The 225,827-nt window shown below is 52.2% G+C and overlaps 5 protein-coding genes and 1 long non-coding RNA gene across 14 annotated transcripts; 3 read left to right on the forward strand and 3 right to left on the reverse strand.

The window, feature by feature from the left end:
* The first annotated feature begins 37,589 nt into the window (after positions 1 to 37,589).
* Positions 37,590 to 71,760, forward strand: PDE6B (phosphodiesterase 6B). Of its 2 annotated transcripts, XM_045529302.1 has the most exons (22): positions 37,590 to 38,113; positions 43,299 to 43,451; positions 44,121 to 44,210; positions 60,283 to 60,423; positions 60,509 to 60,583; positions 61,077 to 61,141; positions 62,010 to 62,076; positions 62,310 to 62,357; positions 63,191 to 63,340; positions 63,616 to 63,759; positions 64,135 to 64,200; positions 65,254 to 65,400; positions 66,271 to 66,378; positions 66,674 to 66,783; positions 67,031 to 67,118; positions 67,724 to 67,824; positions 68,038 to 68,145; positions 68,571 to 68,634; positions 68,916 to 68,990; positions 69,692 to 69,775; positions 70,489 to 70,639; positions 71,507 to 71,760. In XM_045529302.1, exons 1-22 carry the CDS (start codon positions 37,646 to 37,648, stop codon positions 71,566 to 71,568), a joined length of 2,565 nt encoding a protein of 854 aa, XP_045385258.1. In that variant the 5' UTR covers positions 37,590 to 37,645; the 3' UTR covers positions 71,569 to 71,760. The 2 variants fall into 2 exon arrangements, with proteins under 2 accessions (XP_045385258.1, XP_045385259.1); XM_045529303.1 differs by lacking the exons at positions 37,590 to 38,113; positions 43,299 to 43,451; positions 44,121 to 44,210 and having other exon boundaries at positions 70,489 to 70,574.
* A 1,744-nt stretch (positions 71,761 to 73,504) lies between these two features.
* Positions 73,505 to 74,975, reverse strand: ATP5ME (ATP synthase membrane subunit e). The gene is made up of 4 exons (XM_045529304.1): positions 74,862 to 74,975; positions 74,641 to 74,695; positions 74,058 to 74,156; positions 73,505 to 73,597 (listed from the first exon to the last, which is right to left on the reverse strand). Exons 1-4 carry the CDS (start codon positions 74,895 to 74,897, stop codon positions 73,572 to 73,574), a joined length of 216 nt encoding a protein of 71 aa, XP_045385260.1. The 5' UTR covers positions 74,898 to 74,975; the 3' UTR covers positions 73,505 to 73,571.
* Positions 74,976 to 82,519: 7,544 nt separating this feature from the next.
* Positions 82,520 to 91,054, reverse strand: SLC49A3 (solute carrier family 49 member 3). 3 transcript variants are annotated; one of them, XM_045529306.1, is made up of 10 exons: positions 90,824 to 91,053; positions 87,819 to 87,977; positions 87,363 to 87,576; positions 87,135 to 87,211; positions 85,934 to 86,071; positions 85,714 to 85,830; positions 84,906 to 85,058; positions 84,485 to 84,642; positions 84,071 to 84,180; positions 82,520 to 83,353 (listed from the first exon to the last, which is right to left on the reverse strand). In XM_045529306.1, exons 1-10 carry the CDS (start codon positions 91,019 to 91,021, stop codon positions 83,184 to 83,186), a joined length of 1,494 nt encoding a protein of 497 aa, XP_045385262.1. In that variant the 5' UTR covers positions 91,022 to 91,053; the 3' UTR covers positions 82,520 to 83,183. The 3 variants fall into 3 exon arrangements, with proteins under 3 accessions (XP_045385262.1, XP_045385263.1, XP_045385264.1); XM_045529307.1 differs by lacking the exon at positions 85,934 to 86,071 and having other exon boundaries at positions 90,824 to 91,054; XM_045529308.1 differs by lacking the exons at positions 85,714 to 85,830; positions 85,934 to 86,071 and having other exon boundaries at positions 90,824 to 91,054.
* An 11,148-nt stretch (positions 91,055 to 102,202) lies between these two features.
* Positions 102,203 to 158,799, forward strand: PCGF3 (polycomb group ring finger 3). Of its 6 annotated transcripts, none has more exons than XM_045529314.1 (11): positions 102,203 to 102,429; positions 117,583 to 117,621; positions 117,931 to 118,071; positions 119,428 to 119,545; positions 120,514 to 120,610; positions 123,996 to 124,051; positions 132,411 to 132,521; positions 133,757 to 133,845; positions 149,437 to 149,574; positions 153,941 to 154,021; positions 154,576 to 158,799. In XM_045529314.1, the coding sequence occupies exons 4-11, from the start codon at positions 119,437 to 119,439 to the stop codon at positions 154,621 to 154,623; spliced, it is 729 nt and encodes a 242-aa protein (XP_045385270.1). In that variant the 5' UTR covers positions 102,203 to 102,429; positions 117,583 to 117,621; positions 117,931 to 118,071; positions 119,428 to 119,436; the 3' UTR covers positions 154,624 to 158,799. The 6 variants fall into 6 exon arrangements, with proteins under 6 accessions (XP_045385270.1, XP_045385267.1, XP_045385266.1 ...); XM_045529310.1 differs by lacking the exon at positions 102,203 to 102,429 and adding an exon at positions 113,072 to 113,536 and having other exon boundaries at positions 154,579 to 158,799; XM_045529309.1 differs by lacking the exon at positions 102,203 to 102,429 and adding an exon at positions 113,074 to 113,536.
* An 11,123-nt stretch (positions 158,800 to 169,922) lies between these two features.
* Positions 169,923 to 170,648, forward strand: LOC123622292. Its single transcript, XR_006729449.1, has 2 exons — positions 169,923 to 170,045; positions 170,213 to 170,648. It is a non-coding gene; the product is annotated as an uncharacterized LOC123622292 (long non-coding RNA).
* A 10,191-nt stretch (positions 170,649 to 180,839) lies between these two features.
* Positions 180,840 to 225,206, reverse strand: CPLX1 (complexin 1). Its single transcript, XM_045528103.1, has 4 exons — positions 225,122 to 225,206; positions 223,615 to 223,720; positions 189,238 to 189,413; positions 180,840 to 181,366 (listed from the first exon to the last, which is right to left on the reverse strand). Exons 2-4 carry the CDS (start codon positions 223,643 to 223,645, stop codon positions 181,169 to 181,171), a joined length of 405 nt encoding a protein of 134 aa, XP_045384059.1. The 5' UTR covers positions 223,646 to 223,720; positions 225,122 to 225,206; the 3' UTR covers positions 180,840 to 181,168.
* Between the last annotated feature and the right edge of the window lie 621 nt (positions 225,207 to 225,827).

Below are 225,827 nucleotides of genomic sequence, written 5' to 3' on the forward strand. Positions count from 1 at the left end.
CCAGGAAGTTTAGACTTTATCCTTAGGATAAAGGAGTCCCTGGGACTGCAGGAGGATGCCCTGGGTGTGTTCAGAAGGAGCCCTGCCACCTGGGGCCTGAGCTGGGACGCTGGCAGGGCTTGCCTGTCCCCCTCCCCTGCTCTGCTCCGGTCACTGCTGGCACTCAGCAGATGGTCAGCTGCCTTTGAGAGTGAAGAACACTGGGCTGGCAGGGAGAGCGAGGGCAGTGCATGGTCCCAGTCATGCAGAGCTTCCCTATAGCGTGTTTGTTGAGCTCACAGAGACCCCGCACTGGCCCTCACTCACGGTGATGACCCTCGCACTTCAGTTGGCTTCTGATGCCTAAAAGCAGGAGTGGAAGTGGGAACAGACCCTGGCACATGTTGAAAGCTGGTTCCATTGCTTCCTGGCAGAATCCTTTCCCCAAAGCCCCTGCCAGGCTCACCCTGCTGCACCTGTCCCTGCCTTTCCTCAGTATGGCCACCGAGGGGACCCTGGAGCAGCTGCAGTCTGGTTGGGTGATTTGAGGGGCTTGGGGGTCAGGGAGGGGCACTCACTTTGGAAAGAAGCCCCACACTAATGAGAAATGACTTCTCTACAGGTTTTCAGGGAAAGAGGAGTTATTTTAAAAATCACAGAGCCCATCCTGCGAGGCACCGCAGGTTCCCATGGAGCACTCGGTGCTCGGTGCACTCCCGGTTGTCCTCCCCGCTGGGGAGAGAGCACGGTGCCATTGCAAGGATAAGGAACCTGAGGCCCAGAGATGACAGCTTAAAAACAGTAATCATGTATAAATTCAACAATATTTTTCCTATAACGTTTAAAATTTATTTTGATATTTACATATTTATTAGCATGTAAAATTACATCTCCTAGAGTGTTGACTTCAGTTACTTTGGCTGATTCTAATTTGTTTATCACTTTTTAGTGTTTTTATCTTTTATCTTTTTAACTGGCTAAATACTAAAAATAAAATTTTATTATTAATCCTCACCCCCTTTTTTGCCAGAACAATCACTGCTGCTCTTCACTTATAAACAGCTCTGCACAGCTGCGGTTTACCTAAAGAACTTACTCTCATGAGCCCACATCCAGTGAGTTCTCAGAGACACATAATGCAGCTTAATTATTATTTTAAAAGCTTTTGTCTTGTGAAATACAAGAGAGCCACAGAAAAAATTATAAAATATACATGTAATGGCTTAATGACTTATAAATGAGTACCTGTCCACTTGCCAGCCAAAAAGCAGCATCTTGCTGGACTTCTGAGCGTGGAGCCTGCACCTGCCACCGCAGCCTCCCTCCCACCTAAGCTTCTGCTGACATCATTTGAAATCACTTCCTTGCAACTATTTATACCTTTTCGTCCGGCCTAACCATTATAGTTTGGCTTTGCCTGTTTTTTTAACTTTATATAAATGGAATCTTAGAGCATGATTCTTACACACTGTGCTGCTTTCCTTCAGCTTTGTGAAATGTATCCATGTTGTGTATAGCTACAGCTCATTCATTGCTGGTTACTATTAAATAACCCATTGTATGAATATACCACAGTTTCTTTATCCATTTCACTGACGGTGAGACTTTGAGTGTTTCCAGTTTGGGAATATTATAAATAAGTTGTGAACCTTTTTACTTGTATGCCCTGATACACTTGGGCATACATTTTTGGGATATATACTTAAGAGTGAAATTGCTCGCTCCTGAGTAATACCTATCTTCAGCTTTTCGTGCCTTTTTGTGTTGAGATACAATTTATGTGCAATACCAATCATTAATTTTTACAATTCAATGAGTTTAGACAACTGTATACATTGGTGTAAGTCATCACTGCCCTCCAGAAATACAACTGTTCCAACTTTCCCCAAAGTCCCCTCTGCAGTCGTCCCTTCCCCCAGCCCTGAGCTCGTGCAACCACAATCTGCTGTGGCTCTAGTTTTAGTGTAGAATTTCACCTAGGTAGACTCGCACAGTATGTAGTCTTTCATGTCCGGCTTCTTTCAGCTGGCATGATGATCTTGAGATTAATCCATGTTGTTGCATAAATCACTGGATCATTTGTTTTTATAACTGAGTAGAATTCTACCAAAACTTGTTTACCCATCCAGGAAATGATGGACACTTGGGTTTTTCCCATTTGAGGCGATTATGAGTGATGCTGCTATTAACATTCAAGTGCAAGTCTTTTGGGGACATATGTTTTCACTTCTCTTGAGTGGTATTGCTGGGTTGTATTAGAAGTTTATACTTAACTTTAAAGAAATTGACAAACTGTTTTCCAGAGTGGCCATACCGTTTTGCATTCCTGTGCTCACTTTATTTTTCATGTGCAAACTGTTACCATCTTTACCAATGTAGGAAAGTTCCAGGTGTTCCATTTCTCACCAACCCTTAGTGTCATCAGCCTTCTCGATAATGTTAACTGTTCTGGTGGGTTTATAGTGGTATCTCGTTGTGGTTCAATTTGCACTACCCTGATGGCTAATGGTGTTGAGCCTTTCATATATTTTCTTTAGTAAAGGATCTTTTCAAATCTTTTGCTGATTTTTGAAAATTGGGTTGTCTTCTTGTAATTGAGTTGCAGGAATTCTTTATACATGCTGGATATAATTTCTTTATCAGATAAATGTTTTGCAAGTATTAGGTTGGTGTAAAAGTAATTACAGTTTCGGACTGTGAATTTTGAATCATTATAACTAGGCTCAAACACATCTTTATTAGTCAAAATAGGAACCATTACAATCAACACATTTTTGCCAATGAGAAATAAGTTTGTTTATTCCTGTAGCATAAAAATCCATGCTTCGGGATTTGATGGAAGCGTTTTCCCTGTAAAAAGTCGTCGAGATGCTTGAAGAAGTGGCGGTTGGCGAGAGGTCAGGTGAATATGGCGGATGAGGCAAACTTCGAAGCCCAATTCGTTCAACTTTTGAAGCAGTTGTGTGACCTGTGGTTGGGCATTGTGATGGAGAAGAATTGGGCCCTTTCTGGTGACCAGTGTTGGCTGCAGGTGTTGCAGTTTTCGGTGCATCTCATCGTCGATTTGCTGAGCAGACTTCTCAGATGTAATGGTTTCTCCGGGATTCAGAAAGCCGTAGTGGATCAGAACGGCAGCAGGCCAGCAAACAGTGACCATGACCTTTTTGTGGTGCAAGCTTGGCTTTGGGAAGTGCTTTGGAGCTTCTTCTTGGTCCAACCACTGAGCTAGTCGTTGCCGGTTGTAGTATAAAATCCACTTTTTGTCCCACGTCACAATCTGATCAAGAAATGGTTCATTGTAGTTGCATACAATAAGGGAAGACAGCACTTCAAAATGATGACTTTTTTTTTTTTTTTTTTTTTTGAGACAGAGTCTCGCTTTGTTGCCCAGGCTAGGGTGAGTACCCTGGCGTCAGCCTAGCTCACAGCAACCTCAAACTCCTCAGCCTAAGCGATCCTACTGCCTCAGCCTCCCGAGTAGCTGGGACTACAGGCATGCGCCACCATGCCCGGCTAATTTTTTGTATAAATATTTTTATTTGGCCAGATAATTTCTTTCTATTTTTAGTAGAGACGGGGTCTCACTCTTGCTCAGGCTGGTCTCGAACTCCTGACCTCGAGAGATCCACCTGCCTCAGCCTCCCAGAGTGCTAGGATTACAGGCGTGAGCCACTGCGCCCGGCCCAGAATGATGACTTTTTTGATTTTCAGTCAGCTCATGAGGCACCCGCTTATCAAGCTTTTTCGCCTTTCCAATTTGCTTCAAATGCCGAGTGACAGTAGAATGCTTGACATTGAGTTCTTTGGCAACTTCTCATGTACTTGTAAGAGGATCAGCTTTGATGATGGCTCTCAATTGGTCATTGTCAACTTCTGATGGCCGGCCACTGTGTTCCTCATCTTCAAGGCTCTCTTCTCCTTTGCAACACTTCTTGAACCACCACTGCGCTGTACGTTGGCTTAATGATTAGCAGTTCCTGGGCCAAATGCGTTGCTGATGTTGTGAGTTGTCTCCACTACTTTACGACCCATTTCGAATTCAGATAAGAAAAGTGCTCTGATTGGGGCAGGGCAAAGGCAATATGTGTAACCTAAACATTTGCAACCCCATAATATTCTGAAGTTAAAAAATAAAAATAATTAAAAAATTTTAAAAACAAATAAGAATGAATTTAGTAAATAATGTCTCAAAAAAAAAAGAAAATCACTCGAATTTGCTTTTTATCTAACATCATTTCCATAACCTAAAATAAATATAAAATAAACAGCAAGTAAAAGTCCTTAGCAAAAAACCATAAAATGAGAAATGTGCATTTAAATGATGTATAACGTAACCACATTTATTTAAGAATGTATTCCAATATCAAACTGCAAATTTCAACAATGCTAAAACCACAATTACTTTTGTACCAACCAAAATATTTTCTTGCAGTCTTTGACTTACCTTTAATTTTCTTATCAATATCTTTTAAAAAGCAAAACTTTTTCATTTTGATGATGTCCAGCTTTTTTCTTTTATGGTTTTTGTGTATTATTTACGAAATAGCTGCCTAAACAAAGATCACAGATATTTTCTTGTCTTCAGAAGGTTTATATTTTTTGCTCTTATGCACTTTGAACTAATTTTTGCATATGGACAGCTGATCATTCCTGCACCATTTGCTGAAGACACTCACCTTTACCATTAAATTGACTTGGCACTTTTATTGAAAATCAATTGACTATAAAAATCTGGATCTATTTCTAGAATCTCAATTCTGTCCTGTTGTTTTATGTAATATGTCTACTCTGATGCTAATACCACACTATCTTGATTATTGCAGCTCTGTAGTAACTCTTGAAATCAGATAATATAAATCTTCTAACTTTTTCTTCTTTTCCAAAATTGTTTGGCTATTCTAGGTCTTTTGCATTCCATACAGATTTTAGAATCAGCTTGTCAATTTCTACCCAGAAATTTCTATCAGGATTTTGATTTAGATTGTATTGAGCCTATATATTAATTTGTGGAGACCTGATATGTTAGCAATATTGAATCTTCTGACCTACATTTATTTACATCTTCATCAATTTCTATCATCAGCTTTTTGTAGTTTTCAGCCTACAGGATTTTGCACACATTTTGCTAAATTTATCTATAAGCATTTCATATTTTTATATTTTTCATTTTGTATGTGTTACTTTAAAGAATATTTTATTGTCCAATTTTTTATCACCAGTATATGCAAATGCAATTGACTTTTTATATTGCCCTTTTATCCTGTGACCTTGCTAAATTCACTTATTAAGGCTAGAAGCTATTTTTATATATTCCTGAAGATTTTCTACATAGACAGTCATGCCACAGGTAAATAGAACCTGTTGTTCTGCTTCCTTTCCAAACTGCATCCCTTTTATTTCTGTTTCTTGCCTTACTGCATTGGCTAGGCCCTCACGTATAATGGGGAATAGAAGCGATGAGAGTAAACATCCTTGTGTGAGTGGGAAATCATTTGGTCCTTCTTATGAATGATATAAGGTGTAGAGTTTTGTGGATGTCTTTTATCAAGTTGAAATCTATTTTGTTGAAGAGTTTTATTATGAATGGGTGATGGTGATGAATCTTGTCAGATAACTTTTTTGGTATCTGTTGAGATTATTATGTGGTTTTTGTTTTTTTAGCCTGTTAACATGATGAATTACATTGATTGAGGTTTTTTTGCTTTTTTTTTTTAAGACAGACACAGGGTCTCACTCTGTCACCCAGGCTAGAGTGCAGTGACATCTTCATAGCTCACTGCAGCCTCACACTCCTGGGTTCAAGCAAGCCTCCCGCCGCAGCCTCCCATGAGTGCTAGGATTACAGGTGCGTAGCACCATGCCTGGATATTTTTTCTATTTTTTGTAGAGAGGGGTCTCGCTCTTGCTCAGGCTGGTCTCAAACTCCTGGCTTCAAGTGATCCTCCCACCTCAGCCTCTCAAAATGCTAGGACTAAAGGGGTGAGCCACTGTGCACAGCTTGATTGAGTTTCAGATGTAAAAACAACCTTGTATTCCTGAGATCAATACCACTTGGTCCCATGTATTATTACTTTGTTGAGGATTTTCGTGTCTATATTAATGAAGGTATTATTTGTAGTTTCCTTTTCTTGCAATGCCTTGCCTTGTTTTAGTGTCAGAGTAATGCTGACTTCATAGAATGAGTTGGAAGTGCTCCCAATTTTCTCTTTTCTGTAAAAGAATTGTGCAGAATTGGTATTATTTCTTCCTTAAGTGTTTGATAGAATTCACTTGCAAAGCCATCTGGGCTTGAAGTTTTCTTTTGGAATGATTTTAATTATACATTCAATTTCTTTAACAGATATAGGGCTATGCAGGTTATATAATTTTTTCTTGAATGAGCTTTCGTGTCCTGTGTCTTTCAAGAAATCCGTCCATTCATTCTAAGTTTTCAGATTTGTTGGCATAAAGTTTTCCATAAGATTTCTGTATAAGTTGTGACTTTCATTGTATATGAAATGTACTTCAATAAAGCTGACAAAATAAACTGTAAAAAATCCCTTTTTATTCCTTTTTATCTATAGGATCTGTAGTGAAGTTCCCTCTTTCATTCCCGATATTGGTAATTTGTGTGTTTTCTCCTTTTGCTTAATAAAAGTGGCCAGAGGTTTATCAATGTTATTGATCATTTCGAAAAACCAATTTTTGGTCTCATTACCTTTACTTTTTGTTTTCTTGTCATCGATTTCTGCTTTTTCGCTCATTATCCCCTTTTCTCTGTTTTACTTTGGCTTTAGTTTGCCCTCCTTCTAGTTCTGATTTGAGACCATTCTTCTTTTCTCATCTAATTATTTAATGCTATAAATTTCCCTTTAAACATCGCCTTAATTACATTCTACAACTTTTTGTTATGTTGCATTTTCATTACCGTTCTGGTAAAAATATTTTCCCATGATACATGTGATTTCTTCTTTGACTCGTTGGTTGTTAGAAGTGAGCTGAGATCACGAGGATGTACCATCAAGAAAATGATGTGACCAGATTGGCCGGTTCAGAGAAATCTCGCTGGTCACAGTGGGATAGGGTGAGGCAGGGCTGAGGCTGGGACTCGCCTGAGGGCCTGGGCACCCACGCTGCAGGGAACCCCCCGTTTGTGCCCGGCCCTGCCTCTGGCCTGGGCCTGCCCCGGCCGGGCCGCCCTGCTGGGCAGAGGGAGGCAGCAGGCGTGCTTGCCCTCCCACACACTGACGGCAGGAGGCTTACCTCAGCCACCCCAGCAACGAGACGGGAATTTCAGGAGCGTCTGCCTGGGATCACCCTAGGACTCAAGGCCACGTCGTGTCTCTTAAATTGGAGGCGCCAACGGGGAACAGACTGAAGAGACATGAGGAGCCCCACAGGGCAGACGGGGAGGCACCTGCCCCTGTCCCATGGCTTCCTGCCTGGGGCCTTTGCAGTAGCCCCCTCTGTCCAAGGTCAACCTCTCCTGTTCCCTATGGTGGCCCCACTCGTGTCCCTATTGAGGGCTGTGGGCACCACCAGGCTGCTAAGAAGTGCACACCGAGGACCCCTCTCAGCCAAGGGACTGTCCCCAGAGCCCAGCTGACGAGGGAACCTACAACAGCCTCTCCTGTTCTTGTCATCATAGCCTCTGGGGACCAGTGGACAAGGGCACCCTCTCACAGCAGCCAGGCATGGAGGACATGCTCACACAAGCTCGGACAAGGCGAAGCCACCAGACACCTGTCTCTGTGCTGGCCCCAGGTCCTAGGAGGAAAAGAACCCAAACTCTGTAAAATAATTTAAAGAGGTTTATTCTGAGCTGAATATGTGTGACCATGGCCTGGAGAGCCACACCCAAGAAAAGTTGAGCAGGTGGTGTCAACGTGGTTGGATTACAGTTTGGGTTTAAACATTGCAGGGAGGCAGGACTTACATGTAAAGTCATAAATCAATACGTGGAAAATATACATTGGTTAGGCCCCGAAAGGCAGGATATCTCAAGGTCATTCAATTAAAGATTCTTTGATTTGTAATTGCTTAAAGAAATGAAGCTTTGTCTAAAGGCTTGGAATGTTTTAAGTCAAGATAAGGAAATCTGTTAATCACAGACAAGTCACTGGACACATACCCAGACTCAAGTGACCCGTTAAGTAAATTGAAGACCTGCGGATGTGGGTCAAGCTTTGTCTTGCGTGGCCTGAGGTCTGTTAGTGAGTCACAGAGGACATCTCCAAGAAGGGAGGGGGCGTGAGGGGCATGTCCGACCTCCCTTCTCATGGCCAGCAACTCAGCTTTAGTGTATTTCTGGGGTCCCCTTGGCCAGGAAGGGGTTCCCTTCAGTCAGCTGAGGGCTTAAGACTTTATTTTAGTTCACAAATGTCTGTGTGAGGCCATCAGGAGGGGCGCACGGTAGACTCAGGTCTTGCCCAGTGGGCGTTGCAAGGTGGCTGCTGAAAGGTACACACCTGGACCTGTCAGGTGCCCTGTGTTAGTCTGACCCCACAAACGCAGTCTCTGGCTCCCAGGGCTGTGCAGACCGGTGGAAGCACAGATCATCACTGCTTGGCCCTGCCCGGGCCTGAAGGCTCACACATCAGGGGCGTCTGGTCACCCCCAAACACACGCAGACCTCCCTGTCCACCTTCTGAGGCACCTCCCGGCAGGGAGCGGCGCTGCCACACATTGAGCCGGCCTCGGCCCCGGGAGCACCCACGGGCACGTGAGTATTGCAACATTGATCCGAAACCCACAACCAAATCCCAGGTTCGAGTGTGAGCAGGACAATTTGTAACCTCAGGGCCACTGCCTTACCAGGCAAGAGGGGAGTTTTGGGGACGCAATGCAGTGTGTGCCACAGAGACGGTGTCCTGGGAGGACGGAGGGTAGGGCCGGGCTCCGGCTTCAGCTCCAAGCTGCACCGTCAGTCATGCCAAACCGGTCACAGAACGAGCAATCCGCCTGGTGAATCTGGAGCCCTGTGGGAGGGTGGACTGCCCTCGAGATGCCAGCCTGCTGCAGAGCACAGCCGTCCCTCTCACCGAGATGCTCAGGCCTCGGGAACGTCACCTTCGGCTGCAGGCGGTCTTCCCGGCACCCCCTTCAGAGTCCAGCTGGAACATTTAGTGGAAAATCCCCCATTTCCCCTCTGACTTCTGCTCTGACAATGCGGAGCCCACGTGAAGTGGGCCTCAGTGCCCGCCAGGGACACACCTGTAGCGGTGCCTTTGCCTCCTGCCTGAGTCCACGTCACGGTGGCCGCTGCTGTCCCTGCTGGATGCTGGGTCTGCGGGAGACTGCCATCCCGTTCTCTCCCAGTGGCTGCTGAACTGTCCCCTGCAGATACCTGAAAGGGAGCAGTGCCTGTGCTGTGACAAACATCCCTTGGTGCTTCTTACTGTCCCTCAGCAACAGGGCCTGGCCCACTCCCCTGTGCTCCCCGGCCCTTCGGCTGCCCAGCGAGGTCGTGCAACGCAGCTACTGAAGGACACGTTCTTGGGCCTGGCCATCTGGAACTTGCCTTTGCCTGGATAACTCAAGAAAGTTCCTTACGATTCCTATGTCTCCGTCTCCTGATTTGTAACTATGAATGATGTTATCTGCCTAAACCGCATCTCCTTATACCCACCGGGCTGGCAAAGTCAGACGGCCTGACACTCCCCAGGGGCGCCTTTCTTCACTGGCAGATGCGAGGCTGGTGTGGCCGCCCGAGGAGCAGCCTGGAGCCTCCATAAGGAGCCTGTGCACCCTGTGGTCAGCAAGGCCTGTCCCCACAGAGTCCACAGGACGCACACTGCAGCTTTGTCTGTGACAGGGTGACAGTCACTGAGAGACTGGGTTGGCAAAATGTGGAGTGGGACTTCCACTTACAACTGCCATGAAGTGACAGGGACCGGGGTCCCCCTCCCAGGAACACCGAAAAGCTGGAAAAATATACCACACCATATTTTTCAGAGACCGGACATGGGGCAACGCCGGACAGTGATCGCTGAGAGTCAGGAGACAGGGAGACGAGCCCACCGTTTCCTTAGGTGACCGGAGAGAGCCCCGGCCACAGTGTGGGGATGCAGGCAGAACTTAATGAGTTTGGGAGACAGAGCTGAGTTCAGGGGACCAAGGCAAGTGGAGTTTGCAGGCAGGAATGCCAGAGAGCAGGGGGCTGCCAGGGAGAGGCTGGGGGTCTGCAGAGGGCACCCTTGAGTGTTCAGCAGGGTCGAACAGCACGTGCATTTAAGGAAACTACTCAGGCTGGGGTGAAAACCACCCGCCAGGTGCAGCATTCGCAAAGACCCGAGAGTAGTGCCCACGCCCAGCAGCCAGAGGGAAGAGCTGCATCTTCCGCGGAGCACACAGAGGAGTCTCGCCTCAGCACTGGAGAAAATGAGAACGAATGTTACTCAGGTACCACTGACAAAGTCTAAAAGGAAGTCCCAAGAGGATCAAACTGTCCCCAAGTAACTTAACTGCACCCCAAAATAAACACAAGATACTCACAGGAATATAAAAATACCCAGAACCCAACACAGCAAAGTCACAGTGTCTAGCATGCATTCAAAAATTACAACACATACAAAGAAGCAAGAAAATGTAACCCAGAGTAAGGAGAAAAATAATAGAAACAGACTCAGCAATTATACAGATAATAGCATTTTTATACAGGGACACTAAAATGGTTATTATAACTATATTCTATATGTTTAAGAAGGTAGAGGAAACATCCAGCATGTAAGAAAAAAACCTGGAAAAGATATAAAAGAAATCTAAATTCAAGATATAAAAAGACAGTGTCTAAGATGAAAAACACATGAGATTAACTCCAGATTAAAAACTGCGAAAGATAGGCCGGGCGCAGTGGCTCCTGCCTGCAATCCTAACACTCTGGGAGGCGGGAGGGTCACTTGAGCTCAGGAGTTAGAAGCTACAGTGAGCTGTGATGACACCACTGCACTCAGCCTGGGAGACAGAGCCAGACCCTGACTCTAAAACACAAGGAAGGAGGCAGGGAGGGAGGGAAGGAAGGAAGGAGGGAGAGAGGGAAGGAAGGAAGGAAGGAGGGAGGGAGAGAGGGAAGGAAGGAAGGAGGGAGGGAGGGAGGGAGGGAGCGAAGGAAGGAGGGAGGGAGGGAGGGAGGGAGCGAAGGAAGGAGGGAGGGAGGGAGGGAGGGAAGGAAGGAGGGAGGGAGGAAGGGAGGGAGGGAAGGAAGGAAAGAGGGAGAGAGGGAGGGAGGGAAGGAAGGAAAGAGGGAGAGAGGGAAGGAAGGAAGGAAGGAGGGAGGGAGGGAAGGAAGGAAGGAAGGAGGGAGGAAGGGAGGGAGGGAAGGAAGGAAAGAGGGAGAGAGGGAAGGAAGGAAGGAGGGAGGGAGGGAAGGAAGGAAGGAGGGAGGGAGGGAGGGAAGGAAGGAAGGAGGGAGGGAGAGAGGGAAGGAAGGAAGGAGGGAGGGAGGGAGGGAAGGAAGGAAGGAGGGAGGGAGGGAGGGAAGGAAGGAAGGAGGGAGGGAGGGAGGGAAGGAAGGAAGGAGGGAGGGAGGGAGGGAAGGAAGGAAGGAGGGAGGGAGGGAGGGAAGGAAGGAAGGAGGGAGAGAGGGAAAGAAGGAAGGAAGGAGGGAAGAAAGGAAGGAAGGAAAATAATACCAACGTAGAATTCTATACATAGCAAAAATATATTTAAAATTGAAGACAAAATAAAGACTTTACCAAAGTTGAGGAAATTTATCACCAGCAGACTTTCACTATAAGAAATGTTAAAGGACATCTCTCAGGCAGAAGGAAAATGATACCAGGTAGAAGTGAGGATCTACACAAAGAAAGAAAGAGCACCAGAAATAATAAATACAAAAGATTGTTTTTCTTCTTTAAAAAAACATCTTAAAAAGACAAATGACTATTTAAAGCAAAATCAGTAACAATGTAGTGTTGGGTTTGTAAAACGTGTACAAACAAAAAGCATGAAAACCATAGCACAAAAGCCAGGAAGGGAGAAACGTCAGTTTTTCAGGGCCACCATAATGAGATACCACAGAACAGAAATTTATTTTCTCACAGTCCGGGGGCTGGAAGTCCAAGATCACGAAGCTGGCAGGTCTGGTTTCCGCGGAGGCCTCTCTCCTCGGCTTGCAGACGGCCACCCTCTCACTGTCTCATCACATGGTCTTCTGTCTGTGCATGCAAACCCCTGGTGTCTCTCCACATGACCGAATCTCCTCTCATAAGAACACCGGTCATGTTGGATTAATGCCTCATTTTGACGTAATTACCTCTTTAAAGACCTTATCTCCAAACATGATCACACTATGAGGCACTGGGGGTTGGGATTTCAACATACAAATTTTGTGAGGACACAATTCAGTCTCTTACACAGATGTAAGTTTCTTATACTATATGTGAGGTGGTATAATATTATTTGAAGGTGCAAAGGCCATTCAATGGGGAAAGAAATGTATTTTCAACAAATGATGGTGGAATAATTGAATACCCGTGTGCAAAACAAAAGAAAAAAGAACCTTGATCCATACCTCATGCTACATATAAAAAACTACAATAAACAACAGCCCTGTATTGGAAGAAGATGACATCTAGAATTATCATAGCTGGAAAGGAGAAGTCAATGCCTGGCTTCAAAACTTCAAAGGACAGACTGACTCTCTTGTTAGGCGCTAATGCAGCTGGTGACTGTAAGTTGAAGCAATTGCTCATTTACCATTATGAAAATCGCAGGGCCCTTAAGCGTTACGATAAATCTACCCTGCCTGTGCTCTATAAATGGAACAGCAAAGCCTGGATGACAGCACAACAGTTTACACTATTGTTTACTGAATATTTAAATACATACTGCTCATAAAAAAAAGATTCCTTTCAAAATATTACCACTCATTGACAATGCACCTGGTCACCCCAGAGCTCTGATGGAGATGTGCAAGGAGATTCATGTTGTTTTCACGCCTGCTATCACAACATCTATTTTGCACCCATGGATCAAGGAGTCATTTTGACTTTCAAGTCTTTTTATTTAAGAAATAAATTTCATAACGCTATATCTGCAATATAGCGATTCCTCTGTTGGATCCGGGCAAAGTAAATTGAAAATTGCCTGGAAAAAATTCACCCTTCTAGATTAAGAACATTTGTGATTCATGGGAAGAGGTCAAAACATCAACATTAACAGGAATTTGCAAGAAGTTGATTCCAACCCTCATGGATGACTTTGAGAGGTTCAAGACTTCAGTGGAGGAGGGAACTGCAGATGTGGTGGAAACAGCAAGAGATAGAAGTGGAACCTGCAGATGTGACTGAATTACTGCAATTTCATGATCAAACTTCAACAGATGAGGAATCTCTTCTTACGGAGGAGCAAAGAAAGTGGTTTCTTGAGATGGAATCTGCTCCTGGAGAAGGTACTGTGAACATTATTGAAATGACCACAAAGGATTCAGAATATGATATAAACTGAGTTGATAAGGCAGCAGGAGGGTTTGAGAAGATTGTCTCCAATTTTGCAAGAAGTTCTTCTGTAGGTAAAATGCTACAGAGAAATCTTTCATGAAAGGAAGAGTCAATCGATGCAGCAAACTTCACTGTTGTCTTATTGTGAGAAACTGCCACAGCCACCCCAACCTTCAGCACCCACCAGCCTGATCAGTCAGCACCATCAGCATTGAGGGAAGACCCTCCACCAGCAAAAACATATGACTCGCTGAAGGCTCAGATGGTCGTTAGCATTTTTTTAGCAACAAAGTATTTTAAATTAAGGTATGTACATTTTTAGACATAAAGCTATTGCACACTTAATAGACTACAGTATAGTGTAAACATAACTTTTATATGCACTGGGAAATCAAAGAGTTCATGTGACTCACTTTATTGTGGCATTCACTTTATTGCAGTCATCTGGAACCAAACCCAAGATACCTCCAAGGTGTGCCTGTACTTTTCTCCAAGAGATATATGGGTAGCAGATGAGTACATGAGAAGATGCCCAATATCTTTAGTTATCAGGGAAGTGAAGATGAGATACAGTCATGTGTCACTTAACAGTAGGAGATGTTCTAAGAAATGGATCATTAAGTGATTTTGCATTGTGGGAACATCATAGAGTGTATACCTACACAAACATACATGGTTTCACCTACTACACACCATCGCCCATTACTTCTAGGCTACAAACCTGTACCACACATTACTGTACTAAATACTATAGGCAGTTGTAACATAATGACAAGTATTTGTGTATCTAAACATAGAAAAGAGGTACAGTAAAAATACAGTATAAAAGATTTAAAATGGTGTACCTATATATATATGTGTATGTGTGTGTGTGTTTATATATGTATATATATATATATATGACACTTTCCATGAATGGAACTTGCAGGACTGGAAGTTGCTCTGGGTAAGCAACTCTAACTCTCTATGTGCCAGGCACTGTTCCATGTGTTTTACATTAACATATTTAGTCCTTCCATTAACCTTATGAAGTAGATTAGGTTTTTACATGAAAGGAAACTGAGGCACAGATAAATTAAATAATGTCCCCAGGATTATACAGCTAGTAAGTGACAGAACTGCAATCAAACTTGTGAGAAAAGACATGCATACAGAAAAACACATGCTCTAAAAGAACATGTGCCAACAAAAAGATACACAAAACCCCAGCAGAATGGTGGACACATGGAAGGATGGATGGATAGAAGAGTGGAGGGATGGATGGATGCATAGAAAAATGGATGGACGGGTGGATGGATGGATAGAAGGATGAGTGGAAGTGTGGATGGATGGATGGATGGATGGATGGGTGGATGGATGGATAGAAGGATGGATGGATGGGTGGACGGATGGATAAAAGGATGGATGGATAGAAGGATGAGTGGAAGTGTGGATGGATGCATGGATGGATGGGTGGATGGATGGATAGAAGGATAGATGGATGGGTGGATGGATGGATAGAAGGATAGATGGATGGGTGGATGGATGGATAAAAGGATGGATGGATGGATAGAAGGATGAGTGGAAGTGTGGATGGATGGATGGTTGGATAGAAGGATGGATGGATGGATAGAAGGGTGGATGGATGGATAGAAGGATGGATGGATGGATAGAAGGATGGATGGGTGGATGGATGGATAGAAGGATGGATGGATGGGTGGGTGGGTGGATAGATGGATGAATTGAAGTGTGGATGGATGGATAGATGGAAGGAAGGATGGGTGCATGGGTGGTGGACTGACGGTAGACAGATGGATAGATGGATGGATAAAATTAGGTAAGAGAGGGGCTTTTCATAAACCAATGACAATAATGTCTCAGGAACTGGGGAACAGGATTAACTCAACCCTTTAAATCTGAGGTTAGAAAAGAAGTTAACTGTTTGTGTTATGCTGAAGTAGTAAACAACCTCAGGTGAGACCACCTTGCGACAACCAAAGTCTCCCTCCCTCACATTTCACGACTGCAGGATGGCTGTGCTATGTCCTTTTCACTCGGGGACCCCAGCTGTGGGAACAGCCCCTTTGGGAACATGACATTTTTATGGAAGGGGAGTAGGGTCAACGGGACCCAAGCCATGGCTGTTTAGAAGTGGCCTTCTTGCTTCCGCCTACATCCCATCAGTCAAAGCGGCAGGTCGGTCGCTGAGGTCAGTTGCTGGGGTGGAGCTTGCCTTGACAATCCCCACGGAGCAGTATCTTATCCCAGCTCCAGTCGGAAACTGAAGCCACCTCACTCTCAGCTGTTTTCTTCTGAGGAGATGGATTCTCTGAGCCGGAATATTCCAGCAGAGAACTCTTAAAATGCTCCCCTTGGTCTTTGGGTCTGTGATCATTGCTTGAGTTTTTCTCAGTTCCCAGTAATCACACGCCCCCTGAAGTAAGAACCCCACCCCTTTTTACCTGTTTGTTAATGAATCCAATCTTCTCACTCCTGCTCCTCACGTGCACCCCGCGCTGGGCTCCCCAGCCGGCAGGGTGATCTGTGGGGCGCGCGCCAATCTCCCAGTGCCCTCGGGGCCACAGCACTTCCCCAAAGCCTGCACAGAAGACACGGTCAGTGAGTAACAGGAGCCGGTTTTGTTCAGACATCTAAACTTTCCCGCGTAGTTCAGGTAACCCAGGGATGTTGATCTGGAGCAGTTCTCGGGCTGGGCTCTGTCTAACCCAAAGGTCTACTGCAACACCCTCCTCCAAGCCCAGTGCTGCCCCCAGGTCCCCAGCGGGACTCTGCCGGTGAGAGGGCAGTGCTCTCACCTCTGAGCCCAGACGCCATCCCTTGGGTGGGCAGCTGCACCCGACACCTGCAAGCCGAAGCCAGCCCTGTGAAGCTGGGCTGCTCGTAGCCGCACCTGCCCTGGTCCTGGGCACGCATCCTTGTCCCTGCCTGCCAAGGAGCTCCTGCCTAGCGGTTTACTTCCAGGCTCCCACAGCTCCATCCTGGCTCTGAGCACTGAAACTAGGTTTTTCCCACCCCAGAGACAGACACTAGCACCATATCCACACACAGAAGAGTGCGAACCCACCGTCACACCGTGTGGGGGCTGCGTCCACCCACCCACGTGGGGCAGCCTGGGAGATAGAGCTGGAGGTGCCTGGGAGCTGTGCTGGGGTGGGTGGAACTAAGCAGGGCCCGGCCACCTGGTTGCTTAAAGCCGCGGCCGGGTCCTGTTTAGAGCAGCGGGAACTGCAGCCTCCCCAGGGTCCCCTGCTGGTGACAGGTGGTGGCAGTGCCTGTGACGGCTACAAGGGAAGAGTGGCCGTGTCTGGAAGCAGCACAGGCAGCCTCCACCCATCCTACCCGTGGTGAGGACAAGACCTCCCCCTGCAGTTGTGCCTGCCCATGCTGCAGGCCACCCAGCCCCGCTAGGGCACCTAGTGGAAGCTGTGGTTGCTGTTGGCAAGAGGCCTCCGTGGGGGCCTCTACACAGGGCAGCCGCTTCACCAAGGGTTGGGGGACTGAAGTTGAAAATGGCAGTGTCCCCAGCAACCCATTATCGCAGCGCACCCCATCATTTCTGCTGTGTGTGCTGGCCACACAGCCTGACTAACCCTGCCGCAGCGGGGGGCTGTGAGGGTGCGGCGCCGGCAGGCAGGGACCCAGCGATCGTCGGAAGGCTCTAAAAGGTTAAAAGAAACCAAAGGCAGAAATTAATTCATAACAACCTTTATTACAGCTTTGAGAGAGCCCAGCCGAGCCGCTGGGTGTTAAGGGAAGGCCACCAGCTCCCCGCATGCGCCCCTCTCATCCCACCCAAGTGCCACCCGGTTGACTGGGTGAAGCTGAGCCACTGAAGTCCTGCCAGCGGGAAGGGCTCCACACCTTCCTGGCCCCTGGCCGTGGATTCAAGTCTCAGCCGGGACAAGCATGGGCTGTGCCAACCCCAGCACGTGCTGTCGGCAATGAAGGTGATGTTTTCATCCGCTCTCTCTCGACGGGTCCCAGACTTGGGCAGAGAACAAGGCATCACTTATTTTCCCTCAAAAACCCAAACAGAAACATCCTAAATGTCCATTAATAGGAGATTAAATAAATTATGGAAACTTCACATAACGGAATTCTGCCCACAAAAAATGGTGATGTGCAGTTCTATGTTAAAGCGAGGGAGAAATAACACGTGTGTTGTGGTCCCATCACGTAATCATTCGCATCAACATGTGTCCGCACGAAGAGGTCGCGGCAGGGCGGCCTCCACTAGTGAATCAGCGAAAGCTCTCGGAACGGGGACAGCCCCAGGGTGTGTGTAGGGCTAAGCAGGATTCTTTCTCGTCTGTGTTTTCTAACTTTCCAACAGTGCCTAAGTTTTGCCTGAGTAATTTCTAACAAGTTCTATTTCGGTTGAAAAAACTACCTCTTATTAAGGGAAGGTGCATGGGAAACATTGCACCAGACCCATCCGTGCCACTGTCCCCCAATTCCGGCCTCTGCTCCACCTGGTTGACACGATGCTACCTGCGGCTGATGGATTGCTTGACAAGGAGGGGCATATTCTCCCTCTTGGCTGGTTTTTCCGTCACCCTGCAAGTCACTGAGGGAGCAGCCAGCTGCACCTCTGCAGTTCAGCGCAAGCCGGGCGTTGGGACTCGCACTTAACCCTTGCCCCAGGCTCCGTTTTCTGGGGAACCCAGGAGTCTCAGTTACCCTTTGCTGCACAACAAACAGCGCCCAAATTTATTGGCTTGAACCACTGCGTTTGCTCATGATTCTGCGGGTCAGGCACTTGGGCTGGGCTGCTCCACATGGTAGGTCGGTCGTGCCTGAGTCACAGCACAGCTGTGGTCATCTGGCAGCTGACCTGGGGCCACATGGTCTAATGCCTCACTCACAGGTCTGGCAGCTGGTGCAGGCTGCCAGCTGGTTGGGCCAGGCAGCTACGCCTGCTTGTTCACAGGCCCCTCGGGGCAAAGTCCAGGAGGCCCCACCTTGGACCATCCACACTGCCTCTCCTGCCACATCCTGTTGGTCCAGGTAAGTCACAAAACCAGCCTGGCTGGATTCAAGAAGTGGGAAAAAAGACATCACTTCTTGATAGAAAAAGCAGCAAAGTCACATTGCAAAGAGGCACGTGGCAAAGATGGGAGGAATTGCAGCTGCCGTCAACACCGTCCCATGACTTGGCTTTGGAAGACACTGAACAGAGAGGTGTCGTCTAAGTTCTGGGGAGGAAGAGGCAAATTGCTGTTGTTGTTTAGATAATGTGACTGAACATCTAGAGGAAGGCAAAGGCCTCTACTGAGAAAGCCTTCAAGCTGTGGAATGATCAGTGGGGTTTGGTCAGCGCGAGCGAGCTGCGCTGATCACAGCAATAACTGGCATCTGCTGGGAACTTTGGTGCCCCCACACTGCCTTGAGCCCACCCCGTCTAACGCGCGCCGGCTGGCTGGCCTGCTGGGCCCCGAGCTCTGTCCCATTTCCGGGACTCCGCTGCACCTGCTCCTCTGTTGGTGGGTCACCCATGGACCCACCTGCTCTGGCCCCTCCTTGCTGCCCTCCAGCTGAGCTCTTCAGAGGCTCCGTGTCCCCTGGACCCGCCTCCTCACCTTCCTCCTGCCCTCAGCGTCCCTACCTGGGACTGTGCCCTGGCAGGCTCTGCTCCACGCTGCCCTGCGCAGCTCCCCACACCCGGTTCTGAACGGCATCCACGTGCTGTAACTGCAAAACGTGGCACATCCTGCAGTCCCCATGTTGATAATATTTTTCTGCCTTTTAATTTTGTGTTTTGTTAGCTTTCTTGTTAACTCATGGGATTCCAACATCTGACCTTAAAACCTGCCAGCCCCCTAATTTTTGACAAAGTAAATCTTGACAAAGTAAGAAGGGAAAAAAGTCCCCTCTTCTCCTACAGCTGCAAGAAAGCAGATGCAATTCTGTGTCATAAAACTGTCCCTACAGGGCTCAAAGACCTATTTGCACACCCACGATCACAACAGCACTATTCACAATAGCTAAAGTGTGGAAGCAGCCCAGTGTCCGCAGGGGGATGAAAGGAGACACAAAACACGGTCTGTGCACACAGTGGGACATCACCCTGCCCTACAAGGGATGGAGGCTTGGACAAAGGTTACCACGTGGAGGAAACTTGGGGACTCAGTGAAACAGGCCAGTTACAAAAGGACAAATCCTGTGCATCTCCATTCACAGGAGGTCCCTAGAGCAGCCAGACTCAGAGAGACGGAGAGGAGAATGGGGGATGCCAGGGTCGTGGTGGGGTCTGGGGAGTTAGTGTTCAGCGGGGACAGAGTTTCAACTTGGGAAGATGGAAAGGTTGTGGAGATGGATGTTGGTGACGGCCGCACAAAATTATGAATGTATTTCATACCACTGAATTGCACACTTAAAATGGATAAGATGGTAAATTTTATGTCATATGTATTTTACCACGATAAGAAAATTAAAAAAAAAAAAAGAGGCCATACCTAACCCCGAGGGAGAGTCGTGCATGACTGGGAAGGGCACGAACCTTCCGGGAGGAGCCCCTGAAAGCAGACCTTGCCTTAGAGAGAAATAAATTTGGCCCCAGGGCTCACTTGCAGACTCCAAACCGCAAGAGATTTAGAAAGCTGTCCGTGATCACAACTATTAGAGCTGTATTCTCTAAAATGCCAAGCTAATTAACAGCCTTTTTGATGTTTCAAATGGATTTATTGTTGGCTACAAGTTTAAATGACCACACATTTTCTAAAAAAAAGACCCATGAATGCTGCACCCAAACCCCCTAATTGTAAAGTGATGTTGGTTACGATTTCAAAGTCTTTTAATTACCAAATTTGCCTTTGTCAGCAAAATTCAAGTTGAGGAAATGAGGCCTTCTGTTGCTGGGCTCCATTTCCTGGGAACTGGCTCAGCCTCCAGTCTTGTCCTCATGAACAGGGAGGGGACATTCACTGTGACTTGTTCCAGACCAGTGCAGCCCTTCCCCAGCCCGCAGGGGTGTCCTGCCTCCCAGTCCGCCCCTCCCACCAAGGACTCCGCTTCCATCCTGCTGTCCTTCTCAGGCCACCACGCCACACCAGCCCCTTCTCAGCCCACCACACCTCACCGGGCCCTTCTTCCCACAAGCACCAAGCCCAGCCTGCTCCCCTCTGCTCCCCAAGCCCCAGCCTCAAAGCCACCAGCAAAGTCACATGACTTGTGACCCTGCACTTGACTTTCTTTGCTTCCACTTTGAGTTTTATCTTTACCTTAAGTAAGTAATAAATCCCCATGGTTTAAAAAGCAGTCAGCCATGAAAGGCTCTTGTTGAAAGATGCCCGACCGCCTGCTCCCAGGCCCGCCCCTCCTTCCCCAGAGGTGACCAGTGACTCCCTGCCCGTTTCCAGGTCCTGGAGCTGCGGCTGGGACAGCCCTGGGCAGATAAGGGCCCCGCAAATGGGCAGCACCACGCACGGCCTCGGGCCAGGGCTGGCTCCGGCATCTGCACGGGGGATCGTTTGCACACAGGTCTGTTTTTAAACTTGCAAGTTCTCTTAATCTCCCTACCTTCATTTTCCCCAAATGTTCCACCAGCGTGGCCATGTGCACAGTATTAGTTGCTTTTCTCCCAAATGCATCACCTGTCAGATGAGCCCTCAATTCCTGTCTCCTAGAACCGCCCCCTAGGGCGGCCTCGCCCCTTCCTGGTACCCTGGGCCGGGCCTCCGCACAGGGTGCGGTGGCCTGTCTTACTCACACCCGCCTGGCTGGGCACAGAGGCTCACTGCCCACCCTCACGCACCAAGCCGCTTCGTCCTGCCTCTCACTGATGCCATGTTGTTAAAATACCAGAGCTGAGAGCCTCGCCCGCTGTGGCCGCTGTGGCCACTGGGCACTGCTGACAGCCCAGGGCCAGTCAGATTCTTTCTCCCTTCCAGGTGGCCTCTACCCACCCCCCACCGCCAAGCTTCCCAGGTCTAAAGTTTTCTGAGTGCCCCGCACGCCCACAGGGTGTGTGTCGGGAAGCCTTCCTCATCCCTGGTGTCGTCTTTACTTGTTCTTTCACATCATTTTCTTGGTTCCTTCCGAAATGTCCGCGTGGGTGATGGGCCTGCAGTTGGTGCTCTGTTTTTCTTACCTGTTCCATTTTCCACTTGGCTTTTGGTTCTATTTGTCATCAGGCGGAGGGGAATCTGGACTTTTTCTAGCAAGACTTCCATTAATTTTAAAAAAATGCTATTGCATTTTTAATATGTGAGGGTCGTTTCTTGCTCTGCCGGTTCTTACTGCGGTGTCCCGTGGCTCGCCTGTGCACGCGGCACGCCTCCCTGTTTCTCGCCCCGAGGACACAGGCGGGTGGTCTTCTCTGGGCTCCCCCAGCCTGACTGACACTTCTCTGTCCCTGAAACATTGCTGCATGGTTGGAGGTCCTGGTCTCTGGAGGCGGCATGCTCTTGCCAGGGGACACAGCACGGGTCCTGTTGAACCAGCTACGCGCTGCCAGGGCACTAGAACTCCTGCATCGGGGTCAAGGCAGCAAGAGGAGCCGCCATCCTGGTGGAATAACTGACCCCGAACAGCAGAAGGACGCACAGCTGCTGCTGCATGTGGATTGGGAACGGACAGGGTAAGACCGGGTGAGCCTCAGGGATGCCTTGTCCCGGGCCACTGTGCATGGGCCGGTGCTGCCACCCAGTCCTGTGATGATCGGGGGCTCAGAGCCCTGGACTGCCAGGGAAGCCCCGAGGACCTACAGAGCTGACAGTGAAGGGAGAGGAGATTAGAAGGGTCGGTGGAGGCAATGGGCCCCTGTCACAGCCAGAGGCTGGTTGCAGCAGCAGGGGCTGTCATGTGCCCCACCAACTGTCTACTTCTAAGTCCGCCCTCAGCAGGACAGGCTCCAGGAACTGTGAGGAGCTGCTACCCTAACATGGTTGGAGAAGTGGGTCTGTGTGGCCTGCAGGGTGCACTGGCCACCACGGGCACACTGCTTAGGTCTCCCCTTGAGAGAGCCACCGTGAGGGATATCCAGGCACCCCTGCTGTTCACTCAGCAGAGTCAGGGCCTATCTCACTCCCCTCAGGCCGCCATACAAAATACCACTAACCAGGGGGCCTGGGCAGGAAATATTTGTTTCTCACAGTTCTGGAGGCTGGAAGTCTGAGATCAGGGCGCTGGCATAGTCAGGTTCTGGTGAGGCTCTCTTGCTGGCTTGCAGACGGCCACCTTCTTGCTGTGTTCTCTCATGGCCTTTCTTTGATACATGCATGGAGGGGGATCTATTTGGCTTTTTATAAAGCCATCAGTCCTATCAAATTAGGACTCCACTCTTGTGACCTCGTTTAACCTCAATTAACTTCTAAATGCTTTTCTCCAAACACAGTCACAGCTTTAGTATACGAATGGGGCGGCACAGTTCAGTCCGTTTCTGATTGAGAGTGTTAAAGTCTCCAGTTATAATAAAGGATTTGTATATTTCTCCTTGCAGTGCTCAGTTTTGCCTCAGATAGTTTGACACTCTCTTGTTGGGTGCACATACCTTAAGAATTATTATGTCTTCTTGGACAATTTGCCCCTTTACAGTTATACAAAGCCATCTTTATCCCTCATAACTTTCCTTGCTCTGAAGTCTGCTATGTCTGAAATTAACATAGCTGCCCCTACTTGCTTTTGATTAGTATTAGCATAGTATATCTTTCTCCATCCATTTACTTTTAACCTATGTATCTTTACCTTTAAAGTGTGTTTCTTGGCCGGGCACGGTGGCTCACGCCTGTAATCCTAGCACTCTGGGAGGCCGAGGCGGGTGGATCGCTCGAGGTCAGGAGTTCGAGACCAGCCTGAGCAAGAGTGAGACCCCGTCTCTACTAAAAAAATAGAAAGAAATTATCTGGCCTACTAAAAATAATATATAGAAAAAATTAGCCGGGCATGGTGGCACATGCCTGTAGTCCCAGCTACTCGGGAGGCTGAGGCAGTAGGATCGCTTAAGCCCAGGAGTTTGAGGTTGCTGTGAGCTAGGCTGACGCCACAGCACTCACTGTAGCCCGGGCAACAGAGCGAGACTTTGTCTCAAAAATAAATAAATAAATAAATAAATAAATAAATAAATAAATAAATAAAGTGTGTTTCTTGTAGACAACATATAGTTGGGTATTATTTTTTGATTCACTCTGACAATCTCTGCTTTCATTTTTATTTATTTCAATTTAGTTTTAGTTTTAAGGACAATTTATTTCATATTTTTAACAAACAGTTAATTTCACTTCCATGTAATTTCTTTGGGGTACAAGAAAAGATGAAAGATTATTCAATTTATTTTCTGAAATTAGAAAAAACTTGAAGCCAAAACATGACAATCAGTGCATATAAAAAACAAACAATCAAAAAAGACAGAGAAAAAACTCATTTAAGAACTTAGAAGTAAAATTTGTGAGTGAAATACCAGAAAAAAAGATTTAAACAGCATACTAAAAGACCACTCTATTACAATCAAGTAGAATTTTTCCCAGGGATGAAAGGATAACTTAAAATTAGAAAATTTATAAAATATTTTGCAACATCATCAAGTCAACTAGGAAAACAAGAGAAATATTGGCGCAATAGTGAATTTTTTTTAATTTCAAAATATCAAAAAGGTGCAAATGTTTTTGGTGACATGGATCATTTTGTAATTCTTAAATCATGGCTGTAAGTGTGCCCATCACCAAAATAGTGTTCATTGTACCTGCTAGGTAGATTTTGGCCCGTCCCTTCTTTCTGCCTCCCCCCTGCTTGATTTACTTCCCTCTGTGCACATGTGTGCTCATTGGTTAGTTCCAATTTAATAGCAAGTACATGTGGTGTTTGTTTTTCCATTCTTGCAATACTTCACTAAGGAGAATGATCTCCAGTTCCATCCAAATTGTTGCAAAACGATGTCAGCAGGATACCTTCCTTCACCCCTCACGTGTCACCTGTTCAGTGAGGTCTTCCCCTGGCCACGCTATTTCACACTGCAACTCTCGTGCCCCTTACCTGGCTCTGCTTTATCTGTAACACCACTTCCAAACAGTATATAATTTGCTCATTTAATTTATCGTCTGTTTGCCAACTAGTGGTATACCAAAGGCAGGGTGACAGGAGTGGTCCACCTTGGGTACAGGCAAAAAGGGGTGCACTGTCCATAGAGAATTTAAAAATAAAAATAAAACTGAATGAAAGTTAGTCTAGTTTTTATCACACTTTCTGCTGACAGTTCTAAACCATGTCAGTGATGAAATAATCCTCCCCCAAGAAAATAAAATCTTTTGTTGGTCTACTTTCTAAACAATCGATATAATTACTGTTGAGTTTTAATAATATATATGTAAGCTTCAAATTAGATATTTTTATTGCTCTATCCTTTCGTAAACATTATTGTTTACATTAGTTTTCTGTTGTTGTATAACAAATTAGCACACAATTAGCTGACTTCAAACAACACACATTTATTATCTCACAGTCCCTGATCCAGTCCAGCCGTGGCTTAGCTGGGCCCTGTGCCCCAGCACCTCAGCAGGCTGCAATCCAGGCACTGGCCAGGGCTGCAGTCTCATCAGAGGCTCGACTGGGGAAAGATCTGCTTCCAGCTGCTTGCATGCTGGGGATGAGGTTTTCATTTTCTTGCTAGCTGTCAGCCAGGGCTGATCGTAGCTCTTAGAGGCCACCTACAGTTCCTTACCATGTGGCCATTCCCGTGAGTCCTCTTACAACAAGTGAGCTTACTTCCTCCAAGCCAGCAGCACAGAGACTGTCTTTCTTCAGATTGTAAGATGGAGTCACAGAAGGTAAGGTAATTGTGGGAGTGGCATCTCATCTCCTTTGCCATACTGGGTTGGTTAGAAGCAAGTCCCAGGTCCTGCTCACAGGCAAGGAAGGGGGTATACAAGGTGTGAACATGCCCTGCCCTAACATCTGTCTGCCACAGTGTTCCGTGGGGAAGTTAATATGGAGAACTCCCAGGTGTAGAATTGACCCTGATGCGTGAAGACTTGGCTGCCATATTTGTTCCTTTTGAAAAAATGTGCATAACAATTTGGAACCATTTGGGCTACATTAGGTACAGTTTGAGTCTCCAGTCCCTGTGATTCCACATATTCTTACATTTAAATAATAGTTTAGAAATAAAAATAATAGCACAATGATCACAAAGATGAAGAAACCATTCTGTCATTCTACATATTCCTTTGGAATTTTTGAGTTTAAAATTTATTTATTTATTTATTTTTTATTTTTTTGAGACAGAGTCTTGCTCTGTTGCCTGGGCTAGAGTGCTGTGGAGTCAGTCTAGCTCACAACAACCTCAAACTCCTGGGCTTAAGCAATCCTTCTGCCTCAGCCTCCCAAGTAGCTGGACTACAGGCATGCACCACCATGCCCAGCTAATTTTTTTCTATATATATTTTTATTTCTTTTTTTTTTTTTTTTTTTGAGACAGAGTCTCACTCTGTTGCCTGGGCTAGAGTGCTGTGGAGTCAGTCTAGCTCACAGAAACCTCAAACTCCTGGGCTCAAGCGATCCTACTGCCTCAGCCTCCCGAGTAGCTGGGACTACAGGCATGTGCCACCATGCCCGGCTAATTTTTTCTATATATATTTTTAGTTGGCCAGATAATTTCTTTCTATTTCTTTAGTAGAGATGGGGTCTCATTCTTGCTCAGGCTGGTCTCGAACTCCTGACCTTGAGAGAGCCACCCGCCTCGGCCTCCCAGTGTGCTAAGATTATAGGTGTGAGCCACTGCACCTGGCCTATATGTATTTTCAGTTGTCCAGATAATTTCTTTATATTTTTTTAGTAGAGACAGGGTCTCGCTCTTGCTCAGGCTGGTCTCGAACTCCTGAGCTCAAACGATCCCACTGCCTTGGCCTCCCAGAGTGCTAGAATTACAGGCGTGAGCCACCATGCCCAGCCTGAGTTTAAAATTTAAAACAGTAAAACAGTGTGAACTGTAAGGTGTAATATTTTTATTTGGTAAGTACAAATGGTCATTCATACATGAAATGTTTTCCTGAATTTTAGTAATATCTTTTTAAAAAAATTTATTTATTTAGAGAAAGGGTCTTGCTATGTTGCCCAGGCTGGAGTGCAGTGGCTGTTCACAGGCATGATCGTAGTGTGCTCCATCCTCCAACTCCTGGCCTCAAGCACTCCTCCCACCTCAGCCTCCCTAGTAGCTGGGACTAGAGGTGCATGCCACTGCACCTAGCTAGCAATATGTTTAAAACTGAAATGTATTCACTTTCATTTTCAATTGTTTTAAATCTAAAAACAAATAAAACAATGATTCTTACATTATTATTGAAAATAATTTTCTGGTAGAAAGGAGGGGCTATAAAAAAAGTATCCACTCCAAGTGTCAAATATGCCATTTCCACCACTGTTTCCAGCATTATAAAGTGAGTTCCAGCATTATAAAGTGAGTTCCAGCAGGACAGACCTTTGCTTTGTTCACTGTCATATCTTCTCCAGCGTCTACAACAGTGCCCGGCTCATAGCAGGTGCTCGATGAACGTGCTGAGGGAGTGGATGGGTGTGTGAATGAGTGAATGAATGAATGAAGAGGCCTGTGCCGTTTCCCCAGCGTCACCCGCTCACCACACCCCTCTCTGTCTTCAAGCTCAGGCCCAGGCTTCGTGGGGCAGGGTGGCAGTGGGGGTTCCGTGCTGGGAGGGGCCTTTTGGCCTCACTGCAAGATTAAGGAAGATGACTGGCATAAAACTTCAATCGTTTAAGGTAAATACCATTTTGACAACTCAGTTAAGCCTTTTCGTATGTTATTATGCCAAAGGAGGCCGAAGTGCATTCACTGTCCCTTGGCCCGTGTAGTCCTTAGAGTTCTTTATGAAAGCCACCTCACAGAGCCCTTCTTCCACCACCCAGTTCCAATGATCTCTTATTTTCCACGCCAGCCCCCAATTTATTTCCCTCGTAGCACCGTGAAAGTGCTTCCGATAGCGATGCATTTATGTCCATCACCCTGATGGCTGTCCTGCCCCCTCCGTCCCCCTTTCAAGAGTCGGCTCATAATCCCTCTGCCAGGATGCCCTCCAGACCCCCAGGCTGGGCAGCGGTCTCCTCTCGCTGCCCCTCGGGCCTCCCTATGGCTGTCTGGTGAGGTGCTGGTCTCCTTATCTGCACAGGGAGCCCTGCAGGCAGAGCCCAGAGCTTGCTGTTCTGTCACGGGTCCACCGCCTGCTCCAGGAAGCCCTTCTTGGCCCTCTCTCTGGCTGGCCCGGGAACCTGTCAGGGCTCCCACCATGAACTGGTCTCCCCCATCCCAGCGCCTGATCACCCGGCTGGGGCTTTCCCCGTGCAGCCTTCCTCCCTCTGCCCTCTGCTCTGGGGGCTGTCCTGCCTGACAACACAGGGACCGGTCTGGTGCGGCCACCACGGGGTCCCCAGCATTGTGCCACGGAGCAGGCGCTTGATGAACATTGAATTTAGGAAGGAATAAGTCCCTCACCCTCAGAGGACAGCTGAGGCAGAGCGGGCAGAAAAGCCCAGGGTTCCAGGAAACGCGCTGCGGGCCGCCCTCCTCCGGCCCTGAGGCCCAGCCCAAGAGCTCACGCCCTCAGAGGCGTGGCCCTGGCCACAGGCCAGCGTGGCAGGAGCCCCCACCCCTCCAGGTCCTACTCGGGCGGAGCAGGTCCTGCCTTTCCCCCACCCCGTGTATTACTCATGTCCCTCACTTCACGCACGTCTGCATGTACGCAGCATCTGCATATATAACATATACACACAGATAAATACACAAGCACATGTAATTTAATATATGATTACTATTTAGAGCTGTTATCTATTAGATCAATTAAGAATAAGAATATCAAAGTGTTTATTTTACCTTCACTATTCCTTCTTCAATGCTCTTCTTTATGTAGATTTGAGTTTATGACATATTATTATTTTCTTTCCTCTAAAAAACTTCTTTTAATATTTCTTTTTATTATTTTTATAGAGATAGGATCTCACTATATTGCCCAGGCTGATTTCAAACTCCTGGCCTCAAGTGATTCTCCTGCCCTGGCCTCCCAAAGTGCTGGGATTGCAGGCATGAGCCACTGTGTCTGGCCTTTTAAAATCTCTTGCAAGGCAGGTCTACCAGCAAAAAATTACCTCAACTTTTGCCTGAAAAAGTCGTTATTTTCCTTCACTTTTAAAGCATAATTTCACAGGGCACGGAATTCTAGGTTGTTGGTTTTGCCCTCTCAACACTTTTTTTTTTTTTTTGAGACAGAGGCTTGCTCTGTCACCCTGGGTAGAGTGTAGTGGCATCATGGTAGCTCACAGCAACCTCAAACTCCTAGGCTCAAGCGATCCTCTTGCCTCAGCCTCTTGAGTAGCTGGGACTACAGGCATGTGCCACCCTGCCCGGCTAATTTTTCTATTTTTTGGAGTGACGGGGTTTCACTCTTGCTCAGGCTGGTCTCAAACTCCTGAGCTCAAACAATCCTCCCATCTCGGCCTCCAGAGTGCAAGGATTACAGCTTGAGCCACCGCGCCCGGCCTCTCTCAACACTTTAAATACCTCACTCTAGTCTCTTCTTGCTGCATGGTGCTGTGGTTTGAGAGTCCTCTCCAAAATTCATGTTAAAAGTTAATTGTGATAATATTGAGATGTGAGACCTTTAAGAAGTGATTAGGTCATGAGGGCTCCACCCTCATGAATGGATTGATGCTGTCATGGCAGGAGCGGGCTCCTGATAAAAGGATGAGTTCAGCGCGATTTCCTCTTTCTGTCTTGTGCGCTCACCTGCCCTCATGCCCTTCTGCCTTGCGATGACACTTGCCAGACACATGCACCATGCTCTTGAACTTTCCAGCCTCCAGAACCACAAGCCAAATAAACTTCTCCATAAATTACCCAGTCTGTGTTATTCTGTTATAGCAGCAGGAAATGGACTAACACACATGGTTTCTGAGACGGTTTGGGGTAATTCTTATCTATGTTCCTCTAGGTAAAGTGATTTTTCCTCTGGCTTCTTTCAAGATTTTTTCATCTTTGATTTTCTGTACTTTGAATACAATATGTTTAGGTGTCTTTGTTTGTTTTCTTTGGGGTGGGGTTTTAGGGTTTGTTTTGGGTTGTTTTTTTGTGTGTGTGCAGTTTTTAGGCATTTATCCTGCTTTATGTTCTCTGAGATTCCTGGATCTGTGGTTTGGTGTCTGACATTAATTTGGGGAAATTCTAAGTCATCATTTTTTGAATTTTTTTGTTCCTTTCTCTCTTCTGCATCTGGCATTACACATATATTACACCTTTTATATTTGTCCCACAGATCTGGGTATTTTGTTCTGTTTTCTGTTTCTCTATCATTGTTCTTGTTGCCTTTCACTTTTGGAAGTCTCTGTGGAGCCAACCTCAAGCTCAGAGACACTTTCCTCAGCTGTGTCCAGTCTCCTGATGAGCCCTTCAAAGGTGCTCTTCATTTCTGCCCTGGCATTTTCCAGCATCTCTCTTGGGTCCTTTCTTAGACAGTCCGTCTCCCTGCTTAGCTTGCCCATCTGTTCCTTCATGCTGCCCACTGTGTCCACTAGAGCCCGTAGCATCCTAAGCATTGCCGTTTTAAATTCCTGGTCTGATAATTCCAATATCCCTGCCATATCTGGTTCTAATACTTGCTCTGCAAATTCTGGGGTTTTTGCCTTTTCATGTGCACAATGCACAGGACACAAGAAACTGCTGTTAACAGGCCTTTTGTGGTGCGGGTCAGCTGTGAGGGCACACGAAGCTCCCCACAGTCCTCCGATCAGCTCTCAGTCCTTAGTGACTGTGCCTTGGACTGTGAACTTCACAAGTGTTTCTCAGATACCTCACCTTCCTAAGTAGGACAGAGTGGCAGTGGGAGCTGGAGTTGGGTGTTTACCTCCCTCCAGGGGGGTGGCGGTAGGCTCTGATGCACCCCCAGAAGGTTAGGCTCTGGTCAATTTCTCCTGAGGGCTGCTCCTGTTAAGAACAGAATGTTCCAGTGTGTTCCAAAATGGTTCCATTTTTCCTCCTCCTACTTGAAGCATAGGAAGATTTTTCTCTGCTATTCACTGTGAGAACATGGCCAAGCTCCTGGAGGGAGGCCCCACGGACGTGTGGGCCACTCTGGCTGGGTCCTCTTGGAGTTCTCCACTCTCAGACTTGCCCGCACACGCGGAGCCTGCCCCTGTCATCGATTGCAGTCCAGGATCTCCTACCTTGGCACTGGTTCCCGAGGCGGCTCCTAGCCCTGAGTCCCTGCTCCCGGGAGCCGTGACTCCTTGTACTGGCCTGGCATGGTTTGCCCGTGTCCTCGCCTCTCTCATGGATCCAGGAAGAGTTGGTGATTTTTTCAGTCTGCTCAGCTTTCCACTTACCGTTAGGATGGGGTGGGGCCCTCCGCGCTCCTGACATGAGGTGCCAGAGACCAGAAATCCACTTCAGTCCAAGCAGGGTGCTACACCCAGGCCGCTCCTGTCCAGGCGCCCCCGACAGGCATCCTCTCATTGGGCCCCCAGGAGCTGGGCCCAGCTGTGGAGCTGCCCTGCAGTCTGACACTCGGCATGCACGTGCAGGAGCCTCCCCGCCCAATCTGAGGCTCCCGCTCCATTTCCCTGCACCCCCGATTCTGCCTTGGCATCTGCAGGGCAAGTCCTGGATGGTCTTGGGTGGAACCAGGCCCCCCTTTGTCACGTATAGCTCTGAGGAATAACTGTATAACATGCTGGGAGAGTGGCACCCAGGGGGGAGCAGCTGGCTGGGAGAGCCGGGCTCTGTGCCGTACCTGCCACCAGGATGTCCTGCAACGTCCTAGTCCAGCAAATGGGTGGCCCTGGCTATCAAACCCAGGGTAGAGTGTGCTTTGGGGGTCCCTCAGCTGTGGGGAAACACAGGGCACAAACAGGCAAGGCTCCTCCCCCCCGCCCTGGGCAGCTCTCCAAAGCCTTGGGGGGGCCTGTCCGCCGTGGGTCCCGGCATGTGTTGTCGCCTGCTGCCTGTCTGTCGCGTGAGCGTCCTGCCTCGCTGGACTCATGAGGGAGCTGGTTGCGGCGCATGGAGCTGGAGGTGTCCAGAGCCCTCTCTGCAACTGGTCCCCGTGTGCGCTGAAGCTGCTCCACGGCTCTACTTTCGGGGAGCCCCGACTGACACCACCGCAAGGTCTGAATCTCTTGGTCCTCTGGAGGGTGGGGTGAATTGATGCTTCTCAAGGGTGTCCCATTCTGCAGCCTTTGGGTTGGCGTCTTCTGCCCTCTAAACCAGTCAGCCGTAAGCTCTGGTCTGCCAGCGATCCTCTTCTATTCAACTTTTCCTCATGGTTTCACCCTTTTACTACCAATTTAGCAGTAGTATTTCTCAGAAGGGATGAGGGAAGGATGCCACTCAGACGTCCTTACCATGCCGTGCTGATCACATGGGAAAACAGTGAGGGGAGAAAATAATAAAATAGCCCTGGGAAATTCCAATAGCTCCAACATCCTATCATCATGAGTTGCTTGCTTCAAAGCATCAGGCTCCAACCAAAACAGCAAATGAAAGCGTCTCTGGGATACTACAGGGCTGCCATGTACAGTGGCTCAGGTTGTACACAAGAATACCCCACTCACATTAAAATATCTTTGTTATTTTGAAAATCTGCTTGAGGATTCCTTACACAAGGGTCCATTAATTTATGATAGCAATTATTTATGTGTTGTTATGGAAATTTGGAGGACAAAAATGAACTGTTAGAATATCACAGCTTGACAGAGTAGCTGGTATTGCACTAGACTTCCCACCATAAACTACAAAAGTGGACAGAATCTGTGAAACACTTATTTTCAGATGTCAGCCAACAGGCAGGGAAAGACTGTGATCCCTGAGAGGATGTGAGCTGGTGAGTATGGGGAGCTTGGTGCCTGGGGGCACTTTCTGAAACGCAGCACAGGCGGGGGCCGGGGGGGGGGGCGCCCACACAGAGCACAGAGGTCTCCTGGGGCCTGGAAGGAGGATGGCCCTGGGAGGCAGTGCAGGCTGCAGGGCAGGGCAGACTGCTGGGGAGGGGGAGCTGCCGGAGTCGGCACTCTGCATCAGCACAGCGCCACCCGAGGCTGTGGCTGAGGACAGAGCTGCTCGAGGACTGTGTGAAGCCTGGTGGCTGCAGGCTGCACTGGGGCTTAGCCCCTGACCGGTCCACGTGGAGAGCCCCATGGGACTTGTAGGATGTTTACAGAGACCCCAGAAAGTCCATGCCGTCAGAAAAGAAAGCAAAAGTGTTAGCTTTATTGTAAGCACTTTTGCAGAGAGAATAGGTAGGGTGGTGGAAGCGGGGAGAGTGTTTCAGCAGAGCGCAGCCCAGATGCCTCAAGACAGAGGACGTGGCCTCGCCTGTCTCCGTGTTGCCACGGCCCACAGGCGAGGCTGAGTGCTCACGGCACCCCGTGCCCAGACAGGCCAGGCAGCACCCGATGGATCCGCTTTCTGAACAACTGAGATGAAAGCCCACGGGCACCACAAAGCCAAGGGTAGTCTCTGGTGGCCCATGTGGTTCCTGCTGGTCGGAAAGGGCCCATCTCAAGTTTGAGGCTTCAGCCGTCTGTCCCCACTGCCTGCCCCCACCCTGGAAGGAAACAGACCAAGTCCCCGCAGGCCAGGCTGCCCCAGTACCCAGAGCCTCACTTCGCACAGGCTTGGCCCTGGGCACAGGGAGTGCTTCACACACGTTCCTGGGATTCTTTAATGCACATCTGTTGCCCCCATTAGACGGTAGGCCCCAGGAGAACAGGGGCCAAGTCCTTCATGGATGGGGAGATGTACCCCCCAAGGTCTAAAATGAAACAAATGGCTGGAGAGTTCCCACGAGGCAGGCATAGAACACAGGGAAGCCCTGAGGGCTCTTCCTGAATAAGCAGGGAATGGGCCTCTCAGGGCAGGTGGTTCTGCCCCCGTGAGTGGGTCACCCTGCCAGGTGCCCGTGACCCCACCCTGACCCCGAGTTGCCCTTGGGAGCAGCACAAATGCTGTTTGGGTGGGCAAGGGACCCCACCCATCAGAGGAGTGCATGCTCTGCCTCCCGGGCAGCCCGAGTCGGGATCTGAGGGAGCGGGCACTGCCCTGCAGAGAACACGCGCAGGACGGGAGCGCCCCGCTCTGGCCACGTGCCCCAGACGCCAGCACGGGCCTGCTTTCTCCTCTTGGCCCGACATCATTTTCCGCCCAAGCCTTGGCTATCGGGGCTGCCCCCCACGTTTGGCTCCTGTGGACCCTCCCCACCTCCGTCAGGAGGCACACGTCCTCGGTGGTTAGTTGCCGACAACTTGTCCTCGTCAGGGGTGTCCTAGCGCCTGCTGCACACCCCACAGTGCATTTCTCTCACAAAAAAACAGCACTGCAGGACCTCGTCAGCCAGAAAGAAAGGGGGCCTGAAGGAGCCCCGAGACTTATGTGAGGTCAGCCAGCAGGGGAGGGCAGAGGATGCCATGCCCACCCCCACCCGCAGACACCCCCTGCCCCGCCCGCTACCGCCCCAGGGTGGGATTCCGCCGCCCCCTCCCACCTCCTGTCCTCCCAGGGAGGGCGCTCTGAAAGTGCAGGATCCTAACGGAGCTGTTCGTTTCTCTGCGTCAAAAATCTCATGATTTTCATGATAGGCCCGGGCGCGGTGGCTCACGCCTGTAAGCACTCTGGGAGGCCGAGGCAGGTGGATCGCTCGAACTCAGGAGTTCGAGACCAGCCCGAGCAAGAGCGAGACCCCGTCTCTACTAAAAATAGAAAGAAATTATCTGGTCAACTAAAAATATATACAGAAAAACTTAGCCGGGCATGGTGGCGCATGCCTGTAGTCCCAGCGACTCGGGAGGCTGAGGCAGGAGGATTGCTTGAGCCCAAGAGTTTGAGGTTGCTGTGAGCTAGGCTGACGCCACGGCACTCACTCTAGCCCGGGCAACAGAGTGAGACTCTGTCTCAAAAAAAAAAAAAAAAAATCTCATGAGATTTCTGATTGCGAGCTGGAATTTTCTCCTACTTTCATATCTTGCCACTCCTCTTGCTGGGTCAGTTTCAATTTCGGGGCCTTGCTCCTTGTTTAATTGCATCTGTCTGCAGTTCAGTACAAGCAACTAGAATTCTCATCCTGTAACAGCTCTCTGATGCAAATTTCTTGTTCTAAGTGGCTCCCAGGCCGTTCTTGCTAATTTTTAAATTCCACATTATGATGAGGCAAAGTTCATCTAGTGAAGGAGCAGCCTCAGTTCTCGTCAAAAACTCCCAGGTGCATCTGTGGGGAAATCACCTGGTGAGTCCAACAACCCCTTGAGCACAGGGGTGCCTCACAGGGGTGCCTCACAGGTGTGCCTCACAAGTATAGCTCACAGATGTATCTCACAGGTGTGTCTCACAGGTATAACTCGCAAGTGCTCCTCACGGATGTGTCTCACAGGTGTGTCTCACACGTGTAACTCATGGGTGTGCCTCGCAGGTATGTCTCACAGGTGTGCCTCATAGCTGTACCTCACAGGTGTAACTCACAGGTGTGCCTCACAGGTGTAACTCAGAGGCATATCCTTCTGACTCTGTCACGTCCACCCCATCAGCGGCCCCAGGCATCGTCAGTGGGTGTACAGGGAAGTGAGGTGGGGAAGGCACAGAACTGGTGCGGAGTGTGCCACTGGGCAGCTACCTCTGCAGGTAAGGAAGCGGGGGCATTTACACACAGCTGCCATCAGTCATGGGCTTAGGACTCCTCCAGGGGTGTTGACTCCCTGCCACCCCGATCCTCCACGCCTGCGAGCACTGTGGGCCCCAGGGGCAGGGAAAGGCACGGGCAAAGCCATGCAGGTGCCACAGGTGGAGGCTGGGTGAGTGCACTCGTGTCAGGGTGAGGGGTATGTGGGGGAGCAGACAGCGGGGTCCCTCCTATGCCGACCCTTGTCCCCACTGGCACCCCAAACCCTCATCCCAGCACCCCTCCTCACCCCACCCACTTACCGAACAGAGCCTCCGGCCAGTCCATGCTCTCAGGACAGGTGGTGCCTCAGAGCTTGGGGTCACTGTGCACCCCGCCCACCACAAGCCAGCGGCTCAGCTCTGTGGACAAGGAGGCCCCGGGGGAGGGGAGCGGGGCTAGAGAGAGAAGCAGATGCTCCCTAACAGTGAGGGGAGCACGGCCCAGGGCAGGAGGGTGGGGGTCCAGGCTGGGGTTGGGAGGAACTGAGGGGTGGGGATGCAAACTGAGGACTCAGCAAGCGTCTCCCCAAAGCCCCAGCCCCCGGGCCCCACAGTTGGCATCTCCTTCACACCCAGGCATGATTTGGGCTCAGCACTGAGAGCCCGGGAGACCGGATGCCAGGTCTGGGAGCTGCTCTGGGACTGGGTGCAAAGCAGAGGACCACAGCACCCGCCGCAGCACCTGCCCTCCCCGCATCCCCCACTGCTCCCCCTCAGGCAGCACTCACTATTTTTAGGAAAAGGGGAAGGCCTCCGAGCAGATCCCCGAAAAGAAGCTGCTGCATGACTAACGGAGGCAGGGACATCACGGCACAAGGGCACGCTCTGCACTTGGCCAGCTGGGCCCATTGTGGATGGCGCAGCTGCAGCCAGTCAGATCCGCTGCCCGGTCGGGACAGCTGCAGCAGCACCAGCCCAGCGTCCACGTGGAAGCTTCCCTGGAGCCGGCACTTGTGCTAAGGAAACTCTGAGCACGAGAGGTGTACTCTGGCTCTGTGTGCACCATGCACACATGTGCATGCACACAAACTCACACCCACACGCGTGCACTTGCACACCAAGCATGCTCATGTAGATGCACATCCACACACACATACACACACATTTTGACTGGTTAAATGCATTAAAAGTCAGAGCCACACACTAATCTTGCATCCTGGTTAAAAGTCTAGTGACGAGATAGGCAGAGAAAAAATGAAAACTGTTCAAAGAAATCTCAGGTAGTTTCCCTTGCTCAAGAGCCCTGGCATGTGACTCCTGGTCCTCGGCTGAGAAAGGCCTGGATATCCTTCCAACTAAAACATCTGCCTTCATCACTGAGGACAGGGCCAGGCACTGGGACAGGGTGACCAGCTCCCACCCCAACCTGCCTGCCGTCCAGCCCGCGGCACACACGGACACAGGTGCCCTGTGCATTGAGTCAGACCCACCGGGGTGGACTCCTCCGGTTCTAATTCAACCTTTCTTTTCCACATTGTGACTCACAAAGAAGCTAATATTTGTACGACACCCAAGGCAGATGGCCACGGCCCTCCGCTAGAGGCGCCTGCTGCCATCTGGGCACGTGGGTCAGGGAGGATCTGCCAGGTTTCCTCACCAGTGCAGTGTGCACGCCATGCACGGAAAGGACCCAGCGACATAAATAAAAGTGCCCTATATTCAAGGAAGTCAGAAATGCCGCCACCTGCAAGGTGTCTCTGGGACAGGTCACCTTCACCACTTCGGCCTGAGAGGGGCTGGCCCAAGAGCCAGGGAGGGTCCCATGGCAGAGCAGGCAGGCCCAGGGGCTTGTCGCTGGTGACAGCAGAGAGGAGAGTCCGGGCTGTGCAGCCAGGCGGCCCTCAGTTCTGGTCTTTCTGCCACCGACAACTGCATGGCCTCTGAGTGACACTACCCCAAAGGGTATCCCAGCCGGAGACCCCATAGGAAGTACAAGCCGAGGAGACAGACGTGGGGGTTATCTGGATGACTTCTGACTCCAGGCTGGGGAAGGTTTGCGTGGAATCGCCATCCTGGGTGCCAACACCTTCCTTCCTCCTCCCTACTCCACCCCCTGCCTCCTGCACGTCCAGGGACACCCCTGTCTGGGCTCGGGGCCCCTGAGCACCAGTGTGACTGGCCTGGTATCCCTCTCACCACCTCGGGCGTGAGCTGCATCTCCTGGGGCCAGGACTGTACCCCCCACCCCTCCCCACTCTGCGCATCTGAGCCCAGGTTTGGGCACCCAGGAGGACCCGCCCGTCGACCAACCCGACCTCAGGCGGCTCCCCAAGCACAGTGGTCCTGTGGGATTACCTCCCTCCCTCGGGGATTAGGCCTCAGGACCTGTTCCACGGGAGGCCAAACACCTGACCCCCGCCATGACCCCTGCAATGGGCCGCAGCCCCCCCACCTGTGGCCCCCCAGTCCTTTCCTGGTGTCTGAGCGTCCCGAGGAGGTGGGAGGCCTCAGGTCTGAGGGGAGGGAGGGGCAGGGCCCTGCCGGTGTGAGTCAGCGCCGCGCCCACAGGGCTCCCTAATCGTCACTAAGAAAGACTTTGCTGAGGACAGTGTTTTCTGGGAGCCCATGTGCACGGGAGCAGCGGCTTCTCGGAGCAGGCAGCAGGGTCGCCATGAGCCTCAGAGAGGAGCAAGTGCAGAGCTTCCTGGACGAGAACCCCGACTTCGCCCACCAGTACTTCGGGAAGAAGCTCAGCCCCGAGAATGTGGCCGCGGCCTGCGACAACGGGCGCCCCACAGACTGCGGCAGCCTTCGGGAGCTGTGCCAGGTGGAGGAGAGCGCGGCGCTGTTCGAGCTGGTGCAGGACATGCAGGAGAGCATCAACATGGAGCGGGTGGTCTTCAAGATCCTGCGGCGGCTCTGCACCATCCTGCACGCCGACCGCTGCAGCCTCTTCATGTACCGCCAGCGCAACGGCGTAGCCGAGCTGGCCACGCGGCTCTTCAGCGTGCAGCCGGGCAGCGTCCTGGAGGAGTGCCTGGTGCCCCCCGACTCCGAGATCGTCTTCCCTCTGGACATCGGGGTCGTGGGCCACGTCGCCCAGACCAAGAAGATGGTGAACGTCCAGGACGTGGCGGAGGTGGGTTGCGCATCCTGGGAGGGTCTCGTGGGCGACGCGTCTCCGGTGCCATCCTGAGTGTCTAAGGGTCAGCTCAGGGGATCAGGCCTCACGGGCCCTTGTCCCCATACTGAGAGGAGCACGTTCTAGAGCCCCCGCTTGTCTGTCAAGTTCCAGGTGAGCTCAGAGGGGCGGGGCGGCGTCCTCAAGCTGGCTCGGGGCTGCTGAGGGTCTCAGGTTCAAACCTCGGTCCCCCATTTCTGCATCTGGGTCCCGTGGCTGGGGCCACCACAGTGCCCATGGGGTCCACATGGACTGTGAGAGGACCCACGGCTTCCAGGAAGGTGGCCCAGGTGGGGCGTCTGGGGAGCCCTGTCCTGGGGGCCCTGGTTTTCCTGGGGACCAAAGTTCAGGGGCGGGGAAATTTGGGAAGAAGGGTCAGAGCCGCAGCTGGTGCTGGCGCCCAGCAGGGCGGGGCATCAGGAGACCCCAGAACCCCAAGCTGCCACCATGGCAGAAGCAGCTCCACCCATCGGAGGCCATGCTGGCCACTAGGGGAGGGCAGACCAGGGGGTCCAGGAGGAGGAGCCGGCCCAGGGTGGGCTGGAGAGCGGGGCACAGAGTGAAGAGAGATCAGAACAGACTCGCCATGGGTTACTGTTGGTGACAAGGAGCAGGGCATCCATGCAAGCTGCTGGAGCAGCTGGCACAGGGGTGCTGGGTGGGCGGGAGGAGCAGCTGAGTGCGAGGTGCCGCCTGGGCTCCTGCGGGTGCAGAGGCAGGAGACTCTGGGAAGACCGGGGGCCTGGGCAAGGGGCCTCTGAGGACCCACAAGAGACCCGGGACCACCACCCCCAGACCAGCCCCCAGAGGCCGCCCTCATCCCTGGACACCAGCAGCCCTTGCTATAATCCTCTTACAAGTCTCTGCGGTAAACAAGCCGCCTGCAGCGACCTAAATATAGTAATCTGCAGGGTTAGCTTCATCTCCACTTCCCGTGTAAGAAATGGGTCACCCATGTGCCACATGGAATATCAGGACCATCAAGACCATGAATGAGCAGCGGACGAGAGATTAGCAGCGGTGGGGCCTGGGCTGGGACATTAACCGCCTCCCTCCCTCCTTCCTTCCCTTCTTCCTTCTCTCCCTCTTTCCTTCCCTCCTTTCTTCCCTCCTTCCTCCTACACGCAGTCCCCATGGCAATTCCTCATCCTCAGCCTACCCTGAGCCTGGTGGGTCCTTCTGGCCCCCAGGCCTCCATCCCTGGCTGATGCCTGCTGGTCCCAGCCTGGGCTGGCAGCTCTCAGGCTCCCGCACCTGCTGAGGCCTCAGGCTGTGGGGCCCAAGCCCTCTGTCCCTCCAGGTGCCTCGGCTGCGCCTGCCTCTGGACTGACCTCCTCCAAGGCCACCACCCACCCAGCAAGCTGGGGCTCCTCCCTGGGACAGGGCACGGGTCCACCTCCCTGTGTGTCTGGGAAATTCCCCAGGCTGTGCTGGGACTTACTTATCTCAGACTAGAAGGACAGAGACCAAGGTCAAAACCAGCAAAAGTGCACATTTCCTTTCAGTGCACCCAACACACGGGGCATTGTCAGGGTGGACTCCTAGGTCACATCCTGCTTTACAGAGGGGACTCAGGCAGCGAGTGCCTCCGAGAGAGCCTGGGCGGCGGGGACCACCTCCGAAGAGTGCATGTTCCTGGTGCAGGACCCTCAGCCCAGCAGGAAAGGCAGACACCTGCCACACCTGGGCCACATGCCACACCGGGAGTCTCTCACCCACCTGAGCCCCGTTTCCCCACCCACACCGGGAAAACAGTGTCTCCCTCACAGCAAAGCTGCGGTGGTTAAACCAGACCCTGAGCACAGGTGGCTCCTGGGCACAGGTAGACTCTGAGTACAGGGAAGGAGCCCGAAGCCCGTGGTGACAGGCCCCTCCTAGAGATGCCAGTGTCTGTCTCCTGGTGTGAGGTGTCAGGCCAGGCCACAGGCCCCCTTCCCCCAGAGGCCTGTCCTAGGGACCTGCCAAGGACGGAGCCAGCTGCCCCGGGCTCTGCTCCCACTCGCTGGCCTCTGGGGGTCTGGGCAGTGCCAAGCCTCATGGGAGTCGGTCCCAATCATTCTGACCAGGGAGCTCCAGGGCAGCAGAGAAGCCCGGCCAGACAGTGGAGTAGAGGGCAGAGCCTGAAGAGGCCTGAGCAGAGGCTGGAGCCCTTTACTAAGTGTGCACATTTCTGTCCCTGCATCCCAGAAAGGGTGGGGCAGCCGGGAGCCAGCGGGAATGCAGAGGGCAGCGGTCCCTGTGGCCTGAGGAGTTTGCCGGCTGTCTTCACAGGGAGCAAAGGGCTGGGCTGAGGTCGGCGTTAGGGTCAGGGTCAGGGTTAAGGGCTGAGCAAAGGGGTGGGAGGCACTCACAGGCTGAGGACAGCAGGGAGGGAGCAGCTGAGGCCAGGAGGCTGCGCTGGCCAAGCTGGGCCAGGATGGTGACCCCAAGTGCCCATCCATGCATGGGCAGCAGAGCGACCAGAGCCGGAGGAGAGACTTTGGCAATGAGCAAATGACATGAGACTGGACACAGTGCCTAAGGTCAGGCAGGATGTTTTCACATGGGACCCACTGTCTCTTTATCAGGGCATAAACATTCCCCGTGGTCTCCAGGGAAGCTGAGGGGGCAGCATGCAAGCCAGAATTTGGCACCGACATTCCCAGGGAGCTGTCGGGCTGGGAGTGCCACTCTCGGAGGCCTGACAGGGTGCAGGGAGGGAGGAGTGAGGGGTGACCACTTGCAGAACCAGAGGGGCAGAGCTTCCAGCCAGAGCCTGCCAGGTGGCCACGCCCAGATCCCAGCTGCCTGTCCAGCCCTGTCTGAGGCTCTGTCCACCTTGCTCTCGGGCTGTGTGGGTCTGACGACACGCCCAAAGGCTGCGGGTCCCGGCACTGGGCCCAGGGGGTGGTGGGGGGTGTTGGGAGCAGTGGGGCCCAGGGTCACCCAGTGAAGGGCAAGCGTGGCTCCTGCAGCTGACCTTGGCCGGGAGAGCCGAGATGGGCCCAGCGGACCCGAAGGCAAGGCCAGGACGGCTGGGCCTGGGCGTGGCAAGGCCCCCGCAGGAGGGAGAACAGCGGATGACGGGGCCATGCGAGCATTTTAAAGACAGTTCTGAGTGTACTTAAATGACAAGGGGGTGGCTATGTCAGCCTCCTGAGTGGGGGGTGGGCCACCAGAGGCCTGTGTCTGTTACACGATTTCCTTGTGAAACAGGAGCTGTGAAGGTGTGTGGGGTGGGGAAAGGGGACAGGGTGATGGCTGAGATCAGGGAAGGAACCGGCAGAGCAGCAGGAGAGAGAAGTGAGGCTGCATGTCCAACTACGGCCAGTGTGCCTGTGCAGTGCCACCAAGGGTCACGTTGAGTAGCCCCACGTGGTAGCTACCACTTGAGGGTCGTATTGTGCTCTTTCCAGAAACACTGGCGAACGTCCAGGTGTGGTGCTAAGACCACTCACCATGGGAGGGGAGCCGGTGAGGTTGGCAAGGGTCGGGCTGAGATGATGGGTGCCGGGTAGAGGGAAGGAAGCCACGGCAGGAGGGAATCTGGAACGTGACAGGGACCACACACACATTGGCACTGATGGCTCGCAGGGGAGACAGACTGTCCAGATGGCCACATGTCCAACGGCCACCCTAAAGCAGTGAGGAGTACATGTGCTAGGCTCAGGGGACCAGGGTGCCAAGACAATTCCCTCCCTTGGGGAGCACCCACTGGTTCAGCTCCAGCTAGCAGGAACCTGGTGGCAGTGGCTTCGCCAGCAAGGGCTTCAGTGTCCTCCTGTACCAGGATGTTGGTGCCACTGCTCCATGCTGCCGCCACTACCAGGACGCACCTGTGTCCTCCTGCTCCATCATTCAAACATGGATTTGCCTGCAGTGCCGGGCAGCACGTGGCGGCAGATGGCAGCTGCATCTCCAAGAGTCTGGGAGGGAGAGCTGAGGGGAGCTTGGCACCGGCCTCATGTGCCCCCTCGTGAGAAATCACAGCGTCTCCTCGTCCTGGCAGGCTTCCTCCGACCTCCCGTGGGCCCAACCGTGGCCCGGCCGCCCTCGCTGCCAGGGAGGCTGGAAGCTGGCATGGAGCTTCTCTGGGCTGCCTGGTGGGCCAGGCGTTGGGGAGTCAACCCTGTGTCCCCACAGGACCCCCAGTCCTGACAGTCCCGGGAAGAGTCCCTGTACCAACAGGTGGTGATGATGACACTCGTAAGGAGCATGTGCAGGAGTCTCTCCTTCAGCTGGCACTTTCGCCTGTGACTGGCGGGGAGCGAGGTGGGGAGCCATCCAGGGCTTGCTGGAGGTCACACAGCCCCCAGCCAGGCTGGGCTGACTCCAGAGCCATCCACCTTGGTCCCTGCACCAGGGCACTTTGACCTCATGTAAATAAATGTCAGAACCCGGGAGGCAGGAGGACGAGGCCAGGGTCCCACTCTTCAAAGGACAGAATCCTGGTCACCTGGAGGTGCCTTGTCTTCCTAACACACGGCACCTCAGGGCAGAGGCAAAGCCCAGCACCTCCCCTGTGGGGCAGAACCTAAGGCCCAGGACAGGGGGGCCCTCTGGGGGAGGGAGGGCCAGGGGCACCCTGGGGCCAGAGGTAGGCAAAGCTCTCTCTCATCACGGGTGCGAAGACAGTCCCGTGGTGGGCAGGGGGCCCCATGGAGCAGCCCCCTGGCAGCAGCGGCCAGGAAGGCCCGAGAGCTGTGGACAGGCACCAGGGGGCTGGGACTCACCCCCGACTCACATGCACACGTGTCCTTATTAAAGTGTTCCAGGAACAAGCCACCGATAGTTTTCTTTTGGAGAAGAGCGTGGGGGGTGCCAGCCTGGAGGGGCTGAAGCAAGAGCACGTGGCCTGGACTAGAGGCTTTCGGGATGGGAGAGCGGGACGTACTCAAGAGGCGTCCAGAAGGCCGGCCCAGCCGGAGGGCAGGCAGGTGTGGGTGACACCCCCTAGGTCTGCCGGGCGGAGAGCTGGGGTCATCCTCCCAGAGGTGGGGGAGCCAGGCTGGAGCGCTCCCCTGTCCCCATGCCTGAGGCAAGGCCACCTCGAGTCTGGGCACTGAAATGGGCATGGCCTCCACAGAGCTTAGTGGCCACCCTGGGAGTGCATGGGGCTCTAGATCCACAGAGTGACGGCCTCTCTTCCTCTCTTGTGACACAGTGTCCCCACTTCAGCCCTTTCGCTGACGAGCTCACTGACTACGTGACAAAGAATATCCTGGCCATGCCCATCATGAATGGCAAAGATGTCGTGGCCGTGATCATGGCTGTGAACAAGCTCGATGGCCCGTGCTTCACAAGCGAAGATGAAGATGTGAGTGTCAGGGAGGCATCCGCGCGTCTCCGTGTACCCCTTTTTTTTGAGACACAGTCTCACTCTGTCACCGGGGCTAGAGTGCCATGGTGTCAGCCTAGCTCACAGCAGCCTGAAACTCCTGGGCTCAAGCGATCCTCCTGCCTCAGCCTCCCGAGTAGCTGGGACTATAGGTGCCACCACCATGCCTGGCTAATACTTCTATTTTTAGTAGAGACGGGGTCTCGCTCTTGCTGAGGCTGGTCTTGAACTCCTGAGCTCAAGCAATCCTCCCGCCTTGGCCTCCCAGAGTGCTAGGGTTACAGGCATGAGCCATTGCTCCCGGCCTCTGTGCACCCCCTTTGTCCGTGTCTTCACACATGTCTGCCCACATATGACTCTGTGTGTGTGTGTGTGTGTGTGTGTGTGTGTGTGTGTGTGTGTGTGTCTCCTCGGCTTGGCTCTGTGTGCTCACCTGGGCACTGCCCCGTCCCTGCTGCACATCTGTGTGCGAGCGCATGTGCCCACCCTGCACGCCTGAGCCTGTGTGTGCGACTCCACGCCTGCATGGCTCCCCCACCCCACCCCGGGCAGCCTCAGGGTGAGCCTGCGTCTCTTCTGCAAATGCACACCTGGACACCCATCTGAAAACTGGAACTTTAACTCCGGTTGTTATAATTTCTGTTCCAGGTTTTCTTGAAGTACCTGAATTTTGCCACATTAAACCTGAAGATCTATCACTTGAGCTACCTCCACAACTGCGAGACTCGCCGAGGCCAGGTACCTGTGTGCACCGTCCAGCTGGGACTGGTCCTCCAGACCCCAGCCTTCCCGCCCTCCTGGCTCGTGAACGGAGGTGACATTCATCTCTGAGCATGCCTCTGACCAAGTGGGTCGAGGTTCCCTCTGTCCCATTTCTCTGCCTGTCCAAAGACAGGTGGTCACAGGTGGTATTGTGCTCACATGGGCAGGTCCTGGGGGAAGGGGTGCTGCTCCAGGGAGAGGAGGGTCTTGTGGCTTTCGCGGTTGTGCTGAGCTGCAGTTCAAGCAAGTCTGCAGTGCCTAGACCTGTCTGCCCCACGTGCTCCCTGGCCAGGGTGGTGTGAGGCGCCACAAAAGCAGAAAGGCCCCTCCGCTTCTCAGAAACGGCCTCACCCTGTCGTGATCGGGTCTGGTGTGATTATCAGTGAACAGGTGGACGGATCTGGTGCGGGGCAGGCTGAGCTCCCTGTCTGGCCCCGGCTGGGGTGCTGGAGACGACTCTGCTCTCCCTGCCCTTCAGGGAGGCTTGGCGGCTCCAGGGGGTCAGGTGTGCCATGGCGTGTGGGGCAGCACACTGAAGGTGGCCTCCAAGGCAGGTGGTCCCTGGCCCACGGGAGCCCTGTGGAAACAGTGGCGGGCAGCAGTCGAGAGCTCTGGCCTGGGCGGGGAAGGCCGTCCACAAGGTGACCGCTGGGCTGAGCCTGAGAGAAGGCCAGCGAGGCCAGTGCTCCCCACCTTCTGTTTGGCCGCCCAGCCCCGGTCACCTGCTGCAAACCCGTTAACCATGGCGAGAGGCTGCTGTTCTTCTCTCAGCGTCTGCAGAGCAAAGCTGAGTTCAAGGGCCACCTCCTGACCCCAGGGCTGCGAGAGGGGCAGGCCAGGCAGGTTCCGGCAACAACCAAGGGGCCCCTGCGATAAAACCCACCAGGCAGACACCATGGCCCAATCCCAGAGTGTCTCCCCAGGCCAGGGCTGGCGCTGGGGTCCGCAGCCCAGAGAGAGACAAGGCCGGCGTCCTGGCGCTCATGGTGTGACCCGTGCAGGAGGACACTGGGGCTGTGCACACTCCAGAGAGAGGAAGAGTGTGGCAGGGGCTGCCGGCCGGGAGGAACTGACAGCCAGCAGCCAGTGGGACCGAGCAGTGTGGCCTGGAGGGGCGGCAGGGGCCGTGGGGGGCCAGGCAGGGTTGAGGGACAGGTCATGCTGTGGGCAAGACCATCTGCTTTCCATGCAGCGTGGGTGACCTGAGGGAGGGGCAGGAGGCCCAGGGGCGGGTCCAGGGCCCTGGCGGGAGAAGGCGCTGCCCAGGCTGGGGCCGCAGGAGCCTTCGCCAGGACGCCAGGAGTGAGGGGGGACCCCAGGAGCACCGGCAGGGCCCAGCCTTCTGCTGGTCACCCTCGGCATTCTCCCCTCCTGCCCTCCACACTGCCACACATGCCACCCACCACCCACCACACAGCACACAGCACCCACCACACAGCACACATAACAGACACCACACACCACACACACCTCACACTACACACACCACACACTACATACCTCACACCACACACGCAACACACCCCGCACAACATACACCACACACACCTCACACCACACACCACACAAACCACACACACCTGACACTACACACAGCACACACTACATACACCACACACACCTGACACTACACACCACATACACCACACACACCTCACACCACACACAACACACACAGCACACCTCACACCACACACGCAACACACCACACACCACACACACCTGACACCACACACCACACACACCTCACACACAACACACACCACCCACCACACATAACTGACACCACACACCACATACACCTCACACTACACACACCACACACTACATACACCACATAACTCACACCACACACAACATATACAACACACCTCACACTACTCACACAACACATACCACACACCACATACTGCATACACCTGGCACCACACACAAGACGTACAACACACCTCACATGACACATACAATACACCACACACACCACACACAACACACACCTGACACCACACACAACAAATACAACACACCTCACACTACACACACCACATACACCACACACACCACACACCTGACACTACACACCACACACACAACACACCTCACACCACATATGCAACATGTCACACACACAACACACCACACACTACATACACCACACACACCACACACACCTGACACCACACACCACACACGCAACACACCTCACACCACACACACAACACACCACACATACCACATACCACACATACCACACACACCTGACACCACACACCACACACCCAGCACACCTCACACCACACACACAACACACCACACACTACATACACCACACATCCCACACACACCTGACACCACACACCACACACACAACACACCACACACAACACACACACCTGACACCACACAACACACACAGCACAAACCACACACACAACATACCTCACACTACACACCACACACACCACACAACATACACAACACACATCACACACCACACAACACACACTATACACCACACACATCACATACCACACAACGCACACTACACACAACACACATCTGACACCACACAGAACACACACAGCACACACTACACACGCAGCACACCTCACACTCCACATGTACCACACATGCCACACACACCACATACACCACACACCACACACACTACACATGCCAGATGCCACACAGAACACATATTACATACAGCACACCCCGCAGACACCACACACACTACACATCCCACACCACACACACCACACACACCATACACACCTCACATAACACACACCCCACACTCCACACACACTACACATGCCCCACATTCCCCACACACCACATGTACCCCACACACCACAAACCATACACACACACTCCACACACACCACATACCACACACAGCACATATCGCACACACCACATGCACACTCTCATACACCACACACCACACATGCCACACACACCACACGCCACACGTCACATACCACACACATCACACTCTACACACAACACATACACTAGACACATCACAGACACTACACACTACACTCACACCACACACTCCACAAACAAGCCATTCACCAGGCACACACCATCCAAACACACTGTGCATGCAGCAAACACATGTGCACACCAAATGCACTACAGACACACACATTACACACGTCCGACATACCACACTCACACCACATGCCCTTGCAGATGCATCCGTCCTTCTGCTGTCTGGTCTCAGGAGTGGGGCTGCTCCATCTCCCCTCCCCCACCAATGTGCTCATGTGACCTGCCCCTCCCCCCCCGGGGTCCCTCCCTGCCCCTCTCCTCCAGGTGTGCACACCCAGACAGCCTCTTTTTTGGCATGGACAACCGTTCCCTCGATGTCACCCAGTTCCCTGCCTTTTACAAATCTGCTTATTCTGTCTTTACTTCAGAAGGGAAGATCCTCTCTCAACCCCTCCTGCCACATCAGGGCCGGGAGCTGGTCACACAAACTGTGCCATGCCTCAGACCCCAGATTTGGTTTCTGCTCCGTCGTGAACAATTCCATGATTTGTGATACGTTCACAGGGTTGTGCAGCCATCACCACAATCACTTTTAGGACATTCTCATCACCCCAAAGAGAAGCCCTCGCCCACTAGCAGTCACTTCCACCTCCCCCTAGCTCAGACAACCGTGAATCTGCTTTCTGTCTCTGTAGACTTGCCTGTTCTGGACATTTCATATAAATTTTCCATGTTACTTTTTTAAAGAATTTTTTAGACCAGTTTTAGATTTACAGAAACAATTGCGCATACAAAGCAGAGTTTGCACACGCCCCCTCCCCCTGCAGGCGCACAGCCGCCCTCATTATTAGCAACTTTAATTAATGAACCAATACTGATATATTATTTTTCCCTAAAGTACACTTCTTTTGGATTGCCTTACGTTTTCCTTGACGTCCTTTTCTGTCCCAAGATCCCAACCAGGATCTACACGTCTCCTCGTCACGTCTCCTTGGGCTCCTCTTGTCTGTGACAGTTTCGCAGAGTTTCCTTGTTTTTGATGACCTGAACAGTTTTGAGAAACACTGTTTGGGCGTAGCGCATAATTCCCCTCTACTGGAAGTTTTCTGATGCTTTCTTATAATTATGTGGTTATGGGTTTTTGGAATAAGATCACAGAGGTAAAGTGCCATTTAATGGAATGACATGAGAGGCCCCTGCGTCAACATGACTATGGTGTGAACCTGTCTGCCCAACTGAGTTGTGCCTGTGAGGTCTCTCCCTCGTGCAGCCGCACCCATGGCCCTTGCCAGGCCGCGCTCAGGGAGGGAGGCACCGTGCACAGCCCACGCTTCAGGAATGCCCCCCCTGCTGTAGGGTGGTATAGCTATGTAGTTTATGTGGAATTCTTCTACACAAGAGATTTCTCTCTTCTCTCCCATTATTAATTCATCCAATCATTTATTTATGTCAGTGGGAACTCATGGGCATTTATTTTATGCTTTAGGTTAGGGCATGATCCAGTACTATTTTGTCTTGTTGTGCAAATGGTCTTGGCTTTGGCCACTGGGGACTCTTTCATTTGGGTCCTGTGCCCCTTAACCTACTCCCATTGTTGCAGGGCTTTGTTTTGGTTTGGTTTGGTTTTAAACTTCCTTACTTTCTGGAACTACAAGGTGTTCCAAGCTCATTTGTATATTTCCTACCTGGCCCTAGAATGGGCCTTTCTCTGAGGAGCCCAGGACCTTTTACAGAGAGTGGTGTTAGAAGCCAAGATCAGGGTGCTGGGCGTGCTCATGCTGCTGGGGGTCACTGCTTCTAGGTGCACTCAGCCGACAGAGCCAGGAGAGATGTGTGTCTAGCCCTTGTCCATACACATATCTATAAATATTCCTGCATGCAACTTCTGTGTCAGTGTTCAGTACAGCATGCGTCTGACTGGCGTCTCCAACCCTAGTCCACTACCACATGGCCGCTCTGATATGTGAACTCTCACGTCAACAGTGAGACACCCGGGAGCCATCACCATCTGTTCACTTACTTGTTTAATTTCAGTGTGCATGTATCATAGGGTCAGAATTGCTAACCTACCCCCATGGAAAGTAACTTCATTAAGTAGAGTTCAGTGTTTATGAACAATTCCTTTTGCCTTCTTAAAGGTGCCACTCATTTCCAAAATCACTCAGGCCAGCTCTTTCCTCAACCCCTTCAGCGAGGCCATCCCAGACATTTGTAACACAGTAAGATTATCTTATCATAGTCTGCATCTTTCTTGGATCCCCCAACCTACTAAATGATTTTTTTACATAAAGATTCACCCTGTGCTGTGAAGTTCTGTAGGTCTTGACAAATGCATAGTGACATGCATCCCCCATCACAGATCATAAGGAATAGCACCAATGCCCTAAATCCCCTGTACCCCACCTGTTCAGCCCTCCTCACCCCCACCCAAAGCCTGGCAACCACTGATCTTTCTACTGTGTCTACAGTTGTGCATTTTCCAGACAGTCATATGGTTGGAGTCACACAGTGTACAGCCTTTTCAGATTGACCTGTTTCACTTAGTAATATGCAGTTATGTTTCCTCCATGTGTTTTTGTGGCTTGGTCCCTTGTTTCTTTTTATTGCTGAATAAGGTCCCATTGTAGGACTGTATCACAGTTTGTTTATCCCCTTACCTATTAAAAGACATCTTGGTAGCTTCCAGCTTGGGGAAATTATGAATAAAGCTGCTATAAATGTCCATGTGCAGGTTTTCGTGTGAATGTGTTTTTAGCTCAACTGGGTAAACGCCAAGGAGCATGGTTGCTGGGTTATGAGGCATGACTATGTTCGACGCTATGAGAAACTCCCAAAGAGTGACTGTGCCATTTTGATTCCCCCAGCGTTGAACAAGAGTTCCTGATGTGCTACCTCCTCACCAGCATTTGCTGCTGTCAGCTATTTGAATTTAAGCCAGTCTAGTCAGTGTGCAGTGGTATCGCAGGTGGGCAGTGGTATCGCATTATTGCTCTGATTTATGGTCCCTGATGACAAATGCAGTTGAGCTTCCTTTCATGTGCTTGTTTGCTGTCTGTGCATCTTATTCTCTGGTGAGGTGTCTTTTCAGATCTTTTGCCTTTTTTAAATTTTGGTTTTTTTGTTTTCTTATTGTTTAGCTTAAAGAGTATTTTGTATATTTTCGATAAAAGTCCTTTGTGTTTGTTTTGAGACGTACCTCATGTAAATTGGGGTTCCAGTGCCAGAGTGGCTGGCAGCCCCACCCCAATAGGACATGAAGGGATGTTGTGTTCCCAGTGTGCCTGCCTTGGGGGACTTCACTTACCTGGCGGGTGGCCTACTGCCTGGCTGTCCCACCCCCAGGACCAGGGGGCCCCTGCCTGAGGAGCTTGCTTACACAGGAGGGTGTCCCTGTGGCTCTCGGCTGACCCGTGTCCAGTTGTGCCTGCCTGAGAATCGCTGTGGTGTGTCCCAGGGGGAACTCGGCCTGGGGCAGCCGCTGTGTCTTCACGTGGAAGGTGCAATTTCAATACACCAGCACAGTAGGAAACAGGTTCCAAGATTTATTACCTGCAGATCCTAGCAGGGAGGGCGCCAAGAGATGGGAGGGCATCTTCCATCTGTCCCGGGTCACAGGGGCCAGAGTGAAGGGCCAGGCAGAGAGAGAGAGGTGGGACAGGGAGAGAGACTGCAAAATCAGGAGGCAACTAGCAGTGTACACAAGGGAATAGGGTTTTGGTCACTTTAAGTTCAAGGGCAAGTGCCTGAATGGTCTAGGGAGCCCAGTCTGCTAGGCACAAGAGATGCCTCTAAGTTTTTATCTCTGCAGCCAGCTCGGGCCATTAGGGTGTGGCGTAGAACTGCAGACTCGCAAGGGTGACTGAGGACTGCTGGGGGTATGAGAAAGTTAAACTTGTATTCATAGTGGATGCTGAGGCAACCTAAAATTGTAAGAATTCACTAGGGTGTTTTGCAAATATTTTCTCCTAGGGTGGCTTGTCTTTTTACTCTCGTAATGGTGCATTTTGCAAAACAGAAGTTGTAAATTTTAATGAAATTCAACTTATCATTTTTTTCCTTCATGGATTATACTTAGTTTGTACTTAGATTGTACTAAACCCAAGGTCTCTTAGATTTTCTCTTACGTTATCTTCCAGAAGTTTTCTAGTTGTGTGTTTTCCATTAGGTGTATGATTCATTTCGTGAAAGGTGAAAGATCTCTATCTGGATTCATGTTTTTGCTTGTGGAAGTCCAATTGCTCACACCCTTTGTTGAAAGACTATCTTTCCTCTACTGCCTGGCTCCTGCTCTTTTGTCAAAGATCAGTTGACTACATCAGTGTGGGTCTATTTCTGGGCTCTCCACTATGTTCCACTGTTTATTTTTTCACTAATACCATACTGTCTTGATCCCTGTAGCTTTCTAGTAAATCTGGAAGTTAGAAATGTCAGTTTTCCAACCTTGCTTTTCCTCTGCAGTATTTTGCTGGCTATTCTGGGTTTGTTGCCTTTCTGCACGAAATTTAGAATCAGTTTGTCAATATCCACAAAATACCTTACTGATATTTGAATTGGGGCTATATTAAATCTGTAGATCAAGTCGGGAAGAATTGCCATCTTAAAAACAATGAGTGCTCCAATCCTAAGCATATAGGATCTCTTTCTTAGATCTTTGATTTTCTTTCGTCAGTTTTATCATTTTTGTATATAGGTTCTATACATATTTTATTAGATTTGTACCTAAATATTTCATTTTTGATAACAATTTAAGTGATAATTGCGTTCTGAATGCCAGGTCTAGGAAAAGCTGTTGATTCTCAGTCTGTATCCTGATAACTTTAAAAGTAGTTGCAAACCTTTCTGAGCCTTTGCCCTATAAGGAGCTGCAGGGAGCCTCCAGGTTCCAGGTTCTCCCAGGGGTGACCGTGCCAGGGGCACCTGAGGCTCCCTGATCTCTGCAGAGAAGCAGGACCCTGCTTCCTTTGGGGTGACGTGGCAGATACAGCCCAGCGCAGGGACACTGTCTGGGCCCAGAAGCACCAGAAGTTAGAGTGCACGTGTCCAAGTGGGCCTCACACCCAGGCAGGAGGACCCAGCTGGCCAGCAGCCTCCAGGTGGCGGCCTCACATCTAGGCAGGGCCTCTGCCGCAGGGGTCTGACCCGCTCCCGCGTTGGGTCTGAGCAGCCCCCTTCTCTGCAGCCCCTTTTCTCCCAGGAGTGGGCAGGGCCTCATCCCACCGGGCCTCCTAACACAGCCCAAATCCAAATCAACCCGCAGACCCCAGCCACAGGCCATGGGCAACAGGTCTGGATGCATCTTCTGGGCCCCCCATATACTCGTTCCCCTCAGGGGTCTCACCAGGGCCGTGCTCCCTCAGGATGGGTTAGTCCCTACCACTGACATCCCGGCCCCTCCCAGTTGCCCCACCCTTCTGCCTTCTTGGGAGTGGGCCCTGGGCACTGTCTCGGGGGTCCCTGTCCTCCTGTGCCCCTTAGCCCACGCCAGCTCAGCGATCAGACCCACACTGTTAAAGCAGGTCTTGTCCTTGCCTGGTCTCAGGGGCTCCCTCCTCCCCACCACCACCCTGGCCTCCTCGGGCACCAGACTGCCGCTGCCCCAGGGTCCCCTTCCAGAGCCCCCAGACACCCCAGGCTCCTCCTCAGCCTCTCCCACCAAGCCCCTACCCGCCCCTGTCCCGGCTGGCCTGCTCCCCACACGCCCCTCCAGAAACGGGGGGTAAGATCCAGAGCCCACTCGCGTCCCACCTGCACCCAGCAGGAAGCGAATTCCCGGCACTGGGAAACACGGCCCACCTGGAGAGGCACGTTCCAGGCTGGCAGGCTGCGACCTCACGGCAAGTGGAGTTCCGAAGCTCATGTCTGCACTCGGCACTTCCGATTTTCCACCCGTCACCTAGTCCTAGGAAAAGGCTGTTTCTGAGGCCTTAAGCTCTGAACAGCATTTTCAAGAAACCTAATTTGCACAAAGCACAGGCTGCCTCATAGCTCTTTTTGAAAAGAAATGTCTGTAATGAGCAAAATTTAGCTCCCACGGCCTGTCTGACACCTGGGCTTTCTGACCCTCTTCCTGGAGCCACTGCAGTGAAGGTGGTCCCCCCTCCTCCACCCTCAAAACCTCAGTAGTGACCCAGGCTCCTCACCTGCTGCCGTCCTGAGCACCCTGCCCAGCCGGCGCCTGCCAGTGCCTTTCCGGGAAGCATCTCGCCCACTTCTGTCCGACCCAAGAGAGGCAACGAGTGAACCAAAGGTTTGGCCCCGGGACGTTAGAATTTCTCTCTGACCTGTCACACCAGTGGCCTGCTCAGGTCAGCGAGCGTCTCCTCCCCCTGCCCGGCCGTCTGAGTGGCACCAAAAGCTGGATGAAGGCCCTGTTGGCACAGGACTGTGGCCTGCCCACCTCCAGGCCGGCCGTGTCTGGGACCCGATGGCTCCTTGTAAAGGTGGAAGGACTCGCGCCCACCCCAGGACAGGTGTGGGAGGGGGGTGGGGCCTTCACTGTCAGAAGGGCTCACACTTTTGCTACACGAGCAAATGGAAATGTTCAAAACTCAGGAGGCCGGAAGGAGGGGCTGCCGGAGTCCACGCTGGGGCAGTGTTGGGGGCCCGGCTGGTGCAGCAGCCACTTTGCATCACTGCAGCCCCCGGGGTGCTAGGCTCGGAGCTGGGGAAGAAATGCTGTGACGAGGCAGTCACCACTCGCAAGGCCGCAAGAGCACGCAGGATGGTGAACCGCAGTGGAATTATGAGGCAGAAGTGGGTCTGGGTACTTATCACCTTTGTTTTCAATATAATGTTGTAGTTTATAGATTTACATGATTTAATTTTAATGACAGCTATGTTTAACAACCAGCTCTCAGAATTCCTGTAAATTCAACAACCAGCTCTCAGGCGCACACAGCGAAGTGTGGCCCTGGCACTGATGCTGGGACACGCTCTAGATTTAGGGGCCGTCGCCGTGGGGCCAGTGCAGAAACGTCCCAGAAACAGGACCCTGTGGGTGGGGCTGTGGCAGGGAGATGGCCAAGTGTTGGGCTCTGGAGCGGCTGGGTCCCCAAGGGGCACCAGGTGTTGTCCTCCACTCCAGGGCCTAACAGGTGCTCAGCCCGGGGCACTCACGCTGACCACGGCCAGGAAGCCTCTTCCCTGGTGGATCCACGAGAGCCTCAGGCAGGGACGCTCCCCCAGCGTGGCTGTCAGCCCAGGGCTCCCCGGGTTGGGGCAGAGACTTGAGGTCCTTCTCCCTGTGCAGGGGCAGCCAGCCTTGCCTTCCTGTGGTGCTGCCTGCCCCCTGTCCCCGGGGACATCCTGACCCCTCTCCCATAAGTAATGAGCACTTCCCATGCTCCCCTTCCACTTCTGTCCTCCGAACGCCCCTCGTCTCCAAGTCCATGGGGCCAACTCCATAACCCTGGGTTCACCTTGTGGCATTAACCAGAACTCGCCTATCAATCCATGAAGGGCGAAACCACAGCTTTCAGGCCGACCAGAAGCCCAGGTCACTCAAACAGTCACCCGGTGCTTTGCTGATGTGGCATGTGGCAGCACTGGGCACGCTGGGCTGGTGGGCGCAGGCCCAGGCCGGGAGGAGTCACAGCTCACTGACGGGGGCACGAGGCCGGGTGATTGCAGGAGCGCACGTGTCCCTCGCCCCACCCCGTACTAACGTTTGATTCAACAAGTGTCCAACACTTAAAGTGGAGAGATTTCACGTAAGGGTCTGAGCTGCCAGCGTCTCTTCCCTGCTGGGCCCCGTCCCCCCCCCCCGCCGGCCACTCCCTGAGACAGGAGGCCGCCAGGTACCCGGCTCACAGCCTGCTTCCCTCCCGCGGGCAATGAGCCACCACGCGTTAGGGGGCCACTCTTGGTCTGGAGTTGGTGTCGGGGGCTGCCCAGGAAGAAGCTGGAGCTGCCTGCCTCAGGCAAGGAGAAGGCTCTGGAAGGCCGAAGTGTGGGGCAAGGCCCCCTGCCCAGAGCTGCCCAGACACCGTGAGTCCTGACAGTCGAGACAGAAGCAGCTCCAGTGCCCACAAAGAGGCGGGCGGGAGGAGCAGATGGCGGAGAGTCACAGCCCGGGCGGCAAGGGAGGATGCTGCACACTGCGTGTGGCCCGCCACGTACTGAAGCTGCAAAGCGGGCTGGGGTCGGGGCAGGTGGGCTTGACTAGGGGCAAAGGGGACGCCCTAATCCCAATGTGGCAGTGTGTAAAAATCCATCCAGCTGCACCCCTGAGATGCCTGCACTCCGGTTGATTGCCGTGTGCGTACCAGACAATGCTGGCAAAGTTAAAAACACAAACAAGAAGGAAAGCACAGAGGCCTTGGGGTCGGGCCGCCTGGAGTTAGACCACCTTGGATACGGTGCTTGGCACGGGAAAATGAGCGTGTTATCAGCGGTGGTAGCTGGTGTGGGTCGGGGCAGGGGGTGACAGCAGATGTTCTGGCTGGGGCAGGGGATGGAGAAGGTGAGGTCTTTACTGATACACTAAGCCCTCTCCTCTCCTCACTTTGTCCCTCTACCTCGGGACAGGTCTTGGGAACCAACATGTTCAGATGACTCAGATGTGTAGCCCAGATTGTCCCGAGCTCCCGCAGGGTGAGCGGACAGCTGTCCCTGACATCTCTGAACACCTGACATGGACTCTGGTCCTGCCAGGGCTTTGTCTGCAGTGGAGCATCGTGGGGCAGATGCACAGATGACTCACCCATGCACACACACATGAACACGTGCACGCACGCGCACTCAGAGCTCCCAGAGCCAGGTGCTCTTCCCAGCTCATGGCAGCCCTCCCCACAGGGAAGAAGGGCATCACCCCCATTTTACACAGTGGGGAAATCTTCGTGCAGTTGCAGAGCTGTTGAGAGGTGGCTGCACAGCCTTGCCCTCCCTGAGCGTGGTTCTTGTCACTCTTTGCCAGGGGCTGTTGCTCCCAGCCATTAGCCTGGGTGCATGGAGGGGCGTATCTCCAGCCAGCAGATGAAGGACAGGCATGGGGGTGATCATGGGGCCTCCTGGTGGCAGCTGGAGGCAAGTGGCAGAGCTCAGACAGTCTGTGTCTGGGCTGAGCATCCACAGCCACTGAGCACTCAGGTGCTCTGGGCATGAAGAGCTGTGCCTCCCAACCCCATGGAGGCCATGGTCGAGTGGGGGCACAAGGAGACGGGACCACTGTGAGGTCGGCACCAAATGGGGTCCTGTGGGGCACCAGGGAGTCTGGGTTGGGGGAGCTCAGGGAGGGCCTCCTGGCATGAGGGCTCCAAAGGCAGCAAACAGAGCCTGTGCAAAGGCCCTGAGGTCCCAGGAGTGAGTGCCGTGTGTGCGTGGGATGCAAGGGAGGGGTCGGGCTGTCCATGGTGGACCAGGTGCACAGTGAAAATGCGCCTGGTGTTTCCACACGTCTACACCTGGCATGTGGCTGTTACAGGACAGCAGGCACCATGGCCATGTGAGTAGGCCATTCAGTTCTGTTGTTTTTCTAAGTCCTGGTCAGGACCCACTAACTGCAGTGGTGGAACTGACCCCTGCCCGAGCTCATGGAGCCTGAGGTCCTGCAGCAGTGTGGGCGCGCCAGGGGTCGGGCATGCTTGGGGAAGGGTCGGAAAGGTGCTGAGCGCTGGCCGAGGTGGGTGAGGACAGGTGCATCGGCAATTCCCTGAGGCAGGCAGTCGCATCTGCCCCACAATGCTGCAGACAAAGCCCTGGCAGGACCAGAGCCCACGTCAGGTGCTCAGAGACGTCAGGGACAGCTGTCGGCTCACCCTGCGGGAGCTCAGGGCAGTCCCTCACATCTGACCGAGTCAGGGGCCGCAGGAGGGTTGCAGCTCCTGTGCGAGATCCAGGGAGGGCTCCAGGGAAGAAGGGGTGAGACATGGGGTGGAGGGGCTGGGCGGTGGGCCCCGCTGCAGAGGAGGGCCAGGGCCTCCGAAGGGCTGGTCCCCAGCGGAGAGGGCGGGAAGGACAGAGTTTGGACACGCTCTGGACGTGAGGAAGCTGCCGAGGGGGAAGTGACCGAGTGGGTGGGCCTGGAGGACGTTGAACACAGGGAGATGAGAGAGACAAATCCGCAGACCCTCACTCAGGCTGGACTCTGAGAGTGTTGCTCTCATGGAGAGAGAGTGGAAAGGCGGTGACCAAGGCTGGGGGAGCAGGAGGGTCTCCACCTGGAGGGCAGCTCTGGTGATTACTGTGCTGCATGGTGACCACTGTCCATGACGTGCAGTGGCCATGCGTCACGGGCTCCACTTCTGAGATTCAACCAAGCACAGGTGGAAAATATTTGGAAAAAAATATAAAAATAGCAATACAATAATTTTAAAAATGCAAATTAGAGAGCAGCCTGAGCAAGACTGGTGAGACTCCCATCTCTACAAAAAATAGAAAAATTAGCCAGGTGTGGTGGCATGTGACTGTAGTCCCAGCTACTGAGACAGGAGGGTCACCAGAGGCAGAAGATGGAGGCTGCAATGAGCTATGATGACACCACTGCACTCAGCCCAAGCAATAGAGTGAGATTCTGTCTATAAAAAAAAAAATGCAAATTTTTACAAGATATAACAACTATTCATGTAGCATATACGTTGCAGCAGGTATAAGCACTCTGGAAGTGATTTAAAGTGTGTGGAAGGGGCCGGGCATGGTGGCTCACGCCTATAATCCTAGCTCTCTGGGAGGCCGAGATCATTTGAGCTCAGGAGTTCGAGACCAGCCTGAGCAAGAGCGAGACCCCGTCTCTACTGAAAAACAGAAAGAAATTAGCTGGACAACTAAAAATATTTATATAAAAAAATTAACTGGGCATGGTGGTGCATGCCTGTAGTCCCAGCTATTTGGGAGGCTGAGGCAGGAGGATTGCTTGAGTCCAGGAGTTTGAGGTTGCTGTGAGCTAGGCTGATGCCACGGCACTCTAGCCTGGGCAACAGAGTGAGACTCTGTCTCAAAAAATAAAAAATAAAAAAAATAAAGTGTGTGGGAGGTCATATGCAGACACACCATTTTATATTAGGGACTTGAGCATCCACAAATTTTGGTGTCCCTAGGGTCCTGGAGCCAATCCCTAGGACATCAGGGGATGACTGTGTTGTATACTTCAAAATTGCTAAAAGAGTAGATTTTCATTTTTTTTTCTTTTTTTTGAGACTGAGTCTCACTTTGTTGCCCGGGCTAGAGTGAGTGCCATGGCATCAGCCTAGCTCACAGCAACCTCAAACTCCTGGGCTTAAGCGATCCTACTGCCTCAGCCTCCCGAGTAGCTGGGACTACAGGCATGCGCCACCATGCCCAGCTAATTTTTTCTATATATATTTTTAGTTGTCCAGATAATTTTTATTTCTACTTTTAGTAGAGATGGGGTCTCACTCAGGGTGGTCTCGAACTCCTGACCTCAAGTGATCCACCCACCTCAGCCTCCCAGAGGGCTAGTATTACAGGTGTGAGCCACTGCGCCTGGCCTCATTTTTTTTTTTAAGACTAGTCAAGTGCAATAGTGAGGAGGGGGGAAAGTAGCAGAACAAGGAGTTCAATCTGTAACTGACTGTGAACAATCAAGTGAGATAACTCAATACCTTCGGACCAGACTTAAGAGTAGATTTTCAACATTCTTGCCACAAAAAAATGGTAAGTTAGGTGATGGATGAGTTAATTAGCTTTATTGAATCTTTCTACACTGTATACACAGATCAAAACACCACACTGTACTCCATAAATACACACAATTTTTATCAATTAAAAGTAAATAAAAATAAAATAAAATCATTGCAAAAAAAAAAAAGCTACAGATTCCCACGGCCTTGGGCAGCAGGAGAGACTGGCCATGTGCACCCTCCAAGCACAAGCACCACACAGGAAAGTAGAGGTGGCCGCAGCACCTCCTCTGTGCTGCCTCCTACCTGCATGGTGGGCGTGGTGTGTGCCACGTGGATTTGATGTCAGGTGGCTTTTGGATCTTTCTATCAGTTGCCTGTTGATGGTGTAGAAATTCATGTTCCTTTCATTCTGGAGGTTGCTGGTGGCAGAATGCTGGGCAAGATGGAGGGAAGGCAGTGGAGGGTCGCTTTGGAGGCTGGGCACGCTAGCCGGGCAGTGAAGGGTGGGGCTGTACGGAGGCCCAGTGGGGGAGGGGGCAGGGCTGAGTGCTGGAGGCACAGGGGGCCCTGGCAGTCCAGAGCCCAGTGTTGCAGGCACCGAGTGTCTGAGGGTGGAGATGCCCAGCCAGGGTCTGCCGATGTGAAGATGAAGATGCAGGGAGTCCGGGCATGTTGGGATTCATCTTGGCACTGATGTCTCCTGGGGGTGGAGAGAGGGAGCCAGAGGCCAAGTCATCACGCGCAGGTGGGGCCAGTGCGCACCAGCGGGAGGGCTTGGTGCACACAGGGAGGGGGCTGTCTCCTGCAGGGAGGTCTAGGGGAAGTTGAGGCTCCAGGAGCCATCCCTGCCTGTGACAGGAGGGGCTGGCCCCAGGCAGGCAGGAGACACCTGGCAACAGTGGGGGCTGTGTTGGGTGGTGACTGAGGAAACAGAGAAGTGTGGCCCGGGCTGGGGGTGTGGGCCAGGGGGCTAGTCCGAGCCTAGCAGCAGCGCTGACCCACCACCAGGGGCCCGTGGGGAGGGATGTTTGAGTTCAGTCAGGGTCTGTCCAGGACCCCATGGGCATGCCACCAAATCGTCACTCTCAGACTCTCTTTGCTGAGGCTGCAGAAAGCCTGAAGTCCAGAAAACAGTGAATTCATATCCACGAGCCACAGCTTGTCACAAGCTGTCACCCGACAGCCAGTCGGAGGAATCTCTGGCCAGGTCTTGGCATTCAAAGCAATTGATTTCTACCCGAGCTACCCGAGCACGAGGCCAGCACTGGCCGTGAGTGGCAGGGATGCAGCCAAAGCCTGGAGGCCTCACTGTCCCGCACATGCCCAGGTCCCCTGGGTCAGGAAGTAAGTTGTCGTGTGCTCAGAGGAAACCCTGGGGCACAGCGTTTGTCACTCCCTCCCAGGTGTGGTCAGGCAGGTGTGGGCATGTAAGTGTGGCCCCAGGCTCACAGGTGTGCCACCCCCTCCAGGTGCTGCTGTGGTCAGCCAACAAGGTGTTTGAGGAGCTGACAGACATCGAGAGGCAATTCCACAAGGCCTTCTACACCGTGCGGGCCTATCTGAACTGTGACCGATACTCGGTGGGCCTCCTGGACATGACCAAGGAGAAGGTGAGGCCTCGGGCTTTCAGGGGCCCTCCCGCCCACCAGGCTCGGCACCTGCCCTGACCACCTCACTCTCTTCTCCTCTGCCCAGGAATTCTTTGATGTGTGGCCTGTGCTGATGGGAGAATCCCAGCCGTACTCAGGCCCACGCACGCCCGACGGCCGCGTAAGTCTTGGTGGCCGGCTAGGGCCAGCTGTACACTGTGGCTCCCTGGCTCCGGCTCCTGGGTGGGAGAGGGTGGCCCCCAAACAAGGTCGCCAGCAAATGTTCTGCTTGCCCGGGCTCCTGGTGCCCATCCACGATCGTCATAACATTTCCCCATTCGGGAGCTTATTAACATGCGTGTGTGCATGTGTGCACATGTGTGCAGGAGTACGGGCCCAGTTTGAGCGTGGGGTTATGTGGGACCCAGAGGGGCATGGATCCAAATCAGAGTGCACGAAGCATGCCCCATGGGTACCAGCATGTGTGCCCATAATGTGCATGTGTGTGGGTGTATGTGTGTGCTTATAAAACATACATGGTGGATACATCTGTTGTACATGTGTGTAATTACATGTGAGTGTGTGGTCATGTGTAACTGTGTGTTTGTGGGGAGCAGGGCACCTGGGGTCTCTTGCATAGCTGGGAGCCCCAGAACCAATGTGTGTATTTCTAGGAAATCGTCTTCTACAAAGTCATTGACTACATCCTCCATGGCAAGGAAGACATCAAAGTCATTCCGTAAGTGCCAGGGCTTCACAATGGGCGTCCCTGCAGGAGGGACACCCTCAGCCCCAGGCGTGGCTTCAGGACCACAGTGGGGTCAGCAGTGCCTGGCTGGCCTGGGCTGCTCCCTGCGCTGTGGGTGTCCTGGAGCAGGGTAGGGAGGTGGAGGCTGACTCGCTGTTCTGGGAGACAGTGGGGAGAGAGGGGTGAGCTGAGGCATTGGGGACCTCCAGAGTGGATGGCCAAGGTCCAGGTGCACTGCCCATTGGCCCCATCGGCAGCAACTGAACTTGGAGGCCTTCAGGGTCTTGCCTTGGCTCATCTAGCCCCACCTGGACAAGTGGAGCCTCTAGCGGGGAGGCCTGGCATTGCACCCCCTGTGGGGCTGGGAGAGGAGGGGTGTCCAGTCCCGACGTCAGGGCAGGACTCCAGCTTAGACAGACTGGGCAAGGTGGTCAGCCCCTCCAACCCTGCAGCTGTGTGGCCGTGGGGCCATGACCCCACAAGCCTGTCAGGACCCCGGCCCTAGGCCCTAGACAGCACTGGGACCCAAGTGCCAGGCTGGAATGCAAGTCAGGGGCAGGACTGCAGGACAGGTGACTGTGTGAGTCCCAGGAGGCAGCTGCAGCCTTGGGGTCCCCAGGAGGGGGCGAGGGCTCCTGCAGAGTGAGGGCCCTGGCACGGCAGAGCACTGGGAGATGAGGCAGTCCAGACATCGCCAAACCTCAGGCCCTGCTCAAGTGCTCGCCACCTCCATGGCTCCTGCTCCCACCTGGAGCCCAGAGGAAGGAACAAATGTCAGGGTTCACACACTGGGCCAGGTCTGCATGTGTGTGTCTGACAACCTGAGCGCTGGTCCTCTGACCCTCTGCTCTCCCCGCAGCACTCCACCGGCCGACCACTGGGCCCTGGCCAGCGGCCTTCCGACCTACGTGGCAGAAAGTGGCTTTGTGAGTCCCATGCTGTCTGGGCCTCGGCCTGCCCTGGCCTGGTGCCTCCCCTTCCTCTCTTGCAGTCCCTCTCCCTGCCTGTCTCCCTGTGCCATGGCCAGCCCTCAGCTGCTGCGCTTTGCCAGCTTCGAAGTTTGCCCCTTGCGAGTGAGACTGGGATGGAGAGTCCATTATAGAATCACAATATACTTTCAGCTGCTAGAGACGAAGTCGTTTTTCTGATCCTTTTTCAGATTTGTAACATCATGAATGCCTCCGCTGATGAAATGTTCCAATTTCAGGTACCTGTCCATTCCTTGATTAAACTGTATTTTACTTGGACAAGAAGTATTTTGGTGCAGAAATGATGAACTGAATTAGTTTTTGCAGCATAAACAACCTCAAAGTCTCAGTGACAATGAGAAGCACATGTTTCATGCTCATAGGTCTGCAGGTCAGCTGGGCTCAGAGGATCTTGGCTGAGCTTCACTGAGCTCAGCTGGGTTCAGGTGATCTTTGCTGCACCCACGTGATCCTGGCTGATCTTGGCTGGGCTCAGTTGATGTGGGCCGGACTCAGCTGGGCCAGGCAGGGCCCCACTGAGGGTTCAAGTCTACTACACATGCCTTCATCTGGCGCCACATGGCCAGCAAAGGTTCATTCCTGGGGGATGTGGACAGTCAAATGAAATGGACTGGTGGAAACATGGTTTGCCATTGGCACACTGTCTACTTTCCACTGGTGAGGCCTAGTATCACAGGGATGGAAGACAGAATCAACTACACAATTTTCAGCACCCAATGCAGAATGAAAATATGTGGCCCCTTGTTTAGCAATTACTAAGAACTTTAAGAGCACCACAGCAGAGCATTCAACCAAGCACACGACCCTCCTGAGAGGGAGCTCCTGTGGGACCGTGGCCCTCACAGGCCTGGTGGGAAAATATCCTCCATCTCCTCCAGTGGGAGAACCACGACACAAAAACCATGAACATGAGTTCACACACAAGGAGGGAGTGGAGAGACAGGAGCAGTGACCCAATCCTCACAGTTGGAGGCAGAATAAAAGAGGCTCACGCTCCCGGGGAACCAGGGCCAGTCTCAGGGGGTGCTCAGCTCTGGACACCACCCTGCAGGATGGCGCCCTGGATGACTCGGGCTGGGTCATCAAGAATGTGCTGTCCATGCCCATCGTCAACAAGAAGGAGGAGATCGTGGGGGTCGCAACATTTTACAACAGGAAAGATGGGAAACCCTTTGACGAACAGGACGAGGTCCTCATGGAGGTAAACACCTGTTACCAGGTGTGGCTTTGGAGGTGACGTGTGTGGGACACTGGCTGTGTGGGGCTTCACCGTGCATCTCAGCCCCGCCCAGCACAAGGCCAGGGAGAGTGGGGGCAGGAAGGGCTGGGGGGGCCTATTCCTGGAAGCAGAAGCTCCCTGGTGGCACCTGGGGGCCTGCTCAGGAGCTGCGGGGCACAGTGGTGCGCCCAGGAGGTGGGCACAGGAGGTGCGCCCCAGGTGCGCTGGGGTAGACGATGCTGCTCCCTCTCTCCCAGTCCCTGACGCAGTTCTTGGGCTGGTCGGTGATGAACACCGACACCTACGACAAGATGAACAAGCTAGAGAATCGCAAGGACATCGCGCAGGACATGGTTCTCTACCACGTGAAATGCGACAAGGACGAAATCCAGGCCATCCTGGTACTGCCCCTCCTGCAGCAGGGAGGTGGGCTCCCGGGCCCAGGACACACCCTGGGGCCCATCCTGACTGCCCAGCCCAGGGTGCCCTCCTTCTGCCCCAGTCTCCTCAGCTTCCTGGTCCGTCCTGGGAGATTCCATCAGTTATACACGTGGGTGGCTTAGAACAGGGCCCAGGACACAGGAACACCCAGGACACAGGAATGTACAGGAATGTGAGCTGCCACACACACATTACCATTATCTCTGGAACCAGAGACCCCCTGGGCCTTGGCAAGGGAAAAGCTGACCGTTAGTACGCAGACGTCACTCCATCCCACACACGAGGGCAGAGGTGACGCTGTGGCTGCCTCAGGACACATCTTTCTTCTCTGTTAGCCAACCAGGGAGCGCCTGGGGAAGGAGCCTGCTGACTGCGATGAGGACGAGCTAGGGTCGATCTTGGTGAGGGTCCCGCTCCCACCCCTCGCAGGGAGACTGGCCACCCCTGAGGTGGGAGGGGACAGTTCTCCTTTCTCTGAGCTCAGAGGTGCTTGGCACATGCAGCATCATCTTGTGGCGTTGGCTGCTCTCTGTGTGTGCATTCACATGTGTGTACATGTCTCCCATGTGTGTCTACATTGTCCTGGCTTTCAGTCTCACCCAGCATGTCTCCGAGTGTGTTTGTCCAGCTGACAATGTAACTCGACGTCTGCACTGCTGTGTGCACCTCCGTGTCCACCTGTTGCTTCTGTGCTTTCCCAGAACCATCTGTGCTTAGTTTCTGTGGGCATGGCTTGAACTACATGTCCATGCATGTCATCCCTGCTACAGGCATGGCCAGGAGCCCACAACACCCAGTGTGTGTGTGTGTGTGTGTGTGTGTGCGCGCATGTGTGTGTGTGCACATGGTGCCTGTGGACGTGTGCTTGTGCGTCTCCCAGAAACCATCACTTGGTAACTTGGCAGTGATATGGTGTCTCCATCAACCCACACCTGCCTGCACGATTTAGCCAAAGTCATCCAGGGGCCATCAGTCCTCTGTAGGAGGCCTTTGAGCGTGTGAATTTGCTGGGCAGGTTCTGAAAGTCACTCACCTATATTACTGTACGGCTGTGTGCATGTGTCTGTGTGACGTGAGTCTGCACACATGTGCCTGTGTATCCATGGGTGTGCCTGTGTGTTCACAGGTGTGGTTGTGTATCCACATGTGTCTGCATCTCTTTTTGGGTACATCCCTTTGTGTTTGCTTGTTTGTCTCCCCACCATTACTCTCTCTGCCTAGCTGGGCACAGTCCTCACTGTTGGGCCACGGGGTGGGAGGAGAGGGGAGGATGGCCTGAACTGGCAGGGATGTGAGGGTCCTGGGCTCCAGGCTGGAGCAACTGGGAGGACAGATGCCAGCAGAGATGCCCGGGTGTCTGCAGCTGGACAGGGGCTTCAGAGAGGAGAAAGGTGGAAGAACAAGTGAGGGCTGCCATGGGCGTGGCTCCCTCAACCCAAGGTCTCTCCCCACAGAAGGAAGAGCTGCCAGGGCCCAGCAAGTTTGATATCTATGAGTTCCACTTTTCTGACCTGGAGTGCACAGAACTGGAGTTGGTCAAATGTGGCATCCAGATGTACTACGAGCTGGGCGTGGTCCGCAAGTTCCAGATCCCCCAGGAGGTGGGTGACGTGACAGAGGGACATAGGCGGAGTCCTAAATCCCCCAGGATGTGGGGATGGGGATGTGGTAGGGGGTTCTGGATTCCCCAGGCAGGAGGTGAGAGGGTTGTGTTGAGGTCCCCCAGGTCCCACATGAAGTTTGGGGGGTAGACATGTTCATCACAGAACAGGTAAAATACATGCAGCAAGTATGCCTAAAATAAACAATGAGATGAAGGAGTGCATGGTTAGATGAACAGATGGATGAATGAGTGGATGGAAGGAAGGAAGGAAAAGTGGATGGGTGGGCAGGTGGATAGATAGATGGAATGGATGGATGGATGGTGGATGGATGAATGGGTTAGTGGATGGGTGGATGAATGGATGAATAGATGAGTAAGTGGATGGTTATATGGATGTATGGGTGATGGACGGGTGAGAGGGTGAATTGATGAATGAACGGATGGGTGGATGGATGGATGGAGAGATGAGTGGATGGGTGAGTGGATGGTTAGACGGCTGGGTGATGGATGGGTGAGTGGGTGATTAGATGTATAGGTGATGGATGGGTGAGAGGGTAAACTGATGAATGAATGGATGGGTGAATGGATAGAATGATGGATGGAAGGAAGGATGGATTGGTGGATGGACTTCTGGGTGAGTGATGGGATTCTGCCCTGCCCAGCTCCACCTCACAGGTGCCTGACATGGCATTCCCCACCACGAAGGCCAAAAAGGGCCAGTGGTGAACAGGGGGGACAGGGAAGGTCATGGGGGCCTAGGAGACAGGGCATGGGGATGATGGACTCAAAGCAGGGGACTCAAAGCACATGAGGCTTTGGTGGGACTTCCACCTGTGCCAGGGCCCATGTGTCCTCTTGGCTCCCTCAGGTCCTGGTGCGGTTCCTGTTCTCTATCAGCAAAGGGTACCGGAGAATCACCTACCACAACTGGCGCCATGGCTTCAACGTGGCCCAGACAATGTTCACCTTGCTCATGGTGCGTGGCCAGGACTTGGGAAGGGTCTCCCTGTCAGGCCTCCTGAATGACCAGGGTTGTGCAGCCCCTCCTGGTGCCACGGGTAGTGCCCCACATGCCCCGAGAGTGAGAGACAGGCCCTTCAAGGGCAGAGGGATTGGAGGAGGCCAACACCCACTGACTGCACACGCCAGCCTGGCCACAGGTGGAGGGCACCCAGGGGGAGGGGAGAAGACTCAGGCCCAGCACCCCGACCCCCACCCCTGCCCCCCACTGGAGCCAGGGCACATGGGCATGGGAGGTCCTATCTCCGCAGACGGGCAAGCTGAAGAGCTACTACACGGACCTGGAGGCCTTCGCCATGGTGACAGCCGGTTTGTGCCATGACATTGACCACCGCGGCACCAACAACCTGTACCAGATGAAGTAGGCTCCGCGCTGGGGCATGCGGGCGGCATGTGAACTAGCGATAGATCACCTCCACACCTTGGCATGAATCTGAGCACCCCAGTAGCTGTGATGCAGAAAGTGGGGTCTGCTATAGGAGCTGCAGCCCCTGGGGACCGAGGGGTGCCCCCACTCCAGCGGGGCACCCAGCATTGGCCCCTCACCCCCACCGCCTCTCAGCTGCTCTTCTAACCATTCATTTGTTTTTTAATGAAATCTGTAACAGGTCCCAGAATCCCTTAGCCAAGCTCCATGGCTCTTCAATTTTGGAACGGCACCACCTGGAGTTTGGGAAGTTCCTGCTCTCGGAGGAGGTTTGCGTCTTGCTCTTGGGTACCATGCGGCTGTGTCCTGAAGAGCCGGTGTTTGGAGCCAGTGCTCAGACCTGGGGCTGAAGCCGGAGGGGCTGGGCCCGGCTCTGGCAGCAGGAGAACCCCAGTGGGCTGTGTGAGGAGCCCCAGGGCTAGAGCCGAGTTTGGAAACATCCCCATCATGGGGCCGGGTGGGCTCCGAGGAGGCAGGGGTCCGGGACTGCCTGGGGCGGGGCAGAGGCCTCAATGGGGTGGCCGGATTTTGAGCAAGGGGTGGCTGAGCGGGGTGGTTCCCAAGGAACCAGGGCACCAGCCACCCCTCCCTCCCCACCCCGGGCTGTGGTCTGTGCGGCCACCTGGGTCCAGAGTGATGACCCAAGGTAGAAGCTGCTGGGAGAGGGGTGGACACCCCGAGGGAGGTGCTGGCAGGGTCGCCCTGGCTGCAGAGGAACAGGATCGACCTGCCAAGGGCCCAAGGGCCTGGGCTTGAAAGGCACAGAGAGGCCACCCAGGAGTGGGAGGGGCTGGGTCCTGGTGGCCTGAGATGACTGTGGGGACCCCGATGGCCCTGGGCACAGCCCTGCGACTGACCAAGCGGCCTCCTGCAGAGCTTGAACATCTACCAGAACCTGAACCGGCGTCAGCACGAGCACGTGATCCACCTCATGGACATCGCCATCATCGCAACAGACTTGGCGCTCTATTTCAAGTGGGCCCCCTTCCTGAGGGCGTGGGGGCCAGAACAGGGAGCCTCAAGGGGGCGGGCGGGGGAGTCCGGGGCTGAGGCTCAGGCAGCACAGCCAGGGGAGGGGCCCGATCCTGGTGCAGAGGGGCCTGGATTCCAGCCTCCAGCCTCTCCTGCAGGGGAGCGGGTGCCCTCCACTTGCTCCCATCTGCGCCCTCCCTTGTTCTTGGGGTTCAGGAAGAGGACGATGTTCCAGAAGATCGTGGATGAGTCCAAGAACTATGAGGACAAGAAGAGCTGGGTGGAGTACCTGTCCCTGGAGACAACGCGGAAGGAGATTGTCATGTGAGTGGCAGGGCTCAGCCCCTGCAGAGCACGAGCCCCACCCGCCCGTCAGCGGTTTGATCCTGAGACCCTTCCCCCAGACAAGCTAGAAGACCCCGGCCCCCGGATCTCTGGCACTAAAGCAGCACATCTCTCAGTAGCCTACTGATGCCTCAAAACAAACACCCCACCCTATTCGCTCCCCATTTTCAGGGAAGAAAGTGCAGGACTTCGGGGGCAGACAGGCCATCTTCTTAGTTTGGGGCCTTCAGCAATCATTCACTTTATTTCCTGAGCTTCCATTTCTTCATCTACTTCACCAAAAAAATGTTGATTTGGAGCTAATGTCTGCCCAAGCTTGTCTTACATATCAGAAAATATATAAAAACTACCTGCACTCAGAAGGTGTCCAGTGAATACTGGTGACTGGGTCTGTCTGTCTGCAGGGCCATGATGATGACAGCCTGTGACCTGTCTGCCATCACCAAGCCCTGGGAAGTCCAGAGCAAGGTTAGTGCTCACGCAGGCCACACTGACCCGGAATTAACGCCTCCTCAGAGCCTTGAGGGGCTGCATCTGGGGCAGCCCAGACGGGGGCTTACAAGTAACGGTGAAGGCTGCCTCCAGGCCTGGCTGGGGAGGCAACATGGGAAGTGGCCCCCACCCCCGTGCTCAAGAGCAGCCCAAAGCCCTGAGTGGTGGGACCCCAGAGCCTGGGGCAGAGAAGGTGAGGCCCGGAGCCTTCTGACCAGCGCAGAGCCCACTGATGACTGCCTTTGTGTGCCCTCCAGGTCGCTCTTCTGGTGGCCGCTGAGTTCTGGGAACAAGGTGACTTGGAAAGGACAGTCTTGGATCAGCAGCCCATTGTGAGTGCTGCTGCCAGAACCTCCCACCCCAACAAGGAGATGAGACCCTATCATGGTCCTCAGGAGCTTCTGGCCTGGCTCAGTGGCAGCCGGGACTCTGGGGTTTCTGGGGTCCTGAGTCTTAATCTCACTTTGTGAGGCCATGCAACATGAGTTCAGGGGGCTCAGGACCTGGGTAAACATGGAAAAAGCAGGGCTGGGGTGATGCCCGAGCAGAGATGAGAGTCGTCGAAACTGGAAGAGCCAGGGCCCCTCTGTGGGTCCAGGCGGCTCTGCCGGGAAGCCCAGCTGGACCAAGCTCCGCTCCAGGAAGGCCCCTGGCGGGGCGTGCAGGGCCCACGCCACAGTGAGCTGGGCCACGCCGGGGTCTTCACGTCAGCATCGCAGCTCAGGGGACACCACCAGCACCGCGGGCGAGGGCTGCTGCCCGCTGGGGCCCCAAGGCTGGACTGACTAGAGCCAACAAGGGATGTGCAGAGGAGCCGCCACCGACAGCTGCCTGTGGGGTCATCTTGGCTTTTTGCTTCCAAGGGCCAGTGTCTGTCAGGCAGGATTGGCCGTCTGGGCCAGGCTTGTCTCCAGCCTTGGGCTCTGCTCTTTTTGTGTCTCTGGGAGCGAACTGATCAGAGCTGTGGAGTTGGGGGCTAGGCGAGGTCCCCAGGGGCTGAGGGGCTTGTGACCCTCCTCTGCTTCCCCTACAGCCTATGATGGACAGGAACAAGGCAGCCGAGCTCCCCAAGCTGCAGGTTGGCTTCATCGACTTCGTGTGCACATTCGTGTACAAGGTGCGTGGCACAGAGGTGTTCCATGTTGGTCTGCCATTTGGCCCCACAAGGACACAGGGCAGGAGCTAGGGGGACATACTGAGGCAGGGGTCCAACTGCAGAGCCCCCTGTGTGATGCCCCATGACACCCTGGCCCCACAAGAGCTGCATCTCTCTGGGTGTGCTCTGTGGTGACAGTCCCACACTGTGAGGAGGACGTTATCTGGTTCTCCGTGAAGTTGTCCCTGACTGGGCTGTGCCCCTCTGGGGGAAGGTGGGACCAGGAGAACATTCGGTCCAGAAGTGGCCACAAGTCACAGCCCCTACACATGGCACCACCCCCCACTGCCTTCCCCGACTCCATCCGCACCGTGTCCACGTGTGCTCGTTGACATGTGCTTGCGTGTGAGAGACAGAAGAGGGCCGCAGGGCCTGCCTGTGCACCCGTGTGCTTCCGCCCGTGTTCCCCACCCCTCCCTCCATCCTGCCCCTCGGCCCCTGCAGGCGGCCTCTTCTACTGTTCTTGGATCTCCTCCCTGCCAACACTGTCTGCATCGTGAGCGTTCACACCCTAAAGCTCCCCGTTCTAACATCAGGAACACAAACCCTGAGCCCTTGTCCCTTTTTAGGGCTTTGCCTCTCAGTGGCTCTCCCTCCTGCCTGCTGGTCCCCACGGGCGAGCGAGGCAGGATGGTGGGGACGGGCAGGAAAAGCAACTTCTCCGTTCCCTCCAGGAGTTTTCCCGTTTCCACGAAGAGATTCTGCCCATGTTTGAACGGCTGCAGAACAACAGGAAGGAGTGGAAGGCGCTGGCCGACGAGTACGAGGCCAAGGTGAAGGCCCTGGAGGAGAAGAAGAAGGAGGAGGAGCAGCCGACCAAGAAAGGTCTGCGCTCCCGCGGCCCGGCCCGCGGGGCAGCACTGGTGGACCTCCCGGGTAGCGTGTGAAGAGGCAGAGAATCACAGGACAGAGCAGATTTCAGACAGCCCTGTCGCTGGCCCACTCAGGTTCCCACTGCAGGGGCCGTGGTGGGGAGGCCCCATCCCACGGAAAGGGCACGCCGCCTCCGTCTGGTTAACAGACCCAGAGTGAAGGATTTCCTCGCCCTCCTGGCCAGTGAACTCACGTTTCTCCTAAGGACGCACCTGTGTTCTTTCCTTTACAACAGGAAAGCCCACTGACTGCTTAACAGCTCACTTTTTCCACCATCCAGTAACTCAGAAAGCTACCTCTCCTCCCACGCCACCCTCAGAAACAAAACAAACCTAAAATCAAAAAAAAAAAAAAAAAAACCCCAGAAAGCAGGCAAGCTACGATTTTAAAAAGTCCTATACAGTGTCCGGAGCACTTACCTCCTCACCCTACATTATGGGAACGGGACTCAATTGTAACAAGTCAGTGTACCCCAAATTAGAACCCCAGTGACATCGTGGCCGTGGTGTGGCCTGTGCTCGACCACCTAGCTCTGGGGTTTTGCTTGCTATTCCCTGCGATCCTACACTATCGACAGAACACCGTAAATAAGGCGGCCAGGGCTGTGGGAGGCCAGTACTGAGTAATCCCAGCACAGTGTCAACAGGGCTAAAGCACTAAGGCAGGCTCAGCCCCGGCTAATCGGCTTGCTCTGGTCACAGACCCAGGCTGTCCTTTCTCCTACAGGGGCTGGCAGAGGACACAGGAAGTAGAGGGGAAGACACTGGGCTGGTGCAGCCAGTACACGGTTCTCACTCTCGGTCTTGTCCTCTCTTGCAGTGGGCACAGAAATTTGCAATGGTGGCCCAGCTCCCAAGTCTTCAACCTGCTGCATCCTGTGAGCACCAGTCCCATGGGGACCCGACGGCTCCCACACTCCACTCATACACTAGGACTCAGGCCCTGCCTGTGGCAGTTCGGTACAAGAGGTTAGGAAGCCCAAGAAAATGACTGAAGATAACTTTGGGCCGGGCGCGGTGGCTCACGCCTGTAATCCTAGCACTCTGGGAGGCTGAGGCGGGTGGATCGCTCAAGCTCAGGGGTTCAAGACCAGCCTGAGCAAGAGTGAGACCCCATCTCTACTAAAAATAGAAAGAAATGATTTGGACAGCTAAAAATCTATATAGAAAAAATTAGCCGGGCATGGTGGCGCATGCCTGTAGTCCCAGCTACTCGGGAGGCTGAGGCAGTAGGATTGCTTAAGCCCAGGAGTTTGAGGTTGCTGTGAGCTAGGCTGACGCCATGGCACTCACTCTAGCCTGGGCAACAGTGCAAGACTCTGTCTCAAAAAACAAAAGATAACTTTGGATATTTTGGGGGTTTGTTAAGGTTTGTGTTTTTATAAAGCCAACTATGAATAATTTACAGTGTAGCCTACATTACTCATCCATTTTTTGGATATGTAGTAGTTACCACCAGATCTCTGAAAAGGTCTGTGAACTGTGTCTAAAATCATTGAATGGAACATTCACAACTGCACGTGTATATATGTGTATATAGGTAAACAGATAGGTTCAGAGACGTTGTTTCTCATCTGGTTTAGGAAAAAACACAAGACCAGAGATTTAAAATAAAGAGAAAACAACATGCCCATTTTTTATGTGGTAGAATTACAGCAGAGAACAATTGTATTTGACTCGTTGGGAAATTCTGCCAGAAAGGTCATGGCCACCAGCAGAGCAGCCATCCGACTTGAGCAGTCTGAGCAGAAACGATCTGTACCAAGCGCCACGTGGAGTGCTCCCTTCCTTACAGGGAGGTCGGGTGGGCCTCAATGGCAGCACCTGGCAATGGGCCCAGGATCTCCTTCTAGCGGCAGCTTTCCTTACAGCAGCAACCACGCACCCCAGTGACTTAATACTGGTAAGCCTAGAGTGAAGGGCAGAGGCAGGAGACCCAGTGGGACATCACAGGACTCACATTTGAAATGGGTATTGTTTGGTAGCAATTAAGGATTTTCAACTCGTGATATGAGCTCCCGACACTGAGCAGGGACGGCCCACTGGAAGAGCCAGTTTAATTTTCATCTCACCGGTCAGTGACCCCTGGTAACAAGAGCCTGTGACTGGGGGCTCCTAGGGGTTCTCAGAAAGACCCAACAGCAGACAGCCCCTCTGGATACCACCCCACCGAGCTCGGGAGGCACATGTCACCTCCCTCACTCAAACCTCACCCTAACCAAGCACAAGGCTTTAAAACACTTGTAGGGCTTCTCATTTTCTCTTCCCATAGGCAAACGAACTCATTTTACAAACGGAACTGGGGCTCAAAGCCTAGAAATTTGCTCAAGGCATATAGCTGGGAAGTATTCACAGCAGCATCGCCTTTTCCATTCCAAACCACCGGAGCAAGGGGCTGACAGGCTCGCAGCCAGCAGGCGCCGGGAGGCCGGGTAGCACAGGCCCGGCCTCTCTGAACAGCTCAGGCAGCACTTGGCCTTGTCCTCAGGAGGCCACATCCCTGGATTTCAGTCTTTAAGTCTGACCTGGCCACCTCCTGGGATCAAAGGGAGGATCTGTGAGGAGGTGGCAGAGGGCCAAAGCCCAACTGGGGGTCTGGCCTGCTAGATGCCCCAGACAGAACAAGCAATGGGTTTCTGCACTTCTCGCTGTTTGTGCGATACATTTTGGGTCTGTGACTGGTAATGCCAATTAGTTCTTTTGAAACCCCCTCCCCATCCTCCACCCCAAACAAACCGCGAACACAGAGTACAACTGCCGAACTTGAGTCCAGTAAATCAAGACAACTGACGCCAGTAGATGAGAGGGAGCCAGAGAATCACACAACACAGGAAGCTTTATTCATCCACTGCTGCTCTGGAGAAAAGCAGGCTGGCACAGACTTCTCACTTTAATATGCTGTCCTCTTGGGCTGAAAGTTAGAAAGAAAGTACATGCATTTTTACATTCTTAAGCAACTGGAAAGGACTTCAGATTTCCAGGTGTTAAATGATCCAACATCTAACTCTAGCAGAACTCAGCCGTGCCCTACTTAAACTGTCCTCCTTTTGTCTCCTTAACCCTGCACACCCGGACCTGACTTCTGCCGAGGGCGTCAGCGGGAAAGTGTGTTCACCTCACGGCCTCTAAGTGGGGGTAAAGTGGCTTCACATGGGCAGCGTGTGGCCTGGGCCTCAACAAAGACTGACTGTCACCAAGACCCGTTCCGCTGCCTCCTCCACAAAGGAGAACCCAAGCACTCTTCTTCACACTGGGCCACTGCTAGACAAAAGGAGAGGCGGCCCCACCCTCAAATAGGGGGCTCACTTGGAGACCAGCTATTTTTCCTGAAAACTTGGGAGGGGACAATCAAAAACCAGTGATGCAGGTACCTTCTGCCAGTTCTCTGGCAATCCGATTCAGCTCATCCTGCTTCTTTTTTTCCTCTGCTGCTATCCTCCTCTCCTCTTCTGCCCGGGGTTTTAGGTAACCTGTTGAGGGGGCAGGTGTTCAATTCACTGAAAACGCTGCAAAAAAGGAACTGAGTCCGCAGGTCAAGGTGTCTTCAGCGATGCTGTGAACCAGATACACCTGCTATCTACTCTCCTTTACCTCAACGCAGGCCAAGGCCTGATCCTGATCCCAAAAAGAGCCCACTTGCCTTCCGTCAGACCTCAGCACTCCAACACCCGCTCAGTACCAGCTTTCATCAAGAACCAGGCGCTTTCCAGTCCCTGCCTGGGCCTCAGAAGCCTGCACTGTGGGTAAGCTGATCTCAAGTCAACCCTACGTCTGCGCTGTGGCTGCGCCCCGGGGGCCAAGTCCGCTAGCGCCTCTGCAGGTCTAGGATGGAGGATGTGTCCTGCAGCCTCGCCCCCGCCCCCGTCCCCTTTCTGCGCTGGGATTTACTAAACGGCACTGGGAGTCCCACAGTGAAGCCGAGCAGCCCCCGGCCCTGGCCCCACCGTCACTTACTGTAGCGTGTGGCTCCGTAGGCCACGCCGAGAAACAGGGCGGAGTAGCGGCCGAGCTGCAGGAGAGAGCAGTGGGAGAGGGCAGTCAGCGCGGCCGGGGGCGCGGGGCGGGAGGACCGGGGCGGGGGTCGGGATTCGCGGGGCGGGGGCGGGGGCGCGGGGCGGGGGCCGGGATTCGCGAGGGCTCCGAGCACCGGGCGGCGGCCATGAAGCCTGGTTCACCTTGATGAGCGGAGAGACCTGCACCGGCGGCACCATCTTGGCCCTGATCTTCGCACCGGAAGCACAACTCAAGGGTTGAAGAGGACGGCCCAAAGGCCCGGAAAGCGGGGAAGCAAATGCGCACCAGAGGGGCGCACGCGCCGTGGCAGCCAAAGCGCTCCGGCGGCGCCCCCTGGTAGCTGGAGGGTGACGGTACGCCCCGTTCGGCGGGTTACGTCATTTGCGCGCACGCGCACAAGAGCCGGGCGTGCGGTCGCGAGCGGCTGCGCATGTGCTGTGGCCTTGTGCGGCGGAGTCTTGAGCCGTTCGGCGTGGGTGGGCTTCTTTGCCAGGGAGGGGTCGGGCGTGCGTCCAGTCAAGTCGGCTCTACCCTCCTGCCTGGGAGAATACCCTCCAAGCCCTGGAGCTCTCAGGTCGAGGGCGGCTCCGGGCCGGCCCCCAGGTTCATCCCAGCCCCTGGGCACGCAGCCCCCGAGGGCAGTGCTGGGCCGGGAGCCGGGTCCCTGGTACCCAGTGAGCCTAGCACAGGTTGGGTGTAAGGCTGGTGGCGGGCACCCCTCCCCTCCCTAATGAAAAAAAAGAAGCCCACGAGACCTGCCGAAAACAATGCCTGCAGGGCCAGCTAAGTTAAAGAATAACCACACCTGGATGGTTACCCTGATAAGGGTCTTGGTTCCTGGAGTCCACACATACCACCAACCCCTCCTATTTCTCAATACTTGCCCTAAAAATTCCCAACTCTTCACGCGGAAACTCTTGGCGCCAAAGAAACCCCCATCCCTCAACTCTAAAAACATATATAAGCCTACTCAAAACTTAAGGACGGCGTGACTTCCCGGGACCCTCTCCTGGGACCCGTTACCCTTGCCCGGGAGCGCTCAAATAAAGCCTCCTTGCTTACCCCTTTCAACTCTGCTCGTCTTTCTTTCTCTGGCGCCAACCATCCAAAAACCTTACAGTGGGCTCCCTCAGACCGGCCAGGAAGAGCATGGCGCTTCGGTGCCCTCTTCGTGCGACCACCCTGCCTTCAGATCACCGACCACTGAGTCCCAGGCTCTGGCCCCATAGCAAGGCTAGACCTTCCTTACCCTGGGAGCCCTCAACACTCCCATCCAGAGGAGGGGCTGGGGTCTTGGGAAGACCACCCCTAACACATGCTGCTCCCTTCATCCATCAAACTCAAGCCCTCGGGATCCCACAGTCCCACGCTCCAAGGCTCACCTCAACCCAGGCCTGGGGAACACTCTGCTCCCACACCAGTCTCTGCTGGCTTCTGCCCACCTCACAATAGCTACCTGTGTCCTACAGCCCTGTGGTCATCCCTGGCGGGGGCTGCCCAAAAATGGAACCAGCGGTGTCCACAGCCTCCCAGCTATGCCACTGTGCTGACACACCGTTCCCATGGAAAACAGGCCTGGAGCCTACATGGGAGCACCACTCTTCTGGGGTTCTGGGCCCCCCTCCTGCCATCAGCTCTCTTTGCCTCAACAAAGCAGTAGTGCCTCAGTACCTCCCTGCTACTGCCTGTGCTCCAACCTCCTCGCCCTCCACTGCTCAGGGCAGAAACTCCTTGGGAACCAAGGCTTGGGGCTCCACTAATATCCTCTGCTGGGATGGGGAGAGGCCCACTCTTATTCACCATCAAATCCATGTGTTTACAAAGAGAACTTTTTGTCTAAGAGACAGGGTCTCCTCTGTCACCCAGGCTGGAGTGCAGTGGCTTGATCATGGCTCATTGCAGCCTCCAACTCCTGGGCTCAAGCACTCCTTCTGGCTCAGCTACAATAGCTGGAACTACAGGCACTTGCCACCAAACCTGGTTAATTTTTTAATATATATTTTGTAGAGACAGGGTCTCGCTGTGTTGCCTAGGCTAGTTTCCAAATCCTGACCTTAAGCGATCCTCCCACCTTGGCCTCCCAAAGTGCTAGATTTGCAGGCATGCGCCACTGTGCCTAGCCAACAAAGAGAACTTAACTATGAATCTTCAGTGAATAAAATGCAACATTGAAAACTCCAGGACACATGGCAGGTGCTCACAATCCTGAGGGGGAGAGGACCAATGAGCCCGGCCAGCCTGGGCACCTAGGGAGGTATGAGCTGCCCTCTAGTCACCTGGGCAGAGGCTGCACCCTCTCCTGGCTTACTCTGGAATCTAGACCCTGGGCCCGCCAGCTAGGAAATGAGAATTCATCTGCACTGATTCCTGGGCTGAGGAGACCAGGCCAATGCTATAGGGCCACCCCACCCTTTTCTCTACCCTCTGTGAGGATGACCTGGAGCCCCTGAAGACTCCTGCCTGAGGCCTTCTTGCCTGAACCTTGTTCTCAGGCAGCCAGGATCATGCTGTCCCCTGCCCCCCAGGCTGCCTGAGGAAGTGTTGGCCACACCGATCCCACAGGGCACAAAGCACACCTCGGTGGGTGGGAGCTGGGCACCCCTTGCTCCCGTTTTTGCCCTTAAGCAGCTGGGCAGATGCCCTCAGGTGACACCAGGTTTTTCCTTCACTGCATTTTAAAATAAACCAGACTCCTCAGCAACTTCTGCTTCCAGAATCAAAACTAAGTGTCTCTAGGGCCTATGATGGGGCCAAAGTGGCGGGGTATGTAACAGCAGCTTCCAGGGGAGGCAGGACAGGGGCACCAGCAGAGGCCACACACATTCACGCTCACCTGGGGAGCGCCCCTGAAGGTGGTGGAGACCTACTGTGGCTCAGGGGCCTTCCTAAGAGTTTGGGGGGGAGGGTCCCACCTGGCTTGGGACACTGGGGCCGCCTGCTGAGGCCTCTGCACCTGTTGGGGTCAGCTGTCGGTGCAGAATCCCAATACTCTCCCAGGCTCTGCTGCTATCTTTAGTGCTATGCTCAGACTCCAGTGGCGGGGAGCCTCCCAGGGGGCTCTGTTCACATTCCTGGCAGCTGTAGGGGCCCTCTGAGTACAGATCTCAGTGTAGCAATCCCCACTGCTGTAGCCCACCAGTGCCACTAAGGGTCCCACTCAGATCCTTGCCCTTCGTTCCCTAGCCCTGCCCCACTTCCCACATCTGGTCACGCATTCTTCCCTCTGGCAGCCTCCCCCACATCTGTCCCAGGCAGGTCAAGCCTCTCCAGGGTCCTCGACTTCAGGGTGTCAGCGCCTTCTGAAGATCCACTGACCCTGGGGATTGCATGAGGTGACACCTAGGGGAAACTATCTGCGACCAGGGACCTCTGCTGCAGTGGGCATTCCAATGGCACCTCTGTCTTTCCAGCTTTGGCAAACTCGACATGGTTCAGACATGTGCCCCACGGGACCCCCCAGCTCTAGTGGCTACACACACTCGCTCCCACCCCTCGCCCGCTGCAGCACCAATGGCTGTGGCTGCCCTGTGTCCTGCTTTCCGCTGCCCCTCCCCCCCAGCCCCTCCCTGCCACAGGCCCAGGAGACTCTGAGGGTTTGTTCTCCAGGCTTTGGGTCCCACCTGGCCATGTTGCTCAACCTGCAGGCCTCCTCCTTAGTCCTGCTTGGCCTGAAGACCCACCCTGGACCAGGGCATCTGGGTTCTGACCCTGAGGTGGCCTCTGATATCTGGCACTACCAAATGGCCCCCAGGCCAGGTCCCTTCCCCAGACTCTGCCCACAAGGCTACGGTGTAGTAGGAAGACCTGGGCCCTGGGCCAGGGCAGGCTGGCCACCTTCAGTGCTCTTCCAAGCCGGTAATATCATGTTCCATGGGCCAGGCCAGGAGCTTCCAGCCATGAGGCCAGAATGGGGGCGGGGGATCCCATGGCCAGGGTTGTGGGCTGACTGTTGTCTGCTACTGAGGCAGGGAGGTGAGGACAGTGCCACAGAAACTGCTGACACACAGAATGTGTTATGCAAAGGCTTGCTGACCAGTCACCGGGGCCACTCACAGCAATTTTGTGCAAACCTGGAAAAGGTGCCCCTTCCTCAGGCCCCTGCAGTTCCTGCAGCCCTGCCACGGCTCAGGGTACCCCAGCAGGCCCTCAGCTCCTCAGCCAAGAGTGTGGGCAAGTGGTCTTCTTGGTCGGGGTGGCAGGAGACTCGCAGCTTTCCTGGGTGGGGCAGGGTGAACATGACTGAGTCACCACCGGGTTGCTGAAGCTCACTCTGCAGTTGTCCAGTCCCCTGAGGTGGCCTTAAGCCTGTCCTTGTAGGGAGTGGCAGCCGAAGTCTGAGCTGTCCTGGGGGACCAGACAGGAGCTTAAGATGGGCTGGACCTGGGCGGGGAGGAGCACAGAGGCATCGCATCAGGCAGCCAAGGCATGGTGAGGGTGGCCAGGCAGGCACTGGGGCAGGGGCGTGTGTACGTGCACAAGTGTGTTTAAATGTGTGTGCACACTTGCATGAGTGTGCGTGCGTGTGTGAACATGCACATGAGTGTGCACGTGTGGGTATGGATGTGGGGGGTGGGAGGGTCATGCCCCATGCTGCCATGGTGACAGTCTGGGGCAGGATGGAGGGTCCTGGCCATCATGGAAGCCCAGTGCCCATAACAAGCCCACCGATGGAGTCCATCTGCCCCTTGAGCCCTCAGAGGCTAAGCTGGCTCCTGCAGGGCCCTGAGCTGAGCCCATTGTGTTCTTTCAGGGCCTCTGGGAGCCACTGCCCTTCCCCTACTCCGTATGCCAACACCAGACACCTGCAGCTGCCCCCCAGGCACCCAGGCTTGGGGCGGGCATGCTCCCCAGCTGCCCGGCCACTCCAGCCCCAAGGGCCCTCCTCTGAGTTCAGTCTCCCAAAACTCAGGGTGCCCCAGAAGCTTCCCCCAGCCAGCCTAGGGACTCTCAGCCTCGGTTCTCTCATCTCAGGCCAGCAGAAAGACCAAGAAGAAGGAAGGCGGGGCCCTTCCTGCCCAGAGGGCATCGTCCAATGTCTTCTCCAACTTCGAGCAAACTCAGATCCAGGAGTTCAAGGAGGTGAGACTTCCTCTTTCACTAGGAGCCCCTTTTCCCAGAAGCTTGTGCTGGGAAGACCCCATGTGGGCCTCACTCCAGAGCCAGTAGGAATGGGAGCCTGTCTTCACCCCGGGGCCGAGGAGCTGGGGGCTGAGGGCAGGGGTGGGACTGGCCAGCTGCAGCACAGCGACCTGGCCTTGGTCCCCAGGCATTCACGCTCATGGATCAAAACCGAGATGGCTTCATTGACAAGGAGGACCTGAAGGACACCTATGCCTCCCTGGGTAGGTGCCGGGGCAGAACGCATCACAGCCCACAGAGAAGGCAAGTGGGGAACGTCCACCTGGACACCCTCACCCTTCCTCCTTGAGTGGAAGGGCATTGGCCTCAAAGGCTGACCCCGTATCCCCGCAGGCTGTGTGGGGGTGGCTGCAGCTGCCCGGTCTGGTCAGAGCTACCAGACAGCATCCCAGGGTGAGACAGGGTGGGTGGCACAGCCCAAGCATGAAAACCCAGGGTGGGCTGTGGAGCAGGGGGCTCCAGGGAGAGTGTGAAACACCCTCTCCTCTGCAGAGCAGACCCGAGCGCTGCGCAGCCTTGCCCAGCCACCATTCCTCACCAGGGGCATCCTGTTCCCAGCAGCTGCCTCTGGCCTGAGGTCCTGCCCTGGGGGCTGGGGACTGGTTTCCACCTGGGTGGGGGGCCATAAGTGACCCACCTTCCCTCATAACAATGGCAGATCACAGTGTCTCCAAAGGCCTGTGCCTCCTCTGCTCTTGCCCTCCACACTAGTCTCCGAGGCTCAGGGTTTGGGGTGAGGCTGACACATCCCAGCCTGCACCCCAACAGGCCTGGCCGAGCACCTCCTGTCCCCCCTCCTTTGGCACTGCTCTGGGGCCACCTGCCTGCCTGCCGGTGGAACAGCAGACATATCAGCAAGGACCAATGGGGCATAGTGGGTCCTCCCCAGTGACACACCCACCCCGTGCCTGCCACAGGCAAGATCAACGTCAAGGATGACTAGCTGGACGCCATGCTTAAGGAGGCCTCAGGGCCCATCAACTTCACCATGTTCCTGAACCTGTTTGGGGAGAAACTGAGTGGTGAGTGCCTGGGGCCAGCCTCCTCCTCCTTGGGTGGGGCTCCTGACACTTAGAAATCCACACATTTCACATGAATGTCCACAATTTCCGATCTCTTGATGGGAAGCCCCAGGACCTGGCATTCTGGGACCCAGTTTGGTAGGGCCCCTGTCGGCCACCCCAGAGCATGTGAGCTCAGACACTCACTCCCTGCCCCACACCTGCTGCCGGCCCAGCTGGCAAGGGCTTGGTCCCTCCTCACGGAGCACTTGCCTCCAACTCCAGGCCTGGGCTAACCCTGGGGACTTCTAGGCTGAAGGTGCCATGTGGACCGAGGCTTGGAGCCCTGGGAACAGCGCTGGTCTCCCTCCTGCCCTGTTTGTCCTTGGCAGCCTGGAGCAGGACTGGGAGCCCAAATGCCTAGGGCTCAAGGACTCTTACCATTCTAAATGCCTTCAAGATGCTGGACCCCGAGGGCAAAGGCAGCACCAACAAGGAATAGTGAGTACCAGGCTTTGGGCAGTATGTTGGAGTCTCCAAGGGCTCCCTGATGGCCTCCCCCAATAGGATCTGAGGGACACTGCCCCAGCGAGGGACTGTTGGCCACCTGGACACGAAGCCCCGCCCCCTGCCCCCAGCCTCTAACCAGCTGCAGGGCCTTGAGCCGCTGTCCCAGGTCCTGAGTCCTTGGAATAACTAAGTGGAGACCCTGCACAGGCACCAGGCACCCCAGGTGGCCATCGTTCCTCTAACCTGTGCTCTGTCTTTAGCCCCTTTTATGGAGAGTTGCCTGGTGCCCAGAGCTGGGGAAAGGGGATATTCTGGTGTACAGGCACTGCCTCTGTTCTCCCTTAGTCTTCCTCGCCATCAGATGTCCCCAGGCAAGCCCCCAGGAGTGATGACATCTGAGTGGTGACCTCAGAGGTGCCACGCCTGCGGGGAAGGGTGCGGGTGCAGCACGTGGGCCCCACCCTCTGGCCTCTGCAGCACCCACCCCCCATGGGTCACCCCCCCTGCCAGCCCCCGACCCACCCCTTTCTCAAAGCCTAACTGGGCTCCTTCACCTCCTTCTCCTCAGCATCAAACGTGTGCTGATGTCCCAGGCTGACAAGATGACCGCAGATGCGGTTCGGCCACGGCCCCCGCCCCCTTCCCCCACAGCCCTCTCTCCAGCGGGGCTCCCGGGTCAGCCGGGGGAGGCGCTGGCCCCAGAGGCCGCAACACCGCGGCCCTTCAAGTGCCCATTTGAGAGACGGAACCGCTCAGAGGGGTTAGGTCAGCGGCTGGAGGCCACCCAGCGGGCCGGTGCCATCTGTCCTGGCCTGAGGGGCAGGGCTCACAACAATGCTGTCCCATCCCCCAACCCCCATCCCGCACGCCCCGCGCCAGCGGCGCGACCACAGCTCTCCCACCTGCTAGGACCCTATTCACCGCACACCTCACATAGCCCTCCCCACGGTGCTGGACACCTGGGCACCGCTGACCAGCTTGGGAATGGCGTACGGACTATGGGCTCAGGTCGGGCAGAGGGCCCAGGCGGTCGGTTCGTCTCCGCTCCGCCCCCCCACTAGGCTCCGCCCCTCCACTAGGCTCCGCCCCTCCCCGCCCCCGCGCAGAAGTCAGACCGGAAGCCAGACCAGAGCGGCCGCGGTGTAGCAGTGGGTTGTAATCGCCGCGCACTGCTCGAAGGTCGACCAGATGTTCCAGTTCGCCACCGTCGACGCAGTGGGCAACCTCGGCTACAGGGCGCTGAGCTACGTGATCACCCACGGGGAGGAAAAGGAGTGAGGGCCCCGCCGGCCGCGCCCACTCAATAAACGTGCACCCACTGACAGCCTGCGAGTGTCCGCCTGGGGCGCGGGGTGTGCGCAGCCGCGGGCTGGGACCGGCTCTCCCCGGCTAGCAGCGGAGGGGGCTCCCTTCACCTGTCCACTCCTGACTCGGCCCTGAGGAGCCCCCGGGACCCCACCCTTGCGCTGCGCCTCAGCCGAACTCCCTCCCGTGCCAGGCCCACTGCGGCGCGGCTGCTGCGCCGCCCTCCAGCGCGCCTGTCTGGCCTGGCCCTGGCTGTGAGGGTCCTGCCCGGTCAGTGTCCGCAGGACAGTAGCTCTTCTCCGTGCAGCCACAGGGTCCACCCTGCCTGGCCGTGTCCTGGGTGCCCCAAAGCCCCTGAGTTTCTGTGACAGGCTCTCAGGCGTGGCTGGCACAGCCACGGTGGCCCACACCTGCCCCTCCAGCCTCCCCATCACAAGCTGTCCCTGGTCAGAGTCTCTCAGACCGTGGCCGCTCCTAAAGGAGGGAGGCAGAGCCAGAAGAACCGACTGGAGTGCCGTGGGGGGAGCCTCAGGGCGTGATTTCAGGGTTGGACGCGTGGTCTTCAGCTCCTGGGCACATGTCCTGGGTAGAGGGGGACACACCAGACTCGGCCCCCAGGCGCCGGTAGGGGGTGTGGAAGAAGAGCACCAAGACACAGCTGAAGAGGGTGCACAGGCCGGCCAGCAGCAGCAGGGACCCTGGGGACACAGCACACAGCTCTGTCACCACAGCCAGAGCTCCCCATATGAGAGCACAGCCAAGCCTAGAGGCCACAGATGGGCAGATATAATCCCGACCCATGCACACCCCACTAACCAAACACAGAGCAACCCTGGAAGCAAACCCTGTTCCCAGCCTCTGGCAGACCCCAAAGGGTGAGGAGGTGTTTGCAGATCCAGGTTCCAAGAGCTGTAAGCTCTGAGGTCACCAGCATGGGGTCAGGAAATGGGTGTGCAACACCCACCTCTGATCTCTGCCCTACTCCCCTCTGTCTCTGTCTCCCTCCATCTCGTCTTTCCACTCTCAGATCTCTGCCACCATATCTCTCTGTCTCTTTCCCTCTCTCTGTCTCTCTGTCTGCCTGTCTCTCTCCCTATCTCTGTCTCTCTCTCCCCCCTCTCCCGCCCTTTCCACTCTCAGATCTCTGCCACCATGTCTCTCTCTGTTTCTCTTTCTCTTTCCCTGGTTTAAAACAACTCACACTGGCATTTGGCATTTGTCAGGGTCTCTGGGCTTCACGGACCATGCTGACCCCAGGGGTTCTGCCTGTTGACCTCTGACCCCACCAGCACCCACCCACTGAGGAGAGCCAATGGGGCCGAGAGGCAGGGCACGGAGTGGGGGCTCCAGGGCTGTTCCAACAGAGCAGGCGTGGCCTGGCCTCTGCTCCCCGGGGCTCCCAAAGGGGCACTCACCTGTCCAGTCAAGGGGGTCCTCACCATGCTTGCAGGTGGAGAATGATGGCTCTCGGTGACGCACAGTCAGCGCCATCAGCGCCACCATGATAATCACACCCTCCACCTGCCTGGACACACATGGCCCTCAGCCCCTGCCAACATCACTGCCCACCCACCAGAGCCAGATGCCACCCTGAGAAGGAGCCAACACCTGTGCCACCCACTGTGCCACCGGTCACTCCGAGGGCAGTGCACAGCTCTGGCTGGCATGGGCCCCCATGGCTGTCCCAGGTGCTTAGTATGCACTCAGCCCTTGCCAGAGCAGGCAGGCTCCTTAATTCATAGAAAAGGGGCCTGGGCTGGGCAGCCTGAGGTGGGACAGAGGAGGGTCTCTGGGCTCCCAGGGTGCGGCGGGGGCAGATGGACACTCACCCCAGCACAAAGACCAGGCCTGCAGCAGCACCCTCCCCCACAGGGAAGGAGCACTCCACTGCCAGCTCCATGGCCACGGGCGCTACCGAGAAGCCAAAGAGCCCAAGCAGCGAGCAGATGGCGGCCAGGGCAAAGGTTTGTCCCTGCAGCTGGGACACCTGAGGGCAGCAAACGGCAGAGGATGGGGGCCTGGTCAGATCCACCGGCCTTGAGCAGGCAGCAGACTCAGTTGCATGGGTGTGAGGAAGCCCCACCCCGCCCAGGGGCCACCCCAGCTGGCAGGGGCTGGGCCTGAGAGGTCCAGACATCTATTCCAGCCAAGCTGCCCACTGCCCCATCCAAGGCCTCACAACCCAGCCCCTCTGCCTGGGGCACCCTCTCCCAACCCTGCACGGTGGTCTCAGCTTGAGGGCACTCTCACCAGGGCAAAGGCCACGCAGGCCAGAGAGGTCAGGCAGAAGCTAATCTTGGTGGCCTCGGTGAAGCACTTGGTCCGGTCCACATAGATGCCGAGAATCAGCGCCCCCAGAATTCCAAACACGATGAAAAGAGCCCCACAGAGGCCTGAAAACTCCTGGAGGAGGAGAGGAGAGGCTGGGGCAATTTACTGGGGTAGGGAGCTGCCAGGGGCCCAAGAGGCGGCTAGCACCCTTAGGCAGTACACTGTCACCAAGGGGCTCACCGTAGGGTCACTATGCTGTGCCTGAGGCCCAGGCATGACAACACAGGCTACAGCTGCACTATTGGCTGCCTGCTGGGGCGGGGGAGGGGGGGTCCTATGCCATGCCACCCCCTGCCCCAAGATCAAAACAATCGCTAAAGGGAAGGGCCTGTTCCCACCCCATGGGTCCTTAATGCCTCTGAGCCCCTGGCAGAGGCAGAAACATGTCCCTTAAACCCTACACCCAGCACTGATGCCAGAAAGCAGAGGGCAGAAGCCAAACGTGTATACACAGATGCACATGCACATACCACACACGTGCACAGGTACATACAGACACACCCAGCACTGGTGCCAGAGGGCAGAGGGCACAGCCTGGGGATGTATGGGCAGAACAAGGCCTCCCATCTGCATGCCTAAATACTGAGGGTGACCCTTCCCTGGAGCCCTGCGGGGTTAGGGCCTTGCTATTAATACTTCCCATCCAACCCCCCGCCCCCTCCCACAGCTACCACCCCCACCTCACTACAGCCAGGTCAGGCAGTGAGAGGCAGGGCCCAGGGCTCACACTGGAGTAGCCACTCGCGCAGAAGATCTGCTCCAGGAGGGCCATGAGGCTGGAGAAGATCCCAGTGCCGCCTCCGAAGCACACGGCCAGGAGGATGTAGGCCTTGTTCCGCAGGAGCTGGAGGGGAGGGGCTGCTCAGACTGGGGTGGGGATGGGGGCGCCCCTCTCCGGCCTCTGGCTCCCACCCCAGGTCCACCCTGCCCCATCCCACAGCACCAACCAGCTTGAGCCCGTCCAGGAACTTCTCCGAGGTGGAGCTGGCAGCCCCGGCGGAGGGTGGGGTGGGGGGCACACTCTCCCAGAGGCAGGTGGTAGCCAGCAGGCAGGCGAGGCCAGCAGGGATGGCACAGACGCCCAGCTGGGGAAAGGGTATGCATGTGCACAGGAGGCCACATGGACACACACACCCCACATGGCGCCCCGGCCCTGCTCTGGGCTGCCAGCAGCAAACTCTACACTCTCCCCAGTCACTCCTGCCCACTCTCGGGTGGCCACTGGGTCCCAGGGCCTGTGAGAGCTGCTCTGCTTCCTCCACACCTGCTGCGGGGCATCATGAGGAGCCCTGGCTTTCCGCAGACGGTCAAGGATGGCTCCCTCCTTGAAAACGTCAGCCTGACCTCCCCGAGCACCAGACTCCGCATCTAACTGCCCACTGCACACCCACATAAGAAGCAGGTCTTAACATAGCCAGGTGGGTCACACAGATAGGTGTGGGTGCACAGGTATGCATGTATGTACACACACCCCACACATGCACGGGTATACACACATGCACACACACAATACATTGCACAAGCATACACATGTACACACCATACATGTGCATAGGTGTGCACACACAGCACACATGCACCATACATATACATGTGTAAGCACACACCACATGTATGCACACACATGCACAGCGCACACATGCTTGCACTACACACATGCACGTGTATGCACATACAGCACAAATGCACCATGCATATACATGTGTATGCATGCACTGCACACAGACACACATGCACACACCACACGTGCACAGGCACACACATGTTCACACCACCATGCATGTGCATGCAGACACACATACCACACACATGCACAAGCACACACACACTCATACCATACACATGCACAGGTATGCACAGACACACAGCACACATATTATACATGTACCATACATAAGCATGTGTATCACACTTGCACAGAGACACACACACACCATACATATGCACAAGCACACACATGCACATACCATACATGCACAGGTACCACACCACACACAGCACACATGAACCACACATATGCATGTGTATGCACACAGAACATGCACAGCACACACATGTACATGGCTACACACACAGAGCACACATGCACAATACAATATGCCTGTGTGTTCACACACATACACATACAGATGCCACATTAGCTCTCACCATAATGGGAATGTCCTCGCCCTTCTTGACCAGTGCAGGTGACAGCACATTAGCCACAAGGATGCCCAGGGGGTTTGCTGGGTGGACAGAGAAACACATCAGCTTCGCTGTGTCCAGGCCACAGGAGCCTTTTTGGCGCTAGTCCTTTGCCTTAGCTGAGAGCCAGGGCAGCAGAGGATCTGAGCACACAGCCAGAGGGGACCCAGGTGGCCTCACCCCTGCACTCACACATGGTGGCGATCATGTTGGCTGTGGCTCGCTGGTGCTCTGGGAACCACAAGGCAGCCAGCTTGGCTGGAGAGAAGATGACCAGGGTCTGGGCCAGGGCACAGAGGCTCTGGCCACCCATGAAGAAGGCGAATGGGTGGAGGGTCCCAACGGCCACGCAGGGCAGGGTGCGTAGCACACTCCCAGCGAAGTTCAGCCAGGCGCCCAAGATGGTCTGTAGGGATGGGGTCAGGAGTGCTGCCACCAGCACAGGCACCCCCCTGGGTCCCCAGATGCCTGCCCTCCCAGCACCCAGACCACCATCCTCCTTGCCCCCCCAACTGCTCTGCCTGGGAAGCCTGGCTGGTAGAGGTGGTGGACCCTGGTCTGGGGAGAAGGCAGTAGTTCTCCCACCCAAATGCAGGGGACCCTTCCCCATCTCAGACAGAGCAAGTCGTGGTGTGGGGTCCGACTCACAGCCCCCCGGAGCCCAACAGAGTCCAGCATCCAGATGGCCACTACACCAAACGGGATGGACACCACAAGGTAGACCAGTGAGAGCCAGTTGATCTGCTCCGTGGACAGGAAGAAGTGCTCAGCGATGGTGTCGGCGACAGGTGCGAAGCTGAGCCACAGCTGTGGGAGCACACAGGAGTCAGCTTCAGGGGCCACAGACACTGCCCACCAGGCTCTGGCCCCAGCCCGCTGCTGCCCCCAGCTTTGCTGGCCAACCTGAGGGAGGCCTGTAAAGGCCGTGGGGACTCAGCCCAACACGGACATGGGGTCTTTCTGCCCAAGGACACACCCACTGGTGGCAGAGTTGGAGACCATTCCCTGATCGTGGACCCTGACTGTGGACCAGCCTGGGGGGCAGACCAGAGCCCGCAGGACTATGAGCCCTGCCAGGACTCGACCTGACCCTCTGAGGTAGGTGATGGCTGCTAGCGGGGGAGTATGCACTGTCGGGAGGCGCCATGTGGAAGGTGGGGGGGGGAGTGACAGGCTGTGGACAGGGAGACACAGCAAGGCCAGAATATCAGAGGGGTGGAGTCACCCGGACGTGGCCCTGGAGCTCGGAAAGTGAAGGGCGAGAAGCCAGGGTGAGGGAGGGTGTGGCCCTGGTGCCTGGTCGCAAGGACACATAGTGTGTCGAGATGGGCCGGGCAGGGGAGCACATTCTGGAAGACTTTGAGGTCCAGAAGGTGGTGGAGACACCATGGCAGATCCCAGGCAGACAAGGGCAGGAGGCGTGGGGGGCCCAGAGCCAGGCAGGGCAGCTGACGGCAGTGTCCAGAGGCGGGAGGGACCTCGGAGCCCTTTGCTTTGGGGATGGGCAAAGGTACCTCTAGCCTGTCTGCAAACTCAGGACTGAGTCTCAGGTAGAAACACCTCTAGTGTATGCCGGCCCTGCCCACGGCCAACCGACCTCCCCTGTAGGAAACCTCAGTGTTTGGACAGGTGAGACTGTCCCCAGAGCAACAACACTCCCACCCTCGACATCATCAGGTGCCAGGACGACTCCACCCCACAGATGTACAGCAAACAGCACAAGTGCACTCGGAGCTGTGGGGAGGGCTTCCCAGAGGAGGTGATCAGCTCACCCTGAAGGGAGGGCCAAAGGGGGAGTCGCCAGGCCTTACTTATGATAGCGGTGCCTAGCAGCCAAGGACCAGTGGCAAGGATGTGCTACTCACCAAAGGTCATGATTAATCCAACTCTGAGGATGGAGGCGCTCCAGGGCACACCCTCCGTGGCAGAGCAGTGGGACCCCGGCTTCCCCACACATAGTGAGGCTGGAGGCCTGACTGCTAAGCCTCACATGACAGTGAGCTTGGGCAATAGCTGCCTTTTCTTCCTTTTTTCTCAGGACAGTGCAAGGGACAGATTTTCCAGGCTCAGAAAGAGCCCCCGCCCAGGCCCTGCCGCCTCCTGCCTGGTCTTGCCCCCTCCTGCCTGGCCTTGCCCAGTGAGACAAGCGAGGTGTCTGTTCACAAAGCAGCCCTGCTAAGCCAAGCCCATCCCTTGCCCACTCACAGCTCGGTTCTTGTCCCTCCCCAGAGCTGAGGCCATGGCCAGATGGGGCACAGACATGCAGGGAGCACCGCTATCTAACTCGTCATGTGCAAGAACTCTCTTCCTCTGCTCCCAGCCTCGCCACCCCCATATCCAGGATGCTGGATCCCTCCTTGGGGCCATTCCCAGCTCTGCTCCACCTGCCCTCTCGGCACTTAGGATCCCTGGTCCCTGGCAGCAGGCCAGCAGCTGTGGGTCTCAGGGGCACATCGCTGGGGGAATATGATACTGTCTGCTCCCTGTGGTGACCACAGCAACTCTCGGTGTGGGGGCAGAGTTTTGTTTGCTCCATGATGACATAGATAAGAAGGTGCAGAATTGCAGTAGAGTGCCTTTGAGTGTCCAAGGAGCACCCTCTGCACCCTCACCACTACCCAGAGCCAGCTGTGGCTTCCCTAGTGTCTAGACAGGGGACCAGGGAGCCAGCCCACAGCAGGAGCGAGGGCTTGACCTGGCCACTGGGCAACCAGCAGAGCCCAGGGCCCTGCTGCGGATGCAGCTGGTGTCAGCTGGGCTGGCTCTCCACACCTGCCTGGCAAGGAGGGAGAGAACCAGCCCCAGGAACCTGCCTGCAGGGGCACCAAAAGAAGAGCAAGAGCCCGCAGTTCCCAATCCCCCTACACTGCGTGCCCCACCCCTGCTAGCAGATCTGGCGTCCTGACGGTCCCATGGCGACATGGCACCTCCCTGACTGTGAGTCTTGCTGCCAACTGCAGCTTCCCATTGCATAGTGGCCAGTGCTGCCCAACCAGTTCCTGAGGTTCCCTGGGAGGGCCAGAAAACACAGGCAGGTTCCTGCACACACATTAGGGAGGGAGAGGCACGCCTGGGAGGTGATGTGGGGGCAGCCACAGCCTGGGAGCTCGGGTGGCAGGACAGAGCCATAACAGCCTAAGGTGTGCCAGAGCAGGAAGCCCCTCAAAGAGCCCCAGGGCGGCAAGGGCAGCTCCAAGCCCTCCCTCCACTCTGGTGCCTATGGAAGCCTGTCCAGGGGCAAGTTGGGTGACCTGTCCTGGGGCTGGGGAGCATGGAGGAAGTTTCCTTCTCCAAGCCCACCTGTGTATGATGGGTTGGGGAGAGGGATCCTAGACCTCTGGCTGGAGCCACGGGAGGCTGGGGAGGGTCTGGGAGGAGGTGGGTGGGGGGCTGCGGCCCAGCGACTGGCAGACCCCCCCCAGGCACCCGGCCCTGCTCCGTGCCCTGATTTGCCCCTTTCTCCACGGCCGCCAGCCTCAGCCTGGAGAGGGCGCCCTCGCTGCCCAGCGGCCCACACCTCGGACCGGACCTGGGCGCTCTGCTGTAGCTGAATGAAAACGAAACCCGCTGGCTGGGAGCGACCGAGGACAGAGCCGCTGGCTCGGGTCGCGGGCTCCCCCGTCCCGGCACCCCCTCGTCAGTCCCGGCCGTACCATGGCGTTGGAGCAGCTGAGCAGGCTGACCACCAGCAGGAAGACCCAGCGGCGCGCGTAGGCACGGTGGGCCGGCCGTGCGCCCGGGACCCGGGTCTCCGCGGCCCCCGGCTCGCCCTCGGCTGTCTCCGTCCGGCCCCTGGAGGCTCCGGGCCCGTCCGCGGCCACCCTTGGCCCGGCCCCAGCCGGCTCCGCCATCGCCCGCCGCGCCCTGCCCAGTCACCGACCGGTCTCCGCGGTGCAGACTTCAGGAGTGGCCCGCGTGCGCCAGGACCGCCTGCGGAGGTGGGGCAATTGGGTCAGTCCCCGCCCACCCCGAAGAGCTGGGGAAGGAGGTCCCCACCCATCAGGTGGAAAGAGGACCCGTCGGTGAAGTGGGACCCTGCTCCTTCAGCCTTAGGATGGAAGTCCCTGCTACAAAAATAGGGACAAAAGTCCCCCCTTGAAGGGGCCACCCGGGTCACAGCCACGCAGGACAAGCCCATGTGGGCAGGATGCAGGAAACGGGGACTTGAAGTAACTTGCCCCAGCAAAAGTCTGCATCTCCTGAAAGGGGCTCTGGACCCCAAATTCCTGAGGTCCAAGCAAGCCACAGGGAGAGGCAGAGGCCAGCCTGTAAGAGGAGGCTGGATTTGCAGAAAGCCTCACATCCAGACTAGTCATCAGACTTGGGGGTGGGGAAGCATGGCTGGGGGGGGGGGCAGCGTTGCTGGCCAAGAGGAGGAAGGGGAGGCCAGGAAGAGCCTGTCTGCTCTCCGCCCGCACCCCTCCCCCCCAGTAGACAGCCCCACAACACATTCTCCTGGTTGTTATTTGCATTTTGCAGCTGGGGAAACAGCTGGGCAGAGGAGTAGGCACAGTCTCCTGTCCCTCTGCTTAGGACAGAGAGGCATGTGGGCTGGAAGGCAGAGAGGAGGGGGTGTCCCAGCATATCTGTAAGAACAGCCTGACCCCACAGCTGTGCCTGGCTTGCTCTGGGGAAACCCAAGGAGGCTGTCTGGGTGGAGGCACCAGTGAGACGTGTCCCTCAAACACATCCCTGTTATCTGTCATGCACAATATTGTTCCTATGTTTTGTCTTAAACGTTCATCTGTTTCAACAGGCCCCATCTGTCATCCACACCTGAGTGTGAGCAAGTTGACCATGAGGTTCCAGCATTTGCAGTGAGGGCTTAGCATGGGGAGTGTGCATGTGTCAGATGGAGTCACGCACTTTGGGATTTCTTTTGTGGAGTCCTGTCCAATAACAACAACAAAAAAATAAATGGAGCTCACCCAGGGGTACCCAGAGAATGGTGAGCCACCAGGCTATCCCACTCTGAGACCCCTGATGGTCCACGAGTCCTCCCCCTCAGCTCTCCCTTTGTCTCTTCCCCCCTCATCTTTCTCCCCAATCTCCTCTGCCTCCTGCTCCTCACCTTGTGCTCACCCCTTCTCCAAGGACCTGGTCCCTCACAGCCTTCCTCTGGGTGCTGCCATTGGCTTGGGGACTTCAACATCCCCCACCCTGCCTGGCAGACAAGGAGGGGTGATACAGGCTTCATTGTTGAGGGACCTGGCTTAGGTGCAACTCTCCCTTTCACCAGCTGCACGCCTGGGTGTCTGAGTCTGTCCCCACACAATGGGGCAGTCACAATGGCTTCTTCCTCTACCATTGTATCTCTGTTGAGCATGCACTGTGTGGGGACTCCTCTTCCCCATCCCTCAGGGCTCTTGGGTTGAGTAGGTGAGCTCAGCAAGGTTGTGGGATGCAAGATCAGCACACAACAATCAATTGCATTTCTATATACCAACAAGAAACAAGTGAGGACCAAAAGTGAAGACACAATACCATTTACAATTACTTCAAAGAAAGTTAAAATGCTGGGGTATAAACTTAGTAAACTATGTACAGGGCTTATATTGCTAAAAATGACACAACATTAATGAAAGAAATCAATGAAGACTTAAATAAATGGAGAGGCATACAATGTTCATGGATTGGAAAACTCAACATAGTAAGGATGTCAGTTCTCCCTAAATTGATCTATAGGTTTAATACAATTCCTATCAAAAGGTTTTTGGGCCGGGCGAGGTGGCTCATGCCTGTAATCCTAGCACTCTGGGAGGCCGAGGCGGGTGGATCGCTCGAGGTCGGGAGTTTGAGACCAGCAAGAGCGAGACCCTGTCTCTACTAAAAATAGAAAGAAATTATCTGGCCAACTAAAATATATATAGAAAAAAAAAATTAGCTGGGCATGGAGGCACATGCCTGTAGTCCCAGCTACTTGGGAGGCTGAGGCAGTAGGATCGCTTAAGCCCAGGAGTTTGAGGTTGTTGTGAGCTAGGCTGATGCCACGGCACTCACTCTAGCCGGGGCAACAAAGTGAGACTCTGTCTCAAAAAAAAAAAAAAAAAGGTTTTTGTACACACAGACTGAGAAAAAAATATTTGCAAACCACATACCTAAGAAAGGCCTGGCATTGAGACTATATAAAGAGCTCTGAAAACTCAACAGTTAAAAAAAATTAGAAAATGGCCAGGCACTGTGGCTCACGCCTGTAATCCTAGACCTCTGGGAGGCCGAGGCAAGAGGATCGCTCAAGGTCAGGAGTTCAAGGCCAGCCTGAGCAAGAGCGAGACCCTGTCTCTACTAAAAATACAAAGAAATTAGCTGGACAACTAAAAATATATATAGAAAAAAATTAGCCAGGCATGGTGGCATATGCCTGTAGTCCCAGTTACTCGGGAGGCTGAGGCAGAAGGATTACTTGAGCCCAGGAGTTTGAGGTTGCTGTGAGCTAGACTGATACCATGGCACTCTAGCCTGGGCAACAGACCCAGACTGTGTCTCAAAAAAAAAAAAAAAATTAGAAAATGGGCAAAAGAATATGAAGAGACATTTCACTGAAGAGGATATACAAATGGCAAATAATGATGAATGACCAATGTCATCAGCCATTAGGAAAATGCAAATTAAAACCACAGTGAGATACCACTATACACCTTTCAGAATGGCTAAAATATAAAACAGTGACAGCACCAAATACTGGGAATGCTGTGGGTAACTGGAAATTGCTCGTAAGAATATAAAATGTTACAGCCACCGCAGAAAAAAAGGTTGGCAGTTTCTTATAAAACTAAACATGCAGTTATCATATGGCCCAGCAGTTGTACTCCTGGGCATTTATCTCAGAGACATAAAAACTTATGTTTACCCAAAAACCTGTGCCCAGATGTTCATAGCAGCTTTACTTGTGATAGCCAAAAAGTGGAAACAACCCAGATGTCCTTCAGCGGGGAATGGTCAAGCCCTGCAGTACATCCACACCATGGAACATTACTCAGCAGGAATGGACTGTTAATGCAACAAGCTGGATGAATTATTCAGAGTGAAAATAAGCCAATCCCAAAAGGTTACAATTGTATGATTCCATTTATGTAAAACCTTGAAAAGACAACATCACAGGAACTCAGGAAAGATTAGTGGCAGCCAGGGTTTAGGGACTGGGCAGGTGTGGGGCCACAGGGAGGTGGGTGTGGCCAGAAAGGGGCACCAGGAGAGACCCTTGCGGTGCTGGGAACAGCCCACATCCTGGCTGTGGTGGTGGACACACAAGCATACATGTGTGATACACTTGCATGAAGCTATGCACACACACAAATGATAGGTGTGAGCAAAAAGAAACCTGAGTGAGATGGGAGGATTGTACCAATGTCTGTACCAGGGATGTGATACTAATACATTTGTGTTCTGCGAGATGTTACCTTTGAGGGAGGTAAGATCAAAGATCACTCTGAATTATTTCTGACAACCACATGTGACTCTACAATTAACTCAAAATAAGAAGTTTAATTTTTAAAAAATCATATAATATGGAAAGTCCATTCATTTGGATGCAATGACCTTTTCCCTTCTCACATTAAAGAAACCGTTTTGTTTAACTCTCCAAGAGTATCTTCCACATAAGCGTCTAAGCTGCTTGAGTTTTGAATCCAGGTATATACTGTCCACAGGAGAGTCATCCTGAGCCCAGAATCCATCTGCCCACCTTTGGGACAGTCACCTCTTGAAGATGTCCTTTGGTGATCTCCACACAAAGGGACCTAGCATCTTGCTTTCGAAAATGATCTTCAAAGATGTGTAAAATAACTTTCTACACACACAGTTATGGCTAAATCTATGTTTCAGTGTCTTTCTCTCTCTTTTTTAAATCAAATGTAGGCTTCTATCAGCACCCCAAACTAACATTAACTGAGGCATTTTCAGCTAATGTGTCTTCCCTAAACAGTATCTTGTTCAGATCAAGCCACTGAGAGAAGTCGCTTTGCCAAGACTGGAACATGAGGCCAGGGCAGCTTTTCTGAGGATACCAGAGAGGAAATCTCACCTTCTACAATGAGAAGTCAGGGCCCATCCTGTTTTTTCATTTGCTTGGTTTAATCTGCTCCTCCCAGAGAGCATCAGTGGTGTGAGGGCAGGAGCCTGTCTGCCCATATCGCCCCCCTAGGTTAGGGCTGGCCAGCACAAGGTCTGGATGAAAATAGAAACCTCACAGGGCGCGTGGCCTTTCTGCCACGGGCCCTTCCCCGCCACCTGGGCCTGCCAGACGGGTTCCTCCACAAGGTGGCCCACATCTCACGTGCATCTTATGTCACTTGCATCCTGTGCGGAGGCTGCTTGTCCTGGTCCCAGAAGCACACCTCTTCTCCCACATGATGACTCACACTTGTCCCTTGCACTTCCCTTGAGGTCCCAGCTGCTAAAAGCCCACGCACGGGATACCACAGCAGGGACCAGGATCCGGACTATCAGGCTGCCTCAGAAATGACAGTGTGACTTCATCCTCATGGACAGGGAAGGTCCTCCAGTTTACAGATCTGCCCTGGAATGTGAGCCTATGTGTTTACCTAAACAAAGGAAGGTTGTGGCCACTGTTTCCTGTGCCAGAGGGCCCCACCAGAGAGGAGCCCTCGGGTGTCGGCCTCCTCACCTCCCCTTCCCACATGGGGCTCACGTAAGGCCCAGGCAGTGGCAGCAAGTATCAGGAGCCCAACCTGCCGGCCTTCCCCCCGAGAACTCTCTGGTCCAGTCTGTCTCTGCTCCTTGGACCTATTCAGTCTAAGTGGTCGAATAAGCTTGTTCTCTCATTTGTGTGTGTGTCTAGTGTGAAATAAGCAATTTTTTGTATGTGTATGGTGTGAGGTAGTATCGTGTGTGTGTGTGTGTGCGTGTGTGTGTGTGGTATGAGATTAGTTTTTTTGTGTGCATAGGGTTTAAATAATTATCTAAGATTTTGCATATTGTGTGGTTAGGTATCTACTTTCATGGATACATAGTGTGAAATGGATGTTCTGTGTTTGTGTGTGGTAGGTATCTAATTTTTTTATGTAGGCCCTAATGCTCCTCTGTTTTGTGTATGTGTCTGGTATGAGGTTGGTGTCTTCACGTTGTGTTATATAGTCTTTGGTGTGCGTGGTATGAGTTGGATATTTAATTTTTTTGTATTAATATAAATGGTGTGGGCCGGGCGCGGTGGCTCACGCCTGTAATCCTAGCCCTCTGGGAGGCCCAGGCGGGTGGATCACTCGAGGTCAGGAGTTCGAGACCAGCCTGAGCGAGACCCTGTCTCTACTAAAAATAGAAATCAATTATCTGGACAACTAAAAAAAATAAATAAATATATATATATATATAGAAAAAATTAGCCGGGCATGGTGGCAAATGCCTGTAGTCCCAGCTACTCGGGAGGCTGAGGCAGTAGGATCGCTTAAGCCCAGGAGTTTGAGGTTGCTGTGAACTAGGCTGACGCCACGGCACTCACTCTAGCCCGGGCAACAAAGTGAGACTCTGTCTGGAAAAAAAAAAAGAAAAAATATAAATGGTGTGAGATGGGTCTTTGTCTTTCGTGTGTATGTATAGATGGTGTGAAATGGTTTTTCTGTGTCTATATGGGATAAAACTGACATCTAATTTTTTTGTGTACAGGCAGATGTAGCAGATGGGTGTGGGGGCATAAAATGAGTATGCATTAAATTAGAAACGTGAAGGGTCTGCGATTTTTCTCTACTCACAAATTAATAAGTTAGCCTGCCATGGGTTCACATGTGTAGGTACACAGGAAACATGAGACCCCTGGCTCAGAGACAAAGCATTTACCACTTAGCAAAAGCAGCAGATTGGCAGCCACCAGTCTTGTCTTGATTCCTCAGCCCCTTCTCTACGGGGTGATGCGGGTGACACCTGAACATGTGGTGGGGTGCATTTCAGAAGAAGAATCCTCAAGTTAGGAAAGTCTTGTCTTATATAGGTCTGCTGGTGACCTCTTCATCCTCCCTTCCAAAGAAACTTGATCTCTACCCTGGAATGCAAGTAAACCCTCTCCAGGGAGGGGAGGACAGCTTTTTCCTTTCTACACTGCAATGTCTCCAAGGTAGGAGACTTCTTAAGCTTCACTGTCCTAGAGTGTCTCCTAGACAAACATCCTCAACTTGGCTGTAAATGACTTTTCTCTGAGGACCTGGACCATACAGAAACATATTAATGGAGAACTGCCTCCCAGTAGGGTCTAATTTGTTTTAATACTTTGAGATAGGTATCTAACTAATTTAGGTATGATGTGGTGTATCTTTTAGTGGGATATTCTGAGGTGGAACATAGGTTGTGTGTGCCTGTGTGTATGGTGTGAGGTAGGTGTCTAATTTCTTTTCTCTAACGGTGTGAAATTGGTATCTGATTTTTTGTGCATTGTGTGGCATAACTATTTTGTGTGTACGTTATAGAATAGTTACCCAATTTTTTTGGTATATATTGGGAAAGGGTATCTATTTTTATGTGTGTGTATGTGTGTGCTATAAGTTGGATGTCTAATATTTTGTATATAGTATGAAATGCACATTTCATTTTTTGGTATGTATGGTGGGGAAATGGTATCCAATTTTTTACATATGTGTTTGAAATGGATATGGTTGGTTTTTTTTATTTCAGGATATTATGAAAGTACAAACATTTTGGTTACATTTTATGTCTTTGCCTCACCCAAGCGAGGTTTAGAGGCTCACCCTTCCCCTCTACAATGCTCACCACGTCCATTAGTTGTGAGTTTACCCCCCTAACCACCTAATCCCTGGAGAATATTACTACCATGTGAGCACCATAGTGTTGATCAGTCAGTGCCAACTTGATGGCGAGTACATGTGGAGTCTATTGCTCCGAAATTGTGATACCTCACTTCAGATAATGGGCTCAAGCTCTATCCAGGAAAAGGTAAGAGGTGCTAGATCACTGTCATTTCTTATTATTGAGTAATATTCCATTGTATACATATACCAATTTTAATAATCCACTCATGAATTGACAGGCACTTAGGTTGTTTCCACATCCTTGCAATAGTGAATTGTGCTGCCATAAACATTCGGGTGCAGATGTCTTTATTATAGAAAGTCTTTTGCTCTTTTGGGTAGATGCCTAATAGTGCTATTGCTGAATCGATTGGTGATTCCTATTTTTAGCTCTTTGAGGTATTGCCAAATTCTTTTCCACAGAGGTTGCACTAATTTGCAGTCCCACCAGCAGTGTAAGAGTGTTTCTCTCTCTCCACATCCTTGCCAGCATTTGTTGTTTTGGGATTTTTTGATAGAGGCCAATCTCACTGGGGTTAGGTGATATCTCATTGTGGTTTTGATTTGCATTTCTCTAATGATTAGAGATGTTGAGCACTTTTTTATATGTTTGCTGGCCATTATTCTGTCTTCTTTTGAAAAGTTTCTGTTCATTTCCTTTGCCCATGTATTGATGGGATTGTTTGACTTTTTTCTTGTTGATTTTTTTAAAGTTCTAGACAGATTCTTGTTTATCGGATGTGTAGAGAGCAACTATTTTCTCCCATTCTGTAGGCTGTCTATTCGCTCTAATGATAGTTTCCTTGGCTGGGCAAAAGCTTTTTATTTTGATCAGATCCCATTTATTTACCTTTGTTGTTGCTGTGATTGCTTTGGGGGTCTTCTTCAAAAATTCTTTTCCTAGGGAGATGTCTGAAAGGGTCTTCCCAACATCTTCTTCTCAAATTTTTAAGGTTTCATGCCTTAGGTTGGATATCTGTTTTGTGTATGGTGTGAGATGGTTATTTATGTGTATCTAATGTGTATATTTATGGTATGAGTTGGTTATATAATATTTTTCCCATGGGGATAAACATACAGCACTTTCATTTTTAATCATTATTTTAGTTTCTTTTGTATTTTTTTTTTTTTTTGAGACAGCATCTCACTCTGTAACTCTGGTAGAGTGCAGTGGCATCAGCCTAATTCACAGCAACCTCAAAGTCCTGAGCTCAAGCAATCCTCTTGCCTCAACCTCCCAAATAGCTGAGACTACAGGTGTGCACCACCGCAGCTGGCTAATGTTTTCTATTTTTAGTAGAAACAGGGTCTCGCTTTTGCTCAGGCTGGTCTTGAACTCCTGACCTCAAGCGATCGTCCTGCCTCAGTCTCCCAGAGTGCCAGGATTATAGGCGTGAGCCACTGAGCCTGGCCTGTAATTTTCTTTTTTAAACAGCTTTATTGAGATATAATTCACAAACCATGCAAGTCACCACTTAAAGTGTACAAGTCAATAGATTTTAATATGTTCACAAATATGTGCAACCCCACTATAGTCAATTTTAGAACATTTCATCTCCCCAAAAAGAAACCCCATGTTCATTAGCAGTCTCTCCCAATTTCCTCCACCCCCCCAACCACTGGCAACTACTAATCTGATTTCTAACTCTATGGATTGGCCTATTATGGACATTTCATATAAATAGAATCATGTAATACTAATATATGGTCTTTTGTGACTGGCTTCCTTCACATAGCATCACGTTTTCAAGGTACATCTATGTTGTACATAGCATATATTAACTAATACTTCCTTTTTATTGCCAAATGATATTTTATGGATATACTACCTTTTATTTATTCATTCATCTGCTAGTTGACATTTGGGTTATTTCCACTTTGGGGCTATTATGAATATTTCAACTATGAATGTGTACCAGTTTTTTTGTGTGCATGTTTGCTTTCATTTCTCTAGGTTCCATACCTAGGATTGAAATTTCTCAATTCTATTCTGTAGATTTATATATCCTTTATGCCAGTATCACACTGTCTTGGTTACTGTAGCTTTGTAGTTAGTTCTGAAATCAAGAAACAGGAATCTGCCAACTTTGCTCTTTTTAAGATTGTTTTGGCTATTCTGGATACCTTGAATTTCCATATGAATTTTAGGATCTGCTTGTCAATTTCTGCAAAAATGCCAACTTTGATATGGATTGCATTGAGTGATCAGCTTGGGGAGTATTGACATCTTAACAATATTGTCTTTGCATCCATGAACGTGGGGTGTCTTCCCATTTATTTAGGTCCACTTTAATCTCTTTCAATGATGTTTCATAATTTTTAGAATATTAGTTTTGCACTCTTTTGTTACATTTATTAGTAATTTGCTTTTTTTAAAAAGTACATTTTATTTTTTAGCGCAATTTTAGGTTTACAGAAAAATGGATCAGCTTCACTGAGGTGTAAGTACACATATATAAAGTGTGCACTTTGCTGAGTTTGGACACATGCATACACCTGTGAACTTACACCAAGACAGCACTTATTTCCAACATGCCAGGCTTCTCCAGGCCTCTGTGATCTCCCCACTCTCAGGCTTTGGCTGTGAGTGAAGCCCCTGGAGGATTTTGAGCAGAGGAGGGACATGCCCTGAATAATGTTTTATGAGAGTCACTATTTTGTGTTGAAAATAGACTCAGGGCCCGGGGAAAGAAGCAGGGAAACCAGTTTGGAGGCTATTGGAAAACCCAGGGAGAGATGATGGTTTGGACCAGGGTGAAGATTGGGAGGCGTGACCGGCGGATTCTGATGAGTCAGCTGAGCTGCTTGGGCATGAGAGGAAGAAGGCCAGGAGAACCCAGGGTCCTGGTTTGCCTACTGGCAGATGGGGGCAGGGGCTGTGACAGACAGCAGATTTCCAGGGACCAGGAGCCCCCTAAAGACATCCCAACAGAAATGTGGCTGAGCGGCAGGACACAGGAGCCTGGGGTTCGGGGTCGAGGCCTGGGGTATTGCTGGCAAGAAGAGGTCACTTAGGAGAGCAGCTGGCATCCTAGACGTCGGGTCTGCGAGGGACCCGGGCCTGGAATGAATTCTGGACTGTGGCTTCACCTGCAGTGCACGCTGGGTCCCCACCTTCCTGGATCACTGTCCTGACATCCACTCTCGGGCTTCCTACCTCCCCCGACCCCGAAAGTCAAAGGGTCGGCCGCCCCGCCTGGACCCACGAGCAGGCACCCCTCATTGCTCTCCAGTATGGCGACCCTCTCCCCGCCCCCCGAGACACTGGGCCGCCCATTTGCGCCACGCAGGCGGGAGGAGTTCCCACCCCAAAAGAAAGCCCTCTCTCAACCCCGCCGCCTTCAGCCCACCCCGTTCTGTTGCTTCTCTGGGCAGCAAAATGCTTTGAAATGTCGTCTGTGGTCACATCTCCACGTTCTGCCCTCCTCTGGTGAACCCCAACAATTCATTCACGTGATGCGGGCCAAAGCCTTGTGGGACACAGCCCTTCTCAAGCCCCTGGCCCCTCCCCTCCCCTGCCGGCCGCCCTCGCTCAGTCCTGGGGGTCCCCCGCCCAGTGGCTCCTTCCAGGCTCCAGACTTCTCCACGAGGGCGGCCGCGGGGGTCACCCCGTTGACCATTTACAGACATTACAAGCTGGACTCCCAAACTCACATTCCACTCCTGTACCCCAGGCCGCACCGCGCTCCACCCGGGCGTCTGACGGACCTAGCACCGAAGGTGCGCCCCAGCGCGCCCCCACTCCGCGCTGCCCTTCCAGCGTGCCCCTGCCACCTCCCGCACCAAGCCAGTTTCCCTCCTCCTTACATCGCACCCCCGCTGCAGCGCGGACCCCAAAGGGCGCGAACGCCACGGCCACGGCTCCTACATCCAACGTGAGCCCGCGCCCCCGCCGGCGCTCACCCTCCCGGCGGGACTGGTTCCTGGAAAGGACGCAGGAGCCAGACGGCGCCGGGGACGAGTCAGTCTCGGGGCGGTCCCAGTCGGCCCCCGCGCCCCCGACCACGCCCAGGCCGCACGCCGCCTCCCTGCGTCCGCCCGGGCACCCGGGACGACGTCCGCCCCCCGCGCCCCCCGCGACCCTCGCGCCCCCCGCGCCCCCTGCGCCCCCCGCTCAGCCCCGCCCCGTCGCTCCCTGACCACGCCCTCCTGACCCCGCCCTGAAGAGTCAGTCCCCCAGCCCTCCCGCCTCAGCGTGTCCCTGGGCAGAGCCCAGCTCGGACGCGCCTGCGCCCTCTGACCACACCTCGCCCCGCCCCGCCCTCCGGGCCCCGCCCCCGGCCCCGGCTGCCGGGTGGGAGCCGAGCCGCACAACGCGCATGCTCCAAGCGCGGCGCCCCCGACTCGGTGCTCGGCTCGGCTCGGGCATTTCCGCCTCTTTGTTTTAAACTCCGGACGGGTTTTTTTCTCCTCCTCTTGGGGGGGACGTGGAGGGAGCGGCGCCCCCTCCCCCTCCCGGCGCGGCCCCCGCGTGCGCCCCGCTCGCCCGCAGCCCGAGACCGCAGGTCAGTGAGTCCGCCCCGCCCGGCCTGGGCCCGCGGCGCCCGCTCCTCAGGCCGCGGCCTCGGCCCGTGTCCGGCCTGAAAGGCTCCGAACCCGGGCCCCGCGTCCCGGGCGTCCCTGTCGGCCTGGCCGGGGGAGCCCGGAACGGCTTGGCAGGCCCCTAGGAGGGCCGGACCCTGGGAGGGCTGGACCCTGAGAAGGGTCACCGAGGATGGCCGGGTCCCAGACCTGACTGGACTTAGGAGGGGCTGGACCCTGGAAGGGCTGAATCCTGGGAAGGATCACCCAGGAGGACCAGGACCCCAGACTGGGCAGGTCCCTGGGAGGGCTGGACCCCGGGAAGGGTCACCCAGGAGAGCCGGGACCCCACGCCGTGCTGGACCCTGGGAGGGCCAGTCATCAAGGAGAATCAGCCGCTCAGACTGGGCAGGACCCACAGAGTGTCAGGACCCCAAGACAGGTCATCCAGGAGGGTCCAACCCCAGGACAGGTCACCAAGAATTGCTGGGACACCAGGAAGGGTCACCAAGGAGGGTTGGGCCTGGGCACCTGACAGGACCCAGAGAATGCCAGGACTCCAGGTCACCTAGGAGGGTCCAGCCCTCCTGTCACTGAGGAGGATCCAACTTGAGACAGGTTACAGAGGGCCAGGACCCTGGGACCATCACTGTGGAGGGCCAGTCCGTGGGAAGATCAGGACTCTAGGACAAGCCCACTAGGGAGGACAAGGACCCTGGGACAGTCCTTTGAGCACTTTTGGGACCCTGAGACATCCCCTCCTACCCGGGAGGCTGGGACACTATGACTGTACTGCGAGGAAGGCTCCAGGATGAACAGGACCCCAGATAGGTCACTTAGGGTCAGGATGCTGGGTCTGGGCCCTGAAGAAGGCTAGGCTCTCATGGAGGACCCTGATAAGAGATGAAGCTTGCACACAGGTCCCAGGGAGAGCTGGGACTCCTGAACAAGTCACTGAGAACCGTGTAGACCCCAGGACTAGACTTACGGGGTGCTGGAGCCCTGGGGTGGGATCCAGAGGTGCCCTGAATCTGCTCTGCCCGTCAACTGGACCCACCCACTGTGAAGGCTCGGGCATCTGGGATCCTGGTCACCTGAGCTCCACGGGTTCAAAACACTCTTTCCATGAGGCCTCTGAGCACCTTAATGTCATAAGTTTTGGGGCCAACCCTATAGACCTTTGTATCTTCAGTAGGTACTGCCTTGGCTAGCACCTGGGGGCTCATCCTTCTGGCTTCGGGAACTCAAGGGTTTTAGGGGGTTCCCAGTGCACACTGGCTCCACGCCTCAGGCTAGCACTATGCCCACTCCCCCCCTTTCAGCCCCTCCTCCAGGGCTGCTGTCCTCTCCTTGCCTTGGCCCGGTGGCCAGTGTCCAGCACCTTCAACCCCTCCTCTCCCTCCTCAAGGTTGCATGATTGCACCCTGCATCCTGAGTGCAGAGGTGTTTTCAGTGTCCAGGAGATCCCAAGAGCTGGCGGGAGAAGGAATCCAAACTGGGAGTGTGGGCGCCTTCAAGTGTTTTGGGGGCAGTTGGCCCAGGGTAGCAAAGTCAGAGCAGGCAATGCTGCACCTTCTCAACTCCAGGAAAAGAAGGTGTTAAAGGATCCTGGGAGTGGGAGGTGTCTTTGTTTCTCTGAAACCTTTGAATCAGCCTTCCATCTGGAACTTGTCGGTGTTTTCATTTGGAAGTGGTCATGAAAAAGCAGGGTGCAGTGTTTATGCTGCATGAGACATTGAGGAGCTGGTGGTATGTGCTGCTCTGTGACTAGGGAAGGGCTCCAGAGTGTACCCAGAGCCCTTGTCTGGTGTGTTTCCAGAGCATGTGAGTCCAGCTCCCTAACTGGACCCAGCCATCAGCGAGCAGTACATGTCTGTGGGAAGAATGAGTGACGCATGAACAAGTGGATGAAAGTGGGATATACATGTAGAAGGATCAGCTTGGATCAGGCTTGCAAACTCATCCAGAAGTTGGGCAGTAGGAGGAGGGTAAATCTGAAACTCTGAGCTATGTGGATTCCCAAGAGATGCTCAAATTGGTTAGCTCAGTGTTTCCTTTTGGGCCACAACTTCACTTCTTGGTTACTCAGAAGAAAATCATTTTAGGTTTTCAGTTTAACATTTCAAAAGAATGGAGTATCAACGAAATTGTGTCCCTGAATGCTCTAGCTTAGAAACTTTTATTTGCCAAATACAACTATACTTGGGACCTTTTTACTCAACACTTACTTTTGATTTGTTCTTTTGACATATCCTTTACTATTTCTAAAACTTACTTTGCTTTGTGAAATTTTGTAAAAGACTTGCAAAACTGAATATTCAGGTTCAGTTAGACTGTTTATTTTCCTGTTGCATTTTTAAAGCTGTGATAGTGCTGAGTGGTTGTGTTATTTGTATATTGCTGTGTAACAAATTACCCCAAAACTTAGTGCCTTAAAGCAACAATCAATTATTATCTTATAGTTTCTGTGGCTCAGCTGGGTCCTTTTGCTCAGGTTCTTATAGCTGGGGCTGTGTCTCATCTGGAGGCTCGACCCGGGAGGACCTGCATCCTGGCTGCAGACATCAGTTCCTTTCTGTGTGGGCCTCTCTGTGGGCAGCCCAGCAAGAGGCAGTGACAGAGCAAGAGGGACAGGAAGGAAGTCATAGGCTTCACGACCTCATCTTATAAGTGACATTCTGTCACTTTTGCCAAATTCTCTGTCAGAAGTGAGTCACCAGGCCCCATGCACACTTGTGGGAAAGAGATCCCACAGGGTGAGCACACCAGGCAGCAGTGGGTTCACCGGGGCCTTGGTAAAGCTGCCCAGCACTGTAGTATTATGAGCATTTGTAGTATTATATACTATTATGAGAGCCTGGCATTTGTCAGGTTTTGGGTAGTGTAGGGTCTGTGCCCGTGAAACATCCGGCAAGTAGACAGCAGTTGTATGTAGAGCAGCATGTGAAACGTGAGGCTGTAACAGTCCAGCTTCTCTGGTTGGTGTAGACCCCTCTGATGTCACTGCAATGATTGAGATTGTCGTGATTCATGGACCCCTACACATGAGGCAGACAAATTACAAATGGGATTCTTAGGAATGACCTTGTAATTTAAAATACTGGGAGCGAACCATGAGGCCCCCCATGTCAGACCACAGGGTGTGTGTCAGTGGTGGCAGATTCTTTGATAGCTTCAAGTGCAAGGATTTTAGCTGTTCCCAGAGTCTCATCGTTTTATTCCTGCCAGTGATTTTGCTCAAGGAATTACAAACCAACCTTTGTAAGTTTTTCTTAACCATTTGAATATGTGAGACAAATATCTTTACCTGTTACTTTGGACCTTGTGCACTTATTTGTGTTTTCTTCAAAATGCTGTGTAAGATGTGAGATCCTGAAACTCGTTGGATATTTGTCCCTCGTGAGGACCGGCTGCTAGCTAAACTCCTACTCCCCAGCCTCCACTGCAGGGGGCCTGGACCCAGACATCCCCTCTGACTCTGGCCTGGGGCTAGCGCAGGGCTGTGATGGGTGCCCATCCTGGGCAGGACCACGTTGCTGCTGGGGTAAGGTGGGGCCTTGGCCATTGGCTGGAATTGTCTGTTTGGATTGTTTGATTTGGATTGTAAAGCAAGGTTTGTTTTGGTCTGTACTATCACTTTCTAATTTATTAAATGGCACAATTTGTTATTTCATTTGCAGCCTTATTTGGTTAATGATTAGAATCGAATTTAAAGTTAAAAATGTAATTTTTCTTTTACTGTTGAGCTGTGGTGAGGTTTAGGGACAGTTTCCTACTGTTTGTCTATTTTTTTAATTACCCTTATGATATTTGCTGTCAATATTGCAAAAATGCTACACAATTCATTGTGTTTCAAAAATTGTAACTGTTATTCCTTTTTCCCTGTTTAGAGACAGGGTCTCATTCTGTCATCCAGGCTGTAGTGCAGTGGCACAATCATAGCTCACTGCAACCTCAAACTCCTGGGCTCAAACGATCCTTCTCCTTCAGTCTCCCAAGTAGCAGGGACTACAGACATGCTAACACATCTGGCTAGTTTTTCTGTTTTTTGTAGAGATGGGGGTCTTGCTATGTTGCTCAGCTAGTCTTGAACTCCTGGCCTCAAGCCATCCTTCTTCCTCAGCCTCCCAAAGTGCTAGGATTGCAGGCATGAACCACTGTGCCTGGCCTATTATTCCTTAATTCCATAAGTTGATAAGTTTATGATTAAATTTTAAAAATGTGAGGCCTTTAAAAATAATAGCAAAACTATGATCGGGTCTACCAAAATTAGAAAACATTAGCTGGATGTGGTGGTGTGCACTTGTAGTCCGAGCTACTCAGGAGGCTGAGGCAGGAGGATTGCTTGAGCCCAGGAGTTTGAGGTCGCTGTGAGCTAGGCTGACACCACTGTATTCTACCTGGGGTGACAGTGAGACTCTAATCTCAAAAACAAAAACAAAATAATCATCTTTCCTGATCTTTGACATTGCTCCCTACACAACTGAATTATACAAAAGCCAAAATAACAAAGAACAATAATAAATGTTGCTGAGATGCATTTTGGTAGAATTATCTGCTAACTTAAGCAAAACTCCCATTGATAGTCAATTATACTCATTAGAAAGTATAGTCCTATCAACCCATTGTTTGGTTGATTTGCTTTTTTGAAGAGAACCTCTAATATTTAGGTACATTTAGAGAGTGGAAGTTAATTGGATTTTTTTTGCAAATTCATTGTTATTTGTAGGACTTTGCTACATTAACAGCAAATTCCAGATATTCAGTAAGAAATGCAAACAGTGGAAATCTGTGCACAGACCTCCTTGAAGCCCTCTGCTAACCTGTGGGTCTCAGGGGGCCTGTGAGTCCCATGTGGGTTTTGGGAGGCTGTTGGTCCTGTATGGATCTCGGGGGGGCCCGTGGGTCTGGGGGGGCCCATGTGTCCTGCATGGGTCTCGGGGGACCCTTGGGTCCTGCATGGGTCTGGGGGGGCTGTGGGTCCTGTGTGGGTCTTGGGGGGCCCATGGGTCTCAGGAAGGGCTGTAGCTCTTGTATGGGGGTCTTGGGGGGCTGTGGGTCATGTGTGGTTCTTGGTGAGCCCTGTGCATTTTGTAGAAGCCTGTGGGGGCTGTGGGGGCCTATGACTCCTCTCTGGGTCTTGCCAAGAGCTCCATCTCCTGGTTCTCGATTAGAGCCGGGCTAGGTGCTCAGCAGACAGTAACTGAAAGCTCATCTTTGCTGATGCCATTTGCTGCCCTGTTCTGAAGTGTTGTACATATCAACTTGTTTGATTCTTAAAGCCACCCCAGGATTGCTCTCTCATCACCCCTCTCTGCCTGACAGGGAAATGGAGGAACAGGGCACAGTCACATTTAGAAAGTAAGAGGCAGGGATGGGTTAGCCTTTCTTCTTCTTTTTTTTATTTCAAATTACTTTATTTTACTTTTTTATTCACATTTTTATTAAGAAAAAATCACAATAGAGAAAAACTGAAAGAATTATACAATGAGCATCTGCTGTGGTCTGAATGTTTTTGTCCCCTTAGAATTCATACCTTGGAACCGGAACCCCCAACGTGAAGGTAGTGGGAGGTAGCACCTTTGGGAGCCCGCCCTGGTGACTGGGCTTAGTGCCCTTGTAAAAGAGGCACCAGAGAGCTCCCCACCCCTTCTGCCCTGCGAGGACACAGTGAGAGGGTGCCATCTGTGAGGAAATGGGACCTCAACAGACCCCTAAACTGCCAGCACCTTGATGTTGGACTCCCCAGACTGCAGGACTGAGAAATAAATTATGTAGTTTGTAAGTCACTGAGTTAAAGGTATTTCTTTTATAGCAGCCCGAACAGACTAGGGAGGCACCCTTACGCCCTCTCCCAGATCCACACTTTCTTGTTTTGCCATATTTGCTTCATCTCTCTCTCCCTCAATACATATTTACTGTCACCGAATCATCTGAGAGTAGTTGCAGACTTGGTTATGCCGTTAGGTAATTTAGAGCATGCCCCCTAAGAATAAGGATGGTCCCCCACACAGCTGCACTCCCATTGTGACACCTGAGAAAGTGGGCACTTACCTCACCTTAGCTAGTTTCCAGGCTGTTTTCAATTCTCTCGAGAACGTATCCCTGTTTTCCTTGAACTAGAGACAGTGCAGTCCTGGTGTTGCCTTATAAGTCACGTTCTTCCTGACGATACATAGCCAGGTCTTGGCCTCCTATTGGAGGTCACGACCCCCAGACCACATAGGTCCCTATGGCATTACTGAGGAGGTAACACTGAGAAAAGGTTTGATGGGGGTGAGGGAGGGACATTTCTGGGCAGAGAGTATAGTAAGTGTAAAGGCGTAGATGCTAGGCCTTAGAATGTTCTAGAGCTAGTAAGGGGTCCAGGTGGCAAGAGCAGAGTGAGGGATATAACAAGATGATGGCAGAGCCTGGTCGCCTGGGAATTTGATGGACCTGAGGTTTGGCTTATGAGACTTCCGTGTCTGCTCAGACTTGTCTTTTCAGGGGCCTCTCTGGGTGCTGTGTCAAGAGGTTAAGTGAGGCCCGGGGGGCATAGTTGAATGGAGTCGGCACGAGGGTATGGGTGCTGGGTGTCCTTCAAGGTACAGCCAGCCTGATTTCTTAGAGGGACCCGGCCTGAGGGAGGAGAAGGAGACCGTGAGGTGCTTAGGGCCACTGTTTCTGGAGGTGAGGAGGTGGTCAGAGGAGCAGGCTTGGTCAGAAAGTCCAGATGCAAATGCCTGGCTGTCCAACCAACATGCAGATAGTTGGATGTCTAAATTTGGAGTTCAAGGGAGTGTTGAGCTAGGGGTTTGTGGAGGGGAAGATGTGGAGTGGGAGACCAGATGGAATTGCCCAGGGGACAAGGGACTTGGGACAAGATTGTCAAAGCTCCCACTGGTCACCCTGGTGTCCCTTGGTCACCAGAGCACCTGCAGGTGTGCAGGGTTTGGATGTGGTGGGCGTTTCCAGTGGAGACGCTTTGAGGCTGGTTGTCACACTTACCCAGGGTCTCACCTTAGTGACTGTATCTCAGGTCACCAAGTTATACCCAAATATTTGTATAAACACTTCATTTAAGAAATGAAAGTTGGGGCTGGGCACGGTGGCTCACACCTGTAATCCTAACACTCTGGGAGGCCGAGGCCGGTGGATCTCTCGAGCTCAAGAGTTGGAGACCAGCAAGAGCGAGACCCCGTCTCTACTAAAAATAGAAAGAAGTTATCTGGACAACTAAAATATATATATAAAAAAAAATTAGCCGGGCATGGTGGCGCATGCCTGTAGTCCCAGCTACTCGGGAGGCTGAGGCAGTAGGATCGCTTAAGCCCAGGAGTTTGAGGTTGCTGTGAGCAAGGCTGACGCCATGGCACTCACTCTAGCCCGGGCAACAAAGCGAGACTCTGTCTCAAAAAAAAAAAAAAAAAAAAAATGAAAGTTGGAGTCAGGCGCAGTGACTCACGCCTATAATTCTAGCATTACAGGAGGCCGAGGTGGGAGGATCGCTTGAGCTCAGGAGTTCGAGATCAGCCTGAAAGAACAAGACCCCATCTCTACTAAAAGTAGAAAAATTAGCCAGGCATTGTGTGTACCTGTAGTCCCAGCTACTTGGGAGGCTGAGGCAGGAGGATCGCTTGAGCCCAGGAGTTTGAGGTTGCTGTGAGCTAGCCTGATGCCATGGCACTCTACTCAGGGCAGCAGAGTGAGACTCTATCAAAAAAAAGAAGAAGAAAAATGAAAGTTGGGCAGAAGCTCATCAGTACAGCATGTCTGATCTTGGCCTCTTCGGTGTGAATTGCCACCTGTTTGTTCCTTCAGCTTGTGTCTGTTGGCTGCTTCATTGCCAGGTGCTAGGACAGGGCTGGCTCTGGCTGGTGGCAGGAGGCCTGCCGAGCAGTGGGTCTGAGCAGAGGTGGGAGGTAGGGGCAGCCAGAGGGAGTCCCCAGAGCCATCTGAGAGCTCAGCAGTGGGGCACTGCTGGCGTGGGGGACGTGGGGGATGGCTTTGCTGGTGGGAGTCGGGGAAGAGGCTGCAGTGGGGATTCTTACTGTCTTTGGATCATGAACCCTTTTGAGAATTAAATTCAAAGCGCTGTTATGTTGTCATTTCATTGTTTTCCATTTTCCTAAAAATTTCATGGTGACATATCTATGTAGAAAACCATTTAAAGTTTCTTCTTCCTTCTAACTTGACTTATTTTTAGTGTCCCTGCTGGGAAAAGCAGGGGCATTCATGACATGGTTCTGTATCTGCACAAGGTTTGTGAGGGTCCTCAGTGCCTGGGCCACCATCCTGCCAGGCCTGGTTCTCGGGCCATGAGTGGGTCTGCACGTGTCCCTGCCTGACTGCCGTGTGCAGGCCTTAGCATGTCGTGTGTCATCAGCGCAACAGGCGGTGCTGCAGCTGTTGGCGAATCTGTTGAGCAGCCGCTATGGCCGGTGCTGGGTTCCATCAGCGGACAGACGAGCAAGGAGTTTACGTTGTGGGGGAGGCAGTGCCCATGAGAGTTTAGTGGGTGCTCGGTGCTGAGGCAGAGCTTCGAGGGGCAGGAGGGCAGAGGTGGTCCAGGCAGGGGGTCTTAGGGTCGAGGGTGGCCGTGTGGAAAGGCCACAGGGCCAGGCAGAGAGAAAGGGATCAAGCAAGGTGCAAAGTTGCCTGTCTAGGCTTTGTCCCTGTACTGTCACCATGGTGGGTGCCAGCCATAGGGAAAGGACCCCAGCCCGGCTCCTCCGGTCGGCAGAGGCGGTGTGGGGGTTGTTACATGGGGGAGAGGTGATCGGAACATGGGTGTCATCCTCGATGGTAGCTGAGGTATCAATGTCTGTGACAAGAGGGCATCAGTGGGGACATGGAGCTAATTTCAGGAGTTTGGTGATTTTTGTGTGAAAATGAGTAAGACTAGGTTTTGCAGGGTACTTGAATAAAGGTGGAAATTATCTCTGGTTCGTTGGTTGGACAGTGCACAGTTTCTGAGCAGCAGCTCTGGCGTGATGTCCAGCGGTGAGGACGCAGACTCAGCCCTGCTGCCAGAGCATGCCGGCAGTGAGGGAGGTACGCTGGATGCACCACACGCACAGGTGTGACACAGGGTGGAGAAGTTTCTGGAACATGCCTTTGGGGAATAGGAGGATGACGGTGTCTAGAGTGAGGGATGGGCTTCGCACCCCCAGGGAAGGAGGAACCTGAGGGTCTTTGAAAGTGAGACTGTGTGAGTGTAGTTTTGTGGGCATGGCTGGGAAAGACAGTGGGTCTAGACAGTGTTGGGGCCACGTACAGGGGAGTCAGGCCTCGGTCACTTCTCCTGGGTCATGTTGCAGGAAAGGGTCCCGAGATGGGCGTTTTAGGGCCAATTCCATAGACTGTCTGCAGGGGCTGCTGGCAGGGGAACATGGTGGGCCCATGGCCAGACCAGGAGTAGCCAAGACCCAGGTGGGCAGTGCTGGGGCGGCACAGGGGTCCAGTGTGCATGGAGAAGAGGGGCCTTGGTCTGGGGGTTGGGGGCATGACATCCCAGGTGTGGTGCATTTCTGGTTTGTGACGTGTTGGGGTCCCCCGACACCCCAGGGTGAGTGATTTGCCAAAAGGACTCGTAGTCACAGCCACAGTTTGTTCCAGGAAAAGGACATAGCACAGGCAGCAGAGGGAAGAGGCAGTGCAGGGGAGCCAGGTGCAGCTTCAGGGTCCTCCTGAGGGGGTCCCCCAGACACGTGTTGTTTCCCAGCAGCGAGCTGTGAGGTCCGTGGGGGTGCCGTCTGCAGGGAACTCCGGGCCCTCGAGCAGGGCCCATAGGCAGCTCTGCCAGCACGCAGTGGACTCCAGACCCCAGGAGGAAACAAACAGTGTCAGTTTGTGAGGCACCGAGGTGCAGCGAGCTGCTGTTCATCAGGGAACATTCCGGTCCGTTAGGAAACTTCCACTAGCCAAGGGCCAACCTGCAGGCCCTCGAGGATGGGCAGTTGTCAACCACAGGAGGCATAGAGCCGTGGGGGGGGGTGAAGGTCATCATAGCTGGAATCTGTGATGCTCCCAGACGCCAGGCAGTGAGTACAGAGGCGGGATTGGCTGCAGGAGACGGGCGTGACGGCTCTCCAGCATGGTTAGCATTCAGCTCTGCAGCCACACGGGCCCAGGCCGAGGGCTCAGTCAGCTTGTGCCCACCACGATGGACAGCACAGACGGAGCACTGTGGGGGACAGCACTGGTGTGCACAGCCTTGCAAAAGGCAGAGCCCCCGTGGCTCTGGGTTGCGGTGGGGGCAGTGGCTGCCACACCAGGTGTGTTACTGTTTACTTACTTTATAAAATGTTCCATTATTTTTTGGTTTTATGTTTTTGTTAGAAATTATTGTTTTAGTGTTGATAAAATTAAAATTTATATCTGTACGTTTACATAATTATGGACAGTGAAAAATTTCTCTGGGCTGCTTGGGAGCCAGAGTGCACTCAGACAGGTGTTTAGCCCCGCGGATCAGCTTAGGAATCCGGCTGGTGATACTCCAGCTCTGACACAGGTGGTCATTTTCTCCGATGTTTAGACTACAAGAGAGGATGCTTCGATGATGTATTTTAATGAGGATAGCATCTTGTCAAATATGGTTTTCAATTACTATCTTTCAGCCTCTGAGGCTGCGTTAGACATGGTTTGTTGTTATAGATATATGAGACAAGACAAACTTATTATTGGAAATTTAATTTCCCAGTTTTAAAATTTTTATTTAAATTTCTGCATATTTAGTCCTTCAGTGCAAATGAGCTAACAAAAAATAAGTAAATCAAATAAATTTCTGTATATTAGGAAAGTATGATAAATTAAGACTCAATGAAAAGGTGTTGGCTCAACTGGGGGGTTGGAACCTCTCAGGCAGAGGCTGCAGGAAGGGGGCAGCGACCAACCCTCTGGCCACCCAGGAGTCTCAGGGCCCCTGTGACCAGCCAGCCGACCACTGGGTCATGGTGGGAGCCCATGTGCTTGTGCGTGATGAAGGAGCAGGAGATGAACTCTGCTCTCCCTAACCCACCGGAAACCAGAGCGTCCTCCTGTCCAGCCACACGTGCCAGGGCATGTGCGTCTCCAAGGACACACCACACGGCGCTAATCCTACAGCAGGTGAGGACAGCCAATTACTGGGTGATCCAGCCTCAGAATCCCACCAGCCTTTCCCAGAGCCCCCTCAGGCCATGCAGCTCTCTGCTGGTGCCTCTTTGGGCTCCAGTCTGTGGCCATTCACCGTTTGCTTTGTGGCTCAGAGTTAACCTCCACGTCACCTACCTGGTCCTGAGCCGTTGTCATGGTTGGCTGTGGCCATGATGCATCCTCAGGACACAGACACTAGCACATGCAGTGAGGCAGACAGGTCAAGCCTGCCATCCGCCGGAGGTGTCTGAGGGAGCCCAGGGTTGCTGTGCAACTCGGGGGGCCAGAGCCTCTAAGAAGCGGCATGGGGCAGGGGCTGGCAGGTGTGAGCAGTCACGAGGCACCACCAGGGTGGAGCCACCAGTGGTGCTGAAGTGCTGCCACCTCACTGATGCTTGTGTTGCTGGGCTCAATGCTTGTTAGTGTAGTGAGCCAGTAACTGTCTCATCGGGTTTTTTAAAAAATTTTTATGTATTTATTTTTTTATTTCAGACTACTATGGGGATATAAACATTTTGGTTAAATGATCATCCAGTTTTTAATTTGCATTTCCCAGTTTACTTATAATGTTGAGCATTTTAAAGTATGCTTATTTGGAATTTCTCTTTCGTGAAGCTCTTTTTATTGTCTAGAGCAGGAGTTGACAAACTTTTTCTGTGAAAGACCCTGTAGTAAGTGTCTCATTCCATGCCCAAACTGCCCTACCCTAAAGCGATCGTAGGCAGCGCATGGTGCTGTTCACGAAGCCGGGCAGCCCCAGCCTGGCCCCGGGCCTGCTTGGCCAAACCCTCACCTAGGTGCCCTCTCAGGTGTGTTTTCTTCCAGTCTGTGGGTTTTGTCACTCTGGTGTTTTGTTTTTTTGAGACAGTCTCACTCTGTCACCCTGGCTAGGGTACAGTGGTGTCATCAGAGCTCACTGCAACCTCAAACTGCTGGGCTCAAGCAGTGCTCCTGCCTCCGCCTCCCAGAGTGCTAGGATTACAGGCATGAGCCACCGTGCCCGGCCCTCTCTGGTGTTTTTTGATAAATCAGCGTACTTGTTTTTAATTAAGTTGATTTTATTAGTCATTTCCTTCATGGTTAGTACTTTTGATTTTCTGTTTCATAAATCTTTTCCCCACCCAAGATCATGAAGATGTTCCCCTTGGTATCCTCTGAGGTGTAACCTGTGCCACTCATGTCCAGTCTCTGTCCCACCCCCGCCCCCAAGCGCTGGTAACGGGGTGGGGATGGGGCCTGTTACAAGATAGGAGTTTGGGGTTTTTTCCAATTTCACCACTAGGGGTGGTGTTTGTTGTCTTTTTTGAAACCGTAAGCTACACTTTTTATTAAGGTATAGTTTGCTTTACACATGCTGAGTTTCACCAGTTTTATTGTGCATTTGGCGACTTTGGCCCCTATCCTGTCTCTTACCACAACCCTACGACCAGTCCCTGACCTGCCTGGACCATGACCTGCTTTCTCCCACCAGCTTTGCCTTTTCTAGAACTATGTATCCCGAGGGAACACGTGTCTGCGTCCTTTCATGTCTGAGTCCCCTCCTGAGGGATCACACGCCTGCATCCTTAGGGATCACACGCCTGCCTCCTGAGGGATCACACGCCTGCAACCTTCTGTGTCTGCCTGCCCTCTCATGGCGGCACTCCTGTGCCACTGGGTGGCCGCCCTTGTTCGTGTCAGTTTCTGAGACGCGTCTGCTGTGGGGATGGGCTCCGTGTTACCTGTCCGTTTACCTGGTGGTGGCATTGTGGTTGTTTCCAGTTTGGGGCTGTTACAAACAAAGCTGCTTTGAACGTTCACATATGACAATACATGTGTTAGTGTCTCTTTTAAATAGAGAACTTTTATTTGGTTAAAGATATTTCCTTCTCAGCATACTAAGAGTTTTTTTTTTAAATCATGAATGGGTAATGATTTTATCAAATGATTTTTATGCATCTGTTGGGAAGATCATATGGTTTTTCTCTTATCTTTTGTCTTGGATTACATTTCCCCCAGTGTTAGGCCTACCTGGTGTTCTAGTGATAAACCTAACTTGATCAGAGTGATGATCCTCCTTATGCTGGCTGAGGGCGATTGAGATTTCTCTACGTTTGTAATCTCCCTCCTGGTTCTGACCTTGTGAGGGTTGGCTGTGTACATCAAGTTAGTTTCATAAAATGGGTTGGAAAATACTGCTTTTTAAAACTCTCTGGGAGGGTTTGTTTGTGGTTGGATTGTCTGTTCCTTGAGCATTTGGTAAAACCACCCTTGAACTCCTCCAGGCCTGTAGTTGTCTTTGAAGGAAATTTTTTGACTACTTATTCAGCTTCCTTGATAGTTTCCTTCCTTTCAGTTTTCTCTACTTGCCTCAATTCTGCCGGATTGTTTTTCTAGGAATTTGTCAGTTTCATATGAACTTTGAGTTTTATTGGCATGAAGTTGTTCACAATATTCTAGCAGTGCTCAAATGCCCCTCCTCAGGTTGACCGCCTTGTTCAGCGCCACAGCCTCCTGATAGCGCCCTGCCCTGGGCTGCAGTTGGAAGGACCGTGGACATTCGTCTGAAGTAATCTAGAGATGATTTGAAGTGTGCAGCGACATGTGCAGGTCACATGCAAATGTCATACCATTTTTTATCAGGGACTTGAACATCCACAGATTTTGATATCAGAGGCGGGTCCTGAAACTGATCCCCCAGGATACCAAGGGATGGCTGTGTTTGTCACCTTTTATTATACACACTAAGTGGTTTACTTGCTCCTTGTTTATTGTCTGTCTCCCTCCACTAGAACGTGGGCTCTGGGGATCTGTGTCTTTTCACTGAAGTCTAAGAACTCAAGAGTCTGGAGACTCAGAGTCACCTGGGAACCCCTGGCCACAGTCTAATTAAAATGAAATACAATTAAAAATCCGGTTTCTTAGTCCCACGAGCTGCAGTTCAAGTGTCCCACAGCCACGTGTGGTCAGTGGCTGCCCGTTCAGCAGCAGAGACAGGGAAGCCTCTAGCATTGCAGAACTATCCGGAAGCCTGGCCTGCATCTGGCTTTATTCTCTTCGTCCTGTTTCTCTTCTTATGCCCCGGACATGCCTGCTAATCTTCATTTATACTTGCCTGGGAAGCTTCTTTTCTTTCCTTCCTTCCTCCCTTTTTTTGTAAAAGTTAACTGAGCTTCAAGGATGAGTTAATAAAAATGAAGTTACAGTGAACTTGATGAGTAAAAATGATATAAATTGGGTCTAAGATGGACATGGTGTGAGTATCCTTTAGCCAGCTGTTTCCAGGTTGTATTGGTCACTGTCTGAGAGGCCCTGACACCCGTGTCTACCTCCAGCAGCATTTCCAAGCCTTCTCTGGAGATGGCAGCTCCTGCATGGGAGCGTGGGGGAGGCCTGCCGGAGTCCCTGGCACCCTCCTGGCTCTGGCTCACCCCGCCACCTATTCCTTGGGTGGGGCCAGTGTGCCCCCTCCTGCTTGCTGCCTCTCTGCAGCCCCTCCCTGGCCTCAATGTGAACACTGCCATCCTCTCCCACAGAACAGGCCTGTGCTCTTCCCTGCCAAGGCCTCCTGCCCAGGGCTGGGATGGGGGCTTCGGGGATGCAGAAGCCCTGCTGGTGTGTGAGCTGAGCAGGGAGTGTGCTACTTACTGTCCTTCCCCAGGCCCTGCCATTCACCCCACCTGCCCCCAAATTCATCCCCTCGTGGGCCTTCCACAGACCGTATCCTATCTTCCTGGGCCCAAAGCAGCCTGGTGGAGCCCCCACCTGCCCCCTGCACCCCCAGGAGCTGCTGCACCCAAGCCCCTGCTCCTGTTGTCTCCAAAGCCTCGGCTGGGCCATGTGACCTGTGTCCCTGTGGCAAAGCCCATTCTGCACCATCATTGGTTCCTATTTTTCTTTTGGTTATTTGAAGCAAGTAAATGAGCAGACCTATTGAACAGCCAGGCTCAGAGCTGCTGGTGGGGCAGGGGACCCAGCGCATGGGGGGCATGCCCGGCTGTGCATGTGTGTGTGATGCCCCGTTTTGTGCTTCTCTGCAGGCTTCACCATGTAGCGGTACTCCAGGCTGTCATTCTCAGGTAAATGCAATTTTAGCTGATTTTTTTCTTTCTTTCCGGGCCTGTGAATTGATGAACTTTACCTTGAATTACACTTTGTGAGTATATTGTAGCCTAGAAAAAGTTAATTCCTTATAGCTCCTTTCAAATGTAATCTTTGATGACTGACTCTGGAGTTATTTCTATATCTTCACACTTTTCTCCTGACTAATGTTTCCACTGTTTGCCATGTGGGACTTGCTAAGGATTCTAGTAAGAACTTCACGACAGGATTGTAACAATCGCACATAATAACATGACGTGAAATAACAGGTCCCGTTTCTGTACTAGAAAATGGAAAGAGAGCAGGGGCCGGGAGGAAGGTGCAGAAGTGAGCCCGAGCACGGAGCGAGGCAGGAGCATCGCGTCGGAGTGGTGGCCTGAAGCCCCCATGCCCCGGCAGAGGGACGGACAGGCAGACGTCTAGAGGAGGTGAGCCCGCCCTCCAGCTGGGGGCCACCGTCCCACTGGTCTGTACTCTCAGGTGGGGGCAGCGATTCTGAGGCCCTTTGTGCAGAGCCAGGTTTGGGACTTGTGTTTCTCTGCTGAATTTTCCTAGCAGTCCTGACATGGGTCCTCCTTCCTTTGAGAATCGGAGGCAGATCGGGCTGTGGGGACCTCAGCCCTTGATGGCAGCCACCCTGTGCAAAGGACTGGGTCTTCTTCTGCTCCCTGGCTCAGTTGGGCTCCCCACTCCTATGTTGGGGGATACTGCCATGCAGGGGCTGCCGAGTACAGGGCCTTTGCAGCAGTGAGAGCGTGGCTGGTTGTGGGGATCAAGAGTGGCCTCATACACCAGCTCTCATGGCAGGGCCCCGGGGGTGAGACCAGCTGGGGCTGTTATGTTGAGATGGTGAAGCCCATGTGTGGGGCAGTTGGTAGTTCAGCAGAGAGGTGGTAATGATTGTGTGACAAGTGGCATTGTGAATACAGTAGTGTGCGTCACCAATTTTCTGTGCCCATTGAGGGAGAAGTCTACCTGCCTTACTTCCCACAGATGATATGGGGAATGAAGATGGTGCATTCCACCAGGACAAAGCAGGCCCTGGGGCTTAGTGGTTGCAATGATATCAGGAGTGTGGCCTGCCTGCTGTGGCCCTTGTGTTTTCCTGCCAGCCAGCAGGCCCTAGTGGTCAAGGGAATGGCCCACAGCAGTTCCCCAAGGCAGGGCTCATCCTCCGCCAGCTGGTGTGGCCCAGGGCTGGGCCTGGCCTTGTGTCCACCCTGAGAGGTTGGGTTGGGTCCCCACACCCATGTCTTATGGATGGACAGAGTGAGAGCAGAAGCTCTGGGAGGAAGCGTGGCTGATGGACAGTGTAGTGGGGGGCCCACGAGGCTTCAGCACATGCACACTTGGACTCCAGATGGGTGTGTGGGGTCTCTGGTGCTGTGTGTGCTGGGCTGGGACATCCTTGAGTCTCCGGGAGGATGTGTGAGAAGGCACAGCAGAGGGCCTGGGTGACCACGGCCTGCCTGGCCTCATACCCACCCTCCCCTCCTTCCTGGCCTGCAGCACAGTCTGCTTCTCCCTCTCCCCTGACCTTTGTGGAAGACAGACACCCCCTCAGTAGCTGCCTTTGGTGGGTCGCTGGGTGAGGCATCCCCTCACTAGAGCTTGAGGCAGGAGGAGAGAAGGGTGTTGGGGGCCAGGGGAAGAAGAAGCTAGTGCCCCACGGCAATGAGGCACCTTGTGTAGGACCACGTCCTGCAGGTGGGGGAGCGTGCTGGCCACGACTGAGCCTTCAGGGCATCTCAGATATCGACTGACTCGTGTACTTTTCTCTGCAGGAGCCAAAGATGCTGACCAGGAAGGTCAGGCTGTGGGACATCAACGCCCACATCACCTGCCGCCTGTGCAGCGGGTACCTCATCGACGCGACCACGGTGACCGAGTGTCTGCACACGTGTACGTGCGGCTGCGCCAGGTCTCGGGGGTCGGGCAGCTCCCACCGTATGCTCTGCACCTAGAGCCCTCAGCCCAAGCACAGAGCGCAGCAGGACTGGGAGCAGGAACACAGAGCTTGGGGATGAGTCAGAAAAGTCATTTCGAGTTAAAAATACAGCAGGGGTTTCAGTGGAGATGAGGGGTCACTTGGGAAAGCTGTGTTGTTTCTGTGCAACAGCAAGATCGGTGACTGCATGTAACAGAAAGAATGTTTGCTTCTAACAGGGAGAGATGCTTATTTTTCACATCTCCAAATGAATTCCTTAAACTTTTCAAGCAGAGCTGGTTTGTTCCCCACCCCCAGTGAGCCTGTGTTTGCACTGTCAGAGGACTCAGCTCGTGCACAACCTGGGCTGCCGTAGCGGACAGGCAGCTGCCGTGGGCTCCTGGGAAGCTCGGTTCTGAGTAGGGCGGCTGGAAACGCCAGTGGAAGCGCATCTGTTGGTTGCTGAGGAGCATTTTGCTTAAACAGGATCTTTAAAATAAACTGGATACTAGTAACACAGATGATTTTTGATTGTGTATTTTTCACTTTAGAAAATAAAATATTTGCCAATTTTTATAGAATTTTTATTTTAAAGTTGTATTTTTAGGTACTGGTGGGCATAATTTTATATGTTAGCTAGGCAACTTAAACAAAAATGTTAAACATCATCCTGTGTTCTGATGCCCCCAGCTCTCACCTGTGATGATCATCTCCTCGCTTTAAGTTTTTCTCCCCGTTTGATTCTTAAGCCTTAAACCTATTGAGTATGACAGTTGCCTGGGTGTCAAAACCCTCCCCTTGTTTAGTGAGACCTTCCAGAAGCTGGAACTGTAAGGGGATGTTGGCGTGCCTGCCTGTGTTCGTGTTCAGCAAGCACAGGGTGTGAAGTGCCATCTCAAGTCTGGATCTTAATTTCCTAACGCACATGTGCTTTTGATAACAGTCTGTAGGAGTTGCCTGGTAAAGTATTTAGAAGAGAATAACACCTGCCCGACGTGTCGGATCGTGATCCATCAGAGCCACCCGCTGCAGTACATCGGGTAAGTGCCAGCAGGCGCCCTTGGTGTCTGTGTCCTATGAGCGTGGGCGGATCACAAGTCACAGCTTGGCAGCCCCATTCTGTGTGGGCAGCAGCCTGTCCTGGCTGAGGCACCCTCGTGCCCACACTGCGGCACCTGCACCCACTGCTCACCAGGCCAGGATTGCCCAGGCAGAGCCTGTAAATTTCCAGCAAATGATCTGAGAAAGCTCAAGGCCAAATGGAGTTTACATGTTTTATAGTGAATTGGCTGAAGTTAACTTTGGAGTGGAAGGCAGCCCTCGTACCTACCTTTCTGACATGGAACAGGTGGGTCCTAGGGTGCTGGGGGCTGGGGCCCTGGCTGCCCTGTGCTGCCTCCCTGGGTCTCAGGAGGCCAGACCCATCTCCGTGCCAGCCGCCATTCCTGAGGGAGGGTGAGGGGCTGACTCGGCTCTGACCTGGGCCAGCCGTCGGAGTGTGTGGTCCTCCCGCAGCAGAGTGTGAAACGGCTTTCAGGTTTAGAGGGGTGGCCCTAAAGGAAATGAATTGCTCCTTGTACCATATGAGGACAGCAGAGGTAATTCTAGAGACAAATCTTGAAGGAAGGAAGGCATATGATTGTTTTTCACTTTTAAAGTTGTGAAATTTATCATGCACACAGTTTAGAAGCACCTGAACAGCTTAGAGCATCACAAAGGAGAAGCAGCTTCAAGGTTAACAAGTAAAAACTGCCAGTGCTCAGAGCCTCCCTCGAGGCTTCCCACCGCAGGGGCATCCCAGACAGCACAGCTCGGCTTCGCAGTTTCTCCAACTTTCTAGACGTGGGACCAGCATGTGTTTTCTGCATGCCCTGCTCCTTTTATGGATCCTTGCAATGTGTGTCACCCAAGCTCATTGTCCCTGGGAGAGGGCCCCACGGCTGTGTGTCCAGCTGGGCTTTCGGTGCTCGGCACTGCTCTGGGCATTCCTGCTGTGCCCGCCTGCCCCACCTCCACTGTTGGCCCCTGGGTACACGGTGTCCTGTCTTCCTGCTGCATCCTGGCCAGTACTTGGCTTGGAGGTGTTTAGTTTTAATAACACAAGGGCTCTGGGGGGCATCTCGTCCCACCGCCCTGATGATGTATGAGCTTGGACATCTTCCCAAATGTTGACCAGCCACTCAGGCTTCTCTTTTGGGGGTGGCTGTTCACGTCACATGCCACCTTTTCTGCCAGCTCTGCTTGTTCTGCTTAGGAGAGATCCTGGGTGCCAATTATTGGCAGTCAGTGTGCACGTGCTTTCTGTCTTGGGGGTGCAGTTTTGCAGAGCTCAGGGGGGCTTCCCCACATGAATTGCTGAGGCAGGATGTAGTGCAGGGCTTTGTGCTGGTTGGGGTCAGGTGGCCTGGGGAGACTCTGCTCCCCTCATCTAGGACACAAAGCTCTGGCAGCCCCGCACCATGCTCTGAGAGGCTAAGATGGGGGGCTGTTTTAGGGACCAGGTGCTCTTTTAGTCATCCAAGACCCTCTCATCACAGGTATAGACTGTCATTATAAGACAGAGGATGCAGTGAAGTATCAGGCAGTATCAGGCAGAGCTGGCCAAAGGCAGGTCTAGGTGCAGGGGGCAGAGGTGGAACAGGGCAGGTGCAAGGCCCTTAGGGTCTGTGGCTTGGGTCAGCAGAGGCCTGGCTCCACCTCTTGTCGCAGGTCTTTCTGGGAGTTCTCTCTGTGCTGTGCCTACATGGTGGCCAGTGAGCCGGGCCATGGCAGGCAGAGGTGGCAGGGCTAGGTGCAGATGTGTGTCCTGCTGTGGCCTGTGGCTTCCATGGTGGCTCCTTGTCTGCTTCTCATTGGCTGTGTCCCAAGATCTACCTGGACTGCAGCCTTCACACTCCTGACAGTGGCCTTTGTTCCCGATATGGCTTTGCCTACACTGGCCTTCCTCCTGATCCTGCCCCTCCCAGAGCTGAGCGAGGTGGCCAGTGTGGCCTGGTTGCGTCACAGAGGGCGAGGGTGGTCAATCTTGCTTGGCTTCGGTGTTTACATTTCAGGACATGGGCTGGGACAGTGCAGACCAGAGCTGGGGTCATGGTGGGAGAGTTGCCTCATGTAGGTGCTCGGCCCTGGGCCCACAGAGTCTGGCGGAGACCACAGAGCCAGCGGGGGTGAGGTGGGTGCAGCATTTGGTCTGGAGTATAAACCTGTTAGCCATGAAGACACGGTCATTCTGCATCGTCCCTAAGGAAGGGCCCTCACCTGCCTTCCCCCACTTCCCAGCCCCCAACACTGGGTCCCGGCCAGTGGGTAAAGCCTGGCCATGGTCACTTGGGGCCCAGATGCCCAGCGTCCTTTCCTTGTGGGTTGGACAAGCTTTAGAAAGAGCCAGGGCATGGGACAGCAGGAAACATCAAGAGCATTGTGTGCCTGGAAGGCCACTGACTCCCCATGCCTGGGCAGGTGTTACCCACACGGACACCTGGATGTGAGTGTGCTGGTCGTGGTGTGAAACGTGCATCCTATGTGGAATGCCACGCCTGCTGGCCATCCTGCCGCTGGGTGCTGCCAAGACTTTGAGAGCCTGGTAGCCACAAGCCCCCAGAGTCCTTCCTGGAAGTAGAGGAGACAGTCTCTCAGGACCCGGGTCACCCACAGTGGCTATGCACCCATGGGTGGCCACTGTGCCTGGCCCTGGGTAGCTGAATTTCTATAAATTTTGTGAAACGTAATCATTTTTTAGTTATTTAGACATTACTAATTTGGGCATACAAGGGTTTTCTTTTTAAAGAATTGATGTTTGGAAATTAAAATTCATTTGAAAGTTAGGAAATTCTCTAGCACTTTTTACCCCAAAATGAAAACAATTAAAGTAGCAAACCCAAGTAGGAACTAAATTTAAAGTACTGTGCTTATGTAGTCTTTTTCAAAAACCCTTATAGCTAGTTGGTAAAGACCACAAGAAGGGCCTGGTCTTAAGGCCGTTCCTCTATGTTGTTTGGAAACGTTACAGAAAGGCTTTCTGCTCCGTGGGAATCCCAGAGACCAGGAGCCCCAGGACACACTCGGGAGGAGTGGGGCTGTGTCCCAAGCACTGGGTGTCTGGCCATGGTCACTAGGGGTGGACAGTCACAGTGGCTGCTGTCAGCTCACGTCTAGCAGGCAGTGGCCCTGGTTCCCTGAATGACCTTCTTATCTGTGCTGTCATCATTTGAATGTAAGCAGCCACGGCCTAAATTCGATGACACATTAATCAAGTCATATATAACTTTGATAGCATAAACATATTTTCCTGTGTAAACTGGAGGTAAAATTCTGCCAAAACTCCAAATTTGTGATTCTGGAGTTCGATGTTGTTAAGTGGAAAATGAATGAAAATTATAGAATTGACATTTCCGGCTAACTTCACCCATTCTTTTCTTTTGCCAGTCATGACAGAACCATGCAAGATATTGTTTACAAATTGGTACCAGGCCTCCAAGAAGGTAAGTCTTAGAATGTCTCCTAAGTCTAAGCCTGTTCTGGAAGCCTTGGATACTGGCTAGAGGCATAGACTTCTTTTTCCTTTCATTCTGTTTATTCATTCAGCAGGTATTGATGGTACCGCTAGTGCATGGGAGCCCTTGTTTGGGCAGTAGGGCTCTTGCCCACTGCAAGGTCCTGCCCCCACCCTGAGTCCTACCCCCCTCCCCGAGGTCCTTTCCCCTTCCCAGAGGTCCTGCCCCCCTCCCAGAGGTCCTATCCCTCTCCCAGAAGTCCTGTCCCCTCAGAGGTTCTACCCACTACCCTAATGTTCTGCCCCCCTCCCAGACGTCCTGCCTCCTCCCTGTCCCACAGCAACAGCCTCACCAAGACCAGATGAGCAGCAACAGCTCAGCTGACATATGTTGTCAGAGCTGATAGCTGGAGTTTCAAGAAAAGCTTCACTTATAAAGTCAAATTTCATTTAGAATTGAGAATAAATATTAGGCAGTCCAAATATCCTGAGAGTGGAAATCAATTATTTAGGAATCATTCTATTTAAAACATTTCCCTAGTTGTGAATGCTGAAATGGGAGCTGCCCTTGTTGTCGTGTGTGGGACAGAGGCGAAGGAGAGTGGCCTCCTGATTCTCGCCCAGGGTCTGGGTGGCGGGCACTGCCTGCTGAAGGCCCAGGTACACTTTCCTTCAAAGATAGACATGTTAATAATTCATTTGGAGGCCCGGTGCGGTGGCTCACGCCTGTAATCCTAGCACTCTGGGAGGCCGAGTTAGGATGATCACTTCAGCTCAGGAGTTCGAGACCAGCCTCAGTACGAGCGAGACCCCATCTCTGCTAAAAATAGAAAAATTTGCCGGGCATGGTGGTGTGCACCTGTAGTCCCAGCTACTCGGGAGGCTGAGGCAGGAGGATCTCCTGAGCCCAGGAGTTCGAGGTTGCTGTGAGCAAGGCTGATGACACAGCACTCTAGCCCGGGCGACAGAGTAAGACTCTGTCTCAAAATAAAAAGAAAAGCATTATTTGGGCTATTTCTCATTGTTGTATTTCAGAAAAGAGTTATAATTTAAAATGCAGCTTAGTGTGTTAGATCAGTAGAAGTTGTATCTGATCTTTAATCCGTGACTTGGGGAAATGATGCTGTTAGAGGCTTTGGTCACTGTTCACAAGATTCATTCACACAAGAATAATTTAGATTTCCTAAATAAATGTAGATAGAAACAGTCTTGACGTCTGAAAGCTTTTTAATTCTGGGGAAAGGCAAAGAATTCTTCAAAATAAAATGCTGAGACCTTAAGAACTGTTTGCAGTGGCATGTTTTAAACATATAAAGGTTGAACTCCACGAGAACTCCACGTTTCTCACCTGCACCAGCAGTTCCCACCGTGGACCGTCTTTTGTCTGCTCCCCTCACCCCACCTCACGTTATTTTATCTGTAACGTTGTGGTACGTGTCCCTACAGAATAAGGATGTTTTTAAAAATGCATAACCACAATACCTTTATAATAGTTAAGAAATAGCAGTGATTCCTTAATATCAAATATCCGCTCAGTGTTGGCATTTCTATTAATAGTTGTCTGATAAATGCCGTGTTTGGGGGTTTTGTTTGTTTTTCTTTATTTCAATCAGGATTCAAATAAGTTTCACGCCTGGCACTGACCCCTAGGCCTCCTTCAGGTCCCCTTCCATCCCCTTCTTCCCTTTGTCCTGGGGTGTCCCCTGGGGACTTGCAGAGGGCTTCTTGGGAGGCCCCGTGGCAGTGGGATCGGGATCGGGTTCTGGCTCGTGTTCTTGGCAAGCCTGCATCTGAGTTGTTTCCCATCTGGAGCAGGTGTTGTCCAACCAGCTGAGGATGACTGGGCTCAGAGCCTTCGGTTGTCACAGGCAGTAAAGCAGCACCTTTTCAGTTCTGTGGTTCCTTCTTCCTGTGTTAGTTGGAATTCTTCCGTAAAGACCCACTTAGCTGTTCGGTCCAGTCTGCAGAACAGTGCATGGCCTCTCTTTCATGTGTGTTCAAAACTGGCCTCTCCATTCACCATCAGTCTGGTGGATTTAAACCTATCAGGTGTTCTCAATTCATTGCATTTATGCCCTTGTTGAAGCTCTAATCCTGTCTCCTCTGTGGCCAGCAAGCAAGTACCTCTTCACATTGGCTCCAGGGTCCCCTTGACACATGCCCAGTGGGCTTGGGTGCTTCTGGTGCAGGTAGGTGTTGGGGCTGCCCTGTCTCCTCCCTGCCCCACTGTGTCCGGGGCCCAGGCTCCTTTAGTGGGCAGTGGTGTCTCCAGGCCAGCAGCCTGGGTGCTTGGGGCCCTCTGACACCGTTTGTAGTGGAACTTTTGGTCACAAAGAAGTCATACAGTGTGAAGACCACCTGGCTTTGAGCCAGTCATTGGTCTCCACACACCTTGGCTTTCCTGGCACTGTCACTACCCCTCGCTCTTTTCCAGTGTGGCTCTCCAGTGCACCGAGACCCTGGCCCTTCCACGTGCAACGCTCCCTGGCAGACCTTCTCTCAGACCCGTGTATTTTCTGTCTATATTCATTTGTTTCTCATTGAGGCAAATATTTGTTTGTTTCTCAAGCTTTCAGTCATTTGTTGCTCTTTAGAAAGATTTTTCCAACTCGAAACCCTTAACAGCATGACTGTGTTCTTCATGAAGGCTGCCTGCAGTTTCTTTGGTTTTCTTTGTTGTGCCAACAGTCATAAACGTACTTTCTCAGACCAGAGGCCTCTTCCCGGAACATGCGTTAACTGCGGTTGTGTGACAAAGCACCAGACTCCGGCGTTGCTTCTTGAAGGGGAACACTGGCACTGACCCCACCTCTTACTGCCTGCGCCCTGCCCAGGCCCCTCTTAAGCTCTGGGCCTTCCTCCCTGCTCTTGCCCTGACAGAGAACTCACCTCGCAGTGGTTCCCTTGTAGATGAGAGGTGGGGATTAGGTTTTTACTTGTTTGTTGTTTCTTTTTGTTTTTATAATTTTTAAAAACCTGTCTTCCCAGAGGCACATCTTTATCTGTAAAATTTATTGAATTACCGATCTTTACTGTCACAACGCCACTGCCCTGCTTTTCTTCACGCTGCTCACAGCTTCCTTTACAAACGATGTGGCACGGTATTTGGTGCATCAGGCTCTGCTCTGTCCTTGCTAATGGTCTGGAGGATTCCTTCTATGGCTCTACCTACAGATACTTAACATGCTCCTCAGTTTTTGATTTAAAAAATAAGGCACAGTGAATGTCCTTTTCTGTGCTTTTGTGGGGTGACTCTAGCTGTCAAAAGGAATCTGCACTTTTATTTCTTGCTTATTGCGCTGGCTGGAACTGGAGTCAGCACGCGACAGCCCGCAGGGCCCCTATCCCCGCCTGTCTCATGTGACCTGTAAGCTAAGAATTGCTTTTACATTTTTAAATAGTTGAAAAAATCAAAAGAATATATTTTGTGACATGAAAATTATAAGAATTAAAATTTCATTGTACATGAATAGCTTTATTGGAACATAGCCACACTCATTCCATTCCATGTGGTCAGAGCTGAGTATTTGCCACAGACCATGCATGTGCTTGGCACACCACGTGCACAGCATCGCAGTTGTAACTTGAATGCCTCTCGAGTCCCCTGTGCTGTCACTGTTTCAAGACATTTTTATTACCAGTGCATACACAGCATGTCAAAGCAAGGACAGAGAAAGTGCACTTCTGATTCACCCTTTGAAGCCCACTTTTCATTATTGATTATTTCATTGATTATCAGTTATTTCATTATTGAACTGTCATTGTGACTTAGCACAGCATTGTGTTTATCATGCAGTAACACTGTAACTACAGGAAAAGAATACGACAAGCATTGGCATCACCAGACTGAACACCCATTGCAATATTCCCAACTCACAGGAAAGTGATATTTAGAAAAACTTAAGAATTTAAAATGGAATATTGCATCACAGCAGAATTTCTTCCCAAAAAATAAATAATTCTTCCCCAAAATAAAAAATGAGGATGAGGCAGCAATCAAAGTAAGCTTCTGATTGGCTCATTTGTTAGCCAACCAAGGAAAGCCATTGACTAATGGTGAGTTAATTAAATCATGTTTGATTGCAGTAACTGAAGAAAAATGTCCTGAGAAAATAAGCTTGTTTGAGAACCAACAGCCTCCGAGTAAGAATAGGTGCTCAGGGAATTGAGGACACTGCAGATGACATCAGTGGCCAGTTAGCAAACAAGGCACATGATTTTGAGTGGTTTTCCTAGGCTCTCCGTGTCCCCAGGACTGCTCAGGAGTGGTTTATTTGCAAGTCAGCACTAAGTGTGAAGTGCCTGGAGGGTCAGCCCTGGTGCTGGTCTCCCTGTTACCACCTAAAGTGGAATCTGCTAATGTGCGTTACAGCTAGTGCTACGGAAAGTATGTGTGGGTCGGAAAAACACCTGGATGTGGGAACTAAAAGTGAGTTTGAGAAAAAGAAAATTTTAAAAAATTTAAAAAGAAAAAGACTTGTACAAACTAACAAAGCTTGTGAAAAAGTAAACTGTTTGAAGTTCATTGTCTTATTCATTAGCAGGTACTTTGCAGAGAATACTTCAATCTTTCATGTTATTAAACCAGTGCTGTCCAAGGTAGATTTCATGTGCCCTTGTGGATATAACCATCATCACTTCTATGAATTTTTGTCGGAATTAGAATCTGAATATCTTAACTTTCCCTACCACACAGCATTTTAATGACTTAGCAGTGGTAAAGTGTGTGTGTGTGTGTGTGTGTGTGTGTGTGTGTGTGTGTGTGTTGGTTGGGGGTTTTTTGGTTTTGTTTTTTCTTTTTGTTTCCTTCTCTCCTTTTCTTTCTGTTTCTTTTCTTTTTTCTTTTCTTTTCTTTCTTTCTTTTTTTTTTTTTTTTGAGCTAAGAGCAGAGATTGTGATTTTTCTGAATGAGAAGCAGCGCCTTTAACCACTATTGTCAAACACTGAATAGCTTTGGAAATTAGCTTTTGCTAAAGACTTGACAATATATTTTAATGAATTCAGTCTAGTATTACAAGGCAAAAACAACAGTTATATGTAAAACTTACAGTGCAGTAAAGTCATTTTAGCGACAACTAATGTCACTTGAATCCAAGTGCTGTCATGCTGCTTTACAGACATCCCTGCTTGCAGAAGTGAGGAGGAGAAGCATGATCTTCGGTCCTGCACAGATCTGTGATAGGTGCATTTCCAACTTCTAGCAGGGTTTTTGGACCTCAATGGAAATGCAAAGGAAGTTTCTACATTTCAAAATCCATTTAACTGCAGTTGAGGAGCTTCCAACTAACCTTCAATCAGAAGTGATTAATCTATAATAATGGCATGATAAAAGGCAGATACCAAGAGAAGAATTTAATAAAATTCCACAAATGCATTCTAAATGATGACTCTCAAAATTATATTCCTCTGGACTATATCAGTATTTCTGTGGGTAAAAACTCAAAGATGAAATATGTAAAATCTCATTGCAGATGAATATTAACAAGTGAACATGTACAATCAATCGTGATAACAGGGGCACAACTTTTAACTCCAACTGAACAAATGTTATCCCTTTGGAAAGGATTCCATTCTTCTCATTCATAGGCCTGTGTTACAAAAAAATTTTGCTTTATCATTACTATAGTCTGAATTTAATCAATAAAAAAATTTGTGGAAATTTTTTTTCTCTCCTGTTGTGGAAGTACCTGTATAATATCTCAGTTTTATAACTTAGCTCATAAAGCTTCAAATATTCGCTTTGTGTTCCTTTACAGAAAGAGTTTGCTGGTCCCTGGGCTAGAGCATCCAGTACGATGTTGAATAGAAGTTGGTGAGAATGGACATCCTTGTCTTTTTTCTGACCTCACCGATAAACTGAGTAGGATGTTTACTGTCGGTTTCTCATCAAGCTGCGGAAGTCCCCTCTTGCCAGTTTGCTGGGAGGTTATCAGGAATGGGTGTTGTCCGGTGCTTTTTCTGTATCTATGGAGATAGTCAATGTGGTTTTTCTTTCTCTCTCTTTTTTGTTTTGCCCCTCAAAATTCAACTTGATCTCTTTTTCAGTTTGTTAATATAGTGAGTTACACTGATAGATTCTAAGCCAGTTCAGTGTTACTTTTTAATTTTTGTAAAAAGTGAGATCATATGATGTCTGTCTTGCATAATCTGCCTTTTTCCATAACAGCATATTGTGGTGCTTGTTTTGTGGCAGTAAATATGATCGGTGTCATCGTTTGTAAGGGCTGCACGTAGCATCCCACTGAACAGTATTCCACTGAACCCTGCTCTCATCCCAGGGAGCTCAGATGTCGGTCAGGTTTGTCTTCTGTTAACTCTGTCAACTCTGGACTGCGGTGCTGAGGAGGATTCTGAGGTGCCCTCGGCCTCAGCAAGGAATGTCTGCCATGGCAGAGGAGGCTGGCACGAGCGTGGCAGGGCTGTTCTCATTAGTCCAACACCTATTGTTGGACACGCAGAATTTAAGTTGTTTCTGATTTTTCAGAATTGTAGAGAAGGCTTCAATGAATATATGATTCATATCTCCTTACGTACTTACCTGGGTACTTCCTTAGGATGAATTATTAGCGGTAGAATTTGGGGGTCAGTGATTAAGTTTTTAAAATATTTTTTTATACATAATGCCAAGTCACTTTCCTGAAAAATCATCCCAATTAACATTTCTATACCTGTAGATACCTGACATTGGGTATTATTATTTTCAATCTTTTTTCATTCTGACAGGTGAAAATTTTTTTAATGGGAATTATTAATAAAACAAGGTATCTGAAGCTGGGTTCTCCACCTGTGTAGGTGGGTTCCCTCTTTTGCACTGGAGACCCTGATAGGAACGGCCTCCTGCTGTCAAGCGCTGTATTCCAAGCCTTCATTCCAGAGCTGCCTTTTATGTAATTACTGAGGGAAACGTTTCTTCTCAAGATGATCGCAGATTGTGCAGCCTGATCTTGTAGCCTGGTGTGCCGTGTTCAGTGCCAACGCTGAACACTCTTGCTCCTCTCACTTGAGACCAGTCTGCTCGCATCTCTTTGACTCTAGAGGCGTCCTTCTTTTTCCGCCCGAGCTCATTGCCTTATGCATCCATTCATTCCTGTGCAGTCAGGTGTCTGAATTGCATCTGTGTAGACTGGGATGTGCCCAGGGAATGTTCTTGCTCTCACAGAGCTCACGGTTTACAGGGGAAGACAAACATGCAGATAAAAAGTTTATTGAAGCATTACTTGGTCAACTACACATACGTGATTTTTCAGAGTGATTTTTAGATTATTGGTTCTAACTTTTCTTTGCTACCCACTGTGTGGTCTGAGCAAGGGTGTGAGTGAGCCTTACGGTCACATAGACAGAGCATTTATGGAAAATCAGTTAACAGCTGTCTTAGTCCCACAGAATCAGTCTTTCCTTGGAACATGCAAGATGCTGGCCTCGTCCTGCTGTCTGTCCCTGGCAGGGTCAGGCTGACACCTGTGCTTGCAGAGCCTCTGATCTAGCTGGCAGGGCTGCGTGCTGGCCTCCTCGGGGCGGGGGTGGCTGAGCTGCAGTACTGGCCAGTGATCTGGACAACAGGCTGGCTGAGGGGAAGCCCTAGAGCTATTGCAGGGACTCGCTGCCTGTCTTCAGTAGGAAACTCACTCTGTGAGGCCTCCCTAGGATCCGCGCGGCTCGACTGTGGGTCATAGACACCAGGCGGCACTCCTGACCCACCACTGCACAGACATGGACCCAGGGTCCACAGCTGTGACTACCCACCCTGTAGGCTGGGAGGTTGGCGTGAGCTCAGGTATACAGATGGCAGGCCCACTGGGACACGTGGCCTTGGGCTATCCTTGTCCCCTTCGAACCATCACCCACCTGCAGCCAGTGAGCACTATTCTGGGGCCCCTCAACCGGGGCCTCGGGTGTCTCTGGGCTGGTGGGATGTGTCGTAGCCACAGGGACGTTGGGAGAACTAGGCATCACGTTCATTGCTGAGCTGCCGGTGTAGGGAAGAGTCCACTGGCTGAACTACCTGTGGTCAGCCATGATATCTGACGTGGCACCAGCGCTGCCTTAATGTGTATCACACCCCAGGTGATGGTGGTTCCACGAGGCTTGTGGGCAGCCGAGGAGGTGGTGCCCAGGGGCTCCAGTGCCTGTCCAGCCGTCACACTGGCCTGGGCGGGAGGCGTCTGCAGGCGCTGCCGCCAGTGCACATCCTACTGTGCTCAGTGGGCAGCCCTGGAGGAATCACAATCTGAATTTGTTGTCTTTGTGATCCAGATCTGTAATTTTCTTCATGTGATGTTTGTGAATAGAATTTTAACATAATTCATTGCCTACTTAAGACTAAAAGATTATGTATTGGTCTTTAACAGCGGAAATGAGAAAACAGAGGGAATTCTATCACAAACTGGGCATGGAGGTGCCTGGAGACGTCAAGGGGGAGGCTTGTTCTGCGAAGCAGCACGTGGACCCCCACCGGAACGGTGAGTGCCAGTGCGCTGCTGAGAAGTGCAGGCGGCTGCGCTCCCTGGGCCAGGTCGTCTGCATTAGAAAGTAGCAAGACTGGGGTGGGGGGTGGTATGAGCCTCTGCCCTAAGGTGTCCCCTTCACTCCTGGGTTGGGGAGCGGGCTGGGAGCGTCCCAGAAAGTACCTGGACTCTGGCAAAGTCAGGGGCCGATGGCCTATGGAAAATAGTGGAAAGTAAATTTCCTGAGGCTTTTAACTTGGCTTGTCTTTCTGTAAAATGGCAAAATAACAGTTTGGTTTCAGTGTAATGTTAGTGGTATTTTAAAATCTGTGCATGTCACAACAAATTACTCAAATCTGTGAGGCTGTGGCTCTTTCCTGGTGGACCACACTCGTCCCTAAGGAGTTTGTAGACCACTCTGTACTCCTGACAATCTGAGGGTACTGGCTGTTGCCACTGGGAAAGCGGCCAGGTCTAGTGGCCTTGAAGGTCCCAGGTAAGCACGGCCATGAGAAGCGGTTAAAAAGTGTATCTGGGGGCTGGGCATGGTGGCTCACGCCTGTAATCCTAGCACTCTGGGAGGCCGAGTCTCGAGAATCACTTGAGCTCAGGAGCTTGAGACCAGCCTGAGCAAGAGCAAGACCCCATCTCTACAAAAAAATAGAAAAATTAGCCAGGTGTGGTGGCATGTGCCTGTAGTACCAGCTGCATGGGAGGCTGAGGCAAAAGGATTGCTTGAGCCTAGGAGTTGGAGGTTGTAGTGAGCTATGATGATGCTACTGCACTCTAGCCAGGGGACAGAATGAGGCTCTGTCTCGGGGGAAAAAAAAATGTGTCTGGGAATTAAGGACCCTCGTTCTGTCTTGCCCAAGGTGAAGTTTTAATTTGAAAGTAGCGTCAGGATAGTAAAAGTTCAGGAGTCGGGCTCTGTTGAAGGAGCTAGACGGACATGGTCAGCACTGAACAGCTGTGGGCTGCTCTGGCCATCGGTGGGCAGTGGAGCTCATGTGTCACTTCCACCCATCCCTCTTCTGTGTCCTACAAACCACCCACCCTGGCTCCTGCTGCTGCAGGGACCCGCTAACACAGGGCAGCGCTGGGTTGCGGCAGACGTCGTGAGATGCTACTTTTTGGTCCAAAGCCTCTTGGTAGAGTGAGTTTTTGATGCTGTTCTGAGCATACTGTAGAGTTTTAAAAATGGTTTAACTCTTTGGATTTCATGATACAGTATTTTCTGTTTGTGCTAAAAGGTGAAACCAAAGCAGATGATAGTTCAAACAAAGAGGCCGCAGAGGAAAAGCCAGAAGAGGACCACGACTACCACAGGAGTGACGAGCAGGTGGGCATCATCCGCGTGTGCGGGGCTCTGAGCTGTCTGTCTCGGTGTTGATGTTCCCGTGTTCTCAAAACCACAGCAGACGACAAGTCTGGAAGGCCAAGGGGAGAGCTGCCGGGCATTGCTTGGTGCACTCCTTCCCAACACCTTACTTTGTTTTTCTTTCTTCCTTTTAATTGCCAAGATAATACACACCCAGCTTTGAAAGAGCATAGGTCCCCTCAACTTGGGCCTCTTTGGTCCCATTCCCAGGTCTTCACGTTCATTGTTTGGTGCCTTTTCTGCCGGGTGCATCTCTGTGTCTATGAGTATGACATAAAAGAAAGAGAAGCCCAGTACATAAAAAGGAAAGTGAGACTGTAATCCTAGCACTCTGGGAGGCTGAAGTGGGAGGATTGCTTGAGGTCAGGAGTTTGAGACCACCCTGAACAAGAGTGAGACCCTGTCTCTACCAAAAATAGAAAAATTAGCTGGGCGTGGTGGTGCACACCTGTAGTCCCAGCTATCTGGGACGCTGGGGCAGGAGAATTGTTTGAGCCCAGGAGTTTGAGGTTGCAGTGAGCTGTGATGATGCCACTGCACTCTAGCCAGGGTGACAAAGCTAGACTCTATCTCAAAAAAAGAGGTGAGAGTATAACTTTGAGGAACCTATTCATGTGTCATTTTCTATATTATCAGATAAAAAAATAACAATTAACAATCACAGAGATGCTGTTAAAGAGTTTGATAAAATTCCATGTCTACAGAACTTTTTAATATAGTATCTTAATTTAAAAAGTATAAGTCATTATAATACTTTATGATGAAATAGAAGCATTGTCTCATTAAAATCAGAAATAAGAAAATACCCATTATCAGCGGTTCTTCACCATGGTTTTGGAGGGTCTAGCCCATGCTATGGGGAAACAAATGAGATATGTATGTGAGAAACAAACATGCCATTATTCTCAGACAATACCATTGCCTTACATACAATCAACTGGAAACTGTTAGAATTTATTGCTGCTCAGTAGATGATTAAATCAGCATTTAAGCATCAGAAGGCATGGAGGGGAGATCTTTATTCACATCACTAAGAAACTGCACGCCAGGTGTGGCGGCTGGCACCTGTAGTCCCAGCTACCTGGGAGGCTGAGGCCAGAGGACTGCTTGAGCCCAGGAGTTGGAGGCTGCAGTGACCTATGATCGCACCACTGCACTCCAGCCTGGGCGAGAGAGTGAAACCCCATCTCTAAAAAACAAACAAAAACTTTAAAATGTCCTGTCTTCCTGGATGGAAAGATTGGTATTAAGATGTCAGTTCTCCCCAAATTAACCTCAGTGGTTGTAATCCCAACAGCTGCTCGGAAGCTCGTCTGGTAGATGAACGTTTGACAATAGGCATGAGACCTTTCAACAAAAAGGAAGATCCAGTGGGGACTGGCCGTGTTGGAAGACATAATAACTGAAATAGTGCCATTTTGGTGTAAGAGTAGAATGATAGAATCTTAATTTTTTTAGTTTATACACCCTGTACTATTAAAAAAAAATGCAATGAGCATTACAGAAATAGACGGGGGTCTGTAGTGGAAACGTGGGATGTCATAAAGCAATATTCCGGGTAGGCAGAGGAGAGAGGGCTGCTGAGTGAAGGGCTCCCTCTGGGGCTGGAGGAGCAGGAATTTTCTCTTTGAATGGCTCCTGGTTTCATCCTAGATTAGGGTTGGGGCAGGGGTTAGGGTTAGGATTGGGGTAGGATTAGGGTTAGGGTTAGGGTTGGAGTTAGGATTGGGGTTGGGGTTAGATGGCAGAGGCATTGTCTGTTGATGGCTTGGAAGCCCCTCCCAGGATCATTTAATTTTCTTCTGTGGCATTGATCTCCGGGTCTGTGTACATGCTCTGCCTGTCTGGGTCAGCCTTGTTACATGCACTTAGTCCTCCAGGGTTGAGGGACTGCCTGGGATCTTTTGAAAACGCAAAATGGGGTCTGCCTGGGGGCTGTCCTGGCCAGTGAGGGCCGTGGACCCTGCCTGGGGCATCTTGCCACAGGTCTGGTCCCTCTGGTGCCGTTTTCCACAGATTGATGTAAACCTAGTATTAATATATATTAAGTTTAATTTCTGCTTTGCAGTTTTAAATTTTTCCAGTAGTTAATGTTACTAATTTTTGCTTTTTCTCTTTTATCCCAAACATGTCAAAGATTTGTCTATTTTATTAGTTGGTTTTCTTTTTTTAGAGAGGAGGTCTCACTCTGTCACCCAGGCTAGAGTGCAGTGTGTGACAAGCCACCAGACCTTTGCCCGAACTCAAGTGATCTGTTGAGTAAATGGATGCCGTGCTGATGTTGTTTAAGCTTTGTCTTGCGTTGCCTTAGGCCTGTTAATGAGTTATAGAGGACATCTTCAAGAAGGGAGGGGCATGACCAGCTGTGCCCGACCTCCCTTCTCATGGCCAGCAACTCAACTTTAGGGTTTTATGGGATCCCTTTGGCCAAGGAGGGGGTCATATCAGTCAGCTGTGGGCTTAAGATTTTATTTTATTTATTTATTTATTCTTTTTTGTCACCCAGGCTAGAGTGCATAGCTCACTGCAACCTCAAATTCCTGGGCTCAAATGATCATCCTGCCTCAGCCTCCCGAATAGTTGGGACTACTGACGTGTACCACCACACCCAGCTAATTTTTCTCTTTTTTGTAGAGATGGAGTCTCTTGCTCATGCAAGACCTCCTGGCCTCAAGCAATCCTCCTGCCTCAACCTCCCAAAGTGCTAAGATATTAGCTGCTTTCAAAAGAGCCACTTTTTGTTTTCGGTTGATTATTTAATTTTCTTAAAGCATCTAGTTTGTTTGTTTGTTTCCTGGCTTCTTGAGTTAAAACCTTTATGTGTTCTTAGTCTTTTTTAAAAACCCATTTAAGGCTGTGTATTTTCCTGTGGGTTCCTGGCTGCATCCCCCAGACTTTGATAAATAATATTCTCACGGGCATTCATTTCTAAAGAGGGCATAATTTTATCATATTTCCTTTGTAATCAAGAAGTGTGTTCTCAAATATCCAAGTGAAGCAGCTTGTTTTGGCTCCAATTCACCCTCAGTTTTTCGTCTTCTTCCCTTAGTGGTCAGCGGGTGCTGTCTACACTGACCTCTGCCTTATGAGATTGAGGTCTTCCTGTGGTCCTCTTGAATGCGGATTTTCCAGGGGTGTGGGGGGCTGTTTATCCTTTGGCTGGGTTTGGCGGTGAGTGTGGTGGTGACATAGGTGAGAGGGACTTTCCCACTGACTTCAGGGGCTGTCATTGCAGGTGGCTCAACCCTGCACCTCGGTTTCTGCCAAGCGGAAGCAGTAATAGCAACTGCCTCTGGGTTTTTGTGAGGGTCAGGTGGTCTGTTTGTAGTGAGGTGAGTGCATGGTAAACCATCCTTCATTCTCTTTATTCTTCTAGTGGCTGTGCTGACATTTTCACACGTTTGGACTTAGATTTTGTGTCAGTTTGTAGGATCATCCACATCTGTAACTCCTTGGAACAGGACCAGACTCTGTGACTTTTTTCTGAAAGCTGCTCTCACCATCTTCCCAGACTTGTAAGGTCATCTGACATTTTGTTCAGGTCGTTGTTGGGAATTTTTAATTCTGTTTCACACTATTTTTATTCTAGGAATTACTTCTTACTTAGTTTTGATACAATATTAGCAATTGTTTAGATTGTATAGGTTTCTGTGGGCTTTTTTGGTGTCTTTCTCACATGACCTGATGGATTTACTCTCTGTCGTCCTTTCTCGTGGGCCTTCTGGCATCCTCGAACCCCTCTGGCGATGTGGTAGTGATACAAGTTCTGTATGGCCCCCTCACATCCAAATGATAATTTGGGTGGACGTGGAATTCTAAATTCAAAATAACTTTGTCTCGTAACTTGCAAGACAAACCCTTCCTAAGTCACTCAGATGAATTGATTGAATTACGCACTTTTAACACTAAGCATCAAAGAAAGAAAACAAGAACAGGTAGGAAAGTGCACGCTGTACAGCCCCGAGGATCTGCTCCCATGCCTGCCCCCGGCTGAATGCCACTGGACGTCCTCCTGTGGGGGTGGCCGCTGGCACTGCCTGCGTGGGAGGGTCTGGCCACTTGTGAGCCATGCTGGGCTCCAGCACGACTGTGTCATCCAACAGGGACTCGGTGTCGAGGCTCAGGGTGGCATCTGAGTAAGCAGGCTGTCTTTCCTCCAGACCTCTGCCCCCATCTGCTGAGTGTAGCCCCGCCCTGTGCCCCAGCTGCCAGCAGGGGTCTTAGGCCCAGACCCTGGGGAACAGACCCCCAGGTGCCAGTGGCCCAGCCAAGTCTTCCTGCTGAGGGAGACACGTAGTAAACCGCTGAGCAGCACAAAAGCGTGTCAGATCTGTGTACTCAGAACAATGTCTAATAACCCAAAAATGTTTGAGGTACTAATCATGATACTTGTTTCAGTGGAAATTCCCTCTGCAGACTGATCCCTGTTCTTTACAGGTAAACTGTCCCCCTGCTTTGGGACTTTGTGGATTTCTCTTTATCTTGGGGTAGAGATAGTTATGGGAATCTGTCTCCTGCGATGTTTTTGCTTGTTCTGTCCTGAAGCTCGTGTGTTCATCTCTTCCCTGCAGGGACACTTTCGTCTCCTCCTCCTCCCACCCACTCGGTGACCAGAAGACTCTGGGCTTACCCTTCAGATCCCTAACTTGCTTTATGGCTGTTTTCCTGCTCTTCTTTTTTAAAAATGCAAACCATCGGAATATTTAATTCTAGAAGTCTCCTTCCTGCAGCCTGACTTTTTCCTGGGTGGTGGCATGTGGCTCCTGTTCCAGATTTTTCCTCCGTGAGCTGTTTCTTCCAGAAACAGGCTTTGGACGGGCATCCTGCTCTGTCTGTCCTCAGGCCTCCAGGAAGGCTGGGGCTGGAGGATGAGGGGCAAGGCCAGAGCTGCTATAGAGGGCAGGTCGCTGCCTGCTGTGGGGTCCCGAGTGTCCTGGGCCTTGGGGGTGGGGCTGTCATGGTTGGGGGTCCTAAACTGGCTCTGACCCCTGTGCAGCCTCTTTCTTCAGGTGCAGGGCCTGAGGGTCATTTGCACTGGGTTAAAGCTGGGGTGGAGGCAGGAGGGGCCGGGCCCTGCCAAGTCAGAGCCTGCGTGTGGCTGAAACTCCCGCCAGGGTGACCCCAGAGCCTCACAATACTGTTGCCTTCACCTCCTCTCAGGCCCCTGCAGGGCCTCCAGACCCTCGGTCTCCTGCCATCAACTTTTCTAGCCTTAGGGTTTCTGGTTACCTGGTACCCATCTATCCAGGGCCATTCTGAATCTATTCCTAGTGTACCTTTTTACTGTCATTTGGTAGGCTTCATCCTCAGTTGAACCAAAAGGGGTTTGTGTTTGTGGCGTAGCTCAGACAGATGGCACTGACAGCACTCATTGAGGACGGCCCTGCTGTCATCACCAGCCAGGCTGGCAGGTGGGCCGAGGCAGTGCCATCCCCTTTGCTGGAAGATCCCTTCCTGTCTCCAACAGCTTCCAACCCTGAGCTGCCGGCTGGGCCTGGGGCAAATGGCAGCTTCTCCCCCAGTGCTGACAAGTCACTGAAGCAAACAGTAAGGATATTAGAGTAGAACTTCACTTTTTTTTTTTTTTGAGACAGAGTCTCACTCTGTTGCCTGAGCTGGAGTGCCGTGGCTTCAGCCTAGCTCACAGCAACCTCAAACTCCTGGGCTCAAGCAATCCTCCTACCTCAGCCTCCCGAGTAGCTGGGACTACAGGCACACACCACCATGCCCAGCTAATTTTTTCTATTTTTAGTTGTTTGGCTAATGTCTTTCTATTTGTAGTAGAGACGGGGTCTCGCTCTTGCTCAGGCTGGTCTCAAACTGCTGAGCTCAAGCAATCCTCCTGCCTTGGCCTCCCAGAGTGCTAGGATTACAGGCGTGAGCCTCCACGCCCGGCCAGAACTTCACTTTTAAGAAGGCTCTGATGCTCTCACAAGGCCCGTGTTTAGCCTACTTCTGAGCCAATGGACTTCCCGATGGATTTCCTAAGGATTCTTGCTCCTGGGAGGGGCGCCTCTGTGTCTACCGGTCCCAGCACCAACAAAATTTGTTTTGTTTTGTTTTTGATTCAGGGTCTCTCTGTGTCTCCCGGGCTAGAGTGCAGTGGCTCCATCATAGCTCACTGCAGCCTTGAACTCCTGGCCTTAAGCCATCCTCCTGTCTCAGCCTCCGAAAGTGCTGGGATTACAGGCATGAGTCACCACACCTGGGTGGGTGTTGGATTTTATCAGATGTGTTGTGCTCGAGGCACAGTGGCTGTGGTGCCTGGCACCAGAAACTAGGGGGAAATGACCCATGCCTGGAGCAGGCCGGTGTCTGCAGGGGGCCTGGTGTGGGAGCCCACAGCAGGTCAGCTCCTCCTTAGGCCATACCTGGGCCTTTCCTGCTCTCCCGGCTCCAGCTTGTCCCTCCTCAGGGCTTCGCCTAGGCTGCTCTCGCCACATGCATTTGAGAATGTATTCTCACTCCTCAGAATCGTGCAGTGGTCCATCTGCCCCAGAGGCCTCCCACACCAGCCCCACTCCTTCCTGTGCTCATGTGACAGCGCTGACACTCGTGACATTTGTGTAGCCTGCTCCCCTGGGCCCAGCGTGGTGGCAGTCAGGTGCTCTTGGGGAGGTACGTCCTGCTTCGAGGACCTGGCGGCCAGGGGGAGTGGAGCCACTCGGGACAGTAGGTGGCAGGTGGCAGGGCAGCCTCTCAGGCTGCAGAAGCGGGGTGAGGGGACCAACAGAAGCCCCTTTGACAGGATGTACCTGTGGCAGTGGATCGGGAGCAGAGTGAGTAGGCCGAGGTCTGGGGATGAGGGCAGGGACCTCAGGGGTGCCATGGTGAGAACTTTAACCTGTAGGGGGAGATCAGCGAGTGGGGATGTGATGTTGAGGTGCTGATGGGTGCAGCCTGGTGTGGCCTCACTCTGGAAGGGTCAGCGGTCAGCGCAGCTGCTCTGCAGTGAGTGGTCCGTAGAGCCTGGGTGGCCGCAGGGAAACCAGGCGAGTGAAGCACTGGGTCTGGGCACATTTGTAAGCAAGTCCCCAGGCCTTGCTGGTGAAGTGGATGCAGCCCCCAGGGCGTGGGCTCTTGTTCACCCCCGGGTGAGTGTGGACCCAAGGACTAAACAGCTTGCCATTCTCACATGGGCTTGTGTCGAGTTTGTGGCTCTAAGCAAGAGAAAGCAGCACAGGTCTTGCTGCAACTCACTTTTTCCAATCAAAATTACATTTTTGAGATTTTTTGAGATGTGTGATGTAACTACTTGATGGTAACTGCTGTGCATTTTTTTTTTTTTTTTTTTTGAGACAGAGTCTCACTTTGTTGCCTGGGTTAGAGTGAGTGCCGTGGCATCAGCCTAGCTCACAGCAACCTCAAACTCCTGGGCTCAAGCGATCCTACTGCCTCAGCCTCCCGAGTAGCTGGGACTACAGGCATGCGCCACCATGCCTGGCTAATTTTTTCTATATATATTTTTAGTTGGCCAGATAATTTCTTTCCATTTTTAGTAGAGACGGGGTCTCGCTCAGGCTGGTCTTGAACTCCTGACCTTGAGCGATCCACCGGCCTCGACCTCCCAGAGTGCTAGGATTACAGGTGTGAGCCACCGCGCCCGGCCTATCCGCTGTGCATTATGCAGTGCTGTGCAGTACATGTGACCTTCACTGCGTTCTGTGCCGAGTGTATACTACAGTGGATACTATTGCACGGTGTAATTCTTACTTAATTTTCTATCTGTTCTAATTAGGTGCTGACTGGCACATCACTCTTTTAAACAACAGCACACCTTTCTCCTTATGCACGTGCATGCAGTGATATTTGTTATTCTTTTAGTTCAGGCTTTAGTTCTTGTCAGTCAGCTGAGTATGAAGTGATATCTGGTTATTTTTTAATTCCAGTTTTCTGTGTACAGGTGGTGTTGAATATCTTTTCAAGTGTTTCTTGGTTCTCTTGGTTCCTCCACTTATAAATTGCTTTTTACCTATTTTTATATTGGGTATTGTAACTTTTTCTTATTTATTTATTTATGAATGAATGAATGAGACAAGGTCTCACTCGATTGCCCAGGCTGAAGCTCGGGGTATCATCATGGCTCACTGCAGCCTGGAACTCCTGGGCTCAGGCCATTCTGGTCGTAGCCTCCTGAGTAGCTGGGACTACGGGCGCTGGGCTGGCTTTTCCTACTCACACTGCAGCAGTGACTAATCCTTTGTGGCTGTGCATGGTACAGAGATCGTCCTTCATTTGGTGACTGTCGGCTTTGTTTGTGGGCCCATCATTATTCACAGTTTTTAAATTCGACATAATTGAATTTATCAGTATATTCTTTTGTATGTTGAGAAATTTTTCCTCATCCCGAGGTCATAAATACATTCTCCTATGTTATCTTGAAAATATTTAAAGTCTTGTTCTTAACAATTAAGTTGTTGGCCTTTGCCGTTGACACTGTGCAGAGGGCAAGGTGGAGGTCAAGGGTCGGCCAGTTGACTCGGGCCTGCTCCTGAGGCCCCCAGGCCCACGAGCCTCACCCTGTGTAAGTTTCCACACACACTCGGGTCTCCCCCTTGCCAAAGGTAATTCACTGATTTGCCATGATCAATTATGTTACCATTATTATGTGGTTTCTGCTTCAGAATTGTCTGAAGTAACGATGGCCCTTTTTTCTTCCAAGTAAAAATTAGAAATCAGCTTGCCAAGTTCCCTGAACAATCTAGATGAACTTTTATTAGAAAGACACTGAATAAATTCGTGGATTTATTTGGGAAGAAGTAAAGTCTTGACAAAATTGAGTCTTCCCGTCCTTAAGCAGCGTATCTTACCATCTGTTAGGTCTTTTTCCTGTGGCTCAGTAACCTCACGATTGTCCTCACGGCTGTCTCATACATCCTGGTGCCTGGCGTTCCGGGCCCCCGAGTTCCCATTGCACAGTGTCGTTGGAAGTCGCATTTTCTCATTGCTGCTGAGCCCTAGGAATTCAGTGCATTTTTTCATAAGGATTTTCTGTTCTGAAGATGAACTCTCTCACCAGTCTTTCTTGTCAGTCCTTGTAGATCTTCCAAGTGTGTATAGATGGGTCAGCTGTGGGCCTGGGCTTTGCTCTAGTGTGGTGACTGGCATTCCTTCTGCCAGCGCTGTGTCCCTGCAGGCATGACTAGGCACCGGTGCCATAAAAGTGACCCAGAGTAGTAAACTGCTTCTGGGCTGGGAGCCCTTGGATAGGACACACAAAGCCAAGGCCCCAGGCAGGGGCACTGGGAGCCGTGGCTTTCCTGTGTGTATCCTGTACTGAGCATGCATGGACAGCTGTGACAGAAACGGCTCCTGTCCAGCGTAAGACTGGGGTCAGGGGCTTCTGGCCCCCATGTAGGCTCAGCCTCCTTCCCCACATGCACCGTGGGGATCTGGACGGAAGGCCCTGGGTGGAGAAAGGACTCATACCTATGACCGCCTGATGCCACCACCTTGGTGGGCCTCGCCCCCTCCTCTGTCCTGCAGAGCTGAGCACAAGAGAGCCAGGCTCTAGCCTGATGGTCAGCTCCCAAGCCAGAGCTCTGGCGAAGCAGAGTAGGCAGGCAGCACAATCCCAGCCTCCAGCAGAGCCAGCGCTGAGCTTCATCCTCGGGAAACCTCTTGGCTATTTTGTCTTGCTTATTTGGGCTGGGGTGGTGTGGTGCATCCTCCCTGGTCCGCACACTAAAGAAGAGATTTCTAACACTTCACCTTAGAGTCTGAGGTTTCCCTCCCATTCCTAGTTTGCTGAGTTTTTACTGAGAATGGGTGTTGGATTTTCTTTGGCGTCATCATAGCTCACTGTAACCCCAAACTCCTTGGCTCAAGCAACCCTCCTGCCTCAGCCTCCCAAGGACTACAGACACGTGCCACCATACTCCGCTAGTTTTTTAGATTTTTTTTTTTTTAAATTTTCATTTTTTTTAAAACGGGTTCTCACTACCTTACCCAGGCTGGTCTCAAACTCCTGGACTCAAGCAATTCTCCCGCTTTGGCCTCCCAAAATGCTGGGATTACAGGTGTGAGCCGCTGTACCTGGCTGGGTATTGGATTTTATCACGTTTTTTTCAGCATCTATTGATGGGGTCACTTGATTATGTTCCTTTAAAATGCTAATATAGTAAATTGCATAAATATATTTTTCAATTGTTAAACCATCCTTTCATTCCTGAGATAAACTGAATTTGATCATAATTTTTAAAAAATATTTTTAGACTTGCTAATATTTCTTTAGGATTATGTATATATGTTCAAACTGAGATTAGACCATTCTTTTCTTTTCTTTTTTCTTTTTTCTTTTGAAGACAGAGTCTCACTCTGTCACGGTGTCCACCCAGGTAGAGTGCAGTGGTGTCATCATAGCTCAGAGCAACCTCAAACTCCTGGGCTCAAGCCATCCCACCTCAGCCTCCTGAGTAGCTGGGACTACAGGCACGTGCCACCACACCCAGCTGATTTTTGTATTTTTAGTGGAGATGGGATCTCACTCTTGCTCAGGCTGGTCTTGAACTCCTGAGTTCAAGTGATCCTCCTGCCTTAGCCTCCCAGAGTGCTAGGATTACAGGCATGCGCCCCCACACTTGGCCCATACTTTTTATGTTTTCATGTGTATTTGTATAATTTTGGAATCAAGGGTACGTAAATCTCATAGCTGGGGATAGTCCCTCTTTTCCCATTTTCCTATTCTCTGGAAAAGTTTATATAAGATTCGGATTATCAGTTTATTGAATGTTTAGTAAACTACCTATAAAGCCAACAGATCTCGGCTAGTTTGGGGAGGGAGGAGTAGATAGATTTTTAACTACAAAATTAAATTTCTTTAACGATTTTAATTATATTCAAATCTTCTATTTCTTTTTTAGTTCATTTTGGTCAGTTATATTTTTCTAGGAGATTTTCTACTTGGACTTAAATTGTCAACTTTTTTGGTAGAGAAGCAGTTCTTGGAATTCTCATGTTTTTCCTCCATCATGACCACATCTGTGTCTCTGTCTTCTCGTGCTGTCTGCGAGACAGCAACTCGGTCCCTTCTTCCCTTGCCTCTGCTCTTTTTAGGTCACCCTTTTGTTTGTTTCCAACTCTTGAGTGTTCGGATGGTTTCCAGATACAGTTTTGTCCTAAATAATTGTGAATTTTCATTATGATTTCTTTCTTGACCTATGGGTTATTTTTTTTCCAATTTTCTAAGCCAGGTTAAAATACACATAAAATTTGCTATTTTAACCATTTTCAAGTGTGCTGTTCAGGGGCATTAAGTGCACTCCTGGTGTTGTACAACCACCTCTCTCTAGTTCCAGAGCATTTCGTCTCCTCAGAAGGAGACCCCGTCCCACTGCCGCCCCTCCCCAGCCCTGCCCCACCGGCCTGGCCTCTGTCTGTGGATGTGCCTGTGCTGGACATTTCAGCAAACAGAATCACACAAGATGTGGCCTTTGGTGTCTGGCTCTTTCACTGAGCGTCATGTTTTTGAGGTTCATCCACGTCGCAGCCTGTGTCCGAGCTTCATTCCTTTCTAAGGCTGAGCGATGCCCCTTGTGTGGGGGGACCACAATGTGTGTGTCCCCTCCTCTGCCGGTGGGCACTTGGGCTGCCTCCACGTTAGCTATTGTGGATAATGTTGCTGTACCTGGGCATACAAATATCTCTTTAAGACTCTATTTTCCATTCTTTCGTGTGTATACTCAGAAGTGGAATTGCTGGGTCATATGGTAATTCTGTTTTTAACTTTCTGAAGAACCACTACACTGTTTTCCGCAGCAGCTGCACCATTTTATCATATATTCCACCAACAGCACACAGGGGTTCCAGTTTCTCCACATCCTTATCAACACTTTTTCTGGGTTCTTTGGTAGTAGCCATCCTAGTGGGTGTGAGGTGATATCTCACTGTGGTGTTGATTTACATTTCCCTAATAACTAGTGATGCTGAGCAGCTTTTCATGTGCTTATTGGCCATTTGTATATTTTTCTTAGTGAAATATCTGAAGTCTTTTGCCTTTTTTTTTGGAAACAGTGTCTGACTCTGTTTCTTGGGCTAGAGTGCAGTGGTGTCATTATAGCTCACTGCAACCTCAAACTACTGGGCTCAAGCATCCTCCCACCTCAGCCTCCCAAGTAGCTGGGACTACAGGTGCATACCACCTTGGCCAGCTAATTTTTATTTTTTGTAGAGATGGGGTCTCGCTGTTGCCCAGGCTGCTTTTGCCCCTTTTTGAATTCGATTGTTCTTGTTGAGTTACCCATGGGTTATTTTTAAAAGTACGTATTGAAAATTCTAAACATCAAAACATACTATATGGCTACAGTAATTAAGACATTATGTTACAGGCATGAAGACAGACTCATAAATCAATGAAACAAGTTCTAAAGTCTAGCAATAAACCTTTAGATTTGTGGTCAGTTGTTTTTCAGCAAAGGTGTCAAGGCTCATTCACTGGGGAAAGAATGGTGTTTTCAACACATGATGCTGGGTCAGTTAGATATCTGCATGCAAAAAGATGACTCTAGGACCTTGGGTCAGGCCTAGAATTCTCATATTCAACACCAAGAGCACAATCCATGAAAGAAAAATAATGAATTGACTTCATCAAACTAAGAACTGCTGCTCTTCAAAAGACACTATGAAGAAAATGAAAAGATAATCTGCAAACTGGGAGAAAATATTTGCAAGTCCTATCTCTGATAAAGGATTCATATCCAGAGTATATCACTCTTATCACCCAGTAAGAAGGTGAACAGCCCCAGCAGCTAAGTAAGAGATATAAGTCGACACCTCCCCAGAGAGGACATACAGACGGTTCAGCTGGCAGGCTGGGCAAGGGCTTGTGCTCCTGATCCCAGCACTTCCGGAGGCCGGGGTGCTTCGCCCAGCCCGGCTGCTAGTTTGGGTTTGGTTAATAATCACATGAAAAGATGCTCAGCATCACTAGGCATCAGGAAGTGCAAGTTAAAACCGCAAAGACAAAGGCAGAGCAGTGATTGTCAGGGGCAGGAAGCGGTGAGGTCGAAGGCAGAGAGCCAGGAGGGTTGTTTCTGAGGTGATGGAAATGACAGCTCTATAAATTTGCTGAAAGTTATTGAATTGGATACTTAAAAGATGTATGTGTAAATTATACCTCAATAAAGCTGTTAAAAAATCACAAGCATGTTTGTAATTTAGTGTGTTTAAGTAGGCAATACATTTCCATAGGCCAAAGATTAATATCATATAAAAGGTTTAAATTCCATTCTCATCCCTGTCACTGTCCTCAGCCCCATGTGCGGAACCACCTCGTGCTACTTCCTGAATTTATACAAATCTGAGCAAAAATAAATGCTTGCTTTCTTCCACCTTTCCTTACACAAAAAGAGAACTCTACTCAGTTTCCACGCTGGCGCCCTCAGGCCCCCACACCTTCCTGGGGCACTGGGTTCTCTCCCAGCTGTGCCTGCAGAGCTTCGCGCACGGTACAGACTGGGCCTGCTTGCTAGCTGGCTGCACTGCAGTCCACGTGGCACCTGTGAACCCATCACTTGAGGTCCAGCCGACCCCACTTCTGTGAGCCTGAGAGGGTGTCTGCCTACAGAGGGTGGGACCCGCTCTCCCTTGCTGGGAAAGAGAAGCCCCTTCCGTGGTTGTGCGTTCCTGTCGAGTCAGTGTGAGTGTCACTAGGTGCATTCAGGTCTAGAAATGTCCCTCATCATTAGGGGATTTTTTTGCTCAATAAGCTTTATTTCTTAAAGTCTGCTTTAATAGTAATCTAGCTTCTCTTGGTTAATATTACCAGGTATTTCCGTTTTTAAAATGCCTTCCTTAAATGTGACACTTTTTACAGCGTAGAGGTAGATTTTTTAAAAAATCAAATTAGAAAATTTTTAACCGGCAAGTAGTTCTACGTTTGCACGATTCCCTGGAGTTGGCGCAGCTTCTGCCTTCTCGCTTTCCCTTTCCCAGCTTCTGTCGAGTTAGTGAGTTTTCTTTAATGTCTTTTTCTACTGGTAAGTTGTTAAGTTCTACTTCTGTTATTTTGTGGTTACAAGATGTTTAAGTGAATATTTACATTTTTAAAAAGTCCAAAGTTAACCTTGAGTCTGTACCCAGCCCCACCCCGGGCCCCACCATGCTCCCCAAGGACTCACGCCCTGGGGTCCCCTCTGCTTCTGGGTCTCTCCTGCACCCAGGGCTTGTCCTCCTGGGCTGCTTGCTGGTCTCTTCACAGTTGTCTCCAAATGGCTCTGTTAGCTGTTTGTCCTGTCCGCACCGTTGGGGGCTCTTTGTTTTCTGGGTCAGTTGCAGTTTCTCCTAGGGGGCCTTTGATGGCATTTGCAAGTGTCTGGGTCTGTATCTTTTATTTCTTCTGTTTTGGATTGTTTTGCTTCCTGAATCTGAAGATTTAAGTCTTTCGTTGTTTCTTAAAGTTTGCCTTTCCCCGTGTTGTTTGTCATTTCCCTCTGGTGCCCCCATTCTTCACTCTTCCTTTCTCTTTCCGTAGTGCGGTTGCGTTAATTGCTGTCTTTGTCTCTTTACTTCTTATGGGTAATTTCTTCAAATGAATTTTTAGAAAATGAATCTGTCTGTAGCTGAGACTAATCTGCGGCTCAGCCATCCACTGAGTTTTTTATCTCGGTGAATGTTTTTGATTTTTAGAAGTTACATCTCGTTATCTTCAATACCTGTCTGTTCTTTTCTCCTGATGTCTCACGTTTTTAACCTTTCTTTTGTATCTTCTGGAATTTTAGACAGATTTCAGTCAATTCCTTTGTTAGCTGTTTTATCTGGATTTTTAAGGTGCCTGATTGTGCCATTTGTCATGGCCACTACTGAAGGATGTTTGCTGGGGACGTTTACTTCCTCACCTGGGGTCCCCCGGGGCCTGGGGTAGGGGTTGTCCCCCTTAGCAGATTCCTCTTTGTGTCCGCTGGCACCACACCATTGTGATTCTGCTGTCATTCCGCTGTGTGTCTCCTGGGCACCTGGGCTCACCTGTGCTTTCACCCCACGGCCGCTGCATCTGGACAGCAGCCGTGAACTTTCGGACCTGTGGCTCTTCCTCTGCCAAGAACGCTCTTTTCTCCTCTGGTGCATCTGCTGTCCTCTTCAAGGCCAAGCACAGCACTCCTTCCCTCATAAAACTTTCCTGGGTGCACCGGGTGGAATCAGTGTCGCTGCCACTGTTTGCTCTGCGTCTCTGCACATCGTGCCGGGAGATGTGGGGGTGACTGCTCTGCACCCCACTGAGTAGAAGCTCTCAGGACAGGTTTAACTCAGACCAAGAAACTCAGGCCTGCAATGGAGAAATGACTCTTGGATTTACTTTAAAGTATTATGTTAATAAGATAGAAATAACAGGGTTAGATTGTATTTCCCAAAATGGCAAGCAAAGTATAAACGTTTTAAGATAATGTGTGTAAAATGATTGAAATAAAATTATTTTTTGCAGTATTGAGGTCAAAGCAGATTTCTGATTTCAAAAAGGTCAGCGGTCTTAGATTTAGGAATTAGTGGGTTTCTAAGAGAACCTCCTGAGACCAGTCCGGTCAGATCCGTCCTGACGCGCCTGTGTCCCTCTCGAAGGTGAGCATCTGTCTGGAGTGCAACAGCAGCAAACTGCGCGGGCTGAAACGGAAGTGGATCCGCTGCTCCGCCCAGGCCACAGTCTTGCACCTGAAGAAATTCATCGCCAAGAAACTTAACCTTTCATCTTTCAACGAGGTAATAGTTGATCCATAAATAGGAGCTATAACAAGTCATGTCTTATCTGTAAAAGTGATACTTCTAGAATTCTTTGGGTTTGTTTTTTTATTAACAACTTTGGAGATTTTAATCAGAAAGAAACTCAGTTTGTTTTGCCTACCCTGTCAGATAGCGTGGTAGGAAACAGTGGGGGTTATTAGAGGCTCAGGACCAGGCGCCTGCAGCCCCCGCTGGTAGAGAGTAGGGGTGACTGTGTCACGCAGGTTCTTTCCTCCTGAGGAGGGATTCTTCTCTTCTGCACATCTGCAAATGGGTGAGTGGTAGGTGGGCTGAGGGAGGGACAGGTGAATAGATGGATGGACAAGAGGTCACTTCCAAGTTGTGATAAATGCTGAGCGTACAGTGAAACCCGGCGGCCTGATGGTGCGAGGTAGGGCTGAGGGCTGCAGCACGGAGCACATGGGAACGCCCCCGGGGCGGTGACCCTGGTTGGAGGAGGCAGACCATCACAGATCAGCTCTGCACAGGTTAGAGAGAGGCTGAGCGGTAAGAGGGCACGGGTTGGAGGTGGAGCTGCGCAAGACCCGTCGGGCTGTGTGGAATGGGCTGTGGGGTGCAGGCGTGGAAGCAGGAGAGACTGGCCATGGCAGAGGCAGTCAAGGGGGAGAAGTGGCCGGACTTGAGATGTGCTCTGGAGCAAGCAGTGGGTGCAGTGGTGGCCCCAGAGAGATGAGCTCACATCCTGACCATGGAGCCTACAAATGGGATCTTACCCGGAAAAAAGATCTTTACAGGTGGAATTAAGTTAAGGATTGTGAGCTGAAATGATCCTGAATTATCTGGGAGGACCCTAAATCCAATGACAAGTCCTTACAAGTGTGAGGCAGAGGGAGACTTGCGGCAACCAAGACACACAGTCAGAGGCTGGAGGGACGTGGCTGGGAGGAGGAGCCCCCAGGCCCCCTGGAGCTAGAGAGACAGGAAGGATCCTCCAAAATTCATGTGCTAGAACCTCGATCCCTAGTGCAGCTCCCTTGGAAGGTGTGTGGGCTGCGAGGGCTCCACGCCGTGAGTAGATTCATGCTGCTGGGAAGGCGCTGTGGGAGTGGCTTCTCTCTGCCGCTCTTCCCCGCCATGAGGACACGGCAAGAGGCCCTCACCACAGGCCAGCGCCTCGTCTTGGACTTCCCAGCCTCCGGAACTGTGAGGAAATCAATTTCTGTTCTTTATAGATTACCCAGCCTGTGTGTTTTGTTATAGCAGCACTGAACAGACTGTGACACGTCCCTAGAGCCTCTGCAGAGAGAGTGTGGCCCTGGTGACAACTGGATTTCATGCTTCTGGGCTCCACACAGTGAATTTCTGTTGATTATAGCCCCCCAGTGCTGGCAGCTTCCACGACAGCCCCAGGACACCACTACAGAGAAAGCCAGAAGTTGCTGGTGGACTTGATGGGGCTGCAGAGGGCAGGAAGGGGTCAGGAATGACTGTGGGGGCCTGAGCACACGGTGGCATCTTTGGGGACAGGCTGGTGCACGTATCGGAGAGGTGAGCTCAGGACCAGGGAGCCAGGGTCTCCACAAGAGCTGCCCAGAGCCCTCAGAGAAAAACGGAGTCAGGACGTGAGGAGACAGAAGTAAACAGAAAAAGGCTTTCTGCTAAGTTTAGAGGACAGTGTCCGGGGGCGGAGGGGTGAGAGGTACTTTGGTTTTCCTATGAGGGCGCAGGTGCTCAAGCTCATTTGGAAATGGGGGCATGAGATACACTTGGGGGTGGCCCAAGGAGAGGTTGGCAGTCCCGGGTGAGGCCTTTTCCTCCCCAGGAACCACCAGAAGAAAGGATGTGAGATTTTCCTGCATCAGGTGGCGATCAGCCCCTGGGGCCCCTGCTGGCATCACGGTGGGTCTCAACCTACAGCTCAGAGCCCCGAGGGGTCTCTGGGGTGCTCTGAGGGCCTTTACACATGCTGGGCAGCCGTAGGGTGGCAGGGTCTGAGTGCTGAGGACTGAGAGTCCCTGGGACTCACAGGATGAGGACACCAGCCTTGAGATGGGGACCACTGGGCCTGTGGTGGGGGTGCACAAACTATGAGTGTGGACTAGGAGCCGCTGGCGGGGAGTACTGCTGACAACGGCGGCACAGGCCAGGTTCAAGGGTGGCCTGTGAGGCCGTCTCCAGTGTAACCCCCCACCCCCACTTTCATCAGACTCCTGCCTCATTGGCAGCATCCACGAGGTGCTCTCAGAGCTGGCCTGGGTTGGCCCCCTGCCTGGCCCTTCCCGAGGGTGGGGGACGCTCCTCCCCATCCCTGCAGGAGTTTGAAGGACAGTCTGGGTCAGCATCATACGTCGTCAGGGAGATGCAAATTAAAACGAGACACCACTGCACACCTCTTAGAACGGCCAAAATCCGGAACACCGACAGCGCCACATGCTCACGGGGGTGGGAAGCAGCAGGAACGCCGGCCTGTCTGCTGGGAACGCAGAGTGCCACAGCCACTTTGGGAGATGGCTTGGTGGCTTCTTAGAAAACGAAACAGTCTTACCACACAAGCCAGCACTCACACTCTTTGGTATTTACCAAAGGAACTGAAAACTTAGGTCCACACAAAAACCTGCACATAGATATTTATAGCTGATTTATTCATAATCACTAAAACCTGGAAGCAGCAAGATGTCCTTCGGTAGGCGATGGATGAACAAACTCTGGCACATCAGACGATGCCGTGTTATCAACACTAAGAAGAAATGAGCCATGAAGCGATGCAAAGACATGAAGGAAGCTTCACTGCATATTGCTGAGTGAAAGAAGCCAGTCTGAAAAGGCTGCAGACTGTGTGATTCCAACTGTGTGACATTCTGGCAAAGGCAAAACCATGGAGACAGTAAAAGATCAGTGGTTGCCAGAGGTTGGGGGAGGGTGGGATGAACAGTGACACAGCTCTGTTTGACACTGTAACCATAGACACACGTCATCAGACATTCGTCCAGCCCCAAGACTGAGGCCTATGTCAGCTCTGGAGTCCGGGCGATGGTGGCCTGGCCCATGTGTGTTCATCGATGGCGACCAAAGACCACTCTTGGCAGGATGTTGAGAGGGGGGAGGCTCACGTGAGTGTGGGCAGAGGTGCTGGGGCACTCTGACCTCCCTTTCAATTTTGCTGTGAAGCTAAAACTGCTCTAAAAAAATAAAAGTCTATTTAATTAAAAAAAAAAAAAAGATTGGGGAGCCAGTTCCTTTTCCCGCTGTTGTGAGAGGGGTGGCTTGGCCCAGAGGTGGGGCCTGGCAGGTGCTCCCTGGGTGAACAGTCTGGGGATGGCCTGGTGGAGTTAGCTGGACCTGGCATGGGCTGGGCCCCCCAGTGTGGGGTGGGGGATGTGTCTGTCCTGTGGCCTCATGGTGCCGCTGTGTGGGTACTGTCCTACTGACAAGAGTGCCAAGAAGGGTTCAAGAGCTGCCTGAGGCCGGGTGCGGTGGCTCACGCCTGTAATCCTAGCACTTGGGAGGCCGAGGCGGGTGGATCGTTTGAGCTCAGGAGTTCGAGACCAGCCTGAGCAAGAGCGAGACCCCGTCTCTACTAAAAATAGAAAGAAATGATTTGCACAGCTAAAAAAATATATATAGAAAAAAATTAGCCAAGTATGGTGGCGCGTGCCTGTAGTCCCAGCTACTTGGGAGGCTGAGGCAGTAGGATTGCTTAAGCCCAGGAGTTTGAGGTTGCTGTGAGCAAGGCTGACGCCACGGCACTCTAGTCAGGGCAACAGAGCGAGACTCTGTCTCAAAAAAAAAAAAAAAAAAAGAGCTGCCTGAACCCTTAACAATCCTGGAGGCCCTTGGGGCTGGCGACTCCTGTGCCAACCGCCTCTCCCCATTTCTTAGTGCCTCAATGTGGTGGATGGGGGCCAGGACAGTGGCAAGGGTGTAGCCAGTTTGGAAGTGCAGGGGGCCTCGGGGGAGGGAGGGAGAGGCCACCCTGGCCTCCTGGGTGTCTCAGAGAAGCAGGGAGCATGGGCTTGGACAAGGCCACATGCAGCCTCATCCCTACCATGTGTGAACAGCCGGGCCAGTGTCTCTGGGGCCACCTGGTGCTCTGAGCCCGAGGGACCTGCTGTGCCCCTAGGAGGAGCACCTGGTCTGAACAGGAGCGTTGCTGGCACTTGTCACTGATGTGTTGCACCAGATTTCCTCTTTGGTACGAGGCAGGGATAAATGAATAAATGAGCCAAACTTCACCTCTGTACACGTTCATTCACACGACGGCGGGGCCACATTTCAAAGAGGCACAGAGGTTCTATCCTTTCGACTAGGCGCGTCCTGCGCGTAGGCCGAGGCTGTGTGTGCGGCGCATCCTCCGTCCGCTAATCGAAGCTTCTTCTCCCGCCAGCTGGACATTTTATGCAACGAGGAGATCCTGGGCAAGGACCACACACTCAAATTTGTGGTTGTCACAAGGTGGAGATTCAAGGTGAGACTTGTCAGTTTATAATAGTTTTATTTAATTTTCAGAATTTGCTACAAATGGCAGTTACTCTTCTGTGCTTACGTTTTCTCTTGAGAACTTAGATGATTTAGCTACAGATTGCTGTGAATGCAGTTTCAGTCTTTCTGAAATTACCGACGCCAGAGTGAGGCGCAGAGCCTTCTGGGCCCAGGTGGTCTCGCTCACCTGCCCCTGCTCGGGAAGGTTGGCTGCTGCAGGCAGAGGGGGGCCTGGAGCCTCTGGGCACCTCCTTCTGAAGCAGGAAGCAGATGGTGGAGCCCTGTCCTAGGGCTGCCTGGGCTGACCTGGGGCTGGGCCAGAGGTTGGAGGGAGGTGGGGAGGGGTGTGGGGGCTGGGCAGGGCCAGGCCCAGCTGGGGCTCGTTCCTCCAGCCTCTTTCTGGCCCCACTCCACGTCACTCAGCACCAGACCCTGCTCGTGGGGCTATGTCCGAGCACATTTCTTCAGCCCTTACCGCCCCTGCTGAGCTGGTCTTGTCTGTCCCTGCTGAGAAGTGCCCTGTGCTCTTGTGTCTTCCAGAAGGCCCCTCTCCTGCTGCACTACAGACCCAAGATGGACTTGCTGTGAGCAGCACCCACGCCCGCAGACTTGGCCCTCGCACCCCTGGGCATCCTGTGCAGGTGTCCTCGTGGCCACACGCTTCAGAATGTTGCCTCTGGGTGTCGTGTGGACCAGACTTCTGAATAGAGAATATTTATAACTTTTGTATGAGAGAATTCACACTCAACAAGACACTACCAGCACCACGTTTACAGAGGATGAAAACACTTCACAGTTTCGTGTAGCTGAATGATGCTCTTCTCTTTGCTTCAGATTCACAGACCAGAGTCATAAATGTAGTGTGACATGGTTTGAAAGTCACCTTCCTGACACAGATCACCTTTGCTTGTTTCCAGGTCTCGAAAATCTGAGTTCATTTCAGTTTAGTTTATGAATTAGGTTATGATAAGCCTCAGAAATACTTGTACTTTTATAGAATCCTTCGTAAGTTATTGAAAAAATACCTTTTCATGGTGAATGACGATATTTATGTTGCCTTTAGCTTCCTGAAGACTTGGAAGATATATAAAAGTTTAATTTAAAAGCATACCAAAAGACGTTTCCATTAATATTATGATTTAACCACGGTATTTAATTTTCCACCTTATGAAACACAACAAAGACCGTAGCCCCTAACTCGTTAGCCTTTGTGTCGTGTGACGTAGGCTGGTCAGTGCAAGGACTCTCTTGGGACACACGCTCAGCACAGGCCGGGCGAGGGGGTCCCTGCACCCGCCACAGCCCAGTCACGGGCACAGGTCGCGATTTGTGACACACTCAGCAGGGTAGACCAGAGGCAGTTTAACCAGGTCAGTGCTGGTTTGCAAAACAATTCTTATTTTTAAAAAGTTCTTTATTAAAAAGGGCACAGATTGTTCAGTGCCATCATTTTATTTCCTGCTTGCTCTTTCCCGTTTTCATTTTGCTGAAGAGAGAGACGTGGCGTGCGCGGTGGGCTCCTTCCCTGCCAGGCCCCTCCGCCGCGGCACAGAGCGTCTGGCGCCACGGGGAACGTTCGCTGGAAACAGCGTCAGGTTCATACAAGAAGCGCCCATGTGCAGTGGTGGCTGGGCCATTTCTGCAGTTCTCCCCTCCCCCCTGTTGGTGGCAATGGCTCCTGTACTGTGGCTGCTGCCAGTGGAAGGTGGCTTTGCGAGCGTCGTGGAGGACGGGACGGGCAGGGAAACTGCTCCTGCCCCCCAAGGAGCCGCCTGTCGGTCACCGGCGGTGCACACTGCCAAGCCCCTCTCCTCCCACACGTTAATATTTTTGTCAAATCACAGAATGACCTCTTTGCCAGCACATGAACATTTTTTCCTTTAAAACTGTAACTTGGGATGTATAAAGGCAAGAATGAGGAGAAAGGAACCATTTCTGGAGCAGTTGACGTGTTGTCCTGCAGCCTTCATTGTAATCTCCACCTGGATGTTCCTGTTTGTTTCTTGTCGAACCTACAACCCCTCCCCTCCTCCTCCTTCCCCCGAGACGTAGATGAGCAGGTCCTGCCGTCCGCTCCCGCTGGCCACCAGCCAGGTTTTCCGTGAAGTATTTCACCTTAGAGGCGAGAATTGTTTCTTGACTTTGTTTGAAAGTTGTGGTTGTCTCATGGACACTCAGCTTTGCTCGTTCTCTTCTGCTTCCTGTTAGACGGACATGGGACGTGGGACGGTGGGACGGCAGGAACAGCTGCGGGTGATCCAGCGTGGGGACGAGGGCACGTTCAGATTAGTTCCATCCAAGCAATTTACATTCTAAGACCTTCTTACAACATAAAAGCAGATTCTTTGTTAGGAGTTGGTCAAAATTCACCTCTATTTAAACCCATTAACTTCTGGGACTGTTGGAATTATTCAGTTACCTAAGCTTGCTGTTCATCCAAATCATGGTTTAGAGTTACTACAGGGGTTGTGAGTAGATGTGTCTGAGTAAATATTACCTGTCTACCTCAAAATATACACACTGCTGAAGCATTCTGTAAAACCATGTATTATCACAATGCAGTTTTCGGTGTAACGTTAGAATTTAGGTATTTTCCTGTGTGGTGAAACTAAGGAAGGATTAAACGGTTTTGAGCCTCCAAATTCAAATAAAATTAATTCACAGTTCAGATTAAACTTAGTATCACTGTAATAATCTCATAATATATATTTGTAACTTTGTAGCTGTCTTTGAAATCACTTGACTTTGCTATGGTGCTAAGTTGATATATTTCCTACACAGAGAGGTGGGGATGAGTGAAGCCAGTGTTAACGTCTCCGGCTGGTGTGACCCTGCTTTTGTAATTGTGTTAACCTGACAAAACCTCAGCAGCAAAAGTACCTATTTTTCTAAGATTTCATCATGCAGACTGTCTCACTACAGGACAATTTCCCTGGTGACCTTCTGCCTCTTTGGTCTGACTTCGTAGCCTTATGTGGTTTAGAGACTGGAGCATGATGAACCTCCGGCAGACGGAAGCTTCCGGGCGGTCTCCTTTCGTTTCTGTCAAGCTCTCATTTAACATCAAAAGACTGAATTTTATTTTTTCCAGCATGAAAGCCAGGATCAGTTAATAACTGGATCCTATTAAGTTTTTAACAGATGGCGTTACTGTGAAGTGGTTTTCACAACCGTCTATGCTGGTAACACAAGCGCTGTTAAATTACCTTAGGCATCATCTTCAACAGTGGGGCTGCTTACCCAGAATATGGTCTCACTTGATACAGTTTTCATGAAAATAGAAAATGCAGATAGAATATATAATATTGAATTTAAGATTTGGGGGGTTAAAAAAGAAAACGTAACTTTATAAAATTATTTATTCTATTTTAAGCCTTCTATCATATTTTCCCATCCAATTGTTTGGTTTCAGTGGTCCAGCTTTATTTACAGGCATATAAAATGAAATTGTGAGATATTTTGCAAGCTTCTTTTTACTTTGAGTAGCTTTTAATTTGTATGTTTTTGTTTTATATGGATGAAGAGCATCTTTTATGCTTTTGTGCAATAGGTTCCAACATGCATTTATTAGACATCTGTTTAAATTGTAATGTAGCATTTATTCTGCTAAAGTGAAAGGGAATATAGGTGGAATTTCAAAATATGTACATTCAGCTGTTTGGTTTCTCCTTTTCCATTGTTACTATGGTAAGAATGCTATTATTGGGAGAGTGTGCGTGCGAGCGTGTGTGAGAGCGAGCCTGCAGCAGTATTTACAACATGCTCTGGCCAGGCAGGAAGTGGGCTGGGTGGGCTGACCTGTGGGTCTTGCTTGGGCCCTGGGGGTGGGGACCAGGACAGAGGGTGCCACCCTTCACAGGCCCGAGCCCTCCTTTGAGTTGGCCTCTGAGCCTGCGCACAGCATTCCCAGTCTTTGGAGATTCACTTGGTTTTTTTCCTCAAAGCAAACAGGAAGGCATTTTTACAGTGGTTTGAAATGTGGCATTGGATCGAATGTTCTAGGAATGAGCCAGCTGATTTCTATATTGTACGTGAATATTTAATGTGCTCTCAAACATTGAAAATAAATTTAGTGCAGATAGCTAAATCACAATCTGATTCCTCTGTTTTCCTCAGGAAATCATCTGAGCTCCACCACATCACACGTGACCTTAACATGATAAACAAATGTATTTCTCTGCCTTGATATTTAATAAACTGAGTAAATAAACTGAGATAAGTAGATTAGAAGATCATTCAGATTCTGCCGTAATCTTTACAAATGCCTGGCGGGGAACAGCCTTGAGGCTCCGAGTGGGGACCGGAGAGCGGGTTCCCCGCCCTTCGGAGCAGCTCGCTGGTTCCCAGGGGCAGCTCGTCTGGAGGAGGAGCTGAGCCCGAGCTCCCTGAGGCCTGCCGTGGCAGCTCCAGCATAAGGGTCTGTCCGGTGGCGCAACTGGATGTCAGAAACATGGTTCCCCAAATGAAAGTAATGTTGGGTTAAGGGACACTAAGCCTTTATCATCAGTGTGTGGCAAACAGATGAAAGCTGCCACAGTTTGTGGAAATGGTAATGCAGATACATATTTTTGACTGTTTAATTTGAAAGTTTACATTTTTTATGCTTTGTGTTGATGTGTAATTTTTGTACTATTGGTGGCTAGTTTTTGTCTAAAATCTTTTTTGGAATATCGCTTAAATGTTTTGATTTTATGATAGTGAAGCTTGTATTCAGTGTTTTGCCAATTAATATTATATGCTTGTAATAAAAGCAAAACAAAAATCTTTCAGGCTGGAAATTTATTACACAAAATATTTGTGCAAGCGTGAGACAGATGATTTCTTAGGGTGATGCCATGTAACGAGAACATGGCCTGGTGGTACAGACGGCTCGGCAGCCTCGCCCCACTGAGGAGCACACACTCGCCACACATGTACGTTTACATGTGTGCGCACGTCCACACACAGCACACTCAAGCACGCTGCTCCCTCCCGGGGTAACCACCTTCTTGACTTGTTCCACGCACATTTGTAAGTTGTCACCAGGTGCAAAACTTCATTTGAACTGGTCCAGTGTCTGGTACCGGTTTTGGCAGAAACTCTGTATAAAGTTCATGCTGTTGGTCAGTTTGCAGAAAGAGGATTTGCTCTGGTTTGGAGCTGGGTGTGCCAGTGAGAATACTGCTGAAAGAGAACCTGCCGATTCCTGTGGGCGGCTTGACTGACAAGCAAATGTCCTCTCTCCCTGTGTTAGACAGTTTGCCCACAAAAGAAAGAGGCACTATGGCCAAAACTTCCATTTTTAAAGGTTAAGCAATATACAACAATTTTGAAAACCTGAGAAAATTGGAATTGGAAGGAAAGAATACGGTGACCAAGATTATATTCTCACGGCCTTAAGATCAGTCAACTTTAAAAATAAGTTTAGTCTTAAGAAACCAACATAAACTTTACTTTTACTTACTTTCAGAAAGTCAGTTACTCAACAAATGTCAAGATACTGGCTGACCCCACACACAAACACTGCTGTGACCCTAGACTGCATAAACTGCAGAAGTGGCAGGGTGCGAAGTCCTCATAGTTGGGTCCACCCGTGTGGCAGATCGGAGGCCCTGGGGAAGCTTTGGCACCTGCAGCTCCAGGCAGCCTCCTGCCCCAGAAAAGGGTGGTTCTGTGGGCAAGAGTTGGCCCGGCCAATTCTGTGTCCCCTGCCCCCCAGCCAGCCTGCAGCAGTTCTGAGGGTCTCCCAGGGGGTGGCCTCCTCACTCTGGCAGGTGGTTTCGTTTCTCCAGTACAATTCTGTGTGCACAAGGTGAAGGTCCTGTTCTAATCCTGTGTGTTGTCACAGACAGCTGTGATCACTTGGGGACCAAATGGTGTCGGGGGATAGGAAAGAAGTGGGTGTTCCTTGTGACTAGACCAGCATCTTGTATATTTCAGAAGTGCTGGGCATCCTGCAGCTAGAGGCCCCTTGACACCTACTGTTACAAATCCAGCTGGGGATAAATGTCTGTGTTGGGTTTCTAGGGACAAAACCCCTCCAGGTACACTAAGGCCCCCCCTGAGGGGCCACAGAGCGAGACCCACCTTGGGGTGGGGAGGCCTATGTGCTGACATCGAAACATACTGTCACTAGAAAGATAAAATGACACCACCCAATTGTGCTTACATAAATGCAACTGTGCTCACGTCAGCGATGGTCCTTCTGTGACCACCAGTCACTACTCCATCAAAGAAGGAAGGCGAACGCAGCACACTGGTTGCAATTTTGCTGCCTTCAGCGCCAGTTGCGTGCGGATGAGAGGCTCGGGATACACCGTGCAGCTCCAGAGCAACGTCTGCCCAAACCCCCCACAGCTTTCGGGGGCGCCCTGCTCCTGCGGATGACAGTCTTGTCCAACATTTGTCTGTTAACGATTGCACATAAAAGAAATTATTTGATCATTACCTTTATTTCTGTGGTTTTTCAAATATATTGGTGTACCACAACAAGACGTTTGCTTCTTTAAGGACATTTTTAGTTAAATCTTGTGAAACATAAAAGGATCTGCTCTTTGTAGCACACAGGCCACGTACGAAAAACGCTAACACCACGAATGTGCTTTGGTGGGTGGAAAATCGCTGCTTTCACTAAGACCTTGGTAAGTACATGACATGAATTCTAAGTAGGAGGGGCTTCTGGAGACGGCCCTGCTTAGCACTCCGGAGGGGGGACCGTCTGCAGGACAGACAGGGCTTCCAACGGGGGACCGTGCCCAGGCTGTCCTGGCTCCTGGGGAGAGGAGTTGGGAGTCCCCTGATGCACACTTACTTCTCACTGTCTGGCACGGTGCCCTGGCTGTGGAAGTGTCCTGGGTTCTCCTTTCCCTCTGTCAGCTCTGCCCCGTACTGCAGAGGTTGAGTGGGGCTGCAGTTCAGCAGGGCTGCAGCAATCCCGGCAACTGCTGCCTTCTGGGATGGTGGCCAGTGGGGCGGAGATGTGGCCTCTGTCTGCAGAGCGTTGCCCCGACTGTCACTGGTTTCCAGAATTTTCGTGCTTAACCACACTTTGCACATCGTCCACAGCATGGAGCCCAGACCCGGCTGCCGTGGGTCCTGTAGAGCCACTTGGGGTTGTCAGAATTGTAGAGTTCTTTTCTAATCCCATACAGAAAGCTCCTCTTCTATTCTTCTTCTTTTATTTTAATGTTGGTTTTTCTTTTTCTGTTAGTTCAGCTCCAGAAGCAGCTTTTCAAGTGTCATTTAAAAAAAACCCACTGGAATCTAACTGAGATTGCAATGAATATGCAAGGACTTTGTGGGACAACTGACATCTTCAAGTTTCTTTCACCCCCATGTGGCGCACTTGTATACTCACATTCATTCTCTTTTAGGTTTTCCAAGAGAGTTTCCACATTTTCTTCATGCGGCTCTTACACATTTCTCATCTGTTTACTGCATGTGTTTTTTCTTGCGGGGAATGGTGGTGGCTCATGCACTCAGTGTCATCGTGAGAAGGGAGAAGCCAGTTCCATGCTGAACTGAGCGTGGGCTGAACTCCCCTCTTGGTCTCAGACTCTTCACAGATTTTCTTGGATTTTCACAAAGACGATCATATCATCAACAAACATCAACAAACACAAATGCTGTCTTCAATATGCACCCTCTTTTCTCTTTTGCGGTTCTCTCACATGGGACATCTGGAAGAACCTCGGCAGTGGGAGCACACAAGCCTGTGCCTTTCAGACTTTACTGCGAATATTTTTAATATCTTGATTTAAGCATGATTGTTGTGGGGTTTTGATAAATACCATTTACCAAGTCCAGATATTTCCTTCTGTTACAGCTTACTAAAAAAAAAATTTTTTTTTTTTTGAGACAGAGTTTTGCTGTCGCCCAGGCTGGGGTACAGTGGCCTCATCACAGCTCATTGTAACCTCAAACTCCTGGCTCAAGCGATCCTCCTGTTGCCCCATAGAGCTGTTGCTCCATAGATTAATATTGCTATATAGAGACAGAAATGATCTCTGGAGTTTTGCAGGGCTTTGCCCTAAAGGAATATGTGCACGTGTTAGTTCACGTATCAAAAGCTGCCTCCCTCAGGAGGGCGTCTCACAGATCAGTGGCAGCTGCTTTCCAAGGTGACACTGCATCTCGAACCTGTGGCTTTCGCCTGTTTTGAACGACGACAAAGCAGGTTTGCATGGAGCCACAGGATGAGAGCGGATCAAACAGTGCCCGCCCAACAGACAGACACCTGCTGCTAAAAGCAGTTAGCCTAAGGGACAGTTCCTGCTTCACTCCTGACTACCTGTCTCAATCCACAAAAACTAGCTAAAGAAATATGGAGCCACTATATTTCTGTTTGACTTTTCTGCTAAGTGATAGCTTTATCTTAGATCTTAGAAGTTTGTCTTAGAAAGATTTTGTAACCGTTTGCTCACGTAGATAGAGTTAATTAAGGGATCTCTAGAAGCTTTTTGGGAGATTTTTAACCTAAAACGAACCACCTGTTGTTATGTAAATCTGTTACCCCTGGCAACCGATCACTGTACCTATACATACCCATGTGAAACTTTGCTCGGGGCCTCACAGCTCACGGGAATGCTGTGGGATCTCCCGAGCCCCCACCTTTCATACATCTATACGCTATAAAACTGTACTTTCATCTCTGTGTATTCTTTTACTTCTATATTCTATTATTTTCCATTTTCTACTATTTCCTTGTCCTTTGCGATGACCCCAGCCTAAAGGACCCAATATTTTGCTGGGACTATAGCTAACTCCCCGCATCCTCCCACCTCAGCCCCCTAAGTAGCCTGGACTACAGGCTCTCTCCACCATGCCCAGCTAATTTTTGTGTTTTTCATAGAGGTGGGGTCTTGAACTCCAGAGCTCAAGCGATCCTCCTGCCTCCGCCTCCCAGAGTGCTAGGATTACAGGCGTGAGCCACTGTGCCTGGCCTTAAAAATTTTAATCAGGAATATATGTCATTTAAAAAAATTATATACCTTAAAATTTTTAGATTAACCTTTTTGATTTGGTTTGGTTTTGAAGTTTTGTATATACGTTCATGTAACCACTACCACAGTGAAGATGCAGGTGGTCACCCCAAATTCCACAGTGCTAAGGCGTTATCAGCACATCCTGCCCCACCCATAACCCCGGCAGCCACTGAGTCCCAGAATTATAGTTTTGTCTTTTCAAGAATGTTAAATAAATAGAATTGTACACACGGAACCTTTTGAAACCGACTCCTTCACTCAGCAGGATGCCTTTGAGGCCCATCCAAGTTTTGAATTGTTCAATTTGCCCCTTTTATTGAGTCATATTTCATTGCACAGACAACCCACAAACTCACCCAATGGAAAGAATTTGCATTTCAGTTTTTGATGATTATGAATAGAGCAGCCATAAGCATTTCTGCACAGTTTTATGTGGATGTAAGTTTTTGTTTCTCTAGAGTTAATACCCAAGAGTAGAATTGCTAGGTCACATGGTCATGTACGTTTGACTTTATAAGAAGCTGCCACACGATTTTCCAGAGTGGCCGCACTGCTTTGCATTTCAAGCAGCACGGGGTGAGAGTTCGTCTTGCACGTCCTGGTCAGCTTCGCCAAATGACCAGTTGCCAAAGTTCTCTTTCATTTGAGCCGTTCTTTGTAGGTGTACAGTGGTGCTGCACTGCAGTTTGAATTTGACTTTTCCTAGTGGTGAATGATGTTGAACATCTTTCCACGTGCTCATTTGTCATCCATATATCATCTTTGGTACAGTGCCTGTTCAAGTCTTTTCCATATCTTAATGGGGTTATTTCTTTTCTTACTGTTGAATTTTAAGAGATCTCCACTGGCCAGGCACAGTAGCTCATGCCTGTAATCCCAGCATTTTGGGAGGCCAAGGCAGGAGGATCACTTGAGGCCAGGAGTTCAAGACCAGCCTGGGCAACCTAGCAAGACCCCATCTCTACAAAAAATAAAAAATTAGCTGGGTGTGGTGGCACACACCTGTAGTTTCAGTTAATGGGGAAGATGAGGCGGGAGGATCACTTGAGCCTGGGAGTTGGAGGTTGTAGTGAGCCAAGATTGCACCACTGTACTTCAGCCTGGGCAACAGAGTGAGACCGTCTCCAAAAAAAAAAAAAAAAGAAAGAAAGAAAGAAAGAGTTTTCTATATATGCTGAATACAAGTCCTTAGTTGGATAGGTGATTTGTGAATAGTTTCTCCTCATCTTCAGCTTGTCTTTTCATTGTTTTGACAATTTATTTGGCAGATCAAAAGTTTTTAATTTTGATAAAGTCAAATGTATCAACTTTTTCTTTTATGGGTTATGCCTCTGTTGTTGTGTCTAAGGACTGTTTGCCAAATGCCAGGTCACAAAGATATTTTTCCATTTTATTCCAAACATTTTATAGTTTTATGTTTTATATTTATATATGATCTACTTTGAGTTAATGGTATAAGGGGTGAGGTTTAGGTCAAGGTTCAGCTTTTCACTACAAATGACCAATTGTTCTGTCACGAGTTACTGAAAGGACTATCCTTTCTTCGCTGACCAACTGTTCTGTCACCACTGATTGTAGCGACTACCCTTCGCCCTGACTGCTTTTGCTTGCAGGGCCACATGTGTGCGGGTCTATTTCTGGACTCTCTGTTCTTATCACCAATCTGTCTGTCCCTCTGCCAGCACCATGTTGTCTTGATTTGTTGTTGCTTTTTAAAATAAATGTTAAAATTGAGTGATGTGATTCATCCAGTTTTGTTCTTTTTTAAAAGATTGTTTTAGCTATTCTTATTGTTTTAGCTAGCTCCTTTACCCTTCGTATACATTTTACAATCTTCTTATCTATATCTGAAAAAGTCCTTCTGGGATTCTTTTGGAATTGTGTTACTTCAACATGTCACTTTGGGGGGAGACTGGCACCTTGGCTCTGTGAAGACTTCCAGTCCATGGATGTGTTATGACCCGCCATGCATGTAGGTGTTCTCTGATGTTTTTCATCAGCACTTTGTAGTTTTTAGCACACAGATCCTATACACATTTTGTTAGATTTATAGCTAAGTCTGCCCATCTGACTCTGTCTCTCTTGCTCGCTCTCTCTCTCTCTCTCTCTCTCTCTCTCCCCTCTGTCTTTTAAGGGGGATATTGTGTTTTTAATTTCAGTTTCCACTTTTTTTACTACTTGTATATAGTAATAAAACTGATTGCTGCATGTTATCCTGTGAGCATGCTAAACTCACTTAGCTCTTAGGAGGGTCTTTGCTGTGGCTGCTGTTGTTTGAGATTAGTCTGGTATTTTCTACATAGCCAGTCATGTAGTCTGTGAATAGGAAAGTTTTATATCTCCCTTTTCAACCTGAATTATTTTTATTTCCTTTTCTTGCTCTATTGCACTGGTTAGGACTTCCAGTACCATGTTGAATAGGAGTAGTGAGAGGTGATAGCTTTGCCTTGTTCCTGATCTTAGGGGGAAAAGTGCTCAGTATTTTATCATTAATCTTTACACAGTTCTGCATGTGTTAAAATTCATTGACTATACATAACTAAAAGAAAAAAATCAATTTTAGTGTTTAATTTTAAAAAGAAATTTAAAATATAATATTTGTGTTTTTTCAAGCTACTAAAAAATTAAAATTAAATACAACAACAACCAGCAATGAACAATTGGAATTTGAAATTAAAAACACAATACCATTTACATTAGCACAAAAAAGAAATGAAATACTTAGGTATAAGTCTAACAAAATATGTACAAGATCTATATGAGGAACAATATAAAACTCTGATGGAAGAAATCAAAGAACAACAAAGTAAATGCCATGAATATTACATATTCATCAATAGGAAGACTCAATATTGTCAAAATGTCAAGATTCTTCCCAACTTGTGCTATAGCTTCCATAGGATCTCAATTAAAACTCACAGCAAGTTAGTTTATGGGTGTCAACAAGCTTGTTCTGAGGTTTATACAAAGGCAAAAGACCCGAATGGCCAGCACAACCTTGAAGGGGAAGAACCAAGCTGGAGGGCTGATGCCACCTGACTTCAGGACTCACTACAGTGCTCTGGACATAATGACCAGATATAGACCCACAGGTACAGCCAACTGATCATTGCCAAAACAGCAAAGGCCATTCAGTGGAGAAGAGATAGTCTTTTAAACAAACTGTGCTGGAGTAACAGGACAGCCACATGCAAAAAAAAAAAAAAAAAAATTTTTAAAACTAGACACGGATCTTACACTTTTCACACAAATTTAGTCAAAATGATCATAGTCCTAAATGTAAAACACAAACAATAAAATTTGTAAAAGATAACACAGGAGAAAGTCTAGGTGGACGTGGGTCTGGCGATGACTTGTTAGATACAACACCAAAAGCATGATCCATGAAAGAAAAAACTGGTAAATTGGACTTCATTAAAACTAAAAGTGTTTGCTTTGTAAAAGACACTGTTAAGAGAACGAAAAGGCAAGCCACAGGCTGGGAGAAAATGTTTTCAAATCATATATATGATAAAGTCCTGGTATCCAAAATATACAAAAATTCTTAAAACTGAACAGTAAGAAAACAACTGAATGAAAAAATGGGCAAAATTTCTGCACAGACAGCTCTCCAAAGAAATACAGATAGCAAATGAGCAGATGAAAAGATGCTGAGAATCATGTCATTAGGGATTTCCAAATTGAAATAACAACAAGAAATGACTACACGCCTATTAGAATGGCTAAAACCCAGAACACTGGCACCCCCAGATGCTGGAGAGGATGTGAAGCAACAGGAGCCCTTGTCCCTGCTGGTGGGAACGCAAAATGGGACACTTTGGAAGATAGTTGGAAAGTATCTTAGAAAATTAGACATCCTCTAACCACACAATCCAACAATCACACTCCTTGGTATATACCCAAAAGGGATGAAAACTTATGATTCACACAAAACATTTATAAAAAACTATGAGTGGCAGCTTTATAGTTGTTATTTATAGTGATCAAAACCTGGAAGCAGCTAAGATGTCCTTCCACAGGTGAGTGGATAAACAAATGGTGGCACATCCAGACAATGGACTATTACGCAGCAACAGAAAGAAATGAGCCACCAAGCCATGAAAAGACATGGCAGAACCTTAAATGCATATTACTAAGTGAAGGAAGCCAATAGAAAAAGGCTATAAACGGTGTGATTCCAATTATATGACATTTTGGAAAAGGCAAAACTATGGAGACAGTAAAACATTAGAGGTTGCCATGGGTTGGTGGGAGGGCAGTGACACTGCTCTGTTGACACCGTAATGGTAGATATATGTCATTAGACGTTTGTCTAAACTGGCAGCATGTACAGCACCAAGCGTGAACCCTAATGTAAACTATGGAGGTTAGTTGACGATAGCGCATCAAATTGGCTCAGTTGTAACAAACGCGCTACACTAATGCAAGATGTAATAACACAGAAAACTAACTGGCGATGAGAGTACCTATATGGGAACGCTGCAATTTCCGCTCAATTTTCTGTAAATGTAAAACTGCTTAAAAAATAAAGTCTATTATAATTTTCAAAAAAAGACAACAGCCCAAATTTTAAATTGGACAAGAGATTTGAGCAGATGAAGACATACAATGGCCCACAAGCATATGAAAAAGTGCCCAACATCATTAGTCATCAGGAAAATGCAAATTAAACCCACAATGAGATACCAGTACAAACCCACCAGGATGACCAAAATGTTAAAGACTGACAGCACTTGGTGAGAGCATGTTGCATATTCTGTCATATATTGCTGGTACAACCACTTTGGACAACAGTTTCTTATAAAGCTCCTCACACACCTACTTGTGACCCAGCAATCCACAGCGAGGTTTCATGCACCTGAGAGAAATGGAAACGAAGGTCCACGGGAGACTTTGTACTGGAAACAGCCCAGGGCCCACGACAAGGGGCTCGATCACACACATCCGCGCGTTCACACGGCGGAGCTGGGCGGGAGATCGCAGGAACGCGCCAAGTGAAGTCTGCAGCGGACAACACACTGCACAGCCCTTTGATGCGAAGTCGAGGAGCAGGAACTAACTGGTGACAGGAATCAGAACAGCAGTGGCTTCTGAAGGGGGAGCTGGGACTTTCTGGGTGATGGGAATGTTCTATGTCTTGACAGAAGTCTGGGTAACACGTGTTTTGTCAAAACTCACCAAACTATATACTTAAAATCTGTGCATATTTCTGTACATAAATTCTTCTTCAATTTTTAAAAAGCATCAAGTCAATTAAACCACCACAACATGATGTTCCAATGTATGGCAAGACCCTGAATCTCTGTGTGACATTCTCCCACCCTCGGGCACGCATGTCTCACCAAGACATCCAGAGTGCCCCCTCCCCTTGTCCTGGGTCTGTCTGATGTGATGTCCTCCCCCGTCTGCACGCACGCCCCGCACCCTTCTGCGCCCTCAGGACCGCTCTCAGGCCCTCCTGGTTCCTGCTGATGCATATTCAGTGGGTCCTGCAGCTCTGTCACAACCCTACTTACTGGACTAGCAGCCATGAGAAGAGGGGACAGCCATGCCAGGAGCAAGGGCCACCTTGTGCAGCATCCGCCCTGTGGCTCCAGGCAGAGAGAGACCCTGTTCTCTGGCAGGAGGAGCGGCTGCTTCTTCATGTCTTCTGCAGGGGCGTCAAGGGAATCTGGCCACGTGTTCCATCCAGACACTTCCATCTGGGTCTCAAGGTGAGATTCTCCCAGACCAGGACCTGGGAGGGGCCTGCTGGGCTGCTACCACAGCCCAGGGTGGTGACATCAGGCCTGGGCTCCAGCTACAGAAGGGGAGAGGCTGCCTGAGGCCTCCTGGCTGTCAGAGCAGTCCCACGTTTGTCTCCCTTCAGGGTGCTGGTGGCACCAACCACTATCAGCTGACCATGTGTCCTCACCATTGCACACTGCATGAGCTGGTGTCCCTCCCGACTGGCCACAGGTGACAGAGGTACTCAGTCACTGGGTACCATCACATGCCAGGGGTCACTTTCCCACTCACCACTGGTCCTGGGTCCCTGCCGCCACCTGGCTAGTGAGCAATTGATTTCAGGTCCCATCCCAAGGGCCTGCTTCCCTAGACCACTTTCGGCGTAAACTGTCTTCACTTGTGATGCCCCAGAAGTTTCCCGAAGACAAAGGCTGGTGCCCACATCCTTTACCTGGAGGTGCAGGGACCGGCTGGTAAAGGATGGGAAGCAGGATGTGACTCGGGGCAGGAGGGCAGTGAGTGAGAGAGACCAGCAGCCCTGCCTTCTGGGAGCTGGCTGGCACCCGGCTAGTGCTGGTGCTCCTCTGTAGAACGTCGACGGTTGCCCAGAACCCCGTGACCAGGCAAAGTGCTCTGTGGTCCTCACAGATCAAGATGGAAACAAGAGGCCAGACGCGGTGGCTCACGCCTGTAATCCTAGCACTCTGGGAGGCCGAGGCAGGAGGATCACTTGAACTCAGGAGTTCAAGACCAGCCTGAGCAAGAGCGAGACCCTGTCGCTACTAAAAATACAAAGAAATTAGCTGGACAACTAAAAATATATAGAAAAAAATTAGCCAGGCATGGTGGTGCACGCCTGTAGTCCCAGCTACTCGGGAGGCTGAGGCAGGAGGATTGCTTGAGCCCAGGAGTCTGAGGTTGCTGTGAGCTAGGGTGACGCCACGGCACTCACTCTAGCCCGGGCAACAGAGCGAGATTCTGTCTCAAAAAAAAAAAAAAACGATGGAAAGAAGAGCACATTGTGACCACGTCTGAACACAGCCAAAGTGCGCATGTCATCTGAGCCACAAAAATGAACAGACGTCCCCTGTGCTGGCTAACCGGAGTGGTGGAGCAGCCCTAGCTTGGCTCTAGGCTCCTCCCCTCTGGAAAAGACACAGTGCAAGGTCCAGCTGCTGAGTGACCTGGCTTTCTGGAGGCTTCAGGTGCACACAACGCTCGTCCTCCAGCCTCCCCAAAGCTCCCCACAGAGCCCGAACCCCGTATGAGGTCCGTTCTCCTGACACCTCGGCAGTTCCCAGGAGCCCACTCTTTCTCCTGGTGAGTGATCAACCCAGCTTGTTCGACTGCAGCGTGTTCCTGGTGGTCTGTGGCTGGAGGACATGGACACAGAAGGGTGTCTTGAGCCAGCCTCTCAGGTGGCCGTGGGGAAGCTCTGTGTCAGGCAAATGCATACCTTGGGAGTGCCCCACTCTTTTCTATTCCAGGGTCAAAGTTAACCACCAGTCTGGTCAGTCACTGGCCGAGGACCAGCTCTGAGGGCCCCCTGGGATCTCTGCCACTTGCACGAGCAGAGCTGCCTTCTGGGCAGAGGCCTCAGGAGGAGAGGCAGGTGCCGGCACCAGGAAGGGACAGGCGACCGAAGCCGTGAGCCCGGGGCACAGGGGGCACCAACTGTGCCTGCTGTGATCACAGATGCCATTGGACGTACAGAAACTTCATTTCGCCACCTTCTTTGAACTTTGTTTGCTTCCTTTTTCCCCTCATTTCAATGCCCTATAGATTAATCATGTTTCCCTCCTTCCTCTATTCTTCTGCCAGTTTGTGAGTTGTGCATACACACTTATATCCTATTCTACCAGTGATCACCCTTCGGTTTTCAACCAATTTATAATGACTTATACTAAACAGACTGTAACCGCACCAGCCCAGTCTGGCTCAACTTTTACGTAACAAAGTCAAGAGTTGATTTTCAGTTGCCGTGGACCCCTAGGTTGAGGTCCCCAGCCTGACCGTGCCCAGAAGAACCAAGCATGCAAACATGGGTGGAACCTAAGTGCTGGGACTGAGGAGCAGGGACTGAATCAAGAGGTGGACATCGCAGGGCAGGATCCAGGATCAAATCAGATTGAGCTCTGATGTCACCCCATGGCCAGATCCAATCAGAATGCACCTCATTGTCCATGCTTATACACCCAACCAACCCAGTCCCCAGCTCTGGGGACAGCTCTAAGTGTGGTCTCCTGTGTCCTTGCCAATGACCTGCAGTAAAGCTTTTCTTTTCTCTAAGGCCAGCGCCATGGCACTGGCCTCTATGTGCATCGGGCAGCAACCCCATTGCCTGCTTGGTAACAATACAGCAGTCCATGTTGATTTCTTCTCTGTCCCACAGATAATTTAGAAGTTTAATTTTCAAACATATGAGGGTTTTCTGATTACCTTTGCTGTTGGTCCCCAGACTAGCTACCCTGGGGCTGGACAGCACAACCTGTCTCATCCTGATCCCACGGAGTTTGGCAGGACTGGTTTATGGTCCAATCAGCAGTTTTTCTGGTAAATATTCATATGAACTTGAAACGGTTGTCTACAAATTTACTTTTTCTTCTGCTTTAGGTAGGAGGGCCTGGGCTTTGGGGGAGTCCCCGCACTTCTCTGTGGCCTGGGCATTTGTCAGGGGCTGGGAAATGCTCAGCTGGACCCGCATCGGCTCTCCCTGCGCTTGGCTGAGATGGTCAGGCAGCCTGGCCCAGCCATGCCACCAAGCGGCGTGGTGGTGAGCAGTTGCTCTACGTCACTCCTGGGTGCCCTCCATCCCCTAAGGCGTCAGCCTGCTGTTCCCTGTCCCCACCTACCCTGTTTCCCACAGCAGTCAGAAGGGGAGGGATCTATGTGAAGCCCAGCCTGTCCATGCCCCAGGGGAGCTTTGGGCTCCACTGGCACTGGTGGGGGCTGCTTAGGAGCTGTCTTCCTCCCTCATGTGTCTTTCATTAGCTGCTGATTTTAATATTAATTAAATTGGACCATCCTTTTCCAGGTGGTGAATTTTTTAAGGAAATATTTAATTTTTAGAACAGTTTTAGATTTGCAGAAAAATTGCCAAGACAGTACAGAGTCCCTACATACCTGCACAGTTTCCCCTATTGCTAACATCTTACTTTAGCGTGACACACTTGTCACAGTGAATGAACCAACACTGATATGTTATTATGAACTAAAGTCCACACTCTATTCAGATTTCCTTAGTTTTCACTTGGTGTCCTTTCCTGCCCCAGGACCCTCCCCCTACCCTAGGATCCCACATGACATTTCCTTATCACATCTACATAGGATGCTTCTTGGCTGTGACAGTTTCTCAGACTTTCCTTGTTTTTGATGACCTGGACAGTTTAAGGAGTGCAGGTCAGTTGTTTTGTAGAATGTCCCTCAGTTGGGGCTGGACTGATGTTTTCTAATGATCAGACTGCAGAAATGGGCTTTTGGAAGGTCACAAAGCTGAGGGCCCTTCTCCCCCCATCATGTCAAGGGTGCACACCGTCAGCAGGACTAACTGCTGTTGGCGTTGACCCTGGTCACTGGCTGGGTGTGTTGGTCACAGGTGTCCCCTCCGTGAGGTTAGTCTTTTCCCCTTTTATTAAAAAGGGCACAAATTAGGACATCAATGAGATGGGGGGGCTTTAAAAGGTCAAAATAAAGCCCTAAAGATCTGAACCTTCTCCGTTCCAGATTAATTTCTCTCACAGAATGTTACTCACTACCTCAACGGTGAGACGCATTTATTGGTTCTTCTCAACGGCATCCCAGGTCACCAGCCACTTCTGCTGGGGGGAGAACCTTGAAGCCCTGGAAGACTGTGCCTTTCCTATGCTTCCAGATTGTCTACTTTGCGTTTGTTTGTTTGGTTTGTTGCTGTTGCTGTTTGAAACAAGGTCTTTCTCAGGCCAGATTCAAACTCCTGAGTTCAAGCGATCCCCTGGTCTCAGTCTCCCGAGTAGCTGGGACTACAGGTGCCGCCACTGTGCCGGCTTATTCAGTCATTTACCGATATCACACGCACTGGAGGACATCTGCGCACTGTGGGTTATGGTCCAACTCAACTTCGTTCTGTTGCTTGAGTCACTCCAGCTTTGACCATTGACACATCTGTCTGTAGCTCCCTTTGACATATCCATCATCCTGGGTTTATTTTTTATTGTTTTTTTTAGCATTTCCTTACTTCCATGTTCATTGCGTATATTTCCTGCCCCAGCCCTAGGTGTGTTTCTCCTGGGTGGTGAGTTTTGATTATTTCTTTATTTCTGCTCATTGTATTAAGAATTGAAGGAGAGAGACTCCAAGCTGGGGTGTCAATGTGCCTTTTACCTGGAGGCCCAGCCTGGTGGCCACCCTGTTCCCAGCCCCAGTCCTGGGTGGGTGAGGGGAGGGGAGCTGAGGGGCCCAGGAGGTTCGATGGGACATGCCCCCACCTCTCAGGCCCCCCAACCAGGGCCCAGTGGACATGTGTGGACAAAGGCTGACGAACTCTGTGGGAGAACTGAGACTTTGGCTACTGGACAAAGAGCGCAGGCACCCCTGTGGGCTGCTCCCTCTGCGGCTGCACAGGGAGGGGGCAGCTCTTGTGGCCACCCACAGACCTTCAGCAAAGGGTAGTGCTCAGAAAGCCTGGAGAGGAGCGGCCTCCCTGCCCCCACGCCTCCCGCAGGGACAGCAGACCCTTCCTGCCCCTGCATTTCTTCCAGGCCCCTCCTGAAGCAAAGTCCCTTCCTCTCTGTGCAGCGTCAATCTCAGTGGACTCACTCAAGTGGACAGCAAAAAGTCTTCCCTTTTGTAGAAATCAACTAAATTTCAATTCTGATGCCTGGTCCTCTGGGGCTGCAAGAAGTCATCCTGAGGCCCACTGGGGCCTGGGGGACCAGGCAGGGAGGCCAGGACAGCCAGGTACAGGGGGGCCCTAGGGCCTGGGGACTGGGAGGGGGGGCACTGCCACCTTCCAGCATCCAGGACAAGCACTCTGACCCACCTGGCCATAGGTCTTCCCCGAACTTCAGCCCCCACCAACCGACTGACCAACTGATGGCGCTGATGGCAGAGTGAAGTGCCACTACCAGAGCCTGCCCTGCCCTGCCCTGCGGCTCTGTTCTCGTGTTACAGCGAGTGTTACAGCGAGTGGTCCCGAGGACAAACTGAGCGGCATGCGGAGAGTCAGAGAATTAAGGTTTATTCGCCGGCGGGCTCAGAAGGGTCTCGCCACCAAATTCTGAGCCCCGTCTACCCAATTTTTGCCACTTTTATTAAGTTGGGGTGATCCAAGAGGTGGGGTCTCAGGTGACTAATGCTTGCCAGGTAATAGGTTAGTATAATGTTGATGCACCAGGTAATAGGTTTAGTGTTATGCTGATGTGGCAGGTAATAGAACAGTTGATGGGCCAGGTGTTAGGTTAGTATTATGCTGATGAGGGTCTTCCTGAGGGGTGGGGGTCTCAGGGGGCTGCTGTGCCAAGTAATAGATGGGGGTTTTCCTTATCACTCGGAGAGGCACAGCCCTTCTGCTTGGCTGACTCAAGGTCCGCACTGAGCCTCACACCCCGACATGAGCCTGGGGTGATCAGCCCAGCCAGGCACCCCCACACTCGTGCCCACCACCAGTAGTGGGTGCCTGTGTCCTTAGGAGAGGCCTGTCCCAGCCCAAGACGAGGGCCCCTCAGCGGGGTATAATGGTGACAATGGAAAAGAAGCCAAACTCTGCATAATAATTTAAAGAGATTTATTTTCAGCCAAATTTGAGGACCACGGCCGAGAGCCACACCCAAGGAGCCTTGAGCAAGTGGAGTAGCTATGGCCGGGTTGCAGTTTCGTCTTATACATTTCAGGGAGACACGGATTACAGGTAAAGTCATAAATCAATACGTGGAAGGCATACATCTCAAAGTGGAGGCTTTCAGGTTCCAGGTGTGAACTAAAATTTTAAGGCCACCCTGCACTGGCTGACTGAATGGACCCCCTCATGGCCACAGGAATATCCTAAAACTAAATTGCCTGCCAGGAGGAAGGAGGTCAGACATGCCTTATCATGCCCCACTCCCTCCTTGGGGACATCCTTTGTAAGCCATTAACAGGACTAAAGGTATGCAAGACAAACCTGCAGGTCCTCAATTTACACAACAAATATACGTCCGGTGGCTTGTCTCTGATTAACATACCTCCTTATCTTAAAACATTCCAAGCCTTTAGACAAAGCTTCATGGCTTTAACCAATTACAAGTCAAAGAATCTTCAAACCCACCTATAACCTGTAAGGTGTCCGCCCCCCCCTTCGAGATAGCCCACCTCTTCGGGCCAAACCAATGTTTGACTCCCACATAGTGATTTATGACTTTACCTGTAACCCCTGTCTCCCTGAAATGTATAAAACCAAACTATAACCCAGCCACACCAAGTCCACTTGCTCAAGGCGTCTTGAGCGTGGCTCGGGGTCATGGTCCTCAAATTTGGCTCAGAGTAAATCTCTTTCAAATTATTCTAGAGAGTTTGGCTTTTTTTCCGTTGACACAGGTGGATTTAGAGGCTCTCTGCTTTGTAATTGAGGAGGTCCATTAAGTCAGCAGCGGGGAGCTTAAGAGTTTGGCTTGTTTTCCGTCGTCAAGGGAAACGCAGCAAGGCCTGCCCGTCCAGGTTCTTCCCGCCTCCGGGTGGGGGGCAGACCCCTCCCGAAAGGGGTCCGCACGACCTAAGTCAGACGAGGCAGGTCCAAGAAAGGCGGGGAAGGTTAGAGTATTCCCAGGTTTACCGGCAGCCTCGGGGCCCAGGGGAGGAGGGCAGAAGGCCAGGGAGAGAATTGCTTACGGGCCTTCAGGGCGCGGGGTCGCTGAGCCCCAACCCCAGGCCGCTCGCGGGCTACGGTCATGGTGGAGGCTGGATGAGACACTGGCCCAAAGGTGAAGCGGGTTCACGAACCGGCGGGAAGAGCCTGGGCAGCGGGAACAGCAGGGCAAACTCGGAGGGGCCAGCGTGGGGGGCGGGGCCTGGCGGCGGCGGGGCCTGGCGGGGGGCAGGTAGGGCGCGGCGAGAAGCCAAGCTCCGGCCTTGCGGAGACCGCCCGCGGCGGCCGGGGCGGGGCGGTAGGGGCGCGGCCACGTGGGGGGGCGGGCCGACTGCGCTGCACCGCCTGTTCGGTCTCTCACAATGGCGTCTCTCTGGCTCTGATTGGCCAGGCTTCCCACGTGGCCTTCTCAGAGCCAATCGCGACGGCCTCCTCTGGAACGCGATGATTGGCTCCCGGCCGGTGGCTGAGGATGGGTCTGGCGGGGTAGTTGTTCCCGGATGCCTGGCCTGGACGCAGCGGTCGTCCTCCTATGAGGCCCCTTCCATCCTCGGGGATACGCAGGTGTGGCCGCCTCGGCGTCGGCCCCGGCATCCGTCCCGGCTTTTGGGTCGGGGGACCCACGCTCTCACCCACACCGTCCCCGCTTTCAGACTTGACCGCGAACCCGCTGACCATAGGCGTGGGGCCGTTTCCAAGTTATGCGGGCAGGTGGCCCAGACCCGGTGGCCCGTGCTGCTGGCTTTGTGGCGGACAGCAGCGTTTGCCTAGCTGCGTATTAGCACAGCTAGACTAAATGGTCCTTAATTGCTGGACTTTTAAAAAATCTCTCCTGAAAGCCTAGATGGTTAAGTGGCTCAGCAGGTGCAGGTCACCAGAAGGAGGGTAGAAAAGAAATCAAAGCGGAGCCGGCAGGCCCACCTGGGGCTGGCTGCCCTCAGGGCCCAGGGGGAGGAGGCAATCAAAGCCAGGAGACTGAGGGACCTCCCTGCCTGGGGAGTGCGGGACGTCTCTGGAGCATCCGGAGCAGGAAAGTGTGCTCTACTTTGTTCAAATACAGTTAAAGGTCCAGAAAGGAAGGAGACTCAGCTAAGAGTCAGGGTGGTCCTCAAGCAAGCACCTGGAGCAAGGCCACATCAGGTGGACGTTGTCACCACTCCCGGAACTATGGCTGTTTCTCTGTCTGGAATGCTCCACCACCAGACACCCACAGGGCTCCCACCTCCCTTCGGGTATCTGCTCATCACCCTCACAAAGGGGCCCGCTGACCATTCATGAAATAGTAACCCCTCACCATCCCTCTCTGATCAATTTTCCTGCAAAGCAGAAATCACCCTGTAACTTATATATTTATTATCTGTTTCCCATCACTAGAAAAATCAGTTCCAGGGTAGGGACCTCAATTATCGTAAGTGCCTAGAACAAAGCGCCGTGTGTGTGTGTGTGTGTGTGTGTGTGTGTGTGTGTGTGTGTGTGTGTGTGTGTGTGTGTGAGGGGCTCAGTAAACATCAAGTGAATGGTATGTCTCCTTAGAGGCCTCACACTCCATCACCTGAGGGTGAGGGGTGAGTCCAGGGTGGGCTCCAGTCTGACCCATCAGTTGCTGGAGGAAGGGCTGGCCAAGTTTCTGGGGGAAGGCTGTCTGGGTGGTGACCTAGCACTGCCTGGTTCCTGCTCAGGGCTGAGAGGTATCCAGAGGGCTTTGAGGTGCCGGGTAGTGGGTGGGGGAAGAATGAAGGCTGAGCAGTGGGTGGACTTTGGGGAGCCCTTCTAAGAGCAGCCATGCTAGGGAACAGCATGCAGTGGCCAAAACTGCAGAAATGGCTGCAAAGACTGAGTTTCAGATCCAAATAAAATCTTGGCTGGGCATGGTGGCTCACGCCTGTAATCCTAGCACTCTGGGAGGCCAAGGCAGGAGGACTGCTTGAGCCCAAGAATTTGAGACCAGCCTGAGGAACATATCAAGACCCCCATCTCTATAAAAATTAGAAAAGTTAGCCGAGTGTGGTGGCATGTGCCTGTAGTCCCAGCTACTTGGGAGGCTGAGGCAGGAGGCTCTCTTGAGCCCAGGAGTTTGAGGTTGCAGTGAGCTATGCATTCTAGCCTCAGTGACAGAATAAATTAAAAAATAAAATCTTAAGCCCCACAGCTGACTGAATTGACCCCCCTCTTGGCCAAGGGGGCCCCAGAAAACCCTAAAGTTGAGTTGCCGGCCATGAGAAGGGAGGTCAGCCACACCTGGTCATGCCTCCTCTATTCTTGGCGATGTCCACTATAATTCATTAACAGGCCTAAGGCTATGCAAGACAAAGCTTAAACCTTACTTACAAGCCATCAATTTACTCAACAGATCACTTGTGTTTGGATCAATGTCTGGTGGCTTATCTCAGATTAACAGGCATCCTTAAGTTATTAATAAAACATTCCAAGCTTTTAGACAAAGTTTTATTTCTTTAACCTATTATAAATCAAAGAATCTTTAACCCCACCTATAACCTGTGATGCCCTGCTTCCAAATGTCACGCCTTTTCAGGCTAAACCAATATACACCTTCCATGTATTGATTTATGAGTTTACGTGTAATTTCTGTCTCCCTGGAATGTATAAAAGCAAACTGTAACCCAACCACAGTGAGACCACTTGCTTAAGGCTTCTTGGGTGTGGCTCTTGGCCCATGGTCACACATAATCAGCTCAGAATAAACAGCTTTATTTTACAGTGTTTGAGTTCTTTTCCGTTGACAGGGGGAACAAGAGACACTCCTCCATGTGCTTGGGAGATCTCACTTTCCCTGCAGGCCCCACCTGACATTCAGGAGGGCTCTGGAGGGCCCCGGGTGCGGGCAGGGCACATGTGGCCTTTCTGCCCACTGAGGCCTGGCAGGTTTTGCTGGAAGCTCTGCTGTGCATTCCCAGCTAGCAGTGTTGGGTCACGGGAGACCCAGACAGGCCACATCCCCGGAGAGGGGCCTGACAACGATTCTTCACTTGGCCAAACTGTAGTCAGGCTTCTGAATCTTCTGCTAGGTCCATTTGTGCACTTCCTTGTAAAATCCAGTTTTAGCAAAGAACCCTGCTAAGTTGGTTTAATAAGAACCTCCCATCCTGAGTATCTGATCACCTTCCATATCTGACCAGGTAACGTCTGGGCACTCTGGCCTGTCTTCAGCTAGAATCTCCCTGACCCTGAAGTGTCCTCTTAGTAATTTTCCATCCACTGACACCCACCCTGCTCCTAGACTACACATTCGCAATGTGTAGCCATTCCCATTCTGTGTTGGGAGTTGAGCCCAATCTCTCCCCCACACTGTAAGACTCCACACCTAGGGGTGTGGCTGAGCATCTTGGACGGACTGGAGTGGGGAGGACATGGCAGGACCCCCAGAAGGGAGTCAGAGGGCTGTCCTCTGTGCTGGGGTCGGAATGGGAAGACTGGTCCCAGGCCAGAAAGCCAGCAAGTCAAACCAGCAGCTCCTCCGGCCTCAGCCCAGATTGGCAGCATTCCCTGCAAGGTGTGGAACCCAGAGCTGTAGTGGGGACACAGGAGGATGGCCCCCCAGGATAAGAATGCCTAGGGACACCTGAGTGAGGGCGGTAGTGTGACCTGGGCTGGGCCCCCAGGGCCTGGTAGAGTTGGGGGGATGGAAGGGCTGGAAAGGCTGTAATTGGGGCCTGGGGGCAGGGATGGGGGCCTGGGGGCCTGAAGGGGCAGGTCTGTATTTAAATGAAGATCACTCAGGCTAGGGATGCCTCAGGAGAATGGGTGAGAGGGGGACAATCTGGGTCAGGAGGGCGGAGAGAGCCTGCAGGTGTCCCAGTGAGAGGGCAAGGTGCTTCCTGCCAGGCAGGGTATTGCCCAGATCCACCCACAGGGCGGGCAAGGTGCATATTTCTGTGGGCTGTCCTGGCAGAACGGAACTGTGGAAGGAATGGCCACGCGGTGTGAAATCACTGTAGTGTTTATTGGCTGTGATTCCATCCGGAGAGAACACACGCGAGGGCCCCCGACATGCAGGAGGGGCGCAGGGACGGACGGACAGACAACATCCACGGTCTAGCTAAGCTCGGCGGCCGCGGGCGCCCCATGCGCTGGGAACGGGATGGCGGTTTCTGCGACAGGACGCCCTGTCTGCTCAGAGCTGGCTTTTTAAAGTGTGAAAACAGGCATTTAAAAAAGACGTGGACCCGGAGGAGTCAGAGAGGGCGCGGGGGGAGCGAGACAGGCGGGGCGGGCGGGGCATCGGTGGTCAGTATTGCAGTCTGGTGTTATGGCTTCTCTAAAGCTATGTAAGGTTGTGAGGGTCAATGCCGAGCCACGCCCCTGGCCCGCGACGCGAGGACACCGAATGCATTTTCCATGTGGACAGAAAGGGCCGGGGACCAGGCGGGGGCCTTTCTATCAAGACAAAACTCATCAAAAACAGAAGACCTCATTTACCTGAGATTCAACATATTGTGATGCAAATTAAACAAGGACAGAGGAGTAGGGCTCGAGGTGGGGGGGACCTCGCGGGTTTCTGCCGGACTCTGCGCTAGGACACCCCGCGGACCCCAGCCGAGGGGCCTGCGAGCCCCGCACACCGCACAGCCCCGCGGAGAGGGGGCGGGGCAGGCTCCGCGTGGGCCCCGGGCCCCGGCAGGTCTCCAGACCACCGCACGCACCCCCGGGGGCTGTGGTTTCTCAGGCCTCTCCAGCTCCTGCCGGAAGTGTGGGTGCTCAGAGGTGAGGGCAGGGCCCGCGCAGAGAACCGCAGCCTCCCCGGTGGGGAAGAGGGACCTGGCGAGGAGCGGCCGGGCCCAAGCTCTCCGCCCGTCCGGGACGCTCTCTGAGCTCCCCCGACCCCCTGCTTTGTTTCTCTTGTTTAGAGAGGACTGGGCTACGGCGTCCTAGGAAGCAACACCTTCCAGAGTGAGGGGAGAAGGGGGGGAGGCAAAGATGGACCAAAAATGTGAAGGTGCCGACGGGGGTGGGCCACGAGGGCCGGAAGACGCCGAGAAGCTCCATCAGCAACCCAGGGGCCAGCGCGGGAGGGTGTCGGCAAGCTGACGGGGGCGGGGGCCGGGGCCGGCGGGGAGGAAGGGTGGAGGGCGGGGGGCCAGGGTGCCGGGCGAGGGGCGGGGCGGGCGTGGGCGTGGGACCGAGGCGGGAGGGGAGCGGTGGGGGAGGGGGAGGGCGGGGGGCCGGGCTCCCGCTGCGCGCCGCAGCCCCCCCGCCCCCTATGGCTGTGCTCCTAAGTTGGGCCCACTGGAGCGCCCGCCGCGGGACGGCTCTGGGCGCGGGCGCTGCCGGGCGCGCGGGCGGTGAACGGCCAGAGCAGGAAGGGGCGTCCTGGGCGTGGGCGCCCCAAGCCCCGAGGGCAGAGGAGCACTGGGCCGATCCCGGGCCGCGGCGGCTGCAGGGGTCCGAGCGTCGGGCGCCCCGGGCCCGGTGGGGGTGGCGGTGGTGCGGGAGGGGTAGGCGGAGGTTCCCGAGGCGTGGGGGGCGCGTGAAGGACAGACCGAGGGCTATGGCTTATATTTGCGTGGGGGCTGCACTGGGCTCCCGACATCCCTTCGGGGTCTCCGCGGAGGGTCTTATGGGGCGGGCGGGGGCGGGGGCTCCGGGGTCCCGCGACTGCGGTGCCGCGTTACTTCTTGAATATGTCCTGCAGCGGCCCGGGCAGGTACTTGATCACCGTGTCCAGGATGCTCTCATCCTCCTCCTCCGGCTCGTCCCCGCAGCCCGGCGGGATGGCCTTCTTGGGCCGCGTCAGGCTGCCTTCCGAGTTGGCCTCCATGGCTGCCTGGGCCTCCGCCTCACGCTCCTCCTTCTTCTTGATGCCGTACTGCGGGGAGAGGGCGGGGTCGGGGCCTGCACTTCGAGGGCTCCCACCGAGGCGCGCCAGCACCGACACCCCCAGGACTCCAGAAGGAGGATCCCACCCTGGAGGGGGCCTGAGGGGTGGGAGATTCCACGGAGAATGGGGGTGTCTGAGAGCCCACTGACCACGCGTCTCGATGGGGAGAAGTGGAAGAGGGGGGCTCGCATCTTCCTGGGGGGGAGTCAATGCTGCGACCCCACCCTGGGCTCCCCCTGCCCCTGGCTGTGGTCCTGCCTTCCAGGATGCCTCTGCCTGGGGCAGGGAGGGGCAGTGATGGAAAGAGCCCAGACATCCGTGGCAGACTCTCCTGCCCAGCTCCTGTGTCCCGCGGTTGTGCTCTCGTGCCTGGCCCAGGGCCCCTGGATGCTGCCCTGTCCCTGGCATGCCACACTGCAATTCCAGGGGTGAGGAACCTGCAGCCTCAAGGCCACATGTGGCCCTTCAGATCCCCTAGTGCGGCCCCTCAACCAAATCCAAACTTCACAGAACAAATCCCTTTCATAAAGGGATTTGTTCTGTAAAATTTGGATTCAGTCAAAAGGCCACACTCAAGGATCCAGAGGGCCACAGGTTCCCTAGATCTTCCTCGATGTTATTAAGGGAAGGATGGAGATGAGGTCATCCTGGATTTGAGGGCCTCAATCCAGGAGAGCATCCTTGTCTGAAACAGAAAGGAACACCCAGACACGGAGAGGGTGGTGTGGAAATGGATTAGCCTGCAGTGGTGTCACGCCCTCCCTTTTGGAGTTACTCTTTGTAATAGTACCATGAACAGGGCCCAAGACCAAGCAAGAGAAAGAGAAACCACACCTGCAGGTTCTCAATTTACTTAACAGGATCACTTGAGTCCCAGTAAATGCCCAGTGGCTTGTCTCTGATTATCTTAAAACATTGGGAGCCTTTGGACAGAGCTTCATTTCTTTAACCAATTACAAATCAAAGAATCTTTAAGCCCACCTATAACCTGTTAGCCCCCTCCCCTTTGAGATGTCTTGCCTTTTGGGGCCAAACCAACATACAACTTCCATGTACTGATTTTTTTTTTTTTTGAGACAGAGGCTCGCTTTGTTGCCCAGGCTAGAGTGAGTGCCGTGGCATCAGCCTAGCTCACAGCAACCTCAAACTCCTGGGCTCACGCAATCCTCCTGCCTCAGCCTCCCGAGTGGCTGGGACTACAGGCATGCGCCACCATGCCTGGCTAATTTTTTCTATATATATTTTAGTTGTCCAGATAATTTCTATTTTTAGTAGAGACGGGGTCTCGCTCAGGCTGGTCTCGAACTCCTGACCTCAAGGGACCCACCCGCCTCGGCCTCCCAGAGGGCTAGGATAACAGGCGTGAGCCACCGTGCCTGGCCCCATGTACTGATTTAATCCTGTCGCCGTGAATGTGTAAAACCAAACTGTAACATGGCCACCTGGGACACAAGGCCTCTTGAGGCCATTTGGTCCAGTCAGTTGGTCACACACATTCAGCTCAAAGTAAACCTCTTTAAATTATTTTAGACTTTAGGTTTTTTTTCTGCTAACAAACTTCCTGCTGCTTTGGGGCTGGTGGAAACAGGGCGGGGGCGGGCCAGGGGCTGGTGCATCTAGGGGCACAGGCTCCCCCCAGCCAGGTACCAGGTCCTGGGCTGCAGATAAGGGTGGCAGCAGAGCAGAGGTGGGGCACTGGCAGAAGCACTGAGGGGGGAGCATCTAAGAGAGCGTGCCAGCAATTTACGAGACCAACAAGGACTTCAGAGTCCTACTGAAGAGCACACAAGTGTGGGATCACCAGCCTTGGGGAGGGGGTGTTTCTGCCAAAGAGGACTTCTCCCTTGACCCTCCATTCCCTCCGTTTCTGGCTTATTTCTTTTCTTCTCACTAGCCCCTCCCAAAAGAAGGCGTGGGCTCTGCTCCTGCACCTAGTGCTTAACCTGAGTCTCCAAGGAGGCCCCCCCTCCAGATGGGGGGCTACCTGTGTACCCCCTACCCCTCAGGGCAGCCTCAGCAGCTGTCCCCTGCCCTGGGGCTGTGGGTGGCTTCAGGTGTGGGAGAGGCAAGGGTACTTTCAGCCACCATGCTCCCAGCCCACCTGTGACCCCAGTGCCTGGGGGCACTGGCAAGAGGCCATCCTGGGCTTGCCTCCGCCCTCCACCCTCCGCATCGCATCTTAACAGAGCTGGGAGTGCAGGGGTGGGGAGGTGGGGAGATGGTAGGAACATCTGAGCAGGGGTGGGCATGTCACCCAGAGGGCCCTGCTAGCACAGAACCAGAGCACTGACACATCAGCAGGAAGAGAGGACCAGACACCAGCTGGTCAGTCCCCTGTGCCCCACCAGCAAGAAGAGCCAGGTCCTTGTCCTGGGCCATGAAGATGGTGTCCCTCCTAGGACAGCCTCACTGGGACAGGCAGCAGCCCCAGGCACGGAAAGGGAGGGAGGAGCATGCGCTCTCCGTCCTGTGGAAGGTGCAGGGGCTGTTGAGAGAGATGCCACCAGGAACTGGGTCAGCCAGAGAAAGCTTCCTCCAGCCAGCGGCACGGGCCGGACGGGTTCCACAGCGGGAGGGCATCTGTCCACACGGCAGCAACACGTGTGCCGTGGTGAGGACTGCAGGCCTGACCCAGGAGGCTGTGCTCCCAAGGTGTACACTCACAGCAGAGGTGCTCAGGAACGTGTGTGCGCTCAGGAACATGCGTGTGCTCAGGAACATACGTGTCACAGCAGGAACATGCGGTGTGTGGTTGAGCAAAGGGAAAGTGGCCTCGGGGAGGTGAGGGTCCAGAAAGAGACCTCAGGCCTTGCCACCAATTCATGGGTCACTCTGAGCTTGGCCAGAAGTGCCAGTCACTCCTCTGAGGTTCAAGGTCATTTTGAGGCTCAGGCCAATGTGAGCTAGACCTGAGGGTCAGGGTTACTCTGCCTGGGGCTGAGGGCTCCTGAGCTGGGTGGCTTCCATGCGGTCTGCCTGAGAGCCGGTTCTGAGGTTCTGAGCTCCGGAGACCAACGCCCCGCCACACTGGTGCAGGCGGCCATCAGTCGTTGTGCTGGGCAGCAGCCTTCCAGGAACAACGCCCCAAGACAGGACGACAGGAGAAGCTGGGCCACCCTGTGGACCACTAGAAACCACACCCTGTGGTGCTGGCCACTTGGGGGAAGCTCAGGGTGGACCTGACATACAGGAGGAGACACTAAATCCTGAGAACACTGTGCTGTTGAGAAAACACAGTAATGGGTGCTAATCAGTGCTGAGAACGAATAATGTGACCAGACAACTAGCCGTCAGCTGTCAGCAGCTCAACTCCTGTTACCAGCAGTGCACACTGGGACAGGGCCTAGAGCAAGCCCCGGAGGCGGGAGAGGGGAGGAGCCTAGTTGGGTTCAGACCTGCCAGCTCCACGCCTGGGCCCCAGACTGAAGGTTCTGGCTCAGCTGCCAATTGTGGCTGGCTGGAGGCATATGCAAATCCAGTGGTGCACTTGCAGACAGGGACCAGTCTCCCCTCCTGGCCTGGACCTACCCAGATGGCCTCATGCTGGGAGGCAGAAGCATGATGTTTCTCTGGGAACTATACCCAGCCCTGGAGATGAAAAGTTCCAGACTGTAGGCTGCCTGGGGAGCCTGGCCCTCGAGAGGACGTGTCACCCAGCCCTTTGGTCCCCATCTGCAGAGAAGCCTTGGACAGAATGACTGGTGTGAACTAAAATAAAATCTTAAGGCTCACCGCCCCCCACCAGCTGACTGAATGGACCCCCTTGTGGCCAAAGGAATATCCTAAAACCAAATTGCCCGCCACAGGAGGGAGGTCAGACATCCCTCATCATGCCCCCTCCCTTCTTAGGGACATCCTTTGTAACCCATTAACAGGCCTAAGGGTATGCAAGACAAACCTGCATGTCCTCAATTTACACAATAAATATATGTGGTGTCTTGTCTCTAATTAACAGACCTCGTTGTCTTAAAACATTCCAAACCTTTAGACAAAGCTTCATGTGTTTAATCGATTACATTACAAGTCAAAGAATCTCTAAACCCATCTATAACCTGTAAGCCCCCCACCCTTCGAGATAGCCCACCTTTTCAGGCCAAACCAATGTTTGCCTCCCACGTATTGATTTATGACTTTACCTGTAACCCCTGTCTCCCTGAAATGTATAAAACCAAACTGTAACCCAACCACAGTGAGTCCACTTGCTCAAGGCTTCTTGGGAGTGGTTCCTGGTCATGATCCTCAAATTTGGCTCAAAATAAATCTCTTTAAAATTATTTTACACTGGGAGGCCGAGGTGGGAGGATCGCTTGAGATCAGGAGTTCGAGACCAGCCTGGGCAAGAGCGAGACCCCCGTCTCTACTAAAAGTAGGAAGAAATTATCTGGACAACTAAAAATATATATAGAAAAAAATTAGCCGGGCATGGTGGCGCATGCCTGTAATCCCAGCTACTTGGGAGGCTGAGGCAGAAGGATTGCTTGAAGCCCAGAAGTTTGAGGTTGCTGTGAGCTAGGCTGACACCATGGCACTCTAGCCTGGGCAACAGAGCAAGAGTCTGTCTCCAAAAAAATAAAATAAAATAAAATAAAATTATTTTACAGAGTTTGTTTTTTTCTGTTGACACTGGGCCCCTCTTCTCTGAGCAGCCTCCAAGACACCTTGGGGGCATACATGGTCAGGGAGGCTGGAGGAAGCCTGGCCAGTGAGGACCACCAGGCACCATACCTGAGGGCAGGGTTCCCACCTGTGGGGAACAGGAAGGCGGCGGGGTTGGGGTACCACCAGCAAAGGCCTGAGTGGCAGAGGGCCCTGCAAAAACTGGTGTGGACATGGGGTCCGGGGTGTCCGGTTGCAACTGGGTCTTCAGTACAGGGAGGCTGGTACTTCCAGGACCCGTGGGGCAGGTGGGCATCCCAAGAAAGCTTTTCTTATGAACAGGTGTGAGGTCCCAAGTCCTTGTCACCTCTCACTCCCTGCTGGGCCCAGACGAAGTCCGAGAGCCACGCTGGTGCCAGGACAGCAGGGCACAGCCCCTCCTCCTGTGGGCATTGGTATTCCTGGGGCTTGGATCCCTTTGGAATCCTGGTGTAACCCCAGTAACTACCCTTCCCATCTGGGCTGCATCCTATTTTTAGAAATAGCTTTCTTTTTGAGACAGGGTCTCACCCTGTTGCCCAGGCTGGAGTGCGGTGGCGTCATCTCACCGCAACCTCAAACTCTTGGGCTCAAGCGATCCTCCCACCTTGGCCTCCTGAGTAGCTGGGACCACAGGCACATGCCACTGTGCCCAGCTAATTTTTCTATTTTTATTAATAGTAGAGACGGGGTCTCATTCTTGCTCAGGCTGGTCTTGAACTCCTGACCTCAAGCCATCTCACTCCCCCCAGAGTGCTAGGATTACAGGCGTGAGCCACCACACCCAGCCTAGAGGGTCCTATTTTGAGGTTTTAACTTGGATATTTCCCCATTTCTCTTCCCCATATCCAGACTGCTAGAGATTCGATGAATTTGCTGGGAATATGAATTTCTTCACAATTTCTACGACAATAAGAGAAAATAGTAGTGAAGATGAGTTTCAGGGGCCTTCTTTGGACTTTCTGGAAGGCTGAGGGCAGGCAGGCAGCAGGTGGGCGCGGCCTCCTGGCCTTGGCAGGGTGGGGATGGGCTGGGGCCTCCTGGGCAGAGGAGCCGGCAGCCTCCAAACCTGCACCCAGGAGCCCCGCATCGGCCGCCAGCTCTGGAGCCCCACACAGCAGCTGCGGAGGTGCTGCCCCATGACCTGCTCGTGAACCCACCCGGGGTGCCTTGTGGGCCCCAAAATCATCTCACTCTGCTGTGGCCCCACGGTGAGGGTCTCAGGCCTCCACCTCCCCCAGGTGTGGCCCATTCCCTGTGAGGGGCCAACTGCCACATGCAGGCCGAGCCACCCAGTCTCTGACCCCTGCTAGCCTATCCCCACAGCCCTTGGGACCTGGCCAGGACCACTCTGTGCCTGCCCCATCCTGGCTCTGGGGACCCCACAGGATGAGGTGGGCCTGGGACATCCCTAAGCCCCTCAGGTGGCCAGGTCTGCCTTCTCGCTGTGACACAGACGGACGGACACACAGATGGCTTCCCAGCCTGGCAAGCTCCCAGCCCCCACTCCCTCCCCATGCCTGTCAGGGTCTCCCCTTGGCTCTGCCTGGGGACTCTGGCTCTCAGCTCGTTCCTCCTCGCTGCTCCCTGTCTCTGCCTCTGTTGCTATCTGGGTCTCTCACTGTCTCTGTCTCTTTATCTCTCTGTCTCTAGCTGTCTCTGTCTCAGTCTCTTTCTCTCCCTACCTCTCTCTCTCCTTATCTCTGTGTTTGTCTCTCTGCCTCTCCCTATCTCTGTCTTTCCCTGTCTCTGTCTCTCTCTGTCCTCTGACCCCCCACTCTCCCTTCTGCTCCCACCCCAGCCCGCATTCCCGACACCTGCATCTCTGGGCACAGCCCACATGAAGTCTGGCTGCCCCGCCGTGGTCTGGTCAGTGGAGCATTTTCCTGTCTTCCCCACGGCCCTGAGCCTGGACTCAGACTGAGGCAGGGTCGAGTCTGCTGTGGGGAGTGAGGGGGCCGTGAGCTGCTGTCACAGCAGAGTCATAGCAGCTTTCTGCAGCCCCCCTAGGAGACGCATCCAGTGGCCCATGGCGCGGCTTTGGGGTGCGAGGCCCCCATCCCCATCACGGGTGCGCTGTACCCTCCGTGGTGCATGGGGGAGGGCCGGGGTGCGGGAGGGGCACCGCAGGCAGGGCCTTTGTGGACTCAGACAGCTGGGTGAGCCCCCCTGTGCGGCCCACTGCCCTCCGAGCACAGCCCTCTGTCCACCCTGGGAGGTCCACTGGAGGCCCACCAGAGCCAGCGCTCCCTGCTCAGCTGACAAAATGGAAACAGCTTCTCCTCCTGCTCAGGGTGCCACCAGCAGCAGGGAGGAGCCGGGGTCTGAGCCTTCCCACCCTGTCCCCAGGGCACCTCAGTAGTCCAGGGCCAGAGACCAGGCGATCCCCTTGGGGACACCACTCCTCCTCCCCCACCAGACCCGCTGTGGCCCCTCCCTCAGAGCCAGGCACCTGCCTCGGCAGCGCCCGGAACCCCGCCCCACACCTCCATCTGCCCACGGTCCTACCCTCGCCCACCCGAGGCCCCGTCCAGCCAGTCCCAGCCAGCCCGGCCCCCTGCAGGCGCCCATGGACCAGGCCGGAGCAGTTGCCCCGACTGCCTCCCCAGCCCCGACCTGGCCACTGGAGGGACAGACTTGTGGCTGTCACTGTGCTGGGCCCCTGGGCCCTGCTGCACGCTCAGCCTCTCACTGGGCTCCTGCTCTGGGCCTTAGTGTCCCCATCTGCCAGGCATGGTGCTCTCTGGCTGCCCCACTCCTGAGGGAAGCAGGAGCTGCCCCGTGGCCAGCTGGGTGCCCCCGCCCTGTGCATCCCGGGAGGTATGAGGCCCCTCCCTGAGGGGCATCCCCACCCCAAGCCTCGGGAGTGTCTCCTGGCCAGGTGGTTGTGGCCTGGGTGGCCCGGCCCCACCTCTTCCTGCAAGGCCTCCCCTCGGAGTCCTGGGCCCAGAGACCCCATGGGGACTGGCCAGCCTGCCATGAGGGGCAGGAAGGCCCCACAGAGTGAACCCCTGATCCAGATGTGGACACCGGGGGGGTCACCCCACTGTCCTGCCTCCCCCACATCTGGCCCCCTCCCCAAAGCTCCAAGGGTATGTTCTGAGACCCTGATGGAAGGTCCTGCCCTCTCCCGGGACCCCCTCCACTCCAGGCGGGGTCCGGGGCCCCACCGAGCTGTCTTCCTGGCAGGTGAGGCTCCCACAGTGCCTGGCCCTGGTGCCCACCTTGTCGCGGATGCCCTGCCGCATGACCTCTCGCTCCGCCTCCATCTTGGCGTACTTGGCTTTGCGCTCCTCCTCCTCCTGGCGCAGGGCCTCCTGGCGCTCCTCCTCCTTCTTGGCCGCATCTGGGTCCTTCTCCTCATCACCCCCGAGCATCTTCCCCATGTCCTTGGTGGCCCCTGGGACAGAAAGGCAGCAAGTCAGGCAGCCCCATTCAGACACCGTGTCCAGGGCCGGGCTGGCCTCCAGGCCGCTCCCTGACCCTTCAGCCGCTCGCCTGGGGTCTGGTGCTGTCCACCCCCTTCAAGGCAAGGGACGCTCCGTGTGGGAGGGGTGCAAGTCCAGATGTGCTGATTTGCAAGAGGGGGGCTGTGTGCCTCATCCGCATCCATGTGTGGCTGTGTCTATATGTGTGGCTGTGCGTGTTCATGCATGCATGTGTGGCTGTGTTGTGGTGGTGTGTTTATTTGTGTAATGTACTCGTGGCTGTGTGTGCGCGTGTGTGTGCTCGTCTGTGTGAGCTCCGAGGGGGCTGGTGTGTGTCTTCTCTGAGTCCTGTGTCCAGCAGAGCCGGTGGAAGAAATGGCCGAGGAGCAGGGCCGGGACAGGTGTCCAGGGGGCAAGGCCTCCAGCTCTGACTGCCAGGACGAATGCTGGTGCAGGGCCTGGCAGCGGCTTTGGCCCGGCTGCAGGTGGCTGCCTGCCTCTGGCACCGAGGCCCTAATTTCTCCGCTGTGCAAGCCACCACTTTTCTCATGAGCTCCTGAATCACAGGCCCCACAAACACCTCCCTGAACGCCTTCTGTGACTCGGCCCACAGGACAGAGACATGTAATTACAGCCTCTGAACATGGCAGGCACCATGGTGAGCCCTGGTCCTTTAGCGACTCCAAGGAGCAGAGCAGCCTCCGCTGTGCCCAGACGCACAGCAGTCCCTAGGGAGGTGGCCCAGCAGGTCAGCCAGTCTCAGCCAGGAGTGGCCAGCCCCGGGGCTGCTGGGAGTCAGGGGCTGGCTGGTCTGTTCACACACCATGGCCGGCAGGAGCAAGGCCAGTCATCCCTGTCACCTCTGCACGGGTGGACTGGGACTGACCTCATTTGTGAGGGGACTACAGCCACAGGGCTGCCCCATGTTGGCCACTCTCCTCCCAGGAGGGCAGACCGGGACCAGCGACCGCCATCCCCGTCTCCAGCCTCTGAGCTCTGGCCTTGCCACCAGACCTCCTGAGGACTGCCTGGTGGTCAGGCAGAAATGTGTCTGAGTGGGCAGGGCTGGCATTTGCCGCTGTGGCCAGATGTGACCCCCGGGCCCTCTCTGACTGCAGCAAGTCCGTGCTCTGGTTCTACAGTGTTATGTCCCCAGCGCTCCTGACACCGCCCTCCCGTCAGCACTCCGGTACTGAAAGATCCTTGGGATACGGAACTAGGAGGTGCCCTTTCCTGCAGATGTCTGTGCCACAGGCTGCCTCTGCCGCCTACTCAGAGTGACCGCTGTCTCCTGCGGGCAGAGGGAAGGCCATGAGCTATTGGGGGGAACAGCTTTTTGGTTGTGTGCTCTGGACTGAAAACTACACGTCCTCAGGCCGGGCCACGCCTACGACACGTCAGCCTCCCCACCCCAGTCTGCTCCCGGCACCCGATATTCTGGCTGCCCAAAACTACCACAGGCGGTGGGGTGTGGGGGACCAAGGCCATCTTGTTGCCCTTGTCACTGTGGGGACAGGGAGCCTATGACAGGTACTTGGCTTAGGGCATGGATCTGGACAATAACTAGTTAGAAAACTAAAGGCCTTGCGGTCAGTTTTCAGTCACATCTGCAAAATTTGCAAAGCAGATTTTATGCCAATAACTCAAGGGAAACTGGGTCAGAGTAGAGTTGCCTCTGGATTCCAATGGTTCGCCCAGATAATCAGACTGGACTCTCTCTGCCTCCAGTGCTGAGTCTCTGGTACATGTGTGGAGAGGCAAGGACAAAATCCCATGGTCCCCACTGCTCTTGTGCAAGTCTTACTCCCGCTGGGACAAGCTCTTTCGCACCAAAGTGAGAGCGATCCTCCTGGAAAGTACTGGCCTCTTAAAGTGGAGGTGGGTGGACCTGGTCTCCCAGCCCCTCCTTGCTGGTTCGAGGTAGGGCTGGAGGGGCGGCCCGCCTCAGTGGGCCAGTCCCTAGCCTGCCCCTCCAGGGCGCACAGACCTGGGACTGAAGCAGGCACTTGCTGGGCGCCGGCTGTGTGTTGAGGGGTGAGCCCTGCTGCAGGGTGCCTGCTGGGGCTGCCCTGGGCCGCTCCCTGAGTGTCAGTGCCCCCACTCGAGCCCTGGCCTGGTCCACTTGGCCAAAGGGGCCGCAGGAAGGCCCCCTTTTAAGGAGGGAGGAGCTAGTCCTGATGTTGGGGACAGCTCCAGGAGGCTGGATGACCTCTCCGAGCCAGGGGAGCAGGCTGCAAAGCCACTCTGTGTCAGAGGGGACCTGCTCTGGGGGTGCCCGCAGCACGACCTCTAGAATGCCACAGCAGCAACCCACGTACCTCCCATTACTGCACGAACCGCTTCCACAACCGCTGTCAAAAGTTGGGAATTAGGCGCCGCCAGGACGGCAGCAGAAACTGCAGGCAGCTTGTTCCTGGCACAGAATCCCAATGTGCCATTTGCTCTCCTGGCACCGATGCTGCAGCAGACGCTGGTGCAGCCTGGCAGTCCCGAGTGCTGCTGCGGGGCGGGAGTGGGGCCTGGGGTCCTCGACCCATGCCACCTGCCCAGTGCCCCTCACCCCACAGAGGCAAGCCTGGCTCACGCACAGACAGGAGCCTCTGAACCCCCGGTGAGTGGGCTGCAGTTCGTGCACGTCCTCGGTCCACCCACAGCCCCTGGGCAGAAGGTGCTGGACATCACCCAGTGATGGCAGTGGCACTCCCACACGGGGCCCAGGTTGGCACACCCTACCAGCCTCGGCCACACCCACCCCAGGTCTCCAGCTGCAGGACTCGGGGTGGAATCCGAGGTGGGGCTGCAGCCCCAGGCCTCCCACGCCCTTCCCTGCGCCCCAGTGCCCGCCCTGTGAGAAGTGCAGTTGGTGCCCACAGGGCTGGCGACCCTCCAGTGCCCAAGTGGGCTTGCGGCAAGACAAGGTGAGAGTGGACCCCATACCTGGGGGGTGCAGAAATCCAACCACAGCAAGTGACGGCCCTCACCAGCACCCACTGTTCCCGAGTGAGGGGTTGCAGTGCCCGGTGCAAGCGAGGCCAAGACCAGACTCAGCCGCCCTGGGGGCTGCCAGGCCCACCCTGGACGAACACGGCCCTTTGCCGCCCTCAGAGCTGTCCGTCCCCTTCTGTCCCCCAACCCCCACCCCCAGTCCTCCTCCTGCTAGCACCCCGCTCTGGGAAATGTGACCTGGCAGAGCTGAGGCCTGGGAACAGGGCATGAGTCCAGGCCTTGACGTCCCCATCTAGGCCTGTGCCCTCGGGCACCTGTGCACCCACATTCTTCCCGAGGGAGCCCAGTTCCCAGAGCTCTGCCGGACTGGCTCCCACACCCCAGTGTCTTTCTGGGCAGGTTTTTGGGGACTCCTTATGTACAGTAGCCATCCCTGGTCAAAGCCCTACTCAGTGTCTGCTTACAGTGCAAGGATGCACTTACAATGGGTGCGTTTATTACACATTACACATAATTATGGGGTTTTTTTCTTTTCTTTTTTTTTCAGATAAAGTCTCACTCTGTTGCCCAGGCTGGAGTGCAGTAGTGTCATCATAGCTCACAACAACCTCAAACTCCTGGCTCAAGTGATCCTCCTGCCTCAGCCTCCTGGGTAGCTGGGACTATACGTGTGCCATCATGCCTGGATAATTTTGTTTTTCTTTTTCTTTTTTTTTTTTTTCCATTTTTTTTATTTTTTTTGAGACAGAGTCTCACTCTGTTGCCCAGGCTAGAGTGCTGTGGCGTCAGCCTAGCTCACAGCAACCTCAAACTCCTGGGCTCAAGCGATCCTACTGCCTCAGCCTCCCGAGTAGCTGGGACTACAGGCATGCGCCACCATGCCCGGCTAATTTTTTCTATGTATATATTTTTTAGCTGCCCAAATCATTTCTTTCTATTTTTAGTAGAGACGAGGTCTCGCTCTTGCTCAGGCTGGTCTTGAACTCCTGACCTCGAGCGATCCTCCCACCTTGGCCTTCCAGAGTGCTAGGACAATTTTTTTTTTTTTTTGAGACAGAGTCTCGCTCTGTTGCCCGGGCTAGAGTGAGTGCCGTGGCGTCAGCCTAGCTCACAGCAACCTCAAACTCCTGGGCTCAAGCAATCCTACTGCCTCAGCCTCCCGAGTAGCTGGGACTACAGGCATATGCCACCATGCCTGGCTAATCTTTTCTATATATATATATTTTAGTTGGCCAGATAATTTCTTTCTATTTTTAGTAGAGACGGGGTCTCGCTTTTGCTCAGGCTGGTCTTGAACTCCTGACCTCGAGCGATCCACCCGCCTCGGCCTCCCAGAGTGCTAGGATTACGGGCATGAGCCACCGCGCCCAGCCCAATTTTGTTTTATTATTACTATTTTTTGTAGAGACGGGGTCTTGCTATTGCCCACACTGGTCTTAAACTCCTGAGCTCAAGTGATCCTCCCACCTCGGCTCCCAGAGTGCTAGGATTATAGGTGTGAGCCATCGTGCCAGGACTATATTTATTTTTTAAATAAATATTTTAAATAATACATAAGTTAAAGTTGATTTTTTTAACTTTATTTTGAAATAACTTTAGACTTACAGAAGAGTCACAAAAATCCTATACAGGGCTGGTGCATGCCCGGGACAGCCACAGCAAGCCGGCCTCTCATCCGCCACAGCACTCACCAAGGCCAAAACCTGGACGTGTGCTCATCCTCACCTGACTACAGCTCCATTTGGAAGACACCACTTTTCCACGAATGTCTTTTTCTGTTCCAAGATACTAAGTTGGGACTACAGGCGGGTGCCACGATGCCTGGCTAATTTTTCTGTTTTTAATAGAGACGGGGTTTTGCTCTTGCTCAGGCTAGTCTCGAACTTCCGAGCTCAAGCAATCCTCCCGCCTCAGTGCTGGGATTACAGGCATGAGCCACAGTGCCTGGCCCTAAAGTCAATTTTTAAAAAGTGAATAATATTTTTAAACTTTAAATATAACCATGTTAAGGCCAAGGTGGGAGGATCACTTGAGGTCAGGAGTTCAAGACCAGCCTGAGCAAGAATGAGACCCTGTCTCTACTAAAAATAGAAAAATCCAGCCGGGTGTGGTGCCATGAGTCTGTAGTCCCAGCTGCTGGGAGGCTGAGCTATGAGGATCGCTTGAGCCCAGGAAGTGGAGGCTGCAGTGAACTATGATGACACCACTGCACTCTAGCCCCAGTGACAGAGCAAGACCCTGACTCAAAAAATAAATAAATAAATAAAACTATGTGAGAAGTTATAAAATTTAATGAGAAGTTAAATAATACCTAAATAAGAAAGACACTTTGTCATATGACTGGGCTGGAAAACTCCATAACATAAAGATGTCTGTTCTCCCCAGTCAAACTCCGAAGAGTTAAAAAGAAAATTTTGTGAGATTTGACAAGCTACGAGTGTTGCATATAGAAACGCAAAAGGCCTGTTACCAGGACAGACACCTGAAGGACGAACACGGAGGAGGGTAGGATCTACCAGATACCAAGACAGGGTGGCGCTGGTGTAAGGGGAAGACAGGACACGGAGCGAAGCCCATCCGCAGACCAAAGACCGGCATGGACGCAGGACTCCGACCAGAGGCAGAGGTGGAGCCTCAGGACCCTGGAGAAGGAACTGATTTCCCCAAATGGGATGGGACAATTGATGGAAAAGAGTGATGTTGAACCCTACGCGACACCACAGACAAATCCTTGTTGGTTGTGGATCTGAACATGAACCCAAATCAACACGGGCAAATTTAAAATAGCCCTCACCACCTTCCACCCCATCACCAGCTTTATTTTCCTACATAGCATGTGCCATTGCCTGAAATGGAACTACCTGTTTGTGTATTTGCTTTTTTATTGCCAGTCTCTGCTAACAGAAAGTAAGTTCTGTGGGAGAAGGCATGCCGACCAGCTCACACCTGTGCCCCAGCACCAAGAACAGTGCCTGGCACACAGTAGGTGCTCAACAAATATTAGATAACGAATTTAAAAGTGTAAGAGCTATTTGTCATGTGCTCAGCCACAAACCAACCTTAACAAACCCTATAACTAACATGATAGTCCTTGGGGAAATGGAAGCGTTTCCCGTAGGCTCAGAAACAATATTCGTTCTCATTGCTCCTGTTCCCCTTTCTACCAGAGGACCCAGCCACTGCACTAAGGCAAAAAAAACAAAAGGAATGAAGGTTGATAAAGAAGAAGTAAAACTGTCTTTATGAACAAATGACAGGATCCTCTGTGTAGAAAATCCCAAAGAATCTGCGAAACTATTACTACAATCAATAAGTGAATTTAGCAAGGTTACAAGATATGCAATTAATAAACAACAAGCAAATGGCTTTTTATATACTAGCAGCAAACAATTGGAAAGTGAAGTTTAAAAACAATTCTGTTAATAATATTGCCAAAAACATAAAATAACCTACAACAATATTTTTAAAGACCACTTCACTAAAAACTACAGAATAGCTGGGAGAAATGAAAGAATACCTAAATAAATATAGAGATATACCACATTCATGAACTCAGTACTATTACAAGGTTAGTTTTCCTGGATTGCTCTGCAGATTCAATGCAATCCCAAGCAAATACAAGTTGATGTTTTTGGAAAAATTTATCAGGTGATCCTAAAATTTGTATGAATATGGTAAAAGACCTAGAATAGATTAAACAACTTTGAAAAAGGAGAAAAACTTTGGAGGACTTATACCTGATTTTACTTATGGTAACTGAGACAGTATGGTATAAACAAAAGAATAGACAGATCAATGGAACATAACAGGAAATCCAGAACCCACACGTGTATGGTCAATGGATTTTGACAAAGCTGCCAAGGAAATCCAATGAGGAAAGGATTGTCCTTTCATAATGGCACCGGATCAATGAGATATCCACGTGTACAATAAACAAACATGTAAATGTCTTCCCTTACCTCACACCCTGTACAAACATGAACTCAAGATTAATCATAGACCTAAATACAAAAGCTAAAGTTATAAAACTTCCAGAAGAAACATAAGAGAAAACTCTGTGTGACTTTGGCTTAGGGAAAGATTTCTCATATAGGTGACAGCATGAATCTTAAAAGAAAAAATTTATAACTTGGACTTTATCAACATTAAAAATTTCAAGACCCTGTTAAAAAAAAGTAAAAAGGCAAGGCACAGACTGAGAGAATGTATTTGCAAACCACATGTTTGATAAAGGTCTGATATCCAGAATGCATAAAGAATTCTTATGACTCAGTAACAAGAACACAAGCAACCTGATTTTAAAAATGGACAAAAGACTTGAACAGACGTTTCACCAAAGAAGAGCTACAGGTGGCAAATAAATACTGTCATATGTCACTGTTTTGGTCAATGACAGACTGTGTATATGATGGTTGTCCCATAAGATTATGACAGAGCTGAAAAATTCCTAGCGCCTAGTGACATCATAGTCACTGGAAGGTTGTCGGGCAACATATTATTACCTTTTCTGTGTTCACATATATTTAGATACCCAAATACTTACAACTGCCTGCAGCATTCAGCACCACAGCACACTGTACAGGTGTGTAGCCAAAGAGCAACAGGCTCTACCACATAGCCCAAGTGTGTAGCAGGCCGTCCCATCTAGGTGTGTGAGAGTACACTCTATGACGTTTGCACAACGACGAAGTCGCCCAGTGGCACACTTCTCAGATCCTATCTCCATTGTTGAGTGACACATGCCTGCACATGAAAAGATATCCTTGGCTATTACAAATACAGCTGATCAACATGATTAGTCATAAGGGAACTCAAATCACAGAGACCGCTGCAGACCTGCTCACATGTCTAGAATTAAAAAGACTGACCATACTAAGTGTTGGTGAGAGGAACTGACTCTCATCCACTGCTCATGGGGACGTAAATGGCACAGCCGCTTTGGAAATCAGTTCAGCAGTTTCTTTTCTTTTTTAGAAACAGCAGAGACAAGGTCTCGCTCTGTCGCTCATGCTGGAGTGCAGTAGTGTGGACCTCGAACTCCCGGGCTCAAGCGATCCTCCCACCTTGTCTCCCAAAGTGCTGGGATTACAGGCGCATGCCACCATACTTGGGCAGAAGTTCCTTATAAAATTAAATACACCTACCATACGATCCAGAAATTCCACTCCTAGATATTTACCCAAGAGAAGTGAAAACTTAAATTCACACAAAGAAAGGAACAGGAATGTTCACAATGGTTTTATTTGTAATAGCCAAAAACTCAACCAACTCAAATATCTATCAATGGGTGAATGAACAAATGAAACGTGGTACATCCACACAAGGGAACACTTTTATGACTTAGCAATAAAAAAAGAGAACTGTGGATATACCCAACAACATGGAAGAATCTCAAAATATTTATGCTGGGTGAAAAAAGCCAGACACAAAGTATATCATTTCATTTATGTAAAAGAAAGTGCTAACTAATCAGTACTGGCAGAGAAGATCAGGATGGCCGGGTCGGGTGGAGGGAGGACAGACTTTGAGGGCGACAACCACAGCCATGGTGCGAACTCATCGGCAAGTGCCCTTTCGTGGGCAGTGCAAAGAGAACTAAACTGCACCACAACCACCTTGGTCTAAGGCCCTAACAAATTAAAAACTAGAGATACCAGAGCCCATCTTCCATGACCATAGTCTAATCAAGTTATAAATACCAGAAACATAACCAAACCCATAACTATAGAAGCTCAAATTTTAGAAACATGTACCCAATTAACCCTTCAATTGAAGGGGAAATAAAAACTTCAGAAAACTCTAGAAAGCAGTGAAAAATAAACCACACCTAGAGCCTGGGTGTTCCACCCGGGCCTGTGTAAGTGCGGCCCACAGGGATGAAATCGCCCCGTGGCGCATTTCTCAGAGAGCATGCCTGCCGTTGACCAACTCAGGACTGTCGTACGTATCGTACCGTGAAAGAAGACCTCGCTGATGACAGGATCCTGTACCTACGAAACTGAAGACATTCCACTGACAGCCCAGCAGCACTCATTACAGAATGTGGTAGGAGGCCGATACAATACTTACACCTAACAAGTAATAGTTTTGCCCCCTGCTATCAATGACAAGCTAGAAACAGAGATCAGGACGATATTCCATTTACATTAACACATTAACTGCCCTGTGAGTTGTATTTAACTCACGCTAGTTTTGAGCCTGGGGCCTTGTGAAGATGTGTAAAAACTCACACATCTCTTCACCTTGGGAGCCACGTGAACTATTTTTCAAGTTGCATATAACTCACGCACAGAAAACAATAAAAAATAGCAAATTTTTCATTAAATTAGAAAGGATCATTTTGTTTTTGAAGTTTTTATTTTATTTTCATAATAAAATACCATGGCCCCAAGGAAAAATGTTTTTTTCTAATGTGGCAGTCAATATGTTAATTATGAAAGTATGAACTACTTAGGAAGAAATTTCACAAAGAATTCCATGGAAACTATATGAAGAAACTACCACCTATTTAAATTTTATGGTTTTGGAAAGACACATCAGATTCTTGGTGGGCAGGCTTAATATCACAAGATGTCAGCTACACCAAAATTAATGTGTAATTGTATGTAATCTGGATTGCACCTCCAATTTAAACTCCAAAAAATTTTTCGGGGGGGGTTGGATAAAATTAAGGTGTATATAGCAGAATAAATGTCAGAGAAGATTCAATCCAAGTGCCACAAGGGAGTGAAAAGGCACCCCTCGCTGGGGTCCAGAAATGTCAGTGTAGTAAGAGTGACAGCTCTAGAGACTTTTCTTTTTTTCCCAGACAGAGTCTGCTTGGTTGCCTGGGTAGAGTGCCATGGCATCATCATAGCTCATAGCAACCTCAAACTCCTGGGCTCAAGTGAACCTCCTCCCTCAGCCTCCCAAGTTACTGGGACTACAGGCGTGTGCCCAGCTGTACGCCCAGCTAATTTTTCTATTTTTAGTAGAGACGGGGGTCTCGATTTTGCTCAAGCTGGTCTCGAACTCCTGGCCTCAAGCAATCCTCCTGCCTTGGCCTCCCGGAGTGCTAGGATTATAGGTATGAGCTACCGTGCCCAGCCTCTGGAGACCTTTTAAATGTGATGATGTCTATTGCTGGAAAGGCATGAGGAAGGTGTGCGCTGAGATTCTGGGGGAAAGGCGAAGTTTCAGAAAGCAATCTGACATTATTAAGCACAGCAGAGTCCATCCACCCTTGACACCCAGCCGTCCTGCTCCGGGACAGCTGTCCCGTTAAAGCAGATGCTCCTCTGTGCAGGAACGTGTGCTCACACGTGTCCACGCACCCATGTGTTCCAGCTGTGGCCCTGGCAGATGGCTGAGGAGAGGTGATACCCCAGGCACATGGCCACACAGCCACGGTGCCTCCATGGCACATGTGTCCATGGCAGAGAACCTTTGGTGGCTGGAAGGACGGAGGGGCTGACGCGGTGTGCCAGAGGAAAGCCACATGCAGACAAGTTCTTCACAGATCTCATTTTTGGAAAGCAAGGAGAAAAAAAGTATGAACATACCTATGTTTTTATGATTCTCTAAAGACAGAAAAAGGACTGGAGGATCACATGCCAGGTTGGGATGAAACCCAAACCTTGCAGAAAATAGCACATGCTCTTTTTGAGCTCTCATGGATGCTCACACGGATCGAATGTTTGTCCACGCCACAGTGAGATGCCACCTCACACCATCAGAATGGCTATTACTAAAACCAGAGAGTAACAAGTGTTGGCAAAGATGTGAAGAAATTGGAACCCTTGTGCCTTGATGGTGGGAATGGAAGACGGTGCAGAAGCTATGGAAAACAGTCTGGCAGTTTCTCAAAAAATTAAACATAGAATTACCATATGATCCAGCAATTCCATTTCTGGGTTACCTAAGAGATTGAAAGCGGGGACTCCAACAGATGCCCGTGCACTGTGTCCATAGCAGCCTTATTCCCAACAACTAAAAGGTGGCAACAACCCAAATGTCCACTGACAGCTTCGTGGATAAACAAAACGTGGTGTGTACACACGATGGAATATTATGCGGCCTTAAAAGGGAATTAAATTCTGACACATGCTACAACATACATGAACCCTGAGGACATCATGCTAGGTGAAATAGGCCAGCCACAAAAGGACAAACACTGTGTGATTCCACTTAGACGAGGTCCTTGGAGTCATGAGATTCATGGAGACAGAGAGTAGAATGGTGGGTGCCGGGAGCTGGTGGCTGGGGTGGGGGAACGGGGGCTAGTGTTTCCCGGGGACAGAACTTCAGGTGGGATGACGAAAAAGTTCTGGAAATAGAAGTGATAGCTGCACAACTTTGTGATGTACTTAATGCCACTGAACCGTATACTTAAAATGATTAAAATGGCAAATTTTATGTTATGTACACTTTACCATAATAACAGAAAAGAGAAGCATACATTTCAAATGACGTATAGTCCTATCTCTCAAAAAAAAATGTTAGGCCACAGAGACAATCTCAATATATCTTTCAAAGTAGAAATAAAGTCGTATCCTCTGGCTCAGAGCCACAGCAGGCCCGGCACAACAGATACACGACTAGGAGGAATAAAAAGTCCTCCTCCCAGGCCCTTGTACATGTAAAACCTCTCTAGCAACTAATGTGTTAGAAAATATTGTTAAAGCCACAGTTACTGGAACCAGAGGTGACAAGACCTTGTTCTAGGCCGGGCGTGGTGGCTCACGCCTGTAATCCTAACACTCTGGGAGGCTGAGGCAGGAGGATCGTTTGAGCTCAGGAGTTCAAGACCAGCCTGAGCAAGAGTGAGACCCCATCTCTACTAAAAAAAATATAGAAAGAAATTATCTGGACAACTAAAAATATACAGAAAAAGTTAGCCAGGCATGGTGGCGTGTGCCTGTAGTCACAGCTACTTGGGAGGCTGAGGCAGGAGGATTGCTTGAGCCCAGGAGTTTGAGGTTGCTGTGAGCTAGGCTGACGGTACAGCACTCTAGCCCAGGCAACAGAGTGAGACTCTGTCTCAAAAAAAAACCACCTTGCTCTAGCAAGTCTGACAGGCACCCAAAACTGCGAACACCCTTAACCACTACCCTTCCTCAGCAAGCAAGGACAACAAAACACACTCTGCTTCAAACCTCTAGAGAAAAAACAGCCTTTTGAACCGAGGCAAGCAGGAGAGAGGAATTAGTAAAGCTAATGGCAAAATTAATACATTAAGAAAGACAAATGTCAACGGAATCAATAATTCGGGACACTTAAACCTGATGGTCACAGCCTGACGCTCCTGCTGCCTCCCAGAGCAGCGCCCACACCCCGACCTGCGGGCGGCTGTTCCTGTTCCACACGGTCCCATCTGGTTAGTCACATGCAGCTCGGCGCTCCCAGCTCTGACAGCAATGCCAGTCCCTTCTCTTCTCTCTACTGGTTCCATTTTCAAGTCACCACTACGAAGCCTTTCTGGGCTCAGTACCTCACTCTTCAATCGTTTTGGCCAATGGAAGTGGCTGCTGCATCCTTGGTGCCCACTGTTATCCGTGTAGGTCTCCAGCATGACACCCGCAACATGTACCCCGCCACGGTCACATGCTGTCTCCCTAGCCTGCGAGCTCCCTGAAAGAAGAGACTGCATCTTATTTAGCTCTGTGCCCCCTACAACTGCGGGCACCCTCATGCCAGCACCGTGGTGTTAGCAACCCTCTTCGGATTCTGTGTGTGCTTCGAGCCAGCACAAAGACAGTGGTGTCCCTGGCATCGTTCAATGCTTGGCCCTAAACTCAACAGAAGCTTAATACATTTGGGACAAACTGATGGATGAATAAATGAAAAAAGCAAAATAAAAGTTTGGGAGCCGGGTCTTGAAACACCCGTAAAGCAGGCACTGTGCAGAGAGGATGGAAAGCAGGAGGCAAACGGGATGGGGACGCAACTGAGACATGGCCGCAGAGAAAGGAAATCAAAATGGTCAAATAACATATTGTACCTTCGACCCTAACACAGTTGAAAACTTGAATGAAGTAAATTTTCTTTAAAAAATGTAAAAAACTGAGACCTATGTCTAAGAATTCACACAGATGGATTCTTTAAACATTCAAGAAAGAAGATAATTCCAATGATATTTAGAATGTTCTTGGAATGGAGAAAAAGAAGGAAATCCTCTGTGTTATTTTTGTGAAATTAACAGAAGAGCAGTGCCAAAAATCGGCTGAGAGAGAGAGAGAACCATGCGCCCACGTGAATGTCAGTGCAGAGTGCTAAACCGGAGTGGGGAGTCTGGCGTTTCTTAGAGAATTCTATGGGGAACCGGAGTGCGTAGGCAGCGGGCTCGTCCTAGGAAAGCAGAGATGGTTCAATGTCAGAACAGTATCACCATCCCGACACCGGCCATGAGCACAGCTCGCAATTGTGAATCGCATGTCACAGCTGCTGCCCTTGGCCCCAGCACCCCCCTGCCTTCCTCTCCCACAGACAGCGCGAGCTGCCCGTTTCCCACGCTCGCGGGCAGGGGAGGGGTGTGCAGGGCGGGCCCAGCTAAAGCTTCTCATTCTCCTCTGAACGGGGCCCAGTGGCTGCGGAGACCCTCTGCTCTGCCCACCTCCTGCTGCCTTGAACAGGGACACGTGGCCGGAGGTGGTGGGGGTGGGTGGACCTCTGGCCATGGGGCCCACACTCGTGACCACGTCACCACTATCGCACGCCAAGGCAGATGTCCCCCATAACACTCAGAACCCAATCTTAAAACAGGGGTATGGACGCAAAACTGACACACTGTAAATCACAGTTTTGACCCATGTATGCGCCTGCAACCATCACCACGGTCCAGAGTGAACACATCCAGCCCCCGAAGTTTCCTGGTGCTCCCTGGGACCCCCGCCCACCGCCCCAGACGGCCACTGACCTGCCTCCTCCCACCGCAGCCTACCGTGCAAGAAGGACGCGTCACACCAGGTACTTTCTTTGACCCGGCTCCTTCCTGGGAGCAGGACGCCTCAGGTGCAGACGGCCGCGCTGGCGCATCCCCGCCCGAGCCTCTGCCCCCGAGCAGGAGTCCGCTGTCACCCACCTGTGCTGTCCCCACGTGCAGGTCCGTGTGGACTTGCGCTTCCACTTCTCCTGGGCTACCTGGGAGAGCACTTGCTGAGCTGTGTAGTAAATTTCTATTTCACTCCTTGGGAAACTGCCAAACTGCTTTCCAAAGTGGCTGCACCTTTTCAAAGTCCCCCAGCAATGCACGGGGCGTGCGATTCTCCACACACCCGATGACGACGACACTTGGTTTTGTTGGCCTTTTTGATTCCAGCCATCCCAGCGGCTGTGAAGTGATCTCTCAGTGTGGCTTTAATTTGTATTTCCCTCATGACTAATGATGTTGAGCATCTTTTTATGTGCTTAGTAACTATACAAATCTTTCGCATGTTTTAAAAAATAAACTTTTTTAGATTTACAGAAAAATTTCAAAGAGAGGTAGTACAGAGAGTTTCCATACACCCTGCACCCAGCTTCTCCTGTTGAGAGTGTGGTGCACTTGTCACAATTAATGAGACCACATTGATTTGTCATCATTAACTAAAGTCCACACTTTAATCAGATTTCCTCAGTTTTTCCTTAATGTTCTTTTTCTGTCCCAGGATCCCATTCAGAATAACACATGACAGTTAGTCGTCACAGCTCCTTGGACTCCTCTTGGCTGAGACACCTTCCCAAACTGTCCTTGGGTTTGATGACCTCGAGAGTTGTAAGGAGTAACTTTTGGGGAATTTTGTATACTGGCTCTCAGTTAGGATTTGTGTGATGTTTTTCTCATGATTAGGTTGGAGTGATGCATTTGGGGAGGAAGAGGTCACAAGTGCCGTTCTCATCACATACCAAGTGTCCCCTCACTGCTGTGTTGACCTTGGTCCCTCCACTGGGAGCCACCACTCCCCACACTGCTCTGGGGAGGGAAGTCACGGCGAGGCCCACCCTTGCAGGGCGAGGGTCACAGTCTGCTCGTCTTCCTGACAGCAGTGTCTGCATAAATTACTTGGATCCTTCTGCACTGGGTTAGGGTCCACTTTCTTGAGTTTTTTGTCCATTTTCAAGTTGGGTTGTTGGTGTCTTTATTATTCTATACTAAGACTTCTTTATATACTCTGGATACAAATCCTTTATCAGACATGACTTACCAATATTTTGCCCCAGTTTGTGGCATGTCTTTTTGTTTTTTAATGGCATCTTTTAAGACATTCATTCTTTCATCTAAGTTGTCAAATTCATTGGCATGAAGCTGTTCCTAATACTCATTTATTATTCTTTTATGTCTGTAAAACCTGCCGTGATGCTGCCTCTCCCACTCCCGGCGCTGGCCGTTGTGTCTGCTCTCTCTCTCCTCATCAGGCTGGGTGCAGGTTCATCAATCTTATGTACCTTCTTAAGGAACCAGCTCTTGGTTTCTATTCTCCTCCCACTATTCTATCCATTTCTGCTCTAATCTTTATTTTTCCCTTTCTTCTGTTTACCTTGGGTTTCATTTGCTTTATTTTTTCCAGCTTCGTACGTTAAAGCTAAAGTTAATCCTTTTTTTCCCCCCAGGGTCTCGCTCTGTTGCCCAGGCTGGAGTGCAGTGGTGTCATCATAGTCATCCTAGCTCACTATAGCCTCCAACTCCTGGGCTCAAGCGATCCTCCCACCTCAGCCTCCCAAAGTGCTGGGATTACAGGCATGAGCCACCACACTCAGCCTTCTTTTTTTCTAATAGAGGTGTTTAGCGACAAATTTCTCTCTAGACACTGCTTTAGCTAAATCTCATAAATTTTCATTTTTTTCATTTCCATTCCATTCATAATACTTTTTTTTTTTTTTTGAGACACAGTCTCACTCTGTTGCTTGGGCTACAGCGCCGTGGCATCAGCCTAGCTCACAGCAACCTCAAACTCCTGGGCTCAAGCGATCCTCCTTCCTCAGCCTCCCGAGTAGCTGGGACTATAGGCATGCACCACCATGCCTGGCTATTTTTTTTTATATATATAGTTTTAGTTGTCCAGCTAATTTCTTTCTATTTTTTTAGTAGAGACAGGGTCTCGCTCTTGCTCAGGCTGTTCTTGAACTCCTGAGCTCAAACAATCCTCCCACCTCGGCCTCCCAGAGTGCTAGGATTACAGGCATGAGCCACCACGCCCAGCCCATAATACTTTCTAATTTCCATTCTGATTTCTTCTTTGACTCAGTTTCCAAATATTTGGGGGACTTTCCAGATACCGTCTGTTATTGATTTCTCATTTCACTGCACTGTGGTTGGAGAGTTATCTTTGCACAACTTGAAGCCTTTTACATTTACTGAGACTTGTTTTATGGCACAGAGTATGATCTATTTTGGTAAATGTTCTATGTGTGCTTGAAAAGAATGTATATTCTGCTGTTGTTTTTGTGTCTATAAATGTCAATTAGGTGGAGCTGGTGGACAGCGTTGTCCAAGCCCTAGATATCTTTATTACTCTTCTGTCTTTTGGTTCTATCAGTTATTGGCTTGACTATCTCCACCTAAATTTGTGGATTTGTTTATTTCTCCTTTAAGCTCTGCTTTTGCTTACATATTTTGGAACTTGGTTATTTGGTGTAGAAACAGTTGGGACTGTGACATCCTCTTGACTAACTGATGTCTTCACTAGGAGATGACCTTCTTCCTCCCTGGTAATATTTCTTGCACTGAAAGCTCCCTTGTCTGGTGTTAATGTAGCCACTCAAGCACCCTTTTGATTTATGTTAGCATGGTTTATCTTTTACCGTCTTTTCACTTTTACCTTGCTGTGTCTTTATATTTAAAGTGAGTTTCTTATATTTAGCACAGAGTTGGGTCTGGATTTTTTTTTTTTTTTTTTTTTAGAGATAGGCTCTCACTTTGTCACCCAAGCAGGAGTGTGGTGGCATTGTCATAGCTCACTGCAGCCTTGAATACTTGGGCTCAAGTGATCCTCCTGCCTCAACCTCCTGAGTAGGCCCAGCTGTAGGTGTGTCACCACGCCCAGCTAATTTTTTCTTATTTTTTCTAGAGATGGGGTCTCGCTATGTTGTCCAGGCTGGTCTTGAACTCCTGGGCTCAAGCAGTCCTCCCACATTAGCCTCCCAAGGTGTTGGAATTACAGACAAGAGTCACTGCACCTGGCCTGGGTCTTGATTTTTAATCCAACCTGACAATCTCTGCCTTTTTAACTAGAGTGTTCCCAACAGAGAGAGAAAAAAGTCATGAATCACAGGCATCAGTCAGAGTAATGAGAAGGGTATGAACTTGACTGTGGGGAAAAGTATCCTCAGACTAAATACTGCGCTGATCCCACCTAACAAAGCCTAAAAACAAGACAGTAACTTGGCCACATCCAGAACAAAACTCAACAATATATTTAGGAAAACAAAGATAGCCAGCCCCCAACGAGGTAAAATTCACACTGTCTGGCATCCAGTCAAAAATTACCAGGCACGGGAAAGGGGCAGAGATACAACCTGTAATGAGAAAGCCACCCTGACCAGCGCTGCCTGGTCTGACTGCACAAACACACATGGTGAAGATACCACAGAACACTGTGAAGTTAAAGGGCAAGTGACGCACAGGGAAAGGTATTAGTAAATAACAGAAAATTCACCTGAAATATATAAATCATAAACATAATGGCAATTACTACCAGTTACTCAAAAATTTTACTGAGTGTATAAAATTTGTTGAATCACACTCTTACTCAAAAAATGTAACTAAAAATAAAATGAATTTTGTCCATTAGATGAGCAGTCATTGGCACACCCCGTGTTTGGGGGTGGGTGAGCTGTATTACGGTATAGTCTTGGGGATGTAGATCCACGTGACTTCTTTAGGGGGTAGCTTGGAAACGCATAAATCAGAGGAATTTTAGCTGTGTGCAGCCTTTGGCCAGGGTCCATCTTATAGACAAGTCAACAAGAATATAACGGTTCCTGAAAGACCCCCCGGCCACAGCCACTGCAGTAGCCACCCCACAACAGACCCCCAAGACCAGCCCTAGACTGCTTAATTTCCCCAACAGCACTAATCACCACCTTGAGTTCCAGTGCTCATTTACCTGTTTATTTTTGTTTCTTTGGATGTGAGAAGAGCTCTTTTCTTAGAAGCCTCTGCAGGGTTACTTGCTTATTGCTATCTCCCGCACCTGAATGCAGGCTTCCTCGAGACAGAGACTGTCTCTATGTGTAGTTCATAGTAAGAACTCAATAAATATTGAACAAATGACAGAATATAAGTGTAGGGATGCTTGTTACAACATTGTTTATGAGAGCCAAACCCTGGAAGTGTGAGGCTGCTACAGACTGAACGTGTCCCCTCCAAATTCATATGGTGACATTCTAACCTCAAGGTGATGGTGTTTAATATTAGGCAGTGGGGTATTCGGGGGTGATTAGGCCATGAGGTAAAGCCTCAGGAATGGAATCAGTGCCCTAGTAAAAGGGACCCCAGAGAGCTCCCTCACCCCTCCTACCACCTGAGGACACGGGGAGAGAAGACAGCATCTACGAGCCAAGGAGAGAGGTCTCAGGAGGAACCAGCCCAGCCTCCATAACTTTGAGAAATAAATTTCTGTTGTTTAACACACTTAGTCTATGGTACTTTGTTGTGGCAGCCTGCAGTGACTAAGACAGACGTACAACATTAAATATTGTTAAGTCAGTGATGGTGAACTCATACAAGCCTTACACCAGGCCTTCTGATGCCAGACATCCTAATACCAAGTGTCCCAATGCTCAACATACTAATACTAGGCATCTGTCTTAATTCATGTCTGCTGCTACAACCTGAAACTGGGTAATTTATAATGAACAGAAATTTACTGGCTCACAGTTCTGAAGACAGGGAGTCCAAGACTGAGGGCCAGCATCTTGCAAGGGCCTTCTTCCTATATCACTCCATGGTAAAATGTGGAAGGGTAAGACAGCACAAGAGGGGGCTGAACTTGCCCATTTATAATGGGACCAATACCACCCATAAGGGTGGAGCCCTCATGGGCTAATCACCTCTTAAATGTCCCACCTCTTAACACTGTTAAGTTTGAACAATAAACATTTAAACCATAGCAGCATCCTAATGCTGGGTATCCTAATGCTGAGTATCCTAATGCTGGGCATCCTAATGCTGGGTATCCTAATGCTGAGCGTCCTAATGCTGGGCATCCTAATGCTGGGCATCCTAATGCTGAGTATCCTAATGCTGAGTATCCTAATGCTGGGTATCCTAATGCTGAGCATCCTAATACTGGGCATCCTAATGCTGGGTATCCTAATGCTGAGTGTCCTAATGCTGGGCGTCCTAATGCTGGGTGTCCTAATGCTGGGCGTCCTGATGCTGGGCGTCCTGAGGCTGGGCGTCCTAATGCTGGGCGTCCTGATGCTGGGTTCCTAAAGCTGGGCGTCCTGATGCTGGGCGTATTGATGCTGGGCATCCTAATGCTGAGTGTCCTAATGCTGGGTGTCCTAATGCTGGGTTCCTAATGCTGGGCGTCCTGATGCTGGGCGTCCTAATGCTGAGCGTCCTAATGCTGGGCGTCCTAACGCTGAGTGTCCTAATGCTGGGTGTCCTAATGCTGGGTTCCTAATGCTGGGCGTCCTAATGCTGGGTTCCTAATGCTGGGCGTCCTGATGCTGGGCGTCCTGATGCTGGGCGTCCTGGGGTTCCTAATGCTGGGTGTCCTAATGCTGGGTTCCTAATGCTGGGCGTCCTAATGCTGGGCGTCCTAATGCTGGGCGTCCTAATGCTGAGTGTCCTAATGCTGGGTGTCCTAATGCTGGGCGTCCTAATGCTGGGCGTCCTAATGCTGGGTTCCTAATGCTGGATGTCCTAATGCTGGGCGTCCTAATGCTGGGCGTCCTAATGCTGGGCATCCTAAAGCTGGGCGTCCTAAAGCTGGGCGTCCTAATGCTGGGCGTCCTAAAGCTGGGCGTCCTAATGCTGGGCGTCCTAAAGCTGGGCGTCCTAATGCTGGGCGTCCTAATGCTGGGCGTCCTAATGCTGGGTTCCTAAAGCTGGGCGTCCTAATGCTGGGTTCCTAAAGCTGGGCGTCCTAATGCTGGGCATCCTAAAGCTGGGCGTCCTAATGCTGGGTTCCTAAAGCTGGGCGTCCTAATGCTGGGTTCCTAATGCTGAGTGTCCTAATGCTGGGCGTCCTAAACCTGGGCGTCCTAATGCTGGGTTCCTAATGCTGGGCGTCCTAAAGCTGGGCGTCCTAATGCTGGGCGTCCTAATGCTGGGTTCCTAATGCTGGGCGTCCTAAAGCTGGGCGTCCTAATGCTGGGTTCCTAATGCTGGGCGTCCTAAAGCTGGGCATCCTAATGCTGGGCGTCCTAAAGCTGGGCGTCCTAATGCTGGGCGTCCTAATGCTGGGCGTCCTAAAGCTGGGCGTCCTAATGCTGGGTTCCTAAAGCTGGGCATCCTAATGCTGGGCGTCCTAAAGCTGGGCGTCCTAATGCTGGGCGTCCTAATGCTGGGTTCCTAAAGCTGGGCATCCTAATGCTGGGCGTCCTAAAGCTGGGCGTCCTAATGCTGGGTTCCTAAAGCTGGGCATCCTAAAGCTGGGCGTCCTAACGCTGGGCGTCCTAATGCTGGGTTCCTAAAGCTGGGCATCCTAATGCTGGGCGTCCTAAAGCTGGGCGTCCTAATGCTGGGCGTCCTAATGCTGGGTTCCTAAAGCTGGGCATCCTAATGCTGGGCGTCCTAAAGCTGGGCGTCCTAATGCTGGGTTCCTAAAGCTGGGCATCCTAAAGCTGGGCGTCCTAAAGCTGGGCATCCTAATGCTGGGCGTCCTAATGCTGGGCGTCCTAAAGCTGGGCATCCTAATGCTGGGCGTCCTAATGCTGGGTTCCTAAAGCTGGGCATCCTAATGCTGGGCGTCCTAATGCTGGGCGTCCTAAAGCTGGGCGTCCTAATGCTGGGTTCCTAAAGCTGGGCGTCCTAACGCTGGGCGTCCTAACGCTGGGCGTCCTAATGCTGGGTTCCTAAAGCTGGGCATCCTAATGCTGGGCATCCTAATGCTGGGCGTCCTAATGCTGGGCGTCCTAATGCTGGGCGTCCTAAAGCTGGACGTCCTAACGCTGGGCGTCCTAACGCTGGGCGTCCTAAAGCTGGGCATCCTAAAGCTGGACATCCTAATGCTGGGCGTCCTAATGCTGGGCGTCCTAATGCTGGGTGTCCTAACGCTGGGTGTCCTAATGCTGGGTTCCTAAAGCTGGGCGTCCTAATGCTGAGTATCCTAATGCTGGGCGTCCTAATGCTGGGCGTCCTAACGCTGGGCGTCCTAATGCTGGGTTCCTAAAGCTGGGCGTCCTAATGCTGAGTATCCTAATGCTGGGGGTCCTAATGCTGGGTGTCCTAATGCTGGGCGTCCTAACGCTGGGCGTCCTAATGCTGGGTTCCTAATGCTGGGCGTCCTAAAGCTGAGCGTCCTAATGCTGGGCGTCCTAACGCTGGGCGTCCTAAAGCTGGGCGTCCTAAAGCTGGGCGTCCTAATGCTGGGCATCCTAATGCTGGGTTCCTAAAGCTGGGCGTCCTAATGCTGGGCGTCCTAACGCTGGGCGTCCTAAAGCTGGGCGTCCTAAAGCTGGGCATCCTAAAGCTGGGCATCCTAACGCTGGGCGTCCTAACGCTGGGCGTCCTAAAGCTGGGCGTCCTAAAGCTGGGCATCCTAATGCTGGGCATCCTAATGCTGGGCGTCCTAATGCTGGGTTCCTAAAGCTGCGCGTCCTAATGCTGGGCGTCCTAAAGCTGGGCGTCCTAAAGCTGGGCATCCTAATGCTGGGCATCCTAATGCTGGGCGTCCTAATGCTGGGCGTCCTAATGCTGGGCGTCCTAACGCTGGGCGTCCTAAAGCTGGGCATCCTAATGCTGGGCGTCCTAATGCTGGGTGTCCTAATGCTGGGTTCCTAAAGCTGGGCGTCCTAATGCTGGGCGTCCTAATGCTGGGTGTCCTAATGCTGGGTGTCCTAACGCTGGGCGTCCTAATGTTGGGTTCCTAAAGCTGGGTTCCTAAAGCTGGGCGTCCTAATGCTGAGTATCCTAATGCTGGGCGTCCTAATGCTGGGCGTCCTAAAGCTGGGCGTCCTAATGCTGGGCGTCCTAACACTGGGCGTCCTAATGCTGGGTTCCTAATGCTGGGCGTCCTAAAGCTGGGCGTCCTAATGCTGGGCGTCCTAATGCTGGGCATCCTAAAGCTGGGCGTCCTAATGCTGAGTTCCTAATGGTGTCCCATTGCTAGACAGATGCATGGATGGAACCTGAGTAACTGCAGAGGGAGATGCTGCTGAGAAACTGACTTGCCTGGTGGACCCCCAGAAAGACTCTGGGTTGCAGCCCCAGGTGCCATAAGGTGGGCAACAGTAACGGGGTTGAGGTCCACATGAGGGACACCTGGACCACCACCCAAGCACCAGTGGGTATCAAGAAGTCATTTCCTTAGAGAAACTGAGCCAGAGGCCCCCAGACTGAGATCAACCCTCAAGCACCTGCAGAGGGCAGGTGGCGCATCCTTCTGAAAAGTTGTCAGGGGGCTTATGCCACTGCCCAGCCTCAGACCCACCATCCAGCTGTGTGGGTCCAAACCCACTCCCCACAAAAGGCCTAAAGAGCCTGGCATTTGGGGATCCCCAGGCATGAAACCCAGCTCGCCCCATGTGTACTCCACAGGTAAGCCCAGAATTCACACACACACACGAGACTTCCAACGAGGCTTTTCATGACTCACTGAAACATGCACATGTGCTCTGGGAAAGCAGCAAACTGAACACACAGGCCAGGAGGGAGCTTGTCATGGGACCAGCACACAAAGTCTGCTGCCCACGCACTGGGCGTGGGGCACCGCACTCACGCTGGGGGCCAGCGATGAGAACTTAGAGGCATCTCTCCCACCCAGCAAACTCGACTCCCTGCTTTTCCCACCACTAACTTTAAATTGACCCTTCAGGCATTTGCCCGGAAACTTAAAAGTGACCCCTGCCCCATTTTGTTATATAATAACGCTCGTCACCCCAGCCTCCCATGACACAGACGGAGGACTGCCCTCCCGTCTCATGGCACCCTCTCTGCCCAGGATCTGTAGGGAATACATAGTGTATCGAATTTGCACCTTCCCTGTGGAGAACCAGGGACCGCCCCAGGCTGAGTTTTCCCAAGGATGCTGGTCAGGTTCCCAGCGTCAGAGCAATGGTCAGGCAGGTACAACCTGGACACGGGTCAGACGAGAGCCACGAGGGCATCTGTCAGTGTAAGCAAGTTTCCCGTGTGAGGGACCCCTGGACATGGGAGGGACAGCTAGCCAGCAGGCTGTCTACCAGGTAAGCGGGGCAGCCCGTGGCAGACACACTGGGAGCACCACATCCAGACCCCTCACGTCCTGCTAGGGCAGGGCTGCCGGCTGCTCTGGCACTGGGACCCCAAGTTATCTGTGGGCTCCCAAAACAGAGTTCAGAGGAAACAAACAAAGAGAACAGGGGAGAACTTGTAAAAAGAACGAAAACTTAGAAAACAGAAAAGAACTCTTTGAAATTAAAAATACAAATACAGAGTTAAAAATTTTGTTGAAGGGTTATAAGATAAAATTAAGGAACTATCCCAGAGAATAAAGCAAAAGATATAGAGAGGGTCAACAGATGAGAAAATACAGGAAAGCAGAACTGGCGTGGGGACCCCAGCTGAACGAGGGACTGGGAGGTGGGAGGCATTCGGTTGGTGGGGGGGGGGGAGGGAGGAGACAGAATTCCAAAGAAGCGAGGCAAAAAAACTTCCTGGAACTGAATAACGCACCAGCAGGACAGATGAAAGAAGACTTGAATTTTGAAATGTCAGGATGCCAGAATCAAAGAGGAAACTGTAAAAGCCTCCAGAGAGAAAGTACAGGTCATATAAAAAGCTCTGGGAGTCAGGGTGGCTTTGCCTTTCCTACAGTAACATTAGAAGCTGGAACAACAGGCTGGGCGCAGTGGCTCACACCTGTAATCCTGGCACACTGGGAGGCTGAGGGGGAGGATTGCCTGAGGCCAGGGGTTCAAGACCAGCCTGAACAACACAGTGAGATCCCATCTCTACATAAAATAGAAAAAATTAGCCAGACTTGGTGGCATGTGCCTGTAGTCCCAGCTACTCAGGAGGCTGAGGCCTGGATTGTCTGAGCCCAGGAATGAGCTATGACAACACCACTGAACTCCAGCCTGAGCAACAGAGCAAGACTCTATCTCAAAAAAAAAAAAAAAAACAGGAACAACAAAAAAAAAATCACTCCAAAATTCTAAGGGGAAATTATTTTGAATCTAGAATTTTATACCCAGCCTAGCTACCAATCATGCAGAGGAATAAAGATACACGATTTACTTTCCATACACCTTTTCTCAGAAAGGTGCTGCATGATCTAACCCAGGGGAGAAGACGAGGAAACTCCAGGTCAGCACCGTGCGGTGGTCTGGAAAGCAACCTGCCTTGCGGGAGTGGGGACAGCCAGGAAACGCAGCTAACCATTCACGGCGTACGGTCACCCGCCTGAAACACTGTTGAGGGGCTGCCGGACAGTGTGGGGAGATTCAGAGAGAGCATACAGCAATTTAGGCCCCAGAAAAACTGACCGTAGAATAAGCAGAATGTTTTATAGAAAGAAATGTGATCGTAGCACACTGCGTGGCTCCAGGAACAGTATCTATATAGTCAAAAGACAGAAGCACCAACTACCCATACACCCACATGGGGACGCGGGGAACAGGTCTGTAAGTGCCAAGTGCTCCCGCGCCATTCGAGGAAATGATCAAATGACACCCGAGATGATCCTGTGCGGGCACTTTGTGAGAAACAGGAAGGGACGCGTGAACACCAGGACTCCTGCGTGGGGCAGCCTGAGAAATAAATCATCTTAAGTTCCATATTCTCTTATTCAGTCTTAATTAAAACTATAACTGACTTCATAGGTACCAATCTCAATGGCACTTAATAAAACACCTTGTGAGGCTGCTGATACAACTGCAAAGCCCGGCGTCCACCCCTGGCCCGGCGGGCAGGAGGACGCGAGTTTGAGCACGGTCCGGTAGCCCAGAGTTCAACCCCACTCCCCTGCACCTCAGCCCCACTCCCCTGCACCTCGGCCCCACTCCCCTGCACCTCGGCCCCAGACAGGTGAGTTTCTGCCTAAATCTGCAAAACCGACAGGGTCTTCCCTAAAGTCCACCCTTCACAGATCTGTTGCTGTTTGTCCTTGAGACCACGAACGCTTGTTAAGGGAAATCACATTCATTACAATGTTTATCACTGAACTATTTTACCCGACGTTCACCGGGCTGATTCTTCTCACCAGCCATGACGTTCGCCTGCTCATTCCACTCATTAGTCCTCATAAATCAACAGCACTGAGGACTCTGCAGAGTCTCTTAAAATTAGAAGTGGATCTGAAGGCATCCACTTGAAAAGTATGTTTAAATCAAGTAAGGAGTGATTTTTTAAAAATGCAGCATCTCAGTTTTCCATATCACTTGTGCATTATTTTAATTCTCTACAATAAACATTCACTATTTTAATGGTAGGGAAAATATACTTCCAAGTTAAAAATAAATATTTATAAATATCATTTATAAAAGTGGATGCAAAGATCAAAATATTTTTATACATTAAGAAAACACAGAGTGTTTGCTAGGCCAGTCCTCTAGATCTAAGTTACAAACAAAGACCAAAAGATGGGAGAGCAGGAGGAGGAATATGAAAGTGCATGAAACTTCCGGAATGTGTTGGCAGGGACTCCAATACAGTATGTCATACTTGGCTCTGGCAATTAGGTTTAAATAGTATTTTAAAAGGGATTGTAGGTTCCAAAGCACTGCAGATGGTTTTTAAAAGAAAATTTGGTTCATATATTAAGATAAAATAAATAAGACAGCCAGGATGCATTTTTAAAAGGCAAAAGTTAAGATGACAGATATTACATCAAATATATTGGTAGAATGATATACATTAAATGGATGCACACACTCGCTAAAGCAAGGGCTCTGATTAGACACAAAAATGAAACCCAACTCTGTGTATTTCTGAATGGCAACCCAGTAAAGTGACGGAAATGCTAAGTAAGGCACAAGCAAGGACAAACTGGGTAAGTGCAAGAAAAATATCAAAGCAGAATTCTAGGCAAAAACTCAACACCCAGCATAACTGGGGTAATTTGGTATTAATTAAGTACAGAGGAAATGTCAGAAACGCCCACGCACTGAGTAATAGACGACCTGCAGCCACAGCGGCCTCACTAGCCCTTTGCAGAGGGACTTGCCACTCCCTGCCTGTTTCCTGCTGGAAATGCCCCTCATCAGACAGCCTCTCCCCATCCATCCTGCCTGCGGGGGCCAGGGCCCAGCACGCAGGGCCTGAAATGCTGGTGTTTTCTTCATCCCACATCAAGGTGCAAACTGGCTTCCAAGGAGCCGAGTCTCCAGCCTTGGCGTCGGAGCAGCACACCAGCGGGCCTGGGGCTGGCTTCCAGTGTGCCTGCCCGTCTCCCACCCTGGCCGCTGGCCAAGGCCAGAAAACAATCCCACGTGAATGTGGCGAAAGGTAAAGTTGCTTTCCCTGACTGTTCTTGCTGGCACAGACAAGCCCCCACCCCTGCCGAGTGGTGGGTGCTGGCCTGTTCACCACCCCCAGCCAGCCATGCAGGGAGCCCTCAGGGAGGGGAGTCACCAAGGCTCGGAAGATGCTGGCGGGTGGGCTCTGCAGCCTGGCCTGGCCACCCTGCCCACCGCCATCCTTGAGGGCCCTAGGCCTGGTGAAGCTGACCAGGCGCTCGGAGGGGCCGGTCTTGACTCTGGATCAGCCCCCAGCCCTGCCTCAGGCCCCGGGACTGCCCATCTTCAAGAGGCTGACATCGCTGCCTCTCGTGTCCTGGGGCCCCATGTCCAGTGCACGTCCCTCATTGCCTTCAAGGCTTCTTTCGGTTTTGCACTCTCTCTGAAGTGCCAAAACACCCTTGTCTCCTTGTCAACTCCTTTCGTGGTTTTGCAAACCTTTATTAGCTTGCCTGGGGTCAGATGCTCTGCACCCACTGGGCTGCTCTGGGGAGGGCCTGGGGACAGGGAATGTGGCCGCAGGCACCGCTGTCCTGGCCCGCGGAGCTGGGTGCCAGGCAGAGAGTGTCTGATCTTGGCTTTCAGGAAAGGACAAACGGAGACAGAGGCGAGATGAAAATGCCAATTAGTGAACCCAAACAGAGCCAAGCTCGGTGACAGATGGCACGGCTGCCAGCCTCGAGGAGGCTATAGCCTCACCCTCCATTCAGCCTGTCTGACGCTCAGCGCGCCCGCTTGCCACACGAACGGTGTGGACTAGGCACCGGGCACCCGGTGGCAACTGCTGCCCTGGGCAACTTGTCTGGTGATGGGGACAATGCCGGGGTGTTGTGGGCCCAGAGGAGGGGCCTGCGAGAGTCTTCGTGCAGCCCAGGGGCTGGCCTGGCACTTGAGGGTCTGACATTTCCACCAGGGGGAAGGTGCCGGTTCCCTCGGAAATGTTAGGGCACAGACCAAGGCCCAGGAGCAGCCAGAAGTGCCAAGAGGACCCGTCACCTTGGACCAAGGAGCACCAATGTGGCCGTGGGCTCCTAGAGCCTCAGAACCGGGCCACTCTGGCCGGGGCCGCATGACCCAGTCCTCTGCCTCCTGGGCCTCAGTCTGCGCGAGGCGCCCAAACTCACATCCTGGCCCTCCTCTCGTGGGAGCCAAGGAGACCTGATGGGGTGGGATGGGCTGTGCCCACCCTGCCAGGCCACCCTCCCTACGAGAAGGAAGCCAGAGGCCTGGCCCACGAGAGTCCTGAGAGATGAGAAAAGTGCAGCTTGAAGACATCCCCAGATGTCCCCTAGGCCACCAACTGCTAAGCAAGGACAACGCTGGCAACAGTAAACCGTGCGGACTCTGTGGCACCGATGGGCCAGGTGAGGGACTGCAGAGACTTTGGGCCACATGAGGGCTTCCCTGTCCCAGCCACAGTCTGTCCTCCACCGTCCTCCCGGCAGAAATGAAGTCCTCTGTCACCGCCAGCAGCAGAAAATCTCAGAAGGACCCTGTGCGCCTGCTCTTCGCCCACCTAGAGCAGGAGCCCCGGCCACCCCAGGATGGCGGAGGATGGGCCACCGCAGGCACCCGTGTTCCCCTTGTCTGACCCCCACTCAGACTTGGGTTTGGGTTTTACATGGCCAAGTTCTCTGGACTTGATGTGCACTGGGAAGTTTTCATTAATCTCTCGTTCCGTTCAACGCCCAGCATTAAATGCATGACGTCCCCCAAGCCAGCACAGTGGTGTCTGGCGTCAGTGAAGGGTGACAGAGAGAGCCTGTCACACAGAAGCTATTGAAACAAATGCTTTAGTCCTGACCAGAACTTCTCGCCCACCAACAAGCCAAAAAAACAAATGGCTTTATCAGTTGAAGTGCATTATATCCATTTTATTCCCAAGTTGGGGCTAAAGCATTTATAATTGAGTCGAAGCTTAATCAACCAAGAGTATCCTCTCCTGAGGAAAGGACTCCCCTTCAGGGTTTCGGGAGGAAAGGCAGTTTCTCTGAAGTGTCCTTCCAGCCTCCAAGAGGCTGGGATAAGAGATGTCTCTGCAGAGCCCAGTGAAGTGACTTAGCCTTTTCTCAAACAAGCGTGGCATTTGCGAAGTCCACCCTGAGCAAGTGCTGGTACTTTATCATCAAGTGTTTGCGGCTGCCTGTCAAGGACAAGCCCTATTCTAAGGGGAGAGGCAGGGACGGAGGACACTCCTCTGGGGGCTCATTGTCTAGGGCTTCTGCACCCCTAAATTTCGCAGGTTGGTGTGAGTCAGGCAATACTCTATCCCTTTGCTTGGAGGGTGACGTGCTCACCTTGGCCCACACCTTCCCGTTCTAGTCCATGGCACCTAAATGGAAACACTCCATGAGAGTCTACAAAGGTATGTGCTAAACAGATAAAGGAGTTGTCCCTTAGCTCCTCCCCTTCTTCCTTCCCTAACTGTGGCTGTGATGCTGGAGCAGCAGCAGCTATTTTGAGACTGAGGAGCAGGCTGAGCACAAAAGCCCCACTGAGGATGAAGGTGGCACCTGATGGCGCGCCAGGTCCCCAGTGGTACTGCTGAGCTGCTTGGCTACCTCCTGACACTGTGTCACCCCAAATCAAGCTACTCTCTCTAGTTCTGTAAGTTGCAGCTAAAAGCATCTTCCCCATGTGGAATTCGAGAGCTTCCCTTTTGAACTGCTACTTCCCCTGCAGCCCAGCTCAGCCTGCAGCTTCACCATCCTCCCAGATGCCAGAAAACTTGGCCTTACCAGTGTCCCAATGGGGCAGAAAGTGGCAGGATCCCAAACTGCCTAGACCAGCAACAGCACATGAGAGGCCCCTGATAAACAGAGCTGACCGAGCCCCAAACTGGGCAAGAGCAGAGAGGGCTGGGGAGCCAGTGGGACCAGTCCTGCCCTCAGGACCTTGGCCTGGGATAGGACAGGACCCGGCCTCCCCCTTGGTGTACAGCCTGTAGGTGGACACTGGGAGTCAGGACAGAACCACTTGGGTCCCAGGCTCCCTCCATGGCCCTGACCTGACGTCCTGGGAGGTGAGGTGAGGGAGGGACCCAGATGGGGAGGGACGAGCCCCAATTTGGTGCCAGTACAGAGGAAGGAGGTGCCCCTGGAGGGTTGGGGAGATGCTGGTACCAGCCACAGTGTGGCTGGGGGAAGGTCTTCCCTGCTGGGCTCCTGGCTGTGGTGGTCTTTGCTCACAGAGATCCTGCCCCCACCTCTCCAACGGATGCTGTCGCCGCCACGCCTTTGGGGATGGATCCTCCACAAGCCCCTTGGGGTGCTCTGCCTGAGAGCTCACAGCTCCCCACACACGGGGTAGTGGAGGGGTTCCCTGACCACAGGCAGTCCCCCAGGCCCTGCCGCAGAGGGGACCCTGCCCTTCCCGCCTGACGTGTCCGTGAGACACTTCTCCACTGTCCACCCCAGCCTGGGTGGCTGTGACTCTCCTCTCATTCTCAGCCCACAAGCATGTCCACACAGAGCTTTCTCCCCACTCATTTGCCTCCTCCCTCCCCCGAGGTGGGCCGCAGGACCTGGTGCCCAGCCCCTCAGTGGGCGCAGACCAGCCGGCCAGCCAGGCCCAGGTGGACTCGCTGCAGGACCCTGTCCACACTGGCCAAGCCACTGAAGGTGCAGAGGCCTGCCGGGCCCGGGCAGAGCAGGGCGTGTGTGAGGAGGCCGGGCTGGGGTGTGGGCCCTGCCGGGAGGCTGCCAGCTTCCACCTGCCCTGCACAGCTTGTTCCTGCCTGGCCTGCAGCCCTGCAAGCTCCCTCCTCCTTGGAGCCCTCCTGCCCCTGAGCCGCCATCCCTGAGGACCTGAGCGTGCTCCAGACAGGGAGCGTCACCCTGAGGTGGAAAGATGGGGAGCAAGCACTGACTGGGTCATTCAGGCCACAGTATCCACCTCCGCCCAATTTTGGATTTAGCCTGATCACATCATCCCTCGACTGTGCACACTCCCTCCAGGGTGTAAATACAGCTCAAGGCCATTTGTCACTGCCTGGCCCTGAGGAAACAGTTTCTTTAAATTGCACTCTAAGGACCCTGCGTCCCAAATCCCTGCAGATGCACCTGGCCCCATGGTGGTTCGAGGCCACGTTGCACAGAGGAGCCGCAGGCAATCCTCCCACTCCCTGCGGGCTGCTACCACTCAGCCTTGCACTTCCTTCCTCTGGGGGCTGACACTGGCGAAGGCCAGTTGAAATCTGGAGGCCGTCCAGGACCTGACGAGCCCTCGAGGGGATTCTCATGGGGAGAAGAATGAGTTGCTGCAGGTGTACATCTTCCTCCACAGTTCGGCCCCAGGAGTATTCTCCCCTCCTCCATGTCCCCCTCCAGGGGTCCCTGGCCTTGGGCACAAGTGTCCCCTGGCCCTGTACATGGTGGGCCTCAATACATACCTGCAGAGTCAAAGGGGAGAATGGCCCAGCCTGGTTTGTGCCTGGCAGGTCCTGAAAAGGTACCTGCTGGTGGGTGGGGCTGCTGTCCCGGCAGGGGCTGAGGGTGGACGGGTGTTCACCCAGCAAGGCAGCTGCGAGCGCTGAGGGATGAGAGGACACTGGGCAGGAGCCTGGTGGTAAGGGACCAGCGGTCTGGACGGGGCAGCCAGGTAAGCGCACCCTCCCAGGGCCCTGCAATGCCCACGCTGCCAGCATGGGGAGGGGCTGTCCCTGGCACGGCAAAGGTGGTGAGCAGAGGGGACACAGATGCCAGGAGGCCACCCACCCTTCTCTGTCCTGCCCCAGCGAGGCCCATGGCACTGGCTGGCCACTTTGCTCAGATTCCTGGACTCTGCAGCCAGGAGCCCAGATATCACATGAGTAACCCCTGAGACAGCTGTGTGGGCACAGATGAGACAGGGACCAGGTGTGGAGCCACAGGACATGAGGAGGCAGGGGGACCCTGGCTGGGCTCCGAAGGCTGGTGGGAAGGGGGTGGGGGCGTCCAGACCAGTGCCCGCAGGCCAAGGTTGGAGCAGGAAGGAGCTGCGTGCCCTGCCGCATGGGGGTGCGGGTGGGGAAGTCCGAGGTGGGGACTGATAAGGAAACAGGCCCAGAGCCTCTGCACAAGCCTGGACACTCTCCCGTCCACCAGCCACTCCCCTACCCTGAAACAGGTCTGGCCGCACCTGCTCCCAGAGCCTCGGGGGAAGGCCATAGGCCCTGGCACCGCCCCCCATCCCCGCTGCTACCTCCCTCTACCTTCTCTTTCTGGGTGCAGCAGGTGACCCCAGGTCCTCGCCCCGCTCCCAGGTTACCCATGGGAGGGGCCTCAGCAGACAGCAGAGCCGGAACAGCCCCAGGGGGCTGCAGAGGCTGGGCAGGGTCCAGGCGTCCACACTGGACTGCTGGAAAGGCCTGGGGTCACCTAAAGCTCCCGGCCACCCCAGCTGGCAACCTGAGCTCCTTCCCAAACTGAATGCCAGGCCATTACTTGCCCACTGCATCAGATGCAGAGCCCTGCTGTCCTACTCCTCCTGGGGTCTCACCGAGGCCCTGCTGTGTGGGAGGTCCCAGGAACCTGCCCACTCGGCAGCGGTGTGTGTGTGGGGGGTGACTACAAGGCAAGGGCTGCCCCTCACCAGCCAGCGCAGACAGGTGGAGGGTGCAGAGAGGCCCAGGGCCAGATGCAGCCCAGGACAAGGCCGTGAGCCTGAGTGGCCACGCTCCTGGGGAGCCAGGGACACCTGTCTGCCCAGTGTGGGATTCCTGAGTCCAGCAGCCTCTTGTCCCCAGCACAGGCGGAGCAGAGGCTCAGGACACAGGAGAAGGAGCCCTCCTGTCACTCTCTTTCTCTCTCCCTCCCTCCCTCCGTCTCCCTCTCTTTCCCTCCTCTGCCACAGCCTCTCTGTTTTCATCTCTGTCTGTTCCTTGCTGTGCTGAGTGCATTTCTGTCTCTGTCTCTCTCGGTCTCTGTTTCTGGGCTGTCATTTTCTTTCTCCAACTCACTCCCACCCCTGGTTCCTGTTTCTTGGTTCACCTCTCTCAGGCCCCCTTCCTGGGCCCCTTCAGCTCCCCTGCCTGCCGGTTTCTTTGCTTTCTTCACATCTGGGGCTCGGCCTGCCTCTCAGAATGCTTTTGCTGGGGTCTCGTCTGTCCCCTTCGCTCACACTCATCCCGAGCCACCAAGAGGGACACCACCCGGTGGAGCGCAGAGCTGGGGCAGAAGCAAAGCCTCTGGGGAGTTGCCCCGGCACAGCCACAGTGGCCTGGGTAACACGCACTAGGAGCTCCTCAAAGCAAACCTGGGGTGGTTTGGGCCGTGCTGGGCCAGGGAGCCCCCGAGGCCCGCTGGCCGCCCCCCAGCCCCCATGGCGCTCCCCAGTGCCCACCCCACCGCTGATGCAGGGGAAACTTCGGGCTGACGGGAAACAAAGAGGGAACTCAGGCTGGCAATTACCCAGCTAATTTCAGCCATGCAGACAGACAAATCAGATATTTCAGTTTTCTTAAAAACCCACCTCAGGGCCTGAATTAGCCACCTAATTAATTGTCTGTAACAGCCGGGAGGAACCTGGTCCCTCCTGGTGGAAGATGCTGGCTTGTCCCGGAAACATGTCTTGGTGACGTAATCATTATAATTAGCCCCAACCTCCAGCCCAACCTTGACCATGAAGTCTCAGGGATGTGGCCCCAGGCCAGGCTCAAACAGCTTTTCATTTAATTTGTGCTGAGTTAAAACACAGACGTCCTCCAGGAGACAGCCCATGCGTGTGCGCCTGTCCTGGGGACAGTGGCACCCACCCCTCTGTCTGCCCAGGTCCCTGTCACCACGGCCCCAGCCAGCTCCCCTCTCTGCAGAAACACGCCCAGGTGCGACTGGCTCACACCAGGCTGTGAATGGCACCAGGTCAGAATGCTCCCCACAGAGGCCAAAGGGTCGAAGGGTGATGCTGCCACCCCCTTGGTGGGGTCAGGCACTGGCTGCAGGCTCCCCTCATGGGAGCTCTGGGGGATGGTGCTGCATGGGGGCACTGGGGTACACAGGATGGCTGGCTCTGGGCAGGCCTGAGCCACCACAGACCAGCCCCTCTGCCCACTGCCCCACCCACCTCTAGCCCGGGAATCCAGCACTATTCTTGACTGCTCTGCAGTCCTAGGCATGGTCTCTGGCCACAAAGATGACCATGGGCCAGGTGGGGACAGGATTCCCTTCAAATAGCAGCCGGTAGGTTGGAAGGGGGCCTGCCCTCCCAGTGCACAAACAAGAGACTGCACTGCCTCCTTGGGGGGCAGCCAGTCACACAAGCTGTTCTGGGCCCCTTCTTTTGCTCCTGCATCCAGCCAGCCCTGCCTCCCTGTGGACGGTGCTGCCCCAGCCCAGGTGAAGCCCACAGGGTCCTCACCAAACCGTCAGCCCTGCCCCCACCTGGCTTCCTGCCGCAGTCGCCTGCATCTCCTGTGCGTGTGCCGGGCACCCCTCCCACCTGCCTAGTCCTGCTTGCACCCTCACCACCTGAATGCTGGTCCAGGGGTGCTGCAGGACACAGCGTTGGCGCCCTGCCCCCCTTGGACTCATTCAGAGGGGGTGCAGGTGTGTTTACTCAGGCTGTGTGTGGGGTCTGCAGGAGGTCGTGCTTGTGCTGCATGGTGTGTGGACTGAGCAGCAGTTGGACCTGCCCGTTGGAGGCCCAGCCCCATGGCCCTCTCCCCACCCCTTGCCCACTCCCTACCTCCCAGGGCCTGTTTCATCACGAACTCCATGACGATGGCTTGGACTCCTCAGTGACTTCTCCAAGGGTCAGAATTCACATTCAAGTGTAGCCAGGAGTCCTCTTCCTGGGGGAGAGCAAAGCGGTCACTGGTCACCCCGACCAGGCCTGGGCTTCTTCCCACCTCAGCCCAACCTTCCCCTGAGCCAAGGTCTGGGCCACAGGACCATCATTTGTCCCCTGCCCCAACATCTGGCAGGTTGGACCCCTCCACTGGGAGAAGGTGCCTAGGAAATTCCCTAGATGGGGAAGGGGTTGTCCCCATACCCAGATCAGAATGTGCAGGCTCCAGGGCCCCAGCCAAACCTGCAAAGTGGTCTCCCTTGACGCCTGGGAGGTCTGCAAGGGGAGTAGGGGAGTGCGCACCCTGTGGGGGGCACAGCTCAGAGGAGTCTGGAGCCAGCGCGCGTGTGAAGCGGGGGCGGGGCCCATGGGGCGTTTGAAGGTGACTGCTCCTACTTTGCAGCCCAGGATCTGGCCTGCGGCCTCCATGGTGGTTCTGAGGCCAACGCCACGGAGAAGGCTCAGGGTGGGTGGGTCTTTGAGTGGGTGCCCTCCAGGGAAGACTCCTGTGGCTTCTGACCAAGGAGTACTGGGGCTAGCCTCTACCCTTGAGGAGATTTCGGTGCCTCCAGCCCACAGGAGAAGAGATTGGGGTGGAGGCAAGAAACTCCAGGGGGCTCAGCCTGCAAGGAACAAATTAGGGGCAGACCACCGTCCACCTGCCTCTGCTCGGGGTGGGCGCTCCAGGTCCCGAGCCCTCCTCCCAGGTAGGTGGGCCTCCTGTGTGTTGGGGGGACTTCCTGTAAAATCACAGCAGCTGCAGCGGCCCCCTTGGTGGGGTCTCTCCTGTCAGGGAAACCTGGGTCCCCGGAGACGCGCTATTCTACCGCTTTTCCCTCCGCAGAGGAAGGAGACCGCGCGGGGAGGGGTGGCGGGGCGGGGAGGGCCCCTCGGAGCGCTGGTGCACAGGGGAGCATTTGCCGCAAAGCAGATTCTCCTCCAAACTTCTCCCCAGGCTCCCAGGGCGGGAGGGAGGGGGGGAGGGCCCGGCAGGGCCCGGCGCAGAGGGACTCCGGGTGTCGCGGGAGCCCCCGCAAGGGCCGAGACACCCCGGCGCTCCCACCCCCGGCCCGGCCGGCTGGGGCTCCTGCGGCCGCAGCACCCCTTGGCTTTGCGGGCGAGTGGCCGCAGAGCGCCGGGAGGAAGAAAAAGGAAGACGGAGGACGAGGGAGGAGACCGGGAGACTCGGGGAGAAGGAGCGAGAAAGAGCAGGTGCGGCCGACCGGGGACCGCGGGGGCCGCTTCAGCACCGCGGCGGCGGACAGCGCCCGCCCGGCCCGGCGCGCGGAGCCGGGAAGCGGGGCGCGGAGGGAGCCGGGGCAGAGGGGCCGCGGGAGCCGGGCCGGGGCCGCAGCTGGGGAAGCGGCGGGCCGGGCCGCGGGCTGCGCGCGGGGGCAGCGGTTACCTTCCCAGGGCCGGGCGCGAGGTCAGCGGCGGGGCGCGCTCGGGCCGGCCGGGTCCATGTGGCACAGCGAACTGCGGCGGCGGCTGAAGGGCACCGCGGGGAGGGCGCGTCACGTGGAGGCGCTCCCCGCCCCCCGCCCGCGCCGGGCATGACGAGGAGGGCGGGGGAGGGGACGCCGAGGGCGGGGCCGGAGCCGCGGGGCCGCGCGCGTCTCCCCGAGAACGCTGCCCCCGGGCGCGATTCCCGGACCGCGGGGCTCCAGCTATTCAAGCCTGCGCGCGACCCCAGCCCGCCCTTCGGCTCGAAATCCCAGACACTGCCCCCCACCACCATCACAGCCCCCGGTGTAGACCTGCCCTCCCCCGACACAGGGTCCTCACTGCCACCCCCTCCCGCGGTGCCAGGAGCCTCGTGGGCGCTGGGCCCCCGCACGTGCGAACCCGCGAGTCGGAACAGTCCTTCCCTGCCCGGCGGAGGGGGGAAGGGGCGGGGGGCCGCCGCGCCCCCCAATTCCGCTGGGCCCCGGCGTGTTTGGTAACTGCGCCCCCGGTCGCCTCCCGCACCCCCGACCCCCGCTGCCCCTCGCACCGCAGGGCGGGAGAAGGGCATCCCCAGACCCCTGAACCCCCCAACCAGCCCTTCGAGGGGTGAGACTGGCAGACCGGCTCGGGGCTATTTTTCAGTGCAATAAAGTGTCGCCAAGAAA

This window comes from Lemur catta, chromosome 17, assembly GCF_020740605.2.
Source record: "Lemur catta isolate mLemCat1 chromosome 17, mLemCat1.pri, whole genome shotgun sequence".
NCBI classification, from domain to species: Eukaryota; Metazoa; Chordata; class Mammalia; order Primates; family Lemuridae; genus Lemur; species Lemur catta.

Excerpts from the sequence above, each read along its gene's own strand:
- PCGF3 (XM_045529314.1), top strand. The coding sequence starts at position 119,437 with ATGCTGACCAGGAAGGTCAGGCTGTGGGACATCAACGCCCACATCACC. Across the intron at positions 132,522-133,756 it reads CGTGGACCCCCACCGGAACG|GTGAAACCAAAGCAGATGAT; the intron begins GTGAGTGCCAGT and ends TTGTGCTAAAAG. Across the intron at positions 154,022-154,575 it reads TCACAAGGTGGAGATTCAAG|AAGGCCCCTCTCCTGCTGCA; the intron begins GTGAGACTTGTC and ends TGTGTCTTCCAG.
- ATP5ME (XM_045529304.1), bottom strand. The coding sequence starts at position 74,897 with ATGGTGCCGCCGGTGCAGGTCTCTCCGCTCATCAAG. Across the intron at positions 74,696-74,861 it reads AGGTCTCTCCGCTCATCAAG|CTCGGCCGCTACTCCGCCCT; the intron begins GTGAACCAGGCT and ends TCTCTCCTGCAG. Across the intron at positions 74,157-74,640 it reads CTACGGAGCCACACGCTACA|GTTACCTAAAACCCCGGGCA; the intron begins GTAAGTGACGGT and ends CCCCCTCAACAG.
- SLC49A3 (XM_045529306.1), bottom strand. The coding sequence starts at position 91,021 with ATGGCGGAGCCGGCTGGGGCCGGGCCAAGGGTGGCCGCGGACGGGCCC. Across the intron at positions 87,577-87,818 it reads CTGTTGGGCTCCGGGGGGCT|ACCATCTTGGGCGCCTGGCT; the intron begins GTGAGTCGGACC and ends CCATCCCTACAG. Across the intron at positions 85,831-85,933 it reads TCCTGGACGGGCTCAAGCTG|CTCCTGCGGAACAAGGCCTA; the intron begins GTTGGTGCTGTG and ends CCTCCCCTCCAG.
- PDE6B (XM_045529302.1), top strand. The coding sequence starts at position 37,646 with ATGAGCCTCAGAGAGGAGCAAGTGCAGAGCTTCCTGGACGAGAACCCC. Across the intron at positions 43,452-44,120 it reads TCACAAGCGAAGATGAAGAT|GTTTTCTTGAAGTACCTGAA; the intron begins GTGAGTGTCAGG and ends TTTCTGTTCCAG. Across the intron at positions 67,825-68,037 it reads GACTTGGCGCTCTATTTCAA|GAAGAGGACGATGTTCCAGA; the intron begins GTGGGCCCCCTT and ends CTTGGGGTTCAG.
- CPLX1 (XM_045528103.1), bottom strand. The coding sequence starts at position 223,645 with ATGGAGTTCGTGATGAAACAGGCCCTGGGAG. Across the intron at positions 189,414-223,614 it reads GATGAAACAGGCCCTGGGAG|GGGCCACCAAGGACATGGGG; the intron begins GTAGGGAGTGGG and ends TTTCTGTCCCAG. Across the intron at positions 181,367-189,237 it reads GGCAGGGCATCCGCGACAAG|TACGGCATCAAGAAGAAGGA; the intron begins GTGGGCACCAGG and ends CTCTCCCCGCAG.